Source organism: Callithrix jacchus, chromosome 6, assembly GCF_049354715.1.
Source record: "Callithrix jacchus isolate 240 chromosome 6, calJac240_pri, whole genome shotgun sequence".
Lineage (NCBI taxonomy): Eukaryota > Metazoa > Chordata > Mammalia > Primates > Cebidae > Callithrix > Callithrix jacchus.
In genome coordinates, this window is record NC_133507.1 from 1,780,093 (window position 1) to 2,068,450 (window position 288,358).

General features: G+C 46.3%; 4 protein-coding genes and 1 long non-coding RNA gene across 32 annotated transcripts; 2 read left to right on the top strand and 3 right to left on the bottom strand.

The window, feature by feature from the left end:
* Positions 1-35,115: 35,115 nt before the first annotated feature.
* Positions 35,116-40,787, bottom strand: LOC108592093 (uncharacterized). The gene is made up of 2 exons (XR_013536482.1): positions 40,660-40,787; positions 35,116-38,634 (listed from the first exon to the last, which is right to left on the bottom strand). It is a non-coding gene; the product is annotated as an uncharacterized LOC108592093 (long non-coding RNA).
* Positions 40,788-40,871: 84 nt separating this feature from the next.
* On the top strand, positions 40,872-79,161 carry TUBGCP5 (tubulin gamma complex component 5). 21 transcript variants are annotated; one of them, XM_078375657.1, is made up of 24 exons: positions 40,872-42,376; positions 43,477-43,530; positions 43,923-44,031; positions 47,376-47,472; positions 48,153-48,232; positions 49,190-49,325; positions 53,586-53,703; positions 54,659-54,748; positions 55,740-55,833; positions 56,689-56,935; positions 58,581-58,783; positions 60,307-60,350; positions 60,442-60,603; positions 62,117-62,385; positions 68,336-68,534; positions 70,102-70,290; positions 71,365-71,547; positions 73,568-73,652; positions 73,753-73,873; positions 74,481-74,659; positions 76,107-76,232; positions 77,154-77,242; positions 77,647-77,747; positions 78,481-79,161. In XM_078375657.1, the coding sequence occupies exons 5-24, from the start codon at positions 48,188-48,190 to the stop codon at positions 78,525-78,527; spliced, it is 2,727 nt and encodes a 908-aa protein (XP_078231783.1). In that variant the 5' UTR covers positions 40,872-42,376; positions 43,477-43,530; positions 43,923-44,031; positions 47,376-47,472; positions 48,153-48,187; the 3' UTR covers positions 78,528-79,161. The 21 variants fall into 21 exon arrangements, with proteins under 21 accessions (XP_078231783.1, XP_078231786.1, XP_078231784.1 ...); XM_078375660.1 differs by having other exon boundaries at positions 53,589-53,703; XM_078375658.1 differs by having other exon boundaries at positions 40,872-41,740.
* An 8,960-nt stretch (positions 79,162-88,121) lies between these two features.
* On the top strand, positions 88,122-192,457 carry CYFIP1 (cytoplasmic FMR1 interacting protein 1). Its single transcript, XM_078375649.1, is given in 33 exon segments — positions 88,122-88,312; positions 120,742-120,864; positions 120,936-121,025; positions 123,350-123,427; positions 123,628-123,729; positions 124,881-125,062; positions 128,989-129,085; positions 129,176-129,304; positions 131,452-131,556; positions 134,322-134,413; positions 136,173-136,290; positions 140,398-140,520; positions 142,011-142,136; positions 144,747-144,913; positions 145,620-145,767; positions 146,509-146,687; positions 146,689-146,768; positions 146,771-147,055; positions 148,329-148,485; positions 151,771-151,867; positions 153,537-153,613; positions 153,722-153,830; positions 155,369-155,488; positions 168,063-168,262; positions 173,358-173,445; positions 179,526-179,669; positions 180,874-180,964; positions 182,744-182,874; positions 187,065-187,137; positions 187,692-187,786; positions 188,598-188,836; positions 189,292-189,439; positions 191,763-192,457. Coding segments are annotated over 32 exon segments (4,152 nt in total). The 5' UTR covers positions 88,122-88,312; positions 120,742-120,747; the 3' UTR covers positions 191,928-192,457.
* A 5,190-nt stretch (positions 192,458-197,647) lies between these two features.
* NIPA2 (NIPA magnesium transporter 2) lies at positions 197,648-224,072 on the bottom strand. 8 transcript variants are annotated; one of them, XM_078375667.1, is made up of 8 exons: positions 223,972-224,072; positions 223,576-223,799; positions 222,915-223,050; positions 212,466-212,697; positions 210,776-210,832; positions 207,117-207,207; positions 204,669-204,829; positions 197,648-198,721 (listed from the first exon to the last, which is right to left on the bottom strand). In XM_078375667.1, the coding sequence occupies exons 4-8, from the start codon at positions 212,602-212,604 to the stop codon at positions 198,087-198,089; spliced, it is 1,083 nt and encodes a 360-aa protein (XP_078231793.1). In that variant the 5' UTR covers positions 212,605-212,697; positions 222,915-223,050; positions 223,576-223,799; positions 223,972-224,072; the 3' UTR covers positions 197,648-198,086. The 8 variants fall into 8 exon arrangements, with proteins under 8 accessions (XP_078231793.1, XP_008996487.3, XP_078231792.1 ...); XM_008998239.5 differs by lacking the exon at positions 222,915-223,050; XM_078375666.1 differs by lacking the exon at positions 223,576-223,799 and having other exon boundaries at positions 223,826-224,072.
* An 11,489-nt stretch (positions 224,073-235,561) lies between these two features.
* Positions 235,562-267,653, bottom strand: NIPA1 (NIPA magnesium transporter 1). Its single transcript, XM_002749039.6, has 5 exons — positions 267,449-267,653; positions 251,724-251,771; positions 250,063-250,153; positions 244,747-244,907; positions 235,562-242,066 (listed from the first exon to the last, which is right to left on the bottom strand). Exons 1-5 carry the CDS (start codon positions 267,615-267,617, stop codon positions 241,555-241,557), a joined length of 981 nt encoding a protein of 326 aa, XP_002749085.4. The 5' UTR covers positions 267,618-267,653; the 3' UTR covers positions 235,562-241,554.
* Between the last annotated feature and the right edge of the window lie 20,705 nt (positions 267,654-288,358).

A 288,358-nucleotide genomic window follows, 5' to 3' on the forward strand; every position in this document is an offset into this window, starting at 1 on the left:
AGCAAAAATGGGCTGATGGGATCACATCAAGTTAAAAAACTGCTGCATGGCAAAGAAAAGAATCAACAAAGTCAAAACACAACCCATGGAATGGGAGAATGTACTTGCAAACTATCCATCTGACAAAGGATTAATAACCAGAATATATAAGGAGCTCCAACAATTTAAGAGAAAAAAATCTAATAATCCAATTTAAAAATGGACAAAAGATCTGAATAGACATTTCTCAAAAGAAGACATACAATTGGCAAGCTGGTATGTGAAAAGATGTGCAACACTATTGATCATTAAAGAAATGCAAATCTCAATTATAATGAGATATCATTTCACCTCAGTTAAAATGACTTTTATCCAAAAGGCAGGAGATAATAAATGCTGGTGAGAATGGGAAGAAAAGAGAGCCCGTTACATTGTTGGTGGAAATGTAAACTAGTGCAACCACTATAGAAAACAGTTTAGAGGTTCCAAAAAAAAAAAAAAAAAACTAAAAATAGAACCATCAAATGATCCAGCAATCCATTGCTGGGTATATACTCAAAAGAAAGGAAATTAGGCCGGCCGCAGTGGCTCAAGCCTATAATCCCAGCACTTTGGGAGGCCAAGGCAGATGGATCATGAGGTCAAGAGATCGAGACCATCCTGGTCAACAAGGTGAAACCCCGTCTCTACTAAAAATACAAAAATTAGGTGGGCATGGTAGTGCGAGCCTGTAGTCCTAGCTACTCAGGAGGCTGAGGCAGGAGAATTGCTTGAACCCAGAAGGTGGAGGTTGCAGTGAGCCAAGATCGTGCCATTGCACTCCGGTCTGGGTAACAACAGCGAAACTCTGTCTCAAAAAAAAAAAAAAAAAAGAAAAGAAAGAAAGGAAATTAGTATATCAAAGACACATCTGCACTCCCATGTTCATTGCAGCAACTATTCACAATAGCCAAGATTGGGAAGCAACCTAAGTGTCCATCGACAGATGAATGGATAAAGAAAATGTGGAATATATACACAATGGAGTACTATTCAGCCATAAAAAGAATGAGATCCTGTCATGTGCAACAGCATGGATGGAACTGGAAGTCATTATGTTAAGTGAAATAAGACAGGCATTGAAAGACAAACTTTGCCTGTTCTCACTGATCTGTGGGAGCTAAAATTAGAACAATTGAACTCATGGAGATAGCGAGTAGAAGGATAGTTACCAGAGGCTGGGAAGGATAGTAGTTGTGTGGGGAATTGGGGATGGTTAATGGGTATAAAAACATGGTCCGTTACAATAAATAAGACCTAGTATTTGCTAGTACAACAGGGTGACTACAGTCAACATTAATATATTGTACGTTTAAAAATAACTAAAGTAGTATAATAGGATTGTTTGTAACAAAGAAAGAATAAATGCTTGAGGTAATGGATACCCCATTTACCCTTATGTGATGATTATACACTGTATGCCTTATAAAAACATCTCATGCACCTCATAAATATATATACCTAATATGTACCCATAAAAATAAAAATCAATGAAAATACAAATAAATTTTTTAAATCCCACATATACATTGAAATAAGTATATCAAAGGGCCACAGGAAGTAACTTAAAGAGCTCCCAGTGGCCAAATGGAAAAATTTCAGCAACAGAATTAAGTAGTATTACATAAAAACCAAAAATAAACACATATAATATCCATGAGTCCATAAATACATAATTGATGAATCTATACATAATTGAATAAGTTAATTAAATGGGGAAGAAAAGGCAAATCTTCCATGCAGAAGAATTCTAAATAATTCATGTAGACAATCTTTCCTCAAGGAGGAGAATATAACTCCTCACATTTTAAGTATGGTTTGTATATAGTGTCTTTCTTCCAAAGAGAACAGCATGGAGAGGAGGAAAACAGTAATTTTACCATGGAAAAACCTGGCAGATGCTACCTAGGCCTAGTAATCAAGATCAGCTTCAACAGTCATAAATCACGCTGATGATACGTACCATTTAGACAATCAGGTGAAAGTGGCACTTTGCCTCTGTGACCTTCCTCCAAAAAAACCATAAGGCCAGTTTAATCCTGAGGGAAACCATCAAATAAATTTCAATAAAAAGGCATCCTATGAAACACCTGACAGATACTCCTGAAAACTCTCAAGGTCACCAAAAACAAGAAGTGTCTGAAAAACTGTCATAGCCAAGAGGAGTCTAGAAAGGCAATAATGACTAAATGCAATGTGGAATCCTGAATGGGATCGTACTGGAGAAAAAGGACTTTGGGTAAAAACTGCAATAAATCTGAATAAACTGTAAATTTTTGTTAATAGTAATGTACCAACATCAGTTTATTAATTGTAACAAATGTACCATACTAATATGAAATGTTAATAATAGGAGAAACTCGTGTGTGTGTGTATGTGTGTGTGTGTACTTTAAAGATATATGTAACAATAATAACACTATACAAAAAAACTAAAACTAAACAAAATAATAATGATTACCTAAGGGAAATGGAGGAGGTTGCTATCACTTAGGTGTTTTCTGGGGTGCCTATGTTGTATTTTCTGACCTAAATGAGTAATAAATTAGTGTTAACACAGGCATTTGGTTTAGTAATAGTTATTAAGCATTATTACTATATGTTAACCTTGTATGTCTATTTAATATAGTTTTATCACTATAAAAAGGTAAAAAGTTAAAAGAGTGGAATGAAATACACTGAAGAAATAAAGGAGATTGTCTCTGAGATTTATAAAGTTTTATTTTTTTTCCTACTTTTAAAACATTTTTAAAATTTTTCTACAATAACTATAAATGTTATTTATAATCTGATAAAAATAAATTCTGCTTATTAAAGATGGAAAGAAAAGCAGACTCTCAATGAATATTTGCTGAGGAATAGCCTTGTTCCTTGCATTTACAACTTTATCTTGTGCTAAAAGCCGACTAGAAATTTACTAGTTAGGGTCATTTAATTTGCATACCAAATGGAAATGTAAGGTACAGCATAATGCCTGAAGAATCTAGAAACGCTGTATTATAGTTTTCCATGTGTCATTCTAACGCTTTAAAATCATTTTTATAATTCTCAGTTTGCAAATAAACTAACAAACAACAAAAATGCAATTACTTGGAGAAGACACAATGATCCACAGGAAAGATGATAAAAAGTTGCTTATTATTTAATAGCCTCCATTTAGAAGCAATTAAGCATCTGGCCTTTTGCTTTTATTTGTGATGTCAAATACCAGAGGGGACATTATATGTGAAATAGACAAAACCCTCAGCCTGATTTTGTGCAGGCATTTCAAAGGAGCCACTCCATGAGATGTTTACCCTTAGAGAAATCTAATATTGCAGAACTATTTTCTTTTTTTGATCGTGTGTGACTTTTTATAAGTCATATAGGCCTCCCTGGGCCTCAGTGTAGTCATTGGTAAAATGAGCCTTTGGAATAAATGACCTCTAAGGACCCTCCTCACATTAAAATCCTGTGTCAGAAGACTATGCCAACATATGGGAGGGTAAATCTTATGATAAAATCAATGGTGACGATAACAGCATTGAACATTCCACAGCATTTTTTATCTATAAAAGTGCTTTCCGTTTATATTCATTTTATCCTCAACAGCTTCTATTTTCAGTACAAATAGAAGTATCTTTATACCTATCATGGAAATGAGAAAACTGAGATGATGTGGATATTGACATGGAGCAATAGTAAATGCAAAATTTTAATATATTCTGAAAACTCAGGGCCTGGCTTGATGTAGCTGCAGCATTATGGCTCATGAGCATTCTGATTTTCAAGGTTATGTCTTTACTTTTTTCATCTACAAAACGAACAAGAAATATCCCCTTATAGTCACTTCTAACCAGGCTACCAAAAAAGGTTAACTGGTAAAATGTAAACTATTTTCTCTGGAATTCTGACAGAGTAGTGGTCAACTTTGTTAATAATAGTAATTTTGTTAAAAAAAAAAAAATAAGAAAGTAACCGTGAAGTAATGAGACTAGTTTATGTGGCTCCAAAACATCTCCAAATTCTAGGACAGATTAAAATAGTCATTATATACCACATTCTGCACTGCATCATTCTATTAGCTGTTAATCTGAATACACCTCCAATCCCCAGTTTCATTATATAGATCCAAATCCAAGCTCCACAACTAATTACCTCTTGTCCTTGGGAAATTTTTCAAATTTTCTATGCCTCATTTTTCTCAGTTTTGAGGACCAAAATGAGTACACACACACATATACACACTACATACAACAGTTCCCACTACATACAGTGAGCCCTATATGTGTTTGCTCTTATTATAATTTGCCTAGAGGAAAGAACAAACAATGCAAATAGATGTTTCTAAATCAGTGCTTGATCAATAAAGAAACTGATTTCCTTAAGTAACTAAATCCAATTTATAATAGAGGCTAACAACTCATAGACTAAAAATCTACAAATAATCAACTTTCTGGGAAAATGAATTGACTTAATTAGCAAAACTAATTAATTTGCTTAGTAATGGTCTATAAATATATGAACAAGTTTATTTCTTTCCTTGCCTAATTTTCATTTTCTGAACAGCCCATCTGAGACCCACCTCCATCTGTATTGATGCTATGTGAGCCCTGTGACTTAGGCTTACCTGTTGCGAGGTAAGCTGACCAGAGTGCTGGCAGAGTAATCTTGGAACTAGAACCAAGAAAAAAAGTCACTCCCAAGTAGTTTTCTGTAGGATGGGAAGCTCTGACTGTATTTTTGTCTTCTGTGACGTTGACTAGATAGAGGAAACCTTTATACACAAAGGAGAAGAAAGATGTCACTATGCAGACAGAATCAGAGACTAAAGAAATAGAAAGTCAATTCTGAGAGCTTCTGAGTTTCTGTTCCCAAGAGTCTTGAGAAATTGATCATATGTGTTCTTGGGTTCTGTGAGACACCGTGGTATCTGTAAAATAAATCTTCCTTTTCTTAATTAGTGTTATTTTCTTCCACTTGAACCTAAATGATTCTAAATAATAGTTTGTATACCCAAGCCAACTACTCCGAAGGTCATCATTCATTAAGGTATAATTGAGGCCACACTCACAACTCTCTAATGGACATAGGTTTTAAAATGACAAGAAAAATTACAGACATGAAAGTATTCATCTAATATATAATAACCGAGAGTATTAAGTTCTCAAAAACAAAAACAAAGATCTGTGAAATTACAGGAGATCAAAGTCTGAATCTTATGTAAGAATCACACTAGTACAAACAGAAATTAATGAAAAAGATAGTTATAGCCCAGATATAAGAGGGCTAGTTCCCCTGTTTGGCTCTGAGATTGTGGATTCGGGAGTTAAAAATAAAAAATAAAAATCTCAGTTTTCAATAAGTTCTGCAAATTCAAGCCCTGCCTGTAATAAACAACCTTGATGTAAGAGTGGAGGCAGGAGACCTAAGACAAGGAGGAAAAAAGATGAACAAAAAAGACAAAGCTCCTTTTTAGATCTGCTTCAGAATTCTTAAGCCACATTTCCACTATCTTGACAAAGCAATCGGAAGGCAAGCCTCCAGGGTTAGACAGTGATAGAAGAGGAAGATCCATTGAGCCAGTCTTGAAACTGCTCTCAAAATGGCAGTGTGTCATCCATGTACGTGCCCAAGGTTGGGCTATTTTCTTCAACATCTAGAACAGTGTTAGATATCCTAATGGGGGCTTTCTGGAACCAGCAAATCATAATCTAAGTTTAATGGTTTCCTCCTTATCTCCAAGGAAAATTTACCAAAAATAATCAGTAAGTCTAGCCAGGCAGGTCATGGTTATCATTAATATTAGGCCTGGTTAATATGGCTTCTGATTCCGACTTTCTTTTTTTTTTTTTTGAGACGGAGTTTCGCTCTTGTTTACCTAGGCTGGAGTGCAATGGCGCAATCTTGGCTCAGCGCAACCTCTGCCTCCTGGGTTCAGGCAATTCTCCTGCCTCAGCCTCCCAAGTAGCTGGGATTACAGGCACGCGCCACCATGCCCAGCTAAGTTTTTGTATTTTTACTAGAGATGGGGTTTCACCATTTGACCTGGATGGTCTTGATCTCTTGACCTCGTGATCCACCCTCCTCAACCTCCCAAAATGCTGGGATTACAGGCATGAGCCACTGCACCCAGCCCTGATTCCAACTTTCAAAGGGAAAACAGGGTAGGCCATCTGCTCTGGCTGATATGTGCTCTCTCTCTGCCCTGACTGATCGAAGACCTGAACCTGAAGCCAGCCTGCAGAGGGAAACTCTCAAGAAAATACAGGAGTGTTGAAGCTGTAGCCTCATCAAGGCCTCCTAAATCAGGAGCTGGCTGTCAGTCCCCTGGCATGTGAATGAGTGTTTAGGCAATATTCGCCTTCCAGCTTCCATTATGATAAACATCCTTTGGTCATTTATTCACCTGTGTTGGATCACTGCCTTCACCAGTCTGACTTTGATTTATTTTAATTGGCCTCTGTAGGGTGTGAAAGTGCAAAATTTACCACAGAGTCATTAGAGGGAGTGAGACTGTCCAAAGAAAGTATCCACATAGAGATGGGGAGAGAGAGCCAGAGAGGGTGAGATGTTTGTAGTGGGATCATTCCTTTCATTTAAAGAGCTCCCAGAAAACATACTTGCTTTTCTCAGTAAGTTAGAAAAAAAAATCTTATTACCATGTGACCTTCTTGGCATAACTAGTGTGCTATAGCTGGAACCTGAGCAATGCCATTTTATACAAGACAAAGCTGTTTTTCAGAAATATGTTGTAATGGCTGCCCCATTCTCCTCACAATAACTACTGGCCTTGGCTTCTGTAAATAAAACTGCTAGTTTGCTGTGCAAAGTGCTCACTATGTAAAGCTGCTTACCTTTTCTTATCAGTAACTGCCAGAATTGCTGGCCTTTGCTTACCAGTAATAACCAGAATACGCAGCCCAAGTTAATTCCATAATAAGTAACTAAGATCTGTGGATTCCACTACTGCCCAGACAATGTGTAAAGTAACACTTATCTTGACTTCTGTAAATCACTTAGGTAACAATCGAAGTGACAAGTCCCCTAGCCCTTGGAATGTCCAGAGACCCACTCCCTCCTCTCTGCCCAGGAGGTGGTTTACAGGTATAAAAGAGTCTTGTCACGCTCTTTTCGGGGCCACGGGTTGGAAAGACGTGAGTCCTCTGTGGTCGCCAGCAATAAAGACCCTACAATTTGGCATACTTTTGTCTTAACGTTAATTTTATAATCTCGCATTTAAATACTTCACTAGGGAAGTGGGTAGAATAGAGGGTGGTTTGTAAACTAAGATGCATGTAAATAGGAGGTTATAGATGCTTTTTGCATTAATTCTATAGGAGTTCTCTTGTTAAGCTGATCAATTCTGGCTGAAAAGATAGGTTCCTTCAGAGAAGAGACTGGGAAATGACTGTATGAGCATTTCAGTTTTATCACTATAATCCTGGGTTGGCATTCTTGGGTCCCTGATTCCTAAAATCAACTCTGAAGGCCCAGCTCTACCACTGACTACTTGTATGACCCTGGACAGGTCACCAAATCTCTCTAAGCTTTACTCCTCTCATAAAACAAAAACAAGAGAGGACTGATGCCTACGTGACCTAGCTGAAAGACGTGACTTCATGCTCAACCATTCAATCTTCCAACGTGCAATCATAACTCAATGAGCAACACATGAGTTTGAACAAAATTCTGCTGGCTCATGCCCATAATCCCAGTACTTTGGGAGACTGAGACGAGTACGTCAACTCAGGTTGGGAGTTCAAGACCAGCCTTACCAACATGGAGAAACCTCATCTCTACTGAAAATACAAGAATTAGCTGGGCATGGCGGTGCCCACCTGAGGCACAAGAATCACTTGAACGCAGGAGATGGAAGTTGCAGTAAGCCAAGATTGTGCTACTACACTCCAGCCTGGGTGTCAGAGCAAAACTCCATCTCAAAAAAAAAAAAAAATACAAAAACTTAGCTTGGAATGTTAACAGTAGCCTGTAATCTCAGCTGCTCGAAAGATGAGGCAGAAGAGTCATGTGCACCCAAAAGTGGGAGGTTGCGGTGAGCCGAGATCGCACCACTGCACTCTAGCCTGGGCAACAGAGCAAGACTCCATCTCAAAAAAAAAAAAGAAAGAAAAGAAAAAGAAATTGAAAAGACAACACACAGTACATTATATATCTAACAACAGTTTGTTAACCACAGTGTATAATTTGTGTAACTCAACAAGAAAAACAACCAAATTACAAAATCTAAAAACAGTTGAACACACATCTTGACAATATGACATGCAAATGGAAAACAAGCACGTAACAAGATGATCAATATCATTCTCATTATGGCAATCTACATGGAAACCACAATGACACACTCCTTTAACACACACTCAAAGGCTACAATCCAAAGAAATATAAAATCACAAGTGTTAGCAAGGTCAGAGAGAAATCACCGTCCTTAAATACTGTATGTGTAATTTAAAATGGTGTAGCCTATTTTTAACGTCATTTCGTATTTTCTCACAAGTGAAAAATAGTCTGGGCACAGCAGCTAATGCCTGCAATCACAGAACATTGGGAGGCCAAGAAAGGTGGATCACATGAGTCCAGGAGTTCAAGACCAGCCAGGATGACATAGCAAAACCCCGTCTCAACTAGAAATACAAAAATTACCCAAGCATGGTGGCACACACCTGTAGTCACAGCTACTTGGGAGGCCGAGACTGGAGGACTGCTTGAGCCCAGAATGTGGAGGCTGCAGTAAACCGAGATTACACCACTGCACTCCAGCCTGGGAGACAGCACAAGACCCTGTCTCAAAAAAGAAAGGCTGGGCATGGTGGCTCATGCCTGTAATCCCAGCATTTTGGGAGGCCTAAGCAGACGGATCACTTGAGGTAAGGAGTTCGAGACCAGCTTGCCCAACATGGCAAAACCCCATCTCTGCTAAAAATATGAAAATCAGTCAGACATGGCGAAACACACCTGTAATCCCAGCTACTTGGGAGGCTGAGGCAGGAGAACTGCTTGAACCCAGGAGGTGGAGGTTCCATTGAGCAGTTATCAGGCCACTACACTCCAGCCTGGCTGACAGAGCAAGACCAATCTCAAAAAAAAAAAAATAGAAAGAAAGAAAACCAAAATACCTAGGAGTTGCAGGATGCAGTGGCTCACACCTGTAATCCCAGCACTATGGGAAGTTGAGGCGAGCAGATCAACTGAGGTTGAGAGTTTGAGACCGGCCTGACCATTGTGAAGAAACCTACTTTGAAAAATGATTTTCAAACAAAAACTAGCATAATCAGCCTCAAGTGCAACCATGCAATGGAACACCATTCAGCAACAGAAAGGAATGAACTTTCAATCCATGAAAATGAATGTAACTTGCCTGTAATCCCAGCTACTTGGGAGGCTGAGGCAGGAGAATCGCCTGAACTCAGGAGGCAGAGGTTGTGGTGAGCCAAGATTGTGCCATTGCACTCCAGCCTGGGTAACAAGGGCAAAACTCCATCTCAAAAAAAAAAAAGAAAATGAATGTATCTTGCATGTATGGTGCTAAGTGAAGGGTGGCAGAATCAAGATGCTATACATTATATGACTCAATTCGTATGACCTTCTGGAAAAGGCACAACTACAGAGATGATAATCAGACGAGTGACTGTCTAGGGTGGGGATTTGAAGTATTCTATGTGGCACTTGAGTGGTGGATACCTGACACTATGCATTGGATAAAACTCATAGAATTTTAAAGCACAAAGAACAAATCACAATTTATAATTAAAGTATTTAGGTTGTGGAAGTATCTAAGGACAAAATACAGAGTGCAACCAACAATCTAATTGTATTATTATCAATGTATCTTCCAAATGGTAGGCCAAAGGTACTAACCTAAGTCATTTTGAAAATGAGTAGAATTCACAGAGTAAAAGCAAAATGTACTACACACAGTGGACTCTATTTTATAAAGTTATTTCCCATAGGGGTAATAGTAAATTTTGAAACCACTATATGTAAAAAGAAACATAAACGCTGATTTTCCTCTATACTCTCGACACTTCAATTCTGACAGCAAATTAGGGTAGGTGGTGTTTCCCAAAGCAACCAATTTTCCAACACTCTGGATAACAACTGGGTGTCCTATAATTCAATTATGACATTAATAACCTGGAGTTCATACAGACCCTACAGGTTAAGGGCTTAGTAATACCAGACCATCAAAACAGTGAATCCCCAGTTTACCCAAACTTGTATATGACTTGGCTAGAAACTAGGCGCTCCTACACCCTTTTCTCAGGTTTGATAATTTGCTATAATGGCTTACGGAACTCAGGGAAACACTTACTTTTGTTTACTAGTTACTATGGTCTCAACATGTGTATACCCTCCAAATTCCTATGTTAAAACGTAATCCCCAAAGGGATGTGATTGAGAGGTAACTGAGAGGTGATTGGCTCATCAGGGTGCTGCCCTCATCAATGAAACCAGCACCCTTACTAAAGACTCTAGGAGCCTTTTTCCCCATTCTGCCATGTCAGAACATGGCTAGAAAGCACTAACTACAAGCGATGAGCCCTCACTAGACATTAAATCTTTCAGACTTGATCTGGACTTTTCAATTCCATATTTTAGGAATTTTTATGGAAGCTTCATCATTTAAACATGATTGATTATTAACTCAATCTCTAGTCCCTTCACTCCCTCAAAGAATTGCATGTGAAGTTAACAGTTACAAGCTTCTTATCATGGCTTGGTCTTTTTGGTGACCATACCCCATCCTGAAACCATCCAGGAACCCACACAGGATCCTTACAGAAGACATTTCTATCATTCAGAAGATTCCAAGGGATTTAGGAACTCTCCATCAGGAACCAGGGCTAAAGACCAAATATTAGAACAAAAGATGTTCCTAGCATCCCTATTGTTCAGGAAATTATAAAAGTTTTAGGAGCTCTGTACCAGGAACTGCAGACCGAAACCAAACATATTTCTCATTAAATCCCAACCTGGAATCTGGAGCAAAAATGAGTTCCTTGTTCCCAATGGAACAAGGCATGAAATACATGGCAAATAGTGGGAGCCACGTTCCTCACTGTTACAATGAGAAGTTACGGATGAGAAATGGGGGAAGCCTATAATGATCTCTGTCCTAATGGATCTGAATATATACATAAATATAAACTAACATTTAGCTTAATATATACATATGTGGTTCCACATAGAAACCTTTACAATTAAGTCGGTACATATAAGTCAGAATATACACATACATTTCTTTGCATTGTCATCTGTGAGGGTCATGATGCAATGACGACATTTAATAGACAAATGTAAGTTTTTAATACCATTCTAACACAGGAAATCAGGGCTCTTTAAAAAATGGCTGAAACTAGGACTGAGAAAGAACAATACATGAGCCAGGATACTTTTGAAGTAATAGAAAGAAACTGTAAATAAATAAATAAAATTACGTCAAAGGAGCCAGCGGAACGAGCTCCCAATGGCCACAGGGTGTGAACAAAGAGCAAGAAAATACTGTAGAACTGGATAACAACCAAAAGACTAAAGTAACTATCTGAGTGCTCATACTGGTATAAATAACTTATTAAATAGATACACAAGTGGGCTGAATAGAAATCTCCTATACAGAAGAATTCCAAATACCTGATATAGACACTCAGCCATCAAGGAGGTGGGGCTAACGCCCCACTCCTTAAGTGTGGGCTCTGAATGGTGACTTCCTCCAAAAGCATACATAAAATACAGACATGAGAAAAAAGTAACTTCACAGTGAGAAACCTGAAAACACTAACTCAGTCAGGGATCGAAGTTAACATTAACGGCGATAACACATCTTGAGAGCATAAAGTGACTAGAAGAGCACCTGCAAACCAAAAATAAAATTCAAAGGCCCTTCCCCAACCATCTGTATAGACTCCCTCCTGTCCACAAGGGGACGCCAAAGTTAACCTGGAAGATGGTTCATGCCTTGATTGGAAAGGAGTGATCAGACATGCCTCATTTTGCCCTCTTCCCTTTTAGAATTCAGGAAAACCCAATCAGCATTTAGTTTCTTATCAGATCTTAAATCTGATACGAAACATTTACAATCTATTCTCTATGAAGCCTGCTACCTGGAGGCTTCATCTGCATGATAAAACTTTGCTCTCCATAACCCCTTATTATAACGCAGATGCTCCTTTCTATTCATAATAACTCAACCGTCAGTAAGGAAATGTTTAAATCTACCTATAACCCGGAAGCCCCACCCTACCTCACCCTAACCCACTGGGTAGTCCCACCTTTCTGGACAGAACCAGTATATACCTTAAATACATTTGATTGATGTCTCCTATCTCCCTAAAATGTATAGAACCAAGCTGCACTCCAACCACCTTGGCCACACATTCTCAGGGTCTCCCGAGAGCTGTGTCACAGGCCATGGTCACTCATATTTGGCTCAGAATACATCTCTTCAAATATTTTAGACTTTGGCTCTTTTTGTGGACACACTACATATCTGATGTGCTTCCCCCAAACCCATAACCCCAGTCTAATTATGAGAAAAACACAAAGGAAACCACAATAAAGGACATTCTACACAATACCTGACCAATCCTCCTAACACTGTTCCAGGTCCTCAGAAGGAAAGTCTGAGACTGTCACAGCCAAGAAGAGCCTGACATGATGACTAAAGGCCATGTGGGATCCTACATAGGATCCTGGGACAGAAAAAGGCAGAACTAAGGGAAATCAAATAAAAGGTGAGCTTATTTAATGATACAGTAATATCCAGTCATTAACTGTGACAAATGATTTAAGACGTTGACCAGGCGTGATGGGTCACGCCTGTAATCCCAGCATTTTGGAAGGCTGAGGCAGGAGGATCACCTGAGGTCAGGGGTTTCAGACCAACCTGGCCAACATGGTGAAACCCTGTCTCTACTAAAAATACAAAAATTAGGGCTGGGCGCGGTGGCTCACGCCTGTAATCCCAGCACTTTGGGAGGCCAAGGCGGGTGGATCATGAGGTCAAGAGATCGAGACCATCCTGGTCAACATGGTGAAACCCCATCTCTACTAAAAATACAAAAAATTAGCTGGGCGTGGTGGTGTGTGCCTATAATCCCAGCTACTCAGGAGGCTGAGGCAGGAGAATTGCCTGAACCCAGGAGGCGGAGGTTGCGGGTGAGCCGAGATCGCGCCATTGCACTCCAGCCTGGGTAAGAAGAGCGAAACTCCGTCTCAAAAAAAAAAAAAATACAAAAATTAGCCAGGTGTGATGGAAGGTGCCTGAAATCCCAGGTACTCAGGAGGCTGAGGCAGCAGACTCGCTTGAACCTGGGAGGCAGAGGTTGCAGTGAACTAAGATAACACCACTGCACTCCAGCCTGGGCAAACAAGACACCATCTCAAAAAAAAAAAAAAAGATGTTAATAACATATCTGATACATGCTGATTTATTAATAAGAGGGGAAACTCGGTTGGGTCTACATGTGAAATCTGTATTTTTTTCCCAATTTCTGTGTGAATCTAAAACTAATTTAAAATAAAACCTTATTTTAAAAATTATTTTTTTTCAAATATCTGCTTAATTATTTTTCTAATAAGTAGTAATTGACACTACGCCTTTTTAAAATAAAAGCATTCATGATGCTGCAAAGTAAACTACGCAAACTAATATATAATTTTAATGAAATGGCTCTTTTATATGTTTTATGTTAAAATAACACATACATGTAAACATATTTATTAGACCCTTTTCCTTGTAGTTCGGTTCACTCTCTAGGAAAGCTGGTCACCTCAGAACCAGGGAAAAAATCAGATTTTGAAGACTATCTCAATTTACAGCTGGATGTTTTAAAAGTATGACTTTGTTAAAAAAAAAAAAAAAAGTTCAAACAGCAAATTGATTGTGACTGGATCACTCACTCTAATGAATGCTTGTCTTTATTTTGTTCCCCAGCATTCCATTTAACTACAATACAACAAAAGCAAATATTTGCCACTGGAAAACATATTCAAAGGAAGAATGTAAACAGAATTTGTGACCACAATCATTCAGTGTTTTACCATGATGCTTTCTAATACAGCAGAGTTTAAAGGGAAAGTCAAAGTTATTTCCCCAAAGACGCTTTGCAGATCGATGAAACTAGTGAAACAAAAGTGGCAGGACATTCACTGTGACTTCAGATGTCACTGTATCTAGCAGGGAAAAAAAAATTACCTTTTAGAGGATCACAAAGAATTACTGGAAGCCCAGACTCTGGAATGTTTCTAAATTTAGATGTCAATATAGCTAGTAATGAATATAATGATAAAATGGGAGCTGTACTTTATTTCAGTAATAAAATACCAAAGCAATATTTAATGCTCCAAGGAAAACAAGTTATACCTGAAATACAGTTGGCAATATCAGAATCAAAATATGCTTCTGGGCCAGGCATGGTAGCTCACACCTGTAATCCCAGTACTTTGGGAGGCCAAGGCAGGTGGATCAACTGAGGTCGGGAGTTCGAGACCAGCCTGACAAACATGGAGAAACTCCATCTCTACTAAAAATACAAAAATTAGCCAGGCATAGTGGTGCATGCCTGTAATCCCAGCTATGCAGGAGACTGAGGCAGGAGAATCGCTTGAACCCGGGAGGCGGAGGTTGCGTTGGGCCAAGATCACCCCATTCCTCTGCCCTCTTGTATACGTAAAAATGCAGATTCACTGAGCCATACTAAATTGTGTATTCAGTGGAAGGCTGATCAAGGATTCAAAAGAATGCAAACTTTTGTCTCTTTATCTCTGATCTGAAAGCACCACTTCCTGCTTCTAGTTGTCCCACCTCACTGGACCAAATAACTGTACATCTTACACATATTGATTGGTGTCTCATGTCTCCCTAAAATGTATAAAAGCAAGCTCTACCCTCATCACCTTGGGCACCTGTTGTCAGGACCTCCTGAGTCTGTATCATGGGCATGTCCTTAACCTTGTCGAAAGAAGCTTTCTAAATTGACTGAGACCTGTCTCAGATATTTTGGGATCACAATCCACAATCACCATGCTGTGACAACTGAATACAGCATTCAGTACAGAGACGTGCTATACAGGTTTGCAGCCTGGCAGCAACAGGCTATATCATATAACTTACATGTGAAGTGAGCTATACCATCTAGATATTATAAGTATACTCTATGGTGATCACACAAAAATGAAATCACTAGGGACAAATTTCTCAGAAAGTAATCACGTAGTTAGGAGATGCTTGAGTGTATTTTAAATGATTAAAGCCTAGGAGAAAAAAAATACTCAACTCCTGTTGTGGTTTAATAACAAAGCCTAACATAGTGAACGTACTGCATCTAATCTAAGATGCCAATGACTAAAAGACAGCATTTTATGCACCATCACAAACAGGTTGCCAATTAAACCGACTTTCTGAATAACAACAAAAATGTCAATTTACTTCTATTAATGCCGGAAAGTAAATTTAAAATGAATTATGGTTTTGACATGTAAAAGCAAAAAAAGGAGGCCGTTAGCCCCGGATCTTGCCTAAGCAAACGGAAACCAAACTTGGAGACATTTAAACTGACTTTAAAAAATTAAACCAACCACAGTCAATGACAAAAACCTCAGCCTCCAGTTGGCTGTATGACTACGGACGCTGAAGGCCGTCGACTAGCTGGAAGCAATGAGAAACGTAATTTAGCTGCCACCACTTAGAGCTCAAAGCCCGGAGCCCTGTTTTCTGTTCTGGTGCTTCAGGCATGGTTCATGAACCTTTCCTTTGCTCAAACTGTTTAAATTTATTTTGCTTAAAATTCTTCTAACCCCTAAACCCTAACCCATGACTCCTGACTCTAACCCTAACCATACGTTAGTTTCTACGTTTGCACGGATATGTCAGCGTCATTAAGAGTGCTGTACTGGGCCGGGCGCGGTGACTCACGCCTGTAATCCCAGCACTTTGGGAGGCCGAGGCAGGTGAATCAAGAGGTCAAGAGATCGAGACCATCCCGGTCAACATGGTGAAACCCCGTCTCTACTAAAAATACAAAAAATTAGCTGGGCGTGGTGGTGCGTGCCTGGAATCCCAGCTACTCAGGAGGCTGAGGCAGGAGAATTGCCTGAACCCAGGAGGCGGAGGTTGCGGTGAGCCGAGATCGCGCCATTGCACTCCAGCCTGGGTAACGAGAGCGAAACTCCGTCTCAAAAAAAAGAGTGCTGTACTGGCAGGGCCGCGTAGGTAGCCGGATTTTATATTAACATTTTTGTTCCGAGGCCTTCCATGAGCATCACAGGTGTTTTCTGCAGGAGCACTGCGGGTGTTGTAATCGTATTTCGGAAGTCAAACCTGCCTTAGGAACGCTCCATTTGTGTGGTGAGGCTGTGGTGTGGATCTCGCACCGCGGCCGCCTGGCCTTGCGTGGGGACAACCTTGGTGAGCGGGATTCAGAGCGGGTTTTGGTGTCCAGTTTTCCACACCGAGACCTTCTTACTAGCCTCTGCGACTAGTAATCGGGGCTGCAAACAGGAAGAATTTTACTCACCGTGGACACGGCCCGGAGTTGTCCCAAAGCGAGGTGGTGTCCCCAGGTCTGTGTTGAGAACGCTGCTCTGCCTTCCAGATGCCCGCAGGGTCGGTGCTGAGAAAAACGCAGCTCCGCCATCGCAGTGCCCCCAACCACCCCATCCCGGGGTCTGCGCTGAGGAAGACGCAGCTCCGCTCACGCAGTGCCCCCAAGATGTGTACTGAAGAAAAAGCGGCACACGCACGCACACAGGCGCGGGAGCCTCAGGAATCTGAAAAGGCGGCTTCGGGCGCCCCCTGCTGGCGGCCGGGCACTGCAGGGCCCTCTTGCTCACGGTGCTGTAACCGCGCCTCCTGCTGGCAGCAAGGGGCAGTGCAGGGCTCTCTTTTTTTTTTTTTTTTTTTTTTTTTTTGAAGCAGAGTCTTGCTGGGTGGCAGGCTGGAGGGCAGTGGCACAGTCTCGGCTCACTGCAACCTCCACCTCCCCTGTTCAGGCGATTCTTCCGCCTCAGCCTCCCGAGTAGCTGGGACTGCAGGCACGTGCCAAACGCCCAGTTAATTTTTGTATTTTTAGTAGAGACAGGGTTTCACCACGTTGGCCAGGATGTTCTCGATCTCTTGACCTCGTGATCCACCCGCCTCAGCCTCCCAAAGTGCTGGGATTACAGGCGTGAGCCACCTTGCTCTCTTAATAACAATGTAGTGGTGGCATGCCCCCTGCTGGCTGCTGGGGGGCACTGTAGATCCCTGCCGCTCACAGTATATTGGCAGCACGCCCCCTGCTGACAGCTGTGGACACTGCAGAGCCCTCTTGCTCCCGGTTTGACGGCTTGCGCCCCCTATTGGCCTCCTTCTGCACCACTTAAAGTCAGAGCACCAGTTATTCAGCACCCACAGTTGCAGAAATTCAAACTGAAACGGAGATTACTGGAGAAAACCGATGTCCCAGTTCTTGTCTAACTTGGAAGAAAAGATTTCACCAAGAGGCAGTACAAAGAAAGCAGATAACTTCACTGAAAATAAATACAGTGTAGGCGGGACACGGTGGCTCACACCTGTAATGTCAGCACGTTGAGTCCGAAGTGGGCAGATCATGAGGTCAGATCACGACCATCTTAGCAAACATGGTGAAACCGCATCTCTACTAAAATACAAAGAATTAGCCAGGCATGGTGGCACAGGCCTATGGTCCCAGCTACCAGTTACTTGGGAGGCTTAGGCAGGAGAATAGCTTGAACCCTGGAGTTGGAGGTTGCAGTGAGCAGAGATCATATGACCGCACTCCAGCCTGGTGACAGAGAAGGACTCTGTCCCAAAATAATTAAAGAAATAAATGAAAAAGAAAAGCATCTCTCAATGTGGACCACACGCTGGAAATACAGAACATCCAGGGCTTAAAAAATGATCATCAGAATCGCTAAAAAAGGGAATTGCCTCAGGTGTATAGACAATATGTGAAATCAGAAAGCTTACTCATTCTATTTGAGGATAATACAGTGCTCCCATACTGGAATCTAGGTTCATTCTGATTTTATATAAAAAACAATATGAAGTGAGAATGTTTCAAATCTCTAGATTCATATTTTAATGCTTATCACCAATAAAAATATTTCATATGGTTCAAATGCTTCAGATATTACATTTTATTGCACTATGAATATGGGCCATTAACACCGAAATCACTTAAAAACACACACAATTTGGTCACTATGATTTATTTGGCTAAAGAATGTCTATGTGCTTAGTAATCAATTGCTTCATTCGGAAATGGTCTCACAATTTTAACTGCAAGGTTTACATTTGCTCACTTGGCATGAACAAAAGTCAGAACACATGAGCTTTAGAATATGATGTGAGAATTTGAAAGACCTGCTGAAATGCGCTTGCCGAATATGGTGGGGATGAAGGCCCCAGCCAGGCAGTGGTTGGCAAACCCTGGCCTATGGCCCAAATCCTGCCCACAGCCTCATCGGCCCAAATCCTGCCCACAGCCTCATCTCCCCAAAATTCTGCTTGGACTCAGCCACATCATTCATTTATGTTTTACCCATGGCTGGGTTGAGCCACTGAGACAGAGCCCCTGTGGTCTGAAAGCCTGAAATTCTCACCATCCAGCTCTTTACAAAAACCATGCTAATCTGCCAGGGAGAATAGGGTGTTGGAGCCAAGTCCCTGAGACAGGGCAGGGACAGGGACACAGACCAGAACACACACTGGAATCTGGCTGCTTCCAGAGGATCCCCCAGCTGACAGTGGTCCCCAGGATGGGCAGAGGGCACCAGTCAGTGTGGCCCTGGCCTGCTGAGAAGGCCAGGCTAGCAGTCAGGGATACAGCTTCAGGGCCAAATGCCACAGCAGAAATTTAGATTCTGGAATCCTGTGTCCTATGAGCTGGGTGGATGCAGCCTCTCCAAGGGGACCCGGCCTGGGTGGTGGCCAAGCAAGGCTCAGAGTGACCCCAGGATGGTGGATGGACCCACAGGAGGGTAAGGAAAAAGGGCAGCCCATGACCATCCTGCCGGACTTGCAGGCAGAAAGGGTCAGCACAGTGACCTGGAGGCTGCAGTGGGCGGTCCTGATCCCTCGTCCAGTCTTGGACCCAGGATCTAGTGATACAGGGAGGGCCTTGTGATGCCCAGCAAGCATGAGCCACCCCCACCCCCACCAGAAGCCTACAGCCATGGCCAGTGCTCCCACACTTGCTGGGTCTTCTAGGGTCTCTGTGACGCTGAGGCTGGGATGAGAAATGCCACCTGGGCCCCTGCACTCGCTGCTTCCAGAGGATCCCCCCTAGGGTCAGCGTGATGCCAAGGCTGGGAGCAGAAACACCACCTGGACCTGCTGAGGGTGGGCATCTGCAGCCAAGCGGTTATAGGGTCAGTGTAACTCTGAGTCCAGGATTAGAAATACCACCTGGGCCACTGCACCTGCTGGGTTTTCTAGGGTCAGTGTGGCGCCAAGGCTGGGAGCAGAAACACCAGCTGGACCTGCGGACGGTAGGCATCTGCAGCCAGGTGGTAAGTGGAGTTTGCACCCCTCTCTGTTCCCCTTGTTATTTTCTGTTTTTCCTGAGAATTGCTAGAATGAACATGCACTGGCCAGAAGAGTCTCCCATGGCCCCTTGACCTGTTAAGTACAAATCTCAGGGTGAGAAGACACAAATGGAAGCTTCTGAAACAGCCCCCTCCCTATCCCAGAAACTAAACGCAGAGCAGCACCTCCCAGAAGCAGTGACAGAGATCCCCAACACCTTTGAAGACCTGAAGGGTGATGGGTGGTGGTCTCAATCATTTTCCCTGAAATCACTGATAGGGCGCCTGAAAAGTCAGAACCAATGATGGTGGCAGATGGGGGATTCCTGGGGATTGAATTAAGAGGCCTCCTCGCCAAGCTGTATGATACGTGCCGCGCCCCCAACCAAAGCAGTGGTTCTTGATTCAGCAAAACGTTTTCAACATCTACAGGGAAGGACCCTCGGAATCCCATTGTGTCTCCTGGGACTGTCAGTGGTCTGTCTGGTCTCACTCTGGCCCTGCTGACCCACCCTCAGAGACTGTCCCAGCAGCTGCAGGGGAGAGGCCATGCTACCAGATGAGAACACAGCTGGGAAGGACTCTGGAGGTGGCCACAGGGCATCAATGGCCCACCCATTGCAAACCAGGGCTTTCCCAGGCCCACCAAATTGTGGATTTGGGTGAGCGCAGCAGTGACCCGTTGTGCAAGGAGCTGGGGACTTGGGACAGATGCAAAGGTGGCCAGAGGGCCTGAGCAAGTCCAGGTGCAGGAGAAGCAGAGCCCCATCAGCCACAGCCATGTTCACCCCAGCGATACTCCCCAGGGCTCATGCCTGGCCCTTGGGAGGCTCGCTGAGGCCACCAGTAGAGGAGAAGCCTGGGGTCAGCATGGCATGATGCAGAGAAAGGAGTGTGGCACTGGCAGTCCAGGGGAGCCTCCCGAGTGGCAGCAAAGGAACTTGCCCTGGCTGGCAGGGCAGTGCACACAGAGGGACCCCAATCCTGGAGCAGGTGTGGAAGGACATATGCCCCCAGATACCATGCATGCAGTTCTTACATTAGTCCACCCAGCTGGGGATCTGTGCAGGAGAGGTTCTTACTTTTGTTTGAGGGCCACACAGCTGGGGACCTGGGCTGAGCAGTTCTTTTTGTACTTTGAGGTCCATGCAGCTGTGTACCTGGGCAGGAGCAGTTCTTTAGTTTCAAGGCCACAGAGCTGGGGGCCTGGGCAGGAATGATTCTTACTTTAGTTTGAGGGCCGCGCAGCTGCGGACAGGGCAGGAGCAGTTGTTGCTTTAGTTTGAGTCGGAGATCCTGGAGAATCCAGTGCTGCTGTTGTAGAGTGAGGGTCGGTTAGCTGAAATCCCCAGGAGGAGTCAGTGATGCTGTTATGTCTGAGGTTCTTAGAGCTAAACATGGAGCCAAAGTTGGGGAAGGAGAGAGAGAGAGAGAGAGTCACAGGAGGGCCTCACCTGAAACTGCAGATGTAGCTGTACCCCCAGCAAGCCAAGCCTGGGAGTGTCTCAGGCCTCGGTATCAATGCGTTCTGTTTCCTCCTACACAGTTGGAATTTGTTTTCTGTCTCATAAGACAGAAAGACCCTGATCAATACCCTCAGGAATTCAAAAGCTTAAAAAAAAACAAATGATGTAGGCAATGATAATAATAGTAGAAATTTAACCAGGATTATCCTGACTGACAGAGACAAAATCACACACACACTCACACAATATGTATCTCTTCAATAGTTAGTAAAATAAAAATATATAAATAAATAAAATAGGTCCAAGTAAAGCTCTATAAGGTTGTTTCATGGAGAAAGGGTGAAGGACAGAGGTGAATCTGAGAGTGGCTGCTGATGGACACACGGAGAACTTACATTTTCCCCACGCAGTTTCAGTGCACGATGATCTGTGAGACCTGGCAGCTGGGTCACTTCGCACAGCTGGGGATGCAGTGGGCGTCACAGAAGGACCCTGTCCCAGCTGGTCCTACCCCTCAGAGTGCAACCTCTGATCTCTGACAACTGACTGTGTTTTGAGGGGAGGCCAGGCCTGTGAGCACAAGGGTATCCATGGTGAGGTTCCGTGGGTGGAACATCTCGAATGTGCTTGAGGTTCCTTCCTGATGCTCATCTGCCATCTTGCTCTTTAATGAATGTTGTTTCTAACTGTCTTCTCAATACTGTATAGGAAATAAGCACTTGTATAATATGGGTCAGGTATAAGGAATGTTCACACATTGGACACACGGGAGCTCCACCAAGTTTAGGGAATAGAATCTGAAGAAACCAAACTTTGGATGCTCCCTGGAGGACCCTCCCAAATCCCAGTCCCTCCCCTTCTCCTTCAGAGGGAGTGGCTTTCTGCTTTAGTCTTCATCATTCCCATACTTTTCTTTGTGGCACGATTCTTTCCCCGCATTTGTGTGCATCCCTAAACAATACTGCGTGTGGTTTTCAAACACTGTTGTCTCTTTGAGACAGGGTCTTGCTCTGTTGCCTCAGCTGCAGTTTTGAACTTTGGTGTGAAGAAGTGTCCTGTGTGGCTGCTCCTCTGCTGCACTGGCTCTGAGCATTTGCTCCAGGTCTATTTTCGTCCTCCATTCTCTTCCTGAGACCCATCCACACTGACCCAATTCATTTTCATTGCTGCATGATCTCTCGTGGCAGAGGGGACCATGGGAAATGTCTTTATGTTCCTGCTGATGAGTGTTTGGCCAGGTAGGCCCCTGGGACTGTGTCACTGTGAAGGTTCTTGGGCATTTCTTTTATACACAAGTACAGTTTCCTCTGGTCAGTAGCTTTCAATTTTTAAAATTTCAACCCAGTAAGAAATGTCATTTTTCTCATAACCCACGACACACACCCTTTCATAAGCAAGTGTCGGGGTCCGGTACATCTGCCAGGGGGCTACCGACCTGTGGGAGTCCCCGAGACCACCAACGTAGATGTCTCATTCAACCTGAAGGACAGAGCACGTGGAAGTGAAAGAATATAGGAAAGTGGAGCCTGGAGGTCTACTTGCAGTCAAGCAGCAACTTTATTTCTGTAGGTGACAGCTTTTATACCTTCTTTCTTGTTGCATTTACTTTAGATCACCATTTACTTTAGCTCAGCAGAAAAAGGGGGCAAACAGAAAAGGGAACAGAAATCACGTAAAAATAGTTATCAGGGGCCTGTGATAACAGCTCACAAAGCAGTTTTAAGGGGGCTTGTGATAATAGCTTACAAAGCAGTTTAAGAGTTAATATATGTTTTTTCAAAGATACACAGCGCAAGCAAACAATGGTTCCCTTAAGGTGGCTTGTTAACTATGTTTTTCATTAGGAGGTAGAGCAAAGGCTCAGCTTCTGAGAAAATATGGGCAGGGGTCTTTGCCCCTCTCAGGCACCTCAATCGCAGCAAGCCTACTGCTTACACAGAGACTAAGGGGGATATGAAGCAGTCAGCACAATGTCCTCATAAACCACAGGCCCTTATTCTGCATTCTGTTTTTTGCCTCAGTATCTTAGCCATTCTCCCCTCAACTCGACAGCCCTCGAGAGCGGGGAGAGAGAGCAGATAGGTCCAGCAGCCAAGATGGGGCGAGTCACGCTACTGTCTCAAGCCCTTGGCGTGAACGCTGCCAAGCAAGCATAGCAAAAATAATTCACAATCATTCTTAGCAGTGGTGAGTGTTGCTGTGGCTCTACGTTCTCTCCCAGCACTCACACTGATTGTGGGATTTTTGCCAGTCTGCTGGGTGTCACCTGGTGTCTCACCCTATTAGTCTGAGGCCATCTTCATGTTTTTATCGGCTATTCCCCCACACTTTTTTCTTCTGTGAAGGGCTGGTTCAACTCTTTTGCCATGTTTCTGTTTACTTGTTTAAATTTCTGCCTTTTTCTTTTATTATTTGATGTTTTTGAATGGAGTCTTGCTCTGTCACCCAGGCTGGAGTGCAGTGGCACAACCTCAGCTCACTGCAACCTCTGCCTTCTGGGTTTAAGGGATTATCCTGCCGCAGCCTCCTGAGTACCTAGAATTACAGGCATGTGCCACAATGCCCGGCTAATTTTTGTACCTTTACCAGAGAAAGGGTTTCACAATATTGGCCAGGCTGGTCTCAAACTCTTGACCTCAGGTGATCCATCTGCCTCAGCCTCCCAAAGAACTGGGATTACTGGCATGAGCCACCATGCCAGCCTGCCTTTTTCTGTTTCAAGAGGACTCTTTACAGACTACATGTGTGGCAAAGGTGGGTTTGAATCCACTGGGATGAATGCTCGGGACCTCCTCTCTGGTGGGAGAGGAGACAGTGAAGGGTAGACGAGCATGGAGAATCAGAGCCAAGAGAATGTGAGTCAGGCGGGGCCTGCAGGCTGCTGTGAGGACTTGGCTCCCTCTCTGAGTCGGGTGGGATTAGCAGGGGATTTAACCAGAGGAATATGAGATCACCCTTTTGTATTTCTGCCATGGTTGGCTCAACTAAATGCACCTCTTGAACAAGACTTGGCCTTGGACGCCCAGAAGCCCTGGTTGAGGGCTTCTCTCCTGGCGTGGCCACTGACACATCCACATTTGGTGATCACACAGTGGGGCAGCCCAAGACCTGCTCTGCCTGGGCCTCTAATTGGTGGCATTTCACAAGTTCATCCCTTCCCAAATCTGCCCCATCTGGAAAACCAAATGCCTCTCTCTGCTACATAGAAACCCCCATCAGCACCTCCGCAACTAACAGGGCATCTGGTCAACATCACAGTCCTTACTTTCCCATGTGGACAAGCCCACGGGACTCCATGGTTCCTCTGATTAAATCCCCTGCTAATCCCACCTGAGTTGGAGAGGGAGCCAGATCCTCACGGCAGCCTGCAAGCCCCACCTGGCACCCCCAGCACAGATCAGGACAATGCCAGCACTAAGACATCCCCCGAAAGTCATAAGAAGAGTGTACGAAGATGGGAAGAGCACAGGACACAGAGAGTGGCAAACCCCCAAAATATTGTCAGAGATGAAAGAAGATACAGCCACGGCTGATACAAAACGTTACTCAACATTTGCCACAGACCTAAATGCAGAATGTAACACTGTAAAACCTTTAGATAAAAACACAGAGAAGCCGGGCGCAGTGGCTCACGCCTATAATCCCAGCACTTTGGGAGGCCAAGGCAGGTGGATCACTAGGTCAAGACATCGAGAGAGGTGAAACTCTGTCTCTACCAAAAATACAAAAATTAGCTGGGCATGGTGGTGCGCGCCTGTAGTCCCAGCTACCTGGGAGGCTGAAGCAGGAGAATTGCCTGAACCCAGAAGGCGGAGGTTGTGGTGAGCCGAGATCGTGCCATTGCACTCCAGCCTGGGTAACAATAGCGAAACTCCGTCTCAAACACACACACACACACACACACACACACACACACACACACACACGGGAAAATTTGCATGGCCTCGGGTTAGGTGAAAAGTTCTCAGACCTGACACTAAAAGCATGATTCATAAAAGAAAATATTGACAAATTAAATTTAGTAGTAAATTTAAAACTGCAACTCTATAAAACAATATAAAAATTTAAAGAGAATGAAAACACAAACTATGGTCTAAAAAAATATATTTCCTTTTTTTTTTTTTTTTTTTTGAGATGGAGTTTCGCTGTTGTTACCCAGGCTGGAGTGCAACGGCATGATCTCGGCTCACCGCAACCTCCACCTTCTGGGTTCAAGCAATTCTCCTGCCTCAGCCTCCTGAGTAGCTGAGACTACAGGCGCGCACCACCATGCCCAGCTAATTTTTGTATTTTTAGTAGAGACGGGGTTTCACCTTGTTGACCAGGATGGTCTCGATCTCTTGACCTCGTGATCCACCTGCCTCAGCCTCCCAAAGTGCTGGGATTATAGGCGTGAGCCACTGCACCCAGCCAAAAAACAGATTTCTAAATCACACATCTCACAAAGCACTGGCACACTGAATATATGAAGAAAGTAAAAACCCCAGTAAAAAACTCCAGTTTTTACAGAAAGTGATGGTGCAAACCAGCTGTAGCACAACCCATGGGTGTTCTAAGCCCTAGCAGCGACGAGGGAATTAAGGAAAAAAGACACAGACACAGAAATAGAAGTCATGAGCATGGACCCAGTAGCTCTTCACAGGATGAGGGCCATGAAGACCCAGAGCTCTATGCCCCACACATACTTATTGCAACACACACATAGTTTGATCACAGCACTCGAGGTGGGGGGGTCATGGGTGAGTACACGCAACGGAATAGTTTGCGTCATCTACATTTAGTAGAGGGTATGTGGTTATTCTCAAAAACCAAACTAGTATCGTACAGTTAAACAGTAGGTAATTATTGAGGTGCAGCTGCAGGAGTGTGGGAATGGGTAAGAGCCAGCAAGTTCTGACCACATGACGTACCTCAAAGGAGAGACTCTCTCCTGAGCCCAGTCACCCATGGAACAGGAGGAAGACCAGAGAATGCCACTCTCATGTCAACCAGCCTACAGGCCTCCTGCAAGACCCTTTACAAGCCTGGGAGCAGGTCCCCTCCTCCGGGCAGGACACAGAGACCCTTTAAGAACTTGTGAGCAGGCCCCCTCCTCCAGGCCACAAGACCCTTACTGAGGGGTTCAAGCAGCAGGAGGTTGAGCAATGGACCAGGTGTTCCTGTCTTCGATGCCCAAACGTTCCAGGGCTGTGATCAGCACTTTGCAAGCTTCCTCAGCAACCCAGCATTGTTTCACAAAGCACAAGCTGCACTCTTTGTTTAGCTAATACAGTGCACGAAGTGCTATAAACTATAACACTTAAACTAAGGCTAACTTATTAAACAGAAGCAGATCAATTATTAAGGAGATATGGTGTAGGCCTGCTCACTACTATTTTGGCCTACAAGTGAAAACCCCCATGTAAGAGAGAGAGCAAATATTTGAATGGAGGCCTCGTCAAAGAAGTCATAAGGAGAGCAGATTGCCCAGGACAGACACTCAGCATCTTAGAGATGTTGGAGAATTGCTAACCAGCAGTACCTCTGCAAATCCATTAGAATGGCTAAAAACAGACAGAAACCAATGCCCAACCCAAGTTATAGTGATGACACAGAGGAACTGGGACCCTCCTAAGCTTTCCACTTGTGTTTCGCTTGTGCTGCTTGCTCCCCCCCGCCCAGGCAGCATTTTCTGGCCTTGGGCTGAGCCTGTTGGCTTGACTGCTGCTGCCAGAGCAGCAAGTTTCCCTTTTGAAATGGCCTCTGATTCCTCTAACGGAGGAACGTCAGGTGGATCTGGCCACTATCTGATAAAACACTGAGGAGGGGCTGATGGACAGACCCTTTCTTTTTCCTCACTAATTTTTTCTTTTTTCTTAACTGGATTATCTATAATTTCCTCATCCCAGTTATAGCCTCCTTCTTCCCCTGAATCTTTCTCCTCATAATCAGTTTGAAATGGCTCTAACGCTGAATGCACCATTGCCCAAACTGACCATACTAGGATTGGAATATCCTCAGCTCCTTCATTTGGCTTTTTTAAAGTGCTTTTCATTTGTCCCATTGTTACCCTGGCATTCTCCGAGCATATCTACATGCCCGTGGCGCTGATCAGGTTCGTTCTTGGGAGTTCTTAACCTGTCATTCCTCCCCTGCATGCTCAGGTGTTCCTTCACTGAAATCCTCAAGCCCTACCTTGGGCACCCGAATGTAGAAAGCCAGCCCGACACCCCATCTGTGGGTACCCGGAGTTCGGTGGTGAAAAAGGAATGAGAAAAAGACAGGTCACGGATGCATACAGTGGTACTGGGGGGACTTACACCAAGATAGCCAAAGAGGAACAGCTCTCGAGCACAGTTACCAGCAAGAGTGACACAGAAGGCGAGTGATCTCCATGTTTCCAACAGAGATACCAGGCTCATCTCAACAGGACTGGTTGAACAGTGGGTGTAGCCCAAGGAAAGCAAACCAAGGCAGGGTGGGGTGCTGCCTCACCCAGGAAGTGCAATGGGCTAGAGGGCCCTCCCTCCTACCCAACAGAGGCCATCAGGGATGCTTCCGGCCACTCCAGCGCTCTGGTTTGAATGCTGTGCTTCTCCTGTGGTCTCTACAGCCCACAGATCAGGGGATTCCCACCTGCTGATAGTCGCTGCAGGACAAATCTGGACAGCTATTTCAGCTGGCACCACAAGTGCCCAGCACAAATTTGAGCAGCCATTTTGACTGGCACCTGGAAGAGCTGCAAGACAGAGCCATCCATACCCCTGAGAGAAAGGGGGCTAAAGGCAGAGAGCCAGGTGATCTGGCTCCATGGGTCCCACCCCCACAGAGACCAGCAAACTGAATCCCACTGGCTTGGGATTTTCACAGCCAGCACAGCAGACTGAGCTAGACCCTGGACCATTGAGCTCAGTGAAGGGAGGGGCGTCCACCATTACCAAGGCAGCTCTAACCTTACTTGTGTAAACAAAAGCACAAAGAACTTGACACAGAAGCTGGGAAGTGCCTGCAGCAGCTCAGCAATGCCTCCGCAGGCAGACTGTGACTAGACTCCCTTCGTGCTGGGCAGGGCATCTCTGAAAAAAGGTAGCAGCCTGTCGGGACTTATAAATAAAACCACACCTTCCTTGCACAGAGCACAAAGGAAAAGGGGCAGTTGTGAATTCCGCTGCAGCAGACTTAAACGTCCCTGCCCAGCAGCTCTGAAGGAAGCAATGGAGCTCCCAGCACAGCACTGGAGCACTGATAAGAGACAGACTGCCTCAGACTGGCCATGTGAAGTACACATTCTCTCTTTGGATTCTACCATGAATGGGAGCTTCCTGGGGTCTTCCCAGAGGCCAAGCAGATGCCAGCATCATGCTTCCTGTACAGCCTGTGTAACTGTGAGCCAGTGCAACCTCTTTTATTCATAAATTACCCAGTGTCAGGTATATATTTATAGCAATGCATGGACTAATAGAGAAAACTGATACTTAGAAGTGGAGCATTGCTATAAAGATAACCGAAAATGCGGAAGCAGCTCTGGAACTGGGTAATGGGCAGAGGCTGGAAAAGTGTAGAGGGCACAGAAGAAGAGAGGAAGATGAGGGGAAGTCTGGAACTTTCTAAAGACTGGTTGAATGGTTGTGACCAACACACTGATAATGATATGGACAGTGAAGTCCAGTCTGATGTGGTCTCAGATGGAAATGAGAAAGTTATTGGGAAATGGAGCAAAGGTCACACTTGTGACATCATAGCAAAGAACATGGCTGAATTGTGTCCATGCCCCAAGGATTCATGGAAGGACAAACAAGAGTGATGACCTAGGGTATCTGTCAGAAGAAACTGTTAAGCAAAAAAGTGTTCAAGAAGCGTCATGGATGGGTTTTGGGGGGTTTTCTGTTTGTTTGTTTGTTTTTTCGAGAAAGAGTCTTGCTCTGTAACCCGGGATGGAGTGCAGTGGCACCATCTCAGCTCACTGCAACCTCCACTTCCTGGGTTCAAGCGATTCTCCCACCACAGCCTCCTGAGTAGCTGGGACTGCAAGTGCACACCACCATGCCTGGCTAATTCTTGTATTTTCAGTAGTGACGAGTTTTCACTATGTTGGCCAGGCTGGCCTTGAACTCCTGGCCTCAAGTGATCTGCTCACCGAAGTGCTGGGATTACAGGAATTTGGCAGTAAAATAATAACTTAAAGGTAGAATTTATAATTAAAAGGGAAATAAACCATTAAAATTTGGAAAAATATCCAGCTTTACTATGTGGTAGAGAAATAAAGAGCATTTTTGGACAAGGAATTCAAAGGGGCAGTGGGGCAATCTCTTGCTAGGAGCCAGGTGCTAACAGTCAGGACAATGATGCAAAGCCCTAGAGGCACTTTAGAAATTTTCAAGGACAACCCTTTCATCACAGGCCCCGAGGTCTAAGAGGGCAGTATGTTTTTGGGTGCCACGCCCCAGGTGCCGCAGCCTTGTGCCACCTTGGAATGCTGTTCCCATATTCAAGCCACTCTGGCGCTAGCCACAGCTCAAATAGCCTCAAGTACAGCTTAGGCTGCTGCTCCGAAGGGTGAAAGTGGCAAGCCCTGGCAGTTTCCACATGTGTTAAGTCCCCAAAGTTCAAGAATGGTGGAGGCTTGGAAGCTTCCATTTAGGTGTTGGAGGATGTACCAGAAATCCAGGGTGCCCGAGCAGAAGGCTGCTGTGGGGAAAGAGCCCCCAAAGAGAAACTCTACTTAGGCAATTCTGAGTGGAATAGTGGGGTTGGGCCCCCCCAAAAAAAGAGCCTGTTAGGGCAATGCCTTAACGGAGCTGTGGGAACAGGGCTGCCACCTTCCCGACCCAAGAACAGTTAACACCACCAGCAGCGTGCACCCTGAGACTAGAAAATGCACCATTATGCCCAGGAGACAGTCCATGGACCCAAATATTAATTTGGAGCTTAAAGGTTTAATATCTTTGCCAATCGGTTTCAGTCTTTCATGGCCAATTTCAGGTTTGCAATAACCCTTTCTTTTGGCCAATTTCTCCCTTTTGAAATAAGAACTGTTATCCAGCATCTGTCTTACCATTCTATCTTAAAAGCAAATAACTTGTTTTTAGTTGTACAGCTTACAGGTGTAAAAACTTTGCCTTGAGTCTTAAATGAGACTTTGGACTTTAAACTTATGAATTGATGATGGGAACAAAACTTTGGGGGGACTATTAGGAAAGGGTGATTTTATTTTTCAAGTTGAGAAGTACCCACGATTTGGCGGGCCTGAGATGAAATGATAAAGTTTGGATGTTTGTTCCCTCCAAATGTCATGTCAAAATTTGTAACCAATGTGGAGATGGTGCCTAATAGGAAGTATTTGTGTCATGAGGACAAACCCCTTATGAATGGGTGATGCCATCCTCTCTGTAATGACTGAATTTTTAGACTTAATTCCTATGAGAACTGAATGTTTAAAAGGGTCTGACACTCCCCTCCTTGCACTCTTGCTTCTGCTGTCTCACGTGATTCTGCACATGGCACGCCTTCACCTTCTACCACCACTTCCTCCTGGTGAAAAGTCTCTACTATAAAACACTAATGGAAGAAATTGAGAGAGAAAATGGAAAATTGGCCGATATTCACAGATTGGAAGAATTAATATTGTTAAAATTACCATATTTCCCAAAGCAATCTACAGATTCAGTACAATGTCTATCAAATTACCAATTTCATTTTTCACAGAACTAGAAAAACAATCCTAAAATGCATATGAAACCAAAAAAAAGCCTGAATAGCCAAAGCAATCCTAAGGGAAAAAAAAAGTGGAAGGCATCACATTACCTGACTTCAAACTATACTATAAGGCCACAAAGAAAAGTAAAAAAAAAACAGCATGGTACTAATACCAAAATAGATACATAGATCAGTGGAAAAGAATAAGAAATCCAGAAATAAAGCCACACACCTACAACCAGCTGGTCTTCAACAAAATTCACAAGAACAAACACTAGGCAAAACACACCCATTTATTTTATTCAGTAAATGGTGCTGGGGAAAATTGGAAAATGCAGAATGAAACTGGATTCCTACCACCAGCCATATACAAGGCTAATTCAAGATGAATTAAAGATTTAAATGTAAGGCCTAAAACAATAAAAATTCTAAAAGGAAACCCAGGAAAAACTCCTTTGGGCGTTTACCTAGGTAAAGATTTTATGACTAAGACCTTGAAAGCAGATACAACAAAAATTAGATAAATGGGGCTTAATTAAACTGAAAACCTTCTGCACAGCAAAAGAAATAATCAACAGAGCAAATAGACAAACCACAGATTGGGAGAAAATATTTACAAACTATGCACCTGACAAAGGACTAATATTCAGAATCTACAAGAAACTCAACAAGAAAAAATAATCCCATTTAAAAGCTGGCAAAAAACATGAACAGAAATTTTTCAAAAGGAGGCATACAAACTGCCAACAAACATGAAAAAGTGCTCAACATCACTAATCATCAGAGAAACGCAAATGAAAACTACAAGGAGATACCACCTTACGCCAGTCAGGATGGCTACTATTAAAAAAAGACGTTAGTGAAGATGTAGAAGAAAGGGAATGCTCAGAGACTGTTGATGGAAATATAAATTAGTACACCTCTATGGAAAATGTTATGTAGATTTCTCAAAGAGCTAAAAATAGAACCACCATTAGATAGAGCAATCCAGTACTCGGTATCTCCCCAAAGGAAAACAAATCATTATACGAAAGACACCTGCACTAGTATGTTTATCATATCACTTTTCACAACAGAAAAGTCATGAAATCAACCTAAGTGTCCATCATGAATGACTGGATACAGAAAATGTGGGCTATGGAATACTACTCAACCATTAAAAATAAATAATGCCTTTCCCAGCAACACAGATGGAACTTGAGCCTATTATCCTAAGTGAAATAATTCAGAAGCAGAAAGTCAAATGCCACATATTCTTACTTATAAGTTGGAGTTGAACAATGGGTACATATGGACATAGAGAGTGGAATAATAGACACTGCAGACTCTAAAAGGTGGGAGGGTGGGAGTGTAGTGAGGGGTGAAAAATTACCTATTAGGTACAATGTACACTGTTCAAGTGGTGGATACACAAAAAGCCCAAACTTCACTACGATGCAATATATCCATAGAACAAAACTGCACTTGTACCCACTAAATATACAAAAAATGAGTAATAAATATGGCCAGGCACTGTGGCTCATGCCTGTAATCTCAGCACTTTGAAAGGCTGAGGCAGGCAGATCACTTGAGGTCAGGATTTCTAGACCAGTCTGGCCAACATGGAAAAACCCTGTCTCTACTAAAAACACAAAAATTAGCCAGGCATGGTGGCTCATACCCGTAATTCCAGCTACTTGGGAGGCTGAGGCAGGAGAATCACTTGAACTCAGGAGGCAGAGGCTGCAGTGAGCCAAGATTGTGCCACTGCACTCCAGCCTGTGTGACAGAGTGAGACTCCATCTCAAATACATACATACATACATACTACAAAGCTATAGTAACCAAAACAACATAGTGTTGGCATTAAAAGACTCGTACACCAGTGGCACAGGATAAAGAACCCAGAAATAAATCAATGCATTTATAGTTACCCATTTTCTACAAAGGTACCAAGAACATACTTTGGGAAAGGACAATCTGTTCAATAAATAGTGCTGGGGAAATTGAATATTCATATGTAGAAGAATGAAACTAGACCCCTATCTTCACCATATACAAAAAAAAAACACAAGATAGGTTAAAGGCTTAAATGTAAGACCTGAAACTGTATTGAAACTGCTGAAAGAAAGCACTGTGAAAATGCTTGAGGACATTGGTCTGGGCAAAGATGTCTTGAGCAAGATTTCAAAAGCAGAGGCACTGGCACCATAAAAACCCTAGAAGAAAATCTAGGCAAAACCATCCAGGACATAGAAGTAGGCAAGGACTTCATGAACAAAACACCAAAAGCATTGGCAACAAAAGCCAAAATAGACAAATGGGACCTAATGAAACTCCACAGCTTCTGCATGGCAAAAGAAACAGTCATTAGAGTGAATCAGCAACCAACAGAATGGGAAAAAATTTTTGCAGTTTACCCATCTGACAAAGGGCTAATATCCAGAATCTACAAAGAACTCAAACAGATTTACAAGAAAAAACAAACAACCCATCCAAAAATCGGCAAAGGATATGAACAGACACTTTACAAGAGAAGACATACATGAGACCAACAAACATATGAAAAAATGCTCATCATCACTGGTCATCAGAGAGATGGAAATCAAAACCACATTGAGATACCATCTCAACGCCAGTTAGAATGGCGATCATTAAAAAATCTGGAGACAACAGATGCTGGAGAGGATGTGGAGAAATAGGAACACTTTTACACTGCTGGTGGGTGTGTAAATTAGTTCAACCATTGTGGAATACAGTGTGGCGATTCCTCAAGGACCTAGAAGTAGAAATTCCATTTGACCCAGCAATCCCATTACTGGGTATATATCCAAAGGACTATAAATCGTTCTACTGTAAGGACACATGCACACGAATGTTCATTGCAGCACTGTTTACAATAACAAAGACCTGGAACCAACCCAAATGCCCATCGATGACAGACTGGATTGGGAAAATGTGGCACATATACACCATGGAATATTATGCAGCAATCAAAGATGATGAGTTCGTGTCATTTGTAGGGACATGGATGAATCTGGAGAACACCATTCTCAGCAAACTGACACAAGAACAGAAAATGAACTACCACATATTCTCACTCATAGGTGGGTGATGAACAATGAGGACACATGGACACAGGGAGGGGAGCACTACACACTGGGGTCTATTGGAGGGAATAGGGGAGGGACAGCGGGGGGAGAGCTGGGGAGGGATAGCATGGGGAGAAATGCCAAATGTGGGTGAGGGGGCAGAAGGCAGCAAAACACACTGCCATGTGTGTACCTATGTAACTATCTTACATGTTCTGCACATGTACCCCAAAACCTAAAACGCAATAAAAAATAAAAAATTAAATATAAAAAAAAGCAGAGGCAACCAAAACAAAAATTGCCAAATGGGAAAACATCAAGCTAAAAACTTCTGCACAGCGAAGCAAACAATCAGCAGAGATAAAAAAACAACACACAGAATAATGGGGAAAAAATGTTTGCAAATTATTCATCTGACTGTATTAATCACGGGAATATATAAAGAACTCAAACAATAACAAAAAACAAATAATCTGATTTAATAATAGGCAAAAGATTTGAACAGACACATCTCAAAAGAAGACATACAAATGACCAACGGGTATATTTTAAAATGCTCAACATCCCTAATCATCAAAGAAATGCAAATCAAAACCACAATGAGATGTTCTATCAGCCTTGTTAGAATAGCTATTATTAAAAACACAGAAAATAACAAATGCTGATGAGAAGGCAGAGAAGCGAACATTTGTGCGCTCTTGGTGGGAATGTAAATCAGTACAGCCACTGTGAAAAACAGGATGAAGATTCTGTACATAGAGCTACCATATGATTCAGCAATCCCACTACTGGGCACATAGCCGAGAGAAGGGTAATCAGTGTAGAAGAGATATCTGCATTCCCATGGTTGTACAGCATTTTTCAAAATAGCCAAGATATGGAATCAACCTTAGTGTCCGTCAGTGGATGAACGGATTTTAAAGAGTGATAGACATACACAATGAAGTATTATTCAGCCAAATAAAAGACTAAAATCTTGTCATTTGCAGCAACTTGGGTGGAACTGGAGGATATTATATTAAGTGAAATAAGCCAGGCACAGAAAGACATATACTGCATGTTCTCACTCACATGTGGGATCTTTAAAGAAAAAAAAAAAAAAAAGATCTCACAGGTGTAGCAAATAGAAGGACATTGACCAGAGGCGGTGAGGGGCAGTGCAGAGAGGGGCTATGAAGGAGGTTGGTTAATGGGTACAAAGATAAAATTCTATGTAAGAATAAGACTACTGTTGAGGGGTCCAAAGTGGCTCCGGCCGGATGTCCTGGTGCTTGCGATGGCAAGGTCATGAATTCAAGGCCCACACTAATTGGCAAAAAAAAAAAAAAAGTCTACTATTGAGTAGCCCAACTAGGCAACCGTGGCTGACAATAATTTATTATTGGATATTTCAAAGGAGCTGGTAGAAAAGACATAGAATGTTCCCAACACAAAGAAATGACAAATGTTCCCAGTGATGAACATCCTAGTTGCCCAGATTTGATTATTATACATTGGATGCTTACATCAAAATACCGCATGTAATCCAAAAATATGTACAATTATTATGTATCCATAAAAATGTTTACATAAATACATGTTCTCACTGCACACAAAAGCAATATGTGAGGTGATGGGTGATATGTTAATTGCCTTGCTATAATCATTCCGTACTGTACACGTATATCAAAACACCACACTTCACCCCGTAAAAACATACAATCATTATTTGTCAATAAAAATAAAAACAAAAAATATATATAATTAATATAATAGCAGATGTGCATAGAACACCTGGGTGTGCACGGAGTCATGTGAGCATGATGTGGAATAGGTGAGCAAGGCGTGCATATGCTGTGGGACTGAGTAACCCGGAGTATGTGTGCAAGGTGCAGAAGTGCAGAGAACAGCCTCTCTGTGCAACAGTTGTCCCCACTGGTGGCAGGGCCATATGGGGACAGTGATCTCAGGGCTAGGGAGAGACTTGAGGACGGCGCCCTTGTCCAGCCTGGTCATCACGTGTGCCTGCTTAAAACATTTCTATCACCTCCCCACCAGGGTGGGGCCTTCCTGGGTATACCTGACCAACTGAATGCCTTCCCTTGTGGGACTCAGTTATCAAAGCACCTCCTAAAGTGTTTTCTAGGCACACTCCAAAGGACAGCACCTGCCTGGGCCTGATCATGGATGAGTATCTTGACAATTTTTAAAAGCCCATCTTCCAAAGCCCAGCCAAGCAGGGCCCTTCTTTCAGGAAAATACTTTGACATTTTCTGGGAGGCATATGCAGGGACCAGCCCCTCAAGAAACCTCAGTGGGCCTGGAAATCTCCCAGCGCATGAAGAGTTGCTCCAGCTGCCGTCAACCTTGGCAGGTGAGTTGGAAAGGTTTTCTGAAGACATGTTAAACAGCAAGGGCAGCATGGGCCCACTTGGGCCCCCTGGCTAGGTTCGCTTCCCCTGCAGTGGGAGACTTAGAAAACCCTTGGAGGTACATCATGCAACAGAGCCCCAGGGCCCTCCATGGAACTGTCGGCCAGAGAGACAGAAACATCTTTAAGATACATATCCATCTGTGCCCCATGAGGACCTGTGGCAAGATTGAGGGGCCCTCCTCTGGCCTGTTCAAATTGTGCTGGTCCTGACCCCTGGACACTTATAGATTTGTTGGTCTAGTTTACCAAGTACTGGGACTCTGCGTGATGGAGGCCAGATGCCTTCCCCTGGGATCCTCTAGTCAGCCCACTGCTCCCACTCCAGGGGCCTACTTGGAAATGTTTCAGGGAGATTCATGCCCTGACCAGACCCACAAGGCTGGGTCTTTCAGTGGCATGGGCCAGTCCTGCCACTGAAAGGGACCAGGTTCTATGCAGCAATGTAACTAGTCTTGGCATCCCCAGGGCCTTCCTGTTCATGCCAAGATGTCCCCATCTCCAGAGAGAAATAGAAATCATCACGGAGAGGCATTGACCAAATAGATCAAGCCTGGAGCCTGCACCCTGAGGGGCCTTCTCAGTCTAGCTAGTCCCCACCAACACAGGGGTAGGCACCACAGCCCAGAGCTGGACTTTGAAACATTTTCTAGACCAGTGGCAAGTACACTGACACCCCCCACAGGAATCTCTGGCCACCCATTCCAGAGACATAGAAAAATATTTTAGGAGCATCTGGTGACTGAGCCATGCCTGGGACACGGCCAGGGTGGTGTCTTCACTGGGTCTCCCTCTTCATTCCCAGACAGTCTTTGTTTCCAGAGGGGGACTTAGATAATATTTCAAGAGGCTCATCCAGTGACCAGACCTCACATAGGACTGTGTTTGGACCTGGGGCACCATCTCACGGCATCCTGCTCAGTGCTACCCACAGAACAGAAATATTTTCCACAGGTAAATCAGATGGCCAGGACCTACCCCTGACCCTTCTCGGGCCAAGGGACTTCCACAGTGCTCCTGGGCCATCCTAGACCGGTCTCTGCCATCAAAGAGAGCCTAGGAAACTGTTGGGCATTGCCTCAGATGACTTGCCTCTATGCAGGACCAGATAAGGCTGGGGTGTAGTATCAGGGTGGACCTGGCTTGCCTGCAGTGCCCCCTTTTCAGGTGCAGGACATGAAAATATTTGGGGCCTTGCATGGGATGACCAAGCCCATGCAGAACCGACCACCACTTGGTTCTCACTGGCTCTCCATCATAGGAGTGGGACCTAGAAAGTTAGCTCTGGGGGTGCCTCCTAGGACCACTTCCCATGTGAGGTCATGGCTGCCTCATAAGCACACTCTTCAGGCCTTTTGCTGGCTCAGACTAGTGTCCATCTTCAAGGCACATCTGGCAGCCACAGCCAGGCCTGAGACATGTTGCTGGAGTCTTTATGTCTGTCATGGGCTGGTCCCTGCCTGAAAGAGTGTCTGAAGCAAGGGCCATGGCTAGGCCTGGGACTCTCCCTTGGTGGCCTCACTGGCTTGGGCCCCGCTCCTCCTCAGGAGAACTAAGAAACATTTTCTTGAGACGCTGCTGATGACCAGGCCCACACAGGTCCAGGGCCTGACCCTTCAGGCCCTGTGCTTTCCAGGCCTTCCTGACAGGCCCATGGCAATCTTCCTAACATGGTTTGGATTTGTGTCCCTACCCAAATCTCATGTTGAATTGCAATTCTCAGTTTTGGAGGTGGGGCCTGGTGGAAGGTAATTCAATCATGGGGGTGGTTTCTGATGATTTAGCACCATCCCTTTATTGCTGTCTTGTGATAGAAGATCCGCTTGTTTAAAAGTATGCATCACTTTCTCCTCTCTCTCTTCCTCTTGCTCCCACCATGTGAGACAGCTTGCTTCCCCTTTGCCTTTCCACCACAATTGTAAGTTTCCTGAGGCCTCCACAGAAGCAGATGCCTGTACAGCCTGCATAGCTGTGAGCCAAATAAACCTCTTTTCTTCATACATTACCCATTCTCTGGAATGTCTTTGCAGCAGTGTGAGAAACAGATGAATACAGTCCCTTCCCTTTGAGGAGAACTTGGAAGCATTTGTGGGAGGCACACGGATGACCAGGGGCCTTGCAAGACCACAGCTTTGTCCTTTCCTCTGACTCGCAGTCTGCCTTCAGAGTGTAAACAGGAGCACTGGGATAGGTGTTTGCAAAGCCAGGGCCTTACGTGGAACTGTGCCAGGACCCAGGGCCTGCTCCCCAGGCCTCCCAGTCACTGGAGGGAAAATGAGAAGTGTTTCGGGGAGGCATCTTTCTGCTTTCAGCGTGAAGTACTCACTGGGGTCACAGCACATGCAGCCTCAGTACCACTTGGAGGCTAGAAGTGCTATATCAGAGCCAGGGCTCAGGCCATGGCTTGCCCCAGTGCCACTGACCTTTTCTCTGACATTTCCTTCTCCCTTTATCATCTCTCCAAGTACCTAAAAAAGAAACCAGAAGAACTTGAGGCCAAGGGGTATCAGAAGGGCAGATAGTCCGGGGCCTGTTTTGCAGATTGAAATTGCATTGATTAATCTGAAAAGAGTTGCTGCTTGTCATGATATTGAGTCTTCTTACCCATGGAAATGAACTCTCTATAGTTCTTCAGTACAGAACTGTATAGGAAAAGATGAAGCAGATTGGAAGGCAAGCTCAGAAACAGTCCTGAATCCTACTGCTCTGGAGTTGGAAAGTTATCCGATAGGCCAGTGGTTTCTAATTGGGGGTGAATTTGCACCTTCCCTCTGGCACTCCGAGAAGACATCTGGCAATGTTTGAAGACATTTCGGCTGTCACAACTGGAGATAGAGAGAGTTGCTATTGGAATCTCCTGGGTAGAGGCCAAGGAAGCTGCTAAATGTCCCATGGTGCACGAGACAGCCCTCCACAACCAGATTGTCCAGCCCAAATGTTGTTAATACTGAGGTCAAGACATGGGCAGTGGCTGGGGAGGCATGTTGTCAGCTTTGACTGTGTGGAGGTGGATGACCTGGTGTGTTAAGGGACTGGAGTCAGAGGCAATAGTTGGGAGGCCTCCCAGGAGTCTGGAGTCTGAACTAAGGTAAGGCAATGAGGAGGAGAGAGTACACCTCAGAGAAGATTCAGGAATCAAGGTATTCCTTATCCCTGAAAGGAAAGAGTGAGGGAGATGGGCAGGAGGAGAAATTCACTACAACCACTGAGTTTCTGGCTGGGTGATGTAGGATATGCAGTATATACCTCAAGATGGAAAACTGGGGAAGAGAGGCTGACAGGGAAACGAGAATAATTTAGCTGAGTGTTTGGGCCTTCCCGATAGATATTAATTTATTCTTTCATTAATTATTTATTGAGTCTCAGTTATGATCCTGGTATCATAAGTGGCAGTGGCATCAGCTGGAAGACTCTTACGGAGCTAATGGGTGAAACAGACAATAAGCAAACACATATATATGCATATATACGCTCACTTTGATTCTTGGAGATGTACAGTCATCGATTAGATTATGGATTTGGTGCGTCAAGAAAAATATGAGCTGCACGTACAGGTATGGGAAACCGGCATAAAGACGAGAGCTGAAACTGGAGGCGAAAAGGCTGCCTAGGCAGAGTATGACTTCCCTTCAGTCGAATAATCTCTAATGCTGTGATTTTCTCCTCCTAAGGAGATGTGTGCAGTAGCATGCTGTCTATGTTTTAGATGTTGTCGACTATTACCACACTAATGCAAGATAATAAATCACATGAAAACCATAAAGAGGGATTTGTTATGGGTTTGGGGGAGGGTTTGCTTAACGCAATAGTTAAAATTGTCACTGAAGAGGTACAGCTTTGATGACAACAAAAACGGTGTTGCGCCTCTGGCCAGCTGAGGATTATGCAATCTTCCTAGCACCTCTGGCCAGGTGACAAATATGAAGTCCCCCCGCAGCACATCTGGCCACGTGGGGTTATGATGTCCCCCAGCACCTCTGGCCGAGGGGGTTATGATGTCCCCCAGCACCTCTGGCCGGGGGGGTTATGATGTTCCCCAGCACCTCTGGCCGGGGGGGTTATGAAGTCCTCCCATCACCTCTGGCCGGGGGGGTTATGAAGTCCTCCCATCACCTCTGGCCAGTGGGGTTATGAAGTCCCCCGCACCTCTGGACGGATGGGGTTATGAAGTCCCCCTGGCCGCCCCTGCGGAGCAGGAGGAGCAGGAGCTAACTGGGGTTGCTAGCGGGTCGGGACAGCTGCTACGCCGATGCTGGTTGTGTTGTGTGGATGGGGCACCGAGATCCGCAGAGATCATCACTGGAGGGAGAAGCTGCAGCGCCAGGAGGGTTCAGCAGCTAAGCAGGTCACGGTTCCTGGAAAGGCGGGTCCCAATACGTATGCTGACCGGGCACCTAACGGGCTGCTCTCAGGGTCACTGATCATCACCGAGGCTGACCAGAGATCCTTATATACGACACGATGACACCGGCTGAGTACAATGGAAAACGTACCGTCGCGCAACCAGGAAATGTACACTCCAGCCCCAGCCAAGGAACAGCGCCAAGCCGTAGCCGCGAGAGCGGGAGCGCGAACTGCCATGAGAACAGCTGCCAGTTCTCTAGATGCCCGGCACGAGAGCTCGAACTATCGCGAGAAAACCGCCAGCTCAGAAAGCTACTGTCGCGAGAGCCCGAACTCTCGCGGGAACAGCCGCCAAGTGGCTAGACGCGCGCTGCGGGAGCGCGGAGCATGGCGGAGCATGGCGCTGCATGGACATCCTTGGAGCCGGCTGGACGCGCAGCAGGAGCGCGACGTGCGGGAGCTCATCCGCAGTGTCGCGGGCCTCCAGGACGAGACAGACCCCAACTTCCAGCTCGCCCTAAATTTCGCCTGGTCCAACTTTAGGTGTGGGGCGCGGCGCGGGGGCGGGTTCTAGGCCCCAGCCCGGATCCCGCGCTTGGGTCCCGCGGAACCCGGGAACTGGATGCGCCGGGGCGGAGCGGGGACGGAGGCGGACGCGGCCTCGTGGAGCCCTCTCAGGCCCTGCCGCCGCCAGCTCCACGCCGGCCAGGCTCTCCTGATAGTCACGGGGGAAGCGTGGAACTGGGTTCTTGCAGGGCGGGACGCGCGCCTGCAACCCCAGCGCTGTGGGAGGCCCAGGCGGAACTCGAGGCCAGACTGGGCAACGTAGCAACTCCATCTCTATATAGTTTTTTCTTTTTAAGTAAAGAGATTGTATTCTCACTGATTTCTGTTCTCTCGTCAGCCAGTACAAGCTCCCTCTCACTCTGCTTTCCTTTTTCAAAAACGCGTGTTAGGACACTGATGTAACCTGTCATTACTGTCTCCTCTGCTTGCACTCCAGCTAGAATGCTGCATCCCTGCACAGCTCCTGGCACGTAGCACGCTAAGTCACCTAATACCATTGCTAATGCAGTTTCTCTTGTAACTAATTTCTTGTTTGGTTGGTTGGTTTTTGTTATGTTTTGTTTTGTTTTTGTAGCCCAGGCTGGAGTGCAGTGGCGTGATCACTGCTCACTGCAACCTCGGCCTCCCGGGTTCAAGCGATTCTCCTGCCTCAGCCTCCCCAAGGTGCATGCCACCACCCTACGCTATTTTTTTTTTTTTTTTTTTAGACACGGGATTTCACCATGTTAGCCAGGATTGTCTCAATCTCCTGACTTCGTGATCTGCCCCCCCACCCCTTGGCCTCCCAAAGTGCTGGGATAGCAAGCGTGAGCACCAAGCCCGGCCTCTTGTAACTAATTTTTAGAGACTTACAGAGTTTAGATATTTAGATGGATTGAGATCTCCTGTTTTTCTTTATGGGAGATGTAAATTAAACAATACTTTAGTTCGTTACTCATAATGAAATTATTACTGAAAGAATGTTCATGTCGTACCTGTTTAATTTCAGTAAAAATCTTCTTGAATAATGATTAGGTTTTCAAAACCTGTGATCTTAGTTACCTTAACGATCACAGCCGGTAAAGTATCTAGTTAGTTGGTTCGTAGTAGGAATACAGGGCTTTCAGATTCTTTTAAAGCATGCCAAGTTTCCGAAGTAATAACTGAATTCTTAACTGTAACTTATAAAAATAAACAGTGTGCGAAATAGGTTATACAATACAGAAATGTAAATGCTGAATCCCAAGTTATTTTTCTATTAATATACGTAAATGACAGCAGCAGATGTTCATCATTTTAGAGCTGGAAGAGACCTTAGAGGTTAGTATTTACTTTCACAGATTTCAGGAAAGAAATCATAGGTAAAGTGGTGTTCCATTTAGCCATTTATTGGAATAGAATCAGATGTTGTTTTCAGTAGTGAAATTGTATTTCTTTTGAGTACAGATTGCTGGCTGTGATACTAAAAGGCAAAACGTTTTTTGCATAGGCTATGCTGTATACATATACATTAGTTGCATAGGCTATGCTCTAATTTTATGATGCTTTAAAGCATCAGAAAAATGAATAGTACATGTTTACATTTTTTTAAATTGTGGCCATTTGGAATTCTAGGCCCTAGAAATTCAAAGATGAGTAAGATATAGCCTCCGTCTTTAAGAAAGAGACAAAAGTTAATCACAGTATATTATATGATAGGGACTTTTATAATTCAGAAATTTGTCAATTTGGATGAGGAAAATATTCTACTAATCTCTAACTGAAAAGTAGCATCTCCTTCCATTATGAATGAAGGCAGAAAATCCTAGTAGTATTAGACTACCTATGACTTTTATTACCAGTAGAAATCGCATACTGTTTTCGCATTATAGTAAGAGTGGTAGATGTTTGTAAATGTTGTTTACTGTTATTTTAATGGTTATTGGACCTACTGCTAAATGTTGTTATTTAATGCTTTCATAAATAACATTTCTTGCCATAAACTTACTGAAATATTTGACAACTTATCTCAGTATAATCGGATTCCTTTGTATTTCTTTTTTGGCATTTAAAAACGTTATTCAGAGAAGGGGTCCTTATGCTTCACTGGGCCTCACTATGACGTAGAAAGATTGGGAACACTTGTTGTAGAATGTGTTCTGCTGGACTTAGATACGGGGCCTTATGGGAAGATAGAGGAGCCAGAGAACAAGGTTGGGAGGCTCAGGAAGCATTTGTGTGCTGAGGAAAGGATGCTTGCATAGTCCTGGACCCGAGGCTTATTTGCCTGCCTGATGGTGAAGGTAACGGAGGACGAGGTACACTCCATTCTGAAAATGTGTAGCTGAGTACAGGGCTTATGGGCGATGCGGAGGGCCATGAAATGAATTCACTTACCTATGTGACGAGTTGGCATAAGAGCTACATTTTGTCTTTATTAGATTTCATCGTTTCTTGGATGTCAACAGCCACAAAATAGAAAAGACAATTGAAGGGTAAGTCAGTGTATATATGTATACATTCAGAAATATATGTATTTTCTTTTTTTGAGATAGAGCCTCACTCTGTCGCCAGGCTGAAGTGCAGTGGCATTCAATCTCGGCTCACTGCAACCTCCCACTCCCTGGTTCAAGGGATTCTCCTGCTTCAGCCTCCCAAGTATCTGGGATTACAGGCATACACCCCCATGCCCAGCTAATTTTTGTATTTTTAGTAGAGATGGGGTTTCACCAGGTTGACCAGGATGATCTGGATCTCCTGACCTTGTGATCCACCCACCTCGGCCTCCCAAAGTGCTGGGATTACAGGTGTGAGCCACTGCGCCCGGCCTGTATTTTCTTATAGATCTTTTTAAGATAGCTTTATAATAATTTGTTTTACATTTTAGAATTTATGAAAAATTTGTCGTTCATTCTGATCTAAGCAAAGCTGCTAGTTGGAAGAGATTAACTGAGGAGTTTCTAAATGCACCGCTTTCCAGCATAAAGGAAATAAAGGTATGCCTTCAATTATGAGATCTCCCTTGTGTATTTTACTGTTTTCTATCTGATTATTGTCAGCTTGTTTCTGTTACTGTTTAAACATTCTATTTTAGTATTATCCACTGGCTAACAGGATGTCCTAGAAAGTCACTTAAATATTGCCATAACCAGATATGCCTCAGTTTGTGATGAAAGAGCTTGTTCTTATCTAATCGTTTTTTCACCTCAGTCCTTATATGGAAAGAGCAGTCAGAGATTGGTACATGTAATAGCATTGTTTAAATATCTTGAAACTTTCTAATGGTTTCTCAGCACTTGGCAGTGACTGCAGATGCTTACAAAGTGCCTGGTAGACTTTCTTATTGTTTGGGAAATTCCCCAAGACCACCCTTTGGCACAGTGATTTGCTCAAAGGATTCATAGAACTCAAAAAAGCTATTATCCTCACTGTTAATTGATTACAGTGAAAGGATACAGATTAAAATCATCAAAGGGGGCCGAGGTGGTGGCTCATGTCTGTAGCGTAGTCCCAGCACTTTGGGAGGCCAAGGCAGGGGGATCTCGAGGTCAGGAGATCGAGACCATCTCGGCCAACGTGGTGAAACCCCATCTCTACTAAAAATATAAAGAATAGCTGGGTGTGGTGGCATGCACCTGTAGTCCCAGCTACTCAGGTGGCTGAGGCAGGAGAATAGCTTGAACCCAGGAGGCAGAAATTGCAGTGAGCCGAGATCGTGCCACTGCACTCCAGCCTGGCAACAGAGCGAGACTGCATCTCAAAAAAAGAAAAAAAAAATCATCAAAGGGAAGAAGTGCCTAGAGCAAAGTCTAGGAGAAGCTAGGCACACATGTCAAAATGTTCCTTCCCAGTGGGGTCACCTGGGGATGCACTGAAGTCTCTCAGTAACAGTATATGACAACGTGTGCAAAGGGTTGCTCCTCCAGGGCCAATCAACTGAGCCTTCGTTACCAGCATTTTTATTGGGGGTGGGTCACATAAGCAAGCAGCGCCTGTGTGGCTGACCTTAGCTACTCAGTCTCTAGCCTCCTAGAGGTCAAACTGAGGATGGCAAGCATATGGAAACAGCTGTGGGTTCCTGAACACAGTGGGACCACATTCCCTTGCTCTGCAGTGGCGCATTTTTAGTAGAGACGGGATTCACCATGTTGGCCAATCTGATCTTGAACTCCTGACCTCAAGTGATCTGCCCATTTTGGCTTCCAAAAGTGTTGGGATTATAGGCATGAGCCACCCCGGCCTGCTCTATTGATACATTTTCAAGCTTACAGAATCTTTTCACAGCCATTCCAGCCTACTGGATGAGCCCATCAAAAGCATTCTTCATTTCTGACACCTTGTTTTTCATTTGGAACACTTCGATTCTTTCTTGGAGTTTCCATCGCTCCACTTAAAGTATTCATCCGTTCTTCTTTGTTATCCACATCTTTCATTAGTATCCTTAGTATGTTAATCATAGTTGTTTTCAGTTCCTGGTTTGATAATTCCAACATTCCTGCCATATCTGAGTCTGGTTTGGATGCTTGCTCTTCTGACATACTGTGTCACGTGGCCATTGTTTTCTACTTGGACACCTGAGTCCAGGATTCCGGGGCTTTTATGTGGACGCTTGTCTCTTAGGCGTGGTACCTGTGTGACTAACCACAATTACTGAAGTTCCAGAGCCTTCAAAGGAAAGCAGGTATTCACCTTCAGTCACACTGTTTGCACAAACTATCTAAACAGACTAGTACAACATGGTTCAAGATCTGAGCATACAGAACACTTTTGCCAGTTCACATATTTCAAGAGCTCAGTGACCACAAGCTGGCCATGGCTTATTCATGAAAATAAGCCCTTTTGGGGGACGTTGAAGGCTTCAGCAACTCAGGCTTGCGCATTTAGCACTTTCCTGCACAGTGCAGCTAATATCCCAATTGAAAAATCAATCATATAAATAAGAAAAGACTGCCAATCAAATAGAAATTTGAACAAAGTAGAGTCATACCCAATAAAGGAAAATAAAGAATTTTAAGCTTATGGAAAAGTGCCCATCAATTCATAAGATAAGATAAATGCAAATTAAAGCAACACAGATAACATTTTTCACTGATCTGATTAATAAAAGGTGTGGGGAACGGGTCATTTTATATGTATGTATATTTGTATTATCTGTATGGAGGATATTTTGACATTAGTTCTCAAAATTTCAAATGCAAGCACTCTTAGCATTTCTCTTTTTAGGAATTTATCATATAGATAAATTCTCATAATTATGAAGCAACATAAGTTTGTGATAGTGAAAGATTGGGGAAAAATCTAAATGTCATTAATAGGGGACTGGTTAAATAAAATATGATATATCTGAGTTACACTATCGGATGCGCATGAGCTTCATGATAATTAATTGCCACAGGAGAATAATTTTTAACCATAATGTTACACTCCAAAGACGTTTCTGACGTTTTAGAAATAAAAGCTCTCGTCCACTCAGATCTTATACTTGTTAGAAATGTAGAACTCGGGCCAGGCGCGGTGGCTCAAGCCTGTAATCCCAGCACTTTGGGAGGCCGAGGCGGGTGGATCAGGAGGTGAAGAGATCGAGACCATCCTGGTCAACATGGTGAAACCCTGTCTCTACTAAAAATACAAAAAATTAGCTGGGCATGGTGGCGCGTGCATGTAATCCCAGCTACTCAGGAGGCTGAGGCAGGAGAATTGCCTGAACCCAGGAGGCAGAAGTTGCAGTGAGCCGAGATCGCGCCTTTGCACTCCAGCCTGGGTAATAAGAGCGAAACTCCGTCTCAAAAAAAAAAAAAAAGAAATGTAGAACTCAGGGCCAGGCGTGGTGGTTCAAGCCTGTAATCCCAGCACTTTGGGAGGCCAAGGCAGGTGGATCACAAAGTCAAGGATCGAGACCATCCTGGTCAACAAGATGAAACCCTGTCTCTACTAAATATATAAAAATTAGCTGGGCATGGTGGCGCATGCCTGTAGTCCCAGTTACTCGGGAGGCTGAGGCAGGAGAATTGCTTGAACCCAAGAGGCGGAGGTTGCGGTGAGCCGAGATTGAGCCATTGCACTGCAGCCTGGGTAAGAAGAGCGAAACTCCGTCTCAAAAAAAAAAAGAGAAAAAGAAATGTAGAACTCAGACTTCAGATGGCTTTGAGTTTCCTTATATATATGTATTTGAGCTATGAAAAAGTTTGAAGGTTAGGAGTTATTTAGGTATAACTTAAGTTTTCTCAAACCAGGAAAAAACTTGGGGTTATAACTGTCATGGAGTTGTCTTTACTCAATCTAGTGTGGAAAGCATTTCCCAAATTCACACATTCATGTTCTTCATTTTTTTTTTTTAAAGACAGATGCACATTATTCCATACTGTCACTTCTTCTGTGTCTGTCAGATTCTCCTTCAAACAGCAATTATGTGGAGACACCAAGAGATAAAGAAGTGGGTACGTTCCTTAACATATGAGAAGTAAAAGAGAAATTGTTTGATTATTTAGTTACTAAACATTGAGTTTTATTGAAACTTGCAAAAATCTGTGAAACTGAAGTATTTCTATTGTTTTGGATGCTATCACAATTGTAAAATTTTATGTAAAATGCAGTCAGCCCTCTATATCCTTAGGTTCCAAACTCACAGAGTCAACCAACTGCAGATCAAAAATACTCAAAATAATAATAATACAACAATCTAATATACAGTTTTTTTAAAACTAACAACTATTTTCATGGCATTTACATGGTATTATAAGTAATCCAGAGATTATTTAAAGCATACAGGAGGGTGTATTTAGGTTATATGCACATTCTACACCATTTTCTATCAACCTTGAGCATGATGGAGGGTGTAGTACCTCCTGGAACCAGTGTCCCTCCGATATTGAGGGATGACTGTATTTGTTCTATCTTTACAAACTACCTTCAGATATAGAAAGAGAACTCTCACCTTTCAGAATGAGTTAATTAAAATGTTAAATGTTTTAGAATATCAATTTAATAAATGTTACGATACCGTTAAGTTTTTATCTGATTGTATTTTGAGTCTTGTTAGTCTTTTTTCCTTTAGTTTTGAGATTTTTTTCAAAGATAGATATAATAAAGCTGGTAAAGTTCTTCTGTCACATTTTAGAAAAGAAAGATGATTTTGACTGGGGAAAATACCTGATGGAAGGTGAAGAAATGGACGTTGGTCCAGACATGGACACACCAGTAAGTAACAGTACTTTTGCTATTAAAAATTTAAATGCACAACAGGTGATAGAGATGATTTTAATATGTCTTCCCACCCTAGGTCAACTTAGCTAAAACAGGAACACCCTTAACTAAGCTAGAGTCATTTATTATGGAAGCCAGGTTAGGATTTTGCACCAAATCACTAGTATTAAGGAGTTAAAAGGGGCTGGGCATGGTGGCTCGCACCTGTAATCTCAGCACTTGAGAGGCTGAGGAGGGAGGATTACTTGAGCTGAGGAATTTGAGACCAGCCTGGGTAACACAGTGAGATCTTATGTCTATTTTTTAAGAATAAATTTTAAATAAAGATGTTGTTTGGGCACAGTGGCTCACACCTGTAATCCCAGCACTTTGGGAGACCAAGGCAGGTAGATCACTTGAGGCCAGAAGTTCGAGAGAAGCCTGGGCAATATAGTGAAACCCCATCTACTAAAAATACAAAAAATTAGCTGTGCATGGTGGCACATGCCTGTAATAACATCTGCTTGGGGGGCTCAGGCACGAGAATCTCTTGAACCCAGGAGGTCGAGAGGTTGCAGTAAGCTGAGATCATGCCATTGCACTTTGTCAACCGGGTGGCAAAGTGAGAGACTCTGTCTCAAAAAAAAGAAAAAAGAAAAAAAATGAGTTAAAAGGGTTGAGTATAAGTATCTGTGAAGGAACTGTGATCTTGGGACTTTTTGCCACCAAAAATAATTCCATTCCTTATTGTTTCAACGTTAAAGAAAAAAAGAAAAAGTAGTAATTGTATTTCCATTCCTATAGTAGGCACTTCCAAGAGATTTAGAAAAAAAAATTGATTTGGTTTTTGTTTTTCTGTTCCGTGTTGCTTCAAAGTTTTTACTTTTCTTCAAAATCTTCTTGGTCTTTTAATATAAATAGCTTTAAGTGTTATACTCTGTAAGGCTAAAGTGTATTTCTGTTTTAAATCAGAATTGGTCTGAAGAAAGTGACGGGGAAAATGAACAACAGCCCTTAAGCAGAGAGGACTCTGGAATTCAGGTAGACAGGACACCGTTAGAAGAACATGATCAAAACAGAAAACTGGGTCCTTGTACCAGTTGGAAAGGTAGGTACTGTGTGTTGTGGTGTTCTGGCATTTTCTAATAGACAAATTCCCCAGAAGAAAAGGCGAGCTTGATATCACTTCCATGTGATCAAGGTATCGGCTAAGTGGTATCATCTTTTTTTTTTTTTTTTTTTTTTGAGATGGAGTTTCGCTCTTGTTACCCAGGCTGGAGTGCAATGGCGCAATCTCGGCTCACTGCAACCTCCACCTCCTGGGTTCAGGCAGTTCTCCTGCCTCAGCCTCCTGAGTAGCTGGGATTACAGGCACGCGCCACCATGCCCAGCTAATTTTTTGTATTTTTAGTAGAGACAGAGTTTCACGGGGTCTTGTGCTCTTGACCTCCTGATCCACCTGCCTCGGCCTCCCAAAGTGCTGGGATTAACAGGCGTGAGCCACTGCACCCGGCCCAGTAGTATCCTCTTTATAAAACCAATTTTGAAAACCATTAGTAATCTTTTCTATATGATGCTTAAGTAGTAATACTGTTGAATTATTACATGCAGAGTGTAATTTTGTAAATTTTTTCCTATAGTTCTGACAACTTTCTTAGGCCTAAATGTTTCCATTTTTTTTTAATTGGAAAAGGACTGATTTTGCTAAGATTGTGCCACTGCACTCCAGCAACAGAGCGAGACCTTGTCTCAAAAAAAAAAATTAAAGGCTGGGCGCGGTGGCTCACACCTGTAATCCCAGCACTTTGGGAGGCCGAGGTGGGTGGATCACGAGGTCAAGAGATCAAAACCATCCTAGTCAACATGGTGAAACCCCATCTCTCCTAAAAATACAAAAAATTAGCTGGGCATGGTGGCCTGTGCCTGCAGTCCCAGCTAATCAGGAGGCTGAGGCAGGAGAATTGCCTGAACCCAGGAGGCGGAGGTTGCGGTGAGCCAAGATTGTACCATTGCACTCCAGCCTGGGTAACAAGAGCGAAACTCCGTCTCAAAAATAAAATAAAATAAAATAAAAAACTATAAGGGAGGATATGCATAGATTATATGCAAACACTATGCCATTTTTTATCAGGGACTTGAGCACCTACAGATTTTGGTGTCTGCAGCATTCCTGCAATCAATCCCTGGTGGATGCTGAAGGACAGCTGTATTTATTCCAGACTTTCTAATCTCTGCTCTTGGTGTCAGTGTGACCTGGAAACAGACACTGTTATTGTTGTGGCTTTATAATATTATGTCTTAATACATAGAAGGCCGGTTTCCTCTCAGCTATGTGGGAGGCTGAAGCAGGAGAATCACTTTGTTCTGTTTTTCTTGTTTTTTTTTTTTTTGGAGACAGGGTCTTACTCTGTTGCCCAGGCTAGAGTACAGTGGCACAGTCTTGGCTCACTGCAACCTTTGACTCCTAGGCTCAAGCAATCCTCCCATCTCAGCCTCCTGAGTAGCTGGAACCATGGGCAGGTGCCATCACACCAAGCTATTTTTTGTAGAGACAGGGTGTCACCATGTTGCCCAGGCTAATCTCCAACTCCTATACTCAAACAATTCACCCGCCTCTGCCTCCCAAAGTGCTGGGATTACATTTGTAAGCTACTGTGCCCAGCCCACTTTGCTTTTTTTTTTTCCTCCCCTTTCAGCTTCCCCAAGTAGCTGGGATTACAGACATACACCACCACACTTAGCTAATTTTGCATTATTAGTAGAGACAGGGTTTCACCATGTTGGCCAGGCTGGTCTTGAATTTCTGACCTCAACTGATCTACCCACCTCTGCCTCCCAAAGTGTGGAGATTACAGGTGTGAACCACTGCACCCAGCCCACTTTGTTCTTTTTCAAAATTGGCTTAGCTATTTGTGAACTTTTATTCTTCCATAGACATTTTAGAAGCAAGATGGTACACTTAAAAAAAATAATTAAAAGAAAGCCCACCTGGCTCATGCCTATAACCCCAGCACTTTGGGAGACTGAGGCGGGTTGATCACTTGAGGTCGGGAGTTTGAGACCAGCCTGACCAACATAGTGAAACCCCACGTCTACTAAAAATACAAAATTCGCTGTACATGGTGGCACATACCTGTAATCCCAGCTACTTGGGAGGCTGAGGCAGGAGAATCACTTGAACCTGGCAGGCAGAGGATGCAGTGAGCCAAGATCATGCCATTATACTCATCCTCGGCAACAAGAGCAAAATTCCATCTCAAAAAAAAAAAAAATCCAGGTGGAATTTTTATTGGGATTGCAGAGAATTTATAGCTCTAACTTGGGGAGGTTTGATTGCCTTAACATGTTAATTTCTACATTTATCATAATTCTTTAACTTTTACTAGATTTTGGAAATTTTCTTTTTGAAGATCTTGAGTGTTCACTTGTTAATTTCTACATCTGTTACCGTTTTTATTTTTGTGAGTGATACTTCCTTTGTTTATTCCCGATGTAGAGGAAATAATACTGGTTTCTGTAAGTTGTCCTTATATGCAGACTTTTTGTTGAATTCTGATATGAATCATAATATTTTGTTGATTCCATTTGGTTTCTTCTATGGATGATTAGTGTCATCTGCAAATACTGGTTTTTATGTGCAAATATGGTTTTAGTGTCTTCTGCTAAAATTGGTTTTTACTGTCATCTGCAAATATGGTTTTATGTCCTCCTGTTAGTTCTTTTGCCTGTGTCTTCTTTGTGATGTGGTGATTGAATCTCTTTTCTGGCCCAGCAGCCTAGCCCTCTACTCCATAGCGGAAGCAACAGCTCATAGGAGTGGGCTTCCCAGACAACTAGGTCACATCCTAAGGGGGGTTATACCTGAAACTCCTCCGTTAAGTGTGATGATTGTTTGGTATCAGTTCAGGGTATGTAGCCTTTATCAAATTAAGATAATTTCTTTCTATTCCTTTTTTTCTACAAGTCTTTAATCATAAATAAGTGTTAAATTTTTATTAAATGCTATGATTTATCTGTGAGATAATCTCATAACTTTTCTCTTTTATCCTAATAATACATTGATAAACTTTCTGATATTGAATTATCCTTGAATTCCTCACCTAAACTTGTTGGGTCATGTTATTTTTTAGTACATTATTAGATTGGGTTCAATTTTGGATTAACTTTTTTTTTTTTTTTTTAAAGATAGCGTCCTGCTCTGTCACCCAGGCTGGAGTGCAGTAGCATGATCACAGCTCACTCCAGCCTCAACCTCCTGGGCTCAAGCTGTCCTCTACCTCAGTCTCCTAAGAAGCTGGGACTTCAGGTGCATGCCACCACACCCGGCTCTTTTCTTTTTTTTTTTCCTTCTTTTTTGTAGAGATGATGCTTTCATTATGTTAGAGAGCAGCCCAGGCTGGGATTACAGATGTGAGCCACTGAGCCCAGCAGGTTAGCTCTTTTTTTTTTTTTTTTTTTGATACAGAGTTTCACTGTTGTTACCCAGACTGGAGTGCAATGGCACGATCTTGGCTCACCGCAACCTCCGCCTTCTGGGTTCAGGCAATTCTCCTGCCTCAGCCTCCCAAGTAGCTGGGATTACAGGCACGCGCCACCATGCCCAGCTAATTTTTGTATTTTTAGTAGAGACGGGGTTTCACCTTGTTGACCAGGATGGTCTTGATCTCTTGACCTCGTGATCCGCCCGCCTCAGCCTCCCAAAGTGCTGGGATTACAGGCGTGAGCCACCACGCCCGGCCTTTAGCTCTTTTTTAATGTAGGATTTTTCATCTTTATACTTTGATGAATTACATTTATCACGTCTTTATCTGGTTTAAGCGTCACTGTTACATTAGCCTCATGAAATGTTAGGTGGCTTTCTCTTTCCGCTTTTTCAAGCGACTCATGTAAGATAGACACCATCTAATCCTTCAGAATTTAGCACCAGTGCTGAGGCTTTGGGAGTGGTTGGGAAGGTCTTTGGTTACCATTTCAATTTCCTTAATGGTTATTGGACTATTAACATGTACCATTTATATCTTTTCATGTGTGGGACAATTTTTTTTTCTACTTTCTAGTCAATAACATTAATTAAATTTAGTATGTGTTTCTTTCTAAATGTGTTGCTAGTCTTGAACTCCTGGACTCAAGTGATCATCCCACCCTGGTTTCCCAAATGGCTGGGGTTATACCCATGAGCCATAGAACCCAGCCGATATATGTGGTTTAAAATAAATGATGATATATAAGTAAATGTTGTTAGGTAGCTGTTATTTTTTAAAAGCCATTTTCAACTATACATTTGAATGGATCTGTAAGTCCAGATACTGTGACCCAGTATTTATTGTTGTTAACTATTATAACTCAAACTTACTACATTTCTTTGAAGCAGATGAGCCAGATGACCGAAGCTGGCTGGAACATCACGTGGTCCATCAGTACTGGACAGCCAGGCCCTCCCAGTTTCCTTATAGCTTACACTTGCACTCCAATTTAGCTGCTGTCTGGTAAGAAGCTGAAGTTTTCATTCAATGTGGTAGTAGAAAAAACTTTGATGTTAAAACATTTGTCTTTGATTTGTAAGTTCGGTTCTTCCCTGAAATTTAAATTTGTTTTTGTTTTTTTTTGAGCACAGTCTTACTCTAGTTGCCCTGGCTGCAGTGCAGTGGTGATATTGCAACTCACTGCAGTCTTCACCTCACCCAACTAACTTTTTATTTTTTATTTTTTGGCGGGGGGAGAGAAGGTCTTGCTCTGTCACCCTATCTGGAGTGCAGTGGCATAATCATGGCTCACTGCAGCCTCTGCCTCCCGGGTTCCAGCAGTTCTCATGCTTCAGTCTCCCAGGTAGCTGGGATTATAGGCACATACCACCACACCCAGCTGATTTTTATATTTTTAGTAGAGATGGGGTTTTACCATGGCCAGGCTGGTCTTGAACTCCTGTCCACAAGTGATCCACCTGCCTTGGCCTCCCTAAGTGCTGGAATTACAAGTGTGAGCCAGCACACCTGGCCAGTATTGAAAATTCTAGTTGAATAGTTTTTGATTATTTAATTGTTGCTGAAAATCGTAAAATTATAGTATTATTTAATTATAATCTGTATTTTGATTTTTTTGTTCATTTCAAGGTAAATGGATTGGTATATATTAGAGCATTATTTGATTTCTGTTTTGGTATGCTTACTATAAAAATAGACGTATTGTTTTCCAGAAAACAGCATCACATAATTGTAAACATTTGCCTAAATTAGCAATAAACATAACAATTGCAATTGTTCTGAAAGTATTTCTCAGGATTTTGAGTGATGTGAAAGTAGGAGGGGCATTTAAGCCATTTATTATGTGTACTTGCTAATTGATAGCCAGTTAAGGTTAGCACTAAATTGTGAATATTCTTTAAGATAAGTTATTTACTTACTTAGAAACTTTCTGTTGATGTTTATCTTTACTGTCTCATAGGGACCAACACTTGTACAGCAGTGATCCATTGTATGTTCCAGATGACAGAGTTTTGGTTACTGAGACTCAGGTTATTCGGGAAACGCTGTGGTAAGATATATTCACTTAATTAATAGTCTTCATATATGATGCTTGATTACTGAGAAGCAAAACTTTTATTAAAGGAAACTGTTAAAGCATTTTCACATGCAAACTAGAAATAGACCATTAGGTGTCAAGTTCATACCAGATTTGACTGTGGAGATTGAGAGATTTTGACATGTTTACTTCATTTTTATTTTAAATAGTTTAGCGTATGATTTACTTAGATTAGTCCATCACTTCTTTAACACTTGAGTTCAGAGCAAGGTTTACTACTATTCTTAATAGGCAGAGAGTATCAGTGAGGGCCTGTGCCCGTACCTGGAAGCCAGGAATCTAATGCAGCACGTGGTGCTGTTACTATTAAAATTCCAGGTCCTGGTGGTCTCACCGTAAAGTATGATATTGACATACTGGCATTCTTAGAATAGGAAGATCTCTTTGGGTCATCCAGTATATGGGGGAGATCCTCTGACAATATGTCTTGGACTTCTCTCTAAGACGATGTTGAAATATTTTGAGTCATAAGGTAATCAGATGAAAAGATTGATGTCTTCCATTTTCTTATTATCTGACCTTGTTACCCCTTAATTCTGAATATTTAATAAAAATATCCTGAAGTGGGGCATGTTGGCTCACGCCTAAGTCCCAGCACTATGGGAGGCCAAGGCAGGTGGATCACTTGAGATCAGGAGTTTAAGACCAGCCTAGGCAGCAAGGTGAAACCCCCATCTCTATAAAAAATACAAAAATTAGCCAGGCATGGTGACATTTACCTGTAGCCCCAGCCATTCAGGAGGCCGAGGCTAAAGAATCACTTGAACCCAGTAGGTTGAGGCTGCAGTGAGCTGTGATCACTACTGCACTCCAGCCTGGGTGACAAAGTGAGACCCTATAAAAACAAACAAACAAATAGAAAAAAAACATTTTTTTCTGGGCATACTGTCATGAATTTTTTTCTAGACTTAAAGTACACTCATCTTTTTTTATCTAATTTCAGGTTACTTTCAGGAGTGAAAAAGCTCTTTATATTTCAGCTGATAGATGGGAAAGTAACTGTGAGAAACAATATTATAGTAACTCATTTAACACATGTAAGTAATTTATATTTGTTGTTATTTAAGAAATCATAGGATTTATGTAAACCGTGGTAATATAATTTTAGAACATTTTGCAATATTGAAATTACCTGTAATTGAACTCATTTGTGCTTCCTTATGCAAAAAAGATTAATTTAAAATTATTTAATATCCAGGCCAGGCACGGTGGCTCACGCCTGTAATCCCAGCACTTTGGGAGGCCGAGGTGGGTGGATCACGAGGTCAGGAATTTGAGACCAGCCTGGCCAAGACGGTGAAACCCTGTCTCTACTAAAAAATATAAAAATTAGCCAGGCTCAGTGGCAGGCACCTGTAATCCCAGCTACTCAGGAGGCTGAAGCAAGACAATCGCTTGAACCTGGAGGCAGAGGTTGCAGTGAGCTGAGATCACGCCACTGCACTCTAGCCTGGGTGGCAGAGCAAGACTCTGTCTCAAAAATAAATAAATAAATATTTAATATCCAAAAAGAAAAATTGAGTTGTGCATCTTTACAGTACTTAAGAGAATTCCTTAATATTCTTTGGGACATTTATAATTTCAGTTTGCATTTTATGCTGTTTAGATCTGTCATTCTGTATTGTAAAAGCTATATACTGTAATTTTTTTGCCTTAAGTAGATTACCTTACGTATATTTAAAAAAAACATAAGCCATAATTCTCTAGTCTGTTGAAATTAATGCTCACTCTTTCCTTTGTGTATAAAACTATTCATCACTTTATGACTTTGTCTTCTACTAAACATACTGTTTAAAGGAATTGTAAAAGAAATATTTTACAGTGAGAGGGAAATGAATTTGAATGTTCACGGAAGATCACCTTTGAATAACTGCGGTTTGCTTCTGTCATAGAGCTGTTTACGATCTGTGCTGGAACAAATAGCAGCGTATGGCCAGGTTGTATTTCGGCTCCAGGAGTTCATTGACGAAGTCATGGGACACAGTTCCGAAAGCATGCTGCCTGGAAGTGGGTCTGTTCCTAAGAAGTCACCTGAAGCTCCCTTTAGAACCTACCAGGCTTTTATGTGGGCCCTGTACAAATACTTCATTAGTTTCAAAGAGGAACTTGCAGAAATTGAGAAGTGCATCATCAATAATGGTATTAGATGTTCTTCAGTTTTACTCGTACTACACATAACTCATAATTGGAATGCCATTTAGATTTTTCATTATATAGGATTTGAAAGTTGCCTGGCAAATAAGTAGTTCTCATGAATACTTCATTTTTTAAATTAAATTTATATTTTTAACCCATTCATATCTCTCAAAATCAAAAAACTACAGAGGGTTTAGACTGAAAAATCTAAATTTGTCTTCCTTCTCCAGTTCTCCAGCCAGTCGGTTCCCCTCCCCAGAGACAGCCAGGTCCTCAGGTTCTTACACATCCTTCCAGAAAGAGTTCAACATACACAAGCAGTGCATATACATACACCCATACGTAACAGTCATTACACTACTCTCTTCAAATATTTCTAATTTAAATTTTGAGGATAATACCATACAAATATGAAGAGCTTCTTGGTTTTTTATTTATTCGTTGTTTTTCTGAGACAGATTCTCACTCTGTTGCCCAGGCTGGAGTGCAGTGGCACGATCTCGGCTCACCGCAACCTCTGCCTCCTGGGTTCAAGTGATTCTCCTGCCTCAGCCTCCTGAGTGGCTGGGACTACAGGCACGTGCCACCACGCCCGGCTAATTTTTTGTATTTTTAGTAGAGACAGGGTTTCACCATGTTGACCAGGCTGCTCTTGAACTCCTGGCTTGCCCACCTTAGCTTCCCAAAATGCTGATATTACAGGTACGAGCTGGGATTATATCACACCTGACCATGTAGGATAGGTTCTTATAAATGGAGTTGCCATGTGTGATTTTGCTGAGTTTTGCCACTTTACTCTATGGGGAGGTACAAGTAAACAAATGTATACTCTTGTGAGCCATGTAGATGAATACCTGTTTCCTCACACTCTTGCCATCCGTGTGTTGTCAGACGTTTTGGTCCTCATCATTATAGATTATAGCAGATGTAAAGTGGTAACCCATGTAGCTTTTTACCCTTAACTTTTAGTTTGAAGTACCACAGAAAATAATACAGAGAGGTCCTGTGTTCCCATTACTTTACTTCCCCCGGTAGCAGAACCTCACATAGTTATAGTACATGATCAAAAGTGGGAAACTGACACTGGCGTGGCCCATTAGCCAAGCCGCAGACCTGACGCAGTTTCCCATTGTTGCAGGAACTTGCTTTGAGCAGGGGTGGGTGTAGTATCTTCGTGTATAGTTCCAGGCCGTTTTATCACATGTCTAGCTCCACATGGTGACTTCCATGTTGAGGTCCCAGCTGTGCCGTCGCCTCACAGGAGCTTGTGCAGCCCTCTCTAGGCACAGCTTCCTACACTAACATTGGCCCATGGGGAGGTGTTTTGTTTTACCTAGTATAATTTTAATTTGCATTCTTTTATTATAAGTAAGGTAGCTTGACTTTCTGTATGTTTTAGAACCCCTCATCTTCCCTTTTCTGTGAACTGTCAGTTTTTTTATATATTTTTCTGCTGAGTTACCTTTTTCTCCATGACTTGCAGGAGTTCTTCCTTAGGGAAGTTAGGTCCTTGTGATGTGCAATCAAAATCCACCATCCTTCATTTTCCCTGCCTGCCCATAAACCTGATGATTTGCCAGCATTTATGTCACATTTTACATGCATGTATTTTTCCTTGCTATTGAGTTTGATCTGTTGATATTTGCAGATGCTACAATAACTCTTGCAATAGTGGTGGACAAGCTGTCGCCTCGATTGGCTCAGCTCAAGGTTCTGCACAGAGTGTTTAGTACCGGAGTAGCAGAAGTTCCACCTGATACTCGAAATGTCGTCCGGGCCTCCCACCTGCTCAACACTCTGTACAAGGCCATCCTCGAATATGACAATGTTGGAGAGGCCTCTGAGCAAACCGTATGTGAGACTTCTGCCTAAAGTGCGTGACTCCATTCTGCACAGCACAGGGGTGGGAGACGGCTGGTCATGGTTCTGTGCTTAATGATACTGGAATGGTGACCTGTCGGACAGTTCAGAGTTGTCAAATTAGCTTCCAAATTTGAGGCTGTAAGAAACAACTTTTCAGCTCTAATTGCCAAGACCCTCAAAAGGATGAGGCGAGGGCAAAGCAGCATGTGAGACATGCCTCGCCGAGGTATATAGACGTACAATAACGCTTCCTTACATAAACACTAAGCCTGTTACAGGAAGTGTCTGACGTAGTCACATTCACAGAAACAGAGTGGAATGGTGGTTACCAAGGACTGGGGAGGAGGGAGCTGTTATTTAATGGGTACATAGTTTCAGTTATACGACATGAAAACGTTCCGGAGATTTGTCACAACAATGCGAATGTACTTAAAACCTCTGAACTTAAAAATGGCGAGGGCGGTGCACAGTGGCTCATGCCTATAGTCTCCACACTTCAGGAGGCCAAGGGAGGACTGCTTAAGCCCAGGAGTTTGAGACTTGCCTGGCCAATATAGTGAGACCCTGTCCTTAAAAAAAAATAAGTTAAATTAAAATTTAAAGAAGAAACAAATAGGTAAGATGATAACTTTTATGTTATATATTTTATATTGTATTTAAAAAATACAAATCTAGACCAGACACAGTGGCTCATGCCTGTAGTTCCAGCTACTTAGGAGTATGAGGTGAGAGGATCACTTGAGCCCAGGAATTTGAGACCAGCCTGGGCAGCATACTAAGACCCTGTCTCTACAAAAAATTTTAAAAGTAGCCAGGTGTGCTGACATCAGGAATTTGACACCAGCCTGGCCAACATGGTGAAACCCCATCTCTGCAAAAAATACTAAAATTAGCCGAGTATGGTGGCGATAACCTATAGTCCCAGCTACTCAGGAGGCTGAGACAGGAGAATCACTTGAACCCAAGAGGTTGCAGTGAGCTGAGATCATGCCACTATACTCCAGCCTGGGCGATAGAGTGATACTCTGTCTCAAAAAATTAGTGAGCTATGGAGTAGTAGCCATTCCTGTGGTTCCAGGTATTCAAGGGGCTGAGGCAGGAAGATTGCTTGAGTGTGGAAGGTTGAGGCTCTGGCGAGCCATGTTTGCACCACTGCACTTCAGCTTGGGTGACAGACTGAGCAAGACCCTGTATCAAACAATATATAGCTTTAAAAATCTATCTAGAGGCTGTAATTTAGAAAGCTACAGTTTTATTTGGGTATGTATATCAGGTGTATTTTCCAGTTTGTTGGTATAACTTTTTTTCTCACCAATTTAATACTGCATTTCAATATAAAAGAGATTGATTTTCTCTCAGCACTGCCATTTTTGTCTGAGAGCTACTGGAATTAAGTAATTTCCTCACTCTTAATAGACACCTCGCTAGTAGTACGATTTAGATAGGGAAACCTTGCTCACCTGCCAGGGCTGTCTCAGGTCACACCTGCCTCTGTGTCATTTTCACTCAAGTTTCCCAGTCTGGACTGCAAACAATATGATCCTTCCATACTTAGGTGAGTTTCTCATAAGGATTTTAAAGCATATGTTTTTGGATTTTTTAATTTCAAGGCGTTTCAGAAATGTTTAAACCTCCTTCTGTTCTAGTGGCCAGGGAGCCCTGAGAGCTGACCGTGCACAATCTCTGCCTCAGGTCTCCCTCCTGTTCTTTCTCTGGGTGGAAACGGTGCGGCCTTACCTGCAGACAGTGGATGAGTGGATCGTGCACGGGCACCTGTGGGACGGCGCCAGGGAGTTCATCATCCAGAGGTGAGCTGCACAGAGCACAAGGTCGGCTGGCGTCACCAGTTTGCTCCCCGTGAAAATCAAATCTTTCATTACGGTACTAAGAAAGTATAGTCCATATCACAAAACTTGTCGTCATCATAGGCTAGTTCTATTTCATTTTTATGGAAGACGTCAGTAATGCCAGCCGATTATTAATATCTTTGTCCAGGTTTTGTCAGTTCACAACTTTTTTTTTTTTTTTGAGACGGAGTTTAGCTCTTGTTACCCAGGCTGGAGTGCAATGGCGCAATCTCGGCTCACCGCAACCTCCGCCTCCTGGGTTCAGGCAATTCTCCTGCCTCAGCCTCCTGAGTAGCTGGGATTACAGGCACGCGCCACCACGCCCAGCTAATTTTTTGTATTTTTAGTAGAGACGGGGTTTCACCATGTTGACCAGGATGGTCTCGATCTCTTGACCTCGTGATCCACCCGCCTCTGCCTCCCAAAGTGCTGGGATTACAGGCTTGAGCAGTTCACAACTTTTAAGCAAATTATATTTTTGGATGATAGTGTATCTATGGCTGGCTACTGTACACTGCTTCCCATAAAATGAGTTTAGGTGATATCAGATGGTTTCCGCTATTTCCAGTGTAAAGTATCGGTAAAGACATACAGAAATACTATAGAATATGCCTCTAATACATTTATTGGTCAGAATTAGCTACTCATTTCTTTTACCTTACTATAATTTTTTTTACTATTCTCTGAAGTGAATTAATTCAACTAATACCTTACTATAATATTTAATAAAAATTAAGAAAAATCTTAATCCATTTATGGCAATTTCCCTTCAGTTATTTAATTTTTCTGAACAGAATCATATAAACTATAATTAGAGCTATTTGTAGTCTTTTAACACAATTTTAAATGATGTAGTGTATTTAGATGTGCAGTTTCTATTGATAGCTATCCATTGAATGCATCAGGAAGGGTAACTTTAAGTCCTTAGTGTTCTGAAAGCGTAGCAATGTGTATGCAATGCTCACATAAGTGAAATGACCTCCCTTCAACGTACTCTGTTGTCTGTCACTGTGTCCCGACTCATCAGTCTCATATGAGAATTTCTGTGGAAAACGGGACTCTGACTGTTCTTGTAGAGTGATGATTGACCATCATTTTATTGTTAAAAGTAGTCCAGTTAAGAATCTTGGGAGGGAAAATGGTAGAGAAGTCTACAAATTAGTTTCACGGGAGATGGTAAGTGGGAAAAACTTTAATTTTACTTCTAAAAAGGACTAAATTTGTCATATTTTAAATGATTCCAATTCAGGAAACTGTTTCTACTTACTTAAATTTTACCTATACTGTTCAAAGTATTTATTCGCTTTTGTCTTTAAACTGAGATCAGATTAAAACTGCCCCATTTGCCTGAAGATTGTTTCAGTTTACCAATAACTAATATTATGTTTTATAATGTCTGGACAACAAACTAGAACAAGTATATTACTTTTAAGGAAGAGAAGTTAAAGTTTAAAATTATTTTGAATCTTTTTAGGAATAAAAATGTTCCAGTTAATCACAGAGACTTCTGGTATGCAACTTACACATTATACAGCGTGTCAGAGAAGACCGAAAATGAAGAAAAAATGAGTGATAATGCGAGTGCGAGTTCCGGCAGTGACCAGGGGCCCTCTAGCAGGCAGCACACCATGGTGTCCTTCCTCAAACCTGTCCTGAAGCAGATCATAATGGCTGGCAAGTCCATGCAGCTGCTGAAGAACCTGCAGTGTGCAGAGAGCACCAGCTGCCAGGCTGCAGCCAGAGGTACCTGTTCTGTGTTCCTGTGTCTTCCTCAGTGTTGGGACACCTGCCCCTACTCCCCCTTGTCGTCCTGATACCTGATTATTTTGTAGTTTGTAAGTCATCACGCCCTCTTATTTCAGTGGTAATTATCAGTCGTGATAGAATTAATAATCATGCTGCTCTTGATTTTTAAAAAGATCGTCTTATTGAAAACTTTCAGTGCTGTGTTTAAAAAGGCAATGACAAAAAGTTCCACATTCATTTTCCTTACTCCAGATTCCTTAGAACTGGAACTTTAAAAAATAATTTCCTGCCATTTGTTTTCTTTTATTGTTGTTATAAACTGACATCATAATTGTATATATTCGTGGAGTACATAGTGGTTTTTGATACATTTATATTGATCAGTTCGGGATAATTAGCATTTCCATCACCTCAAACATTTACTACTTCTTTATATTGGGAACATTCAGTATCCTCCTCTTAGCTGTGTGCAACTCTGTATGATTAACTGTAGGCATCCCATAGTGATACAGAACACTAGAACTTATTCCTTCCAGCTAGCCGTTTGTATCCTTGAACAAATGTCTTCCTTCCTTCCCCTTCAAAATCCAGCATCTAGTGTCCTGTTCTACTTTTTACTAACATGAGATAAACATTTTTTAGCTACCACATGAGTGAAAACATGCAGTGTTTAACTTCCTCCTGTTCCTGGCATATTTCACTTCACATAATGTTCACTATTTCCATCAGTGTTGCTGCAAACAACAGGATTCATTCTTTTTTATCTCTGAGTTCTGTGTGTGTGGGTACCACAATTTCTTTTTTTTTTTTGAGACTGAGTTTCGCTCTTGTTACCCAGACTGGAGTGCAATGGCGTGAACTCGCCTCACCGCAACCTCCGCCTCCTGGATTCAGGCAATTCTCCTGCCTCAGCCTCCCGAGTAGCTGGGATTACAGGCACGCGCCACCATGCCCAGCTAATTTTTTGTATTTTTAGTAGAGACGGGGTTTCACCATGTTGAAGGATGGTCTCGATCTCTTGACCTCGTGATCCACCCGCCTCGGCCTCCCAAAGTGCTGGAATTACAGGTGTGAGCCACTGCGCCCGGCTACACCACAACTTCTTTACCCATTCATCTGTTGTTGGACACCTAAGTTGATTCCGTATCTTGGCTGTGTGAATAGTGTGCAGTAAACATGGGTGCAGATGTCTCTTTGATATCCTGATTTCTTTCCTTTGGGTAAATGCCCACCAGTGGGATTGCTATATCAGATAGTAGTTCTCTTTGTATTTTTTTGAGGAAGCTTCAAACTGTTCTCCATAGTGTCTCCACTAGTTTATATTCCCATCAACATTGTGTCAGAGTTCCCCGCTTTTCTCCACATCCTCACCAGCATTTGTCATTTTTTGTCTTTGTGATAAATAGCCATCCTGACTGGGCTGAAATGATATCTCATTGTGGTTTGACTTGCATTTTTCCTAGTAATTAGTGATGCTGAGCATTTTTTTCATCTATTTATTGGCCATTTGTATGACTTCTTTGGATGAATGTCTGTTCAGATCATTTGCCTTTTTTTTTTTGAGGATTTCATTCCCATCACTTAAGCTGGAGTGCAGTGGTGTGATCTTGGCTCACTGCAAGTTCTGCCCCCCTGGCTCAAGTGATTCTCCTGCCTCAGCTTCCTGAGTAGCTGGGATTACAGATGCCTGCCACCACGCCCAGCTAATTTTCTGTATTTTTAGTAGAGACGGTTTCACCATGTTAGCCAGGTTGATCCGAACTCCTGACCTCAGGTGATCTGCCCATCTTGGCCTCCCAAAGTGCTGGCCTCCGCGCCTGGCCTCATTCATTGAATTCTTTCACTTTAAAATTTACTTGTTTGTTAAATACCTATTTTTGTTGAACTTCTCATTCAAAACATTCTTTTCCTGATTTTGTTGAATGTTTATTTGTACTTTTGTGTCTCACTGAGTTTCCTTAAGACTTTAAATCTGAATTATATTTCTGGCATTTCCTGTATTTCCTTATTGTAGTCTCTTACTGGAGAGTTGGTGTTTTCCTCGGGAGGTGTCATGTTTCTTTGCTTTTTCACGTTTGATGTATTCTACATCGATTTCTACACATCTGGTGGGAAAGTCACCTTTTCCAATTTTATGGAGTACGTTTTGTAGGGAAAGAGTTATTCATATGAGTGGGTCTTGGAGTGTTGGTCCAGTGGAATGCATTGGCCCTGGTTCTGGATGAATGCAATAGTGCAGTCTCCATGTACTTTCTACGACTGTAATCCACTTCAGTGATGTTTCCAAGTACCTCAGTGACCTACACTGCGGGAGTTTGTGGCAACAGTGGCACAACTGGCCAGGCGCGACGGCTCACACCTGTAATCTCAGCACTTTGGGAGGCCAAGGCAGGTGGATCACTTGAGGCCAGGAGTTTGAGACCAGCCTGGCCGATATGCCAAAACCCTACCTCTACCAAAAATGTAAAAATTAGCTGGATGTGGTGGCACATGCCTATAATCTCAGCTACTTGGGAGGCTGAGGCACAAGAGTCACTGGAACCCAGAAGGCAGAGGTTGCAGTGACCCAAGATGTTGCCACTATGCCCCAGCCTGGGCAGCAGAGCAAGACTTTTCCAAAACAAAAAAAAACAGTAGCCTGGCTTTGCTGGGGTGGGCTTGCTGGACTGTTTCTCAGGTTAGGGGTACATGCGTGTACACATTGGTTTGGCCAGGTTGGGACCACAGGCTGTTACTCTGGCCAGTAACATGAGCATGTGGTTGCTTGGCCAGCCTATAGGCGTATCTGCCTGCCAGTAATAGCCCAAGGGGCTATTTCTCAGGCCTGGGATGTGGGCACAAGACGAGTTGGCAGGCCCAGGGGCTCCATGAGGACAGTCCACAGAGTAATTTCTCAAGCCTCGAACATGAGCACAGGCTTCTCAGCTCTCCTGGGAGTATCTTTGCTGGGGCTGGCCTACAAGGCTGTTTCTTAGGCCCAGGATGTGGGTACAAGGCTGCTTGGCTAGCCGGGGTGCATGTCTGCCTGGACAGTCCATGGGGGCTCTTTTTCAGGCCTGGGACATGGTCACATGGCTTATTGGCAGGCCTAGATATATATCTGCCAGTGGCAGCCCATCAGCCTGCTTCTTAGGCCCAGCACATAGGTAGAAGGCTACTTGGCTGACCTGGGTATGTGTTTACTGGGGGTGGACTTTAAGGCTCTTTCTCAGGTTTGGGATATGGGTGCCAAGCTGCTTTGCTGGGTTAGAGACATGCCCACCAAGGGCAGACCACAAGGCTGTTTGGCAGGCCCAGTATGCAGGTCTGTGGCTACTCAGCTGGCCTGGGGTCATGACTCCCAGCCACTGCCTGTGGAGTTTCTTCTCAAGCCAAGAATGCAGCGCAAGACCGCTCAAGAAGCCTAGGTGCATGCCTGCCAGGGCAGCCTCTGAGACTGTTTCTCAGATGCTGAAAGCTGGCCATGGTCACTGGGTAGGCCACAGGCCTGTCTGCAAGGGGTTGGTGCTATGGGTCTGTTTTCAGTTCCTGAGCACGGGTCTGTAGCTGTTCCACCAGCCTGGAGGCCTGTCAGCTGGTAGAAAGCTCAGGGTGTTCCCACCCTCTGGAGGTGGCACAGCAGTTTGGCCAACTCAATTCAAGGGTGGGTTCAGTCTGTCAGGGCTACCAGACAGTGCAGTGGCAGGGGGTGGTTTTCCTGCTATGCAGGAGCTGATCCTGGGCCTAGGCTCCACACAGCTGGGATTGTGGTATTCAGCTATCCCTGTGGCTGGGGTGCAGAAGAGGTGCAGTGGCTACTGGCCCAGAGGAGGGCATGCTCCAGAGGTGATTCTGGTCTTGAGATGGTGCCGTGCTGCGGCAGCTTGGCTCAGAGAGTGGGTGGCAAAGACACCTTGTGCTCCTAACCCAGGGCAAGGCAGCTGCGTGTATTCCCAGCAGCTCTCCAAACTGGGCTCAGAGCTCATGGGAACTGTGGAATCCTCTTATAGTAAGGACAATAGGTGTTTGTGGGGGCTGGCGAGTTTCTTCTGCTTACCCTTACCCAACAATAGGAAGTCCTTCTTGACTCCAGACCAGCCTAATCTGCAAAGGGAAGACGGGGTTGCAGAGGCTGGAAGCCTCCACACTGCCCTCCTGTACCTCCAGTCGCCAACAGTGTGTCACACTCCTCCACTGCACCCCAGCACTCTCCTTTCAACCCCAGTTAGATCTTAACTGTTGATTTGTTGTCTTGGTCCTCTCTTGGAATGGGGGAAGAGTGTCTCCAGGCAGCCACCTTGTAGGCATCACTCCCTCTGGATTTTTTTTTTTTTTTATACTGAGTTGGAGTGCAGTGGCATGATATGCAACCTCTACCTCCTGGGTTCAAGTGATTCTCATGCCTCAGATTCCCAAGTAGTTGGGACTTCAGGCCACCACGCCTGGCTTACTTTTGTATTTTTAGTAGAAACAGGATTTCACCATGTTGGCCAAGCTGGTCTTGAACTCCTGACCTCAGGTGATCCACCTGCCTCAGCCTCCCAAAGGACTGGGATTCCATCATGCCCAGCCTCTCTGTCATTTCTTAATGCAGTGCAGCGTTTAACCCTTGAGGACCATGAACCATGGCTGTTAATAAGAATTTGTTGATGAGCAGTTCAGACTTGATCATAGATTTCAAGAAAATGAGGTTTTATCCTGTAATCCCAGCACTTTGGGAGGCAGAGGTGGATGGATCACAGAGTCAGGAGATCAAGACCATCCTGGCCAACGTGGTGAAACCCCATCGCTACTAAAAGTACAGAAATTAGCTGGGCGTGGTGGTGCATGCCTGTAATCCCCACTATTGGGAGGCTGAGGCAGGAGAATTGCTTGAACTGGGGAGTCAGAGGTTGCTGTGAGCTGAGATCATGCCACTGCACTTTAGCCTGGCGACATAGCAATACTCTGTCTCAAAAAGAAAATAATTTTATCAGCTCACTAAAGAGGCTTGGAAGATAGATGTGGCCTTATTTATACATCTCAGTCATCTCAATGTTATATTAGTTATATTATTGTATCTACTTGAAATAAATAGATGCAATACTTATTTTCACTTTGTGGAGTATTTCCTTCTTATGTAAGGAGCTTTCCAGAGCAGTGACAGAAGTGTTTTTTCCAGTGAGACTGTGATTCCTATCAGTGTTATAGTGTTGTACAATACGGTAATAACTTTCAAGTTTTCTGACTAGAATTTTACTATGTTCAGAAAAAACGTAGCTTATACGTTGTGATTCTGTGAACATTGCAGTTGTTTAACAGAGGATCTAAAAATGTTTATTTTTGCTACACTGTAAAGGTAAAAGTAAAGAAACAGGGATAAACCTTCCTAGAGCAACGGGAAAATAGCAGGCTGAATTAGGATGATATTTAATATTTCTCCCTTTTTTTTTTTTTTTTTGAGACCGGTTTTACTCCTATTGCCCAAACTGGACTGGAGTGCAGTGGCATGATCTCGGCTCACTGCAACCTTCGCAAGCTAAACCTCCCAAAGGCTCAAGTGATTCTCATGCCTCAGCCTCCCAAGTAGCTGCGACCACAGGTTCATGCCACCGCGCCTGGTCTAATTTAATATTTCTTGGGCTAGGCGTGCTGGCTCACACCTGTAATCCTAGGACTTTGGGAGGCTGAGGCAGGTGGATCACTTGAGGTCAAGAGTTCAAGACCAGCCTGACCAACATGGTGAAACCTGTCTCTACTAAAAAAAAATACAAAATTATTCTGGCGTGGTGGCACACGCCTGTAATCCCAGCTATTGGGAGGCTGAGGCAGGAGAATTGCTTGAACCGGGCAGGCAGAAGTTGCTGTGAGCTGAGATCGTGCCATTGCACTCCAGCCTGGGCAGCAAGAGCAAAACTCCATCTCGAAAAGTGTTACTTAATATGATTAAACAAACATAGTTCACCTTACATATTTCTTTATGTTTCAGATGCAGAAAGAAAAAGCTTATACACTCTTTTCCTGGAATCTGTACAGTCACGGCTTCGACATGGAGAAGATTCCACTCCACATGTTCTCACTGAGCAACAGGCAACCAAAGAGAACCTAATTAAGATGCAGTCCATTGCTGAAAGGCATCTTGAACTGGATGGTGTTCACGATCCACTGCTTGCCATTAACTTTGCAAGGTGATAACCACCTGCAAGATTATCAGTGATTGAAATGGCGTCATCTGTGCAACGTTCGGTAACTGTTTATTTCTGGAAGGCAGGGCTTTCCAGGGCCAAAACAAAAACACGTGTAGGCTGTCCTTTTGTTTTGTTCTGTTTTGTTTTGTTTTTTCCTTCTTTTGTTTTTGAGACAGAGTCTTGCTCTGTCGCCAGAGCTAGAGTGCAGTGGCGCGATCTTGGCTCACTGCAACCTCTGCCTCCTGGGTTCAAGCAATTCTCCTGCCTCAGCCTCCCGAGTAGCTGGGACACCAGCTAATTCTGTTTGTATTTCAGTAGAGACAGCGTTTCACCCTGTTGGCCAGGATGGTCTCGATCTCCTGACCTTGTGATCCAATGGCCTCGGCCTCCCAAAATGCTGGGATTACAGGCGTGAGCCACCACGCCCAGCCTTGTTTTGTTTTCGAGACGGAGCCTCACTCTGTCTCCCAGGATGGAATGCAGTGGTGCGATCTTGGCTCACTGCAGCCTCCGCCTCACAGGTTAAGTGATTCTCCTGTCTCAGCCTCCCAAGTATCTGGACTGCAGACATGCACCACCATGCCTGGCTAATGTTTTGTATTTTCAGCTTTCATCATGTTGACCAGGCTGGTCTCAAACTCCTGACTTCAGGTGATATACCCACCTTGGCCTCCCAAAGTGCTGAGATAATAGGCGTGAGCCACCACGCCCCGCCTGTCTTTTACAATGAGCAGAATACAAAATGTGCTGGCCTATTTCAGGTATATAGTTTGGATTCTGTCATTTGTGAAAGTCTGCAGACTTGGCCCTGCCACCATGTGGTAGACCCTGTGTCTGTGCCCTCAGGCCCCTGGAAGTGTCATCATTTACCCAGGATGTGCTGAAACTCTGGGCCATGTGTGGGCCCTGGACATCCATTGAGTCAGGGTCCCCATTGCCATATGTCCTCGGCTTAAGCTGCTTTTAGGCACTTTGCCCAGTAGTGTAAGTCATTATTACCCACAGTTTTGGGTTGTCTAATGGCCAGCATTTGCTACATGCAGCCTTAATCACTGCAAAGATCGGCTCTAAGGCCGGGCACGGTGGCTCACGCCTATAATCCCAGCACTTTGGGAGGCCGAGGCGGGTGGATCATGAGGTCAACAGATCGAGACCATCCTGGTCAACAAGGTGAAACCCTGTCTCTACTAAAAATACAAAAATTAGCTGGGCATGGTGGTGCGTGCCTGTAGTCCCAGCTACTCGGGAGGCTGAGGCAGGAGAATTGCTTGAACCCGGAAGGTGGAGGTTGCAGTGAGCCAAGATTGTGCCATTGCACTCCAGTCTGGGTAACAAGCAAAACTCCGTCTCAAAAAAAAAAAAAAAGATCGGCTCTAGTACCTGACCCTAGGGCAATGGCAACTTAAAGAGACTGGTTCTCTCAAAAGATATTTTGGGGAGAAAGATTTTTCGCTTTCTGTAATAGTTGGTAACTTCAGGACTAAAGGTAAAAATGGGAATTTGGGGTTTTAAGAGAATTTTGTTGACAGCCACTTATAAAAAGAAGACTCACATTTTTATCTTGAAGGATGTATTTGGAGCAGAGCGACTTTCATGAGAAGTTTGCTGGTGATGATGTGTGTGTGGATAGATCATCAGAATCTGTGACATGCCAGACCTTTGAATTAACGCTGAGATCCTGCCTCTATCCTCATATTGATAAGCAGTATCTGGATTGCTGTGGAAATCTCATGCAAACGCTAAAAAAAGATTACAGGTAAAAGAGTAATTTGATTTTGGAAGTAGTAAATAGATGATTGTACTTGAAGAGCAGTTGAGATTGTTTTAAAAACCTACATTTCAATTCCATTTTTATTAGAGTAGGAAATGGATATGCAGTAAACAATTTTTTTTTTTTTTTTTTTGAGACTGAGTTTCGCTTTTGTTACCCAGGCTGGAGTGCTGTGGCGTGATCTCGGCTCACTGCAACCTCCGCCTCCTTAGTTCAGGCAATTCTCCTGCCTCAGCCTCCCAAGTAGCTGGGACTACAGGCACGCGCCACCATGCCCAGCTAATTTTTTGTATTTTTAGTAGAGACGGGGTTTCACCATGTTGACCAGGATGGTCTCCATCTCTTGACCCCGTGATCCACCCGCTTCAGCCTCCCAAAGTGCTGGGATTACAGGCGTGAGCCACCGCGCCCGGCAGTAAACAATTTTTTAAGAGAAATCAATTGACCATCAATATTTTCTTAACCATGTTTTGAAACTTATTTGGTTATTTCTGAGGATCTTTCCCAAAAGAAATGTGGGAAAAACTTGTAGAAAAATGTTACAAAGTTTGTTACCAGAATGAAAAACACAAAATTACTTAGTGATAGATGACTAGTTCTTTAAGCTATGGCATATCCATAAATATGGCATATATATACCCATGTGTGAACTTTGTAAAGTTTATAAAAATTATGGCAGTTAAAAAGTAGAATATATAATATGGTAGGAACTAGGTTTTCTTAACACATAGAAGAGAAGACAGGAAAGAAACATTCCAAATATTAAATATTAATGGTGGAAATCCACCATGAATCATGGGATTTGGATTTTTTTTGTTACATTTCTGTGAATGCCTAATTTTCTGTAACGTTATAGAAGGTCACCTTCTGATGATGAGAGGAAAACCTATGCTGTTTTTATTCTTGAAACAAGTCTTAAGAGGTGTTAATATTTCTAATTTTAGTAAAGGTAGACTGTAAACTTGTTTCACTAAAAACCGTAGGGTCCAAAACCTGGTATTGATCCCTAATCCTGCCTTACAAATGTCAGAGATCTTGGGTCACTCATTTCCTCTCCAGATTGGTAGAATACTTGCAAGCCATGAGGAATTTTTTCTTAATGGAAGGAGGAGATACCATGTATGACTTCTACACATCAATTTTTGATAAAATAAGAGAAAAGGAAACCTGGCAGAATGTCTCTTTTCTTAATGTCCAACTCCAGGAAGCCGTAGGACAACGTTATCCTGAAGATAGTTCACGGTAAAATATGGACGCCACCTTTATTTGAATTAGTATAAAATGAACTATGTGCCAGTAAGTCTTCTATGAATTATACATATTATTTTTCCTTGCACCATTCCTATGAGTTTTACTAATATTATTTTACATATTAGAAAATTGAGGCCAGGCGTGGTGGCTCACACCTGTAATCCCAGCACTTTGGGAGGCAGAGGTGGTGGATCACCTGAGGTCAGGATTTCAAGACCAGTCTAGCCAACATGGTGAAACCCCATCGCTATTAAAAATACAAAAATTAGCTGGGCATGGTGGCAGGTGCCTGTAATCCCAGCTACTTGGGAGGCTGAAACAAGAGAATCACTTGAACCTAGGAGGCAGAGGTTGCTGAGATTGCACCACTGCACTCCAGCCTGGGCAACAAGAATGAGAATCCATGTAAAAGAAAAGAAAAGAAAATTGAGGCAGAGGCTAGCTAAGTGACTCTCCCACTACACAAGAGAAGTCATTGAGATGCTACCATATCGCCAAGTGTAGTGGCTCACACCTGTAATCCTAGCACTTTGGGAGTCCAAGGTGGGAGGATTGCTTGAGCTCAGGAGTTTACAACACAGTGGGACCGCATCCCTACATAAAAATAAAAAAGATGCCAGCATACACCCTGTCAGGGTCTGATGGCATCCCTCACATGCTTGGCGTCCGTGCTTCCTCTCTCTGAGCTCCCACACATTACCAGCTTTATCAGTCCTGCCTCCTAGAAAAGGCCCCTGAGCTCTTAGGACCATCTCAGAGCTCCCCGATGGCCTCTGTGTCTCTCAGCCTCACTCCTTTCCACCAAAACGGACTTGACCCTCCCCATAGTGACCTCAGAGCACCAGCAGTGGCTTCTACCACTCATGCCCAGGCTCCCCGTGGGTTCCTGGTAACAGATGGACTAAGCTTTGTCTCAGGAGGAAGAAAGCTATTTACTGTCTGGCTCCATTTTCCCAGCCTCATGACTTGCACGTATACACACCATGTTCTCCTGTCTCACTTCACATTTCAGGGATTTCAGAATATTTCTGGTGTCTGCCAGTGCTGTCCTCCCACCTTCCTGTGATGTGCTCTCCAGTTGTTGGTCCTGGCAGAGGTCTGCTCACTCCTACATCCCTGTGTGTTCACATGCTGCACTGGGCTGGGTGTCCCTAGAGGGACAAGAGGCTTTCTCTGCCTGCTCAGTGCAGCCCCTAACTTAGTATTCGTATTTGGTAGACGCCTACCAAGCACTGAGTCAATGCGTACATGTCCGGCCGTTAAGAGCTAGAACTTCTGACTAGAGCCTGTGCCATGGATCAGCAGTTCATAAGCACACACTGCCCTCCGACAGCTCTGATACGAAGTTAACTCCCCACTTTAAACCTTCTTCATGTGCATCCGGGCATCCCCTCTTAGTGCCTCTGACTGTGTAAGAGGACATTATTTCTCGGGAACCACTAATGGGACTATTTTGAGTATTAAGTGAGCTAAGGACACATAATAGTTCCTGGCACGTGGACATTTTCATGTCCGTGTTAGTTGCTTGCTTTCCCCTAAGAGTCACATTCACATCTGTCTCAGGAACTTGTGGGTGAAGCTGTGCACAACACCTGGTGTTGAAGCAGACCCCACCCCATCCTGATGGGGCTCCCGAAGCAATGCTGTCCCTCGAGCTGCTCTGCTCACCCTCTGTGGTACACCCCCAACTTCAGCAAAAGCTTCGTCTTCCCAGCCATGGCCTGAAGTTTACTGTCTTACCCAGCTTCATCTTTTTTTAATCACTGCCATTGTTAAGTGTCTCTTTCATAACTAAACTCATTATTTAAAATCTTTCCCCCTTTTCATTATTTCTACATCCAAATTTCTGTTCTGGAATATGTGTCAGAAAAGATAAATTTGTTGGAATGTGTGCATTTCTTTTATGAAATGCAGTATTTTTGGGGGAATATTATGTAAATAATACTGTTTTAAAAGAGCATTTTTATATGACATAATGCTTTCACAAACTAAAACAAATTTCTTTTTTTAGTCTGTCTATATCTTTTGAAAATGTTGACACAGCTAAGAAGAAACTACCTGTTCATATCTTAGACGGTCTGACCCTCAGCTACAAGGTATATCCTGATATTCTTTGTATGAACAGTGTTTCCTACTAAAAGTAAAACATGCAAGTAATCGGTTACTTTCTATTCTAATTTTGTTTTTATTTCATAGGTCCCATGGCCTGTGGACATTGTTATAAGTTTGGAATGTCAAAAAATTTATAATCAAGTATTTCTTCTCTTACTGCAAATAAAGTGGGCAAAATATAGTCTGGATGTTTTACTTTTTGGTGGTAAGATTTGTTTTCCGCAGATATGTTGTAATTTAGTTTACTTTTAGTCCTAATAAAACAGGTTGGTGGGAAAGGGAAGCATATGGGGATCTGGGGGAAAAAAAAGGTCGGTGGTCGTTGATCATTTTCAATGTGTACACAAATGCCAGCGTGGCGAATGTTCCCGCAGTAGTTTTACTGACGTCAGCAGCGTGGCGAATGTTCCCACAGTAGTTTTACTGACGTCAGCAGCGTGGCAAATGTTCCCGCAGTAGTTTTACCGACGTCAGATACCTGAAAGAAAGATCAGGAAGTTGTATACACCGTTGATCTGAAATGCAACAACCTGATTAGGAATTTGGCCACAATAAATTTTCTCGTGTTATGCAAAACTTTGAAATGACACATTAATGAGACTTGGTCATGTTTCATGACAGTAGTAAGAAAAATGATAGAGGGGACTTTTTGCACTGCACCTTCCAGAGGCACTGAGGTTCGGTGTCTGCCACCCCTGCCACTGCTTTCTGTGGTGCCAGGGCTGCATCCCTCAGTTCTGCCAGGCATCATGGTACAGTGGGGTTTGAGTTGATGCTCTTTCTCTCCACGTTGCTATTCCAATCTTTTGTAGAACTGGTTAGTACTGCTGAAAAACCACGACCTAAAGAAGGCCTTGTACATGAACAAAACACGGTCACTCAGTTCGGACCCCAAAAAGAGCCAGTGGGACAGCAGATTCATCGCATGTTTCTCTTAAGAGTGAAGCTCATGCATTTTGTGAACAGCTTGCACAACTACATCATGACCAGGGTTTGTGCCTCTCCCACCTGCTTCAGTTCTATCACCTTATCTATACAGTTGTTCATAGAGAATTACTTACAATATCTTTATAAATACAAAATACCTACAGACTGTGAAAACGGGACACGTGGCAAATGTAACCATAAAATAACATGGCGGTACGAGGAAGGTTTTTGTAAATATACAGGCGTATGTGTACCCAGAGGCTGCTGTCCCTCCTATCCAGTCGCCCTGGGGACAGGCACAGCCACAGCTCCTCTCTTGGAATTGCCTTCAGAATGTGCCACAGAGAGCTTTAGGTTTCATTACTCATGACAGCTGACCCTAGAAAATGGCTCCAGTGTTTTATAGCCATTGTCTTTGGGAGGAAGATGCAGCCAGGTTATATTTTTTATTTCTTTTTTTAGAGGGAGTCTGTCGCACAGGCTGAAGCGCAGTAGCATGATCTCAGCTCACTGCAACCTCCACTCCTGGGTTCAAACAGTTCCCTGCCTCAGCTTCCCGAGTAGCTGGGATTATAGGCGCGTGCCATCACACCCAGCTAATTTTTGTATTTTTAGTAGAGACAGGGTTTCACCATCTTGGCCAGGCTGGTCTTGAAATCTTGACCTTGTGATCTGCCCGCCTTGGCCTCCCGAAGTGCTGGGATTACAGGCAGGAGCCACCGCACCCAGCCTTAAACGTTTTTTCTTAAAAACAATTAGTAACTCACTACAAAGTAAATGAAACTGCTCTTCCGATACACCTAAAAGCCAGTTCTAGAGGAAGTTCTGAAAGTAGAGTTCAGAAATTGGAACAGGAGCAGTGTTACCAGAGGACAGCATGCATTTGGGGTTTCAGTTGTTGTTTATACCTGTTCTGGTCAGTTCTGAAACCCTTCTTGCTTGGATGAAGTGAGCCACTGAAGCCTGTTTTGGACGGGAAGGCTAAGGGGCCCCATGCCTCCCCTGACTGCATTACTGGCCTTCACAAGGCTGGCCTTCATTAAGCCCCTAATTGTTAAGAGTAACTGATAAGAGTTTAAGTTTTTTCTTAGTTTGTTTTTTATTTGAGGTATACTTGTATTCATTTTAGAGAAAGATGAAACATGAAAAATGGAACTTAAGAAACATAGATTCACTGTTATTATTTGTATAAAAGTAACACATTTGATTTCTTTTTTAATCAGTGTATCTGTATATGAGATACTTGCGCCTTCCTACCAGAAAGTCTGTTAGCCCAGAGTTTGGCGTTCGTTCATTCACTGTGCAAGTGGCTGCCCCCACTGTCCTCTTAGGATCAGAACGCCAAAGTATCCAGCCAGGCTTTGAAGAATGGTACTTGATGAAACTTTATAGATGTGATTATTGAAGAAAGAATTTGTGAGGAATAGAAGAGCTTAGTAAAAAGATTTGTGGGCAGCACACAAGTCCTCAAAGGAAGCTGCTGACTAAGCTTTTTATCTTTCTCTTCCAAGATTCTACACAGTACAGGCCTGGAGTTTCAACATCAAGTCGAGGAAGCCAAGGATTTAGATCAATTGATTAAAATTCACTATAGGTACCTGTCAACCATACATGACCGGTGTCTGCTGAGAGAAAAGGTACATGAGCTGTACCCTGCAGATGGGGCCACTGCTGGGCGAACGGGGCTGTCTGCCTGCTTTGGGATTTTATGATTATTAAGCTGTTGTCCTGTAGAGTATTCTTTAAGGAACAACCAGATCAAATGAGGTTACAAGCGAATGTCCCAGGCCAGCCACACTGGCTCACCCCTGTAATCCCAGCAGTTTGGAAAACTGAAGCGGGTGAGTCTTATGAGACAAAGAGTTTAAGACCAGCCTGGGAAACATAGCAAGACTCTGTCTTTACAAAAAATTTAAAAGATTAGCAGACATGATAGTGCATAGCTGGAGGCCCAGCTGCTTGAGAAGCTGTAGTGGGAGCATTGTTTTAGGCCAGCAGTTCGAGGCTGCAGTGAACTATGCTCACACCATTGCACTCTGCACTCCAGCTTAGGTAACAGAGAAAGACCCAGTCTCTTAAAGATAAACAGAAGGAGGAGTGCCCTATCAGTAGAAATTGTATCTAAGAGCAGCATGAGAACTGTGTTTGATAGTCAACACTCTGTGCATTACTCTTGGATTCAGTTGGAAAGTTGTGTCTGCAGTTGTAGAGTAATAGCATGTCCACTTAAAGAATTCAGTAACATTAAAGCCGTTGAAACTACTTGTCCTAGTTTCATTGGTGAATGTAAATGGCCATCTCAGGAAAAGGTCCTAATAGTTTGTTCTATTGGTTTGACTGTACTGCTAATACCACCTGTATCTCACACTCAGTACATGCATGGGCCTCTAGTCCCAAATGGGTGTGGGTCAGAGCCTAGAAAATAGAAGTTCCATATACATAGAAGGTAGTCACTGGTGATGAGCTCTTTCTGTGATTCATGTAGAATAGGTAAAAAGTGTTGGTATCAGTGTCCAAACTTTGTTACACAGTTTGTATTCTGCGACTTTGGTCTCCAGGTCAGCTTTGTGAAGGAAGCCATCATGAAGGTGTTGAACTTGGCTCTCATGTTTGCAGATGGTTGGCAGGCGGGCCTGGGTGCTTGGCGGTAAGTATATGACTTCTGAACCATCTGTGCTGTAGCCATTTCAGCATCGGCTTTTTTTTTTTTTAAGAGATGGGTTTTCCCAGCTACTCAGGAGGCTGAGAGGGCAAGATTGCTTGAGCCCAGGAGCTTAAGACCAGCCTGGGCAACATAGCAAGACCCAGTCTTTTTCAAGATATCTGTGGAGTAATTTCAAATGTATTTTAGTTTAATTATTTAAAATCCTAAATCTAGGCTGGGCGCAGTGGCTCATTCCTATAATCCCAGCACTTTGGGAGGCCGAGGCAGGTGGATCACCTGAGTTCGGGAGTTCCAGACCAGGTTGACCAGTATGAAGAAACCCCGTCTCTTAGCCTACCTATAAACCCCAACCCACTTACTTATTTGAAATTTACTTTTATTCCTAGAATGGAATCTATAGAGAAAATGGAGTCTGATTTTAAAAACTGCCATATGTTTCTTGTAACCATTTTAAACAAAGCCGTGTGTAGAGGATCCTTTCCCCATTGTGAGTATCTCATGTTAAAATATTTCTGCTTTTCTATTTCCTTATAACTAAGTGTATGTGTCATTGTTTTGTTACTGATCCCATGAAAAATTAGAATTTCTTACCATTTTCAAAACTGAAAAGTCCTTTAGCAGTTGTGCCATGCCTTGAATTGCTTTTTAAATATTGCAGTGAGGTGAGTGAATATCAAATGTAATATTTGTAAGCCTGAGGATCTTACTTTCTGGTATACCATTTATTACAACAGATTTCTAAAACTGCCGTTAAATAAGTCCATGGCAAAATAGATTTCTGTCGCACTTCACTGTCACGTAGCTTTAGTAACTATTCTTTTTCAAAGCTAGACTTTTATTAAAAGTTTTTTTAAGTATGTAAAGCTCCTGGCCTGGCGCCATGGTTCATGACTGTAATCCCAGCACTTTGGGAGGTCAACCAGATCATTGAGGTCAGGAGTTTGAGACCATCCTGGACAACATGACAAAACCCTGTCTCTACTAAAAGTCTAAAAATTAGCCTGGCATGGTGGCACATGCCTGTAATCCCAGCTACTCAGGTGGCTAAGGCAGGAGAATTGCTTGAACATGGGAGGCAGAGGTTGCAGTGAGCCTAGATTATGCCACTGCACTCCAGCCTGGGCGACAGAGCAGGACTCGGTCTCAAAAAAAAAAAAAAAATTTTTTTTTCCAATTAATTTAAACCTATTGTTTTAACCTTATTTTTATTCTTCCCACAGTGGAATCTCTAGCACTGTCACTCATGGCTGGCATGGAACAAAGTTAAATATCTTCAGTGTAATAAATATGTCAGACTTCATCATCACACGTGTACATTTCAACCATGTGCAGCTGAAAAATGAGAATCTTTTTATTTTGGTTTACTTGTAAAACTTGTCTGTGGTCAGCCAGGTACAGTCGCTCACGCCTCTAATCCCAGCACTATGGGAGGCCAAGGCAGGCAGATCACTTGAGCCCAGGAGTTCAAGGCCAGCCTGGTAACATGGTGAAACCCCATGTCTGCCAAAAATACAAAACGTATCCAGACATGGTGGTACACACCTGTAGTCCCAGATAGTTGGGAGGCCAAGATGGGAAGATGACTTGAGCCCAGGAGGTCAAGGCTGCAGTGAGCCATGATTGCACTACTGCAGTGCAACCTGGGTGAGAGAGTGAGACCCTGACTCAAAAACCACAGTCCAGACAAATGGATTGTAGGTGGTTTCTCTGGAGATTAGTACATACTATATAGGGTTGTGTATATAAAATTGTGTAAATAGTGCAAAGTGTATATAGGCTGTTTACTCATATTTCCTACTGTAAGATACAGATTTATGGTACTGATACCTTTAAATATAAAAAAATTATATTATATTTTGAAAGTGTGATTACTGATATTCAAAATAAACAACTTAAAATTATTTTATTCTCCCTGCTGTCCTTCAGTCACAGAAGCTTTTTATGTAGAGTTTTACCTGTTGTCTTCTGTAAAAATTGTCTTAGATTTAGCTGTCGTAGAAATGTTTATATTTTAGCTGGGTGTAGTCTCTCAAGCCTGTAATCCCAGCACTTTGAAAGGCTGAGGTGAGAGAATTACATGAGGCTAGAAGTGCGAGACCTTGAAATTTACTTTTATTGCTAGAATGGAATCTATAGAGAAAATGGAATCTGATTTTAAAAACTGCCATGTTTCTGGTTAAAAGTTAGCCAAGCATGGTGACACGTGCCTGTAGTCCCAGCTACTTGGGAGGCTGAGGTGGGAGGATCGCTTGAGACGAGGAGGTCGAGGCTGCAGTGAGCCATGATTGCATCACCGCACTCCAGCCTGAATGACAGAGCAAGACATGTCTCCAAAAAAAAAATAAAACAGAAATGTTTATATTTTTTATGCACCTGAGAATTTCCACATGGAAAATAGCTTCACCTAATATCAATAAATGTAAAAGGCCAACTTAACTTATGGCCAACTGTTGGTTTTTAACAGATCACTCTATTGCACAGGTGGCATAATCTTGGCTCACTGCAACCTCCTCCTCCTGGGTTCAAGCGATTTTCTAACCCTAACCCAGCTAATTTATATATTTTTAGTGAGACGGGGGTTTCTCCATGTTGGCCAGACTGGTCTTGAACTCCTGGCCTCCGGTGATCTACCTGCCTCAAGCCTCCCAAAGTGCTGGGATTACAGGCATGAGTCACTATGCCAAGCAATATTTCTGAGCATTTTTTGTGAGCTAATCAGTTATATTTTCAATAAAATTATGCATACCATTCAATTTTTCCATATTTACTTTGTATACTTTTTGCATGTGTGTTAGGATCCTCCAGATAAACAGAATAAATAGGGTTATATAGATAGAGATTTACCGTGAAGTAGTGGCTCATGAAGTCCCATGATCTGCTGTCTGCAACTTGGAGGTCTGGGAAAGCCAGTGGCCTAATTGTACGCCAAACCTGAAGACCTAAGAACCAGGAGAGCCAATCGTGTCCCAGTCTGAGTTCAAGGGCTGGAGAACCAGGGAGTGCCCGTGTCGGAGGGGAGGAGAAGATGGAAATCCCAACTCAAGCAGAGAGCAAATCTGCCTTTCCTCTCTCTGCCTTTTGGTTCTGTTCAGGCTCTCAGCAGATTGATGATGCTCACCCTCCTTAACGAAGGTGATCTTTGCTCAGTCTACCAACTGAAACGCTAACCTCTTCTGGAAACACTCAAAGACACTGCCCCAAGTCACGTTTTCCAACCATCTGAGCATCCCTTGGCCCAGTCAGGTGAAACATAAAGTCGACCACCACAGCATGTCTCTAACACTGAGACTCAGTACGATACTTACCATTTATGTCCTTCTGAAAAATAACCACTGAACTCCAATAGCCCTCACAGCGAAGCACTGGGGCGCCCTTGCCCTGAGACACAGTCTCTTTCGGCGTCAGAATTTCCTGCTTACAGACAGCAAAATCGGAGATTAGCCCATTCACATCCTGGGTTTTATTCAGAATTCTCAGGAGAAATTCACTGGGGAGGCCTTCAGATGAACAGCTACTTCCAAGTCTCAGGAAAATACCATTGTAGAGCCCAGTTCCAAGGTGGAACCAGATGTGGAGCAGGGCCCTGCAGACAGCACAGGCAGGAGTGATGGGCCAGAGGTGAGAGCGTCTGCAATGCGGGTGAGCAGAACTGTCCGTCAGGTGGTCCTGTGTAGGATCAAGATGGCTAGGCCCTTCTACCCCTCAGTCTGTCACTGGCCACAGGTCCCTGGGAAGAGTGTGCCTCTGCAGCAGAGGTGCTGAGTGGCCGGCAGTCCCACCTAGAGGGCTCTGGACGTCACATCATCATGTTAGCTACCTTCATCAAGTACACTTGAGTTTTCTGAATGAAAAGACCTTTACACTGTATCTGAGAGCTGTTCCTTCGCTCTTGTGTGTGGAAAAGCAAATGCCATGCTGCGTATCGCCCTATCATATGTGTAAAATGGGTTTGGTCTCTTTCACTCAATTTTTCTTAACGGTTCTCTAAGACTTTTTTTTAAAATTGTTAGTTGTTTTCCAGACAGGCATGTAAGAAGCCTGTAAGTCATGATACCCATCATCCCAAGAAAAAAAAATATGACATTGGAAATACCCATTTACTAGGAATGCATTTGGTACAATATATATAATTCCTTTATGTAAAAAACCACAAAGCATTGCTCAGAGAGACTAAAGGTCTTAATAGGCTGGACCAAGTGGCTCACATCTGTAATCCCAGCACTTTGGGAGGCCCAGGTGGGTGGGTCACCTGAGGTCAGGAGTTCAAGACCAGCCTGTCCAACATGGTGAAACCTCCGTCTCTACTAAAAATATAATATTAGCCAGGTGTGGTGACAGGCACCTGTAATCCCAGCTACTCAGGAGGCTGAGGCTGAGGCAGAAGAATCACTTGAACCCAGGAGGCGGAGGTTGCAGTGAGCCAAGGTCGCACCATTGCACTCCAACTTGGGCAAGCGAAACTTGGTCTCAAAAACAAAAAGACCAAAATTAAAAGATGTACCATGTTTATGAGTTAAAAGAGTAATATGGTTAAGAGATCACTTATCCCAACTGATCTCTAGAATCAGCGCAGTTCAAATTAATTCCAGCAGGCATTTTGTAGAATTTGACAGGCTGATTCTAAAATGGATATACAAAGGACCTAGAGTAGCCAGAGCAATCTGGAAGGAGAGGAACAATGTTAGAGGACTTACATTATCTGATTTCAAGGCTTTTTTTTTTTTTTGAGATGGAGTCACGCTCTATCAACCATGCTGGACTGCAATGGCGCGATCTCGGCTTATTACAACCTCTGCTTCCTGGCTTTAAGCAGTTCTTCTGCCTCAGCCTCCCAAGTAGCTGGGATTACAGGCACGTACCATCACGCCTGACTAATTTTTATATTTTTAGTAGAGATGATGTTTCACCATATTGGCCAGGCTGGCCTCAACTTCTGACCTCGTGATCTGCCCACCTCAGCCTCCCAAAGTGCTGGGATTACACTTGTGAGCCACTGCGCCCGGCCTGATTTCAAGGCTTTTTAAAGCTAGAGTAATCAATATAGTATGGTACTAGCAAACCGATAAATAGATCAGTGAAGCAGAATAGAGTCCAGAAATATATGGTCAGTTGAGGTTGTTTTCCTTTTTACTAAGATAACATAAAATGTAATGGAGGAAGGAAAATGTGTAACCAACTAGTGCTGGAACTAGATAATTGTAAAGGAAAAGTGAATCTTTACCTTGTACCGTAAACAAAAATTAATTTGACACGCACCCTGGACTTCAGTGTGAAAGCTGGGGCCAGGTATGGTGGCTCATGCCTGTGATCCCAGCATTTTGGGAGACCGAGGCAGGAGGAGCACCTCAGGTCAGGAGTTCCAGACCAGGCTGACCAATATGGCGAAACCCTGTCTCAACTAAAACAAAAATTAGACAGGCATCATAGCATGGGTCTATTGTCCCAGCCACTCAGGAGGCTGAGGCATGAGAATCACTTAAACCTGGGAGGTGGAGGTTGCAGTGAGCCAAGATCACACTACAGCCTGGGTGACAGAGCAAGACTCTGATTCAAAAATTTTAAAAATAAAAATAAAGGCAAGGTCTCACTGTTTCCTGGCTAATCTGAACTCCTAGGCCCAACTAGTCCTTTGGCCTCGGCCTCCCAAAGTGCTGGGATGACAGGTGTGCGCCACTGCATCTGGCCCAAGCCATTTTTTTCAATGAGCACAAAGAGGGAAGGAAGGCACCAAAATGGCCAATTAAACCACACAAGCACCACAGCCTCTGGAATGGCTAAAATAAAAAGACCAGTGATGTCAAATAATTTTCAAGGATTAGAGCAACTGGAAGTTACAAGATAGTACAAGCACTTGGGAAACTACATGGCATTTTTGTCCAACACGTATCTATCTACTCCTGAGAAGCAGCAGTTCACCCTTAGGTATTTATCCAAGATAAATTCTTAAATGCATCAACCAAGAGATTTGTATCTGAATATTCATGAGCTAAAAGCTAGAAACATCCTGATGACTGTGAAGAGGTAGATGGATAAACAGTGAAGTATAGGCATGCAATGGAATGCGATTCAGCTGTGAAAACACACAGCTCACACATAACAACATAAGGGAATTCAAAAACTTTATGCTGAAAAAAAAGCACTCCATGGCCGGGTGCAGTGGCTCAAGCCTGTAATCCCAGCACTTTGGGAAGCCAAGGCAGGCAGATCACGAGGTCGGGAGTTGAAGACCAGCCTGGCCTCCAGCGAAACATGGTGAAACCCTGTCTCTACTAATAATACAAAACCTAGCCGGGCGTGGTGGTATTCCCCTGTAATCCCAGCTACTCCGGAGGCTGAGGCAGAAGAACTACTTGAACCCGGGAGGCGTAGGTTGCAGTGAGCCAGAATAGCGCCACTGGACTCCAGCCTGGGCAACAGAGAGACTCTATTTCCAAGAAAAAAACAAAAAACCAGACTTAAAAGGAGCCATTATTACTCCATTTACATGAAGTTAATGGACAGGTAAAACTAGTCTCCAGTGATAGAAATTACAACAGTGGTTGTCTCTGGGCATGACTTATTACCTGAAAGGGGGTAAAAAAGGAATTTCTGGGGGTGATGGGAGGGCACAGTGTCTTCATTGGTTCCACAGGTACGTGCATGTGACAGAACTCATTGAACTGTAGAGTTAAGATCTGTATATGCATTACACCTCAATTTTTTACATTAAAAGTAATATTTTACATTCAGTACAAGTAGTTACCACTATGCACCTATTAAAATGACAAAACAAATTTGACAGTATCAAGTCTTGGCTTGGGTGTGGAGCAACTGGAAATCTCATACGTTACTGTTGGAAACGCAGATGGTACAGCCTACTGGGGTTTTTTTGGTTTGGGTTTTGTTGGGTTTTTGGTTTTTTTTGTTTTTCTTTTGTTTTTTTTTTTTGTTTTTTTGTTTTTTTGAGCCTTGCTTTATCACCCACGCTGGATTGCAGTGGTGCAGTGTCTGAAGTGTGTTTTCAGATGACTTTCACAGTTCTGAAAGCTGAGAACCCAAGACAAAGGCACCAGAGAATGTCTGGTGAGGACCCACTGTCTGGTTCTCGGTGCTGTCTTGTGTCTTTACATGGCGGAAGGGAAAAGGCAGTTCTCTGGGGTGTGTTTTATAAGGGCACAAATCCCACTCACCAGGACTCTACTCTTGTGACCTGTCACTTCTCAAAAGCCCCACCTCCTCATCCCATCACCGCGGTGACGGGCTTCAACATAGTAGTAACACTCACTCACAGGTTCCAGGGACTTGACCTAAGTATTTGCTGGGGGATGCTTTTTCAGTTTACCAGAGCCACTGAATTCGTAGAAATTTGTCGTAACCATGACAGAAACCTAAAACAGGACAGTAACTTTCTGACGGCCTGCCCTCCAGATTTCAGACTGGCCAAACCAGCCCCCATAGTGCATAAGCCAATTCCTTGCAGTAAATCTCCTAACTTGTATCTCCTACTGATTCTGCTTTTCTGGCTGATCCCTGACTGACATACATGCCTGTGTAACTATCAGCCTGACCAAGATGCAGGACACTTCCAAGTCCCCAGAAGTTTCCCACACACCTCTTTTCAGTCCATCCTGCTCCTCCCAGATACCTCACCCAAGCAAATGCTTTCTGATTTTTTTTTTTTTTTTTTGGAGGCAAAGTCTCACTCTGTCGCCCAGGCTGGAGTGCAGTGGCTCGATCTTGGCTCACTGAAACCTACGCCTCCTGGATTCAAGTGATTCTCCTGCCTCAGCCCCCTGTAACTGAGATTACAGCACCTACCACCACACCCGGCTAATTTTTTGTATTATTTTATTTTATTTTATTTTTTTTTTTGAGACGGAGTTTCACTCTTGTTACCCAGGCTGGAGTGCAATGGCATGATCTCGGCTCACCGCAACCTCCACCTCCTGGGTTCAAGCAATTCTCCTGCCTCAGCCTCCTGAGTAGCTGGGACTATAGGCGCGCGCCACCATGCCCAGGTAATTTTTTTGTATTTTTAGTAGAGACGGGGTTTCACCATGTTGACCAGGATGGTCTCGATCTCTTGACCTCGTGGTCCACCCGCCTCGGTATCCCAAAGTGCTGGGATTACAGGTGTGAGCTTCCGCACCCGGCCAATTTTTTGTATTTTTAGTAGAGACGGGGTTTCTCCATGTTGGCCAGGCTGGTGTTGAACTCCTGACCTCAAGTGATCTGCCCGCCCTGGCCTCCCAAATTGCTGGGATTATAGGCATGAACTACACGCCCGGCCAATTTCTAACTTCTATCACCAATGAGTAGTGCTGTCTGTCGTGGAAGTTCATATAGATGGAATCCCACAATATGTACATTGTCTTTTGTGTGTGGAAAATTGCAGAATAATCTTGAGGGTCATCTGTTTTATAATACTACTTGTATCCGTTTTCTTCCCGTTTTAAAAACTTTTTTTCTTTTTTTTTTTTTTTTTTTTTTTTTGAGTGGGAGTTTCGCTCTTGTTACCCAGGCTGGAGTGCAATGGCGCGATCTCGGCTCACCGCAACCTCCGCCTCCTGGGTTCAGGCAATTCTCCTGCCTCAGCCTCCTGAGTAGCTGGGATTACAGGCACATGCCACCATGCCCAGCTAATTTTTTGTATTTTTAGTAGAGATGGGGTTTCACTATATTGACCAGGATGGTCTCGAACTCTTGACCTCGTGATCCACCTGCCTAAGCCTCCCAAAGTGCTGGGTTTACAGGCTTGAGCCACCGCACCCAGCCAAAACTTTTTTTCATTATTTAATGTTTTGATTTTTATTTGTGTGGTAAAATACGCATAAAATTTACCATCTTAGCCATTTTCAGTGCATAGTAGTGTTGTCTATTCACATTGCTGTGCAACCATCACCACCATCCATATCCAGAACTCATCTTGTAGACCTGAAACCCTGTACCCATTCAACAACTCCCATTCCCTCGTCCCCAGACCCTGGCAGTCACCATCCCACTTCCTGTCCCACAAATATGACTCCTTGGCACCTCATCTGAGTACAGTCACACGGCGCTGCTGCTTTTATGCCAGGCCCATCTCATTTAGTACAGCAGTGTCAAGGTCCGTCCACGTGGCAGCATGTGAGTTTCTCCACTTTTAAATCTGAGTAATACTCCATTGTACAGATGTACTACCTTTTGTTCATCCTTCATCTGCCAGTGGACACTTGGTTACTTCCACACTTTAGCTGTTATGAAGAATGTTGCCATGCCTGTGGTCCCAGGTAGGAGACACATGTGGTCCTGAGGCAGGAGAATCGCTTGAACCCGAGAGGCAGAGGCTGCAGTGAACTCAGATCATGCTACTGCTGCACTCCAGCCTGGGCGACAGAGCAAGACTCTGTTAAAAAAAAAAAAAATGTTGCCATCAACACAGGTGTACAAACATCTCTTCAAAATCCTGTTTTCAATTATTTTGGGTATATATCCAGTTTTTTTTTTTTTTTTTTTTTTGGAAACATATTGTTTCCCATAGTGGCACTGTTTTCCATTCCCACAGAGTACAGAGAGCTCCAATTTCATCATACCCTTTTGTTTGTTGACAGGAGGTATCCTGATGAGGGTGAAATGGTATCTCCTTGTGGTTTGTTCGTTTATTTTTATTGCTGAGTGATATCCCATTACATGAACAGTATTTGTTTACCCATTCTATTTGTGCGATTTGCATTGTTTCTAGTTTTTTGCAATTACGAATAAGCTGGTAAGAATATTTATTGTACAAGTTTTTGTGCAGAGATTAATTTATATTTGTTAGGTAAATGCTTAGTAGAATTACTGTCACAGGAGATACATATGTTGAATAAATATATGTTCAACTTTATAAAAGACTTCCAAAGTGATTTCTTTCTGAAGTGTGAGTCAGTCTTTTGCCCTATTTTTCCTGCATTGTCATTTTATTGTTGATTTGTTGGGGTTCTTTACATATTCTGGACGCAAGCCCTGTCTGTTGTATGTATTGGAGTATTGTCTTGCAATACTGTCTATGCCTTTTCTTTTCACTCTTTTAACATTGTCTTTTGATGAGAAGTTCTAAATTTCAATCAAATCAATTTATCATTTTTTTCTAAAGGTGCTAACCCTACATCTTTGTGAAATCTTACCTACCTCTACTCCATGGTTATAAAATTATTCGCTTATGTTTTCTTCTAGAAGCTTTGTATCTTTAGCTTTCAAATTTAGGTCTGTGATCCATACACACAGCCAGTTACTTTTAGTACATGTTGTTGGGGAGGAGGTCAAAGTTGTTTTTCCACATGATTATGCAGTTATTCTGGCACCATTAAAAAAACACACAAAACGCGGTTTGTTTGTTTGTTTGGGTGTAATCTCTCTCTGTTGCCAGGTTGGAGAGTGCAGTGGTGAGATCTTCGCTCACTGCAACCTTCCGCCGCCTGGGTTCAAGAGATTCTCCTGTGTCAGTCAGCCTCCCAAGTAACTGGGATTACAGGGCAGACCACCACGCCCGGCTAATTTTTGCATTTTCAGTAGAAACGAGGTTTCACCATGTTTGTCCAGGCTGGTCTCAAACTCCTGACCTCAGGTGATCCGCCTGCCTCTGTTTCCAAAAGTGCTGCGATTACAGGCGCCAGGCACCGCGCCCGGCCACAATGTTTTCAAGTAGCACAGCATAACTTGAATTTGGGTTCCATCATGTCATCTACAATGTAAAAATCTTTGGAATCTAATTTTGAGAGTCCGTCCTAGGCACAGCAAAGCAGGAATCTGCTGATCTGAAATGTGGGGACTGGGAACCAGATGTTCTTAAAAATGTGAGGAAGTGATCTCTGAATAGGAGGGGCCTGGTAGGTCGTCTCGGGCCGCTGGTCAGGATCCATTCAGAGCTAACTTCTTCCTCACACAGAGCATGGGGCGCGGGTAGCGAACCTTCACCATCTAGAGGCGGGACTGGAGTATCCGACGCCCACCCTTGCTGAGCTCCGGGAGAACCGGGTCGCGGGCGGGGCGTTCAGCGCGGTTTTCCCGAGCACGCCTGAGAGCGGCTCACCCGGCTCAGCGTTTCCGTGGGAGGTCTGGACTTCACTTTCACGATTGTTTTCTGGGACGGTGTCACGCCAGGTTTTCCTCCGTGCGCCGTTCCCCAGGTGCGCCCGCGTCTGCCCCGGCTCCCTCAGGCGACCGGGCGAGGGCGGGGAGGGTTCCCCAGCGGGCTCGGACCCGCCCGCCCAGCGCAGGTGCGCGCCTCCTGCCCGCGCGGCGGCGCCGCCAGATGGGACCCTCGGAGTTCCCGAGCCCGCCACGCAGCCCAGGGCGACCCCACTCCCCGCCCTGACCCCACGCCTCGACCCGGGACACGGTGCGGACCCCATTCCTCCGCCCTCCGAGCGGACGGGCCCACAGGGCCACCCCGCGCCCGCTCCGCCCCGACCCCGCCGTCCCGCGCCGGCTGAGGTGGTCCAGGCCGGCGGGTCTCCGGCTCTCCACTCGGCGGCGGGGAAGGGCCTGCCGGGGGGAAGCCCCGCGGGAGGAGGGAGCGGCAGGGGCCGCGGCCGGGAGGGAGGAGCGCCGGGAGGAAGAGGCCGAGCCGGGAGAGCCCCCGCCCCGGGAGGAAGGGGAGGAGGCCGAGCGTTTCCTGGCGCATTCCCGGCCCGCCCGACTGAGTCACTCGGCCAAGGAAACTCCCGGGCCCCGCCCGGACCCCCAAGCCTCCGCGGACCCAGGTGAGGAACCCCGTGCGCCCGCGGCCTCCGTGGGGTCCGGGTCGCCCTCGGAACCCAGGCCGGCCAGGGCGGCGGGGCCGGGACTGAGTCCCTCGGCGGCGCGGCCTCAGGGATCGCCCTGGCCCCAGCGTCCGCAGCTCCCGGCCCCGGGCTCCAGGTTCCCGCGCCCCCCCCACGTTCCAAGTCCCTGCACCCCCTAAACCGCGCCCCTCGGGCTCCAGGTCCCCGCGCCCCGTAAACCGCGCCCCCCCGGGCTCCAGGTCCCCGTACCCCCTAAACCTCACCCCCCGGGCTCCAGGTCCCCGTACCCCCTAAACCGCACCCCCCGGGCTCCAGGTCTCCGCACCCCCTAAACCGCGCCCCCCCGGGCTCCAGGTTCCCGTACCCCCTAAACCGCGCCCCCAGGGCTCCAGGTCCCCGTACCCCCTAAACCGCGCCCCCCCGGGCTCCAGGTCCCCGTACCCCCTAAACCGCGCCCCCCCGGGCTCCAGGTCCCCGTACCCCCTAAACCGCGCCCCCCGGGCTCCAGGTCCCCGCGCCCCGCCCCCTGGGCTCCAGGTCCCCGTACCCCCTAAACCGCACCCCTCGGGCTCCAGGTCCCCGCGCCCCCAAACCGCAACCCCCCCGGGCTCTAGGTCCCTGCACCCCCTAAACCGCGACCCCCGGGCGCTGCGCCCCAGGCCCGTCGGCCTCGGCTGCGAGCTCCCCTCCCCCGCGCTCCGGCCGGGCGCCCGGATCCCCTATTCCGCTCCCGGCACGTGGCGTGGCTCCCGTGGGGAGGGGACACCTCCGTGTTTCACGGGTTTTTGTTGGAAAGTAAGGGGCAGGCAGATTGCTAGCGTCGCCCTAAGCCCGCGCAGCGGGGTCTGAACCCGCTGTTGCTTCGTACCCCGTGAAGACCTGAGGGAGCCTGGTCCGCGGGGCCGTTCCCAGCTTTCTTGGAGAGAGGAGTTTTGGGCTTTGTTGAGGAGGCGCGATTGTTCCGGGGGCAGCGCTGTTTGGCACGAGCCTTCCGAATTGTGTATTTTCAGCCTGAAATGCGTGAGCTTCGTTTGCAGTACACTGTGGGTGTGACTAGAAGGGGGGCAAGAATAATTGGGAAACGGGGTTGAAGGAGCGTTGTTTGTAAAGCCGAGGGGGCGTCGGGACGGTGAAGTCCACTCAGGGAGCGGCTGCGGAAGGCTGGGGAGTGAGGCTTGGGGCGTTTGTTTTCTGGCGGCGCCGGGAGCAGCGGCGTTTCCTGGAGTTGTCGGGTGGACTCCGGAATGAGGTGTGGCCGGAGCCCCGGGGATGCCCGTGTGGGGCGCGCGTTGCTGTGCCTGGCGACTTGGTGGCTGCGACAGAGCCCCGGTCAGGCCAGGACCTGCGGGCCCCACGTGTGCTGCCCTTTCCCTGCGCTGGCCAGTGCTTTCCGTGTGAAGTCTGGACCCGCAGGCTCGGAGCCTGGAGGAAGGAGTCACGTTGTGGGTGGGCGCGGGTCGCGGCACGTGTGCACTTACAGAGTTCCTGCGACCGACGCGCCCTGGAGTCCTGCGTTGACAAGTGTCTGTGTGCCGCGCTCAAAGAAAATGTACCCCCTAAGTTTGTGTGTATGTTTAAATTTACTTTAAAATTTACATATAGTAACATTCACTTTTTGATGTGCAGTTCAGTGAGTTTTAACAGATGTGTGGCCTGCAGTGAGTACCACCCCAGTCAGGATACTCAGGAAGGCAGCCTCTCTCCTCCTCCCTGCTCCTGCAGCCACCTGTCTATTCCTCCATCCTGCTCCTTTGCCTTTTCCGGGATGTCACGTGTGGGCTTGGAGTCTGGCTTGCTTCAGGTAGCATAAGGAGTTGCAAATTCAGCCACGCTCTGGTTTGTCCCTGAAGCGTAAAGATACAAAGGTTTTTAAAGTGTGACTCTCGGATACAGCCTGAGAGAGGGACTAAAATGATTAAGTGATGAGAAAAATTATGAAACTATAGTTCATTAAAAACATTAAACAGTGTAGAACCGACGTGTATGATGAAAGTGAAATTCCCTCGGTACTTTTAACTTGTATACAGTCCTCGCTGTGCATACGCAATTGTTTTATAACATAGTGCGAGCATACTGCAGATGTTATCATCATACATTTTTCACTTAATGATGTTTGGTTATTTAAACATCTTAGCAGTCTTTACATTTTGATATATACAGTGTATACACACAGATTTCCCTCAGTCTTTTAAGTGGCTGTGTAGTTTTTTTGTTTGTTTGTTTGTTTTGAGACAGAGTTTCGCTCTTGTTACCCAGGCTGGAGTGCAATGGCGCTATCTCGGCTCACCGCAACCTCCGCCTCCTGGGTTCAGGCAATTCTCCTGCCTCAGCCTCCCAAGTAGCTGGGATTACAGGCACGCACCACTGTGCCCAGCTAATTTATTGTATCTTTAGTAGAGACAGGGTTTCACCATATCTCGATCTCTTGACCTCGTGATCCACCAGCCTCAGCCTCCCAAAGTGCTGGGACTACAGGCTTGAGCCACCGCGCCAGGCCCAGTTTTTTTGTTTTTGTTTTTTTCTTTGACGCAGTCTTGCTTTATGGCCCAGACAGGAGCGCAGTGGTGCAAACTCAGCCTCCGGGTTCAAGCATTTCTCCCATGTCACCCTCCTGAGTAGCTGAGATTACAGGCATGCGCCACCACACCCTGCTAATTTTTGTATTTTTAGTAGTGTTTCACCATGTTGCCCAGTCTGGTCTTGAACTCCTGACCTCAAGTGATCCTCTGCTTCAGCCTCACAAATTTCTGGGATTACAGACATGAGCCACTGTGCCCAGCCAGATGACTATAATATTCTGTAGTGTGTATGTTCCATAATTTTGTCAGCCTTTTTTTGATTAATGTTATAGTTACTTACTGTTTTACACCACTACAGTCAGTGCTTGTGTCTGTATCTTTGTGCACATACTCACGTTTGTCATGCTAAAGGTGACTTTGGGTTTAAATAATAGCTAACATTTCATGAGTACTTCTCATGCTCCAGGCATCGTTCTAAACCAGTGTTACCCGGCAAGGTCCAGGCAGTGACTGCTGTCAGCCGTGCAGGCCGTGTGGTCTCTGCGCTGTAGCGCCCATGCAGTGTGGACAATATGTATGGGGAATGAGTCTGGCTGTGTCCCAGTGAAGCCTCTGTACAGAAAGAGGCAGTGGTCTGTAGTTTGTTGACCACTCTTCTAAGTCGTATACACCCTAATTATTCTCATAGTCCTCCAAGGGAGGTGCAGTTACTATCCCCACTTTGTGGATGAGGAAACTGATACAGAGAAAGGAGGAGTCCAAGGTGACGTGGTTGATCAATGGCCATGCCAGGTCTTGACCCATCCATCTGACTGGCATGCTTCAAGTTTAAAAATTAGAAAGCAGCTGCCAAATGTCTTCTAAATGTTAGACCTGGTGGCCGGACCCTGGGCGCCTGCTGAACCAGTGGCCTCTGGTTCTTCGAAAGCCATGTGCTTGCCAGGTACCACTCCGCACAGCTCTTGGATGCTGGATAGGCCAGCACCCTCTCAGCACCTCTCATTGTGTGCCTGTTTATATTCCTGCTTTTGATAAATGTTTCCCTAGCACCAGCTTAATGAGAAGTCAGCTCAGCCAGTGCTTGGGACCACCCAGCTGTCAGGCAGGAGGAAAGACAGACTTTTCCATCAGGAAAGATCAAGTTGGGTGCTGCCAAGGTTAACTTCATTTGATGTCAGCAGTAATCACCTGAGCCCAGGTCGGCATGTTGCTTGGCCTACCATGGCCCATTTTCCTTCAGTAATGTGGAGCAGGCCGGGTGCGGTGGCTCATGCCTGTAATCCTAGCACTTTCGGAGGCCAAGGCAGGCGAATCGCTTGACACCAGGAGTTCAAGACCAGCCTGGCCAACATGGTGACACCTTGTCTCTACTAAAAATACAAAATTAGCTGAGCGTGGTGGTACATGCCTGTAGTCCCAGCTAGTTGAGAGATTGAGGCAGGAGAATCACTTGAACCTGGGAGGTGAGCTCATACCACTGCACTCCAGCCTGGGCAACAGAGCAAGACTCCGTCTCAAAAAAAAAAACTTGTGAAGATCAAATGAGATACTGTATAGAAAAAATACTGTAACTGGGGCTCAGTGGCTCACGCCTGTAATCCCAGCATTTTGGGAGGCTGAGATGGGTGGATCATAAGGTCAGGAGTTCAGCCTGGCCAAGATGCTGAAACCCCATCTCAATACAAAATAAAAATACAAAAATTAGCCAGGTGTAGTAGCACGCGCCTGTAATCCCAGGTACTCGGGAGGCTGAAGCAGGAGAAACACTTGAACCCAGGTGGCAATGGTTGCAGTGAGCTGAGGTCATACCACTGTATTCCAGCCTGGACAACAGAGCAAGACTCCATCTCAAAAAAAAAAAAAAAATACTGCACAAGAGACACTGTTTATGCTATGTTTTCTAAAGATTTTATTTTTGTAAAACATATTTTATAGTGTGAAGTTTTAACTAACATGTCCAAGCTATTTTCATTGTTTTCCCTATTAAAACTTAGCCAGCTCTTAGAGGCCACAGATAGAGCTTGTTCTAATTACACTGACATAATTTAAAAACCTTATTTTAGCCAGTGCAGTAAGGTCAGACAAAGAAATAAAAGGCACACCGATTGGAAAGGGAAAACTTTTCCTATTTGCCGACAACATTATTGTCTGCATAGAAAATTTAAGGACTCTATGAAAAAGTTACTAGAACTAATACATGAGGTTAGCCAGGTTACAAGATACAGAGTCAGCACACAGAAGGCAACCTTATTCCTCCATACAGCAGTGCCCGTTATCCCTGGGGAGATACGTGCAAAGTCAACACTATATAAGCTGGCCTTACTTCTGTTGACAGCGGTGCTGGAGGATGTGTTCCAGTGGATGTCTGAAACCTTGGATAACGCAGAACCCTTTGTGGACTGTTGTATTCCTGTACGTCTGTGCCTGTAATAAAGCTTAATTTATAAATTAGGCACAGTAAGAGACAACAATAATCATAATATAACATAATTATATACTGAGTAAGAGTCATATAAGTGTGTTCTCTCTTTCAAAATATCTCTTTGTACGCACTCCCCACCTGTTTTTGGAGGGCAGTTGACTGCAGGCAGCTGTGACCAGGAAAACAGAAATGGCAGATAATGAAACTACAGATAAGTGGGGACTGCTGTACTGGCAATGTGCAATTAGAAAGTTAAATTCAAAAATACCATTTCTCTGCTTCAGAAGAATCAAATACTTAGGTATACCTGGCTGGGCGCGGTGGCTCACGCCTATAATCCCAGCACTTTGGGAGGCCAAGGCGGGTGGATCACGAGGTCAAGAGATCGAGACCATCCTGGTCAACAAGGTGAAACCCCGTCTCTACTAAAAATACAACAAATTAGCTGGGCGTGGCGGCGCGCGCCTGTAGTCCCAGCTACTCAGGAGGCTGAGGCAGGAGAATTGCTTGAACCCAGGAGTTGGAGGTTTTTGTGAGCCAAGATTGCGCCATTGCACTCCAGCCTGGGTAACAAGCAAAACTCCGTCTCAAAAAAAAACAAAAAACAAATAGTTAGGTATACCTTGAATATCACTTACAGGAGCTGTATGCTGGAGATGAGAGAAATCAAACATCATTTAAGTACATGAGGGGACATACCATGGTCAGGAGTTGTCACTCAGCATAGAAAAGACATCAGTTCTCTTGATTTATAAATTTAACCCAATTTCAATTAAAAAATATTAGCATTATTTAAAAACAAAAATTTTAAACAACTTTATTAAGATAAAATGTACCTACTTTATAAAATTCACCTACTTTTTTTCTTTTTTTCCTTTTTGAGATGGAGTTTTGCTCTTGTTGCCCAGGCTGGAGTACAGTGGTGTGACCTTGGCTCACTGCAACCTCCACCTCCCAGGTTTAAGTGATTCCCCTGCCTCAGCCTCCCAAGTAGTTGGGATTACAGGCCGGGCGTTAGTAGAGACAGGATTTGCCATGTTGGCTGGCCTAGTCTTGAACTCCTGTCCTCAAGTGATCTGCCCACCTCCGCCTCTCAGAGTGCTGGGATTACAGGTGTGAGCCACCATGCCTGGCCTATACCATTTTTTTTTTTTTTGAGATCGAGTCTCACTCTGTCACCCAGGCTGGAGTGCAGTGGCACCATCTCTGCTCACTGCAACCTCTGCCTCCTGGGTTCAAGCAATTCTCCTGCCTCGGCCTCCCAAGTAGCGGAGATTACAGGCGCCTGCCACCATGCCTGGCTAATTTTGTATTTTTAGTAGAGACGGGGGTTTCACTGTGTTGGCCGGGCTGGATGGCCAGGCTGGACGAGACTAACTTTTTACTTCCCAAAAGTTAAAACTACGTGACTTCCCAAAAGCTAAAACTACGAATAGCCTGCTGTTGACCGGAAACCTTACCGATAACATAAATTGTTGGTTAACGCAGATTTTGTAAATTATATGTGTTCTCATAATAAAGTAAGCTATAGAAAAGAAAATGTTGTTAAGAAAATCATGAAGAAGAGAAATACTCACTACTCATCAAGTGGAAGTGGATCATCAGAAAAGTCCCCATCCTCTGAGACCTCATGCTGAGCAGGCTGAGGAGGAGGAAGTGGGAGGGTTGGTTTTGCTGTCATGGGGTGGAAGAGGCAGAAGTGGAGGAGGTGGAAGCAGGGCTGGAGATGCAGGCATACTCCAGGTAACTTTTACTGGAAAAAAATCTGCAAATAAGTGGACCTGTGCAGTTGAAACACATGTTGTTTCAGGGTCAGCTGTACAATTCTTAGAAGATTTCTAGAGCTGGGCAAGCATCACCATAATCCAGCTTTTTGGGTTTTTTTGGTTTGTTTTGTTTTGTTTTTGAGACAGGCTCTCACTGTCACCCAGGCTTGAGCGCAGTGGTGCAATCTCAGCTCACTGCAACCTCCACCTCCCGGGTTCAAGTGGTTCTCTTGCCTCAGCCTGCCGAGTAGCTGGGTCTACAGGTGCGTGCCACCATGCCTGGCTAATTTTTGTATTTTTAGTAGAGATAGGGTTTCACCATGTTGGCCAAGCTGGTCTCGAACTCCTGGTCTCAAGTGATCCACTTGCCTTGGTCTCCCAAAGGGCTGGGATTACAGACATGAGCCTCCATGCCTGGCCTGTTTTTGTGTTTTTTCATTTTAATTATTTTTTTTTAATGGAGATGGGGTATCACTATGTTGCCTAGGCTGATCTTGAATTCCTGGGCTGAAGCAATCCTCCTTTCCTCCTGAAAGTGTACAGATGTGAGCCACTGTGCCTGGCCTTGCTCATCTGTTCATGGACAGTTAGGTTAATTCCATGTCTTGGCTGTTGTGAAAGGTGCTGCAATAAACATGGGGTGCAGCTGTCTCTTGGACATACCAATTCTACTTCTTTTGGATACATATCCAGTAGTGGTATTGCTGGGTCATAGGGCAGTTCTATTTTTAATATTTTGAGGACCCCCCCAGCACTGTTTTCCATAATGGCTATACTGATCTACATCCCCACCAGCGGTGTACAGCGGTTTCCTTTCCCCACACCCTGACAACACTTGCTATCTTTTGCCTTTTTGACAAGGGCAATCTAACAGGTGTGAGGTTTTGATTTGCATTTCCCCGATGATTAGTGATGCTGAGCATTTTTCATATACCTGTTGGCCATTTGTACACCTTCTTTTGAAAAATACCCATTCACATCTTTTACTGTTGAGTTGTTTGAGTTCTTTGTATATTTTCAGTATGAATTCCTCATTAGTTGCATGGTTTGCAAATATGTTCTCGAATTCTGTAGATTGTCACTTTACTCTGTTGATTGATTCCTTTGCTGTGCAGAACCTTTTTGGTTTGAAATAATCCCATTTGTCTGTTTTTTCTTTTGTTGCTTTTGCTTTTGACGCTTTGTTGCTTCAAAATAAGCCAGACACAAAAAGACAAGTACTGCATGATCTCACTCATATGTATCTGAAAACGCTGGAGTCGCAGAAGGACAGAGTAGAATGGTGGTTACCAGAGGCTGGGGTAGCTGGGCAACCAGAGAGAGGAAGATGTTGGTCAAAGGATACAGTTAGATAGAAGGGGGAAAGACAGATACTTAGAGAGAAGGGGGCAAATCCATAAGTGGCAAATACACAGAGACAGAAAGTGGATAGGTGCTTGCCTGGGGCCAGAAAGTTGGAGAGAGGGGATACGTGAAGAACAGGCAGAAAAACTGAGAATAATTGCTAATGGTTAGGGATTTTCTCCCCTGCCCCCTCCTCCTCCTCCTTCTTTTTTTTTTTTTTTTTTTTTTTGGACAGGGTCTTGTCACCCAGGCTGGGATGTGGTGAGGCAGTCATGGCTTACTGCAGCCGCAGTCACCTGGGCCTAAGTGAGTCTCCCACCTCCGCCTCTCTCCAGTACTTGGCACTACAGATGTGTACCATCATGCCTGGCTAAATTTTGTCTTTGTTTTTTTTCTTTAAGACAGAGTCACCCAGGTTGGCGTGCAGTGGCGTGATCTCAGCTCACTGCAACCTGTGCCTCCCGAGTTCAAGCGATTTTCCTGCCTCAGCCTCCCGAGTAACTGGGATTATAGGTGTGCACAGCTATGCCCAGCTACTTTTGTATTTTTAGTAGAGGTGGGGTTTCACCATGTTCGTCAGGCTGGTCTCAAATGTCTGACCTCAAGTGATCCACCCACTTCAGCCTCCCAAAGTATTGGGATTACAGGCGTGAGCCACCACCTGATTTTTGATTTTTTTTCTATAGAGATGAAGTTTCGCCATGTTGACCAAGATGGTCTCAAACTCCTGAGCTCAAGTGATCCTCCTGCCTGGGCTTCTCAGGGGTTATAGGCTGAGCCACCGCACCTGACCACATCTTTTATTATTCTTTTGTATGTATGTATCTAGTTTTCCGAACACCGTTTATTGAAGAGCCTATTCTTTTCTCTTTGTTTGTGTTCTTGGCACCCTTGTAAAAAATCATTTGACTATAAATGCAGGGATTTATTTCCATGCCCTATTCTTTTCCATTGGTTTATGTGTCTGTTTTTATGCCAATACTATGCTGTTTGGGTTACTATAGCTCTGTAGTTTTGTTTTGGTTTGGTTTGGTTGTTTTGACAGAGTCTTGCTCTGTCACCCAGACTGGAGTACAGTGGTACAGTCTCAGCTCACTGCAACCTCTGCCAGTTTCAAGTGATTCTCCTGCCTCAGCCTCCTGAGTAGCTGGGGATTATAGGTGCATGCCATCACATCCGGCTAATTTCTGTATTTTTAGTAGAGGTGGGGTTTTACCATGTTGGCCAGATGGTCTCTAACTCCTAAGCTCAGGTGATCCACCCGCCTTGGCTCCCAGAGTGCTGGGATTACAGGCATAAGCCACCACGCCCAGCCTTTGTAGTATATTTTGAAGTCAGGTAGTGTGATGCCCCAGCCTGTTACTTTGCTCAGGATAGCTTTTGCTATTTCAAGTCTTTTGTGATTCCATACAAATTTTAGGATTTCTTTTTCTGTTTCTGTGCAGAATATGATTGGTATTTTTTATAGAGGTTGCACTGAATGTGTAGATTGCTTTGAATCTGTAGGTGGCTTTGGGTAGTATCTGTGGTTTGTTTATTTATTTTTTTAGATGAGGTTTCACTCTGTTACCCAGGCCACAGTTCAGTGGTATGATCGTGGCTCATTGCCGCTTTGATATCCTGGGCTCAAGCCATCTTCCCACTTTAGCCTCCTGAGTATCTGGGACTACAGGTGTGAGCCACCATGTCCAGCTAATTTTTATTTTATTTTTTAGTAGAGACGAGGTCTAGCTATGTTGCCCAGGCCAGACTTGAACCCCTGAGCTCAGTGACCCTCCCACCTCATCTTCACAAAGTGTTGTGATTAGAGGTGTGAGCCATGGCACCCTGTCCATTATTTCTATTGCTCTCAGTGGTTTTGGTGTCATACCCGATAAATCATTGCTAAATCTGATATCATAAAGCATTTCTCTTGTTTTCTTCTAAGAGTTTTATACTTTTAGATCCGATGTTGAGGCTGTCGATCTGTTTTGAATTAACTTTTGTGCGTATTATATAAGGTAATGGTCTAACATAATTCTTGTGTGTGTGGATATTCGGTTTTCCTAACACAATATGTTGAAAAGACTATTTTTCCATTGAATGATCTTGACACTGTTGTTGAAAATCATTGGACCACATATGTGAAGGTTTATTTCTGGACTCTTTGTTCTGTTTAATTGGCCAGTACCATACTGTGGTAATTACTGTAGCTTTACAGTAAATTTTGAAATAAAAAGGAGTGAAGTCTCCAACTTTGTTCATCTTTTTCAAGTTTATTTTGCCTATCCTGGATCCTTGGGGATTCCTGTGAATTTTCAAATGGGTTATTTTGGAGAAAGCAAAGAAGTGCTGTTGGAATTTTCAAAAGATTGCATTGACTATTTAAAGGCTTTGGATGGCATTGTCATCTTAACAATATTATGTCTTCTGGTCCATGAACAAAGATATCTTTCCATTTATTTGTATTTAATTTCTTTCAGCAGTGTTTTATATTTTTTAGTGTATAAGTCTTTCACCTTGGTTTTTTTTTTTATTAAAATTTACATTTAGCCATTTTGAGATTAATATCCGGAATAGGTAAACTTCATTTACACTACATTTATTCTTCATCTTTTTCTATTTGGTGTTGTTGTACATGGAATTGATTTCCATGGGATTGTGCATTGGTAAAATATAGAAATGCAACTGATTTTTACATGCTGCTTTTGTATCCTGGAACTGCCCTGAATTTGCTTATTAGCTCTAACCAATAATTATTGTGGAATCTTTGGGATTTACTGCTTATAAGATCATGTCATCTAGAGTTTCATGTGTTACGAGGCTGTGTTGTTAGGTGCATACATAATTGTTGTCACACCGATAGGCTGACTTTTTTGTCATAATGTTTATAGCAATTTTTGCCCTCGGGTCTGTTTTGTCTAATACTTGTCTAATGTTAGTATAGACACTTCCCTCTCTTTTGGTTACTGTTCACATGGTATGTCCTTTTGTGTTAAAATGTGTTTCTACCATATGATCTCACTCATAAGTGGGTGTTGAACAATGACAACACATGGACACAGGGAAGGGAACATCACACACCAGGGCTTGTCGGGGGTGGGGAGCTAGGGGAGGAATAGCAGGGGTGGGGCGACTGGGGAGGGCTAACATTAGAAGTACCTAACGTAGATGATGTGGGGATGGATGCAGCAAACCACCATGGCACATGTATACCTATGTAACAAACCTGCATGTCCTGCACTAGAAGGACATTAAACTAGAAGTCTTAATTTTTTTAAAAATGAAAAAATAGGGCCAGGCGCGGTGGATCACGAGGTCAAGAGATCGACACCATCCTGGTCAACATGGCGAAACCCCGTCTCTACTAAAAATACAAAAAAAATTAGCTGGGCATGGTGGCGCGTGCCTGTAATCCCAGCCTACTCAGGAGGCTGAGGCAGGAGAATTGCCTGAACCCAGGAGGCGGAGGTTGCGGTGAGCCGAGATCGCACCATTGCATTCCAGCCTGGGTAAACAAGAGCAAAACTCCATCTAAAAAAAAAAGAAAGAAAAAGTAAATAAATAAAATGTGTTTCTAGTGGATAGCATACAGTTGCTTCATGTTTTCTGTTTACTTTATAAATCTCTGCATTTTGATATGACTGTGTTGTTCGTTTACATGTAATGCAAATATTTATGTGATGGAATTTACATCTGTCATTTTGTTATTCTCTCTGTGTTTTATATCCAGAGAGCTGATGGCCACGGCAGCTCCAGTCTGATTTCTAATAGGAGGGTTATCTAACAGAAGGATTCCAGAGCATCCCAGGGACAAGATTTACATTTATATGAATTTTTTTTTTGTATGAAAAGCCTGTTAGCATATGGTCTCAAGAAAACAGGGATGTGTTTTTTTTTTTTACTGTTGTGTTGGTTCTGAGCCTGATGTGTATCTGTGCTACTCAGCCTAAGCTCACTGGGCATTTGTTTTTCTGGTCACTCCCCCATCCAACTTCGTTATGACTGCATTTTCTTCACACACTGGCTGTGGCTTGGCCCTCCATGGGGCAGAGATGATGGCTGTTGAACTGTGGCTTCCAGATTTTTTAGACGGGAATAAGATAGATGTACAGTGATAGCTGCTGTGACCTTGTCATGTCCTGTTGTTTGCTTTCCCCAGCACATTCAGGGACTTTTGCATCGCAGGGGAGGGGGAAAAAGAAAACACTCTGAAAACAGTGGGTTCCATCTTGAAACCCGATTCCATAGCCAAAATTTGATGCCCAGAGGCTGTGTGGTCACTCCTTGCACTCATGTTGCCCTGGCCGGCAGAGTGGGGATGAGTGTTGATTTGCTTGAAGACACTCACAGAAGGAGGTGCGCTTGCTCTGAAGAATCACATAGCCCTACCACTAAAGCAGTGAAGTTCTGCATTACGTTTGAATCCCTGTCCAAAGCTCGACTTTTCAAGCTGTTCCTAGAAGGACCAGTTTCCATGAAACCAGTGAGCTTGGACTCTTGGCTCACTGGGGCCAGCTGCCCCCAGAGATCACTGAACAAACCGAGTGTGTTAAATTGAGCAGACTTGTGCATATGCACAAAAGCTTCACAGACTCTGGAGAGGTAGCCTTGTTCCTGTCAAGGACCACAGTGATAAGGTTTTTTTTATGTACAAGTTGTGTTTTCTTGTTTGTCTTGATGACAGAGTGTGGAGCGGGTAGAGATACTGTATTAGTTAAGGTTCTCTGGAGAAACAGAAGCAACAACCTGTGCATGGGCATCTGGAGACATTCACTTTAAGGAACCAACTCACAGTTGTGGAGGCTGCAAGTCCAACACTTGCAAGGGAGGCCAACAGGCTAAAGACCCGGAGGAGAGTGATGTTGCAGCCCGAGTCTGAAGGCAGCCTGGAGGCAAGACTTCCTCTTTCTTAGGAGAGATCGGTCTTTTTTCTTCCAAGGCCTTCAACTGGTGGATGAGACCCAAATTATGGAGTGTGTGTTGGGACTGCCAGGCCAAGTCTGCTGTTGGGGCTGCTGGGGTGTGTGTGTGTGTGTGTGTGTGTGTGTGTGTATATGTGTGTCAGGACTGCCAGGGAGTGTGTGTGTGTGTGTGTACTGTGTGTATGTGTGTGTCAGGACTGCCAGGGTGTGTGTGTGTGTACTGTGTGTATATGTGTGTCAGGACTGCCAGGGTGTGTGTGTATGTGTGTCAGGACTGCCAGGGTGTGTGTGTGTACTGTGTATATGTGTGTCAGGACTGCCAGGGGGTGTGTGTGTACTGTGTGTATATGTGTGTCAGGACTGCCAGGGTGTGTGTGTGTGTGTGTGTGTGTATATATGTACTGTGTGTGTACTGTGTGTCTGTGTCAGGACTGCCAGGGTGTGTGTGTGTGTGTACTGTGTGTGTTTGTGTGTACTGTGTATATGTGTGTCAGTACTGCCAGGGTGTGTGTGTGTACTGTGTGTATATGTGTGTCAGGACTGCTGGGTGTGTGTGTGTGTGTGTGTGTGTGTACTGTGTATATGTGTGTCAGGACTGCTGGGGGGTGTGTGTGTGTGTGTGTGTATGTGTGTCAGTACTGCCAGGGTGTGTGTGTGTGTGATGAGGAGGCGTGGGCTCACTCTATGTGGAGGTGGGTTGCGTTGACATATTTTAAGCTCAGCACCTGGCTGGGAAAGTTGCTGTTCTTGCTTCAGAAAGGAAAAAAAAGTATGTGAGGTGATAGATCTTCAAAATAGCTGGATTTAACTATGCCATAGGTATGCATATGTGTCAGCCTCTCATTCTGTGCAGTAAATATATACAATTTTTATTTGTGAACGATACCTTAATTTATATGAAAACATGCCAGTTCATAGTTTCTGTCTCATAATAAGTCAGTCTGGCCCATCCATGAAAAACAAAACCTGGCTCTTTTGCAGAGCCATATAATCTGAAGCATTCTGATTATAACACTGATGTTTACTCCCAGGGCTGACTGGGCCTGGAAGGTCCTCTGTACATGCGGTCCCTAAGAGGGCATGGTGCCCAGGCGCCTCTCACGATGGGGGGTGGGCATGGGGGGTAAAAATTTTCTGCCCAGGACTGCGCGACTCTGGGCAAAACCATCCTCTGGGCAGACATGGGCATGCTGAGGCCGTGCTCTGACTGGCGAGACAGGTTCAGCCTGTGATACATGCCAACGTCCAGCCTGCCCGGGGCATGGGAGTTGGGGGCGACCAGAACACACTTCCCCTCCAGGAGCTGGGACGTGTCTGTTTCAGACGTTTTGTGTGCCTTTCCCTTATGTTCACAAAAGGTTTTCAGTGGCAGATTTAATTCTCACTCATTTTAAATTACTTCAAACTTACAAAACATCGCAAAAATAAAAATAGGACAAAGAGCAAAATTCAAACAATTCTCCAACCGCTTGAGGCCCTTTGTCTCAGAACACCGGTGTCTGTTTCCTGAGGATGAGGATGTTCTCTCTTTTTTTTTTTTTTAAGACGGAGTTTCACTATTATTACCCAGGCTGGAGGGCAATGCCGCAATCTCGGCTCACCGCAACCTCTGCCTCCAGGGTTCAGGCAACTCTCCTGCCTCAGTCTCCTGAGTAGCTGGGATTACAGGCACGCGCCACCATGCCCAGCTAATTTTTTGTATTTTTAGTAGAGACGGGGTTTCACCATGTTGACCAGGATGGTCTTGATATCTTGACCTCGTGATCCACCCGCCTCGGCCTCCCAAAGTGCTAGGATTACAGGCGTGAGCCACTGCGCCCGGCGAGGATGTTCTCTTGTGTCCTGCAGGACACTGGTCGATGGCTGTTCTTGTGTAGAAAACGCTGGCCGAGCCCTGTGCTAGAAAACGTGCTGCCGGTGTATTCGAGTGCAAGAATGTTCCTCCCAGGTCAGGACAGCTAGGTACCACACCTGGTGCTGGTTATGATCAGCAGGAGACAGGACATGCAGCCTGTTTGCTGGTTGCGTGGAAGAGCACACACAAATCAAAATGGCATTTTGGGAGCATCGCCCGGCAGTGTGCGTGCGTTTCTTAATAGCAGTGGGCACAGCATGGACAGGTCAAGTGACTGTATATAGATAATATCTCTTTTATAACAACTCAACTAAAAGATGCTTTTTAAGAATATAGCTGAGATACAATTTATGCAGAAGAAAAGGGGCTCAATGCCTGAGAGTGCAGACGGGCGGTAGGGCTCACTGGATCACAAGCAGGACTCTGACTTTCGGTGTGGGTGGTGGGTTCACACATCTTTGACTTCATTAAACATCACTAATTACAGTGAGAGCAGGTCAGAATCCAAGAATTATTATGTATCTGAGTCCCAGTTTTTAAAATCTTACCAATCAGTTTTCTAAAATGTTTATTGATTTCAAGATTACTTTTAAATTAATTCTCTGAGGTTACCTGTAGTAGTGCTGCCTTCACACTGTTTCTTCCCTGAGGAGTTGTTCAGCTTCCCATCGTGATGACAGCAATTTGCAGAAACTGGGGCTATGGTTACAACTGCTTCCTTCCCTGGGTTGGGACTTGCAGAGTTCTCCCTACTTGGTAAATTTAGAAGTGAAACAGGAAATTCCAAAGGGAAAGACTAATATAAAAACTTAAAACGTACTTTCAAAGAAAATAGTAAGTAAAATGAAAAAGAAAGTAGCTTGACCTGGAAAAAGTTTTGTAGTAACTCTTATAAAGCCTTAATATTTTTTGTTTGTTGGTTTTTCTTTTTTATTCTTTATTTTCTGAAAGCCTTAATATCTTTTTTTGTTTTTGTTTTTGTTTTGTTTTGAGACGGAGTTTCGCTCTTGTTACCCAGGCTGGAGTGCAATGGCGCGATCTCAGCTCACCGCAACCTCCACCTCCTGGGTTCAGGCAATTCTCCTGCCTCAGCCTCCTGAGTAGCTGGGATTACAGGCACGCACCACCGTGCCCAGCTAATTTTTTTTTTTTTTTTGTATTTTTAGTAGATACGGGGTTTCACCATGTTGACCAGGATGGTCTCCATCTCTTGACCTCGTGATCCACCAGCCTCGGCCTCCCAGAGTGCTGGGATTACAGGCTTGAGCCACCGCGCCCAGCCAAAGCCTTATTATCTTTAATGCCATTAGTATAGTAAGTCCATTTGTCAGTTGTTGAAGAAAATACCAAGATTCCAAAGCATTAAAACAAACAAACAAACAGGCAAACAACCCAAGCTGGCAAGTCACAAATGAAGAAAAACAGGCAGGGGGAAGTGGCTCGTGCCTATAATTTCAGCATCTTTAGGAGCCGAGGCTGGAGGATCACTTGAGCTCAGGAGTTCAAGACCAACCTGAGCAACATGGCGAGACCCTGCCTACTAACCTTTAAAAAAATTAGCCAGACATGGTGGTGCACGCCTGTAGTCCCAGCTACTTCAGGGGCTGAAGTGGGAGGATCACTTGAGCCTGAGAAGTCGAGTCTGCAGTAAGCTGTGATCATGCCACTGCATTTCAGGCTGGTTGACAGACCCTGTCTCAAAAAAGCAAAACAACTGGTTAATGCATAGAAATATGTTTCATCTCAATGATAATAAAAGAAAGGAAAATTAAGGCCAGGCGCAGTGGCTTACGCCTGCAATCCCAGCACTTTGGAAAGCCAATGCAGGCGGATCACTTGAGGTCAGGAGTTCGAGACCAGCCTGGTGAACGTGGTGAAACCGTCTCTGCTAAAAATAGAAAAATTAGCCTGGCGTGGTGCTGCACGCCTGTAATCCCAGCTACTCGGGAGGCTGAGGCAGGAGAATCACTTGAACCCAGGAGGCAAAGGTTGCAGTGAGCTGAGATCATGCCACTACACTCCAGCCTGGGTGACGGAGTTAGACTCTGTCTTACAAATAAGTAAGACGGAGCACAGTGGCTCACGCCTGTAATCGCAGCACTTTGGAGGCTGAGGTGGGCAGATCAGCTGAGGTCGGGAGTTTGAGACCAGCCTGACCTACATGGAGAAACCCTGTCTCTACTAAAAATACAAAAGTAGCTGGGCATGGTGGCGCAGGCCTGTAATCCCAGCTACTCGGGAGGCTGAGGCAGGAGAATCGCTTGAACCCAGGAGTTGGAGGTTGCAATGAGCCAAGATCACATCATTGCACTCCAGCCTGGACAACAAGAGTAAAACTCCATCTCAAAAGTAAAAACAAAAATAAATAAATAAAAGAAATACAAATTAAAAGAACATTCAGATTAAATGATAAAAACAGAAGTGGCCCCTGGATGCTGTTGGGAAGCACCATGCTGGTATCTGGCTCCACCTTGTCAGCAGGCCCTTGCAGAAGGGAAAGCCACCTGCAGTTTTAAAGACAGTTATGTGACCTAAGAAAGCTCCTGGGTTGTGCTGCTAGGAAAGTCATCTGAAAACACACTCAAGGCTTCTCTGCCCAGAGAGGGTACTGTCAGGCTTGTCTCAGGCCCAAGCAGGAGGAGGGCAGGCCACCTGAAGCAGGCTGCATGGTTCATGCATAGGCCGGTGGTGTTTCCTTCACATCTTCTGGACGTGCAGAATATAATGATGGAGAAGATTTGCATGACCTCACTGAAAGTGCTGCTCCCTGCTTTTGTTCCTTTGGTGGACAGCTACATGGCCTGGGTGCCTTTCCCACAGTTTTCATGTAGACCAGGAGGGAGCTGGCTTAAAGATCAGGATTCTGGTTTACCTGAGAAGCTCCCCCGTAGGTCCCCGCTCAGTTCACAGTCGCTGGGGATGTGCTGTGGCACCTCCTGCTTATCAGAACTCCTGCCTCTGCAGAGATGTCTCCAGCAAGGTCCCTGGGACATCCCAGAACACAAGCCAGCTGAAATGGGGCACCCAAAGGCACAGACCGCCCCGCTGCATGGGAACTGTGAGGTCTCTTCGTGCATGCAGAGAAAGCTGGCGAGGTTGACACCGATGTTTCCTGCCCGAGAGTCTTGACAGCGGGATCCTTGGTAGAGACTGCGGGGTGGGGTGTATTATAGGTGGTAGCCAAGGTCGTGGGTTTGACCTCAGGCTGGAAGTAGTAGGGGATCCCAGGAGACACTCAGCCCAGAGGCCGGGCGTAGTGGGGAAGCCCAGGAGACACTTGGCCCACAGGCTGGGCGCACTGGGGGAGCCTTCACCCTGTGGGTGCACTTGGTGCAGGACAGGGGCTGAGCTGCTACTGGGCTGTGCCAGACCTTGGCAGGGCCAGGCCACACCCAGGCCAGCCATGGGGATTCAGGGGTCCAGGTTCTTGCTGGGGGAGGGAGAGGCAAGGAGAGAAGAACAGGCACATCAGGAGGTGTGGATGCTGGGTGAGGATGATCTGGTGGCTGCCGCATGAACTTTGGTTATCAACCTGCAGCTTCCTGGGCCCTGGGGAGGGGAAGCATGAGGGCTAGGTGCCCATGGGGTCTATTCCTCAGCCTCGCGCCCCAGGACCCAGAAGATACATGGCTTATCGGGCAATGAAGTGATAAGGTGGGGGACAAGGTGGGCAGCAGCCAGTTCACTCCCCTTCAAGCTGCAGGAATCAGAGCAGGCTGAGAACCGCCAGCCAGAATGGCCATCGGTGGAGGTGCTTTTCCAAGCACCTGAGGCTATACCTGGTGCCTGAGCAGGTGGGACTGCCTGGCCACATGGGCCACGCCACTGAGGCATATGAAGTAGGCCACGGGGCTGCGGCAGCCTCCCTGCCCCTCCATGCTCGGTGTCTGCATCTGTGAATGGGGACCCCTACTCTACTCCTGAGTTCGGCAGTGCCCCCTCTGTGGTGTGACTGCCCTCCCGGAGACCACTGTGGTGGGTCTCCTCTAACAGAAAGAGCAGGTGGAGTGGGAAGCACTGTCCTCTTGCCTTTGTGTGTCTTAAACATGCACAGGATTCAGGTGAGATTCAGGAATGCCCTTCAAGAAGCACTCTAGTTAGTCATGCTGTCTGTGGGCAGCCCGGGTGCCCACAGGTGGGGGAGTCATGCTGTCTGTGGGCAGCCCGGGTGCCCACAGGTGGGGGAGAAACAGCCCCTCCCACCAGCTAGACCCTGCCCAGCCCAGACATCTGGCACGTGGGCCAGCAGGGCTTCCCTGAGCTGTGTGTGCCTGGCAGCCCCGCCCCTGGCTGAGGTACATGTTCTCATGGTCCTGAGGGCCCCACCTGAAGCAGTGGGAATAGTGGATGGCACAGCGGGTCCTCCATGACACAGGGGTGTGGGGGCCGAGGGAGGCCCTTGGCTGTTGTGTGAGGGATTGAGACTTTCTTCTGTGGAATACTGGACCCCTTCTCTGCCTTTTATTAATTCCTTTTAGTATCAGAATAATTTTTTCATACAAATTTGACAGATAAAGACAGAACTGGTCTCCCTTGCTATCCTGGGGCACTCTGGAGTTTCGTGGCACATGGTTTGAAAACCACAGCTGTAGGCAGAGAGAGCCAGTGAAAACATGAGCAGTTGAGTGACAAGGAGAGAAGCAGAGGTGAGTGCAGGTATGGCGGCGTCTGGGGTATCCGAGATGGTCACACTGCACAGGACAGCAGCGGGAAGCCTGGAGGGTGATGTGAGACCACTCAGTCTTGGGAGACCCCCTCCCAGAGGCAGCCTGACCCTGGCCGAAGGGGCTGCAGCCCGACAGGGGACAGAGGCCATGTGGCATGGGGGCACACTCCATTTTAGATGTCAGCAACTTATTGTGATTTTCAAACTTGATTTCTGTTTCTCTGTTGATGAGGTCATTCTTTTGAGTTGGTTTTGAGTGGCCAAATTTGAGAATAGAATTTGAATTTTTTGTGCATTAAAAAAAGCAAATTACCTCACGCCTGTAATCTTAGCACTTCGGAAGGCCAAGGCAGGTGGATCACCTGAGGTCAGGAGTTCAAGACCAGCCTTGCCAATGTGGTGAAACCCTGTCTCTGTTAAAAATACAAAAAAAAAATTAGCCAGGCATAGTGGTGTGCGCCTGTAATCCCAGCTACCCAGGAGGCTGAGGCAGGAAAATTGCTTGAATTTGGGAGGAAGAGGTTGCAGTGAGCTGAGATTGTGCCACTGTACTCACCTGGGTGACAAGAATGAGACTCCATCTCAAAAAAAAAAGCAGATGACTTCAGTAATAAAGCTAGGCTGGAAGATGTGCTGCTGGTTTTTAACTGTGTCCTTCTCGCCTTGCTGGTCTTGACAGCCTGTCTCTGTACTGCAGCCCTGCCATCGGGCCGTGTAACCTGGGGAAAACCAGCTCTCGCCATGCCTGGCCATGCAGAAGAGCACATTCTTTCTACACCCGGGAGAGAAAGGGACAGCAAAGTATGCTTTTCTTCTTCAGAGGATTTATTTTGTGTTATTTTACATGAACAGATTACATAAATAAATTGTAAGTTTCTACTTTTCTGGAAAGTGCCATGATTTGCATATGGAAGAGGAAGGTCAGCTCGCCCGTTGTGCACATTTGCAGAAGCATTTCCTAGCTTGTCTGGATTTGAGTATGCTATTTAGTTGGACAAGTGGAATGCTTACAAGTTGTAACATTTTTAAATGACTAGTTAGAAATGCTCGGAAGACCTTCCTTCTTGCACAGCACCCTCTCCGCGCGGTCTGCAGTGGTGGGAGTTGGTCTCAGCGTGCCGCCTGTGTGGCACTGATGCCTTTGCTTCTGCATTTTCTGGACTGTGGGCTGCAGTGGTGGGAGTTGGTCTCAGCGTGCCGCCTGTGTGGCACTGATGCCTTTGCTTCTGCATTTTCTGGATTGTGGCTTCTCTATGTTTTGCAACCTTGGTGTTGAGCTGTCTTGGCAGTTCTATTTTAACCCCTTACAGAGACGGCTCTGTTCAGTCTATGTGAAAAGTTCCCTCTCGACCTATGGTGGAAAGAGAAGTAAACACGTCTCAAAAGTTTATCTTCTAATCTGATAAAATACAAGGTCCCTCTGTGGCCAGGGGCTGGTTGGAGCGGGCAGTTCGGGTTGTCCCTGTGTGTGCGGCCACCATTTTGGTATGCGTTTGCTGGCACCTTGGGGGCCTGGGCCCGGCCAGAGTGGCTACGTGCACACTGCTGTCTCGGGGCAGCTGTGGGGCCATCTGGATGGTGCGGCCCACCCCATCCCCCTTTACCAGCCCCCACCCTTCCTGGCCACCTGCCCTCGAGCCTCCCCTGAGATGCCAGTCTCCGAAGCCTGTCTTGTCTGACTCCTTTGTTTTCTCTGGTGTCCGAGGCCGGTTTCCGACAGGGCCTGTGTTTCTCCCAGGGATGCTGGCTTACCGAAGACACACCCTCACACACATACACACTCGTACACACAAGCTTTTCTTTTCCGTTTTCTTTCATCTCTTGGCACCAGCCCTGCTTCCAGGTTAAAGTTAGTCTTGGCTGCTTTAATTTCCATTTGTTTTTGCAGCCTAGTGTCTTTTTTCATTTTCAGCATGCAGAGTTATGACAGGATTTTCAGGGTTATGAACTGACTGAGCCGCCTGCTGAGCACGAGAAGCTCTCTTTCTTCCCAGCCTCCTGCCCTCGTGCTGCCCAGACACAGGGAAAAGAACAAAATCACATTCATTTTATTTTATTTTATTTTTTGACAGAGAGTCTCACTCTTTCGCCCAGGCTGGAGTGCAGTGGCATGATCTCAGCTCACTACAACCTCCACCTCCCGGGTTCAAGCAATTCTTCTGCCTCAGTTTCCCAAGTAGCTGGGATTACAGGCGCACGCTACCACGCCCAGCTGATTTTTTTTTTTTTGAGACGGAGTTTTGCTTTTGTTGCCCAGGCTGGAGCGTAGTGGCGCCATATCGTGTCACCACGACCTCTGCCTTCCGGTTCAAGCTATTCTCCTGCCTCACTCTCCCATGTAGCTGGGATCACAGGTGTGTGCCACCACATTCAGCTAATTTTGTATATTTAGGAGAGATGGGGTTTTCCCATGTTGGTCAGGCTGGTTTCGAACTCTCGAGCTCAAGTGATCTGCCCTCCTCAGCCTCCCAAAGTGCTGTGATTACAGGTGTGAGCCACTGTGCCTGACCCCAAATCACATTTTAAAACATTCTGTGATTCACTGTTCCTTGTTTTGAAGCATGTGATGACTGTGAAAAAATCACCCTCCCTTCTCCTGGGACTTCCGCCGTGTGGAGAACTGAGTTGAGTTCCCCAAGGGCAGTATGGGGAGGCACTGGCTGATGCCCTGAGCGCGTGAGCTTGCAGGGTAGAGGGTGAGGGCTGGCCACATCTGGATGGGTAAAGGACCAGGAGCCTGGGCGTGTCCACCTGTTTCCGAGCTGGTGGAAGCACTGGTGCATGCCTCCTTTGCCTTTGCCCCCGGTCTGCTGTCCCCAACTTTCTCCAGCATTTTCAGGGCTCTTCTGGGGCCAGCAGGGCAGGAAAGGGGTTGGGTCCTTGACCCTGCTCCCCTGCCTTCCCGGCCCCTGCCCTCTGCCCATCCCTGGGCAGCTCTGTCTGTGGCTCCAGCCCCATGCTGCCTCTGTCCTCAGGCCTGAGCCAGTCTCCAGCACCTGCACTTGTACTTGGAAAGTCGCCATGTGGAATTCTGTGCCTCTGGCCTTGACCCCCTCGGTGGGCACCTGGCACTGGGTCGGGGTGGTTCTTACCCTTGCTCTGCAGCTGCAGCCCTGGGGCGGCTGGTGACCCTGCCCAGCCTCCCTCCACTCATTCGCCAGTGTGTCAGGGTTACCTCCACCTTAAGGCAGCCATGAGGAACACTTCTTGAGACTGCATCTGGGTGGATATGAGGCTGAGGGGCAGCCAGTGACATGTGGAAGGAAGGAGGTGGATCCATAGAGCCCCCAGCATGCCCTATGGGCACTGCCCTTCCGGTGGGTGGCAGTGGGAACCTCGGTCTCCTGCCTGCCATGGGTCCCCTGAAGCCCGCCTGGGGTTCCATGATGGAGCAGGTGAGTGAAGTGTGCAGCATGGTGTGAGCTCAGACAGCCAGCCAGTCTGTTGGCTGGTGGATATTGCTCACTCTGCAAATACTGTGCAGCTGCCTAGAGCAGAGGTGCCTCCAAACCATGAGACACTCGGAGATTGACCCCGGGACACTGAGAACATCATTTTTTTTTTTTTCTTGAGATGACGTTTCACTTTTGTTACCCAGGCTGGAGTGCAATGGCACGATCTCGGCTCACTGCAACTTCCGCCTCCTGGGTTCAGGCAATTCTCCTGCCTCAGCCTCCTGAGTACCTGGGATTACAGGCACGTACCACCATGCCCAGCTAATTTTTTGTATCTTTAGTAGAGACGGGGTTTCACCACGTTGACCAGGATGGTCTCGATCTCTTGACCTCGTGATCCACCCGCCTCGGCCTCCCAAAGTGCTGGGATTACAGGCTTGAGCCACCGTGCCCAGCCCTTTTTTTTTTTTTTTTGAGACAGAGTCTTCCACTGTTGACCAGGCTGGACTGCAATAGTGCTATCTCGGCTCACTGCAACCTCTGCCTTCCAGGAACACACTGTTCTCCTGCCTCAGCCGCCCAAGTAACTGGGATTACAGGTGCCCGCTGCTGAGTCCGGTTAATTTTTTATGTTTTTAGTAGAGACTGGATTTCACTGTGTTGGCCAGACAGATCTCAAACTCCTGACCTTTAGATATGCCCGCCTCAGCCTCCCAAAGTGCTAGGATTACACGAGTGAGCCACCGCACCTGGCAGAGAACGTCATTTGAAGAGTAGCAAAGTATGATGAGTGTGTCTTCCTTTAAACTCTTTATTTTTAAAAAAACTATTAAATTTATAAAATAAACGAATTGATGGCTTGTTAAAACAACAGTTCCCCTACCATATTTAAATTCATTTTTATTACTTGACAAGCTATAGGATTTGGAATCTAACTTGAGGGTTGAGAATTGTTGCTGATAGAGATTCAGACAAGGAAGGAAAAAACATCTCTTTACGTTGTTCAGTGACATAAACTGAGGCTGGGCATGTTATTTTCGGGTGGATTATCCGCCTGGGGAGGCTGGGGACACGGATGACTGGAACTGTGGCATGCTAGCGCGTTGTGGCCAAGGTCCTGCAGGTCCAGCTGGCTTGTTTAGCTTCCAGCAGTGTGCTCTTTCTGCGTGGAGCACATATTGTTTTTCTGATCAGCAAAATACCAGCTTGTGTGGGTTCTTACCTGGCAGACAGTGCAGGGAATCTGGGTCCTGCCTGCGTGACTCTGCCCGACCTGTTCTTGGCACTGTGTTTGTTTGCTAGGGCCACCGTTAACAAATCACAGATCAGTCAGGAATTTCCTTCTCTCAGCTCTGGAGCTGGGAGTCTGAGATCAGGGGGCCAGCAGGGGTGGCCCCTGCTTGTGAATGGCCACCTTCCCTCCGTGTCCTCACGTGGTCTTCCCTTGTGTCTGCTCACCATTGCCCTGCTCTGACCACGCCCCAAGCAATGGACATCAGGGTACCTGTCCATGCGAGCTGAACAAGCAGGGACAGAAATGTGACCCTGCCGTTAAACTCTGAAGTGCTGGTTGTAGCGCCGGCGGAGCAGTCTGCCCGCCGTTCCAAATACGTAACTTTATGCTGCTTGATATTTGTACCACTTACAAAGGCTGGTCAGATACAGTCAAGGCTCTATCCCAGGGGCGGTGGACACCGGCTTTGCAGTGACCAGGCCAGACCTGGTGCTCCTGCCTGGGAACTGAGGCGTCTTGTAGACACGGAAGGAGACTAGAGGCTGTGTGGGTGCCGGTGCTGGGGAAAATCCCCATGGGAGGGACGTGGCGCTCATGGGAGGACAAACAGAGGGCAGACAAAATCGCAAGCCGTGCGCGGCTGGAGCCAGACACTGCCTTGTCTCCCGCAGTAGGGTGCTGATGAGCAGTGCAGGGTCCGCTGGCGGCAGTTACAGAGAGAGCAAAGTAGATCAACTGGGAAGAGATATGGGAGGTGCGACTGTGAGGACTCAGAGCAAGATGGGATGAGATGTGAGCTCTGAGGTCCCTGTGTGGCTACCACCAGGGCCCCCACACTGGCTCTGCAGACGGTGCCCGGGCACTGCACCCACACTGCCAGGGCTGAGACCTTGGAGACTGGGATTTAGCACCGATTACTTTAAGTCTGTGTGACAGGGTGAGGCAGAGCCTGTGCACATTCACATCTGTGGAAGATGCATGGACAGAGAGCCCTCGGACACGGGCCGGGCCCAGGCCGTGCGCATGTGGTAACAGCTACTTGGCCTCACACACCAAGGTGGGCATAGGAGGGCTAAGATCCTGAAAAACCTGAAAAATGAAGGTGTGAAGAACGGACGAGAGCAGGAGTCTGCCACCGCAGGGCCCCAGCCAGCAGTCTGCATGGTGCACTGATGACTTGAGGCATTTTGTGGAAGCTGGGAGAAAAAAGCAGCTTACAAAGCAGTTTGTATGATAATACCTTGTTTTTGTAAGGGATGGTAAGATGATTGATTCCTGATTCATCAGCAACAATGTTGCTATTTTTGATTGTGGTAGAATAGGCCCTGTCTTCACCATTTTAGGTGTATGGCTCAGTGGCATTAAGTACATTCACCTTTTTCTGCAGCCACCTCCGCTGTCCATCTGGAGCTCTTCATCTTTGTACGCCGAAACTCTGTACCGCTAAACCCCAACTCCGCAGCCCCTGTCACCACTGTTCTCTCTCTCTCAGTTTGACTGCTTTAGGTAATTCATATGAATGGAATCATGCGGTGTTTATATACTTTTTTTTTTGAGATGGAGTATTGCTCTTGTTACCCAGGCTGGAGTGCAGTGCTGTGATCTTGGCTCACTGTGACCTCCACATCCTGGGTTCAAATGATTCTCCTGCCTCAGCCTCCTGAGTAGCTGGTTTACAGGTGCCCACCACCACGCCCAGCTAATTTTTTTGTATTTTTTAGTAGAGACAGGGTTTCGCCATGGTGGTCAGGCTGGTCTCAAACTCCTGATCTCAGGTGATCACCTCACCTCAGCCTCCCAAAGTGCTGGGATTACAGGCATGAGCCACCGCACCTAGCTGAAATACTCTTATTTATATACAAAGAAAGAAGTCCACGAAGGGTACGGCGGCTCATGCCTGTAATCCCAGCACTTTGGGAAGCCAAGGCGGGTGGATCTTGAGATCAAGAGATTGAGACCATCCTGGCCAACAAGGTGAAACCCCGTCTCTACTAAAAACACAAAACTTAGCCAGGCGTAGTGGCAGGAACCTGTAGTCCCAGCTACTCAGAAGGCCGAGGCAGAAGAATCGCTTGAACCCAGGAGGCAGAGGTTGCAGTGAGCTGAGGTCGTGCCACTGCACTCCAGCCTGGCAACAGAACAAGACTCTGTCTCAGAAAAAAAGAAAGAAAGAGGGAAGTCCACAAGCACTGACGTGGAACAAGCTGCACATCTGGTGTTTTTCCGTGGGTATGACATCAGTGTGTCACTGTGATGAATCACAGCTGAGGCACGAGCAGTTCTCCCTGAGGCTGTCTGGGGCCCTCCTCCCCACCCTCCCCTACTGTGGGGTCGGGAGGCAAGGCCCTGTGGGTGCCATATGGGCTCTGTGGCTTCCCAAGCTGCTTCCCGAGCTGTCTTCTCGCTGACCCACTGACCTGCATGGGGCCTGGGCATTGCTGGACGTGCCCCCAGGCCTCTACTGGCACTATCTGGGTTCAGGCCACAGAAAGGGCAGGCTGAGGGACTCTGGGCTGGAGCCGCAGGACACTGGCAGCCCCATGGGGCCGAGGTATGTCCTCAGTCAGCCTGGCCTCTCGGAGCAATGTCAGCTGGCAGCTGCCTGTGTGGACACCACAAGGCCCCCCTATGCTAGCTCTGCAGCGGTGCCGGGCTAGACCCTGCACCCACCCGGCCAGGGCTGCCCCACACTTCTCCTTTCTGAAGTGTGTGGAACAGGAAGCTGTGATGTAGAAGGAAGTGGATGAGAGTTTCTGCTACATGTAGATTTCTAGTGAGAAACATGCAGAATTGACCTGCTGCTGTCGGGGGAGTTCCCTTACATGTGGGGCGGTGAGGTAGGCTGGTTCAGGTGGCTGGCAGTGGGTCCGGGGCCTCTGTTCTCCCTGATTCCAGTCAGTTCCTGAGAGAATGGGTGGCGTGTCCAGCCGCCATTGGGGACTGACCTGCAATTGTGCCCTCGTACCTGTGGAGCTGGCTCAACACCTCTGGTGGAGCCCCCGCTGCAGAGTCTGTGTTTCCATGCTTGCATACTAGTGATAAACTTTAATTTGTGAATAAGCATGTAAGAGATGACAGCAGTAACTAATAATAGAACAGGTGTAACAGTTTACTGTCATAAAAGTTACATAAATGTGGTCTCCCAAAACACCTTGTGGTACGGTGCTCTCCCTTTGGTGCCTGCGGTGAGATGCGGCAGGGTGCGGCGAGGTGAGGGCACAGGCATCGCAATGCGGCCTTCAGCTGCCGCTGAGCTTGACCTCCAGCCTGGCGACACCACTGCAGTCCCGTGCTGGCCACGTAGCTGGCTACTGAGTGGCTCGCAGGCAGGCTGCACAGACGGTGTGGACACACATGTACTGGTGGAGGAGCAGGACCTCCTGAGAGTTCATCGCCTTACTCAGAACAGCGCACTATTTAAAACTTACGAATTGTTCGTGAATGCAGTTTTTCTTTTAATATTTTTGAGGGTAGTTGACCGCAGGTGATTGAAATTGTGGAAAATGAGACGGATATTCACGGGTGGCTACGGCATTTGTCCTTCCAGCTCTGTCACTTTTTGCCTGGAGTAATGAGAAGCTTTTTGGCTGGGTGCGCACACATTGAGGGTTGTTCTGGCTCCTTGGGGAGCTGACCCCTCTTTTCTCTCTCTCCATAAGTTCCTTGCTCTGAGGCCAGCTGTGTCTGGTGCTAACATAGCCACCCCAGGTTCCTTTTGGCCAGCGCTGGCCTGGTTCCATCTTTTTCCCTTTTTGCTTTCAACCTACCTACTTCTCCCAGTATATTTGAAGTTAGTTTATTGTATACATGGCATGAAGTTTGGTTAGGATTTTATTTATCTATTCTGACAATCTTTTTTAATTGGTGTTTTTAGATTATCATAGTTTAATTATCAATGTATTTCTATTCAGGTCTACCATTTTATTCTCTGGCTTCCGTTATATCGCTATCTTTATCATTGCTCTAATTCCTTTGAGGTTTTTTTAAACACAGTATTCTGTTTTAATTTATTCTGAATTATCTATATGTTATCTATTTTGCTTTCGATAGCTTTTTTAAAAAGAATTTTTAATTTTTTTTTTTTTTTAAAGACAGGGTTTCACTGTGTTGCCCAGGCAGGCCTTGAACTCCCAGGCTCAAGTGATCCTCTCTCCTCAGCCGCCGAAGTGTCTGGGACTGCAGCACACACCAGCACACCTGGCTGTATGGCTTTCCTCAGAGGTGGCTCTAAGGATTTCCAAGTCCATGCTTATTAACATTTCACATCCTGCTTAGGATGGGAGAAGTCAGCTTTTCACTACTTCTAGTGGTACACAGAAATCTTAACCCCATCCAGGTTTACCCTCCCCGCTTTACGCTCAACATCTTGATCATAAGATATTGAGAAATGCTGAGTGTATGATAGAATATATTGTTTGCTAGGAAGAACGATGGCAAGGAAAACCTTGCTGCCCCCGCCAAGCAGAAAACTGCTTGGGACATTCTAAAGTGGCAGGACAATGTGTAAATATCACACACCAGTTACAACAATTCCTTAAGTGCGGGACATCTGCCCCTGCCCCTGCCCCTGCGGCTATCTCGTGGAGATTACTTTTTAGTTTGTCTGTGATCAGTGATAAGTGGGCACCAGCTGCCTGCTTGGTGTAATTTTGCTATGAGAAAATACCAAACATCTGTTTGTTAATAATGACCACCTGTTAATAATGACCACCTGTTCAGAGAGAATAACTGCGTGGGCCACAGTCTGCTCAGGCCCTCAGCCTGCCCTGCTGTCAGCCCCTGCGGCTCTCAGCTCCGAAGGCTGTTGGCCCCCAGCCCACTTTGCTGTTCTATCTGGGTGTGTGCTTCTGAATACCTTCAGCCCCACCTGGGTGGGGGTGTCTACAGCCGAGCTGGTTCTCCGTAATATGATTTATACAATTATATATCTAGAAGTATTTTATAATGTATATGTTATGTGTTTCTGTAATTTACATGTATGTACACCGGAAGGTTCGTCAGATAGTACTTTGATTTTTGCTTTTGACCACCAAGCACTTTTGAAGAGCTGTGGGGTCGTTGTCTGCCCTGGACGCTACTGCTTGCCCTGGACGCTACTGCTTGCCCTGGCTACTGCCTCTGCTTCATGGTTCACGGCCCACACCTTCCACCTCCCTTCCTGTCAGCCTGAACTTCAGGCCGGCTGGCGTGCTCTTTGTTTTTCTCCTCTGCCCACATCCTGGCTTCACCTTCCTTCCTGGAGGACACATTCCCGCCGTGAGGTAGGATCCCAAGTTGGCACCCCCCCCGCCCCCCGTTTAGGCTTAGGCACATTGTGCCCACCCTCTGGCCTGCCTGGTCCCCGGGAGAATCCACAGGACTCTCACCGTGGCTCTGTGTTCTGTTGGGTGTCACTTTTCTCCTGCTGTTTTCAGCATTCGTTTTTCTTTACCTTTAGTTTTCAGCAGGTTGACTGTGATGTGTCTGGGTGTGGATTTCTTTTTATTTCTTTTTTTTTTTTTTTTGAGATGGAGTTTTGCTCCTGTTACCCAGGCTGGAGTGCAATGATGCAATCTCAGCTCACCGCAACCTCCTCCTCCCAGATTCAAGCAATTCTCCTGCCTCAGCCTCCCGGCTAATTTTTGTATTTTTAGTAGAGACGGGGTTTGTCCATGTTGGTCAGGCTGGTCTCAAACTCCTGACTTCAGGTGATCCTCCCACCTCAGCCTCCCAAAGTGCTGGGGTTACAGGCATGCACCACCACACCTGGCTAATTTTTGTATTTTTATTAGAGACGGGGTTTGTCCATGTTGGTCAGGCTGGTCTCAAACTCCTGACTTCAGGTGCTCGTCCCACCTCAACCTCCCAAAGTGCTGGGATTACAGGCGTGAGCCACCGCACCCAACCTTGGGTGTGGATTTCATTGAGTTTGTCTTGTTTGGTACCCAAACAAGAGCTTGTTGAATCTGTAGACAACGTCTCTTTCCAAATTCAGGGAGTTTTCTGTCATTTTCTTCAGCTGTGTTTCGTCACTGCTGGCTTTCCCCTTTGCCTTTTGTACTCTTGTGACGGACGCAGATGAGAGTTTCTCTTGTCCCAAAGGTCCCCCAAATTTTTCAGTCTTTTTTCTCTTTGGTATTCAGATTAGATAACTTACTTACATTGCTCTACCTTCAAGTTGAGTTCTTTTTTATTTTTAACATTTCAGTAGTGTGTCTTTTAGTTTTGAAATTTCCATTTGGTTCTTTTTTATTTCTTGCTTTTGCTTGCTGTTTGCTGATTTCCATTTTTTAATTCAGTTTGAAGTGCACATGATGATTAGAGCGTTTCTTAACACAGTAGCTGCTTTAAAGTCAGATGGGTAATTGCAACACCTCTGTTATTCTGGAGTTGGAGTCTGTTGACGGTCTTTTCCCGCTGGAGCTCAGACATTGCTCGTTCTTTGTGTGCTGACTGGTCTGGACTGTAAGTGGATGGTTGGATGTTACAATATACGAGATCTGGGTCTTGTTAAAATGCTAGGAGGATGCTGATATTTTTATTTTGGAGGAGACTTGCCTTCAGTGGGCGGCAGCTCCGTGTCAGTTCTGGCTTCACAGCCCCTGCTGTGCCTCTTGGACCTGTCCCCTGTGTGTCGCTGGGGGCCCTCTGGCTGTGGTCTCAGGGTGTGGGTGTGGAGAGGATCAGATCTACATCTATGCAGCTTGAGGATGGGCTTGAAGTTCAGGAGCAATTTTGTCAGCTGTCTCTTCTGAGCTTCTTCCTCTCTACACTGCCACTGGGGCTTCCTGGGTCCCTGGAGCTTCCCTTCTCCACCCTCAGCCAGAGCACCGGGACTGGCTCCCCGTCCCTGCTGTGCACCTCCATGCCTGCACCAGTGCTGGAGGAGGAGAGACTTGGGGCTCCTTCTGTTCAGTGTCTCCTCCAGACCACCTGCTGCTCTTTCCTTCTTAGAATGCTGCCAACCTGGCTCTGGTCCCATTCCAGGGCAGGGCTGCCCCTGAGTACCCTTGAGACTGGAACAAATTCAGCAGAAGGCAGATTGCCTCCTCTCCCTGGAGCTGGCACTGAAGGTGTGTTTAGACAATGTCTGCCTTCATTTCTTCACCTCTGCTCCAGCTGCAGCGTTTCTGTCCACTGCAGCCGCCCCATACTCTTTGTGATCTCAGCCTGTCTGTACAGCTAGACTGCTGGTGTCAGGCAGCAGAGCACCTGTCTTTTCTATGTCAGTCCCTAGAGTGTTTAGAGCACCATCTGGGAGGTGGCTGCATTCAGGGAGGCTCTGCTGGGTGGATGTGCAGTTGCAGAGGTGCTAGCCCTCCAGCACTGTGAGGGATTGTCAGCCTCCAGAATCCTCAGCACCAGCAACTTGGGACGGGGCGGCCCCCATGGTGGGAGGGGTGGCAAGAACTGTGTCCCCCACACTGTGACCCTCCTGGAAGCCAGGAGAGCCTGTTCTCAGTGAGTGTGGAAGGAAAGCTGCACAGGGCCTCCCAGCCCACTGGTCTGTGTGCCCTTAGGGATGTGTGACTCCAAGGACTGATCATGCCATGTCAGCCATCTCCAGTGCCCTCAGAAGAGTGGGAAGGGGTTGGAGGCCTGGGTACCCCACCTTGTAGCTTGTCAGGTGCCCCCTCCTCATCACAGAACAGGGGTCTTTGTGTGTCTTTCCAGCCCAGGATGGCGGCCCAGGTGACACTGGAGGACGCGCTGTCCAACGTGGACCTCCTGGAGGAGCTGCCCCTGCCCGACCAGCAGCCCTGCATCGAGCCCCCACCATCCTCGCTGCTTTACCAGGTGGGTGCCCAGCAGCTGTGGGCGTCAACCTGCACTCCGACCCCACGTGACAGCTTTTCTCTTCCTTTCAGCCAAATTTCAACACTAACTTTGAAGACAGAAATGCATTTGTCACTGGCATCGCGAGATACATTGAGCAAGCCACCGTCCACTCTAGCATGGTAACACTGCTGTGTGTCTTTGTTTCTCTCTGGGAAAAAAGCGAAGGGCGTGTGTGAAGGGGAGATGTATACTTTTTGGTATTATCCCATAGGCTATGCAGGGAGGAAAAAGGGAAGAAAGTGAAGGAAATGCCTTGTTTTTAAGACAGTATTTGTTTTTCTTAGTATAAAAACAATGCTCACTCTTTCCGAACATTCCGTGTCTCTGGCCCAGAGAAAACCTTTGTCAGTGTTTTGAGGGCGCCCCCTGTTAATGCTTGTTCCCTGTCCAGATCTGCAAACACACACACCAGGTGTGCGCCCATGTGGGATTTAGATTTATAAATGAATTGCATTATTATAGTTCTGCTTTTTTTCTTTTTCTTTTTCTTTTTTTTTTTTTTTTTTGAGATGGAGTTTCGCTCTTGTTACCCACGCCAGAGTGCAATGGTGTGATCTCGGCTCACTGCAACCTCCGCCTCCTGGGTTCAGGCAATTCTCCTGCCTCAGCCTCCTGAGTAGCTGCGATTACAGGCACGCGCCACCATGCCCAGCTAATTTTTTGTATTTTTAGTAGAGATGGGGTTTCACCGTGGTGACCAGGATGGTCTCGATCTCTTGACCTTGTGATCCACCCACCTCGGCCTCCCAAAGTGCTGGGATTACAGGCTTGAGCCACTGCGCCCGGCCCCTGCTTTTTTTCTTTCTTTATTTTTTTTAAACAGTCTTGCTCTGCCACCCAGGCTGGAGTGCAGTGGTGCGATCTTGGCTCACTGCAACCTCCACCTCCCGAGTTCAAGCAGTTCTTCTGCCTCGGCCTCCTGAGTAGCTGGGACACTGGCGCCCACCAACACACCCGGCTAATTTTTGTATTTTTAGTAAAAGTATGGTTTCACCATGTTGGCCAGGCTGGTCTCAAACTCCAGACCCCAGGTGATCTGCCCACCTCAGCCTCCCAAAGTGTTGGGTTTACAGGCGTGAGCCACCGCACCCAGCTAGTTATGCATTTTCATGATCTCATGAACATTTGTTCTTTTTTTTTTTTTTTTTTTTTTTGAGACAGAGTCTCACTCAGGTTGTGCAGGCTGGAGTGCAGTGTGTGGTCACGGCTCACTACAGCCTCAGCCTCCCGGGCTCAAGCAATTCTTCCACCTCAGCCTCCGGAGTAGCTGGGACTACAGGCACATGCCACCATGCCCAGCTACTTTTTAATACTTTGTGTAGAGGCGGAGGGTCTCACCATGTTGCCCAGGCTGGACTCAAACTCCTGGACTCAAGCAGTTTGCCCAGCCAGCCTCCCAAAGTACTGCGATTACAGGCCTGAGCCACTGTGCCTGGACAAGAATATTTTCATGTCATGAAAATGTGCTGGAGAAAGCAATCCTTAATGGCTGTGTAAATCATTTTGTAAATGTGCGCAATTCAACTGTTTCTGCACATTTACTTAGTTTTCCCTTTTATCTCTTTTTATTACGTAAAAAAATGCTGTTGGCCAGGCGCAGTGGCTCACACCTGTAATCCCAGCACTGTAGGAGACTCAAGTGGGCAGATCACCTGAGGTCAGGAGTTCGAGACCAGCCTGGTCAACATGGTGAAACTCCGTCTCTACTAAAAATACAAAATTAGCCCGACATGGTGGTAGACACCTGTAGTCCCAGCTACTCGGGAGGCTGAGGCAGGAGAATCACTTGAACCCCGGAGGCAGAGGTTGTTGTGAGCCCAGATCTCATCACTGCACTCCAGCCTGGATGTCAAGAACAAAACTCCATCTCAAAAAAAAAAAAAACTAATGGAAAGCAAAAGCAATTTTACAGCAATGATGACCGTCCTCTTCCCGTGGGCACTCTGCCTAGATTTCCAGTGCTGTGGGCATGCTCCTAGCTTTTCCTTCTGCACACCCAGGGCTGGCAGCCCTGCCTCTAGTCCTCTCTGGGACTGGGTGGTCCTCTGAGCCGGTGAAGAGGCCACGAGGATGCTGTGTGTGCTCACAGTGGGCGGGGCGTCTGCCCTGAACCCTCCGCTGTGTTCTCAGCTGCAGGGCTCATGGCCAGCAGGTTGTTCAGCGCTGGGTGGAGGCAAGGTGTGGCGCCCGTGGCATCCCTCAGAGATGCCTGCACATCACTGATGCCCCTCTCGCCTGCAGAAGCTGTGGGGTGTTTTGAGTGGTCATTGTGGCCCCTGGCACCGTATTTCAGTGTCACTAGCTTTTCGGCAGCTGTGTCTTGGCACACGGGCTACAGTGCTCAGGATAGTTCATGGCGCTTTGTCTAGATATTAGCAGCTTGCATCTGCTTTCCACGCTAGTTCCCCTGCCTGCCTTTGATTTGCCCTGTGTTCTGTTGCAGAACGAGATGCTGGAGGAGGGCCAAGAATATGCTGTCATGCTGTACACCTGGAGGAGCTGCTCCCGGGCCATCCCACAGGTGCCCCACCCGCCTGGCTCTTCCCCTCCGGCCACACCCTGCCAGGCCCGCCCCCGGCCCCGCCCCCACTCCCCACGCCTGGCCCACTCTCCTTCCAGTTCTTGCTCCACAGCGGGTCGGGATCACTAGCTGTAGCAGCCCAGCGGCTGCTTCTGGCTGGACTGAAGCCTCTTATCTCATTCCTGTTTCTTTCTTCCCAGGTGAAATGTAACGAGCAGCCTAACAGAGTGGAAATTTATGAGAAAACTGTGGAGGTTCTGGAGCCTGAGGTCACAAAACTGATGAATTTTATGTACTTCCAGGTAAAATGGCAAAATAATCTGGGGGTATAACACCGAGGGGCGGGCTGCTGATACCTTCCTACCCGCTGCCACTGTGGACGCCCTGAACAGAGTGCCTGCAGATTAAAGCAACCGTAACAGTTTTGAGACGAAAGGGACCAAAGCCTTTGACGGTCTGAAGTCTCACATGCCCTTTCAGAATCAGTGCTCCTTTTGTGGTTCACATCTCTTCTCTTGGAGTGAATTCGTGTTTCCTCATGGAGCCTGCTTTCTGTCATTGTCAAGTACAATGCTTTGACTTTCTGCCAGTTTGTACCTTTTTTTTTTTTTTTTTTTTTTGAGACGGTCTCACTGTTTCCCAGGCTAGAGTGCAGTGGCGTGATACCGGCTCATTGCAACCTCTGCCTTCCAGGTGCAAGTGATTCTCCTGCCTCAGCTTCTTGAGTAACTGGGATTGTAGGCACCTGCCACTATGCCCAGCTGATTTTTATGTTTTTAGTAGAGATGGGGTTTCACCATTTGGCCAGGGTGATCTGGAACTCCTGACCTCAAGTGATCCACCTGCTTTGTCCTTTCGGAATGCAGGGATTACAGGCGTGAGCCACTGCTCCCGGCCAGTCTGTACTTTTGATTCATCTGGTCTTTCAGGTATTTATTTGTTGTCAGCTTCAACCTGACTGTCCATTTTTGGTGGTCCTCACCCTGGCCTTCGTTAGGCATGGAAGGAGCTTGCTGCTTCTTAAAGAAGTATTTTGGAAACATGCAAAGGGACGAGATGGAACTAACTAGGAGATAAATTTTTTTGTTTTACCTTGAAAGTTACCAAGAAGAAAACATCTCTCCCCTTTTCACTTCTGAAAAGTAGAGCATCTGAGTTTTACAGATGTTTTACTGGGGCATTTACCTCAGTAATTGTGCTGAAATAATCAGCAGGATTTTGTTATTTAGTGACATAGTTGGTTAAATGTAAAACAGCTGATGATGGTGCAGAGCAGGCCGGGAGCTGCTCTCAGTAAGGGGCTGGTTGCCCACGCTGTAAACACCTGGGCCTGGAGCCCCGCTGGGCAGATCTTTACTAATGAGGAGCAGTGACTGCAGGTGCTTGAAGCTGGGACATGGGATTGGCTCCTCACTGACCTGCAGTTTTCTGCCCTCCTGCTTCCTCTGCACAGAGAAACGCCATTGAGCGCTTCTGCGGGGAGGTGAGGCGCCTGTGCCACGCGGAGAGGAGGAAGGACTTTGTGTCCGAAGCCTACCTGATCACCCTGGGCAAGTTCATCAACATGTTTGCAGTGCTGGATGAGCTGAAGAACATGAAGTGCAGCGTGAAGAATGACCACTCGGCATACAAGAGGTGAGCGCTGGCCTTGCAGCACACCACGGGCCCTCCTGAGAGCACCGGCTCAGTGACCTGTCTTGCACATAGCGCGTTATGTGTCCATGTGTGGAAGTCATCACTTCCGGTAGGCAGCAGCTACTTCTCTGTCCGGGCTGTGTGAGCACCTGCTCTGAGGGATAAGATGAGGGGAGCCAGCAGATAAGTGCATATGGCTTTGCAAAGCTGGAAAAGGCTCTAGGCATCCTGGCTGTCCTCACATATCATGGAGGACCTTCGAGCCCCTGGGAAGACAGACACACACAAGATATAGGCCCAGTTCACACAGCACAGGCATTGGGCTCAGGGAGCATCTTGGCAAGGTGGCAGGTGGCCTCTGCAGCCCACCTTGTACATCAGGGCTGCAGTCCTTGGTGCTGGTCATTCGCCAGCCGGGGTCCCCAGCACGCGAGCCACCATCCCAGTATCACAGGGACAGGGCCCATGCACAGTCACGGGTGTCTTGAGGTCACACTGCACTTCCAGGTCCTCCATGCAGCTCCCCTCCCTGGCAGTTTTCTTTTTGGATGTAGAGAGCTTCTAGAGATGCTGACAAGACAAGCAGAAGAGGTGGGCATGGCCCAGTGTGTGCTTCTGGAGCACTGCGGAGTGGCGGGTGGCGGGTGACAGGCAGGTAGTGGCACACGGCGTGCTGCCTCCTGACGTGCTCGTTCTGCTTAGCCTGTGCTCTGTGCTGTTGAAGACATGTTTTGCTGGAATGAGATGCTGATTTCTATTTCCTCTGCTAAGTAAGGCATCTCAGCTCTAAAATTAAAATTGAAGAGGCCTTACTTTGCATCTCAATATGCTCTAGTTATGTTTCATTTTAAATCATACAACTGTTGCCATGTCTTTATTAAAAAACACCCCACTTGGGACAAAATGAGGCAGCAGTAGGAGTCGAGCTAGGTCAGGCAGAATTTTAAGCCTCATTCGTGTGAAATAAGGCAGTGTTCCATGTATCACCTAAAATCAGCTCTGCACAGAAGCCTAGATCTTCAGAACTAGAGAAAGGCCTCTGGAGTTGACCTGTGAGCCCCTCTCGGGTTGGAAGTCTGAAGGGTCCCTGTTTGATAACAGCATCTGTGGGATTCTGGCCTCAGGACTCACTGGTAGGCGTGGGCTCATGGTCCCAGCCGCACAACCCAGCCCTGTGTGATTTTCAGTAGCCTTCTCAGCCACTGCTTTGGCTTCTCAGGGAAATGGGGGAGGTGGCCAGCATCAGTGGTTTTCAATACTTAAAAGTACTTAAAAGTTGTGGATTTTTTTCCTTTTAGCAGTAGCGCCTTTATTCTAAAGTCTAGTCTGTAAAACAGTTTACAGATGGGGCTGCTTTATGCAAGGCGGTGGGGAGGAGGATTCCCCTCCAGCAGCCCCCTTCCCCAGTGTCTTCACCACCTCCAGGTTCCCCTGAGCACCAAACAGTGGGCCTGGGGCAGCTCCATAGCTCTTAGAGCTGCTTCTTCTGACCTCTCTCTGGGACCCCTGTTGGTTCACCTTCCCAGACCGTCACTCCCAAGACCCCCTCCAGACACACTCACACATGCACCTGGCTTTTTTGGTACCTGCTGGAGCCTACTAGTATAACCTCTTCCAAGTGTCATTGCCAAGACAACTCGTACGGTTTTGGTGAGACTTGAGGAAAATAGAAAACAGTATCCCTGACCCCTTCCTTAGTCTCCCCACCCACTGCCTCAACAAGTACTCAAATCAATAAAGCAAACACGGCCAGGTGCGATGGCTCACACCTGTAATCCCAGCACACTGAGAGGCTGAGGCAGAAGGATGACTTGAGCCCAGGAATTTTAGACCAGCCTGGGTAGCATAGAAAGACCCCACCTGTAAAAAAACAAAAGCCAAAAACAAACTAGCCAGGCATGGTGGTATGCACCTGTGGTCCCAGCTACTCAGGAGGCTGAGGTTGGAGAATCACTTGAGATCAGAGGTCGAGGCTACCATGAGCTGTGATTGTACCACTGTACTCCAGCCTGGGTGACAGAGTGAGACTCTATTTAAAAAAAAAAAAAGGAAACATGGTTTTTTTGTTTTTTTGAGACAGCATCTCACTAGCCCAGGCTGGAGTGCAGTGGCGTGATCTCGGCTCACTGCAATCTCTACCTCTCCTGGATTCAAGCAATGCTGCCTCAGCCTCCCGAGTAGCTGGGATTTATATGGGTGACCCACCACGCCCAACTCATTTTTATATTTTTAGTAGAGATGGGGTTTCACCATGTTGGTCAGGTCCTAAACTCCTGACCTCAAGTGATCCGCCTGCCTTGGCCTCCCAAAACGCTGGGATCACAGGTGTGAGCGACCATGCTTGGACCACGAAACGTGTTTTAAAAGGCAAGGAATGTTCCTGTATCGGTTAATATTAGGTTTAACTGTATGTAATGGTTTAAAGCCCAGTGAAACAACAGTGGCTTCAAAAAGATTGCAGTTTCTTTCTCTGTCTCCTGAAAAGTCCTGGGTTAGGTGGTCTGCAGCTGATTGCCGGCTCTGCAATATTCAGGATCCGAGGCTCCTGCTGTCCTGCTCTTCTGCTTCATGTGTCGCCTCGTGGTCCTAGATGGTTGCTTAGGCTGTACCTGTCATTTCTGCATTCCAGTCAGCAGGAAGAAAGGGGAAAGATGGGCTCCACACTCCTTTATGAGTAAACTTTTGAGTGCTTGTCAGTGTCTTGCATTGTGTCTCACGGCCCAGTCCTTGGTCACATGGCCATAGCTAGCTGCAGGGTAGGCGACGCACATGGAATGTGTGGGGCTCCCTGGAATGTGTTTTTCTTCCAGGGAAATGTGGGGCTCGTTCCTAAAGAGGAAGGGCAAGAAATGAAGGTTGGGTTATCAGTCTTTGCCATAGAAACTTTTGTTTTTTTTTGAGACGGAGTTTCGCTCTTGTTGCCCAGGCTGGAGTGCAATGGCGCGATCTTGGCTCACTGCAACCTCCGCCTCCTGGGTTCAGGCAATTCTCCTGCCTCAGCCTCCTGAGTAGCTGGGATTACAGGCATGCGCCACCACACCCAGCTAATTTTTGTATTTTTAGTAGAGATGGGGTTTCACCTTGTTGACCAGGATGGTCTCGATCTCTTGACCTTGTGATCCACCCACCTTGGCCTCCCAAAGTGCTGGGATTACAGGCTTGAGCCACCGCGCCCGGCCTGCCATGGAAACTTGTAAAAGTAAGTCTGCAAGGCTCTGGATTGCATACACCTATCCGTATGTGGGCCATTTCCACTGACCCTTCTTGAGGGGCCAGCCCTAGATGATCAGAATCCTCACACCCCACTTCGCCCTGCTCTGCCAGACCTCACAGCTCAGCATGACCTTGCGGTTTTGTATTGTTGGGCCTCATTGTACGGGTCCTTTTGTGCACACCAAATTGTGTAGCTACAAATTTGTAGCAAAAGCCAGGGCCTTGTCTCAAGGCTTTGGGCACCAGTGGTCCCTGAGGTGACCTGGGGAGGTGTGGTCAAGAGTGTTCCCAACAGAGAACCTCATCAGTGCCAGCTGTCTTCATGGCAGGGCTTGTGGGAGTCATGGAGGTGGCGGTGACCCTTCTCAGACTCAGTCCAGGAGCCCTGTGCCCCTAGATGAGGTGGGCGTCTACCAGTGTAGGGCAGAGGCCAGTGTACAGGGGCCCTGCAGGAAGCCCATCAGCTGTGACCATCAGGGTGGAGAGCTGTCCCAGGCTGTGCAAAACATATCTAAGTTGGCAGAAGATTGACCTGGTGTACGGGGCCAGAGATGCCTGAAAGGGCTACAATCACAGCCGGCCTCTGAGATCAATCCACATTTCTGCAGATGACTGTAGAGGAAGGGGATCCCATTCAAACCAGGCTTTTTTTTTTTTTTTTTTTTACGGGGCATGTTGGTGCATTTTGAGATGAACTCTTTTTGTTTTCAAAGGGCTGCTCAATTTCTGCGTAAAATGGCAGATCCACAGTCCATCCAGGAATCGCAGAATCTGTCCATGTTCCTGGCCAATCACAACAAGATCACACAGGTAAGGCTGGTGTTTTCTCACTCAGGTTGATGGGCTCAGCTGCCGGCCGGGCACCAGGCCCCTACATGAGTCTCTTGCTCTGTGTTTCAGTCTCTGCAGCAGCAGCTCGAAGTGATTGCTGGCTATGAAGAGCTCCTGGCAGACATCGTGAATCTGTGTGTGGATTACTATGAGAACAGGATGTATTTGACGCCCAGTGAGAAACACATGCTTCTCAAGGTACTTGTGTGGGGATGCTAGCCTGTGGCACTGCTCTTGTCAGTAGGCTGTGCTTGCTTCATCTAGAGTCCTTTTGCCAGCTTTGTCTCATTCGCATGCTGTCGTGTGCATGAACAGTGCCCTGCCCTTGCACACATCTGCACGACAGGCTCTCAGCACACCCACGAGTGTGTCACATGCTGATCCTCAGAGAAGGTGGAGATCTGGTTCAAAAATTCTCTGAGCATTAAGCTGCTCTTGTTTTATTTTTGAGGCAGAGTCTTGCTCTTGACCAGGCTGGAGTGCAGTGGCACAATCACAGCTCACTGTAGCCTCAACAGGGCTCAAGCGATCCTCCCACCTCAGCTGCCAGTAGCTGGGACTACAAGTGCATCACACCATGCCTGGCTAATTTTTAAATGTTTTATAGAGAGAGAATCTTGCCATGTTGCCCAGGCTGTTCTCAAACTCCTGGGCTTGAGTAACCCTCCTGCTTTTGCCTCCCAAAGCTCTGTGATTACAAGCTTGAGCCACTGCACCCAGCCTTTTTTTTTTATTTGAAACAGGGTCTTGCTCTGTCACCCAGCCTGGAGTGCAGTGGTGCAGAAGACACAGCCCACTGTGTCCTTAACCTCCTTTGCTCAAGTAATCTTTCCGCCTCAGGCTCCTGAGTAACTGGGACCACAGGCATTGGCACCAATGCCAAGCTAAGTTTTTGAATTTTTGTAGAGGTGAGGTGTCACTTTGCTTCCTGGGCTGGTCTTGAACTCCTGGCCTCAAGCAATCCTCTTGCCTTGTCCCCTGCAAAGTGCTGAGATTACAGGTGTGAGCTACCACGCCCAGCCTTTAAGCTGCGTTGTGACAGAGGTTATCCAAAATTCTACTTGCCAAGGATGTGATTCCTCGGAGTTTGATACCTGTGTCATCCATTATAATTAAAGTAGCCTTTTGTTGGTTCACCATATTCTTTATTATTCTTCTTATAATCTGTGTTTTCATCTGTGTTTCTCTTTGTTTATTTTGAGACAGAGTCTCGCTGTGTTGCCCAGGCTGGAGTGCAGGAGTGCAGTGGCGCGATCTCAGATCACTGCAACCTCCGTCTCTTGGGTTCAAGCAATTCTCCTGCCTCGGCCTCCCAAGTAGCTGGGATTACAGGCGCCCACCACCATCATGCCTGGCTATCATTTGCATTTTTCACAGGAAAGATGGGTGGCAGTTCCCTTTGCTCTATTCTTTACCTCTGCAGGGTGGCCTTGGGGGACCCTTTGCTGGGTGTCCCACCAGTCCAGCCCCCCAGACTCTTCCTGAGCAGGACAGCACTGGTAGGAACTCAGGGCTGAAGGAGCACTGTCCATGGAGTGCTTTGTGACCGCAGAAACTTTGTGTTTGCACCAGCTGGTGTGGGAGCCCTGGCCACGAGCCCCTGTGGAGCACTGGAGCATGCAGTTGGCTAGTCCACGTTAAGAATTTTTAGTTTATGGCTGGGTGCGGTGGTTCACACTTGTAATTCCAGCACTTTGGAGGCTGAGGTGGCTGGATCACTTTATGTCAGGAGTTCAACACCAGCCTGACCAACATGGTGAAACCCTGCCTCTACTAAAAATACCAAAAAAAAAAAAAAAGCCAGGCATGATGGTGATGGGTGCCTGTAGTCTCAGGTACTTGGAAGGCTGAGGCAGGAGAATTGCCTGAACCTGGGAGGTGGAGGTTGCAGTGAGCTGAGATTGCGCCACTGCACTCCAGCCTGGGTGACAGAGCGAGACTCTGTCTCAAAAAAAGAAGGATTTGTAGTTTGCATACACCAAAACAAAACTGGTTACATGTGGCTACACACTGGACATTACTTTGAATGGCAAAAAACCCACAATTACTTTTGCACCAAGCTAACAGGTCTAGAACAGCCCTGCTGCTTGGGTTACGCTAGTAGAGGATTTGTTTTTTCAGTTTTCAGCAACCGACCTAGAAGCCCAGCCCCCACTTTGTAGCACAGTTTCAGTGAGGATAGAATGATGCATTTCGAGCACCAGACAAGCAGCCTAAAGATAGAACTTTGTGATATGTTTCAAATTGTGCCTTCGAAGTTGGCAGCTGTTACAGTGTAAGTCCTTATGGGTAATTAAATTGGCAGTTCTGAGCTTTATTGCATCGTTCACTTTGTGGCTTTTCAGGTGATGGGATTTGGTCTGTACCTGATGGATGGGAGTGTCAGTAACATCTATAAGTTAGATGCCAAGAAAAGAATAAACTTATCCAAAATTGACAAGTACTTCAAGGTGAGTTACATGTTTTTATTGACTTGTGTGCAGTTTGAATTTTGGGGAAGTGAGTCCTGTGTGAAAACCCTGTGTGAAACCATGATCTACATCAGGAAATGCTAAGGCTGGGTGGAGTCTGGGGCACGGGCTTTCTCCTCTCCTGTCTGCAGAGGCAACCTCCCTCTCTTTCCTTCTGCGGTGCACTGGTTTTGCCTGGGTGGAGCTTTATGCAAAGAGAATTGTGCTGTTTGTACTCTTCTGTGTCTAGCTTCTGTCACCAGCCTCTTGTTCGTGAGGCGCATCCTGGAGGGAGCCCGTAGCTTCAGTGCATAACTTTCCATCATGATGTAGTTTTCCGTCTTAGTACTACACCATAACTTCTCTGTTCCAGTGTTACTGTCCCCTGTGGGGTGCATACCCAGGAGAGGGACCAGGGGTCACAGGGAGTGTCTGTTTTCAGGGTTAGTAGTTACCTACAGCCCGACGACTTTCCAGCACAGCTGTCCTGATCTGCGTTCCCATCAGCAGTGAGAGAGCACTCCCCTGGTGCCACATCCTTGCCAGCACTTAGCACCGTCTCATTTTGGGGGGTGGGCATCCTGAGGATGAATACGTCATTGCAATTGTATTGGCTAGTGTTTCATTGTAGTTTCGTTCATGTTTCCCTAATGGCTTTCCATGTTATTAGTGTGTTCCTTTGTGGTGTGCCACTTCAAGGCTTTTGCTCTTTTTTCCCTTTTGATTTGTAGTTCTTTATATATTCTGGATACATGTCCTTTGTTGGATACAAGTGAGATTTATTTTGGTTTGTTTGGTTTTTTTTTTTTTTTTTTTTTTTTTTGAGTCAGACACTTGCTCTGTCATCTAGGCTGGAGTGTGGCAGGCCACGGTGATTCCTCCCACCTCAGCCTCTCAGGTACCTGTGACTACAGGTGCTTGCCAGCATGCCTGGCTAGTTTTTGTTGTTTTTTTTTTTTTTTTTCGAGACGGAGTTTCGCTCTTGTTACCCAGGCTGGAGTGCAATGGCGCGATCTCGGCTCACCACAACCTCCGCCTCCTGGGTTCAGGCAATTCTGCCTCAGCCTCCTGAGTAGCTGGGATTACAGGCACGTGCCACCATGCCCAGCTAATTTTTGTATTTTTAGTAGAGACGGGGTTTCGCCATGTTGACCAGGATGGTCTCGATCTCCTGACCTCGTGATCCACCCGTCTCGGCCTCCCAAAGTGCTGGGATTACAGGCTTCAGCCACCGCGCCCGGCCGGATCTTTTCATTAATGTCCGCCTCAATAAAGCTTTGTTGACATCCAGCTTATGAGACTTTTCTGCTGTGTTAGCTTTTAGAAGCATTCTGTTTCCTTTTTCATCTAGATCTGTCCCCCTGGAACTGGCTTCTGTGCGTGGTAGGAGGTGGGGGTTTCACGTCCATGGATCCTTCCCAGGGTGGCTCCCCAGTTGGGCCCGCCCATTTATTGCAAAGCCCCTTGTTCTGCAGTGCTGCTCAGGCCATGTATCTGTCTGTGGCTCTGTCCAGGTTCTCTGTCCTGTCCACAAGGCTCCCTCGCTGTTCCAGGCCACACTGCCTGCATGGTTGTAGCTCTCTAACAGGTCTCCTCATCTGAAAGGGTGCGTCTTCCAGTTTTGTCCCTTAATACCGTGAGCCAGCTTGGCCGTAGAGATCCCCACCCAGGCGGCGCTGAAGGAATTGAGAGGCAGACAGCCAGATAGAACAGCAAAGTGGATCTGTTGCTGACAGGGGACAACAGCCTTCTGAGCTGAGAGCCTCAGGGGCTGAGTAGACACTGACGCACGCATTTATTCTCTGAACAGGTGATGATTATTAACAATAATCGGTATTTTATCATGACACAAAATATACCAAGTAGGCAGCTGGTGCCTGCTTACCACTGATCACAGACAAACTAAAAAATATTCTCCACAAGGGAGCCACAGGGGCAGGGGCAGATGTCTTATATAATTGTTTTAACTGGTGTATGATATTTGTACATTGTCCTCCCACTTAGGAATGCCCCAAGTAGGTTTCTACTCTGGGGTGGGGGGTTGTCTAGGTTTCCTTGCCGTTGTCCTTCCTAGCAAACAATACATTTCGTCATACACTCAGCCTTCATCAGCATTCATAAACGTAACATTTCTCAGCACGTGAAGATAGTCTCAGTTACCATCACTTCCCCTTTGGAAGTGCATTGTTGAACTGCTTTCCTGATTTACACACGATTCCCCCAAAACCATTCTTTTCCTCCTGGAATATTGCTTGGGATTGATGATAGATCCATGTTGAGAGAATGGACATTTAAAAAATATGAACCCTTCCTAGGCACAAACATGATCTATTTCTCCATTTATTGAGAACCTTCTCTAGAATTTGTGGGGTAGTATTTTTGTTTAGAGGTCTTACACATTTTTTTGTTAGATTTACTCATGCTTTTTTTTTTTTTGGTGCTATTGCAAAGTATTCTCTTTAATTTTTGGTATTCTAATTGTTGCTAGTATATAGAAATACCGCTGATTTCTTCATGACTTTGAATCTAGCAACAGGGCAGGTTAATTTTAACATTTGAGTAGTTTTTGTAGATGTTGGTTTTTTAAATTGTATTTTGTTCCTCAAACCGAATGTAGAAGTTATTTACAGTTTTTTTGTAATGAATTATTTGCAGAGGTAGCATTCAGACAAGAGTACTTATTAGCATTGCACAGTTTCCTTGTGCTTATATATTTGGTGACTGAACATACATAATGACCCTATTTTTTTGTTCTTTGAATACAGCAACTCCAGGTGGTTCCACTATTTGGGGACATGCAAATAGAACTGGCAAGATACATCAAGACCAGCGCCCACTACGAGGAAAATAAATCTCGGTAGGAGGAGAGAAAAGCTGCCTGGTTTGAGCTTTCTTCAGTGTCCTCATCATACAGTTTGAGAACATCCTGCTTATTTATCTAGAGATAACACTGTTAACATTCTCAGGCTGGAACTGAATGTCCAGTATTGTAGCCTTTCCCACATGTGGCTATTTACATTTAAGTTTATTGAAAAATACAATTGAAATTTTAATTTCCTTAGAATAGCCACATTTTGAAATGTTCAATAGTAAGCTGGGTGCGGTGGCTTATCCCTGTAATCCCAGTACTTTGGAAGGCTGAGGCAGGCAGATCACCTGAGGTCAGGAGTTTGGGTCCAGCTTGACCAACATGGAGAAACCATGTCTCTACTAAAAATACAAAAATTAGCCGGGCATGATTGTGCTTGCCTATAATCCCAGCTACTCGGGAGGCTGAGGCTAGAGAATCGCTTGAACCCAGGAGATAGAGGTTGCAGTGAGCCGAGATCATGCCATTGCACTCCAGCCTGGGCAACAAGAGTGAAACTCAAAAAAAAAAAGAGAAAGAAATGTTCAGTAGTTAGTAGCTACCGTGTTGGACAGCACAGATGTAGAACATTTTCGTCATCTTAGGGATCCCTACCGGACAGTGTTGGGTGATAGTCTTTATAAAGGTTGTCTTAAGGAGGGGAGGGCGTGTGGCTCACACCTCTAATCCCAGCACTTTGGGAGGCCGAGGTGGATGGATCTCTTGAACTCAGGAGTTTGAGACCAGCCTGGGCAACATGGTGAGACCTCATCTTTACAAAAAAATACAAAAATTAGCTGGGCGTTGTGGCACACACCTATAGTCCTAGCTACTCAGGAGGCTGAAGTGGGAGGATCCCAGGCTGAGCCTGCAAGTTGGAGGTTACAGTGAACCAAGATTACTCCACTGCAGTCCAGCCTGGGCAACAGATCAAGACCCTACCTCAAAAAAAGAAAACAAGAAGAAACTGACAGTGTGTCAGATGTGACATGTGCAGACAGTGTGGCCCTAACTCCTAAACTGTATACCATCTTACTCTGCATGGAGAACCGCCAGCCCCACTATAGGGATCCATAGCACAGTTCCAGATGCTGGCAGGCACATGGTCCTCACACTGCAGACTCTACAGAGCCATCTGATTCTCAGAGGAGGCTTTTGTGCACTTGTACCGAGCACTGTGCCCATAGCCAACCTGCAGTTGCCATTCAGCCACGATTCTGACAAAGTTGCATCTCAGTCTCGGGTTGAGAACCCTTTTTAGTAAAGGACAGACAGCAAATATTTTAGGCTTGACAGGTCACAGGTGGTCTCCATTGTGTATTCTTCTGTGGTTTTTTTTTTTAATAACACTTTAAAAATGTTAAAGCTGACCAGGCGTGGTGGCTCAAGCTTATAATCCCAGCACTTTGGGAGGCCGAGGCAGGCAGATCACGTGAGGTCAGGAGTTCAAGACCAGCCTGGCCAACATAGTGAAACCCTTTCTAAAAATACAAAAATTAACCAGGTGTGGTGGCACATGCCTGTAGTCCCAAATACTTGGGAGGCCGAGGCACGAGACTTGCTTGAACCCAGGAGGTGGAGGCTGCAGCAAGCCGAGATTGCACCACTGCACTCCAGCCTGGGCTACTGAGCAAGACTCCATCTCAAAAAAAAAAAAATGTAAAAGCCGTTTGTCTGTCTCAGGCACCACATCGGGCATCCCTAGCTGCCTCCGTGCTGTGGCTGCCAGCACTTCTGCAGGTAACACAGGTACTTTCTCTGCACACAGGTGGACGTGCACATCCTCCAGCAGCAGCCCTCAGTACAACATCTGTGAGCAGATGATCCAAATCCGTGAGGACCACATGCGCTTCATCTCGGAGCTGGCACGCTACAGCAACAGCGAGGTGCGCCCAACAGTGTGGACTGCACGGGCACCCAGGGGTCGCCTGTGTGTCTTAGCACCCAAATCTTAGGTTTAATTGCTTTGAAAAACAGTTTACTACCAGATACAGTGATATGTCACACAGTGACAAGGACAGGTGCTGATAAACGTGTTGTTAGGCATTTTCATCACTGTGGGAACGTCATCAGGTCCTCATGTTAACCTGGATGCACAGCCGCGGCACCCGTAGGCCACAGGTGCAGCCCATGGCTCCAAGGCCACACACCTATGGAGCACGTTGCTGTGCCGAAGACTCTGGGTAGTTGGAACACAGTGGTACATCTTTGTATATCTAAACATAGAAAAGGTACAGTGAAAAGATGGTATCATAATCTTACGGGACCACCGTTCTGCACGCTGTCACTGACCAAATGTGGTGTGTGACTGTACTTCAAAAGCACCCATTGTAATTGATAAGGCAGTGAAATCCATGTGGTCTGTCTGTTCAGCTATACAAAAAGCATCTTTTTAAATCTTTTTCAGGAAAACATAATAGGGATCCCAAGAGAAAGGACAGAGACAAGATAATTAAGTAGTATTTCCTAGTCGAGTACCATGATTCCAAGCAACTCGAAAGATGGGTAGAGAAGGGAAGACACGGGAAGGAAGTCCTGAGGTCAGAGGTGAGCAGGAGCCTCGGCTGCTATCAGGAGACCTCCCAGAAGCATCCGGTCTGTGTGTGCAGGAGGTGGGCCTGGAGTTGGGTGCAGAGGACAGGTGCTTTCTCTTCAGCTCCTTCCAGCTTTGCAGCTGGGTTTGCCATGTCTGCATATTGGCTGCTCCCATTCTCCCCACCCACCCAGGTTGACTGGGAGCCACAGCTACTGGCATGTCTGTGCCACAGATTGCTGGCAGGGACCACACACAGGTTTTAGGGCATATACCCAGGCTGCTTTGCCGGACTGGCTGGTCTTTAAAGGGTCTCAGGAGGACCATTGACCTTAGCAGGGACAACTTTGTGGATGTTGGCCCCACCTACTGTACTACTGCATGATGATGAGCACCCCTGTCCCCCACCTACTGTGGTTACCAGTCATGTAACCAAAATGACTGACAACCCATTAGTCTAGAAATCTTGGGTTATCTGCTGCTTCTAACACACACACCTGGTAAGTGTTTGGGCACGTGAGACATGGAGGCTGTTCTTCGTGGGCAGGAGAGTGAACGAATGAGGGAGTGCGTGGTGAGGGAATGAGGGAGTGAGTGGTGAGTGAGTGAATGGGAAGTCCTCGGACATTACTGTGCAATCATGTAGACTTTTGAATTTTTAAAAAGTCATTTTCTAGCCAGGTGGTCGTTCACACCTGTAATCCCAGCACTTTGGGAGGCAGAAGCAGGCGGGTCACGAGGTCAGGAGTTCAAGACCAGCCTGACCAACATGGTGAAACCCCATCTCTGCTAAACGTAGGGAAAAAGTAGCTGGGCATGGTGACGTGCACTTGTAAATGCAGCTACTCAGGAGGCTGAGGCAAGATTATCTCTTGAACCCAGGAGGCGGATGTTGCAGTGAGCCGAGATCGCGCCTGGGTGACAGAGCGAAATTCTGTCTCAAAAAAAAAAAAAAAAAAAAAAAAAACCTTTTTCTTTCTTTAATAGTAAATTAGCCTTAGCTTGCTGTAACTTTTTTAATTTATATAGTTTTTATTTTTATAAAGAGTTTTTTTGGGCCAGGCATGGTGGCTCACACCTATAATCACAGCACTTTGGGAGGCCGAGGTGGGTGGATCACCTTACTTGGGAGTTTGAGACCAGCCTGGCCAGCATGGTCAAGCCCCTTAGTTGTGGCGTCTGACTGTAATTGGTTCTCTGGCATTGTCTAAGGTAACAAATCAGTTTTTTTCTGAATACTATTTTGAAGTGATTCCACTTTAGGTTTGTTGATTTTTTTTTTTTTTTTTTTTTTTTTGAGATGGAGTTTCGCTCTTGTTACCCAGGCTGGAGTGCAATGGCACAATCTCGGCTCACCACAACCTCTGTCTCCTGGGTTCAGGCAGTTCTCCTGCCTCAGCCTCCTGCATAGCTGGGATTACAGGCACGTGCCACCATGCCCAGCTAATTTTTTGTATTTTTAGTAGAGACGGGGTTTCACCATGTTGACCAGGTTGGTCTCGATTTCTTGACCTCGTGATCCACCCGCCTCAGCCTCCGAAAGTGCTGGGATTACAGGCGTGAGCCACCGCGCCCGGCTTGTTGATTTTTTTTCTGAAATCTGAACATCCTGGTGAACGATGCCAGCATAATTTGATCTATGTCATAATCTAGTCTTCACAAAGCAATGCCAGCACTATAGTAGCGTAATTAGATTACAGTGACTAGAAGTCGCTTTAGGATTGATAGGCCGGGTGTGGTGACTCATGCTTGTAATCCCAGCACTTTGGGAGTCCAAGGTGGCCAGATCACAAGGTTGAGATCAAGACCAACCTGGCCAACATGGTGAAACCCTGTCTCTACTAAAAATAAAAAAATTAGCTGGGTGTGGTGGCACATGCCTGTAATCCCAGCTACTCAGGAATCTGAGGCAGGAGAATCCCTTGAACCTGGGAGGCAGAGGTTGCAGTGAGCCAACAGTGTGCCACTGCACTCCACCCTGGGCAATTGAGTGAGACTTAAAAAAAAAAAAAAGGAAGGGCTGAGTGCAAGGCTCACATCTGTAATCCCAGCACTTTGGGAGGCCAAGGTGAGTGGATCACCAGGTCAGGAGATCGAGACCATCCTGGCTTATGTGGTGAAACCCCATCTCTACTAAAAATACAAAAAATTAGCTGGGTGTGGTGGTGCATGCCTGTAGTCCCAGCTACTCGGGAGGCTGAGGCAGGAAAGCACTTGAACCCAGGCGGTAGAGGTTGCAGTGAACTGAGATCGCGCCACTGCACTCCAGCCTGGGTGACAGAGCAAGAAATACCAGATATAGCTGATGGGGGGATGGAGGCAGCAAACCACCTTGCCACGTATGTACCTATGCAACAATCCTGCATGATCTGCACATGCACCCCAGAACCTAAAGAACAATTTTTTAAAAACTGCAAAAAAAGAAAATAGCTTTAGGATTTGTTTTGCAGGTGATTTTGCCCTTGAGCTTCTTGCTCAGAGAATTTTAAGTCACCATAGTGTTTAGAGCTGCTCAGGGTGGTCCTCTCAGTGCTGTGCTGTGAACTCCATACAGGTTCCCGTTCCCAGCCATTGTTTCATTTTGCTTTTGACTTCTAGGGATTGCATTTCCCATCTCATTTAATTCTGTGTCCTAATTACATAAAATATTTGCATAGCCCTAACGTTACATCTATAAAAGGAGGTCTATTCAAAGACGCCTGCCTTCTCCATGCCCCCTCCTCCCCATACATCACATTTTTAACATTAGGAGGTCGTTATCCGATAAACACAAACCCATGTGACTTGGGTGTTGCCTTCCCCAGCCTAGTGGAAATGTGCCAAGCCCACGTTCATAACAGCCCCAAGCCTGGCCCGCGGTGCCCCAGGTGGTGGTGGTGGCAGTGGCCTGTCCCTTGCTCTGTGCTCTACAGCACACCCATGGCCACCCTTTTCCCGGGGGGAGTTACAGCACCCAAGGCATTTCATGTTTTCATGCATGTGACTTTGAGTGGATTCTCTGGGTGGATCCCCAGGGTAGGCAGAGCGGGTGGGGGGGGCATGGGTTTCTCGCGGGACTGCGCCTGCCTTGTGCAGGTGGTCACAGGACCTGGTCGGGGAGGGCATGGCTTTCTCATGGGACTGCGCCCGCCTTGTGCAGGTGGTCACAGGACCGGGTGGGGGAGGGGATGGCTTTCTCATGGGACTGCGCCCGCCTTGTGCAGGTGGTCACAGGACTGGGTGGGGGGGGGGCATGGCTTTCTCATGGGACTGCGCCCGCCTTGTGCAGGTGGTCACAGGACCGGGTGGGGGAGGGGATGGCTTTCTCACGGGACTGCGCCCGCCTTGTGCAGGTGGTCACAGGACCTGGTCGGGGAGGGCATGGCTTTCTCATGGGACTGCGCCCACCTTGTGCAGGTGGTCACAGGACCTGGTCGGGGAGGGCATGGCTTTCTCATGGGACTGCGCCCGCCTTGTGCAGGTGGTCACAGGCTCAGGCCGCCAGGAGGCCCAGAAGACGGACGCCGAGTACCGGAAGCTGTTTGACCTGGCGCTGCAGGGCCTGCAGCTGCTGTCCCAGTGGAGCGCGCACGTGATGGAAGTGGTAGGCCTGGCTCCCCACCCCAGACTCCCTCCAAAGCCTCCTTGGGTACTTCATGCACATTAACTTTTGGTCTTTGGGCTTTTTTTCTTTGGCCCCAGAAAGACGAACATCTATCAGCAGAAATGTTTCCAAAGTACCTGAAAGTACATTTCATGTATGTGTGTTACAAAGAGCCTCATTTTAAAAAACCTCTTGATGGGATTAAATTCGAGCCATTACCATGGTCTTTAGGTCTCTCTCTCTCTCTTTTGAGACAGGGTCTCACCCTGTCATTGTACTGATGCAAATTAGGGGTACATAGTTTCAGGATACATGTGATAATTTAGTACAGTCATAAAATTTGAAAAGATCCAGTTGGTGTGATTGGGATGTTCTTATGCTAGAAACATTCAAGTTCTTCTCTGTCTGTTATGAAATGTATGAATTTATATTCATAAATTATTTTAATGAATAGCCACCGTAATTGATCCATCCAACACTGGATCTTATTTCTAATGTGAAACCGTGTATTTGTACCCATTAACATCTCTTTGTCCCCGGATTTTTTTTTTTTTTTTTTTTAAGACGGAGTTTCGCTCTTGTTACCCAGGCTGGAGTACAGTGGCGCCATCTCGACTCGCTGCAACCTCCGCCTCCTGGTTTCAGGCAGTTCTGCTGCCTCAGCCTCCCGAGTAGCTGGGATTACAGGCACGTGCCACCGTGCCCAGCTAATTTTTCGTATTTTTAGTAGAGACGGGGTTTCACCATGTTGACCAGGATGGTCTCGATCTCTTGACCCCGTCATCCACCCGCCTCGGCCTCCCAAAGTGCTGGGATTACAGGCTTGAGCCACTGCACCCAGCCCTGTCACCTGCATTTTTCAAGTCACATTTTCTCTTTGGCGCTCCAGCCATCAGTGTCTCAATATCTTTTGTTCAACATTAGTAAATTGTTCAAGTGCCATATAGAGATTTGGATACCTGTAAGTTATAAAATGTTTTCCCTTTTGTGATTTATTTTGATCATTTAAAAATTATCAGATTGGAAGAGTACATGATCATTTGAAAGGCAAAATCTTTTTTTTTTACTTGTTATTTTAGTTTTTATAGAGATGAGGCCTCACTATATTGCTTAGGCTGGTCTTGAACTCCTGGGCTCCAGTGATCCTCCCACCTCGGCCTCCCAAAGTATTGCGGTTGTAGGCATGAGCCACCATGCCCGGCCCACAGTCCTTTTTAAAATGAGGATGAAATGCCTAGAGTCTTAGATACTCAGCACTCACTATCCAGGCCATTTTGCCAGGTAGGTTTTTTAAATGAGACGTTACAGGGCCAGGGTCTTTTGCCCATTTGTGGAGATGGACGGTGTGTGTGCCCTTGTGTGTGACTTTCAGAATGCAGCAAAGGTTAGAAGGCCAGCCTTTTGGCTTTGGCCACCGTCACGTGAGTCAGACCAGAAGCCAGGTGTTTTGCATGCACTGTGGAACATCTCTGCCCTTTTGGCCACCGCAGTATTCGTGGAAGCTTGTGCACCCCACCGACAAGTACTCCAACAAGGACTGCCCCGACAGCGCCGAGGAGTATGAGCGCGCCACGCGTTACAACTACACCAGCGAGGAGAAGTTCGCCCTGGTGGAGGTAGGACGCGCAGCCACCCACGCTTCCATGTGCTGCCCTGGCCTCGCACTGGCTTCTCTGTCAGAAGCACACTAGCAGTTGCTGCCTGTTTACCCATCGCTTCTGCGTGGGCTGCCCTTTCCATCTGGCAGAGTAGTCGGAGTAGAACGTGTTAGAGAAACGGTGGTTGTCGGTCCTGGGTCTGCACTGACAACTCTCTGTGCACGGAGCTGGACTCCTGGGCCTGCGTCTAGGTGGAGAGGAGTGTCGGGTACGGGGAAGGGAGGTGACGGAGGTGTGGCCCCTGCTTTACTCTTGTGCTTGCTTCTAAAAGTTTTTGTTCTTGTTTTGAGATGGACTCTTGCTCTGTCATCGCCCAGCACGATCTCAGCTCACTGCAACCTCCACCTCCTGGGTTCAAGTGATTCTCCTGCCTCAACCTCCTGAGTAGCTGAGATTACAGCACCACCATACCCGGCTAATTTCTGTATTTTTAGTAGAGGTGGGGTTTCACCATGTTGGCAGGCTGGTCCTGAACCCCTGACCTCAGATGGTCACCCGCCTAAGCCTCCCAAAGTGGTGGGATTACAGGCATGAGGCACTGTGGCCAGTTTCTTCTAAAAGTTTTATAGTTTTGCCACCTAATTTAAATATTTGATCCACTTTGAGTGGATTTTTATACCGCATGTGTCAGGGGTCCTCCAGGCCACCCTCTATCCGCCAACTGGCTGGGAGGACTCACAGGGCTTGGTAGTTGTTACACTGAAGGTTGTGACTCATTGCAGCCAAAACACAGAGTCGGGTCAGCAAAGGGAAAAGGTATATTGGTGAAGTCCAGAAGATCCAGGTGTGAACTTCTAGCTGTGCCCTGCTGGTGGAAGTGCTCAGAATGTGCTTATTTCTCCCAGTGATGATGTGTGAAAACACACGCAAAGTGCGGCTAACCAGGGAAGCTCCCCAGAGCCTTGGGGTCCTGAGTTTCTACTGGGGGCCAGTCACATGACTGACCTGGGCTGCTCAGACTCTAGGCCCTCAAAACACACACAAGAGGTCACCGTGAGTCACCTCGTTAGCAGAGACTGTCTGGTCAGACTAGTACGGCAGTAGGCCCTGGGCCCCAGGCATACAAAAACATATTCTCTAGGCAGGACACTCCCAGGTCTTAGAGTTGCTTCCTGGGATGGCCTCAGCCAGTCCTGACTATGGGCCTTTCTTGGGGATGTGTGGGGTTTCATTCTCCCAAGCCTGGTGAGTTAACCCTTTGCTGCACAAGGGCCCAGCTTTATTCTCTCTCGTGTGCGTCCAGTTGTCCTAACTCTTTGTTGAAAAGATGGTCTTTCCCCATCGAATTGTTGGGCAGCCTATTGAAAATTAGTTGACTGTAAATGTAAGTTAACTTCTGGACTCTTAATTCTATTCCATTGATCTCTGTTGATCCTATGAAAGTATTTTCTCATCATCTCTTTGTTTTGTTTTTTTTTGTTGTTGTTGAGACAGAGTCTTACTCTGTCACCCAGGCTAAAGTGCAGTGGCATGATCTCGGCTCACTGCAACCTCCACCTCCCAGGTTCAAGCGATTCTCCTGCCTCAGCCTTCTGAGTAGCTGGGATTACAGGCACGTGCTACCGTGCCCAGCTAATTTTTGTATTTTTAGTAAGAGACAGGGTTTCAACATCTTGGCCAGGCTGGTCTCAAACTCCTGACCTTGTGATCCACCTGCCTCAGCCTCCCAAAGTGCTGGGATTACAGGCGTGAGCCACCACGCCCAGCCCAAAGAAGGGTTTTTAAGATTTTCCCAGATGTATTAGTCTTAAGCACAACGTTCTATTTAAAAAATAAAAGGAAGTGAATTATGTTTTACTGGTGCTAGGAAATGTTCTCCTTTGGTGTCTTACACGTCAGATGTCCACACGAGAGGGTGGACTTGGGGTAACTTAGTCTTGCTCTGCCTCACTTGCTGCTTTCAGAGAGATGTCTTGGTCTCAAACAGCCATTGGGAAGTTGGCTGTAGAAATATTGATAAACTGCAAAAGCAGTAAGAAAGCTCATGCCCTGGTAAAGGGCATGCTTGGTTTGCACCCTTCAGTTGTTTATTCAGAAGTAGTAAAGCACAGTGTAATTGCAAAATTCCTGGCTGCCAACAGGGAAATAATTAGCCACTGGCAGCATTTTTCTGTCCCCGGAATCACTCTGGAAGCTCTTTGCCGTGTAATTATGTTCAATGAAATCTTCAGGCTTTTTCTGTGAATGGTAATTCAGTGTCCCTCTGTTGTGACAATGTGGGATTTGGGCTATAACCTCTTGTAAATTCTTTTTCTAGTTCCTGTCATGCCTGCTTTCCTGATTCTTTTTTCTTCTTTCCCATTTGAATTCCGTCATAGGAGGGTGTGCGGAGTGCATACATGTATGTTTTCAGTCAGATGCGTCCCTATCCTCGAGGTGCTCATGGTCTGACGGGAGTCAGACGCGGGCACAGTTGCATTGCCTACAGCTCTGTAGAAGACATTTTGGGAGAGGGCAGCTGCAGGGCAGGAACGTGGGAGGGCCTGGGAGAGGTGCTGTGACCGAGGAAGAACAGCCCCCAGCAGTGCCACCCTAAGAAGGGCCGTCCCTGTGGCTGTGTCCCCACAGGTGATCGCCATGATCAAAGGCCTGCAGGTGCTGATGGGCAGGATGGAGAGCGTGTTCAACCACGCCATCCGGCATACCGTCTACGCCGCACTGCAGGACTTCTCCCAGGTGACCCTCAGGGAGCCACTGCGGCAGGCCATCAAGAAGAAGAAGAACGTCATCCAGAGGTCAGCCTTCCCTGTACCCCGTGCCCGCTGCACCCACACATCCTAGGATGAACGTGGCTTCAAACAATAGGAGTGTTAAATTCTCAAAAATGATTTGAATACGTTCATCTTCAACCTCCAGATGCCCTCTTGGTGAATTACCTCTAAAAGTAATGCATGAATGTCCAGGGCGTGCGAGGACCTGGGACAAGGTGCATTTTCCCAGGCTCACAGTGTATGTGGCTTGTGCATGGTGTCCATAGGGATCTCCGCATGGTGGAGCCCTGTTGGTAATGGGGTTGTGTTCCAAACCTTTCGAGAGGCAGGCCCAGGCTCCAGTTATGTGGGTGACTTCACATCCCTCTTGGTTCCTGGGGAAAGATGGCTGTAGGCAGGTGGGGCCCAGCTCTGCTGCTGGCGGAGGCTGTGTTCTGCCCTATCCCTTCCCACAGCATGACTCCCAGCGACCTCGCTGCTGCCCTGGGCTAACAGATGCCAAGTGCAGCTCAGGACAGTCTTTTGGGAGTAGCAATGCTCTCCAGAAGGCAGCCTGCTTTTAAACTTTCCTGTTGGGCTGGTCCATGACCACCTCCCTCCACAGCCCCCAAAGGAATTTGTATTTTCTTGGGGGCTGTTCTGAGATAGTAGTTGGGTGAGGAGACACTGTGATTGCGAGGTTGGGGGTTTCAACCTCTGGTCCTTGCTGGTAACTTGTCGGGGCGTTCAGTGTCCTGCAGGCCATCAGGAAGACCGTGTGCGACTGGGAGACGGGGCATGAGCCCTTCAATGACCCCGCCCTGCGGGGCGAGAAGGACCCCAAGAGCGGCTTCGACATAAAAGTGCCACGCCGCGCCGTGGGACCCTCCAGCACTCAGGTTCTCGTCCCTTGAGCCCCACCCCCCGCACACTCCCTGGGGGGGATCCACCCTGAGCTTCTTGTCCCTTGAGCCCCACCTGCACCCTCTCCCTGGGAGGACCCACCCTGAGCTGTAAGTGGGTTGGGCTGGGGAGGTGGGGGTGAAATGAGGTCCCCGTTGCCTGCTCAGACAGAGCAAGTGGCGCCTGCGGTTTCTGCTGCTCCTCTGTTTCCCGCCTGAGTGAGTTGGGAGTGAGTGAGTCAGGCCTTGTCAGATGTGTCACGTGCACTAAGTCTGACTCCATTTCGACTCCGTCCCAAAAATGTGGGCACCAGTCCACATGTCCATCTTCTTCCTGTGTTTCTTGATGGGTGTTTGTGTCTGTATGATCTTTACGAATAACCATCCCACAGATGGGGCGTGGGAAACTGAGGCACTGCTTCGTCCCCAAGGTGCTTCTCATAAATTTGGCACCGGTTTAATCCGCTCCGCTGCGTCTGTCCTCTGTCCTCGGGCTGGTCTTCTCCCTCATCTCTCTGCTGGAGGCTTTTAATCTCTTTGCCACTCTCTGGAAAGTCACCGGCAGTGCACTCTACTGGCTCTGCAGGAGGGTCCCGGGGACGGAACTCGGCCTGTGCGTGGTGCCAGCTGCCCTCCCCGTCTCCCTCTGTGTGCGTCCCGTGTCCCTCCCTGCCCGAGGTGTGTGTCTCGTGACTAACGTCTCTCTCCTGCCTCTCCCTTCTGTCTGTCCATGTCTAGCTCTACCTGGTCCGCACCATGGCTGAGTCCTTGGGCTCGGCCGAGCTGCTCAGGCAGCTCAAGTCTCTGGGCATGGAGAGGCTCTTGCATGCGGTTAACACGTTTCTGAGGCAGTCGTGCAGCTACCTCCCCCTTTTAACCTTTGGTGGTAAGATGTCGTTTGTTTCTCTTGACATTTATCACGGAGACAAGCTGCTCCACCACAAGCTGTTCTTTCCCCCAAGCAGCAGCAACGCAGCCGCATAGGCAGGCACCGGGCCCCTCGGGGAGCTGGTGCGGGACCCTCTCAGTCAGGGCATAGCGGAGCAGTCCTCTCGTGGGCTTTCTGAGTTTGGCGTAACTAACATACCGTGTATATTTTCTCCCCCACAAACGTTTCCTTGGATAATCCAGCTTTACATGGTGAGAACCATGCTAGAGTCCCTCATTGCAGACAAAAGTGGTTCCAAGAAAACCTTGAGAAGTAGCCTTGAGGGGCCCACCATATTGGACATTGAAAAATTTCATCGAGAGTCGTTCTTCTACACTCACTTGATAAATTTCAGTGGTAAGAGATACTGCTGACCAGCGTCCGGCCCAGCATGACCTAACACCACTAACATGTCTAGAATGCTTCCGCCTGCCTGACCATCCCCCATCCCGTCCCTTGGTGCACCCAGATGGTGACTCGTCCTGCCCTCTGTGGCGGTGGCTGTACATCCCTGGCCTGAGCTTACTCCACAGGGTTCGGCCCCTGTAAGGGTAAGAGCTGAGGAGCCCGGGCTGGCCCCACGACACGAACAGAAAATGTGTTCAACCCATGCGGGGTCAGAAACACAGGCAAATATAATCTGGTGCCTGAGTTGAGACACAGGCATTGATAAACACCAGAAATGGCCCCCGAAGACCGTGATGTGGGGGAAGGTAGCAGGAGCCCTGTGCCAGGCGAGCCCATCCTGGGTGACACCCAGCCCCCTTACTGGCCACCAGTGGGCGCACTCTGTGCCCTCTGTGTGTCTGCCCCGTGTCCTCATCGAGTTGTCCGTGTCCACCTCTTGCTCAGAACAGGAGCCCCGCTGCCTTGGCTGGGGCGCTGCAGCTATGGAGGACTGGCACCACCGTTGCTGTTGACTCCTCAGAAGGATGGAGGTCGAGTGTGGTCTCCTTTTGTGTTAGCCAGACCTCCCTGAGGGTGCCTGTTAGGGTGCAGCCTGGACGCTGGTTTTTATACTAAGTAAAAGTAAAGAAGTCCCATTTTTATGTCTCCTTTTGGAAAGAACGTTTTTAGGTCAAACACAGTGGCTCGCACCTGTAATCCTACCACTTTGGGAAGTCAAGGCAGGAGAATCACTTGAAGCTGGGAGCTTGAGACCAGCCTGGGCAACATGGCAAGACCCCCATCCCTACAAAAAATACAAACATCAGTTAGGTTTGGTGACACACACCTGTGGTCTCAGCTACTGGGAGGCTGAGGCAAGAGGATGGCCTGAGCCCAGTTCAAGGCTGCAGTCAGCTGTGATCGTGCCACTGCCCTCTAGCCTAGGTGACAGTGAGAGACACCCTGTGTCAAAAACAAAACAAAACAAAAAACACGCTTTTCCCCTGGATCCCACTGAAGGGCTCAGAAGGTCGATGAGGTGGCTTTACCTGCAGCCACGTCCAGCCGGTACTGTCTCTAGTGCACGGCCTCAGTGATCCCTTCTGCACTCACGTCCACGCTGCATGGCTTGCAGTGAGGGAGGAGGAGCTGGCGCCAGGCACACAGCCTCTCGTGTCGTGTCGTCTCTGCTAAAGGTTTTCCTGCTTGTGGGAGATAACATGGTGTGTTTGAACTCTCCCAGAAACGCTGCAGCAGTGCTGTGACCTTTCACAGCTGTGGTTCCGAGAGTTCTTCCTGGAGCTGACCATGGGCCGCAGGATCCAGTTCCCCATCGAGATGTCCATGCCCTGGATCCTGACGGACCACATCCTGGAGACCAAGGAGGCGTCCATGATGGAGTGAGTGTCCCGTGGGCCTGTGTCTGGCCTTTGCATGTGGCAACCGGGGGTCCTCAAAGAAGGTGGAGGAGGGGCCTGGACTGTTTTTATTATTTTATGTGAAATCACATCTCTGGGCTTGGGCAAAATACCAAGACCCAGTCTACAAAAATAAGAAAACTTAACCTGGTGGGGTGGCTGATGCAGGAGGATTGCTTTGCCACTGAAGTTTGAGGCTGCAGTTAGCTATGATTGCACCACTGCACTCCAGTCTGGCCACGTAGCAAGAACCTATCTCCAAAAAAAACAGAAGTCATGTTTCCTGAGGTGAAGCTTTAGAGATTAATACAAGTAACCAGTTTCTTGGCCTCAGACTGGAATCGAGAGCTCAGGCACTAGAACCAGTTACGTTCCTACTTTGCATGGGTACTGGCTGGGGCCTGAGGCCTGAGCCTGGACCAGAGAGATGGATGAAGCTGGACCTTCCCAGGCTTCCGTAATGCAGGCCCTGTGAGGCGGCCGGCCGGCCATGTCCGGGAGCTGTGTTGCAGGAGCCCCGTGGCCTGGCCTCTCGTGTGCTGCAGCCTCTGACCCAGGTGAAGTGGGGAAAGGAAGTGTTGATCAATCAGCTTTGTTTTGGGGGTCAGGACACTGGACCTAGATGAAGGGGTCAGTCTTTCAAAATGTGAAGTCTGTGTAAGGGAAAATGCTTGGAAAAGGATATGTCTTACAGGGAGCGACTGGGGAGCGACCCCATCGGTCTGTCTTCTGAGCACCACGAGTGGGAAGCTCTGAGTTCCTGTGTGTCAGTCCTCACACTGCCCCCGTGGTGCCCGGGAGGTGGTAAGGACAGTCGCCTTCCACTCTGTGGCCATGGTGTGGCCATGCCATCTGTGTGGGCAGAGCCTCTGATGGCTCATTTCATAGCATTGGGGTGGCTTGAGGAGCTGAAACCAGCTCAGAGGCCTCCTCTAGACATGGGCCTCCTTGTCCCTGGCCATGGCCTTTGGCCAGACATGAGATAGCAGGAGACGGGCCTTCAACCATGGGCCCACGCCGGACATGCTCCCGGTCAGCTGTGGAATCCAGGACCTTCACCTTTGTTCTTTTGTTGTTGTTTCTTATTTTTTTGGTTGTTGTTGTTGTTTATTCTCTCTCTCTTTTTTTTTTTTTTGACACGGAGTCTTGCTATGTCACCCAGGCTGGAGTGCAGTGGCACAATCTCAGCTCACTGCAACCTCTGCATCCTGGTTTCAAGCAGTTCTCCTGCCCCAGCATCCCAAGTAGCTGGGACTACAGGCACTGACCACCATGCCAGTTAATTTTTGTATTTTTAGTAGAGACAAGCTTTATCATGTTGGCCAGGCTGGTCTTGAACTCCCAACCTCAAGTGTTACACCCACCTGTCTCCCAAAGTTCTCGGATTACAGGCATGAGGCAACGTACCTGGCCCACCTTTGTTCTTTTTTAGTCAGTTCATTCTTCTTTTTTTCCCCAACAGATATAGGGTCTTACTCTATTTATTGCCTAGGCTGGAGTGTGGTGCAAAGACGGCTTACTGCAGCCTCAACCTCTGAGGCTCAGGCGATTCTCCTACCTCGGCCTCCTGAGTAGCTGGGACTCCAGCCATGCACTACCACACCTGGCTAATTGTTTTATGTTTCATGGAGTTGGGGTCTTGCTCTGTTGTCCAGCCTGGTCTCAAACTCCTAGTCTTCCCGCCTCATCCACCCAATGTACTGGAGTTCATTCTCTTTTTTTTTTTGAGATGGAGTTTCGCTCTTATTACCCAGGCTGGAGTGCAATGGCACGATCTCGGCTCACCGTAACCTCCGCCTCCTGGGTTCAGGCAATTCTCCTGCCTCAGCCTCCTGAGTAGCTGGGACTACAGGCACGCACCACCATGCCCAGCTAATTTTTTGTATTTTTAGTAGAGACGGAGTTTCACCATGTTGACCAGGATGGTCTTGATCTCTTGACCTCATGATCCACCCACCTCTGCCTCCCAAAGTGCTGGGATTACAGGTGTGAGCCACCGCGCCCAGCCTTTTTTTTTTTTTTCTTAAGTAAGAATTTCACTCTTGCTACCCAGACTGGAGTGCAATGGCATCATCTTGGCTCACGATCCCAGCTCACTACAACCACCGCCTCCAGGGTTCAAGTGATTCTCCTACCTCAGCATCCTGAGTAGCTGGGATTACAGGCATGCGCCACCAGGCCCAGCTAATTTTTGTGTTTTTAGTAGAGATGGGGTTTCACCGTATTGGCCAGGCTGGTCTCAAACTCCTGACCTCATGATCCACCCACCGTGGCCTCCCAAAATGCTGGATTACAAGCATGAGCCACTGCGCCCAGCCTATTCTCTTTATTTATTTATTTATTTATTTATTTATTTAGAGATGGAGTTTCGCTCTTGTTACCCAGGCTGGAGTGCAATGGCGCGATCTCGGCTCAGCGCAGCCTGCGCCTCCTGGGTTCAGGCAATTCTCCTGCCTCAGCCTCTCGAATAGCTGGGATTACAGACACGCACCACCATGCCCAGCTAATTTTTTGTGTTTTTAGTAGAGACCGGGTTTCACCATGTTGACCAGGGTGGTCTCGATCTCTTGACCTCGTGAGCCACCGCACCTGGCTCTCTTTTATTTATTTATTTTTTATAGGGTCTCACTCTGTCACGCAGGCTATAGTGCAGTGGCATGATCTCGGCTCACTGCAGCCTTGACCTCTCAGGCTCCAGTGATCCTTCTACCTCAGCCTCCCAAATAGCTGTGACTACAGGTGTGCGCCACCATGCCCGGATAATTTTTTGTACTTTTGATAGAGACACGGTCTTGCCATATTTCCCAGGCTAGTCTGGAACTCCTGACTTCAAGTTACCTGCCTACCTCGGCCCCCAAAATGCTGGGATTATAGATGTGAGCCACCAAGCCTGACCCTTGGAGTTCATTCTTGAAATAAGAAAACAACTCAACTTTCTTGTTGTTGAAAAAAATGCTATGTACTTGTAGTGAAATATTTTAAAGCCTGGTAAATGAGAAGATGCAGGCAGGTGGAGGACCTTGTCCATGTGTGGCTTTGAGTGAGCGTGTAATGTCCCAAGCATCCTCACTGCCTGGTAGGTGTGGCGGCCACCTCAGGTGCAGGCCCCAGCAGCTTTCACAGGAGCACCATTTGGTGATAGAAGTGAAAATTGTTTTTCCTTTCATGAGAGGTAAAAAATGGAGTTTAGTTTCTGAGGCGAGGAGGCTGTCGGAGCCATGAATACGTGGCGGAGGCTGCTGGTGATACAGCTGCTGTCCTCTGCAGGTACGTGCTCTACTCCCTGGACCTATACAATGACAGTGCCCACTACGCGCTCACCAGGTTCAACAAGCAGTTCCTCTACGATGAAATCGAGGCTGAGGTGAGGCCCACGCAGCTCCATTTCTGTTCGTTTCCTGTAATTAAATCTCCTTTCTCATTTTGTTTTCTTCCAAGTAATAAACGTTCTTTAAAATACAAGACAGTGTAAGCCACGAAGCTAGCATGTGGGAGTGAGCCCTTCCTCTGTGGGTCTGCTCCCGTGGCGCGTGCAGGCTGCGCTCTTCCACCTGTGTGTCACTGTGGAGTCTGCGTCGTCACCTGTTTTTTGGTTATGAACGTGATCTTGCGCTGAAGCAACTCCTGTTTTATTTCTCTAGTGTTTTTGTTTCGGATGTTGTAAATAGCACTCTGATGCACTGCCTGGCATCATGTGATTCCTATAGGACAAATTCCCACAGGTGGAATTCTAGTGTGTGCACATCTAAGATGAAGCTTACTTCACACGTCGCCGCCTCTGCCTCCTCAAAAAGACCACCTGCAATGGTTCTTCAGGGAGATATCACAGGTCCCAGCACTGCAGGGTGGGAGGAGGGCAGAGATGCCCTTCTTGGCCCTGTCTGCCGGGCACCCTGGGTCCTGGGTCCCGCTTGGCACCAACCACAGGTATCCTTCTCACAGTTCCAGGAGGTAGTGCTAGCCCCATCTGCAACTAAGGGTCTTTTGAGGGTGTCTCCTGACCAACCTCACACCCAGAAGGGCCGCTTTGTTCCAGGGAAGGCCCAGGAGCCGGCCCTCCGTGGTGGCTCCTGGAGTGCACAGTAGGTAGAGCTACGCAGGGTGGGGAGTCACCTGCAGTGCACAGTAGCCCTGTGGTCGCTGCACATAGTGAAGAGAGACTTGTTCATTCTCTCTTGTAGTTAAGAGAATGGAATATTTTTCTCCCTCAGTGAGACTGGTTCTGGTCTAGTTTCCTGTGGCAATGTGGTAGTCACTCCTGGCCACGCTGCAGTTTATTTAGTGTGTTGTTGTTGGACAGTAAGATTATTGCTAGTTTCTTTTGTTTTTTGTTTTTTTGAGGTGGAGTCTCGCTCTGTCACCCAGGCAGGAGTGTAGTGGCGCAATCTCTGCTCACTGTAACTTCCACCTCCCAAGTTAAAGCAGTTCTCGTGCCTTAGCCTCCCAAGTAGCTGGGACCACAGGCACGTGTCACCATGTCAGGCTAGTTTTTTGTATTTTTAGTAAAGACTGGGTTTTACCATGTCGGCCAGGCTGGTCTCAAACTCCTGACCTCAAGTGATTTGCCCACCTCGGCCTTCTACAGTGCTGGGATTATAGGTGTAAGCCACCATGGCTGGCCTAATTTCTTTTTCCTAATAAGAGCCTCAGGCTGGGTGCAATCACAGCACTTTGGGAGGCCGAGGCAGGTAGATCACCTGAGGTCACAAGTTCAAGACCAGCCTGACCAACATTCTGAAACCCCGTTGCTACTAAAAATACAAACATTAGCCTACATGGTGTGGTGATGGGCACCTGTAATCCCAGCTGCTCAGGAGGCTGAGGCAGGAGGATCACTTGAATCTGGGAGGGACAGGTTGCAGTGAGCTGAGATCGCACCACTACGCTTTAGCCTGGGCCATAGAGCAAGACCCCGTCTCAAAAACATAAAAGAGCCTCAGTTAGTTGCCTGAATGAAACATTTTGTTTTTCAGCTTGTATTTTGATCTTGCTTTAGGGAATCAAACTGTAACATGTACTTTGTTTTTCTTCAGGTGAATCTATGTTTTGACCAATTTGTTTACAAGCTGGCAGACCAGATATTTGCATATTACAAGGTTATGGCAGGAAGGTGAGTATCTGGTGTATGATTTTTATTCAAAATGTTGCATAATTTGATCTGACATTCCCATTACAATTTATAGTTTATGAAAAACTTCCTGTCTTCCTTCTATACTAGTTTGCTTCTTGATAAACGGTTACGATCAGAATGCAAGAATCAGGGAGCCACAATCCACCTCCCGCCGTCTAACCGCTACGAAACGCTGCTGAAGCAGAGGCATGTGCAGGTGAGCGGGGCCGGGCCATGGTGGAGACATATAGCATGCATTGAAAAAACTGGGTTTTCTGCTGGGCGTGGTGGCTCACACCTGTAATCCCAGCGCTTTGGGAGGCCAAGGCAGGCGGATCACCTGGTCAAGAGTTCGAGGCCAGGCTGGCCAACATAGCAAAACCCTATCTCTACTAAAAATACAAAAATTGGCCGGCCGTGGTGGTGGGTGCCTGTCGTCCTAGCTCCTCTGGGATGCTGAGGCAAGAGAATCACTTGAACCCAGGAGGTGGAGGTTGCTGTGAGCTGAGATTGTACCATTGCACTCCAGCCTGGGTGACAGAGAAAGTGAGACTCCATCTCAAAAAAAAAAAAAAAAAGAAAAGAAAAGAAAAAAGAAAATTGGGATTTCTTATAGCTAACTTGGTTTTACTAGATATCACCATGCCTTGTGACTTCAAACATTCTTATAAATTGTTAGGCACAGTGGCTTATACCTGTAATCCCAGCACTTTGGGAAGCCAAGGCAGGTGGATCACTTGAGGTCAGGAGATCGAGACCATCCTGGCTAACACGGTGAAACCTCATCTCTACTAAAAATACAAAAATTAGTCAGGCATGCTGGCACACACCTGTAGTCCCAGCTACGCAGGAGGCTGAGGCAGGAGAATTACCTGAACCCAAGAGGCAGAGGTTGCAGCAAGCCAAGATCACACCACTGCCCTCCAGCCTGGGGGTCAGAGTGAGACTCCATCTCAAAAAAAAGAATAGTAAAGAACTTAGGCATTGAAAGACACTTCGTTTCTATTGGGTCACTTCACACACAGGGAGCGTCTGCAACATTGTCTGTCTGCCCTGCGGCTCCTGGGGGCGGGCATAGCCTGGAGGATTCGGCCCTTCTCCAGGAGCCCAGAAGCCAGAGCTTAAAAAGAAAGAAGGTGAGAAACACTCATCAGCTCAAAGACCAGACAGAACTTTCTCCTGGCCAGCCGGAAGAATTTAAAGATATATAGTACTTATTTTTTCACCGTTATTTTACAAAGTGATACACATTGCATGCCTGTATCAAAACATCTCATGTACCGCACAAATGTATACACTTACTGCGTACCCACAGACATTAAAAAAAGAAAAAAAATTTAGAAATTAAAAGTCATGTTACATTACACACATAAAACTAGTAAAATGTGGAAAACTGTAAAAAAAAAAAAAAAACGACTGCATTTAATTCTCTCTATCCATCAGCAATCACCGTGCACATTTTGGGACATTTTTCACCAGGGCTTTGTCATATTTTTATGTTGAAACAGCACTGAAGGATGGATATGTTCCTAGTACGTTGAAATAGAGATGCAGCAATTTTCTCTTATTTATTATTGTAACACCTGTAAAAAGACACACCAGACTGCTGTGTCTATGGGAGATGGGTCCTGAACATCATTGTAAAGGTTATCTTTACCAATAGACCGGCTTCTCCAGGGTCCCTGGTGAGGCTTTTATTGCTTTCGAGCTGCTCCTGTTCACTCTTTCCCTGCCATCCTTCCCTGTGCACACCAGCTCCTCGGCAGGTCCATAGACCTCAATCGTCTGATCACCCAGCGCGTCTCAGCTGCCGTATATAAGTCCTTGGAACTGGCGATTGGACGATTTGAAAGTGAAGATTTGACCTCCATAGTTGTAAGTACTGGAACAAATTTTACTTTGCCCTATGGATAAATTGGAGTAAGAGTAGGTCCAGTTGTTGTATAGGTAGGTAATAAAGGAGAGGCCGGGCGTGGTGGCTCAAGCATGTAATCCCAGCACTTTGGGAGGCCAAGGTAGGTGGATCACGAGGTCAAGAGATCGAGACCATCCTGGTCAACATGGTGAAACCCCGTCTCTACTAAAAATACAAAAAATTAGCTGGGCACGGTGGCGCGTGCCTGTAATCCCAGCTACTCAGGAGGCTGAGGCAGGAGAATTACCTGAACTCAGGAGGCGGAGGTTGCGGTAAGCCGAGATCGCGCCATTGCACTCCAGCCTGGGTAACAAGAGCGAAACTCCATCTCAAAAAAAAAAAAAAAAAAAGATCACTCATTGAGCATGGCCTCTCCCAAGCCTCTTTTCAGCATCTGCATTCAGTGTTCACAATGCTAAATTGACCTTACGAACAAATAACCCCAATCTTGAAAAAAATCACCAACTATAGCAAAAGGTAGCACACCACTTAATAACATGTTTATATGTTAGTAGTAATGAGCTAGGAGATAAAAATGTTTAACTTTTTACGTAATAATCACTAAAAGATGTCTATTTTTGGAAGTGAACCTGACATGATAAAATTTATACGAAGGAATGTAAGAATTCCAATGCAAATTCTTTTTCTTGAGTAAATTGAAAAACAAAGCATTCTTTTAAATGGAGAAACTTTGATGAAAACCATAAAAATTGGCCAGGCACAGTGGCTCACATCTGTAATCCCAACACTTGGAGAAGTCGAGGCAGGCAGATCACCCTGAATTCAGGAGTTCAACACAAGCCTGGCCAACATGGTGAAACCCTGTCTGTACTAAAAATAAAAAAAAAATTAGCCAGGCATGCTGGCGGACACCTGTAATCCCAGCCACTCAGGAGGCTGAGGCGGGAGAATCATACGAACCCAGGAGGCAGCGGTTGCATTGAGTCAAGGTCATGCCATTGCTCTCCAGCCTGGGTGACAGAGTGAGACTTTGTCTCAAAAAAAAAAAAAAAAAGCAATAAAAATTAATTTCTTAAGTAGTCTAGAGATTTCCTGTAATCACCACTGGATTATAAGTATTTGATAAAATTATATAAAATCATTACAAAGTTTACTTGGTAAAACACACTGTCAAGATTAGCAAGTGCTACTCTGACTTTTAAAAGGATAACAGGGGAGGAAACACTGTCAGGTGTCAGAAATATATTACATGTCAGTAATAAATGAAATAGCGTGATGTTTGTTTGGAAAGCAAAAGTTAAGCAGCCCAGAGGAACAGAGTAGAATAGGGCAATTCACCTGGAGAGCTGGGGAGGGGCAGTCATGCTTGTCATGCTTGTCCTGTTAATGGAAGGAAAGAGCAGAAGGTACCTCCATAAGGACGGGAGGGACCACAGTTCCAGAGAGGGCAAACCCCTCAGCCCAGCGTTGGGGTATTACAATTGGTTTTGCAGTAGAAGGAGGGACCACAGTTCCAGAGAGGGCAAACCCCTCAGCCCAGCGTGAGGGGATTACAATTGGTTTTGCAGTAGAGGGAGGGACCACAGTTCCAGAGAGGGCAAACCCCTCAGCCCAGCGTTGGGGTATTACAATTGGTTTTGCAGTAGAGGGAGGGACCACAGTTCCAGAGAGGGCAAACCCCTCAGCCCAGCGTTGGGGGATTACAATTGGTTTTGCAGTAGAGGGAGGGACCACAGTTCCAGAGAGGGCAAACCCCTCAGCCCAGCGTTGGGGGATTACAATTGGTTTTGCAGTAGAGGGAGGGACCACAGTTCCAGAGAGGGCAAACCCCTCAGCCCAGCGTTGGGGGATTACAATTGGTTTTGCAGTAGAGGGAGGGACCACAGTTCCAGAGAGGGCAAACCCCTCAGCCCAGAGTTTGGGGATTACAATTGGTTTTGCAGTAGAGGACAGCAGGCGAAAGAGCCAAGCAGCAGAATTTCCCAGGTTCATTGTGCTGAGAGTTAGAGACCTGCTGAGCTCCTAACTGAAAGACGACTAGAAGCCAAACTAGAGGTACGCCGGGTCTCGCCAGAACAGCAGCCCAGCCTTCACTCAGTTCTGTCCCTAAAGGGACCACGGTGTTGGGGCCCCAGCTCTTTATGCCTTGCAGGGGAGAGCAGGGGTATGCTCTGTGAAAGCAGCTGCTGTAGGAGCCTCCACAGTTTTAAAAATATACAGTGCTTAGCACTCAATTAAGAATTCCTAGACACAAAAGAACCTATGAGATGATTGACAATATAAACAAACCCTTTGGTGATAGTGACTTAGCACACAAGGACTTACCATAATTCTGATTAATATGCCCAAGAAGATGGAAGAAACGATGGATTAAAGAGATTAAAAGAAGACTTCCTTTTTTTCTTTTGTCTTTTCTTTTTTTTTTTTTTTTTTTTTTTTTGAGATGGAGTCTTCCTCTGTCACCCAGGCTGGAGTACAGTGGTGCAATCTCAGCTCACTGCAACCTCCACCTCCTGGGTTCAAGCAATTCTCATGCCTCAGCCTACTGATTGGCTGGGACTACAGGTGCGTGCCAGCATGCCTGACTAATTTTTGTATTTTTAGTAGAGACAAGGTTTCACCATGTTAGCCAGGATGGTCTCAACCTCCTGACTTCATGTGATCCACTCGCCTCGGCTTCACAAAGTGCTGGAATTACAGGCGTAAACCACCATGCCTGGCCAAAAAGGAGAATTTCATCAGAGAATTAGAATCTATAAAAAAGAATCAGGCCGGGCACGGTGGCTCGCGCCTATAATCCCAGCACTTTGGGAGGCCAAGGAAGGTGGATCACTAGGTCAAGAGCTCGAGACCATCCTGGTCAACATGGTGAAACCCCATCTCTACTAAGAATACAAAACTTAGCTGGGCATGCATGGTGGCGCAGCCTGTAGTCCCAGCTGCTTGGGAGGCTGAGGCAGGAGAATTGCTTGAACCCAGGAGGCGGAGGTTGCAGTGAGCCAAGATTGTGCCATTGCACTCCAGCCTGGGTAATAAGAGCGAAAGTCTGTCTCAAAAAATAAAAAGAATCAAATAGATATTCTAGACATAAAGAACATAATAATCTTGATTATGTATGTAGCAATTTGGTTAGTTTTTGTTTTTTATGTCATGCTTTTTTTGGTTTTTTATTTCAATAGGTTTTGGAGGAACAGTTTGGTTACGTAGATAAGTTCTTTAATGGTGATTTCTGGGATTTTGGTGTGCCCATCACCCAAGCAGTGTGCACTGTACCTACCCCAACCTCTTCCCTTGCATCCCCAAAGTCGATTGTGTCATTCTTATGCCTTTGTGTTCTCATAGCTTAGCTCACACTTACGAGTGAGAACACACGATGTTTGGTTTTCATTCCTTAGTTACTTTGCTTAGAATAGTGGGCTCCAATTCCATTCAGGTTGCTGCAAATGCCATTACTTCATTCCTTTTTATGGCTGAGTAGTATTCCATGGGTGTATGGAGCACATTTTGTTTATCCATTTCTTGGTTGATGGGCATTTGGGCTGGTTCATATTTTTGCGTTTGTGAATTGTGCTGCTATGAACATGCAGGTGCACGCATCCTTTTTGTAGAATGACTTTCTTTCCTCTGGGGAGACACCCAGGAGTGGGATTGCTGGATCAAATGGCAGATCTACCTTTAGTTCTTTGAGGAATCTCTACACTGTTGTCCATAGCGGCTGTACTAGTTTACATTCCTGCCAATCGTGTAAAACTGTTCCCTTTTCACCACATTCATGCCAACACGTATTATTTTTTTAGGTTTTGATTAAAGCTGTTCTTATAGGAGTAAGGCAGTATCACACTGTTGTTTTGATTTGCATTTCCCTGATACTGATGTTCAGCATTTTTTCAAACGTTTCTTGGCCATTTGCATGTGTTCTTTTTAGAATTGTCCATTCATGTCCTTCAGCCACTTTCTGATGGGATTTTTTTTTTTTTCCTTGATGATTTGAGTTCCCTGTAGATTCTGGATATTAGTCCTTTGTTGTGTGCATAGTTTGTGAATATTTTATCCCACTCTGTGAGTTGTGCTGAATTCACTTATCAGGTCTAGGATAAAAAGACGCCCGGCCATCTTTTTATTTTTTATTTGATATGCTGTTTGATTTGGTTAGTTAGCATTTTGTTGAGAATTTTTGGATCTATGTTCGTCAGGGATATTGGTCTGTACTTTCTTTTTTTCTTACATTCTTTCCTAGTTTTGGTATTAGGGTTACCCTGGCTTCATGGAATGATTTAGGGAGGATTCCCTCTTTCTCTCTCTTTTGGTATGGTGTCAATAGGAGAGTATCATTTCTTCTTTGAATGTCTGGTAGAATTCAGCTATGAATCTGGTCCTGGACTTCTTTTCGTTAGCAATTTTTTAATTACCATTTCAATCTTGCTGCTTGTTATTGGTCTGTTAGGGTATCTAATTCTTCCTGATTAAAGCTGGGAGGATTGCATCTTTCCAGGAATGTATCCCTTGCCTCTCAGTTTTCTAGTTTCCGCACATAAAGGCGTTCACAATAGCCTTGCATGATTTTCTGTTTCCATAGTGTCCCTTTCTCCCGTTTTGTTTCCAGCTGAGCTGATCTGGATCTTCTCCCTTTCCTTGGTTAATCTCACTAATAGTCTATTTGTTTTGTTTATCTTTTCAAAGAACAATTTTTTTTTTTTTTTTGAGACGGAGTTTCGCTCTTGTTACCCAGGCTGGAGTGCAATGGTGCGATCTCAGCTCACCGCAACCTCCGCCTCCTGGGTTCAAACGATTCTCCTGCCTCAGCCTCCCGAGTAGCTGGGACTACAGGCACGCGCCACCATGCCCAGCTAATTTTTTGTATTTTTAGTAGAGACGGGGTTTCACCTTGTTGACCAGGATGGTCTCGATTTCTTGACCTCGTGATCCACCCACCTCGGCCTCCCAAAGTGCTGGGATTACAGGCTTGAGCCACTGCGCCCGGCCAGTCCATTGTTTCTTTGTTGACTTTCTGTCTAGTGCTGTCCGTGGAGTATTGAAGGCCCCCACTATTATTGTGCTGCTGTCTATCCCATTTCTTAGGCGTAATAGTAATTGTTTTATAAATCTGGGAGCTCCAGTGTTAGGTGCATATAGATTTAGAACTGTGATGTTTTCCTTTTTATTGGACAAGTCCTTTTCTCATTGTATAATGTCCCTCTTTGTCTTCTTTAAAGCTGTTGCTTTAAAGTTTGTTTTGTCTGATATAAGAATAGCTACTTCTGCTCATTTTTGGTGTCCATTTGCATGGAATATCTTTTTCCATCCCTTTACCTTAAGTTTATGTGAGTTCTTGTGTGTCAGGTGAGTCTCTTGAAAAATGGCAGAAACTTGGTTGGTATCAATTCTGCAACTCTGTCTCTTTGCTGTGGAGCATTGAGGCTGTTGGCGTTCAGCGTTGGTATTGTGATGTGAAGTACTGTTCTGTTCATCATGCTAGTTGTGGCCTGAAATCCTTGTCGTCTTTTTTTTCTTGTGTTATTATTTTATGGGTTCTGTGAGATTTATGCTTTCTGGAGGTTCTGTTTTGGTATATTTTGAGAATCTGTTTCAAGATTTAGAGCTTTTTTTAGCAGTTTCTGTAGTGCTGATGTGGTCAGCGGTAAATTATCTCACCGTTAGTTTGTCTGAAAAAGACTGTAGCTTTCCGTTAGTTATGAAGCTTAGTTTCACTGGATACAAAATTCTTGGCTGATAATTGTTTTCTTTAAGGAGGCTAAAGATAAGACCACAATTCTTTCTAGCTTGTAGAGTTTCTGCTGAGAAACCTGTTATTCTGGTAGGTTTTCCTTTATAGATTACCTGATGCTTTTGCCTCACAGCTCTTAAGATTCTTTCCTTTATCTTGACGTTAGGTAACCAATGACTGTGTGCCTAGGTGATGATCTTTCTGTGATGAATATCCTGCGCATTCTTTGAGCTTCTTATATTTGGATTTCTAGGTCTCTAGCAATGCCAGGGAAGTTTTCCTTGATTGTTTTCTCAAATATGTTTTCCACAGTTTCAGATTTCTCTTCTTCCTGAGGAACACCAGTTATTCTTAGGTTTGGTTGTATAACAGAATCCCAACTTCTTGGAGGCTTTGTTCATAGTTTAAAATTCTTTTTTCTTTGTCCTTGTCAGGTTGGGTTAACTCAAAAACCTTGTCTTTGAGCTTTGAAGTTCTTTCTTCCAGTTGTTTGATTCTTTTTTTTTTTTTTTTTTTTTGAGACGGAGTTTCGCTCTTGTTACCCAGGCTGGAGTGCAATGGCGTGATCTCGGCTCACCGCAGTCCGCCTCCTGGGTTCAGGCAGTTCTCCTGCCTCAGCCTCCTGAGTAGCTGGGATTACAGGCACGCGCCACCATGCCCAGCTAATTTTTTGTATTTTTAGTAGAGACGGGGTTTCACCATGTTGACCAGGATGGTCTCGATCTCTTGACCTCGTGATCCACCTGCCTCGGCCTCCCAAAGTGCTGGGATTACAGGCTTAAGCCACCGTGCCTGGCCCTGTTTGATTCTTTTGCTGAGACTTTCAGGTGCATTTTGCATTTCTCTAAGTGTATTCTCCATTTTCAGAAGTGAGTGGTTTTTTTTTTTTTTTTGAGACAGAGTCTTGCTCTGTTGCTAGGCACCAGGCTGGAGTGCAGTGGCACGATCTCGGCTCACCGCAACCTCCGCCTCCCAGGTTCAAGCAATTCTCCTGCCTCAGCCTCCCAAGTAGCTGGGATCACAGGCGCGCACCACCATGCCCAGCTAATTTTTGTAGTTTTTAGTAGAGGTGGGGTTTCACTATGTTGGCCAGGATGGTCTCGATCTGACCTTGTGATCTGCCCGCCTTGGCCTCCCAAAGTGCTGGGATTACAGGCGTGAGCCACCGTGCCTGGCCACAAGTCTGAAAAGAGAGTCAGCGGAAGGCAGTGGGATAGGAACTGGTCTTATAGGTTGGGGCAAGTGGTCAGTTAAAGGTAGTAATCTTATCTTGAGGAGGGGAAGGGCGTCATGGGATACATGGACACACGGGTAGGGGTCATCTGTTACACACAGGCATCATCATAAGGGTGGGGATTATGCAAGCAAAGGGGAGGGTGAGGTAGATTACTTAGTTACAGGTGTGGGGGTCTTGGGAAACCCAGGGTCCGGGGGGATATTCCTCAAGGCTGAGTAGGAACAGTGGTTACAGGTTGCAGGTTGCAAGGGGAGAGCAATTAGTTGAGGCAGGAACAAGTTGTTTAACTTCTTTCTGTGGCCACCTGGTTACTTGTGGTTCCTTCAGACTTTCTGGCTCCTGGGGACCCTCTAGAGGTGTAGTGTGGGTCACCAAGGCTATAATGGCCAGGCTTGGACGCCTGACATTTCCATTCATACTTTTTTTAAAATTTAAGTTGCTTTTCACCTTTCTCTGGTGCCTCCTTGAGTAGCTTAACAATTGACCTTCTGAATTCTTTTTCTGGCAATTCAGAGATTTCTTCTTGGTTTGGATCCATTGTTGGTAAGGTAGTGTGATCTTCAGGAGATGTTGAAGAACCTGAGAAAGCTGGCTGGGCGCGGTGGCTCATGCCTGTAATCCCAGCACTTTGGGAGGCCGGGGCGGGTGGATCACGAGGTCAAGAGATCGAGACCATCCTGGTCAACATGGTGAAACCCCGTCTCTACTAAAAATACAAAAAATTAGCTGGGCATGGTGGCGTGTGCCTGCAATCCCAGCTACTCAGGAGGCTGAGGCAGGAGAATTGCCTGAACCCAGGAGGCGGAGGATGCAGTGAGCCGAGATCGCGCCATTGCACTCCAGCCTGGGTAACGAGAGTGAAACTCCGTCTCAAAAAGAAAAAAAAAACCTGAGAAAGCAAGCAGGGCTTTCAGGCTTCCTGCCTCCCCTCTGTGCCCATACCTGCACTCCAGGTTCCCCTCTGTGCCCATACCTGCACTCTGGGTTCACCCCGTCACCCAGAGTCTGTGCAGGAAATTTCACATTCCTTGAAGTCATTACAAAGTGCAGCTGCAGGTTGCCTTCTCCCTCTGGTCTTTCCCCAATTCCACTGCCAACCCTCCTCAAGGGTCCCTGTGAGACAGTCAGAGACAAAGCCAAGAGACTCCACAAGCCTCTTCCTACTGATTCCTCTGCCCCTCTCTAAATTCTGAGCTCCAGGTAAGGGCCAATCCTTCTCCCATTATCAGGTTTCCCCATGAGGATGTGTGTTCAGGGGCTGATGCTCCCCCCATCAGCTTTGGGTAGTCACCGTTTTTTGACTGTCTCACGGAGCCTGTAGAGGCAAGCCGCTTCCTTCAGAGGGTCTGTGGGTTCTCTCGACCTTCCTGGTGTGTTCCTCTGGTCTTTCTTGAAGCAAAAGTTTGCAATGAGTCTTCACACGCTTTATTTGTCTGTGTGGCAGCCTCTAGTGCCACCTTCTGTCCGCCGTTTTTCCCTGTGTCTGTAAATGGTGTGAGCACAGGAAGAGGCAAGACTAAGGAACGGGAAGACAGGCATTACAAACATCTGAACTGGGGAAAAGAGAAAAGTAACAATGAAACAGAAAAGAGAGTAAGAAACGTGGGAAACAGGAATGTTCCAGGAGATGAGAGCGAGAGTGGTGTCGCGGAAGACTCGTCTGAAGAGATGGCCGAAAGACCTTCACTTGGACAGAAGACACCAGCCTGCCACTCTGGTGTGCCCCCAACTACGCGTGCCGGAGCTAGGGCCAGAGCCACGGGGGGCCTCAGTGAGCTCCCCCCTGCCCAGCCACAGCTCTGGGGATCATCTCACCACCCCCAACTCAGACTCTTGGCTTGTGGAGTCTTTGAATCTTCAGGATTTCATCAGAGCTAGTCTGCAGTAAGCTTTAATGGGCTGGTCGTCTCCCCTTCTCCAGGGCACAGTCACTGCGATGCAGTCATTTCCACTGGGCGCGCAGGGGAGGGTTCACAGTACACATTTTCTAACAGGTCCTTTCTCCCCGTCATCCAAGGAGCTCCGGGTCCAAGGACTGTTTGAGGAGCCATGATTTCTTTTATGCTGATCCAAGTTAGACTCGTATTTGATAGACCCAGGCTTTTCCATTTATCCACATCAAATGAGACTTCCAGAGGCTGATTGTTTGTTCCAGCCCTGGGGACACCGCAGTCTGTTAACCAACACCGCATCCCTGTGTGTGGGCCAGGCCATTTGAGTACACATTGGCTGTGCTGCCCACCACGTGGCACCATTGGAGTCCCTGTGCGTGGGCCAGGCCATTTGAGTACACATGGGCTGTGCTGCCCACCACGTGGCACCATTGGCATCCCTGTGCATGGGCCAGGCCATTTGAGTACACATTGGCTGTGCTGCCCACCACGTGGCACCATTGGCATCCCTGTGCGTGGGCCAGGCCATTTGAGTACACATGGGCTGTGCTGCCCACCACGTGGCACCATTGGAGTCCCTGTGTGTGGGCCAGGCCATTTGAGTACACATTGGCTGTGCTGCCCACCACGTGGCACCATTGGAGTCCCTGTGTGTGGGCCAGGCCATTTGAGTACACATTGGCTGTGCTGCCCACCACGTGGCACCATTGGAGTCCCTGTGCGTGGGCCAGGCCATTTGAGTACACATTGGCTGTGCTGCCCACCACGTGGCACCATTGGCATCCCTGTGCGTGGGCCAGGCCATTTGAGTACACATTGGCTGTGCTGCCCACCACGTGGCACCATTGGAGTCCCTGTGCGTGGGCCAGGCCATTTGAGTACACATTGGCTGTGCTGCCCACCACGTGGCACCATTGGCATCCCTGTGCATGGGCCAGGCCATTTGAGTACACATGGGCTGTGCTGTCCACCACGTGGAACCATTGGAGTCCCTGTGCGTGGGCCAGGCCATTTGAGTACACATGGGCTGTGCTGCCCACCACGTGGCACCATTGGAGTCCCTGTGTGTGGACTAGGCCATTTGAGTACACATTGGCTGTGCTGCCCACCACATGGCACCATTGGCATCCCTGTGCGTCGGCCAGGCCATTTGAGTACACGTGGGCTGTGCTGCCCACCACTTGGCACCATTGGAGTCAAGGAGGCCAGGCTAAGGGTCTGCAGAGAAGAGCTCCCACAGAACTCTTCAGAGATGCCTGAGATGAGATCAGGTTTGACGGAGCTAGAACAGTAGGCCCTGCTGACTCTGGAAATGAATAAATCCAAATTCCCTCCTAACACAAAGCTGCCCACGGGAGAAGCTGCTGGGAATAGCGTGCGGGCTGGTAAGTGTCAGGTTGGTGGGAGGGGAGCCTGAGAGGCACGTCTCAGAAGGCTTGAGCCAGTGCTGTTACTGTTGGCCCTGGCACACCCCTCTTCCTCTTCAGAAGCATGAGAGGGCTTATTTCACTTCCAGACAAGCCACAGGTAAAGACAATGGTCCAGTCCCCTTTAGACAGATTGCAGTAAAAAAGAAAATGCGAGTGCACAGCAGTGTCCCTACAAACAGTGGAGGCGCATCATAGACACACCATGGACTGGAAACCGTAACCTCATCTTCCACAGTGAGCCAAACGAAATTAAGAAAGTGGTAGTTGCTCTGAAAGAATAATATAAATCAGAATTTTTAGAAATCCAGAAATAAGGTTATTAGAAAAAAAGTTTTGAAAAGAAAAATGATAAAAACTCATGAAAAAAATTAAAAAGAGAAATATTTCAAGACTGCAGACCTACACCAGAAACAACACAATGGATGACTTACAAATAAGAATGAAAAGAGGAACATTTTTAAAATCAAAAAGAAATAAAGCAGAAAAAGGAGTTGAAGGCTGGGCGTGGTGGCTCACGCCTGCAATCGCAGCATGTTAGGAGGCTGAGGTGGGCGGATCACGAGGTCTGGAGTTCAAGACCATCCTGCCTAGCATGGTGAAACCCCTTCTCTACTAAAAATACAAAAAATTAGCCGGGCATGGTGGCAGGCACCTGTAGTCCCAGCTACTCGGGAGGCTGAGGTTGCAGTGAGCCAAGACTGCATGACTGCACTCCAGCCTGGGTGACAGCGAGACTCCCTCTCAAAAAAAAAGAAGAGAGAAAGGATTTGAGAGGAAACAACTCAGAAGGCGGATGATGAAGATTCCGTATTCCTGTCAGATTCCTCAAGAAGAAAACCAGAGCAACAGAACAGGGCCGACTGGCATTTATTTCAAGAAAATCTTGGTAAAATAGAAGACACCTTGAATGTGTCTATTAAAAGCATATATCAGGTACTTGGTAAAACCAGCCCAAACTGGTCAACAGTAAGAAATACTGCATCTTAGCCTGGTTAAAGATAAGAAAAATAAATCATAAATATAAGAACGATATTGCAGTGAAAGTACTGGACTTTACAGGCGAGGAAGAAGTCTTTGGGCTGTCTGAGCAGAGCAGGCAGGGAAGGAAAATTCGATTGTCCTCAGACCTTCGCCAGAGCCAAGGAAAGGAAATGTGGATCAAGGGTTTGGTCCCCAGCCACATCAATCTTCTAGGAATAAAGGCTGCAGACAGATGGTAACGGGCGTGCCAGGGAACGGAAGATTGTTCATTCCTGGAGAGCAGACACTGGGCGCTGGCGGTGCGGCACGTGTCCCTTTGAGCATCTCTGCACCACAGAGCAGGGCCCGGCGTGTTTTTCCTTAGAGTCAAAGAGGCTGGGACTTAGAAAGAAACCACACCCCCTCTGAGACCCGGTAGAGCCCTTATTTATGGAGAAGCCGCCTTCTGTGAGTGTCATTTGGTACAGGCCATGGCGTTTCTGTTGGCAATGGCTAGATATGATGTTGAGTAAAATCATTGGTCAAGGCTTTGACCAAGGCCATTACTGTCCAATAGAAATAGAATGCAAGTCATATCCGTACTTTGAAATTTTCCCATAGTCACATTAGAAAAGGAAATGGGTGAAGTTGTTTTTAATGACATACGTAACTGAACCTGCCGCACCCCCATATTATCACTTCACAGCGTCATTCCTGTGGCAGTGTAATTGAGCTGGACATTGGGCTAGTCTCGCTCTTCCTTCTCAGTCTTTGAAATCTGGTCTCAGGTGGGAGCAGCTGAGCTCCGGCCCCGGCGGCCACATTGGAAGGTGCATCCTGGGCGAGCTCCAGCAGCAGCGCACATGAGGCCTTTCGAGGCCTGTGGGAAGGGACGTACATGCCCCACCACCCACGCGTGCCTTTCAGCGACTTTAGGCGCCTCAGAGGAAGCCGCTCAGCTCTGACACCCAGGGAGGCGCACTGCTGGCTGGGCTGTCCTGCAGGGCAGGGTGGGGGCTCAGTGGCTGCATAGAGGGAAGGCTGGCAGGAGCAGGCCATGCACACACACTGCCCCAGAGGGTACTGGACGGCAGAGGTCGGTGGCATGGAGGTGACTGCAGTGGAGAGAGGCATGGCCCAGTGTGGGTGATTGAAAAAATGGGGTGCCAGGAAGCAAGCTGATGTTACCTGTCAGAGCCTGTGCTCTCCGGGGGCTGCCTCAGTGCAGCCCTGCCAGGGATCATGAAGCCTGGGTAGGATCAGAGGCCACTGGTGCCTCCTTCCCGCCTGGACCAGCTCTGTCCCCTACCCCTGTCTTTGGTCCCACAGGAGCTGGACGGCCTGTTGGAAATCAACCGCATGACCCACAAGCTGCTGAGCCGGTACCTGACGCTGGACAGCTTCGACGCCATGTTCCGGGAGGCCAACCACAACGTGTCTGCGCCCTACGGGAGGATCACCCTGCACGTCTTCTGGGAGCTCAACTACGACTTCCTGCCCAACTACTGCTACAATGGCTCTACCAACCGGTGAGTGTACCTGCCGTGCAGGCGCCCACATGGGGGAGCTCGGGGGCCTCCGTCCCCGCAGGCTTCCTCCATGCCACCAGGTCCCTGTCTCTCACTCTTTCCACTCCACATCATGTCTCACAGAGCATGCAAGCCACGCCGGCCCTCCATTGTCTTCCGTGTCCACCCTCACATGGACAGTCACTGCTTTGCATGTGGAGCTTGAGTGGAGCTGCGTCTCCTGGCTTGCCGTCTGCCTGTCGGTGGAAAGGGGGTGACTGCTTATCATGCTTCTGTACTGGGATGTTGGGATTTGGGGAGCCACCCTCCCACCCACCACCCATGGTGCCACTGTGTTGGACAACATGAAGTGATATGATTGGTGGTGAAATGGTGGATGCTGGCAGTATCCTGAGTTCAGCCTCCTAGTGGGGCTTGAGTCCTGGGACAGCCCTGCCTTGGGCTCCGTGTGCCGGGCAGCCACCATTCTGGCTGAGGTTCCTTCTCTGCACGCTGAGCTTGGCTCACATACGGTGTCAGCGTGTGCCAGGGATGTGTGTGTGTCGCTCACTATGCCTTCCCACAGACACCAGCAGCCTGGGTGATGACTAGGGCCCCAAGCAAAGTGCCTGGCTGCTGAGCTCCATCCAGAGATCGAGGAGTGCAGGTGTGTGCACACTCGTGTTAGGAGCACTTTTACACATAAGTGCTGTGCTTACCCCTGGATCTCCATGTCCCACCCACATGTGGCTGAACTCTCCCGACTAAGGCCCAGAGTTTTGTGTCTCAGGAGACAGGGTGCCGCAGGCACATCAATTGAGGTCAGGAGTTCGAAACTAGCCTGGCCAACATGGTGAAACCCCATCTCTACTAAAAACAAACAAGTAGCCAGGCGTGGTGGTGCGCACCTGTAGTCCCAGCTATTCAGGAGGCTGAGGTGGGAGGAATCTGGGAGGCAAAGTGAGACTCTCTATTAAAACAAAACCCTGTTGAACACCCAGGTGTTCATTAGAGGTGCCAGAGATACTGAACTATACCACCCCTAGAAGTGCCAAAAACGCATCATGACAAGATCCAGCAGATTGACGAGTCAACCTTCTGCTCCCCGCAAGACACCCAAGGCTCTAAAAGACAGTGACAGGCCGGGCATGGTGGCTCACGCCTATAATCCCAGCACTTTGGGAGGCCAAGGCGGGTGGATCACGAGGTCAAGAGATTGAGACCATCCTGTTCAACGAGGTGAAACCCCGTCTCTACTAAAAATACAAAAAATTAGCTGGGCATGGTGGCGCGTGCCTGTAGTCCCAGCTACTCAGGAGGCTGAGGCAGGAGAATTGCCTGAACCCAGGAGGCGGAGGTTGCGGTGAGCCGAGATCGTGCCATTGCACTCCAGCCTGGGTAACAACAGCGAAATTCTGTCTCAAAAAAAAAAAAAGACAGTGACAAAGTCAAGACAAGCACCGTGACACTGAAATGCCCACCACCCAATCAGGAATTACTAGATACGCCAAGAGCCAGGAAAATGCGACCTGTAACCTGCAGAAAAATAGGTTTGTACAAAACACACAGAAATGACAGAGATGAAGGAATTTGCAGACAAGGGTGTTAGGACACCAGTTTTGCATATGTGCATGGATTCACAGTAAAACGCTGCAGAGATAAATGGCTGTTAGAGAATTAAAACTGAAATGCAGTATCAGGAATGAAAATTTACCTGTTGTGCCGAATATCAGATTAGACTTTGCAGAAGTTCAGTGAGTTTGTGATTGTAACAATGGAAACTGTCTGAACTGAAGCACCGGAAGAAAAACATGAGAAGGGCCTCAGCAAACTGAGACAAGGTCAGAGATTCTCATATGCCTGTGATTGGAATCCTGGTAAGAGGTTGTGGATGGGCAGAAAAGATTTCAAAATTAATGCCCTTGAGTTTCCCAGATTTGATGAAAAACGATAAACCTACAGGTACAAGAAGCCCAATCAACCTCAAGCAGGATCAACACAAAGGAAAACAGGCACTGGGCCCAGCACTAACCAGGGCACAGTCAGGCTGGAGCTGAGCCTCAGTTTACCCAAGGCACGTGCAGTGGGGGCTTAGGATGTTGGTGCTGAAGCTTAGTTTTCCTCTTGGGGTTGCAGTGACTTTGTCTCACTGCAAAGTCCTCCCTGAGACTGCCTTTGCTGCAGACACCAGCCACACATTTGGGGTCCTCGGGGCCACCTTCACTTCCAGCCAGCAGGTGACAGTTGAGGATCCGCCCTCCTCAGCAGCTCAGGCGGCAGGTTTCCAGCACTCACTGAACACAATTACAGTCAGTTCGAGGAGAGGATGCACATCAGAAGGACGCGTGGGGCAAAGTCTGGGAGGTTCCGTGTGCAAAGCTTCCCCTGTCCTCAGGGGCGTGTGATGCTCCTTGGTACTGCCGGCCCAGGACACTCACTCTGGCTGTGGGTCCAGTTTTGTTGGGGCTTCGTTGCACGGGCACAGTTGACTGAATCACTGGCCACGTGGCTGAGCTCAGCCTGCAGCCCTGCACCTCCCAGGAGGTTGGTCGTTCACCAGGCACAGCCCCAGGCCGTCTTTCTGCCGTGGCCAGCCCGTTGTTGAGTCTTCTCGCTAGCAAAGAGATAGTGTGGCCTCATGATACCAGTGATTCCCGTTACTCAGAAACGAGGGTGTAGATGGAGCCTCCTGGAACCAGGCCAGAGGCCACCAAATCCTACCGAGTCAGTCAGTATCTAAACTTGACAAATCCTTAAGTTGTAGAAATGTACTATTTAGAAATATAGAGGCCAAGCACAGTGGCTCACACCTATAATCCCGGCACTTTGGGAGGCCAAGACAGGCGGATCACTTGAGCCCAGGAGTTCGAGACCAGCCTGGCCAACATGGCAAGACCCTTTTTTTTTTTTCTTTTTTTTTGAGACGGAGTTTTGCTGTTGTTCCCCAGGCTGGAGTGCAATGGTGCAATCTCTGCTCACCGCAACCTCCATCTCCTGGGTTCAAGCAGTTCTCCTGCCTCAGCCTCCTGAGTAGCTGGGACTACAGGCGTGCACCACCATGCCCAACTAATTTTTGTATTTTTAGTAGAGATGGGGTTTCACCATGTTGACCAGGATGGTCTCGGTCTTTTGACCTCGTGATCCACCCATCTCAGCCTTCCAAAGTGCTGGGATTATAGGTGTGAGCCACCGCGCCCGGCCGGCAAGACCCTATCTCTACAAAAAAATACAAAAATTATGCATGGTGGCCTGTAGTCCCAGATACTCATGAGGCTGAGGTGGGAAGGAGGTTGAGGCTGCAGTGAGTCAGGATCACACCACTGCACTCCAGCCTGGGTGACAAAAAACGTGTGTGTTTGTGTAATATAAAATCTACATATAGAGATTATAAATTTATATATAATTCTGTGTAGAATAAAATAATGTACTATATCATGTATCATATACATGCATTTTGATTAAAATTTTAATATTATAGAGTAATTGCATTATTTTGACAGTTCTGTATCTGAGTTATATCACAGACAAAATAAATTAAGGCCCACTTTCTAAATCTAACCATCATTTTAAACATTCTAAGCAGGGAAAACATTGTTCTGCCGGGTGCAGGGGCTCACGAGGCCTGTAATCCCAGCACTTTGGGAGGCTGAGGCGGTCAGGAGTTCAAGACCAGCCTGACTAACATAGAGAAACCATGTCTCTACTAAAAATACAAAAAATTAGCCGGGTGTGGTGGTGCATGCCTGTAATCCCAGCTACTCTGGAGGCTGAGACAGGAGAATCGCTTGAACTTGGGAGACAGAGGTTGCAGTGAGCCAAGATGGCACCATTGCACTACAGCCTGGGCAACGAGAGTGAAACTCTGTCTCACAAATTGTGTGTGTGTGTGTGTGTGTGTGTGTGTGTGTGTGCTAAGCAGATGTGGAAAAGCCTCCTGTAACACAAGTGATGTTGTACCCTGTGTGGATTTGTACGCTTGATTTTTTCATTTGCTGTCCTCTCCTCCCCCAACGCCGCCATCCCTATCAGAGTTGAACAGAGGCTGATGGGTGTGCCATGGTTTTGAAAGTGTGCGGCCAAGGGTGTGAGCATTGCCCAGGAACCTCTGGGGAGTGGGTTCTGACCTTGGCGCCTCCTGATGGAATGCTCTTTCTGGAATGGGTGTAACAACACAGGCACAGGGACACACAGACACACACGCATCCACATGCAGGTAACACACATCGATACACGGACACACGCAGGTACAGATACACAGAGATGTATGCAGACACACACGCCCAGTGCTGAGGACTGTGGTGCCCTGGATATGGGCATGCTGACGGCACAGGCATCCAGGATCCTTTTGGAGAGGCACACGCAGCAGTACCACGGTAGGTGGTCAGGGGCCTAGTGGCTGCTCCCCTGCCCAGCGCACCCTCTCAGATGCGCACGTTCTGTTAACAGCAGGACTTTGACAAATACATCTGCTTTCATTTCCCAAAGGGCAGTGTGAGTTCGTCATGTACTTGGAATTACATTATTAGCAGATCCACAGCGTTTTCTTTCTTATACTTCTCTGTGAAAGTTTTGTGTATTTAAATGAAACCTTCCTGTTTGAGAGCCTTAGCCAAGTTTGATGTTTCTCCCTGAAAACGGACACATTTGAATTTTAGTGGCCCCTAATCCTTTATCAAGACATAATCTTTTACTAATCGAATGGGTTACAAATACTCAGAGGGGTCCCTGTTCTTCCCTGGTGCTGTGTGCCTAGTGATCTGAACCACCGGGCTGTCACTGTGCTCGTCACAGGCAGCTGCCCCACCGTGCTCACCGCATTAGGAAGCGCAGCAGAGCCCACGAGCTACCTGAGGCTTGCGTTGGGCTCGAGGAGGCCCTGGTACAATGTGCCGGGCCCTGGGGTTCCTGTTGTGGCTCCTGAGCTTTGGGTGCGTTTGTCATATTTGACTATTGATATCTCATTCATTCATTGGTTTTTGATTCACTAGAATTTTCCTGTTTGATGATTGTGTCAGTTGACTGGGAGGAAGATTTAGTAGATGGATTATGGAAAAGTTGTGAATTTTAAAGAATGATTGTTAAATTTGGTTTCTTTTCTTTTTTAAATCATGCTTAGGTTTGTTCGGACAGTGTTACCATTTTCTCAGGAATTTCAAAGAGATAAGCAGCCTAATGCACAGCCCCAGTATCTGCATGGATCCAAGGTAGGCACCTGTGTGCTGTCACGGGTTTCACATTCACAACGAAGCGTGTTTTGAAATGCAGTGTAACTGGTTTGGTCACAGTGACCTAAATATATCGCGCCATGTATGTTACTTTTTTCTTCCTTTCCATTAGCATTTTCCTGAAAAGTAGCGGTAATTTGAAACAAAAACCAGCCAACCAACCCAAAGAAGCCCTTCTCTGGAACTAGGGTGTACAAGGTGTTGGGCCAGCGTGGCCTCGTGATGGGTGTCAGGCTGGGGCTGGCCTCATGCCCAGTGAGAATGTTGAAAGATGAAAGATTATAAGCATCAAGCCGTGAGACAAAGAGGTCCAGGGTGGCTGCCAGGCCCAAAGCCCTGATGGAGGAGCTGAGCTGGAAAGCTGAGCCCAGGGAAGGTCTGACATCCAGAAACAAGGATGTCAGCCTGTGCCTGGAGGGCAGAAGCCCAGGGAACCCGGGTCTACCATGTGTGAGATGGGACCATGTCCACCCTGGGGGTGGCTGGGCTTGTCACAAGTCTGAGTATTACTAAGGGCTAGTTTCTTTGTTTCAGGCACCCCGTATGATTTAGGAAGGAAAATGCAAACACTAGCAGAGAAGAAAGATGAAATGAGCAGATATAAGTAGAATCCCCAGCCTCGGTGGAGCTGGGGGAGGAGCAGTGGCAGCAAGGTGGGGCAGGGGGCCCGGCTACCCTGTGAGGAGAGAAGCCTTCTTCCCTGCTGCAGGCTCTGTGGTGGGGCTGGGCTGCCAGCACTCATGAGTATTTAAGTGTCCTCACTTGTAGGAAGCAGGGACAATCATAGGATATTGTCTACTCCATCTGCAGAATGCCTAGAGCCAGGATGGGGAGGGCCAGGCCCTGCTGCCCGCACATGGCCTGCACCTGGGTGCCTTCTAAGGCACCAGCTGGGTCTGAGTTGCAGAAATGATGCTTCCCGCTCTTCCTTTCTAACCCTCTGTTCTTCAGTGTGAGATCTTCTCACTGCAGTCCTCTGGGTGCCTTCCTTACACGGCGGTGCCTTGGACCTAGCAGGAGCAGAAGCATTTGCACCTGGGAAGCAGCAAACACCGAATTGGGGCTTTGGCTTTTGGAGGGCCCGAGTCTCGGCATGCACTGCCTCTCTCCCACCCCTGAAAAGAGCAAGTGTGGGCCAAGGGTGGCTTTTAATGCAGTCAGAGCGTCCCTGAGCCGGAGAGAGGAATCGTCTTCTCACTGTGTCTCGACTGTGGTCAGTGATGTCATTAACGGATGGATGGCTCTTCAGGAAACAGGGTGGCTCTGGTAAAGATCATGACCTTGGAAATAGGTTCTCTTTTTGAAATGGAGTCTCGCTTTGTCGCCTAGGATGGAGTGCAGTGGTGTGATCTCAGTGCAGCCTCCACCTCCTGGGTTCAAGTGATTCTCCTGCCTCAGCCTCCCGAGTAGCTGGGATTACAGGCACCATTCCCAGCTAATTTTTTGTATTTTGTTTTAGTAGTGATGGGGTTTCACCATGTTGGCCAGGCTGGTCTTGAACCTGCCGCGTCTTCCCAGAGTGTTGGGATTACAGGTGTGAGCCATTGGTGGCGCTAGGACTGAAGTTGACTTTTACGCAATAATCAGTTATACTCAAAAGGGTGTTTCTTTAAAGGATTCAGATAAGTGTTCTGATGCTTCCGCTTCCAAAAGTAAAATGTAGTGTTTTAGGGCATAAAGAAATGTTATTTTAGAAGACAGGACTAGAAAGGTGAGCGAGTAAGAATACCTTCTTGGGTCTCTGTGAACTAAAAGTTTGCTTTGGGCTTCTCTTCACTTTGAAATTTTTAATCCCTGTTTTAGGCATAACAATAAAATAAGTTTTTGTCACTCCCTGATAGAGAGGTATTTGTGCAGAGGGTATCAGGCAGAGGGGCTCCTTCCCCACCCCACCCCTGCCCCCCCGCCGCCCCAAGAGGGCATCAGGACCGTGTGGGGCCCTGTGCCTGCAGCTCTGCTGGATCGAGTCCTGGAAGGGGCCTTGTGGGGTTGGCTTTTGAGATCCCAGGATAGCGCTGTGGTGACATCCTTGCTGCCCAGTGTGTCTGTGTGCCCTTGTGGTGTTAAAGGATCTTGACACGTTTTTATTCTCTAGGATTTTCCTCCAGGAGGGCAGAGAGGCACTGCCGCTTCCACTAAGACACAGACCTGAGCCCACAGTTCTGGGGCAGTGGTGCACATTTGCCTTGAGGTGGCCCCACACCATCAGAGCACCCTGCTCCCCTGTGTGCGTGGCCACCCCTCAGGGATGGTTCCAGGGAATGGGCACTTGGGGGCATTTGCAAAGCTGATGCCCTTTTGGAGGGAAAGAAATATTTGATGATACGAATTTGATTTTGTTTTGTTTTGTTTTGTTTTATGAATTTGATTTTTTTTAATTCAACTATTTGTAACTGAATTTGAACTTGAACCTCAATGTAAGAGATTTCTGCCTCCCTTTCAGAAACTGTGTTTGTGTCATTTTATTAGAAACAAAAACAGTGAATTGGGTTTTTTTCCAACAGAGTCTGTCACCCAGTCTGGAGTGCAGTGGTGTGACCTCGGCTCACTGCAATCTCCGCTTCTCTGGTTCCAGTGATTCTTGTGCATCAGCCTCCTGAGTAGCTGGGATTACAGGCATGTGCCACCATGCCTGGCCAATTTTTGTATTTTAATAGAGGTGAGGTTTTACCATGTTGGCCAGGCTGGTCTTAAACTCCTGACCTCAAGTGATCTGCACACCCCAGCCTCCCAAAGGGCTGGGACTACAGACGTGAGCCACCGTGTCGAGCCCTAAAACAGTAATTTTCTTTTTCTTTTCTTTTCTTTTTTTTTTTCTTTTTGAGAGGGAGTCTTGCTCTGTCATCAGGCTGGAGTGCAGTGACGCAATCTTGGCTCACTGCAACCTCCGCCACCTGGGTTCAAGCGATTCTTCCACCTCAGCCACCCAAGTAGTTGGGACCACAGACGCGTGCCACCACACCCGGCTAATTTTGTATTTTTAGTAGAGATGGGGTTACACCGTGTTGGCCAGGATGGTCTCGATCTCTTGACCCCGGCATCTGCCCACCTCAGCCTCCCAAAGTGCTGGGATTACAGGCGTGAGCCACCACGCCCAGCCTTCTTTTTGTTTTTTTTGAGACGTCTCACTCTGTCGCCCAGGCTGGAGTGCAGTGGTGCAATCTTGACTCACTGCAACCTCTGCTGCCCTTGTTCAGGTGATTGTCCTGCCTCAGCTTCTTGAGTAGCTGGGATTATAGGCACCTGCCAGTGCACTTGGCTAATTTTGATAGTTTTAGTAGAGACAGGGTTTCACCATGTTGGCCAGGCTGGTCTTGAACTTCTGACCTCATGATCCACCCACCTCAGCCTCTCAAAGTGCTGGGATTACAGGCATGAGCTACCGTACCCGGTAGTAATTAGACCCATACAAGTGGCATTGATGTTGGCCAACCACCCTATACATACTATGTAACACTTTTCAAGGGACCCGCTCAAAAAAAAGGCTGGATACTGAACAGATGATGTCTGAGCTGAGTTGTATGCGCACAGGAGGCAGCCTCTGTACCCACAGGCACTCATGCATGCCACACACACCTGCTTCTGCTGCAGTACGAGTCACAGTGTTTATATCTGTGTGATTATGAAATACACAGTGAGTGCTTTTTTTTATGAATATTGAACTAGGGCTAGTATCTTGCAGGAAAGATGAGTGACCCATGTATGCACTGTTACCTTTTTTGGTTCTTGGTCATCCCACAGCATGCCTACTCCGGGCAAGACACTCTTTTGAGCACATCACTAGGATTCTTTATCTCGCAAGTAAGGTTATGCCCAATTCACGAAGGCTCACAGTGTCATGAAAATTAGAGAACCCCAGTGGCATGACTGGTGAGTCCAGAGCCGGCTCTGTGTGGTGTGACCCACCTCCTCTGCTTTTAGAACGAGGCTGGAGCACCTGCAGCAGAGTCCGTCTTGAACTGAGCTGTGTGGCTGGGCATCCAGAGTGCTTCCTCTTCTGAGTTTAAGTCCTGCACAGCACAGCATTTGAGACGCTGCCCCTCCTCAGAAGTCGTGCCGCCTCCTACTCCCCTCAGTAGTTAAGTCACATATGCTGTTTGTTACCCGAGCTGTGTTGTCTCTCAGATGTGTCACCTTTGGAGTGAGCAGAGCATAAAAGTTTGGAAAATTTGCAGCCTGGTGATGCGATAGGAAAGGAAAACTCATTTTCTGGGGAAGAATTCAAGATGGCTGCAGAATTTTGAATGTCAGTCACCAAGACAATGGGGAAAATGTCTCCAGGGCATGTACGAGACAGCCCCTCCCATCATAGACCCAGAGGCCTAGGAGGGAAAAATGGTTTCCTGGCCTGGGCCCAGGGCCCCTGCATCCCAGTTGCTAAAAGGGGCCAAAATACAGCTCAGGTTGTGGCTTCACAGGGGGCAAGCCCCAAGACTTGGTGGCTTCCACATGGTGTTGGACCATCTAGATTTCGAAGAATATGTAGAAATGTTTGATGCAAGGGTGGGGCCATCATGGAGAACCTCTGCTAGGACAATACAGAAAGGAAATGTGGGGTTGGAGCCCCACACACTGAGTTCCCATGGAGTACTGCCCAGTGGAGCTGTGGAAAGAGGGCCACGCTGTTCCAGACCCCAGTGAGCTCGCACTGTGCACCTGGAAAAACCGTACTCAGCGTCAGCCTGTGAAAACAGCTGGGAGGGGGACTCCATCCTGCAAGGCCACAAGGGTGGAGCTGCCCAAGACCATGGGAGCCTACCTCTTATATCAGTGTGACCTGGATGTGAGACATGGAGTCAAAGGAGATTATTTTGAAGCTTTAAGATTTAATGACTGCCCCACTGAAGGTCAGACTTGCATGGAGCCTGTATCCCCTTGGTTTTGGCCAATTTCTCCTGTTTGCAATGGGAATATTTATCCAATGCCTGTATCCCTGTTGTATCATGGAAGTAGCTAACTTGTTTTTGATGATACAGGCTCATAGGTGGAAGGGACTTGTCTCAGATGAGACTTTGGACTTGGACTTCTGGCTTAATGCTGGAATGAGTTAAGGCTTTGGGAGACTGTTGGGAAGGCATGATTGTATTTTGAAATGTGAAGACTCATGAGGCACTAGGGAACAGGGCAGAATGCTGGATAAGGTTTGGCTGTGTCCCCACCCAAAGGTGACCTCAAATTATAATCCCCACTATCCCCACGTCAAGGGCGGGGCCTGGTGGGAGTTGATTGGCTCATGGTGGCAGTTTCCCATAGCTGTTTTTGTGACTGAGTGAGTTGTCATGAAATCTGATGTTTTTTTCCTAAGATGGAGTTTCACCATGATGGCCAGGCTGGTCTTGAACTCCTGGCCTCAGGTGATCCACCCACCTCGGCCTCCCAAAGTGTTAGGATTATAGGCGTGAGCCACCGCGCCCAGCCGATCTGATGGTTTTATAAGGGATTCTTTTGCTCTCTCTCTTTCCTGCCTTCTCTGAAGAGGGTGCTTGTTTCTCCTTCAACTTCTGCATAGTTGTAAGTTCCCTGAGGCCTCCCTAGCCATATGGAACTGTGAGTCAATTAAACCTGCTTTTTAAAAATAAATTATGCAGTCTCAGGTATTTCTATGTAGCAGTGTGAAAATGGACTAATATACACCCTAACTACCTTCCTCACCCTCCCACCCACAGGGGCCTCTCTCCCAGCTCCAGGGCACCCTGTGCATCCTGTGAAGGCAGCTCCCCGGCCCCTGCAGGTTCTGACCTCAGGCATCCTGCCGGGAGACTGCAAGGCAGGGGGAGACTCTTGAGTTGTATTCATTTCTCATTGCAGACTTCAAAATGGCATCTAGTGAATTGGCAGTTAAACAAATTTTGAAACACCAAATGGTTTTTCTTTTTTATTTTAGCAGGTTTCTTTCTGGTGGCAGGCTGAGTGGGTTTTGTAACTGTGCCAGTTAAGGGCAGTCGATTTTACGAGGCAGGACACTTCACCTGAGCCAGTGTGACTGATCTTCCCATACGATTCCTCATCAGCACATGTGTGCGGCGACAGTGCTGAGAGCCCTGTACCCTGTTTTCCAGGCTCTGAACTTGGCCTACTCCAGCATTTACGGCAGCTACCGGCACTTCGTGGGGCCTCCGCATTTCCAAGTCATCTGCCGGCTCCTTGGCTATCAGGGTATTGCTGTGGTCATGGAGGAGCTGTTGAAGGTTGTCAAGAGCCTGGTGAGTGTCCCTAGACACCCCTCCTTCACAGCCTGGATTCCCAGGGCATGCAAGCAAAGGGGTCTCCCCCGTCTGGACTGTGATTCTCCAACAGCTGGATTAATGCAATTTGGCTTCAAACTCTTCCAACCATATATAGTTTGATATCTGCCTCATCTTTCCAAACTTAAGAGAATGGGTCCAGGTTGTTTTAACTGATATATAGAGCTTTCATTTGTGTGTGTAGAGATGGGGTCTTGCTATGTGGGCCATCCTGGCCGGCCTGAATTTAGTTTTCTATACATAACATATTGGTCATTCACTGAGAGAGAACTTTTTATAGTCTTTCTTATTTAATTATTTATTGAGATGGAGTTTTGCTCTTGTTGCCCAGGCTGGAGTGCCTGGCGCAATCTTGGCTCATTGCAACCTCCACCTCCTGGGTTTAAGCAATTCTCCTGCCTCAGCCTCCTGAGCAGCTGGGACTACAGGTGTGCACACCTGGCTAATATTTTATTTTTATAAATATTATATAACCACACCTGGCTAATATTTTATTTTTAGTAGAGACGGGGTTGTCCACGTTGGTCAGGCTGGTCCTGAACTCCTGACCTCAGGTGATCCACCCACCCACCTCGGCCTCCCAAAGTGCTGGGATTACAGGCATGAGCCACCATACCCGGTCCATCCTTTTTTATTATGTTAATAATCTTCTGTGCTGAGACCGTGTGAGTTTGGTCATTTGGCATAGCCATCACCCCATGACCTAAACAGCTTCTTCCAGGACCCCCCACTGGGGACTCTGCCCCAAAACCTGTGGCAGCTTAGAGGGTATCAGCATTGCTGACATCACCACAGCTGAGCATGGAGGTGCACCCAGGAGCACAGATGGCGTCCTGGGGGAGCCCGGAGCTGGCCATGCTCACCACGTTCGGGGGCATCCCTGTGGGAGACACCTGGTGGCACAGCTCTCCCCTCACTGTGGCACCTCGGGGTCACTTTGATCTTGAAAGGACAGCCCTGTTTCAGAACATGAATTCAGCCATGGGAAGCCACCTGGTGATGGTTGCTCTCTCTTTAGGGGCAGATTCATTCCCCAGCCACGCGACCCTGCAGCCTGCTCGCTACCAAGCTCTTTGCTGACAGACTCATTTCAGGGCGTGTGCTCCGGTGCTAGCGGAGTGGGGTGGGGAGGCTGACGCAGCCTGTCTCGTCTCCCCCGCAGCTGCAGGGCACCATCCTGCAGTACGTGAAGACACTGATGGAGGTGATGCCCAAGATCTGCCGCCTGCCCCGGCACGAGTACGGCTCTCCCGGTGAGTGCGGGCGCCTCCGGGCATGCGGAGCTCACAGTGCGCTCTGGGGAGAGGTCAGAAAGGAATTCAACCCAGAAATGATTGAAAAGGATTAGATTTGCCACGTGGGAGAAGGCAGCAGACAGACAAATGCACCTTACAACCAGAAAGGAGGTATATTGGGGTCACCATCTGCAGGTGGAGATCTGAGGGGCCCAAGAGATCCGCCCACCAGAGTTGAGACGACGAGGCCCTGAACGCCACTCTCCTGTGCCCCTGTGAAAGAAGAGGCCACCAGATGAGGCCAGGGAAGTAACTGCGGGGTCCTGCTGCCCTGCTGGGCCTATGGGGGCTTGAGCCTCAGAGACAGCCACACCCCTGCCCCCAGGCAGTCCGTCCAGTTGCAGGTCCTGCTGTGTGGCCTCAGGCAGGTGTGTTCCTAGGGACAGGCCCGCATCACTTGCTGTGGGCTGGTGGGCTGGTTTGGGGCTATGCAGATAAACAGCTTTAGTGATCTCAGAAAGCATTGTCTTATGGTAAAATTGTATGACAGGGACCTTTGTCACGTAACAAAACTGCTTTTAGTCTCTTACCTGGCAGAGTTTTCTTGAAAGCTGGACAGTTGAACACTAGCCTTGCCTTATAAAGTGACTTGAGCGTGCACGTGGGTGACCAATGAGACACCGTCTTGATGGGCTCAGCCTGGCTGAGCCCTTGAACACTGCCAGTTTTTGCTTTCTGGCACCTGCCCAGGGCTATGGCTGGTGTTTGAGGAGAAGATAAGGCGTCTCCCTCAGCCCCCTTGGGGAAGTGACCAGTGGCTCGACCCTGGCTCAGGAGAATCCAATTTGTTGATTGCCAGAAGGTAGATGAGGAATGCTGAGATGCTCAAACCAATGCTTGTGTCATGACTGGAGGTGAACATTTCCTGTGTTCAGGGGAAGCCGTCTTGGCCCAGTGTGGCACAGGGAAAGCTTGCTGGGATGACAGGTGCAAGAGTGCCCCCAGTCCCACCAAGTGGGACCGAGTCCCCCAGCAGTGCTAAGAGCTGGGAGGAGCAGGGGCGGGGACTGAGTCTGTAGGGCAGGGAGGGCTGGGTCAGTCCTGGTCCTTGGGGAAGGGGCACTCAGGTCTGCTGAGCCTCCCACTTGGCTCTTCCCAGGGTAGCTTCGCCCCTCCTGATGCCATGTGCATTGTGGAGTCAGCGCCAGTTTCTGTCTGGGCTGGAGTCGAAGCTGTAGATAGATCAACTGGGGGATGTTGGCCTTCTGTCCCACCTTTGCGCCTTAGTCTTTTTGTGCCTCATTCCACTGTCCAGATGCCGCCGAAACACCTGCCTTGCTCCGGAGCTGGCACAGGGTGCAGCCTCCCATTGGGTGTGTGGTTAGTTAGCTGCAGGTTTCCTAGATGCCCTTTCTCAGATTAGGTCCAGCCCCTTCCATGCCTGCAAAGAGAGACTGAATTTTGTCAAATACCTTGTCCACCCCCACTGGGGACGATGGTGCAGTCTTTCTTCTTGTAATGTGACATTTCGTACCATCATAGCCTTCTCTAAAGATAGGGGGTTGACTGGAAAAGAGGCCTCAGAGCCGAGGCCCAGAGCCGCAAGGTGTGTGGAGGACGTGCCCAGGTGCTGAATGAACCACCGCTGCAGGGAAGATGCCACGCATGGGACGTAGTGGCCGTCCTTAGAACCAGGCTCGATGGCAGAGTCAGAACAGCAGTTGCACCCGGCTGTGGAGCAGGCTGCCAGGTCCTGGCCCCTCCACCCCCAACCCCACCTTACTTCCACCACCATAGGTATCCTGGAGTTCTTCCACCACCAGCTGAAGGACATTGTGGAGTACGCGGAGCTGAAGACCGTGTGCTTCCAGAACCTTCGGGAGGTGGGGAATGCTGTCCTCTTCTGCCTGCTCATCGAGCAGAGCCTGGTGAGTGCCCATCCGGCCTGGCCCACCCCAGTGGCCACCGGGGGCTTCCTTTGGTGGGTGCTTTAGTGGGGGTATGGCAGCAGCAGTGTGGTAAAGCATCATTCTTTTTCATGACCGTTCAGACTTGGTTTGAATTTGTTCCCTACAATTGGAAAACAAAAGTGTACCGTAGTTCATTGTCTCAGGAATGTTGTTCTGTGTGAAAGTAATGAAACGGTTTTATTATGTGATGTTTTCAACATCTAAATGAACACATCTGGCATGCTGGTGAGGGCTAAAGCATTGCTGCCTAGGAGGGCTCTCTGCCTGAGGCCACCGAGCAGTTGAGTGCGGCTTCGTGTGACTGAGGAACTGAGTGCTCAATGTTACTGAATTACAACCAATTTAAATCTGAACAGCTACACATACCCCTGGGAGCCCACCCCCTTAGGATGTGGCATGGTGGACAGCTCACTTCCTTGACTGGTATCTCCTTGTGGTGCCATCTGGCTGTCCCTCTGTCCTGTTCATCACAGCAGCTCAGTTTACAACCTCCTGGACTGGGAAAGCCACTGAGAAATGGAATCTCACGTGGGCCTCTCCTGCCTTCTCTCGTGACTAGCGAGGTGGGCGTTTCTGTTCACTGCGTCGTTTGTTTTTCTGTGAAACGCCCCATTGGGTTCTTGGGCCTGTTTTTTCTACAGCTCACTCTGTGTAGAGCCTTTATGTGCTGCTCATATTGCAAATTCTTCTATTTGTGGCTTATCCTTTTACTCTCATAGTGATTTTTGACAAATGCTCTTAATTTGAATGTGGCCCTTTTTTTTTAATGATGAGCACTTTTGGTATCTTTATTATTATTTTTTGGACGGAGTCTCACCCTTGTTACCCAGGCTGGAGTGCGATGGCGCGATCTCAGCTCTCCACAACCTCCGCCTCCTGGGTTCAGGCAATTCTCCTGCCTCAGCCTCCCGAGTAGCTGGGATTACAGGTGCACACCATCATGCCCAGCTAATTTTTTGTATTTTTAGGAGAGACAAGGTTTCACCATATTGACCAGGATGGTCTCGATCTCTTGACCTCGTGATCCACCCACCTCAGCCTCCCAAAGTGCTGGGATTATAGGCGTGAGCCACCGCGCCCGGCCTATCTTTATTTTTTAATCTACTATGTGCCCACAGAACTTGTATCTTTTTAAAGCTGTTTTTCCTGCCTTGGGGTCATGAAGACATTCCTTTATGTTCTCATGTAGATTTAGATTCTTCTGGAGTTGGTGTTTGTGTGTGCTGTGAGATGCGGAGGAAGCGTCTTTCTTTCTCGGTGGGGACCCCGTTGTCTTTCCTCCCACTGCCAACCAGTGGTGTCACCTGCCATCTGCCAGCTTTTTGTGGGCGCACTGGCCTGTCTCCTGGCCTCCTGCCGCATCCCGCTGGTCGAGGTGTCCGTCTCTGGCATCAGAGCATGTTGTCTTGCTCTTTGTTTCCCTGACAAGTCCCGATTCCCACCTGGGCGTGTTCCCTCCTTGAGGCTCTTCGCTCTGCCATTTTCGGACTGGTACGCCACGTGCTCTGGCAAAGCATATTGGCTTGTGCTTAGGAACCGCGCTGCCTCTCCACAGCTGCCTGCAGAGGCCTTTCCTATGTTGTTTCTCAGCAGTCTCTTGTCTTCAGGTCCCTGGTAGCTTGGCAAAGGCAAGAGTTTTATTTGGGAAGAACAAGGACAGACTGCTGTCAGACTGCCGGGCCCCTGCAGACTGAGCCTCTGGACCATCCGCCTCACACCTGCCTGCCAGTGAGTGCGCTGGCTCACATGTCAGGGGAGTCCCAGGTCAGGCAGGACGCATCTGGGAGCTGATCGCCTCCATCAGACCTGCACCTTCATTTCCCCATATCCTCAAACTCCTAGGCAGACCCCTAAGTGGTTTCAAAGAGGGACTGTGTCAGCCTCAGGCCCTCATTGTCCTGGCCACCCACAGGCTTGGTGGGGGACCCCACGTGAGCATCCCCTCCCACTGATGCCCTCCCCACTGCAAGTGTGAGGGGCACAAGATGGAGAACCTACCTGTGTTCAGGCTAGCAAGAAGCCAGTGTCCAAGGTGGCCCTGCTCTAAGGACATAGTCCCCAAATAATTGTGAATTTTTAAAAGCCAGATAGGAAGCATCCCTTTAAAAATAATCTCTTGCTATGAATTTTAGTAATGTTCCCTTCATGGGCGGCTTTTCCTGAGGCCTCTCCTGCCTTCCCTCATGACTAGCGAGGTGGGCGTACAGCATAAGGTGTACCCCTTCTCATCTGCTGTGTTAGTCCATCTTGTGTTGCTGTAGCAGTGCCTGAGACTGAGTAATTTATAAAGAAAAGGAGTTTATTTGACTCATGACTCTGGAGGCTGGGAAGTCCAAGATCAGGACAGCTCATGTCAGGGTCTCATGCTGCTTCAGCTGGCTGGGAAGGCAGAAAGGGAGGTGGGTGTATGCAAAGAGAACAAATGTGAAAGGCAACCTTGTTTCCAACAACCTGCTCTCACAGGAACTCATCCATTCCGGCAAGAACTAATCCAGTCATGGGAGAACTAACCCAGTCTCGTAAGGATCCGTCACCTCTCAAACAGACCACCTTCCAACACTGCTACATTGGCAATTAAGTCTCACCATGAGTTTTGGCAGGGACAAACCACATCCAAACCATAGCCTTTGTGTATGTCCAAGCCTGAGGATGGCTGTCTGGTCACTGGCCTAGGTCGGCCAGGTGAGACCCAGGCTTTCCTAAGGGAGAGACAGCGTGTGGAACTGATTGAGATAGTGGCAAGGACCCATTATGGCTGGTTTCTCTTCTGTCCAGCTGTCCTTTCTGGAAATAAGATAAACTCTCCCAACTTTCTTACCTACAAAATGAATGTCAGGGAATCCTGGGATGGACATAAATAATTACAGAACCAGGCAGGATGGAATTTACTGGGCCAGCCTCTTACCTCAGTTTCTGTGCATAGTCACGGCAACAGATGGCCCCTCTGTTGGCTTCTGGATGAAGTCTGATGCTGCATTAGAAGCTTAGGGAGAAACACGGAGCAGATGGCGTCTGGCCGGCTGCTGGCACTGGATTGACATTGAGGAGTATTGAAAAGTCTGCTTTTTTTCCTCTTGGTTTTAGTTTTGCCATCATCTCTGGGAGGTCCTCAGAAGTTAAAATCTCATTGTCAGCGTTTCTTGATTTTCCAATAGCCATTTCTTTGTTTGATCATTTCTTTTACTCCTGTGGAACTTAAGATTTCAGCATGGCTGTAGCGTAGGGGGCACTGAAGGCCCCATCATCTTCTGCCTGCTCCATGGGGTGTTGAGCGCACTGTGGTCTGAAGAGGCCCTTCCTGGTGGCCTGAGAGCCCTCTCCTCTAAAGATGAACAGGAGTTGCGCTATTTTTTAGCATCTTTGGGTCCATAGTGTTTTTTTGGGGTTCTGCCATCCTTGTGATCCTGGAGGTGCATTTTCTCTACATACGTGTTACCCTGGAGAATGGGCCTCGTGTGGGGTTTCTATTACCTCGTAAAGAAGTCTGTGACCCATAGGTTCAGCCTGATGACCCACAACTTCCTTTTGGACTCTGTGGAGAATGAGTGGGTGTGGACACCAGGGTGGGCCTCCCTTGTTGTTTGCAGAGGCTCTGCCTTCTGTCAGCGCAGTAGGGTCTCATCATACCCTGTGGTTCTTAAGAGCCTGGTGGCAAATTAGCAGGAAGGATGTGGAGAGAACTGCCAAACTGGTAAAGCCTGGAAAACAGAGCCACATTCAACACTGGGTCTTACCTGTGTCTACATTTAAGTTAATTAAATGTAACTAAAATTAAAAATTCAGTTCCTCAAGTGCACAAGCCACATTCCAAGTACTTACTACCCGTACATGGCCTGGTGGCTCCCATTATGGAAGGACAGACATAAGCATTTCCATTAACACAAAGAAGAGTTTATTTCATGCTAAAAGGCAAAGAGGCTCTTTGGGTTTTTTTTTTTGTTTTTTTTTTTTTAAAGATGGGATTTCACCATGTTGGTCAGGCTGGTCTTGAACTCCCGACCTCAGGTGATCTGCCTGCCTTGGCCTCCAAAGTGCTTGGATTACAGGTGTGAGCCACTATGCCCGGCCAGGCTCTTTGTCTTCAGCAGCAGCTATCTCTCTGTGGCAAGATCCTCCCCATAGTGTGCCCTTTTCTTTCTCTGCTCTAGTCTTTGGAAGAAGTCTGCGACCTCCTGCATGCGGCTCCCTTCCAGAATATCTTGCCACGAGTCCATGTGAAAGGTGAGCCTGTGGACCCTCCCACCCTGCCTCCCCGGGAGTCCAGACTGCCGTCTGTGGGGGTGGTACCTACTCTATGCAGCCGGAGAGCTAAGGGCCAGTGCAGATTGAGGTTTGGTGCTTGTTTAATCATATGCAGGGGTAATGAGGAGTGTACAGAACCTAGTTACATGAAGTCTGAGAAACAGGGCTGCAGTGATACAATGTCTTAGAATTGCTTCCAAGTATTAATAGCAGGGGGAGTTGGGTATATAAGAAGCAGAGTGGCCATGAGTTGATAACTGTTGTAGTGGATGATGGGGACAGAGGCTCATTGTGCCATTTTCTGCTTTGGATTACATTTGAAAATAGTAAGTGTAAAATGAATATTGAGCAGAAAATCAGTCCTGCCAGTTTGAAATAAAATGTTAACTGAGCCAGGTTTGTAAGATAACTTTTAAAGAAAATGTGTATAGATAATGTTAACTTTAAAATCTTTTTCTAAACTAATTTAAACTTTTGCAATTACCCTTTCATACGAAGGAGCAGAATATAGTAAAGTATTTTTTCTACTGCAGAGGGAGAGAGACTTGATGCCAAAATGAAAAGGCTAGAATCAAAGTACGCCCCGCTGCATCTTGTCCCACTGATTGAAAGACTGGGGACCCCTCAGGTAACGTGTGCCGTGGCGGTTGTGGCTGTTGCAAGCTGGGCATCCACGTCAGGCCAGGCAGCCGGTTGGGAGCCACACTGGAAGGCATCATGAAATCCGATGGCCATGGCGGCTGCTCAGCTTCAGCGTCGCAAGTGGGGTGTGCACCGGGGCTGCTTCCCAGGGTGGTCGGGGACTTCAAATGAGCTAATGCTGGGAAAGGGCTTAGCACATCACCTGGCACATAAGACTACTACAGATGTCACTTGTGAGTGTCCAGCCGGTGATGAAGGCTTTTCCACAGTTTAAGAACGGAATAAATGAGGCCAGGAGGCAAGGTGTCAGGGCAGAGCTCCACAGTGAGCCAGCAGCTTATGCTAAGTCAGGCTTTCTCAGCCATTTGGGACCAGGGCACTCTATGGTGGGGGCTGGGTCATCCTGTGTATGGTAGGTGTTTAGCAGCGTCCCTGGCCTCCACATTAGATGCCAGCAAACCGACCCCACCCAAAACGTGTTTCCAGGGCCAGGAGCCGTGGTTCATTCCTGTCTTCCCAGCACTTTGGGAGGCCAAGACAAAACCCTGTCTCTAAAAAAAATATAAAAATTATCCAGGTGTGGTGGCATGTATCTGTAATCTCAGCCCCTGGGAGGGCTGAGGCAGGAGGGTCGCTTGAGCTCAGGAAGTCAAGGCTGCAGTGAGCTATGATTATGCCACTGCACTTCAGCCTGAGCAGCAGAGCGAAATTCTGTCTCAAAAAAAAATAAATACAGGACATGGAGTAGCTGGATGCCTGCAGGGCCCACAGCATTCCGCCACTTGTTCCTCCTACAGCAAATTGCCATCGCGAGAGAGGGGGACCTGCTGACCAAGGAGCGCCTCTGCTGCGGCCTGTCCATGTTTGAGGTCATCCTGACACGGATCCGGAGCTTTCTGGACGACCCGATCTGGCGTGGGCCTCTGCCCAGCAATGGAGTCATGCATGTGGATGAGTGTGTGGAGTTCCACAGACTGTGGAGTGCCATGCAGTTTGTGTACTGCATTCCCGTAGGGACACACGAGTTCACAGTCGAGTAAGTGTGTGCTCAGAGCAGGACAAAGTCCCAGGGGAGGAGAGGGGCTATGCAGCAAGGTAGGGTGTTAGGCCAGCCATGCTCTGCTTTTCAGCCTCCTCAGTGGGGATTCTTCCTTGATGCCAAAGAGGTGACTCAGGACTTTAGAATTCTGGGAGTTTCTGAACCACAGCAATTGTGTATGAGTTGGATGTGCATTTTTCTAGGTGGGAGGTCTAAGTCATTCACCACAGATATGACTTAAAAAGCGTTAGGAAGTAGCACACCAGAAGAGCCCAAAAAAGGTATTGACCAAAATGAGGCAACAGCCACCTACTGCCTGGCGTTCTCTTCCTGGCTGTGGAAGGTGACTCTGTGGCACAGACAGTAGTGCAGATGGCTTGGTCACTGACATCTGGAGACAGAAAGACCTGGTAACATGTCACTCCCCTCCCATTGTTTCCACTTGTCTCTAGGCAGTGCTTTGGTGACGGGCTACACTGGGCTGGCTGCATGATCATCGTACTCCTTGGGCAGCAGCGGCGTTTTGCTGTGCTGGATTTCTGCTACCATCTACTTAAGGTCCAGAAACACGATGGCAAAGACGAGATTATTAAAAATGTGGTACGTGGATGAAAATCTCCCACTATCTATGTTACTATGTTACAAGGTCTTGTTTCAGTGACTGTTTTTTGACCTAGTACCTAAGGTACCACCAAGAGAAACATTCTTTTCATTCCCAGAATGAACCTAGATACAATTGGCCAGTAAAGCATATTCTGGCAGAGAAAATCCTCACGGTCCGTTTTCCTTCTCAAGGTACTTAGATTTACTTAAAGTCTTACAGGATGTGCATTTTCAGAACTTTGGCAACTATTCCGGTCTTCAGGCTCCCTAGAAGTCAAAAGTGTATTTTTTAGCTGCTTTAAAGGCCTTTTGTCTTTGTGATTTTATGGATTCCTCATAGTTGAATTCTGGAAAATACTCAGCCATTATCTTTGAAATATTTTAGCCTTCCATTCTCCCTATTCTTGCCATTCAGGACTTCAGTTAGACATGTATTATACTCTCTCATTCTATTCTTCACATCCCTCTGTTGAATTTGTTTTGTTTTGTTTGAGACAGTTTTGCTCTTGTTGCCCAGGCTGGAGTGCAGTGGCCCAATCTCAGCTCACTGCAACCTCCGCCTCCCGGGTTCAGGTGATTCTCCTGCCTCAGCCTCCCACCACCATGCCCAGCTAATTTTTGCATTTTTAGTAGCGATGGGGTTTCACCATGTTGGCCAAGCTGATCTCGAACCCCTGACCTGAAGTGATCCACACACCTTGGCCTCCCAAAATGCTGGGATTACAGGCGTGAGCCACCGCGCCCAGCCTTGTTGTATTCATTTTCTGTTGCTTCCGTGACAACAAATCGCCACAGGCTTGGCAGTTTAAACACCATTTATGATCTCACAGTTCTCTAAGTCAGATGCCGGGGTACAGCCGGGCTCAGCTAGGTCCAAAATCAATGTGTCCAAGGTGTGGTGTTCACCTTGGAGGCCTTCAGCCTTATGCACAGCTTGCAGCTGTGGGACTGGGTCACCCCTCCTTCTCATGCTTTCCAGGTGGCTCCCTCCAGCAACAGTGGGTCGGGCAGCCTCAGCTTCTAGTCTTTTGCCACGTCTCCTGCTGCTAGCCAGAGAACATTCCTGCTATGATGATACTGAGAGGACAACCCAGATACTCTCCCTGTCTTACAGTCTAGGTTTAACCACACCCACCCAGGCTCCGTGCAACACAGGGCAGCACAGTCACGGGCTCCAGGTCATGGGCCTCTCCGACGCCACTTCCATGTCTCCCAGAGCTGTATCCAGAGTACTGTCTTCACGTGTCTTAGTTAACTCTCACTTCAGTGCTAATCTGCTGACCTTTTCCTCAGCTCTTCAAATCTTGGTGGTAACTGACAGTTTTATTGTCTTAACTGAATTTTTTCCATCTCTTCCTTATCCAGTTCATGTATTCTACATTCTGTATCTTTTCATTGTAGTATCTGAAGCCCTTGGTGGTATTTAAAACTGCTCTTTCCTTGTGTGTTGGGTTACTGGGGGGTCTTTATCTAATTGGACTTAATTTAGATTGCTTTTCCTCCCAAGACACATACTTGCATCATCTGCCCATACACTCAGGGCACTGGCTGCCCCCTTACCACCCACATAGGCAGAACCAGCAGTGCTTTTCAAAAAGTTTTTGGTTTGCGTGGATGTTCTTTATTCACATTCTCTTATTTCTGTTGTGGCAGGAGGGTCTGTCACAGTATCCTGTCAGTATTTCTACACTGTAAGTCTAAAACTTGTGTTAGTTGACGGATCTTTGTCCACTGAGCACATCATCTTCATCTGTAGATCCACAGCTTTGTGCAGACAGTAGGGTCTTAATTGCTGATGTGGAAGGAATAGGCCTGTAAGTTGTGCACATGAAAAAATATACAGCAGCATGAAACCAACAGGAATTCTAAATCCAAAATATAGTCATTCTTCCAACTGTCGCATTAAAGAGATGGGCTGTGGCTGGGAGTGGTGGTTCATAACTATAGTCCCAACAGTTTGGGAGGCTGAGGCAGAGGAGGATCGCTTGAGGTCAGGAGTTCAAGACCATCCTGGGCAACAGACCTTGTCTCTACAAAAAAATTTTTTAATTAGCTGCATGTGGTGGTACATGCCTGTGATCCCAGCTACTCAAGAGATTGAGGTGGAAAGATCTCCTAAGCTCAGGAGGGTTAGGCTACAGTGAGCGCTGATCATGCCAGCTGGGGCATCAGTGACACCCTATCTTAAAAAAAAAAACGTGTGTCAATTCCATTTGCTATTATTTTTCTGAGAAAATATAAGAATCCTAACATTGTGAAACAAAGAATAAATAAATGTTCAGGTGTTAATAGTAAAACATCCTAATATTCTTGGTCGTAGCCTTTGAAGAAGATGGTGGAGAGAATTCGCAAGTTCCAGATTCTCAATGACGAGATCATCACCATCCTGGATAAGTACCTGAAGTCAGGCGACGGGGAGAGCACCCCAGTGGAGCACGTGCGCTGCTTCCAGCCACCCATCCACCAGTCCTTGGCCAGCAGCTGAGGGTGCGGGCTGCACCCGTAACTCAACGTGGCATGCTTTTCTCTCCGTATTTAGTGAGATTTTTAGGGACTATTTTTCAGTATCTCTATACCTGTCAAAGGGGGTGCTTTTCATCTAAAGGCTTAATTTTATAAAATTGACTTATTTTTCTAGACTAAAATTGTATATGCTTTTGGTAATTAGGAAGTCTGAGTATACTGGCTGCTGATTGTTGCCATCACATTCTTACAATTACTGTTTTTCTATGGGATGTTCTGACAGCTACGATTCATTCCGTAAGAAAGTTAATACCAGTAAATGTATTAAATCCCTTCCCAGTTACCATTAAATGTAACTAGCTTTTGTTTAGGGATCTTTCTCACGGTCTTTTATGAATAATCTTAGTTCTAAGTCATTGTTTCCACCCTTTTTTGTATCAGTGTTTCAGAAAATAGTGAACTTGATTCCCCTGCTTCCACTAAATCCAGTTGTGACAAAATCTAACATGAGATCAGACCTAAAGAATATAGAAATAAAACTAATGAGGTCTATTTGTGTTCGTTCATTCACTACAGCCCTGTGCTGCTTGGCTTGGCAAGGAACTCTAAATCTGAGCTCGCACGACAGGCCCAGCTCAGACCTACAGCTTAAATTTAGGATTCTGCAGGCAAATGAGGTATAAAACGTCCATGTGGGCTGTTCCAATCTGGATATGAAGAGGCTACTCAGTGCCTGTTACCTGTGCCCACGAGCTGGAGGAGGCCTGCACTGTGGGAGGAGATCAGCCAGGGACAGCGGGTGCTCCAGAAAGGGGCCGGGGAGAACTTCAGTCCAGCCTTCATCTGTCCCCCTCATTACACAGGGCTCACGTGGCTGAAGCTGGTTCACATGACCTGTCAGAATGAAAGATAATCAGTCTAGACTACCGTAGAGTCATCAACATGTTTTAGAATTGAGAAACTAAAGCCAAACTTTAAAGTATTAAGGCAATGAGGTTGTGAAAAGCCTAACTGGAAAAAAAAAAAAAATGTTAGGCCTGTCTTTTGTAAACAAATACTACAGATAAACACAGGGCCAGCATGATTAACTGAACTCACATGTCATGACCTGGCAGTCGATTTACATTATTTGGAGTATTGCAACTTTCTTCAATTCTAACATTTTCTATGGATGCCACGTTGCCATAAAAAGTGGGCCTCGCCTACTTGACTCTTCCATAGGCCTTTGGACACTCCAGAAGCATCACACACAGCAAAGAAGTGAACCATCCTGCTGTGCTGCCAAACCTGAGTGACAATAAGCTTAACGATCTTTCTTTATAAAAAGTTCCCTAAAAATGCTTTTAGTAATGTAAATAACCCTGGGGCCAGCATTCTGCTGTAGATTGAGAGGTGGTAGCTGTGCTTATCTTAGCAACTATAGAATAGGATGAAAAGAAAACCCATCTCACATGCAAAGACACACAAAGGCTCAAAATAAAGGGATGGAGGAATACTTACCAAGCAATTGGAGAGCAAATAAAAGCAGGGTTGCAGTCCTAGTCTCCAATAAAACAGACTTTAAACCAACAAAGATCAAGAGACAAAGAAGGGCGTTACATAATGGTAAGGGGATCAATGCAACAAGAAGAGCTAACTATTCTAAATATGTACCCAATACAGGAGCACCCAGACACACAAAGCAAGTTCTTACAAAGAGTCTTAGACTGTGGGCACAGTAACTGTGAGAGACTTTAACACTCCACTGTCAATATTAGATCAACGAGACAGAAAATTAACGAGGATATCCAGGACTTGAACTCCGATCTGGACCACGCAGACCTAATAGCCATCTACAGAACTCTCCACCCCAGAACCACAAAATATAGTCTTCTCAGCACATCGCACTTACTCTAAAATTGACTACATAAGTGGCAGTAAATCACTCCTCAGCAAATCCAAAAGAATGGAAATCATAAGTCTCTCAGACCACAGTGCAGTCAAATTAGAACTCAGGATTAAGAAACTCACTCAAAACCACACAATTACATGGAAACTAAACACCTGCTCCTGAATGACTACTGAATAAATAATGAAGGCAGAAATAAAGATGTCCTTCAAAACCAATGAGAACGAAGACACAACGTGCCAGAATCTCTGGGATGCATTTAAAGCTGTGTCTAGAGGGAAATGTATAGCACCAAATGCCACCAGACAAGCAAGGTAAGATATAAAATCCAACGTCACAATTAAAAGAACTAGAGGAGGCTGGATGCAGTGGCTCATGCCTGTAATCCCACCACTTTGGGAGGCTGAGGTGGACGGATCACCAGGTCAGGAGTCGAGAGCAGCCTGGCCAACGTGGTAAAATGCTGTCTCTACAAAAAATACAAAAAAAGTTGGCTGGGAGTAGTTGCACGTGCCTATTATCCCAGCTACTTGGGAGACTGAGGCAGGAGAACTGCTTGAACCCGGGAGGCGGAGGTTGCAGTGAGTCAAGATTGTGCCACTGCACTCCAGCCTGGGAGACAGCAGGACTCCATCTGGCGGGCGTTGGGGGGGTGGGTAAGAACTAGAGAAGCAAGATCCAACAAATTCAAAAGCTAACAGAAGGCAAGAAACAACTAAGATCAAAGCAGAACTAAAGCAGATACAGACACAAAAAAAACCTTCAAAAAATCAGTAATTCCAGGAGCTGGTTTTTTGAAAAGATCAACAAAATAGACCACTAGCCAGATTAATAAAAAGGAAGAGAGAGAAGATTCAAATAGATGCAATAAAACAATGATAAAGGGGATATCACCACCGATTCCACAGAAATACAAACTACCATCAGAGACTACTACAAACACCACTATGCAAATAAACCAGCAAATCTAGAAGAAATGGGTAAATTCCCGGAGACGTACACCCTTCCAGACTAAACCAGGAAGAAGCTGAATTCGTGAACAGACCAGTAACAAGGTTTGAAGTTGAGGCAGCAAGTAATAGGCCAGATGGGTTCACAGCCAAATTCTACCAGAGGTACAAAGAGGAGCTGGTACCATTCCTTCTGAAACTATTCCAAACAATACAAAAAGAGGGAATCCTCCCTAACTCATTTTAGGAGACCAACATTATCCTGATACCAAAACCTGGCAGAGACACAACTGAAAAATAAAATTTCAGGCCAATATCCATGATGAACACTGATACAAAAAATCTTTAATAAAATACTGGGCAAGGCCTGGAGCAGTGGCTCAAACCTATAATCCCAGCACTTTGGGAGGCCGAGGCGGGTGGATCACAAGGTCAGGAGATCCAGACATCTTGGTCAACATGGTGAAACCCCGTCTCTACTAAAAATACAAAAATTAGCTGGGCATGGTGGCACGTGCCTGTAATCCCAGCTACTCAGGAGGCTGAGGCAGGAGAATTGCTTGAACCCAGGAGGCGGAGGTTGTGGTGAGCTGAGATCACGCCATTGCACTCCAGCCTGGGTAACAAGAGCGAAACTCCGTCTCAAAAATAAAAATAAAATAAAAATACTGGGCAAAATGAATCCAACAGCACATCAAAAAGCTTATCCATCATGATCAAGTCAGCTTCATCTGGGGATGCAAGGCTGGTTCAACATACACAAATCTATAAATGTAATCCATCACATCCACAAAACCAAAGACAAAACCACAATTGTCTCAATAGATGCAGAGAAGGCCTTTGACAAAATTCAACAGCCCTTAATGCTAAAAACTCTCAATAAAACTAGCTATCGATGGATCATATCTCAAAATAATAAGAGCTAATTATGACAAACCCACAGCCAGCATCATACTTAATGGGCAAAAACTGGAAGCATTCCCTTTGAAAACCGGCACAAGACAAGGATGCCCTCTCTCACCACTCGTATTCAACACAGTACTGGAAGTTCTGGCCAGGGCTATCAGGCAAGAGAAAGAAATAAAGGGTATTCAAATAGGAAGAGAGGACATCAAATTCTACCTGTTTGCAGATGAATTGACTGTATATTTAGAAGACCCCATCGTCTCAGCCAAGAATCTCCTTAAGCTGATAAGCTACTTCAGCAAAGTCTCAGGATACAAAATCAATGTGCAAAAATCACAAGCATTCCTATACACCAACAACAGACTAACAGAGCCAAATCATGAGCGAACTCCCATTCACAATTGCCAACAAAGAGAATAAAACACCTAGGAATACAAGTAACAAGGGATTGTGAAGGAACTCTTCAAGGAGAACTACAAACTGCTAAAGGAAATAAGAGAGGACACAAACAGATGGAAAAATTACTGTAATTTAAATTGCCAAGTTTTGGCCCAGTGCGGTGGCTCACACCTATAATCCCAACACTTTGGGAGGCGGAGGCGGAGGTGGGCAGATCACAGGGTCAAGAGATCAAGGCCATCCTGGCCATCACAGGGAAACCCCATCTCTAGTTAAAAAATATATAATTAGCTGGGCATGATGGCACATGCCTACAGTCCCAGCTACTCGGGAAGCTGAGGCAGGAGACTCACTTGAACCCGGGAGGCGGCAGTTGCGGGGAGCCGAGATTGTGCCACTGTACTCTAGCCTGGCGACAGAGCAAGACTATTCTGTCTCAAAAAAAAAAAAAAATTACCAAGTTTTATAAGGCTTAATTACATACAAAATATAATGTAATATTTAGGTATAAGACAATCTCAAGTGCTATAAAATGTTAACTAAGAATTTTTTATTAGAAAAAAGCCTATGTATGTTCAACAAGGGCTCTATCCTGAACGGGGTGATAACTGGTTCTTTTATACACAAAGCACAGATGTACGTACAGTATATAAACAGATATAGAGTACATCGGTAGTATTCAATGACACGGAAAGAGGCAGTTAGGAAAAAAACATCTAAAACAGCTCCTTAGAAGGCCAATACTAACCTTAGAAAAAAGGGACTTTCCATGCAGCCAATGGTGAGCTACATGGAATGCCAGCACCGTCCGGTGTGGGAGGCTCTCGGGGACGGATGGTTTGGCACTGACGCACCTTTGGGTAACCTCCAGGCAGGAGCCACAGACTGGAACAGATGAATGGTCTCTTCCCATCACCAGGTGGAAATTAACTGCAAATTAACTAAAGGCCAGTCAGTGGTTACGAGTGAACAGGTTCAACAGCTGCATGGGGCTCATTAGACCTTTTTAATTCTACCTTTTCTGCATGTGTTTGCAATTTTCCATCAACTTCTTCATAAACATTTTCTAGAAACCAAAATATATAGTGGCCCAAAGGAGCTCTTAAGCAAAGTACTTGGTACAAACAGACCATATTTTATAAACATTTTAAGTCTGTTCTAAGCATTCCGACTTAGAAAAGAACTTCTTTTCTACTTTGTATTGTAACGAGTTAAATTTAAGACATAACCCTAGTCTTCTATTTCCGAGAGCTGTTCCAAGTCTAAATGACAATATGACTCACTATGAAATATAATGAAAAGTACAAGAGCTGATGTAAAACAGTAATCATCAAGGTTTCAGGCAGCATGGGATCAGGGTAACTGAAGAATGAACCCAGCCAGGTTGCAACAGGCAGGAGGCGCTGGGCTGATAAGGTACTAAGGCGGCCATCGAATGCACACAGGAAGCCGGATTCACGGTGATAGATCACAACCTGAGAAATAGTTCCTTGTGGTGATTTCCGCCCTTTTTTTTGTTTTGTAAGAGTTTCCTTCATTCAGTAACTTAGTTTTCCCTTAATATTTCAAAAATAAAACCAATCATCAAACAGGAGCCACTTTATACGTAAGGTAAATCACAGAATAATGTATTGGGATAATTTTGTTCTTTTTTAAAATAAAAAAGCCTTATATGGTCAGAGATTGATGGAATGGGGATGACAAATGCACATTTCAGACTTTCATCACCAATGGAAAAATAAAACATTTTTATAGACTTAAAACTGTTATTAGTGCCTTCAGATTTTGGAGAAGGAATGAAAATGTAAAACACTTCTACAACAATACAATGTTAATAGAAATCGTCCTGTGCTGAGGTCATTTTAGTGAGCTACCATTGTTTAAATAGAAGAAAAGTAATTTCTTGGTCCAAATGAGTGAAATCTTTAAAAAGATTGCCTTTAAAGAACATTATTTGAGGACAATGCTTTTTCAGATACATTCTGATATTCAAATTCACTTCATGACAATCACAGATTAACCTTTAATTACATCTTTCTTAAAATGCTGTCAGATTTCCATTTCTTCTCGAGATACTGTCACCAGTGTGTTGTTCGATTCCACAGGTTAAGCTTTCTTCATTATTATTGAGAACTTCATACATATTAGAGAGATTGCCATTCATTGCTTTCTCGTCTTTTCGAAACGACACAGGCAGACTTGCTAGGCTAAAGCTGACGTCTTTAAAGGCATGCAACAGGAATATCCCCACAATGATTGTAAAGAAGCCACTCAAAGTACCAATGACATCATCAACCGGCATATCCTGCCACTCCTTAAAAAGAATAGCTGAACAAGTTAAAACGGATGTTGTAAAGAATACATAATAGATTGGAGTCACGATAGAAGTGTTGAATATATCCAAGGCCCGATTTAGGTAATTAATCTGTGTGCTCACACAGACGAGGAGGCTCAGCAGCAGCACCCAGGCCAGGGGGTGCCGCAGAACAGGCTTTCCAGCAAACAGCTCCTTGATGGCGATGCCCAGGCCCTTCACACAGGAGACAGAAAGCGCGCCGATCACAGAGCAGATTGTGATGTACACAAGAATGTTTGTCTGTCCATGGCGAGGACCCACCACAAAGATTAGTATCAAGGCCACAATGACCACAAGGGTTGCAAAGACCACAAAACCTGAAGGAGGCAAAGAAAAGTTACATGAGTCAAATGGTTAGTTGCTCTTTTTTTTTTGACAGAGTCTTGCTCTGTCGCCAGGCTTCAGTGAAGTGGCACAATCTCGGTTCACTGCAACCTCCACCTCCCAGGTTCAAGCAATTCTCCTGTCTCAGCCTCCCAAGAAGCTGGGTCTACAGGCGCGTGCCACCACGCCCAGCTAATTTTTGTATTTTTAGTAGAGACGGGGTTTCACCATGTTGGCCAGGATGGTCTCGATCTCTTGACCTCGTGAGCCACCACACCTGGCTGGTTAGCTGCTCTTAAACACAATATCCAAAACAAAATATAATAAACACGACAGGGAGAAAAGGTATGACCTGGAAATAAAAATCAGCTTCATTTTGCTGCCCTAGCAGACGCGCAACCACAAACATTTACTCAGATGTACGCACTGAAGATTAAGGTGTGTTTGCTTCATAGTCGCAAATTGTCACATCCCTAACATTTCTGAAGCAGCATTTTATGCCTACTGAAGTGTTCTAACTCACAAGGTAACAGGAACAGTGGGATCAGAACAGAGACCAAAACAGTGGAGGAGAAACCACCAGGTGGCCTCAAATGCCCAACAATTTATAGATGTGGCTGGGCACGGCGGCTCACGCCTGTAATTCCAGCACTTTGGGAGGCTGAAGCAGGTGGATCACCTGAGGTCAGGAGTTTGAGACTAGCCTGACCCACATGGAGAAACCCCGTCTCTGCTAAAAATACAAAATTAGCCTGGTGTGGTGGTGGGCGCCTGTAATCCCAGCTAGCTACTCAGGAGGCTGAGGCAGGAGAATCGCTTGAACACGGGAGGCAGACGTTGTGGTGAGCCAAGAATGCGCCACTGCACTCCAGCCTGGGCAACAAGAGCAAAACCCCATTTTAAAAAGAAAAGAGTTATTCATCAGGTTTTCCCTAAAAGGGGTAAACTTTTTTTAAAATTTGCAGACAACTGCTGGAGTAACTAGCAAGTCAACTGGGTAACTTGAAAGATACCGCTGGGGTTCTGGTTGATATGGAGAATTGAAGCCAGCATGGTAACAGCCAGTAACTGTGTAGCACTGTGGGCCGGGCATTTTTCTCAGCAATTTGCACTCAACTACCCTGTGTCACAGATACTACCACCTGCATCTTCAGAGGAGGAAACTGAGGCACAGAAGTCACATGAATTTACTCTTCCTTCCTCAAACTCCACTAATACAGGGTAATAGGATTTTTAAAGATACAAATATACAAAATTAAGAACAGACGCCAGGTGCAGTGTCTCGAACCTGTAATCCCAGCTACCTGGGGGGCTGAGGCAGGAGAATCGCTTGAACCTGGGAGGCGGAGGTTGCAATGAGCCAAGATCACGTCACTGCACTCTAGCCTGGGAAACAGAGTGAGACTGTCTCAAAAAAAAAAAAAAAAGACCGAAGATAACAATACTTTGTAAGTCAGAATGCAAAGGCTAATAACTAATACACAGATCGGAGAAAGCTAAATGCTACACATCAGCTGTGATCAAACATTAAAAAGCAATTTAGTTTCCAGCACAGAACGCTCAAAAGCTACAAAGTGTCTCCGAAGTGGGGTAAATGCAAGACTGAAAGTGAAGCCTAGATGAAGGCGTCTCCTGTCCAGTGCAGTGGAGAGAAGCCCAAACAAACCGAAAAGCGCCAAGCCCGTTTGTCCCTCGTAGATGTGAAAAGCTTCAAAACAAACAACCGTCCCTCTAAAAACAATAAAACTAATATCCTCAAAGAAACCAGAAAAACTATTATTAATATCCTCAGAGAAATGATGAGACAGCTGAACCTGGCATCCCAAATACCAACAAACAACGGATCCACATCAACCAAAAAAACAAAAAGAACATTTATTTGAGGGCATCAAAGAGCAATCAAAGTAGCCAGGACTTAAGGGGCCAAAATTCAGAGAGAAGAGAAAAATCAGACCAACACGTACCTCTGCCTTCTCCCTTGGGTCAACTGCCAAAGCAAGGGGTGAGATGGCATGAAGCTCCATCGACACCAGCCTATGCATGAGTGGACTCGGTAAAAACAAGCTGGAATCTGGGGCTGCCTAAGCAGCCGGGACTTAACGGACCAAGACCCAGAAATGAAGAGTAGTGAGCCCAAATTTCTGTGTGCATCTCCCCTTATGGTGTTTCCTGGCACACAAGCCGCACAGCCAAGGTCAGAGGAGCCAGATGGAAACAAAGCCTGGCCAGAAGGCCACAGGGCCAAGCAGGGATTTGAGCATCTCCAGTCACTGAGGAACAGACCCTGGAGCTCTCACTTTCTCAGGTGGAGGGGCCCAAACCAACATCCAAAGCTATCAGTTGAGAGCCACAGGGTTATGAAAAAGAATAAACGCAAACTGGGCCAGGGGTGGTGGCTCATGCCTATAATCCCAGCACTTTGGGAGGCCAAGGCAGGAGGATCACTTGAGCTCAGGAGCTCAAGACCAGCCTGGCCAAAATGACAAAACCCTGTCTCTATCAAAAAAAAAAAAAAAAAAAAAAAAAAAAAATACAAAAATTAGGCCAGGCATAGTAGTGCGCGCCTCTAATCACAACTATTTGGGAGGGTGAAGCGGGAGAATCACTTTAATCCAGGAGACAGAGGCTGCAATGAGCCAAGATCACACAACTGTGCTCCAGCCTGGGTGACAGAGTGAGACTCCATTTCAAAAACAAGCAAACAAAAGAAAGATATAAAAACTGGCCGGATGTGGTACCCCACATCTGTGTAGTCCAAGCCACTCAGAAGGCGGAGGTGAGAGGATCACTTGAGCCCAAGAGGCAGAGTTTGCAGTGAGCCATGATCGCTCCACTGCACTCCAGCCTGGATGACTGAGTGAGATCCTGTCTCAAAAAAATAATAACAATGACATTTTGGGCTGGATGTAATACATTTAAAAAAAAGAAGAAGGAAGGCGAACTAGAAAGAAACTAGGCTCAACAAAGCTTAAAACCACACCTTCAGGGTGAAGGTGATCTGCCGTATTCTTTTCTGCCTACCAGAAGAAATTTATATTCTCTCTGAAGGAAGAAAAACATCACTTAAAACCTTTACACCTTCTAATATCCTATGTCCAGCATGCAATTAAAAAAAAGCCAACGCTGGGTGCAGTGGCTCACGCTTTTAATCCCAGCACTTTGGGAGGCCGAGGTGGGTGAATCATGAGGTCAAGAGATCAAGACCATCCTGGTCAACACGATGAAACCCCATCTCTACTAAAAATACAAAAAATTAGCTGGGCACAGTGGCGCATCCCTGTAATCCCAGCTACTCAAGAGGCTGAGGCAGCAGAATTGCCTGAACCCAGGGGGTGGAGGTTGCGGTGAGCTGAGATCGTGCCATTGCACTCCAGCCTGGGTAACAAGAGCGAAACTCCATCTCAAAAAAAAAAAACGTTCGAGAACAGCCTGACCAACCTGGAGACACCCTGTCTCTACCAAAAAAATTGAAAATTAGCCAGGCATGGTGGTGCATGCCTGTAATCCCAGCTACTCGAGAGGCTGAGGCAAAAGAACTGCTTGAACCCAGGAGGCAGAGGTTGCAGTGAGCCAAGATCACACCATTGCACTCCAGGCTGGGCAAGTAAGAGTGAGACTCCATCTCAAAAAAAAAAAAAAAAAAGACAAAAACGAATGCCTAAAAACAAAAGAGAACCACCACCGTAGAAGCAGGCCCACAAAGAATTCACAGACTAACGTTAGCAGACAAAGATTTTAAAGTAATTAGGAATCAAAAGAACAGAATCCATAAACTCTTAGAAATTAACAACATAACCACAGAAATAAAAACTCAGAAGGGCCGGGGGAAAAAAAACTGAGAAAATCTCCCCAAAGGCAGAGCAAAAAGACAAAATGGTAGAATGAGGGGAAAAAATTAATGATCTAGGTTAGGGTTAGGGTTCTAGGTCAAGAACTTCAATAAACAGATGAGTAAGAATCTTGCAAAGAAAAAACAAGAAAGAATATCAAAGGAGTATTCAGTTCCCAAAAGTCAGACACAAATTTTCAAATTAAAAAGACCCGTCAGGCCAGGCACGGTAGCTGACACCTGTAATCCTAGCACTGGGAGGCTGAGGTGGACCACCTGAGATCAGGAGTTAAGACCAACCTGGCCAACATGGTGAAATTCCATCTCTACTGAAAATACAAAAACTAGCTGGGCATGGGTGGCAGGTGCCTGAAATCCCAGCTACTTGGGAGGCCAAGCCAGGAGAATCGTGTGAACCCAAGAGGCAGAGGTTGCAGTGAGCCGAGATTGCACCATTGCACTACAGCCTGGGCGACAAGAGCGAAACTGTCTTAGAAAAAAAAGAAAGAAAGAAAAACACACCATCAGGTGGGACACAGTAGCTCACACCTGTAATCCCAGCAATTTGGGAGGCTGAGGTGGGCAGATTACTGGAGATCAGGAGTTTGTCAACACCAGCCTGACCAACATGGTAAAACCTCGTTTCTACCAAAAAAATTTAAAAATTGGCTGGACATAGTGGCACACACCTGTAGTCCCAGCTACTTGGGAGGCTAAGGTGGAAGAATCGCTTGAGCTGGGGAGAAGGCTGCAGTGAGCTGAGAGTATGCCACTGCACTCCAGCCTGGGCAACAGAGCAAGACCCTATCTCAAAATAAAATCAACCATCAGGTACCCAGCACAATGGACATAAATGGATCCCTATCTAGGAATGTCAGTGGGAAATTTCAGACACCGTGGGGAAAGAGAATATCCTACATGCTTCCAAAAACGAAAAACTTGGTTGCATGTAAAAGATAAGAAATGAACTGTTTAATTTCTCAGCAGTAATGCCAGAAATGAGAAGACAGTGGTGGTCACAATCAGGTAAAGACATTTTGAGATAAACAAGGTCTTGAAAAGTCTCATCTTTTCATGCCTGTTCTTGTCTCCGCTAGAGTGGCACCACCAAAATGAAGAAGCAAACTCAGGAATCTGGAAATAAGGGATCCAAGAAAAAGCAAACTGAAGGGAATCCCCAGGGAGCTGCTGAAGGGCAGTGCAGATAACAGCTGTGCTGGCAGCCTGGAGACACCCACCTAGATCCACGCCACACAGAAGGCACTGAGAGAAATTTCCAAAACAGATGAAACAAAGAATACCTCTTTGAAATTACTGAGAGTAGAATAAGCCAACTGGGGAAGAGTTTCACCGTACACTGATCAATTCATAAAAAACTGTGCACACAAGATAATTATTAGTTCTGGAAAAACTTAAATCATACAGGAAAGGAAAAGTAATCATAATAAGGGCTAAGATAAGAATAAAGTTATGTATCAATGATAATGTAAACAAATACTCCAAATAATAAAACTATATAGGGAGAGTAGATAAAAGGTAAAACAGATAGCTGGGGGCGATGGCTCACACCTGTAATCCCAGCACTTTGGGAAGCTGAGGTGGGCGGATCATGAGGTCAAGAGGTCAAGACTATGCTGGCCAACATTGAAACCCCGTCTCTACTAAAAATACAAAAATTAGCTGGCTATGGTGGTGCATGCCTGTAATCTCAGCTACTCAGGAGGCTGAGGCAGGAGAATCACTAGAACCTGGGAGGCGGAGGTTGCACTGAGGCCAGATCATGCCACTGCACTCCAGCCTGGTGACAGAGTGAGAGTCCGTCTCAAAAATAAAAAATAAAAAAAATAATAAAAGGGAAAACAGATAATGCCTAAAGACAAGGAATTAAGTACTAGCAATATAAGCATGCAATTTACAAACACAGAGTTAAAGAACAGAAGAAACACAGGCTTGGGACTGGTAAGAGAAAGCAGGGAAGACAACTACAATTTGTTCTTCCACCAGGAAGGACAATTTCTCTCTCCTTATGTGCACACCAAATTCTGATTACAGTAAAAACTCAGTAAAAAAGTAAACTGCAGGAAGACTAATAAGACTTTCCTTTTACTTACCTGGATCACCTAGCTTGTGAGACATTTCATCTAGAGTTTCAATCTCCTCTTCTTTTGGAGCGTGAATGACCATAACCGTAGATCCTAGAATACTTAGCAAACACCCAATTTTCCCATGAAGATTAAGTCTTTCATTTAGAAAGTATGAAGAAAGAATGGCACTAAAACAGGGAGGAAAAAAGGTTGAGAACTTTAAAATAATCAGCTACTTTTCTTTTACAAATACCAATAAAACTCATAATCTAAATCACTGAACTCAAACTAAAACAATGTGAACTTACGAAGATTCTGGCTTTAGCCAAGGGAATAACAAAGTACATTTTGTCATAATGTGCAAATGTTTCTAGGGAGTCATTTTGCTTCATCATACACTACACCTGTATACTTAACATCTTTCCACTGCAAGAAGTCGATATGAAATTTATAGTGAAGAAGGAATTTGTATACATTTATATCCTAATTAAGAACCTATATCCAGGCCAGGCATCGTAGCTCACACCTGTCATCCCAGCACTTAAGGAGGCCGAGGCAGGTGAATCACCCCAGGTCAGAAGTTCAAGACCAGCCTAGCCAACATGGTGAAACCTCCTACTAAAAATACAAAAATCAGTCAGGCATGGCGGCAGGCACCTATAAATCCCAGCTACTCAGGAAGCTGAAGCAGGAGCCAGAAAGGGGAGGCTGCAGTGAGCTGAGATCGCACCACTGCACTCCAGCCTAGGTGACACAGTAAGACTCCATCTCCAAGGGAAAAAGAAAACCAAAAAGAATCTATACACAAACCACCAATGCTTAAAATTTGCTCAGTCTTATTTCTTTTTTTGAGATGGAGTTTCGCTTGTTACCCAGGCTGGAGTGCAATAGCATGATCTCGGCTCACCGCAACCTCTGCCTCCTGGGTTCAAGCAATTCTCCTGCCTCAGCCTCCCAAGTAGGTGGGACTACAAGCACGCCACCATGCCCAGCTAATTTTTGTATTTTTAGTAGAGATGGGGTTTCACCTTGTTGACCAGGATGGTCTCCATCTCTTGACCTCGTGATCCACCCGCCTCGGCCTCCCAAAGTGCTGGGATTATAGGCGTGAGCCACCATGCCGAGCCAAGTTATTTCTAAGGGTTGATGCACCCCTCTTATGTGTTCATTTAATTGTATACAATTTGCCTATTAAATTATCAGGTTTTAATAACTTATACCTAGTTTTAGCTAACCCTACAAAGAAAATACAGCATAAACCAATAAATACATTAACAGTCTACTATAAAGAAAATTAAGCGTAAAGGGCAATAACTTATAACGCAACCCCATTTTATATATAGTGTTTTTTTTTGGGGGGTGGGGGAAACAGATAAAAATCAGTCAATCCACTTTGGAAACAGTAACCAAGATCCAGACTTCAATATGGGCTTAGCTGTTTGGGCTAATCATTAAAAACCAGAAATGGGACAAGTCTTAGATCACTCATTCAAAACAAGCACCCCAGGCCAGGCATAGAAACCTACTCATCACCTACCAAGCAAGCCCTACCAAAGTGCACATGCACTAAATGATAAATGCTGAGATGAGTGCAACTTTGAATTTTACTTATTTATTTATTTATTTATTTTTGAGATGGAGTATCACTCTGCAGCCCAGGCTGGAGTGCAGTGGTGCGTTCACAGCTCACTGCAACCTCCGCCTCCCGGGTTCAAGCAATTCTCCTGTCTCATCCTCCCAGGTAGCTTAGACTATAGGCGCCCGCCACCGCTCATGGCTAATTTTGTATTTTTAGTAGAGACGGGGTTTTACCATGTTAGTCAGGCTGGTCTCAAACTCCTGACCTCAGGTGACCCACCCACCACAGCCTCCCATAGTGTTGGGATTTACAGGTGTGAGCCACCGTGCCCGGCCAACTTTGAATTTTAAAAAACTGAACTCGAGGTCGGGCACAGTGGCTCAAGCCTGTAATCCCAGCACTTTGAGAGGCCGAGGCGGGTGGATCACGAGGTCAAGAGATCGAGACCATCCTGGTCAACATGGTGAAACGCCATCTCTACTAAAAATACAAAAAATTAGCCGGGCATGGTGGCGCGTGCTACTCAGGAGGCTGAGGCAGGAGAATTGCCTGAACCCAGGAGGCGGAGGTTGCGGTGAGCGGAGATTGCGCCATTGCACTCCAGCCTGGGTAAAAAGAGCGAAACTCCATCTCAAAACAAAAAAAACCTGAACTTGAAGAAGAACTAGTACTGGCTCTGAATACAAGAAGACAAAGCATTTTCTTCCACAAATCAATAGCTTGCCTATGCACAGAAAATAATGTTTTAAAAGCAAGTACTACATAGTGTAAAAAGCAAAGTTCTCCAGGTTGTTGAAATGTAAATTGTGTTGAACACATGTAATCAGATGGTAATTAATATTGTACAGACTAAGATACTCGCTACTGTTTCTAGATGAAAAATGTTGTGTCCTTACCTTACTAGAACGCTGAGAGCGCCTAATGGAGTCACTAGTGTGGCTGGTGCAAACGCATAAGCAGCAAAGTTGGCCACCTCACCAGCTCCCACTTGGAGACAGACAAAAGAAACAATCTCAGATAAGAATGTATGGACCCGACTTGGAAATGCCTGCATTTTATAGAATATCTATATACCATTTCAACTGAATTGAGTAACCTCCATATTTCTTCAATGTATTAATAAGGGTTATGGTTCTATAAATCTCCAACATTACAGAAAGAGTCCAAGTCAATTAGAAACATTCAAGAAACAACACATATCTATAATCTAACTGAAGAAATCTAGTTCATGCTGACATAAAGGCATTTTAATATAAATTTTAAATAGATACTTATATCCTAGGGCAGTAAATAAAAATCACTCAAAAGAAGCCAACATTAACATAAGGGTACTTCTCCCAAGTCCTTTTCACTGGTTCTTTTTAAAAATGCAAATCATGAGATATGCCAGGTCCTGTTCCAGGATCAGGAAATACAGCAGGGAGCAAAACAAAGACTCTGCTCTCATAAAACTTTCAGTGAGGGAAGACAGACAAACTAAGCACCCGTGCCAAGAAGTTAAAAGTGTTATGAAGAAAAAGAGCGAGTGTTAGTGAAAGAAAAGGTTTGCAACTAGGTGTCATGGCATTAGATAGGGGCTCTCTGATAAGGAAACCTTAGAACACTTGAAAATTAAGTCCCACTAAGGAATTTCCTAAACTGAAAAGCTACTGAGGAATCCTACGCAGGGCAGAGGCATGATCTCAAAAAAGGAAGCTTCTTGGCTTCTGGTTTTTCCAAAACGGTTATGCCAATTTTCACTCAGCCGCATATGAGAGCTCCCTTTGCTCTACTTCTCTCTGCTGATCTGCTGGGATATGGGACGACTCTGCAATGCCTTGTTTGCTTTTCTCATTTTCATATGTTTACTGACCCAGTGAAATCTTTTTTTTTTTTTTGAGATGGAGTTTTGCTCTTGTTGCCCAGGCTGGAGTGCAATGGCGCGATCTCGGCTCACTGCAACCTCTGCCTCCTGGGTTCAGGCAATTCTCCTGCCTCGGCCTCCCGAGTAGCTGGGATTACAGGCACACGCCACCATGCCCAGCTGATTTTTTGTATTTTTGGTAGAGACGGGGTTTCACCATGTTGACCAGGACGGTCTTGATCTCCTGACCTCGTGATCCACCCACCTTGGCCTCCCAAAGTGCTGGGATTACAGGTTTCAGCCACCTTACCCGGCCTATCTGTTTTCTCTTATTGATTTAAGGTAATTCTTTATATATTTCAGACATAAATCTTTTGCTGGTTAAACTTAGGACAATTATCTTCATTTATACTCTGTCTGCAATTTGCCTTTTTATTCTCTTAGTAAACTCTCTCCTTTTTAATTCCTAAAATGCCTTTCAAACATGGTTTGTTACCATTAAGATTCAATCAAGGAATTTGGTAGCAATGCCTCAAATATCTTTTTATTCAGGATAATCTCTATTCTCTAATTCCTACTTATCTAGAATTTAATTCTTTAAAAAAAAAAAAAAAAGCTTTCTCCAAACTTTTTTTTTTTGTGATAGCTCCATCACCAAGCAGGAGTGCAATGGCACAATCTCAGCTCACCACAACCTCTGCCTCCAGGTTCAGCAATTCTCCTGCCTCAGCCTCCAGAGTGGCTGGAACTACAGGCACGTGCCACCACGTCCACCTAATTTTTTTGTATTTTTACTAGAGATGAGGTTTCACCATGTTGGCCAGGATGGTCAACTTGATCTCTTGGCTTGATCTCTTGGCATGTGATCTGCCCGCCTCAGCCTCCCAAAGTGATGGGATTACAGATGAGTCACTGTGCCCAGCCCAGCTTTTTAATTAGGAAATTACACACTTTTTAACTGAATACTCTAGTTTTTTCATATGTATACTTAATTTGTCAAGTCTAATGTTTAATATTTAGCTTTATTTCCTTCTGAATAACGTTGGGATTATAGGTGTGAGCCACCACACCCGGCCTAATTTCGTTCTTCAAGGTTATTTTCACTTATTTCTAACCTTAGAACTCTTAATCCATTTTCTTTCTTCCAGTTGATTATCAGTTATTCTTTAAATTTTATGCATGTATATTTTAAGTCCACGAGCCATCTCTTATGTTTATTCATCAGCACTCACTCAGATGTACTCATGTATGCATCACTTTTCCTCCTATATTTTTTTCCCTTCTGTATTTCTAAAGTTCCATTAAGATTGATGTTTTTGTTTGTTTTTGTTTTGTTTTGTTTTTTGAGACAGAGTCTCACTCTGTTGCCTAGGCTGGAGTGCAGTGGCGTGATCTCAGCTCACTGCAACCTCCACCTCCTGGGTTCAAGCAATTCTCCTGCCTCTGCTTCCCGAGTAGCTGGGATTACAGGCGCCCGTCACCAGGCTTGGATAATTTTTTGTATTTTTAGTTTCACCATGTTGGCCAGGCTGGCCTCAAACTCCTGACCTCAGGTGATCCACCCACCTTGGCCTCCGAAAGTGCTGAGATTACAGGAGTGAGCCACCACACTCAGCCTCTAGTCTCTGTTTTAAGAAGAGATGGGGTTTCACCATGTTGGCCAGGCTGGCCTCAAATTCCTGACCACAAGTGATCTGCCCACCTCGGCCTGCAAAAGTGAGAGCCACCACGCCTGGCCCAATAATAATTGTACATTTAAAAATAACTAAGAGTATAACTGGGACCAGCACTTTGAGAGGCAAGGCAGAAGGAATGCTTGAGCCCAGACATTCGAGAACAGCCTAGGCAACGTGGCAAAACCCTGTAAATAAATAAAATAAAAATTAAAAAAAAAATCAGTCGGCCATGGTGGCATGCACTTGTAGTCCTAGCTATGTAGAGGACTGAGGTGGGAAGACAGCTTGAGCCTGGAAGGTTAAGACTGCAGTGAGCCATGATCACACTACTGCACTCCAGGCTGGGCGACAGAGTGAGACCCTATCTCAAAAAGAAAGAGTACTAACTGGATTGTTGTACCACAAAGGATAATTATTGAGGGGATAGATACCCCATGTATACCATGATGCAATTATTACACACTGCATGCCTTTATCAAAGTATCTCATGAATCCTATAATACCTACTATATAATTACCTACTATCTATCCACAAAAATTAAAAATAAAAAACTAAAGAAAAGGCCGGGGGTGGTGGCTCACGCCTATAATCCCAGCACTTTGGGAGGCCAAGGCAGGTAGATCATGAGGTCAAGAGATAGAGACCATCCTGGTCAACAAGGTGAAACCCCGTCTCTACTAAAAATACAAAAGCATTAGCTGGGCATGGTGGTGCGCGCCTGTAATCCCAGCTACTTGGGAGGCTGAGGCAGGAGAATTGCCTCCTCCTGAGGCAGGAGGCGGAGGTTGTGGTGAGTCGAGATCATGCCGTTGCACTCCAGTCTGGGTAACAACAGCAAGACTCCAACTCAAAAGAAAAAAAAAAAACTAAAGAAAGTACTACTAAACTGCTGACCTTTTAAATTATATTATTCAATTATGTTAATTAAAAAAGATTTAAACTTTTAAAACTTGCTAGTAATGAGACTATAACACCATATGCAAATATTTTAATATACAGCTATCATATTTTTCTTGCAATGTTCTTTATACATACTCGACAGCAGTCCGGCCCACCACAACCATTCCTTAAGATATGCATGGCCACCTTGACCTGTGAATGAAAAGATATTTCACATCTTTGGAAGATTGTCAGACTCTTGTATAAATTATAACTAGTAATAATGACATTTTAATTATCTCAGTTGCTACTTTAAATAAAGGTTTCTGCATGACTCAGGGGATTTCTCTGACAATTTCTTAATGATTATCTTGCCAAGGTGAATGGAGCACATCCATCATGAACACTGAGAGCACCTGCCTTAGGACCAAGCATCAGGGACTGGGGGAACAAGCAGTAGATGCTTACAGTTTGTTTCTCCTCTGTCCACTAAACCCCAGAGGCTACCATTTCATGTTTTTGAGACTGCTGAATTAGGTTTGACCACAGAGATGGCATAGGGAAGAGAGAATCGTGGTACTGTTTACTGCCAAAGCAGGTCTCCTGATGCAGTCCAATCAGGTCTAGAAATGAAGCCAGGGAAGAATAATGGGATGTGACCATAATGCCACGTAACACTGAGGCTACCATGAATTTCCCTGAGAGAGGAGTAAAGAGTGGGCCAATCATCCTGATTACCCCACACGGTCTTATGACTTGTCAGTGATTTCTAGAGAAACAACCTATACCACCCAGAAGTTCATTAAACTGGATACTCTTCAAGCAAGGGAAACCCTCTTTCCTTCCTGCCAAAATGTCGAATGTCAAAGCCAGAACTTCTACTACTATCATGGACAAAAGTGTCCAGACTTTAATAAATTCTGATTCTGACCAGGTGCAGTGGCACACACCTGTAATCCCAGCACTTTGGGAGGCCGAGGTGGGCGGATCACAAGATCAGGAGTCTGAGACCAGCCTGGCCAGCATGGTGAAACCCCGTCTCTACTAAAAACACAAAAATTAGCCACGTGTGGTAGCAGGTGTGTGTAATCCCAGCTACTCAAGAGGCTGGGGCAGGAGAATTGCTTGAACATGGGAAGCAGAAATTGCAATCAGCTGAGACCAGGCCATTGTACTCCAGCCTGGGTGACAGAGCAAGACTCCGTGCCCAAAAAAAACAAAAAACAAAAGAAAATAAATTCTGATTCTAACCACTAACTTTATTTTTGAGACAAAGTCTCACTCTGTCACACAGGCTGGAGTGCAGTGGCTCGATCTCAGCTCAGTGGCAACCTCCACCTCCCGGGTTCAAGCAATTCTCCTGCCTCAAACTCCCGAGTAGCTGGGATTACAAGCCAGGCCACTGCGCCCAGCCAATTTTTGTATTTTAGTAGAGACATGTTTCACCATGTTGGTCAGCCTGGTCTCAAACTTGTGACCTCAGGTGATCCGCCTGCTTTGACCTCCCAAAGTGCTGGGACTACAGACATGAGCCACCACGCCCAGCCTAACCTGCAGGCATATCGAAATTTAAAGAATATGCTGTATGCTAATTTGGCATTGCTCCCTGTTCCTACTTTGATGATAACTGCAAGACTGAGTAGAGTTAACTAATTATGGCATCTTCTCACTTCTTTTCTCCCTGTAAATCACCAAACATCAATTTTGTAAACATTCAGAACTCTTGAACAGTTCAAAGTTCCAAATACACTCACTAGGAATGAAGATGTGGTCTTCTACAATCAAAGAACCTGCATATGTAGGTACAAAATGAAGTCATTTCAAAGTCACACAAGGCATAACCTACCTGCTCTCATAGAGCCTTTCCTGGCAAGTCGAAGGAGGCCTTTTTTTTTCAAAATGAAACTGCCTCCAATGAAAATGCTGGAGCTCATAGCCAATCCCAGACCAATATAGAAGTCATATTTTCCACGCCCCTGGCTCATTTCGTTTGTTACTTAAGAAGTTCCTGTGAATCACATTGATCACAGAACAGAGAAACCACTGGTAATGGAGGCAGAATGAAGCAGTCTTCAAATCTAAATAATACAAAATGAAACGAGGTTTTCATAGAATACTCATGACAGCTCACATGCAATTCAAAATTTTACTCCATTTCTCTTCTTCTAAAAAATATCTCCTTCATTACTAATAATTGATAATAAATGTATTTATTATTTAAATCAAGCACCAGGCCGGGCGCGGTGGCTCACGTCTATAATCCCAGCACTTCGGGAGGCTGAGGTGGGTGGATCACGAGGTCAAGAGATTGAGACCATCCTGGTCAACATGGTGAAACCCTGTCTCTACTAAAAATACAAAAATTAGCTGGGCATGGTGGTGCGCGCCTGTAATCCCAGCTACTCAGGAGGCTGAGGCAGGAGAATTGCTTGAACCCAGGAGGCGGAGGTTGCAGTGAGCCAAGAGCGTGCCATTGCACTCCAGTCTGGATAACAACAGCGAAATTCCGTCTCAAAAAAATAAATAAATAAATCGAGCACCAATCTGTATATTTCTTCAAATTATGACAAAAGGATCATGATACAAACCAAGTTAAAACTGATTTCATACACTCTGATCCCATATTTTTTTAAAAAGGTTCTAGTCTTAATAAAGCCTTCTGATAGGCCGGGCTCGGTGGCTCACGCCTATAATCTTAGCACTTTGGGGGGCCGAGGTGGGCAGATCACAAGGTCAAGAGATCGAGACCATCCTGGCCAAAACAGTGAAACACCCCCGTCTCTACTAAAAGTACAGAAAAATTAGCCGGGCGTGGTGGCATGCGCCTGTGGTCCCAGCTACTTGGGAGGCTGAGGTGGAAGAATCACTTGAACCCAGGAGGCGGAGGTTGCAGTGAGCCCAGACTGCGCCACTGCACTCCAGCCTGGTTACAGAGCAAGACTCTGTCTCAAAAAAAAAACTTTCTGATAAGAAAAATAAGTGCAGAACAAAAAACTGGGCATAACAATACACAAATCTGGTTTATAAATACATTTATCAGGTTCTCAAATGTGTTCTTTTGAATAATCTATACAAAGAAACTCAAAATTGTCTCATCCGTACATTTTCTTCTTAGCAACACGTGGATATAAGCATATGCTAATTTATTTATTTAGCCTATTTGGGCATGTGCTGAGAAGATTTCACAGTATTTATTATCAGAGGATAACGATTCCTGCAGAGAGGTGTCTGCTGGGGCGTGTGGGATGGTACCGGTGGCCTCTGGAGAACGTGAGGACCATGGCACCTAAAGGGTTCAAGCCTCAAGGCCAGAAAGGAAGCAGAGGCTTCCCAAAGACTGCAATTTTTTTTTCCCAAATGGCCAACTCATAAAGTCAGTTGACAAATGAACTAAAGCACAGTGAGGATAGCAGAGAAAAAACAGTTTTTAGCAACAAGGTTTATGACTGGTTATAACTGCCAACTTTCTAGCACATTTTGGGATTTTTCAATCCCACAGTTTAACTACTGAGTCCCAAAACTAACCTGCAGTTCAGTCAGGACCCTAACTAGCTAAGTTTTTCCATTCTTCAAGTTATGAGACCCTAGCTTTTAACCAAAGCAACTTAACTTGCTGTCCACCTGGCGCCTCAACTACTTCATCCATCCACTCAAACAGTATTTACTGGACATATGCTGTATGCACTAAGTGTTCATTATGCTAAGCTATCTAGATAAAACTGATAGCTTTTAGTCTTCACAAAGAAGAGAGACAAGAGATAGTTAAGTAAGGAGTGACAATACAACAATAATGGCAAAGACAGCATTATCACACTGAGTTGGTATTACTCCCAAGAAATGAAAAAGGCTAATGTTTTTGATTTGCTCATCAAAGCACATATGGTTCCCATATGATTGAACGAGAAGGCTGTCCTCCCTCACCCCTGATTTGCAGCTGGGCCATCAAGCTTGTTTTGGCCAATGGGAGGCAGGTGTCAGCAACAGAGTGCCAGTTCTGAGTCTACCCCTAGAGGCCTCTCCTACTTCTGCCTACCCCTTCACACCCTGCCCTAGCCACATGAAGAGCATCTCCTGATCACAACAGGGCACGGTGAAAGGCACAGAACAAAATCGTCCCAGTGACTCACAGAACTGTGAGAATGATCTAAGTGCTTATTCCTATATGCCACCAAGACAGCTAACTCTTAAACACCAACAGGCTTACTACAAGTATAAAATTTCCACCCTAATTTTTGAAAAACCAAAAATTTTCTGTAGAAAACAGGGATTCAGGGACGAGTAAAAGCTGGGTGATGGATACACAGGAACTCACTGTATTACTGTATCTGCTCTTGTGTATTTCTGAACATTTCCATATTATCATTTTTAAAATAAAACCTTCAGTGCTCAAAAGGTATAAGAATGCCCAGGTAGAAACTACCAAAGTCCCAAAAGCAAGGTCACCCCACAACCTAAGACAAAATAATACTGAAACACTGAAAGAAGTCACTCAAGTCAAAAAGGTACTGAGTTCTTAATAGTGTCAGTCATAATCTCATGAATGAGACTGTCTACCTGAAAGCTTTCCAGAACTGACATCTCCCTTAATTTGGAAAAGTATCCCTAGTCCTCTCCATGCCATTCATAAGGCAAGATGATTCCGTGAAAAAAGTCTTAGGTGGGGAGTTTGGAGACCCATCTTGCTTCCCGCTGGGGGTGAGATCTTGGGTAAGTTACAACATTAACAGATACATACATGAAAACAAAGAAGCTAAACAGTCTGATGAGGGAGACTGGCTCATAAATAAGGTTTTACCCACTTTATGTGCCAGATACTGGTCATCTCAAGCATCAAGTTAACTTCAGCATACCTATGGAACAATTTTAGACAGGCGAGTCTCACTGACATAATACATTTCAAGAGGAGGTAGAAGAACTTTGGAACAAGATGTCAAGAACAGTCATCATTTCTATGTAAGATTGCAGGGCCGAGCGCAGTGGCTTACGCCTGTAATCCCAGCACTTTGGGAGGCGAAACCCTGTCTCTTCTGAAAATACAAAAATTAGCTGGGCATGGTGGTGCATGCCTGTAATCCCAGCTACTCAGGAGGCTGAGGCAGGAGAATCGCTTGAACCAGGGAGGCAGATGTGGTGAGAGATCGCACCACCACACTCCAGCCAGGGCAACAGAGTGAGACTCATTCTCAAAAAAAAAAAAAAAAAGATTGCAACAAAAAAACAAGTGTGCCTACACTATTCCCACTACAGCCTGCATGACTTGTTGATCCGTGCTTATGAGCCCGTAAGTTTCCGGGCTCATGCGATTCGCCCTTTTAGCCTATGCACATACTACCTGGTCCACTCAAAATAGGTCTTAATACATGTTTTCTGGGTGAATATGGATGACTGGAACAATTCTTTTTTTTTTTTTTTTTGGAGACAAAGTCTTTCTCTGTCACCCAGCTTGGAGTGCAATGGCACAATTTCAGTTCACCACAACCTCCACCTCCCAGGTTCAAGCAATTCTCCTGCCTCCGCCTCCTGAGTAGCTGGGTTTAAAGGCATGCAGCATCAGTCTAACTAACTTTCCTTATTTTTAGTAGAGGTCGGGGTTTCTCAGTGTTGGTCAGGGTGGTCTCGAACTTCCAACCTCAGGTAATTTGCCTGCCTCAGCCTCCCAAAGGGCTGGTATTAGAGGCCTGAGCCACCACACCCAGCTGTTTATCTACAATTCCAACCCCAGTTTAACAACAGACTCACAATTCCAAATTTAAATTTTTTTTTTTGAGACATGGTCTCATTCTGTCACCCAGGCTGGAGTGCAGTGACACCATCATGGTTCACTGCAGCCTCGACTTCCCAGGCTCAAGTGATCCTCCCACCTCAGCCTCTCAAGTAGCTGGGACCACAAGTGTGCAACACTATACCTGGCTAATTTTGGTATTTTTTGTAGATACAGTTTCACCAGGTTGCCCAGCCTGGTAACTCCTGAGCTCAAGCAATCTGCCTGCCTCAGCCTCCCAAAGTGCCAGATTATAGGTGTGAGCCACTGCATTCCGTTCAGATGTTATTTATACTATGAACCTGACTTTCAAATAACTAATTTGTAACTACTTAATTTACTAGTATTTACTAACACTTCATGTTAATCTTTCATTAAATGCAAGTTACATACATGTGGCATAAGGTCTAAAATTAAGACCCAACATCACATGTTGCCTTGACATCTGGTAAAAACTGGGAGAGCTTTTAACAGACTCAGTGCAAGTTTCCCTCCCTATGCTGCCAAACAATTCTCATCACAGTGACCAGGCACAGGTACAGTTCTTGCTTATACCTCAGGAGTAGGCCCCATTGCCCTGCCAGCCCAAGGAATTATTAAAGCAATTATTAAAGTCTTTCTGCAGGAACCACAGGCACTTTTGTTACCACAAAGCCTGCCTCCCACAGCCCCTGGTTCTCCATTCCATTCAGAACGAAAGTCTCAGAAACTTCCGTCCATCTCATCTGCCCAGTGTTAGTACTGTGTGGTGGAAATCCTTCTCCCACTGACGAGGTGAAGAGGTGATTAAAACAATACATATAATGGAATTTTATTCATTTAATCCTAAGGTCACTGAAAATTATTCCTAACCTAAGGCTATCATATGAAATTTTCTCCACATTTATTTTACATAAAGTTACATGATCTACTTAAAATCTACTTTCCCCTTTCCCTTTTAATCTATGTGTTATGGGACATTTCATACACCAAAAGCAGAGAGAAGGCCTTTTCTGACCAGTAGGGTCTATCGTGTGCATATGGATTTCGAGAGTCCCTTGACCAGCCATCCCTCTCCTGCCCACTTCATTTCCCAGCACAGGAACCTGATCTGACCCCCTCCAACCCGCCTCCAACTGGCCTCCAACCGGCCTTCACCGCTCCTCCTGCAACCCAGAGCCTGTTCTCCACTGAAGGCCAGGGTGCACCTTAAGCTGTGCTACAAAGACTTCTGCAATTAGCTCCAGCCCACAGGCATTTTCTCCTCTTTCCACTATTTAGTTAGCCTTTTAAATTTAATTCTCAATTACTGTTCTATCTTCAAGGTAAACTCTTTAAGTTCCTTAAAGACAACCATTTAGGTTTTTTGTGGTGGTTTCCTCACAAAAGGCACTCATTTACGGTAGCAAATTTGATTTACATGTCTTTCTAGAATAAGACTTACCACCAAATAAGGTTATTCAGTTGTTTTGTTTGTTCATTCATGGAACTGTACCAGTGTGTATGTGTGGAGGGGTGGGGGATGACAAGTAACATAAAATTTGCAAGCCTTCAAATTATAAAGCAGCCTGCTGCCACCAAGAAAATAAGTGATCTCATTCTGACTTACAGTTAGAAAATAGGACATCAAGGCCGGGCACGGTGACTCACACCTATAATCCCAGCACTTTGGGAGGCCGAGGCGGGTGAATCACGAGGTCAAGAGATCGAGACCATCCTGGTCAACAAGGTGAAACCCCGTCTCCACTAAAAATACAAAAATTAGCTGGGCACGGTGGCGCGTGCCTGTAGTCCCAGCTACTCGGGAGGCTGAGGCAGGAGAACTGCTTGAACCCAGGAGGCGGAGGTTGTGGTGAGCCGAGATCGCACCATTGCACTCCAGCCTGGGTAACAAGAGCAACTCCGTCTCAAAAAAAAAAAGAAAGAAAATAGGACATCAGAGGTAATGTCCTGAAAGGAATGAGTTGCTTCACTATTCTCAGACCTGATCCCACTCTGCACCCTCTCTCTGTAACTGAAGGTCAATCACAGCTGGGAGAGCCTTTTTTTATTCTTAAGGATTAGCCATGAGGCAGGGCCAGTATTAAAAACAGCTAAACAATAAAACTTGCTAAATTTCACTTCAACTACGTTCCCAACCACAGATGAGAAGCTCCAGCTGGTTAACCTGCCCAAATTACTTAGAGGGACTCAGGGGAGTAATCCCAGCTGTGGCCATTGCTCAAAAAACACTGAGCAGCCATTATTTGCCAGGCACTAAAGTTGTGAAGATGATCAAAGGGACTATCCTCAGATATTCCACAACTAACAGAATTAAAAATTCCAAAAAGAAACTATTGAAGTTTTAAACACTTTTAAAGAACCTTACGATTTTCTGCTTATCATTCTTTATGTGTGGGGTGTTTTCTTGGTGTTTTGAGGCCGTGCCCCACTCTGCGGCCCAGTCTGGACTGCAGTGGTGCTGCCTCGAATGCCTGGGCTGCAGTAGTCTCCCACCTCAGCCTCTCGGACCCACAGGGCCACAGATACGCACCATCACACCCAGCTGATGTTTTTGTTCTGCTTGTTCTCTCTAGATTTTAAAAAACTCAATTTTCACAATTGATTTTACTCATACTTGTACACTTTCACTAAATATAAAGCATGTCAAGAATGAAACAAATCTCAAAGAAAACAAAATTACGAAATTGGTCCACCTTCTTAAATAATGTGGAAAACACATAATTTAAGGAACAGGCAAAGATGGACTAGTATTCTTTTTATTTTATTTTTTTTGAGACAAAGTTTCCCTGTTGTTGCCCAGGATGGAGTGCAATGGCTCAATCTTGGCTCACCACCACCTCAGCCTCCCAGGTTCAAACAATTCTCCTGCCTCAGCCTTCGAATAGCTGGGATTAAAGGCATGCACCACCACGCCCAGCCAATTTTGTATTTTTATTAGACGAAGTTTCTCCATGTTGGTCAGGCTGGTCTTGAACTCCCAACCTCAGGTGATCCGCCCCACCTTGGCCTCCCAAAATGCTGGGATTACAGGCGTCAGCCCCCACACTCGGCCAAAATGGACTAGTATTCTAATGAGGAAAACCTAAATTAGGACCTGCTTTGCAAAATGACTATCAGGAGGCAACACAATCACCAAAGTTAGCAAACTTTATAAATTACACCAACTGGGTGGGGTGCACTGGCTCACGCCTGTAATCCTAGCACTCTGGGAGACCGAGGTAGGCAGATCACCTGAGGTCAGGAGTTCAAGACCACCCTGGCCAACATGGTGAAAACCTGTCTCTACAAAACTAGGAAAATTAGCCAGCCGTGATGGCAAGTGCCTGTAATCCCTGCTACTGGGGAGGTTGAGGCAGGAGAATCACTTGAACCCAGGAGGCAGAGGTTGCAGCGAGCCAAGACTGCGCCACTGTACTTCCAGCTTAGGCGACAGAGCAAGACTGCATCTCAAAAAAACAAAACAATTACACCAACTGAAGTACCATACACAACATGAAACTCATTACAGCACTTGCCACATTTCAACAAAGGCTTAAAAAGGTATGTGGTGAGGGCCCACAATGAGGAACCAGGTCCACAGATGTTAACTTGTCACACAGCTGGGGTAGCAGAAGCAGAATCCAGGCCTCCTCATACTTAGCCTTCTGCCTTCCGCAATGGAGTCTCCTAAAAGGAGCCCCAGAGGTGGAACACAAGCAAGTGGCAGCTCAAAGCAGGATCTCAGTACAGGTCACTGTCCTGCCTGCCCCACCTGCTCCTCCTTGTACTGACAATAGTTTCACTCTCCTCATCACCCAAAGTGAATACAAGGGCCAAGTGCCAAATGGATTCTACCTTTGAAATATAGCCTCATGCATGATCTGCCTCACCAGACCCTGCACCTCCCTCTCTCCTGGCCCTAGTGCAGCTTAAACACATGATGCTGCCATGCTACTCTATAAAACACATCTCTGCCAATCTCAGCCTTCTGAAAAATTTAGATTCACTACACCTGTTGGTAGCAAGAAGACCAAACTGTGTAACCTAGTAATGAAGACCCTTCACCATTTCTTCCAAACCTCCGTTTTAGACCTTATTTCCCACACCTGTGGGACCTTATTTCACACATCTCGGTTCTATCCAGGTCCGCGCTCTGCTACTATTCTGACCTGCTCCTACCTGTCCTCCACCATGTTTTGTTTACACTAACTACCCCTCTGTTATGTACTTTTATACTCATACTGCCTTCGCTGTGGCTCCCAGTGAACATGAGGCTTGCTTATATCATTTACTAAACCAACAAACATTTAATGAGCACACACAATATTCTAGGAGCAGGGGTAGAACAGCCCACATGGAGTTTATCTCCTGCGAGAGGTAGGGCAAAATAAAAACGAAATAAATACATTATTCTGGAAAGTGGCAAATGTTACGGTGAAACAGACAACATGTTAAGGGCACTGGGGAGTTGAGATGGGGGACTCTTTTTAATTATTGTCATTAGGCCTTTCTGAGCAGGTAACACTTGAGTAAAAGCTTGAAAGAGCTTTTCGAAAAGAACAAGGGAGAGAGAAACAAGTGCAGAGGCTCGAGGCATGAGCAGGTGTGCAGTTTTCTAAGAAAACAAAGGCCACTGTGGCTGACCGTGATTGAGGGTAGGCGAGATACCACATTAGAGTAAAAAGGTGAATGTCAGCGGGGCATGGTGGCTCACGCCTGTAATCCCAACACTTTCGGAGGCCGAGGCAGGTAGATCATGAGGTCAGGAGTTCGAGACCAGCCTGGCCAACATGGTGAAACCTGGGCAACAAGAACGAAACTCTGTCTCAAAAAAAAAAGGTGAGTGTGAGATCACATGAGGCCCTATGGGCCATACCAAATCCAAAAGGCATGGAACAGATCTCCAACCCATTTACTTGGCCAGATCATAATTTATTTTCATCTGGAATCATTATATAACTATTTAAATAGTTCTATTTCAAGTTTATTTACATAAAACAAATACAGTTAGATATGCAGAAATGTTTAAGACTAAGCATGCTCTAGTCTGAGGGGTGCTTTTAATTCTACAAAACGGATAAACCTTTTTAAATTGTGTATATTTGAGATTTACGGGATGGGAAACTATGTTACTATAGTAGAGGAAATCAACATACCTATCATTTCATATACTTTTTTATGACAAAAGCAGCTAAAATCCACTCTTTTAAGGAAAATCTCTAATTTCATTAAGGTAGTTCTCAAGTGGTACATCCTGAATATCTGCTACTTTGTATCCTGTGACCTAAATCTCCCATTTCCTCTCCCACTCCCACCCTACCTTTTATCCTCTAGGGAAGTCTTATCTTTCTATTCAATATCACAATGTAAAGCAATCAAATCAGTTTAAGCTTATTATACCTTCTATGGGGAAAAAAATGTAATATTCAAAGTCATGCATTTTAAATATGAATAAACCGTATTAACATATTAGAAATATTCTGAAAACATGTGAAATTATTATTATGGTATCTCCCTAACCACAGCTACCACTTACTGAGCACCGACGACCGAGGCACTGTTTCATGCATCATTTCTACTCATTTCTAGTCTACACAATGAGATGAAAGATCACTTTACAGCTAAGAAACCAAACCTCCCAGAGGCAAAAGAGTCACATGAAGAGGACCACACAGAAAGGGACTACTCCCAGCTGCCCAAATTACATTGAAATTTTAGAGCTCTTAGGCCAGACGCGGTGGCTCGAGCCTGTAATCTCAGCACTTTGGAAGGCAGAGGCAGGCGGATCACCTGAGTTCAGGAGTTCCAGGCTATCCTGGCCAACCTGGGGAAACCCTGTCTCTACTAAAAATACAAAAATAAGCCGGGCGACGTGATGGGAGCCTGTAAATCCCAGCTACTTCGGAGGCTGAGACAGGGGAATTGCTTGAACCCAGGAGGCCAAAGTTGCAGTGAGCCGAGATTGTGCCACTGCACTCTAGCCTGGGTGACAGAGCAAGTCTCCCTCTCAGGAAAAAAAAAAATATATGTGTGTGTGTGTGTGTGTGTGTGTGTATATATATATACACACACACACACAGCGCTCTTAGTCTTTACTAAATCTTTACTGCTTGGTTTCCACTGCAACCTAAGTTAGTTTAGGTCCGGCTCCGGGGCTCATGCCTGTAATCCCCCCACTTTGGAGGCCGAGGTGGTTGGATCACTAGAGACCAGGAGTTGGAGACGAAACTGTAACATAGTGAAACCCCCGGCTCTAAAAAAATTAACAAAAATTAGTGAGGCACGGTAGCGCATGTCTGTGGTCCCAGCTACTGGGGAGGATGAAGTGTAAGGATCCCTTGAGCCCAGGAAGCAGAAGTTGCAGTAAGCCCAGAGTGCACCCTCTAGCCTGGGGACAGAGCAAGACCCCGTCTCAAAAAAATTAAATATACACATAAAGTTAGCTTTCATTTTTTCCAACCTCTCACTTGGCTAAGTTTTTAAAGCAGTACCGCACTTATAAATATTACAGAACCGAAATCTCCAACCCTAACTAGGCAACAATATTAGTTATAAATTAAAATTTTAACTTACATGTAAGTTTAATATGGTCTCTCTTATGAAAAAAAGGCTGGAAGAGGTTAGAGATGACTTATTCACTGTCATTTCCTCGTAAATACTACCCTTTATTCCCATTTAAAGTCTTAAACCCTGGCCGAGTAGCTCCAGCCTGGAGAGAAGAAAAGACAGAGGTAGGCAAAACGACTAAAGTTACTGAGTACGTTTTAAACTTGGTTACTAGCTCATACTCATTTTGCTAACCAATCAACAAAAAACCTACTCAATCGAGCATAACTACTGCTTCGACAGGCAGCTCACTGGAATGGAAACTCGACTCTCGTATTTCCCCTTATTAAAAAAAAGTATTAGCCGGGCAAATGGCTATACGCAGAATTTCTAAAAGCAGAACTTAACATGCAGTCCTGTATTAAATGAAATGACAACCTAGTAAAAGAATTAAGGAGGCTTGTATTTAAATTCTGGAGTTAAAAGAAAAAAAAAAAAAAGAAATTAAGGAGGCACAAACCCAAAACTAAACACAACGAGTTTTTAGAGAGGAAAATAGGATTCCGTGATTTTGCGAAAGTTAGGAAATTAAAACAGCCAGGCTCGAAACGTTACAGCAGACTTCTAAGGTTTGTTTAACTATCAGTTTTGATCCCCACAGCAGCTGAAGCCACCTTCTAAAACTCACCGAGACAAATAAAACTATCTCAATGAACACGGGTCCCCGACAAGGCCAACTAGCCAGGCTTCCCTGCGACTGAATGGCGGTCCGATTCACGGTGGTTTCCTCACCACGGATTACCAGGAAAACCGCTTCCGACTCAGAACACCCGGAAAGGAAAGTTGCCTGAAGAACCCTTCTCCGACTCAAGATGGGCAGGCTCGCCCGCAAGTCAGCCCCTTCGCGCTCGCCTGAAAGGAAGGAGTAGCGACCTCACCCTAGTCCGCAGGCCGGCCGCGCTGCTGCCCGGGGCACCGCGGCTCACACCCCCACACGGGCCGCCCAGTCCTGCGCTAGCGCGCCCACCGCCTTCGTCGCCGTCCAGTGAGAGGTGCGAGCATTCGGGGGTGAAGCCGTGCGTACCGCCTCCTCCATGGAGAAGCGCCGAGGAAAACCTGCCAAGGACAACCTCCGGTCCCTCCGTCAGCAGCGCTTCCTGGACCTAGGGCCGGCGCCGTAAATCTGGGCGCGGCCAAATGACGCAGAGGTCGCAAGCGCACGCGCAGTGCTGCACGGCATAGGCCGTCCCCCCCTCCCCCGCCCCCGGTGCGCTCTCCCGCCGAGTTCCGGTTCCTTTAGAAGACCTCTGTCAGCTGAGGCGCTGTGTGCCCGAGAAGCGCGCGGGGCGGGGATGGGAGCGGGGACGGGGCGCAACGGGGCACCGGGCTCGGGGCAGGACCTGGCGATGGTCGAAGCTGGAAGGGTAGTAGGCAGTACACTATATTGCCAGGTGGCGTGGGCCGATCAGGAGTTCAAAACCAACGTCCCGCATGGCGTTTATTTAAAATGAGCGTTCCCAGGGGCAGTCACAGTGTGAGGATGCATTTAATTGGTGTCCCCGGGCAATGCCCTAGGGGAACGGGGCCCCAAAGAGGGCAAGAGGCGGGCAAGGGCGGGTCCAAAGCTGGGGGCGTGCGGCGCGGGGCCCAAACAGCTGCAGTAGATCGGCCACCGCTGGGCCCTTCCTTACCGACCAGCTCCCGGAATGGATACGAGGTGGAGTGCTGATGAAAGCCCGAGAATAGATTCTGAGAACAGACTTATTTTTCGTGAGATGCATATGAAAGCAAGCGTTAGGCTATCCTGCCTCGGCTCCTCCTGGAAAGGAGAAATTTCTTAGGACCCACCAACGTGGTTTCCGCAGAAGTCAGACAGCTCGTTCGGAAGAAGCAGGGAAGAGCAGCCCCCTGGAGTGAGGCCTCCTAGGAAATCGGTGATTCTTTGGTTGCAGGTGTAGCCATCCCTCAGGGATGTTGTTCCAGGTGGTGACTAGACGCAAAAACACTATTATATGAAATTTAAGTCATTTGGGGTGAGGATCTTTGTAAAATAAATTATGCACTTATTGAAACAAAACACCAAATATCATCTGTCCCTTTCAGGCTCTAATCCTATTGGACTATTGTGTTCTAGTGAACTGCAGGTTTCTCTTCAAACAATCAGTGTGTCAGTATGTTCAGGTCTCTTATTCTCCTTTTTAAAGTTTAACTTCCTTGTAGTTTCAGTAAACAACCTTTTCCACCAGTTCTAATCAGTAGTTCACATCTGTTCCCCCAGTACCCTGCTCCGTCCTGACTCATCCTGGTCCCTGCTCCTGTCACCTACTTTCACCCCTGGCTACCTGCTCAGACCTGCTGTAACCATCCTTCCCACCGAACTACTCCCCCTGCCATTTTGGCTTGTACCCCTGCTGCCTTTAAAATAGCCAATCAGAATTAGACTAGACTGTGTGGTCTAACCCCAGCCAATAGGGGAATGACACAGCAGAAAGAAGACCTCCGTCAGGCACAAGTACCCCTTCCCCTCCCTTGTCCAGGTGGCACTCACCATTATTCCATGAGCACACCCTTCTATAGAAGTAAATTGCCTTGCTGAGGAAATTGACATTTGAGTACTACGTCTTTTGCGGCACTGAAAATTTTACTTATAACATCGATAAAACCAGTCCTTGGTACCAAAAAGGTTGGGGACTGCAGCTCTAGGAGGCAGATGAGTGATAAGGTAGTGGTTGGTTCCTAGGAACAGGAGTGCTTAGGTGTTCATATGTTCATTTAAACAAACGAATGAATTTGCTTATTGCTCCTTTCTGTCAGCTGGAGTGCCACCTCGTCTCATCAGCTTTCTGTCCTTACAACGGCCCACAGCCTCCTTTCACATTCATTATCTGGACCCACTGCACACTGCATTGCATTTATTAGTGTATATATACCTTGTTCATATGCTGCCAGCGCCTCACATGCCCACATAACTTCTCCAGCCCATGATGTTGTAGATCTTGCATATGCTGAGTGTTCAAGCAGTCATCATGGGATATTTCTAAAGTTTTAAAACTCTAATTCCTTTCTTAAAACTCTAATTCCTTTCTTGAAATAAAGAAAGAAAAAATTAAAAATAAATGCATAAAAACTCTAATTCCTTCTCAGACGCTACTGGTGCAATTGGAAAATGGTACACTTTCCTCGGAAAATAGGTTGACAGTTTCTTAAAAAGTTAAACATACAAGGCCAGGCACAGTGGCTCACGCCGCTAATCCCAGCATTTTGGGAGGCTGAGGCGGGCAGGTCACGAGGTCAGGAGTTCCAGATCAACCTGTTCAACATGGTGAAACCCCGTCTCTGCTAAAAATATAAAAGTTAGCCAGATGTGAGGGCATATGCCTGTAATCCCAGCTACTCGGGAGGCTGAAGCCGGAGAATCATTTCAATCCAGGAGGCGGAGGTTGCAGTGAGCTCAAATTACACCTCTGCACTCCAGCCTGGATGACAGAACAAGACTCTGCCTCAAAAAAGAAAAAAAAAAAACAAACATACACCAATCATATGACCCAGCAGTTCTACTCCTAGGTTTTTACTCAACAGAAATGAAAGCATGTATCCAAAAAATATGTGTAAATGAATATTCCATAGCAACTTTATTTGTAATAGTCAAAACTCTGAAAACAACCCAAATGTCTGTCAACAGGATAAAGAAACTGGCATATCTATATCATAGAACACTACTCAGCCATCATAGGGAATGAACTGGCAGGGTGCAGTGGCTCACGCCTGTAATCCCAGCACTTTGGGAGGCCGAAGCGGGTGAATCACGAAGTCAAGAGATCGAGACCATCCTGGTCAATGTGGTGAAACCCCGTCTCTACTAAAAATACAAAAATTAGCTGGGCACGGTGGTGCATGCCTGTAGTCCCAGCAACTCGGGAGGCTGAGGTAGGAGAATTGCTTAAACCCAGGAAAAAGAGGTGGCAGTGAGCTGAGATGGCACCATCACACACCAGCCTGCGTGACAAGGGCAAAACTTCTCAAAAAAAAAAAAAAAGGCTCGGCCTTTGTCTTTCCCTGTAGCCGCAGCTCCGGGTCTCGTCTTCACTTCTCTGTGTCCTGTTCTCCTAGATGCCTACCTTTTGTGGCCCTATGACCTGCAGGTATAGGACACCCGCAGCTAAGATGCCAGGATCCCCTGGAAGCCTAGAAATGGAACAGTTGACATTTAGGAATGTGGCCATAGAGTTCTCTCTGGAGGAGTGGCAATGCCTGGACACTGCACAGCAGAATTTATACAGGAATGTGATGTTAGAGAACTACAGAAACCTGGCCTTCCCGGGCAGACAAGCAACCTCATCAAGCAGCTCCCTGACACCACAGCCAGGTAAATCCACAAAGATGAGAAAAAAAACCAGCACAGGCCAGGTGCGGTGGCTCACACCTATAATCCCAGCACTTTGGGAGGCCAAGGCGGTTGAATCACAAGGTCAAGAGATCAAGACCATCCTGGTCAACGAGGTGAAACCCCGTCTCTACTAAAAATATAAAAATTAGCTGGGCATGGTGGTGCGTGCCTGTAGTCCCAGCTACTCGGGAGGCTCAGGCAGGAGAATTTCTTGAACCCAGAAGGCGGAGGTTGCGGTGAGCCGAGATTGTGCCATTGCACTCCAGTCTGGGTAACTCCATCTCAAAAAAAATAATAAAAAAAAACCAGCACAAAAAAGATGAAACCATCAAAGACCAGAACACCTCTTCTCCTTCAAGGCATCACAACTCCTCAACAACACAGGATCACAACATGACCGAGGTGTGAGACAAACTGGCAGAAACAGGCTTCGGAAGGTGGCTAATAAACATTTCTGAGCTAAAGGAACATGTTCTAACTCAATGCAAAGAAACCAAAAACCTTGAAAAAAAAAGTTAGACAAAATGCTAACGGGAATAACCAGCTTAGAGAAGAACATAAACGACTTGATGGAGTTGAAGAACACAGCGCAAGAACTACCTGAAGCAAAGACAAGTTTTAATAGCCAGATTGATCAAGCAGAAGAAAGGATGTCAGAGATTGAAGATCAACTCAATGAAATAAAAAGAGAAGGCAAGACAAGAGAAAAAAAGAGTGAAAAGTGCCGGGCGCGGTGGTTCAAGCCTGTAATCTCAGCACTTTGGGAGGCCAAGGTGGGTGGATCACGAGGTCAAGAGATCGAGACCGTCCTGGTCAATGAGGTGAAACCCTGTCTCTGCTAAACATACAAAAATTAGCTGGGCACGGTGGTACGCGCCTGTAGTCCCAGCTACTCAGGAGGCTGAGGCAGGAGAATTGCCTGAACCCAGAAGGCAGAGGTTGCGGTGAGCCAAGATCGCGCCATTGCACTCCAGCCTGGGTAACAACAGTGAAATCCGTCTCAAAAAAAAAAAAAATAATGAAAAGAAATGAACAAAGCCTCCAAGAAATATGGCATTATGTGAAAAGACCTAATCTACGCTTGATCGGTGTACCTGAATATGATGGGGAGAATGAATCCAAGCTCGAAAACATGTTCCAGGATATTATCCAGGAGAACTTCCCAAGCCTAACAAGGCAGTCCAAATTTCAAATTCAAGAAATATAGAGAACTCCACAAAAATATTCCTCAAGAAGAGCAACCCCAAGGCACATAATGGTCAGATTCACCAGGGTTCAAATGAAGGAAAAAGTGCTAAGGGCAGCCAGAGAGAAAGGCCAGGTCACCCACAGAGAGAAGCCAATCAGACTCACAGCAGATCTCTCTGCAGAAACCCTACATGCCAGAAGAGAGTGGGGCCCAATATTCAACATCCTTAAAGAAAAGAACTTTCAGGCTGGGCGCGGTGGCTCACGCCTGTAATCCCAGCATAGTGGGAGGCCGAGGTGGGTGGATCACGAGGTCAAGAGGTCGAGACCATCCTGGTCAACATGGTGAAACCCCGTCTCTACTAAAAATACAGAAATTAGCTGGGCATGGTGGCGCGTGCCTGTATTCCCAGCTACTCAGGAGGCTGAGACAGGAGAATTGCCTGAACCCAGGAGGCAGAGGCTGCGGTGAGCCGAGATCACGCCATTGCACTCCAGCCTGAGCCTAGGTAACAAGAGTGAAACTCTGTCTCAAAAAAAAAAAACAATATTAACATTGAATATAAATGGCCCAAATGCCCCAATCAAAAGACACAGACTGGCAAATTGGATAAAAAGTCAGAACCCATTGGTGTGCTGTATCCAGGAAACCCATCTCACATACAAAGACACACATAGACTTAAAATAAAGGGATGGAAAAAGATTTACCAAGCAAATGGAGAACAAAAAAAAAAGCAGGGGTTGTAATCCTAGTCTCTGATAAAATGTACTTCAAACCAACAAAGATCAAGAGACAAAGAAGGACACGACACTACATAATGGTAAAAGGATCAATCCAACAGGAAGAGCTAAGTATCCTAAATACATACGCACCCAGATACATAAAGCAAGTTCTTTTTGTTTTGAAATGGAGTTTCACTCGTTACTCAGGCTGGAGTGCAATGACGTGATCTCGGCTCACCGCAACCTCCGCCTCCTGGGTTCTGGCAATTCTCCTGCCTCAGCCTCCTGAGTAGCTGGGATTACAGGCATGCGCCACCATGCCCAGCTAATTTTTTGTATTTTTAGTAGAGACGGGGTTTCACCGTGTTGACCAGAATGGTCTCAATCTCTTGACCTTGTGATCCACCCACCTTGGCCTCCCAAAGTGCTGGGATTACAGGCTTGAGCCAACGCGCCCGGCCTTATAAATAAGCAAGTTCTTAATGAACTAAAACGAGATTTAGACTCCCACACAATAATAGTGGGAGACTTCAATACTCCACTGTCAATATTAGATCAATGAGACAGAAAATTAACAAGGATATCCAGGACTTGAATGCAGAGCTGGACCAAGTGGACCTAATACACATATACAGAACACTCCACCCCAAATCCACAGAATATACATTTTTCTCAGCACCACGTTGCACATACTCTAAAATTGACCACATCATTGGAAGCAAATCACTCCTCAGCAAATGCAAAAGAACAGAAATCATACCAGTCTATCAGACCACAGCGCAGTCAGACTAGGACTCAGGATAAAGAAACACTTGCGAAGGCCGGGTGCGGTGGCTCAAGCCTGTAATCCCAGCACTTTGGGAGGCCGAGGCAGGTGGATCACGAGGTCAAGAGATCGGGACCATCCTGGTCAACATGGTGAAACCCTGTCTCTACTAAAAATACAAAAAATTAGCTGGGCATGGTGGCACATGCCTGTAGTCCCGGCTACTCGGGAGGCTGAGGCAGGAGAATTGCCTGAACCCAGGAGGCGGAGGGTGTGGTGAGCCGAGATCGCGCCATTGTACTCCAGCCTGGGTAACAAGAGCAAAACTCCATCTCAAAAAAAAAGAAACACACGTGAACCCGCACAACCACTTGGAAACTGAACAACCTGTTTCTGAGTGTTGACTGGAAACTCTGTCTCAAAAAAAAAGAAATACTAAACTTCAATAGAATCAACCCAAATGCCCATCAATGATAATCTGGACAAAGAAAATGTGGTACATATACACCATGGAATACTACGCAGCCCTAAAAAAAAGAGTTTGTGTCCTTCATAGGGACTTGGATGAATCTGGAAACCATCATTCTCAGCAAACTAACACCGGAACAGAAATCCAAACACCGTATGTTCTCACTCATAGGTGGGTGTTGAACAACGGGAACACATGGACTCAGGGAGAGGAGCATCACACACTGGGGGCAGTTGAGGAGGGGTAGGGAGAGACAGCGGGGGGTGGGGAGGGAGGAGAGGGTGGGGAGGGATAACATGGGGAGAAATTCCAGATATGGTATGAATCTAAAAATAAATTCATTAATTAAAAAAAAAAACAAAAGCGCTGGACATGGTAGTGCCTGTCTGTAATCTCAGCTACTCAGGAGGCTGAGGCAGGAGAATTGCTTGAACCTGGGAGATGGAGGTTGTAAGGAGCTGAGATCGTGCTACTGCACTCTAGCCTGGACAACAGAGCGAGAGTCTGTCAAAAAAAAAGGCACTTATTTTTGAAATGGGGTCTTGTTACATAACCCAGGCAAGTCTTAGTGTTTTGACCAGAAGCAATTATCCAACTTTAATGTACCAATTAGCTATTATTACAGGTGTGAACCATGATGCCTGGTTCTCTCATAAAGGGATTTTTGTCAGGAATCAGTGACAGATTTTCTTGGTGTCAGAAGAGAAGCAAATAGGGTACCCTTTACTTTCTTGTCTTATTAATGTCACTGTCCATAGGAATTTCTACTTTTTATTTTCTACTTCAAGTTTGTCTGTAATTTTAGATTCAGACATTTAGGGCAACAATATACTAGAATTTACATGTTGGGCCTGAATTAAATTAGATAATTAGTATGCAGGCAGGCAAAAAGTAATTATAAAATTTTAAACTGCTTCTGTTAGCCTGTATCTAAAGAATATAATTTATTCCCCAAATATTTGTTTTTTATATGAGACTCTTACCATATTCTGCTAAATGTGTGTGTGTGTGTGTGTGTGTGTGTATATAATTTAGCAGTGTAAGGCTATTCTTTGCTTCTAAACTTGGATTATTTTTTGTGTAAAAATAGCATGTATTTAAAACTTAAAAATTGACGCTAGTTTTTTTTTTTAAATGCTTATCTAGTAAAGTTTCTTATTAGCATCGCCAAAAAAAAAAGGCTCAAAAAAAAAAAAAAAAAAAGCAGGGGGAAGGAACTATTGATACATGCCTTAACATAGAAAACAGTTACGGAGGACTCAAGATGGCGCTGTGAGAACAACCCAGGATTGGAGCTCTTCTCGTTGAATCCGCAAACGGGACATGGATGAATCTGGAGAACATCATCCTCAGCAAACTGACACAAGAACAGAAAATGAAACACCGCATATTCTCACTCATAGGTGGGTGACGAAAAATGAGAACACATGGACACAGAAAGGGGAGTACTAAACACTGGGGTCTATTGGGGGGAAAAGGGGAGGGCCAGTGGGAGGGGGTGGTGGGGAGGGATAGCCTGGCGAGAAATGCCAAATGTGGGTGAAGGGGAGAAGAAAAGCAAAGCACACTGCCATGTGTGTACCTACGCAACTGTCTTGCATGCTCTGCTCATGTACCCCAAAACCTATAATCCAATAAAAAATTAAAAAAAAAAAAAAAAGAAAACAGTTACGTAAGTGAAAGAAGCCAGACCAAAAAACAGTGTGTACTCAATGATCACAGTTATATAAAAGCCTGCGAAATTAAAACTATAGTGACAGAAAGCAGACGACTGGGTGCCTGGGGGTAGAGGGATTACGGTGGGTCACAAGGAAACTCTGGGGTGATGAGTACGTTCAGCGTTTTGTTTGTGGCAATGTTTTCATCGTAAGACACATGTCGGCCTGACGCAGTGGCTCACGCCTGTAATCCCAGCACTTTGGGAGGCCGAGGCGGGCGGATCACGAGGTCAAGAGATCGAGACCATCCTGGCCATGGTGAAACCCCGTCTCTACTAAAAATACAAAAATTAGCCGGGCGTGGTGGTACGCACCTGTGGTCCCAGCTACTCGGGAGGCTGAGGCGGAAGAATCGCTTGAACCCAGGCGGAGGTTGCAGCGAGCCGAGATTGCGCCAATGCACTCCAGCCTGGTGACAAAGTAAGATTCCGTCTCAAAAAAAAAAAAAAAAAAAGACATATGTCAACACTTACCAAATCATAATATATTTTCTATATGTGCAGTTTATTATGTGAATTATAACCCAATAAAGCTGTTGAAATCTTGTCACTGTTACAGAAGCACAGAAGCTAGAAGTCTTGCCTATGCTTCTGTAACCATGACAAGATTTCAGCAACTTTAAAACAGTATGTTAAAAACATGTATTAGGAAATCAAGTAATTTTCTTTTCTTTTTTCTGAGACGGAGTTTCCCTCTTGTTACCCAGGCTGGAGTGCAATGGCGCGATCTCGGCTCACCGCAACCTCCACCTCCTGGGTTCAGGCAATTCTCCTGCCTCAGCCTCCTGAGTAGCTGGGATTACAGGCACGTGCCACCACGCCCAGCTAATTTTTGTATTTTTAGTAGAGACAGAGTTTCACCGTGTTGACCAGGATGGTCTCGATCTCTTGACCTCGTGATCCACCCGCCTCGGCCTCCCAAAGTGCTGGGATTACAGGCTTCAGCCACCGCGCCCGGCATAATTTTCTTCTGTGTAAGTTGTTCCCAATTACTTTTATATGTTTTTGTTTTACTACCACAGAAGCATGAGAACAGCATAGCATAGTGGCATTCCTTACCATTTTAAAGCATTTGTATTATATAAATGCTTTCCAATTAATATTATTTAGTTTATTCAAAACCATCGATGACCTACAAATGTAGTAGGGCATTTTCCAAAACATTTGTTGGGGGTGAGCAGGAAGAAACTTTCTGAAAAATATAGGAAAAACTCAAGGTGAATTGAGAAAGAACAGTACGATACTCATTAAAAGCCAGGAGTTGGCTGTTACAAACTGCTACCCTTGGTGAAGTGGTAAGGGGATGTGTTAGGCAGAATGCCCAAGGATATCTACGTCCTGACCCATGACACCTCTGACCGTGCCACCTTATATGGCAAAAAAAACTCAGTGGGTGCAACTAAGAATCTTGACAGGGGAAGCTGCCCGTGGATTGTCCACGTGGATCCAGAACAGTCACAAAGGTCTTTCCAAAATGGAGGCAGGAGTGTCAGAGTCAGAGACTGAGCTATGATGATGGATGAGTGGTCAGAGAGACGTGACACTGCTGGCTTCAAAGATGGACGAAGGACTTTGGGAGGCCGAGGTGGGTGGATCATGAGGTCAAGAGATCGAGACTATCCTGGTCAACAAAGCGAAACCCTGTCTCTACTAAAAATACAAAAATTAGCTGGGCACGGTGGCACACCTGTAGTCCCAGCTACTCGGGAGGCTGAGGCAGAAGAATTGCTGGAACCCAGGAGGCGGAGGTTGCGGTGAGCTGAGATCGTGCCATTGCCCTCCAGCCTGGGTAACAACAGCAAAACTCTGTCTCAAAAAAAAAAAAAAAAAAAAAAAAGATGGAGGAAGGAGCCGTGAGTCAAGATACAAAGGCAGCCTCTAGAAACTGAAAGAGGAGGGATGGGACTCTCACCAGGAGGCTCCAGAGGATGCAATCCTGTCCACACCTTGATTTTAGCCCCAGAAGGCCTGTGTGGAACTTGTAACCTCCAGAACTGTAAGATGATGCGCATGTGTTGTTTCAAGCCACAAGGTGTGTAACCTGTTAGAACCATCACACCAGATCCACCGCTGTTCTGCTCGCCACTATCCAGTTCCACTCCCAACCCCTTCTCATGTCCCGGGCTGGAATGAATCCTGTCCTCTCTGGACTGCTAACAGAGAGGTATCTAGGTCTTTTATATCTGCTTCTTGTCTGTGCCTCACCTCTCCAACTAAAAACCTTTTTAAAACTATCATGTGCCAGGCACAGTGGCTGTTGCGTGTAATCACAGCACTTTGGGAGGCTGAGGTGGGCAGATCAGGAGGTCAGGAGTTTGAGATTAGCCTGGCCAACATGGTGAAACCCCATCTCTACTAAAAATACAAAAATTAGCCAGGTGTGGTGGCGTGCACCTGTAATCCCAGCTACTCGGGAGGCTGAGGCAGGAGAATCACTCGAACCCAGGAGGCAGAGGTTGCAGTGAGCCAAGACTGCACCACCGCCGGCCAGCCTGGGCAACAGAGTGAAACTGTCTCAAGAAAAAAAACAGAAACTATTACATGAGGTTCAAACTAATGGCGAACAAGTAAGTGTGACTAACATGACAGCAAACAGGCTGACAATGTCAAAACCAGAAGTCATCAGATGGACGGGACGGATGTAACTCAGCCACACAGAAGTTCTGGGACAAGTCCCTTGCCGGGGAGGCTTGGCTAGCAGCCAGCAAAAACTGCTCTGTCGCAGCAACCAACCAAAGCGAGTTTTTGTTGAATGACAGCAGAATTTGACATGAGTACACTTCACAGACCCAAAACCCCGTCTGGAAACAATTATCCATAGACGCATTTGATGATTTCATAAAACGTTTCTGGTTTCTGTATAAGTACACTTTGATCAAAATGTGAATAATTAAATCTTTTGGGATAGGGATGAAGAAAAAAAATCTTCTTACTCATTTTTTCTCATTTGATAAAATCACTTACAGGATACCAGTTTGGGCAACAGAAGTAGACCCTGTCTCTACAAAAATATATATATATTTTTTTCGAGACGGAGTTTTGCTGTTGCTACCCAGACTGCAATGCAATGGCATGATCTCGGCTCACCGAAACCTCCGCCTCCTGGGTTCAAGCAATTCTCCTGCCTCAGCCTCCCGAGTAGCCGGGACTACAGGCGCGCACCACCATGCCCAGCTAATTTTTGTATTTTTAGTAGAGACGAGGTTTCACCATGTTGACCAGGATGGTCTCGATCTTTTGACCTCGCGATCCACCCGCCTCGGCCTCCCAAAGTGCTGGGATTGTAGGTGTGAGTGACCACACCTGGCCTAGGCTACTCATTTCTAAAAAAAGAAAATCGTAAAAATGTGAGGAACTGGGATGATTTGGAACCTGAGATTACACAAGCATTTCAAGTAAAGGGGGAAAAAAAATCAACAAATGTTCAGCTAGAAATAAGTTATTTTATTTTAGAACACATACAGATTAATAAATATTACTGGAAAACTTAATAGCCTTTTTATTTACATAAGGCAATAACAACATGCTCTGGCTACAACTATAAAGCAAAATATAAGCAAGTCTTAGCCACTGACAAACGTGTGCCTGTATGCTGATTGGAAACTCCCCAGCACATTTACAGGACAAGACTTTTAAACAACCAATCAACATTGGACATTTTCATCATCTTCCTCTCCTTCATGGTTATATTCAATTTTTCAAGAAAATAATAGTTATCCTTTGAAAAGGCAAAACACGCAAGCTACTGAAAAACGTTATCTAAATTACTGTAAAGTGCAAAAATACTAAGGTGGGGGGCAATTATTATATTCTGACAAATAAATATTCTGAACTTTTCAACATGACCCTTTGGCACTAGTGGTTTGGGAGTCCTGACATTCGCCTGGGGTCAGTTCATCATCAGGGTTGAGCTGCTTGGAAGCAGGAAGTTCAGTATCATTTATTACAAATGCAGTGCACAGACTCTCCTTGTTTCACAGGCCATTAAATGTTTTCAGAACACAGACCTCGGCCGAATGTCAGAGGGGCCCATCACATCATCGGAAGGTGGTCTTTCAGTGAGACTTTTTCAAGTCCCTGTTTAATTTCCATATTTTACAATGGAACATATAAAACCCTTTCTTTTAAAACAAAAAAAGGAAACTTAAAGCTTCATGGAATCATGCAAACTTTACACCCAGTGCTTCCTTTGCCTCTCAGCACGCGGTCCTCAGCAGGTTTCACGGTCGCGCAAGCGGAGTTTCCACCGTTCGGCACTTCTGAACACCGCGCCCTCCTCTCAGGCCACCAGAAAACCACTGAAACTGCTGGAGTTTTAGAAACAATTTGGAGGGCCATCCCACCCCTTTAGAGGTAGAAAAACTGAGGCACAGAAAGGTTAAGAGACTCACCTATGTTTGCACAATTCAGGGAAAAACAGAGAAAAGAAGAAAAGCATCCTCCTTCCTGGCTCATGCTCTGGGCCCTAGACTCTGCTTCTTAAACGCTTTGGGTACATGTGAAATAGACATTTATTTACATGATCCTTGTTCTACGGAATATCAACTTTTTACTACACAATAGATTTTGATGTAACAAAGTTACATTTTCTTAAAATACAATTATTTTGTTGCATGTGAGGAATGTGCATGAAAATAAATGAGTGGGGGTAATGGGCCAAATTCTCATCGCCATTCCTGTAATGCTGAACCTTTTCAAGTATACAATGGAGGTGTAAGAATCTGGCCAGATGAGATACATCACCTACAAGCTAAAGGACAGACCCTTAAAATTCATCACCAGTACAACTGTGAGGTGGAAATGAGGAATACAAAAAATTGAGGTATTTTATGTGATAAACTGCCTTGTGGTGTGACTGGTGTACAAACTGGTCTTTTCTTTCCAACTCCCATTAACAGAATCTACCTACGAATGTGAGTAAAACCTACAAAAAATGAACATGGACATGTCCTTGGGAGGAAGGTTGAAGTTAAGGAGTCAATAACATTTTTGGTCCCTGAGAAGACGAAAACACCAAGACTCCATCCAATCCCCCCCGACGGGTAAACAACACCCTCGGTGTCGACACCGTGAAATGCACAACTTGAGAACACAGAAGCTAATCCATGCAGTCGTGAACAGACCTTAAACTGAAATGTTCTCTTTCTAGTTTCCTGCTTGGTGGCAGGAAGCCTAAGTCAGCATCGCGCAGGTATCAGCGCAGAGGGAGGGGCTCTGGGAACGGCGGGAGCACTCTCTGCCCTCTTCTGGGTGAGTTTAGCAGCTTGAAAAAGAAGACTCTCCAGAGCAGACGGAAGGGCAGGAGCCTGTGGCCATCACACCTGTTTCCACAGACCAGGTGTCACACCTGGGAGACACTGCCTCTCCAAAGTCTAGAACTGGCCTGTAGAAGCTGAACACATTTACAAAGAGCTGAGCCATCTAGGGAGAAGGAAAGACGACTGCACAGGTGAAGAGTACTCACTTCTCAGAAACAGACAAAGAAGAACAAACGCCAACATATTACCACTGGGATCAACTTCCGGAAAGACAACTGAGTGCAGCAAATCGGCCTGGAGAGCAGGAACTGAAAGAACGTTCCTTATCGCTGAACAAACAGCTGCGAAGTCTATTTCACTAACATTCCAATAGGAAAAGACCGTGATGAGAGCTGAGCAGGGCCCCCAGAACACCAGATTCCTCCCCCAAAGTCCCCAGCATGGGCAGGACCTCGCTCCAGGCAGCAGGGGAAGGGCTGCCCTCCCCAGCACCTTCTCCACAGAGATGGCAAGGTCCTGCCAACCAGGAAGATGCTCGGGGGCCTTCATGGTGAGGGGTTAGGATTAGAATCCTTAATTGGCCCTAGCTTTGATCAACCAGCAGAATGGGAAACAATCTTTAAAATGCAAATATCCAGAGGAGAAAACAAGGCATTGCCCAAGAGGAAGAGAGAAATGGCCTATTTCAGTATCTATCCAGGAAATCTGCATATTGTGATCAAAACCTTTGATTTTACAGGATGCCTGAAAACAAGTATACAGTAAGCATCTTTTTTTCAAAGAATACTATGATAATTTGAAAATATTTCAAGTGCATCTACTTTTGGAAAGGCCCACTAAAATCCATCCATGTTCTAGGCCTTCCCCTAAAGTTCTCACTTTGGGGCTTTTTTTCTGTTTCCAAATGAATGGTGGAAACATAGATTTTTAAAATAAATACTATTAAATCAGAAGTTATATGCTCTATATGATATTTGAGGCCGGGCGCGGTGGTTCACGCCTGTTATCCCAGCACTTTGGGAGGCCAAGGTGGGTGGATCACGAGGTCAAGAGATGGAAACCATCCTGGTCAACATGGTGAAACCCCATCTCTACTAAAAATACAAAAAATGAGCTGGGCATGATGGCACGTGCCTGTAATCCAGCTACTCAGAAAACTGAGGCAGGAGAATTGCCTGAACCCAGGAGGCGGAGGTGGGGTTAGCCGAGATTGCACCATTGCACTCCAGCCTGGGTAACAAGAGTGAAACTCCGTCTCAAAAAAAAAGAAATTTGAAAATTAGACTGTTCAACCACTGGTCACGTCATTTACTTTGAGCCTAGCGTCATGTGCTTGAGAAACGATGGATAACATGAACTTTGTTTCCCTGGAAGAAGAGCTGAGTACCCTATTAAAGTATCTGCCTAACGGAGGTAACCCTGGAAGATGCCAACTGTCCCAGGAGCAGTCACTTTCAAGAGGAGAAAAGCTATTAATACTTTGAGATTTTATTTTACTCTAAAAAAATCATAGAAAAGATCAGGAAAATACCACCTCTCAGTATCAATGGTATACTTGTGGATGAAAATATAATAAAGGACACCAAGAGCTGTATTTAAATTAAATTTCATATGAAAGCTGTAGCAAAACAAACGTGATAATGTTCATGTGACACATGAACTTTCTCATGATATGTTAGCCACATGTATTGGCTGACCATCTCACACTCCTTACCTAGGAAACCATTTTTATGCCTAAAAGTACACTGATACTGATACACTACGTTTTCAGAAAGTTCAGTTCCATAAGTTAAGGCCTGCATTCCCAAAAGCACTGCTGATACAAGGGGTAGTGGACTTTGAACATTGGTTAACCATCCATTAATAGAGGATTTAAAATTTCTTAAAATAATTTTGTTGCTGCTCTTAGTTCACAAATCACTGACAACACTTGATCATCACGTACACGTTAAATTTAAAGTTACTTTTCTCTCTGTATTAAACTCTTCTCATTTTATTTCACCTCTTTACTCAACACTTTAGGAAGCCATTTGTTGAGACTTTACTTTAGAAATGTTCTTTTTGGGCCGGGTGTGGTGGCTCAAGCCTGTAATCCCAGCACTTTGGGAGGCCGAGGTGGGTGGATCACGAGGTCAAGAGATCGAGACCATCCTGGTCAACATGGTGAAACCCCGTCTCTACTAAAAATACAAAAAATTAGCTGGGCGTGGTGGCACGTGCCTGTAATCCCAGCTACTCAGGAGGCTGAGGCAGGAGATTTGCCTGAACCCAGGAGGCGGAGATTGTGGTGAGCCGAGATCACGCCATTGCACTCCAGCCTGCCTGGGTAACAAGAGTGAAACTCCGTCTCAAAAAAAAAAAAAAAAAAAAGTTATTTTTGCCTATAAAAACATGTTTTTTTCTAACTGAAGAACTTTAATCACGTATTATTAAATTTTATGTTCTACATCACCTAATTTCCTTTGCCCAACCCCATCTTTCAACTTGGCAGAGTTGTTCCCTGTGGTGAAATATTTGCCTCACTTCATGCTTTGCTCCATTTGGAACACGTGGACGGTCACTACAGACAGAAGAATGACCTCTTTGATTCAAACACTGGCATAATTAATGGCTCTTTTGCATTTAGGACATATAAGGAGAGGTTAGGTGAGGAACTCCAGGATGCTCTGCCATTGCAAACAACAAGGAAATGGCTATATTCATTGTTTTTTTGCTAGAAATTCTTTCTAAAACTGTGAGTTACAATTTTTGGAAGCGAACCTAACCTCAACTGTGTCCTTTATCTTATTCCTGTATGACAGTAGCTCCATCTGTGAGCTACTGGATAGCTACTCTCCCATTTAGCTTTATCATCAAGTTACAGAATTTATTTCTTCCGAATGGCCATAAATGCTTGCTGATAAAGAATGTGGATATATTTGATACTGAATCCCAGGTACAGAGATTGAATACAAATAAAATAATATGTCATGCTCCTTAAATCAGCTGTCTTTAATTGAACCAAGTTAAATGGGTCAGTTTGCTCTAATGTGTCTTTAGTCTTGACTATCTTCCAGTGAATATACAGTCGTGCACCATGTAAACACGCTTCTCTCAAAGACACACCACCTACATGACAGTGATGCTGTAGGACTGTAATGCCACAGTTTTACTGCACCCTTCCTATGTTTGGAAACACAAACACTCACCACTATGTTACAGTTGCCCACAGTATTCAGTACAGTCACATGCTGCACAGATGTGACGCCAGGAGCAGCAGGCTGTACCATCCACCCCAGGTGGGTAACAGGTGTCCCATCTAGGTTGGTGTAAGTGCACCCCCCCGATGTTCACACAATACAGTCTGCTTACAATGCATTTCTCAGAATGTTTTGCTGTCACTAAGTGACACGTGACTGCATTATTTCTAACTGCCTTGTACATTTGTAACTTGAATACTAAAATATTAAAGCATACGCAAGGAAGTTGCATTCTAACCTAAGAACATATACACAGTAATAGTTAATAATTCAAGTGATAAAGGCACTGAAATTGATTTGACCTATTGAAAAGCCATCCTGCCGGTGGAACACTCCATCACGTTCATTAACTCTTCTCTGCTGTTTAAATGTCTTGGGTGGGGGTCAGGGCCGAAGAGTCAACTTGTCAGAGGGTTAAAAACAATTTAATGTGTATGCCTCCTTATTTGGATGACATACTTGAATGTTATACATGCTTAATGCAAACTAACACAACCACAGACACATTCACTGTAAACCAGAGTTCAAGACAACAATCTCTCATTTCCAAAGTAACCTAAGTAAAAATATCTCTGCTATCCTGTAACAACTAACCAGAAAGAGCCCATCTTTTTCTGTTTAATGTTAAAATGTTTTAAAAGAAGAGAATATTCATGAAAGCTTCCTGGTTAATGGAAATGAAAACGAGATTTGTCTCATATGAGAGACATGGTGCCAGGCAACCATTAGGCACCTTTGGGCTGCAGAGGGCTGGCTGGGCCTCTGCTCTGGTGCTAAGCTCCACTCCCCCCAGTCCACCAGACCACCTGCTACCATCCAGTCAACTCAAACACCAAGATCGAGGACCTCTTCTACTTCACATCCAATCAAGACTACCTCCAATGCCTGTTCCTCGAACCATCCGAGCCCCTACTGCAATCTAGTCTGTTTTCATATTAGATTTGTTCATCTCCCCAAGGTTGAAATTGAACTCTTTGAACACCTGTATCAGGACAATCCCCACGGAGACGGTCGTGAATCCACAGGCCATCCCCAAGAAGTCCACCAGGCCCACGTTGCTCCACTCCCGGAAGAGGATGGCTGAGGCCAGCAGGACCAGCGTGGTGAACACGACGTAGTAGATGGCCCCGAACACCGAGGAGTCGAAGCACTCCAGCGCCTTGTTGATGTACCTGAACTGGACGATGATGCTACAGCCGAGCACGGCCAGGAGCACCAGGCACAGGCAGAGGGCTCTCTGGCTGGACGGGTTGTTGTGCAAGATGTCTTGGGCCGCCAGCCCAATGCCCTTGGTGGAAGGCACGGTGAAACTGCCCAGCAAAGAGCAGATGCTGATGTAGACCATGATGTTGGTGGGCCCGTGGGCCGGCGCAATCCAGAAGATGAGCAGCAGCAGCATGAGCAGCACGATGCACAGGTAGCCCACAAACACTGGAACACAGACGGCACGCGGTCACCCGGCAGTCGGCCTCACGGCACACGCCGCCCAGCAGCCGGGGGAGGGGGGGTGACTGGGGCAGCACCCGTGTCGCCACCCGCCGCCACTGTGGCACAGCCCTGGGGGGCAAGCATGTTTTGGCTTGAATTTACTAGATCCGCCGATTACCTTCCACAAAATTATTCCCCTCATTTTCACTGTTAAAACATTTACAGGCCCACACCTGTAATCCCAGCACTTTTGGAGGCCGAGGCGGGTGGATCACGAGGTCAAGAGATCGAGACCATCCTGGTCAATGAGGTGAAACCCCGTCTCTACTAAAAATACAAAAATTAGCTGGGCATGGTGGTGTGCGCCTGTAGTCCCAGCTACTCGGGAGGCTGAGGCAGGAGAATCCCTTGAACCCAGAAGGCGGAGGTTGCAGTGAGCCAAGATCATGTCATTGAACTCCAGTCTGGGTAACAACAGCAAAACTCCGTCTCAAAAAAAAAAAAAATTTACAGCTCCTGGCCAGCTGCAGTAGCCCACACCTGTAATCCCAGCAGGTTGGGAAGTCGAGACAGGAGGATCATGAGGTCAAGAGATCGAGACCATCCTGGTCAACATGGTGAAACCCTATCTCTACTAAAATAGAAAAATTATCTGGGCGTGGTGGCACGTGCCTGTAATCCCAGCTACTCAGGAGGCTGAAACAGAAGAATTGCTTGAACCCAGGAGGCGGAGGTTGCAGTGAGCCAAGATCGCACCACTGCACTCCAACCTGGGTGACACTGTGAGACTCAGTCTTAAAAGAAAAAAAAACAAAGCTTACAGCTCCTAAATGTTTACATGGTCCTCTATCAGAACCATTCTCTTTGTTTTTTAGGTTTTTTCGTTATTTTATGAAATGGAGTTTCACTCTTGTTGCCCAGACTGGAGTGCAGTGGTGTAATCTCTGCTCACTGCAACCTCTGCCTCCCAGGTTCAATAGATTCTCCTGCCTCAGCCTCCTGAGTGGCTGGGATTACAGGTGTCTACCATGACGCCCAGCTAATTTCTGTATTTCTAGTAGGGATGGGATTTCGCCATGCTGGCCAAGCTGGTCTTGAACTCCTGACCTCAGCTGAGCTGTCCTCCTCAGCCTCCCAAAGTGCTAGGATTATAAGCATGAGCCGCTGCACCCAGCCTAGAACCATTCTCTTAACAATACAAGTCAATGGAGATGCACCAAGGTTTCAAAATAGCACCTGGGAATCCAGGGGGCAGGGGTAAGGCAGGGGCCAGGAGGGAGGACATTAAGCTGTGAGGGGTGTTTGTGGGTGTTGCAGTGATTGGGGGCTGCATCCAATGGGCAGGGGCATGTGCAGACAGCTCCCCTCCCACCATCAAAAATCATCCCATTCTCCTCACAACTCCTGACTGTCTCCTTGGACTTGCAAGTAAAAATATGTTTATGATAATCAGAGCCTAGAACCTATTTTATGCATGAAACAAAGTAATTTTTGCATGGATGTAATATATGCTGAATTTTTCAGAAGCGCCACTTCCATGTAAATTGAGGGAGGCCTGTTCTTTCTTTGAACAAAACTTCAACGTTTATGCTCCATATGAGGATCATTCTGTTGACAGCAAGACCTCAAGTATCTGAGTCCATAACAGGACACCCATGTCGGTCTGTATCTGCAGCTACCAGACCCTCAGTCACTCCTCACGAGGTGTGGGGTCTGCCAGCTTCAATATGTCTTCTCTTTATAGTTGGACCTGAGCATTTATATACTGAATTCCATGTTTCATTTTGAAGTCTTGTCTTGGTATTCCTCCTTTATCTCACGCTTAGGGCATGACACTGAGGGTTTGAAATTACGTGTGTAAACAGGTTGTGTTTTCTATGATCACAAATGGACCTGAGAGGGCTGGAACTGCTGGCTACGAAAATCAGCAAGGGTGGACATGCAAACTGGGTTGTGGACATGCAAACCAGCGAGTGTGGACCTGCAAACCAGCGAGCTGATGTGGACCTGCAAACCAGCGAGTGTGGACCTGCAAACCAGCGAGCTGATGTGGAGGTAGTGCTGTGCTGGCACCTGCCTACTTGGTCAGCAACAAAGGGTGGTCTACTTTAAGTCAAATCTATACTTTAAGTCTGTTGTAATCATGTAGACGCAGTTTTTAATGCATTTATCCAAAAAGAAAAAGAAATTACATCAAAAAATATATACACAGAGCTGTATGAAGAATCTAAACATAAGAGATACCAGGTCTATGTTATCACAGAGCTTCATGCTGGAGGGAGCGAAGTGCCGCGGTGGAGGGAAGGGCAGACAGGGCAGGGCACACCAGGAAAGGTATGTGGGGAGGGGCAGGTGGCAGTCAAACTTGGGAGGGTGGCCTGAGGGGAGCCACTGTGGGAAGAGCGCCCATGCACAAGGTCCCAGAAGAGAACCCAGAGGAATGCCAGGCCACGGAGACTCCCTGCAGGGTGTGAGGATCAGGAGGGAGAGTGAGGGCAGAGGGCTAGCCTGCGAGCACAGCCACCCGACACATGTGCCCAGAGAACACAGATCTACAGTAACAGATCAGGGTGGACACATGTTTCATCTGCCCCGCCAGGAAGCGTCAGATGGGAAGATGTGGTTAAAAAAGTTGTGACTCCTGCTGCAAACCTTCTTGGCAGCACTGTTAGAAAGGAATTACCTGGGTTGGTCAGCTTCTCTTCTAGTTCAGCCTGAGTCGTCACACTCTCAGACTTTGGGGAGTGGATGATCAGCACGACAGAGCCTGCACAGCTTAGCAGGCACCCCAACTTGCCCAAGATGTTGAGCTTTTCCTTCAGGAGATAGGAAGCTAAAATGGACCTTTATTGAAGAAAGAGAAATCATTAAAATTTAAACCAAACTACCTGACCTTTCTTCTAACTGCAGATATTTTTATCTAGAAAAGCCATTTTCTTTTTCTTCTTTTCCTCCCTTTAAGAGACCAGATCTCACTCCTTTGCCAAGATTGAAGTGCAATGGCACAATCGTAGCTCACCACAAGCTTAAATTCCTGGGATCAAGTGGTCCTCCTGCCTCAGGCTCTGAAGTAGCTGAGACTACAGATGCATGCCACCACACTCAGCTAATTTTTCAAAAATTTTGCGTAGAGGCTGGGCGCGATGGCTCACACCTATAATCCCACCACTTTGGGAGGCCAAAGCCGGTGGATCACCTGAGGTCAGGAGTTCGAGACCAGCCTGACCAATATGGTAAAACCCCGTCTCAATCAATCAATCAATCAATTAATAAATTTGTGTAGAGACCAGGTCTCACTAGGTTGCCCAGGCAAGTCTCAAACTCTTGGGCTCAAACGATCCTACTGCCTTGGCCTCTCGAAGTGCTCGAATTATAGACATGAGTCACCATGCCTGGACAGGACAGGACAATTCCATATATACTCATTACATAGTTAGTGATAGGTGTAACTTACACCACTATATTACTATCTCAGCACATAAAATATACCACAGTATAAAGTTTTGTGACTGACCAAAAGTAAAAAGTAATGCTTCCTCTGCATGTAGGCTAGCATTAAAAAAAAAAAAAAAAAGAGAGGGCCGGGCACAGTAACTCACGCCTGTAATCCCAGCACTTTGGGAGGCCAAGGCAGGTGGATCACGAGGTCGAGAGATCGAGACCATCCTGGTCAACATGGTGAAAGCCCGTCTCTACTAAAAATACAAAAATTAGCTGGGCATGCTGGCGCGTGCCTGTAATCCCAGCTACTCGGGAGGCTGAGGCAGGAGAATTGCCTGAACCCAGGAGGCGGAGGTTGCAGTGAGCCGAGATCGTGCCATTGCACTCCAGCCTGGGTGACAAGAGCGAAACTCCATCTCGAAAAAAAAAAACAACAAAAAACACACTTAAAAATAAATTAAGTGAAAAATGCACAAACAAAAGAAAAAATAAAAATCCTAATAGTAATTGCAGTAGAGTAGAAGTATGGGTGGTTATTTTCTCTAATACTGAAAACTTCTAAAAGGTGGTCACATAATTAATGCAAAAAAAATGTATTCTTCAAAAACATCTATAATCTTCAGGCTTGTGATGTGTTTCTTCTTTCTCTGTGTAATTATCTTTTTTTTTTGAGACAAAGTTTCACTCTTGTTACCCAGGCTGGAGTGCAATGGTGCAATCTCAGCTCACTGCAACCTCCACCTCCTGGGTTCAGGCAATTCTCCTGCCTCAGCCTCCCGAGTAGCTAGGATTACAGGCACACGCCACCATACCCAGCTAATTTTTTGTATTTTTAGTAGAGACGGGGCTTCACCATGTTGACCAGGATGGTCTCGATCTCTCGACCTCGTGATCCACCCACCTCGGCCTCCCAAAGTGCTGGGATTACAGGCTTGAGCCACCGCGCCCGGCCTCTCTGTGTAATTATCAGTAGACAATCTGAATTGGAACACCTGGCCCTCACTAAGTCATGGGACTGGTCCTTCTCACTTTACTCATGTGTGTGCTGAAGATGATCAGAAAACAGGAGCATCTGGAGGAGGGCACACCAGGCTCAGGTACATACTGCATTTCTTCCTTTAATCCCTATTTTATTTATTTATTATTATTATTATTTTTTGAGACAGAGTTTCCCTCTTGTTCCCCAGGCTGGAGTGCAATGGCGCGATCTCGGCTCACCGCAACCTCTGCCTTCTGGGTTCAAGCAATTCTCCTGCCTCAGCCTCCTGAGTAGCTGGGATTACAGGCACGCGCCACCATGCCCAGCTAATTTTTGTATTTTTAGTAGAGACGGGGTTTCACCATGTTGACCAGGATGGTCTCGATCTCTTGACCTCGTGATCCACCCGCCTCGGCCTCCCAAAGTGCTGGGATTACAGGTGTGAGCCACCGCGCCCGGCCATTCCTATTTTAAAGATAAGGAAACTTGAGCCCCAGCAAGGGTTGGCATTGAACCTAAGGCCACAAAGCTAACAAGAGACAGAAGTATGGTCATGACACCCAACACATCCTAAACGCCTTCTTTTCCCTTGTACCACACTTCTTGTCTCTAGACAGCTCTGTTCTTTTTTTTTTTTTTTTGACACAGAGTCTCACATTATACCCTGGACTAGAGTGCAGTGGCGCAATCTTGGCTCATGGCAACCTCCGCCTCCCAGGTTCAAGCAATTCTTCTGCCTCTGCCTTCCAAGTCAGTGGGATTACAGGCACCCACCACCACGTCCGGCTTTTTTTTTTTTTTGAGATGGAGTTTCACTCTTGTTACCAAGGCTGGAGGGCAATGGTGTGATCTCGGCTCACCACAACCTCCGCCTCCTGGGTTCAGGCAATTCTCCTGCCTCAGCCTCCTGGGATTACAGGCATGTGCCACCATGCCCAGCTAATTTTTTGTATTTTGAGTAGAGACGGGGTTTCACCATGTTGACCAGGATGGTCTCGATCTCTTGACCTCGTGATCCACCCGCCTCGGCCTCCCAAAGTGCTGGGATTACAGGCGTGAGCCACTGCGCCCGGCCCTATTTTTTTTTTTAGATGGGGTTTCACTATGTTGGCCAGGCTGGTCTCAAACTCCTGACCTCGTGGTCTACCCACCTCAGCCTCCCAAAGGGCTGGGATTACAGGCATGAGCCACTGTGTCTGGCCGACAGCCCTGTTCTCAAGAAGCTCCCGACACTGCTGTTGGGGCAATAAGCAACATCGCTGGAAGAACCAACAAGCGATACATGAATACATGACTACATGTTAAATGTTCATTGAGTAGCTGCCCAGAAACACAGGGGGATCACAGGGCAACAAGTGGGCCTGGAACTGGCCTGGGACAACGGGCGGACTGTGCGAAGCTGGGAAAGGGCTGCCGTGCACGAAAGTGGAGAGTCTGAACCACGGGACCAAACCATCTCTTATTCCATTGTGGAATACCAGAACACAGTGCCATTTTCATTCATTCATTTATTGAGATGAAGTCTCACTCAGTCACCCAAGCTGGTGTGCAGTGGCGCAATCTCAACTCACTTTAATCTCTACCTCCCGGGTTCAAGCAATTCTCCTGCTTCAGCTTCCCAAGTAGCTGCAATTACAGGCACCTGCCACCATGCCTGGCTGATTTTTGTATTTTTAGTAGAGATGGGGTTTCACCATGTTGGCTAGGCTGGTCTTGAACTCCTGACCTCAAGTGATTCACCCGCCTCAGCCCCCCAAAGTGCTGAGATTATTGGCATGAGCCACTGTGCCTGGCTGACAGTGCCATTTTTTTTTTTTTTTTTGTATTTAGTAGAGATAGGGTTTCACCATGTTGGCTAGGCTGGTCTCAAACTCCTGACCTCGTGATCCTCCAACCTCCCAAAGTGCTGGGACTACAGGCGTGAGCCACTGCACCCAGCAAGAGTTTTTATATATTCTAACTACAAATCCCTTATCAGATATATAATTTGAAATTTTCCTCCCACTCCATGAGTTTTCAGTTCATTGATGGCATCCTTTTAAGCACAAAGGTTTTAATTTTTATGATACCCAGTTTATATATTCTTCTTCTGTTGCTTCTGCTTTTGTGCTTTAAGTGTTATACTGGAAAATCATCACCTAATCCAAGGTCCTCAAGACTTATATCTATGTTTACTTCTAAGAGTTTTAAAACTTTAGCTCTTACATCTAGGCCTTTGATTCATTGAGTTAACATTTGTATACAGTGTGAGGCAGGAGCACGACTTCATTCACCTGCATGTGGAGATCCAGCTGGCTCAGCATCATGTCTTGAAAAGACTATTCTTTCCCCCACTCAATTGTCTTGGTACCCCTGGCAAAAATCAATTGACTGTAAACGTGAGTGTCTGTTTCTAGAATCTCAGTTTCAGTCTATTCATTTACATGTTTGTCCTCTGGCCTCCCATGTCCAAGAGATTCTCCTGCCTCAACCTCCCAAGTAGCTGGGATTACAGGCACCTGCCACCATGCCCGGCTAATTTTTGTATTTTCAGTAGAGATGGGGTTTCGCCATGCAGGCCAGGCTGGTCTTTCCCAGCTTCGCACAGTCCGCCCGTTGTCCCAGGCCAGTTCCAGGCCCACTTGTTGCCCTGTGATCCCCCTGTGTTTCTGGGCAGCTACTCAATGAACATTTAACATGTAGTCATGTATTCATGTATCGCTTGTTGGTTCTTCCAGCGATGTTGCTTATTGCCCCAACAGCACTGTCGGGAGCTTCTTAAGAACAGGGCTGTCGGCCAGACACAGTGGCTCATGCCTGTAATCCCAGCCCTTTGGGAGGCTGAGGTGGGTAGACCACGAGGTCAGGAGTTTGAGACCAGCCTGGCCAACATAGTGAAACCCCATCTAAAAAAAAAAATAGGGCCGGGCGCAGTGGCTCACGCCTGTAATCCCAGCACTTTGGGAGGCCGAGGCGGGTGGATCACGAGGTCAAGAGATCGAGACCATCCTGGTGAACATGGTGAAACCCCGTCTCTACTCAAAATACAAAAAATTAGCTGGGCATGGTGGCACATGCCTGTAATCCCAGGAGGCTGAGGCAGGAGAATTGCCTGAACCCAGGAGGCAATAACTCCTCACCTCAAATGATCCACGCATCTTGGCCTCTCAAAGTGCTGGAATTACAGGCGTGAGCCACCCATGCAGCTTTTTTATTTTAAGCGAGAAATAAATTTCTTGCTCTGTCTTCCAGGCTGGAGTGCTGTGGCACCATCTCAACTCACTATAACCTCCGCCCCCCAGGTTCAAGCAATCTTGTGCCTCAGCCTCCCAAGCAACTGGGACTACAGGTGGTCGCCATGATGCCTGGCTGATTTTTTGTATTTTTAGTGGGCAGGCAGTCTTAAACTCCTGATCTAAAGTAATTTGCCCACCTTGGCCTCCCAAAGTGCTGGAATTATAGACGTGAGCCACCGTCCCTGGCCTGAAGATCTATCTTCTGTTATAATTTTGCTTTTATTACTTTAAAAGAAACATTTAAAATGAAAAGTTCTCATATCTAAACTACACATTAAATACCAAATAAAATCTTGGCTCTCACCCGAACGGCACTCCAAGGGCACCCAGGGGAGTTACGAGGACCGTGGGGACCGCCGTGTAAGCCAGGAAGTTTCCAATCTGGCCAACTGCCACTGTCAAGAAAATAACAAGGGTACTGCTTGCAGTTACAGAGCTCTCTCTCAGCACTGATCAGAGTTGAGTCTTGCAAGGCTCGGCTCTGAAAGGGCTACTTCATCCCATTACTTGAGAAGAATCACATCTGGGGTGTCACCTGCATGTTTAAGGGGTCAGGGGGCAGACCCCACACCTTCACTCGTCCCATCAGTGAAGTGAGTAGGTTCAGCCCTCCACAGAAATGCAGAACCTGACCAGCAGTGACGGAAATGGGTGCAGCACTGAGCAGATCTGCACTCTCTTCACACATCCTTGCTTTCACACTAGTCGGGCAGAGCTTCCTGGGCACCCTCCAGCATAGGGGGCTGGCCACGGTGACAGCCCACTGGCATACCAAGAGGACACAGTGCTGCCGCACAGGACTGCGGCAGGGAGGCACCCAGACAGAGCCAAAAGAGGAGCTCTTCAAGGAACAGAACTGGCATTGCCAAGTAATGTCGGATTAAAAGACAAAAAGTACATGATGTTTCTTTTTTTCCTTTCGAGACAGAGTCTCGCTCCGTCACCCAGACTGGAGGGCACTGTCGTAATCCTGGCTCACTGTAGCCTCCACCTCCCAGTCTCAAGCAATGTCCCACCTCAGCCACCAAATCGCTGTGAAAACAGGCGCACACCACTATGCCCAGATAATGTGTTTTTGTTGTTGCACAGACGGGGTTTTGCCGTGTTTCTCAGGCTGGTCTCAAATTTCTGGGCCCAAACAATCCACCTGTTTCAGTCTCCCAAAGTGCTGGGATTATAGGCATGAGCCACCGTGCCCAGCCATACACAGTATTTCTAAATTTCAAAGACAGGTGTCCTTTATAACACATTTAGAGTTCTGAACTCTAATAATTTTATCAGCAGATGACCTGATCTTTGAGTCACAAAACTGTTCTTTGTTAAACCAGCCGCCCTGAGAAAAACAAGGCAGCCTAACATGGAATTTCACCAGACGCCAACAGTCGAACTACACGAGTAAGCAGGAACTGTTTTAATTTCTTTCTTTTATTTTTGAGACGGAGTTTCGCTCTTGTTACCCAGGCTGGAGTGCAATGGCGCGATCTCTGCTCACCACAACCTCCGCCTCCTGGGTTCAGGCAATTCTCCTGCCTCAGCCTCCTGAGTAGCTGGGATTACAGGCACGCGCCACCGTGCCCAGCTAATTTTTTGTATTTTTAGTACAGACGGGGTTTCACCATGTTGACCAGGATGGTCTTGATCTCTTGACCTCGTGATCCACCCGCCTCGGCCTCCCAAAGTGCTGGGATTACAGGCTTGAGCCACCACGCCCGGCGAGCTGTTTTGATTTCTTTGGGCTCAGAACAGATTGGCCTGGACTGAATTCACAGCTAATTATGGGCAGCAGAGGCCTCCACCACTCCCAACTTGTCCTGGGAGGAAGGGGAGCAGGGCGAGTTCTCTGGGAAGGCAGGGGCATCTAAACTAAAGACACGCCAGGCCTGGGAGAGGCCATATGACACCCTCCCACCCTAACGCAGCCACTCCAGCGTGCCCAGAGCAGTGACCATCACACAGGCTACTTACTTGCGATTGTGCCAGCCCACCACACGATGTCTGTTAAATAGGAAGTACCTATAAAAGAATGAGATAAGAAAGAGTCAGGAAAGTGGATTTTTACAAGCTGTGTATGCCAGGAAGCGGTTTACAAGTGAGAAACTTTGATATGAACACTAAAATGGAAAGGAATGAACGTCACACTGTTTATTCACTGTAAAGAGGATCTTTCATCTAAAAATAGCAGCAGAAGAGACCACTGAAACTGGCAAAGTCAAGATATTTTTTGCAACCAACACAGGCTGACCCAAATAAGGAAATGAAATCTTTATACATTTGGGATTATAGGCGTGTGCTGGGATTACAGGTGTGAGCCACTGCCCCTTGCGTCCTAAGCTGTTTTTAGGAGATTTTTTTGTTGCTAACTGCAGATTACAGTAGTAACTAATGCTTTTCCCAAATTTTTTTTTTGAGACAGAGTTTCGCTCTTGTTACCCAGGCTGGAGTGCAATGCGTGATCTCGGCTCACCACAACCTCTGCCTCCTGGGTTCAGGGCAATTCTCCTGCCTCAGCCTCCTGAGTAGCTGGGATTACAGGCACGCGCCACCATGCCCAGATAATTTTTTGTATTTTTAGTAGAGATGGGGTTTCACCGTGTTGACCAGGATGGTCTCGATCTCTTGACCTCGTGATCCACCCGCCTCAGCCTCCCAAAGTGCTGGGATTACAGGCGTTAGCCACCGTGCCCGGTAAATTTTTTTTTTTTTGAAATGGAGTCTCACTCTGTCGGCCGGGTTGGAGTGAGTGGCGCCACCTCGGCTTACCACAACCTCTGCCTCCCGGATCAAACGATTCTCCTGCTTCTGCCTCCCAAGTAGCTGCGATCACACGTGTGCACTACCACTTGTGGCTATTTTTTGTATTTGTAGTAGAGACGGGGTTTTGCTATATTGGCCAGGCCTGGCCTCAAGGGATCCGCCCACCTCGGCCTCCCAAAGTGCTGTGACTACACTGCAAGTCACACCCAGTCATAGTGACAATTCTAATTGCTTTAATTCTCAGTAGTAAAACCATAATTTGGTATAAGACACACAGCCTGCTGGCCTGCTTAATGGAGCAGAAGAGCTACAGGTATCACAAAAAGTACTTACAAAGTGAAATGGGGCTGGGCCTGGTGGCTCATACCTGTAATTCCAGCATTTTGGGAGGCTGAGGTAGAGGATCACTTGTGCCTAGGAGTCTGGGCAACATATCGAGACTCTGTCTCCACAAAAAATTTAAAAATTAGTGGGCGGCAAGCCAGGTGGCTCACGCCTGTAATCCCAGCACTTTGGGAGGCTGAGGTGGGTGGATCACCTAAGGTCAGCTGTTCAAGACCAGCCTGGCCAACATGGTAAAACCCCATCTCTACTAAAAATGCAAAAAGTAGCCGAGCGCAGTGGCAGGTGCCTGTAATCCAGTGTGGGGGACAAGAGCGAGACTTCGTCTCAAAAAAAAAAAAAAATTAGACTTTGTCTCAAAAATAATAATAATATTGTTATTTGATCACTTGGAAATAAAAACTGATTTAGGCAAGAATCATCAATGGATACTAAAACAAGTGAATGAAAGCTTACTGAGAAACAAGATTGCTTCTCAGCCACCTCCATAGGTTTTTCTTATTATTAATTATGAACAGAAAAAGTTATCTTTACAGAAAAGCCTGATGGACATTGGCTGAGCCCAGAGGTCAATGTCAGCAGCACCGTCTCTGCCACCTGCCTGCTGCACTGTCGCCAGGCCCTGAGCCTCTGCTGCCAGTCTCCACTGCAGAAGAGAGCATGGCACTGCTGGGGCTCCTGTCCTGTGTCCCTCTCAGTGCCTCTGATACAATGGGACCCAGGGTATCCTATGAGGCAGAAAGTTTAGCTAGGTTTAAGGATGTCCCGTGGTAGGCACTGCAGAAGAGTCAGCAATGAATACAGAATCAACGTTACATTTCTAAATGTGCTAATCAAAGAGGGTATCCCAAAATGCATGCCGAATAATTAACAGTGAAAGGTCATCGGTTCCAGAACACTGGTGTGAAGTCTGTCAAACAGTTTCCCAACAAGACCACCATAACTAACAAATAAAGTACTTTAAAAAGTGAATTTAGGCCGGGCGCGGTGGCTCAAGCCTGTAATCCCAGCACTTTGGGAGGCCGAGGCGGGTGGATCACGAGGTCAACAGATCGAGACCATCCTGGTCAACATGGTGAAACCCCGTCTCTACTAAAAAAATTACAAAAAATTAGCTGGGCATGGTGGCGCGTGCCTGTAATCCCAGCTACTCAGGAGGCTGAGGCAGGAGAATTGCCTGAACCCAGGGGGCGGAGGTTGCGGTGAGCCAAGATTGCGCCATTGCACTCCAGCCTGGGTAACAAGAGCAAAACTCCGTCTCAAAAAAAAAAAAAAAAAAAAAAAGTGAATTTAAAGTCTGTGGAAATTATCCTAAGGGCATACAGAAAATATCTCCCTTTTCTTTTTCTTTTTTTTTTTTTTTGAGAAGGAGTTTCGTTGTTGTTACCCAGACTGGAGTACAATGGCACAATCTCGCGGCTCACCGCAACCTCTGCCTTCTGGGTTCAAGCAATTCTCCTGCCTCAGCCTCCCGAGTAGCTGGGACTACAGGTGTGCACCACCATGTCCAGCTAATTTTTGTATTTTTAGTAGAGATGGGTTTCACCTCATTGACCAGGATGGTCTCGATCTCTTGACCTCGTGATCCACCTGCTTCGGCCTCCCAAAGTGCTGGGATTACAGGCGTGAGCCACCGCGCCCGGCCAAATATCTCCCCTGTCATTCCTGATTTTAGTAATTTGATTCTTCTTTTTTGCTTGGTCAGTCTAGCTAAAGGTTTGTCAATATCATTGTTCTTTTCAAAGAACCAACTTGTGATTTTGTTTTTATTTTTTTTTTTTTAAGTTTTTTTCTTTGTTTACTTGGCTTGTGTAGAATTTTTTTTTTTTTTTTTTTTTTTGAGGCAGAGTCTCACTCTGTCGCCCAGACTGAAATGCAGTGGCACGATCTCTCAGTTCACTGTAACCTCTACCTCCCAGGTTCAAGCGATTCATGTGCCTCAGCCTCCCAAGTAGCTGAGATTACAGGTGCTCACACAACACCTGAATAATTTTTGTATTTTTAGAAGAGACAGGGTTTCACCATGTTGGCCAGGCTGGTCTTGAACTCCTGACCTCAAGTGATCCACCCACCTCAACCTCCCAAATTGCTGGGATTACAGGCATGAACCACTGGCCCAGCTGTCCTTTTATTATGATGGATGTGGTTTGGTCAGGAGTTTTTGTGAAGTCATGGGATTGCTGCTACAGCAGCTGGACTGTGAGTAACCCTCCTGCCGTGACAGCGGGTCCGAGGATGACAGTGACCAGTGCAATGAGGCCCATAGGCTCTCCCGTCTCACCGCTATGGTTCTCCCATCACAGAGTATATGCTTTGGGCAGTTTCTAAAATGTCAAAAGTCACAAAATGGGGAGGAACCTGGGATACCAGGTACGCAAGAATGGCAAAGTGAACAAAACAGCTTTTCTTCTTTTCCCAAAGGGTCCAGTTCAGTTCCAAGCATTTTAGGCCCCAAAACTTGCACTCTCCAGCAAGAGCTTGGATTCGCTCAAATCGAAAGGTGTTTAGGCCGGGCGCGGTGGCTCAAGCCTGTAATCCCAGCACTTTGGGAGGCCGAGACAGGTGGATCACGAGGTCAAGAGATCGAGACCATCCTGGTCAACATGGTGAAACCCCGTCTCTACTAAAGATATAAAAAATTAGCTGGGCATGGTGGCGTGTGCTTGTAATCCCAGCTACTCGGGAGGCTGAGGCAGGAGAATTGCCTGAACCCAGGGGGCGGAGGTTGCAGTGAGCCGAGATCGCGCCATTGCACTCCAGCCTGGGTAACAAGAGCGAAACTCCATCGCAAAAAAAAAAGGTCTTTAGGTCACCCTCACCTTTTAAGCCAATATTAGGCAAAATTTTTCTGCAGCCACAGACATTAAGCAAGTCGGATTTTTCTCCATCCAGGTACCTGCCCCATACCCTGAGCCACAAACAAAAGTGAAGGTCCTCCCCATGGTCCCTGAGAGCCTCGGTCCAGGAGTGTCCCCTCTGTTCTGCCCTGAAGGAAGTGCATGGGCTGTGTGCCCAGCGTCCTCAGTGAGCTGGCTGCTCCACTTTCCCTCCCCCTCCTTCAGCCAGGAGCTCCTAGGAACCCGCATTCCATGTTAGCCCTTGGCCCCTGTCATACATAGATATTTTTCTATTATATCCTAAAACAACTGGGTTTCTTTTTTCTTTTTTTTTTTGGTTTTAAAGTTTTTATTTTTTACAAGTAAACTGGAGAATCATGCAATGCTGCCAGCGGTGGATGCAATCTGGGGCCACAGGTCTGTACACTCCTTTGCTACTGGTGCTGTAATGGCAGAACCTTTCATCTCACCTTTATGGTTCACTATGACCCCGGCATTATCTTCAAAATAAAGAAACACGCCATCTGTTCTCCGGTATGACTTCCGCTGTGGAATGACCACTGCTGGATGTACTGTTTTTCTGAGCTCTGGTTTGTCTTTCCTTTTTTTTTGAGACGGAGTTTCGCTCTTGTTACCCAGGCTGGAGTGCAATGGCGCAATCTGGGCTCACTGCAACCTCCACCTCCTGGGTTCAGGCAATTCTCCTGCCTCAGCCTCCCGAGTAGCTGGGATTACAGGCACGCACCACCATGCCCAGCTAACTTTTTGTATTTTTAGTAGAGACGGGGTTTCACCATGTTGACCAGGATGGTCTCGATCTCTTGACCTCGTGGATCCACCCGCCTCGGCCTCCCAAAGTGCTGGGATTACAGGCGTGAACCACCGCGCCCGGCCCTGGTTCGCCCTTCTTGACTGTGGCCATCACAATGTCACCGACACCAGCAGCGGGAAGTCTGTTCAGCCGTCCCTTGATCCCCTTCACAGAGATGATATAAAGGTTTTTGGCTCCTGTGTTGTCAGCACAGTTGATCACAGCTCCTACCGGAAGACCGAAGGAAATCCAGAATTTCGCACCAGAGGACCCACCACCTCCTCACTTCGACATCTTGAACGCCGGAAAGAAGGAAAAAGAAGTAGCTTCAAAGGATACTGGGATATCAGCAACTGGGTTTCTTCACAGTTTCACCCTAAGCACTGCTGAACCTAAGCACCGCAGCTCCTAAAGCCCATTAGCCAGCACTCAGCACGTTTCCACACCCAAGCGTGTCCTCTTCGCAGCTGATGGCCGCCTTCTGTTACTCCTCAGGTCCTCTGGCCTCAGCAAGAACAGGAGCTGCAGCTCGGAGGGATGCAGGGGGTGCTCTTTGTCTTGCCGCAGACCGGCCTCCTCCCCGACCCCAGGTGTGGGCTGCAGAGGGCAGGACCCCTAAGTTCCAGGGGGTTTCCTCTCATTGGAAAACTCGGGTGCTGAGAGCTGCACAGCTGTTTGTAACAGCTAAACTACAAGACAAAGAAGTGTTTCTGCACACACAGAAGAGCCTTGTCAGGGTGACAACATCAGGTGACAGTGCTGCTGTCCAACCATGGGCACGTGGCTTTAAGATCTTCCATTCGGTTGTCACAAACATGCCAGAAATGTCCTTAAAATACAGCTTTCTAGCATAATACAGACAGCCATCCAACGTATTTATCTTCTAATTATTCCACAAAAAAACCGCTTCCACTTCTGCGTGCTCCTAACAGCAACAACAGAAGTTGCTGATGAAAGCCAAGGAAGAGGGAGTCACTACTTCTCTAAATTAATGCCCTGACTTCAAAAATGTATAAAAAAGATGTCACAGAGTTTTACAGAGTTCTCTAAAAAGGACTAAAAATAAATAAATGTTCTTTTTTTTTTCTTTTTGAGATGGAGTTTCGCTCTTGTTACCCAGGCTGGAGTGCAATGGTGCAATCTCGGCTCACCGCAACCTCCGCCTCCTGGGTTCAGGCAATTCTCCTGCCTCAGCCTCCTGAGTAGCTGGGATTCCAGGCACGCGCCACCATGCCCAGCTAATTTTCTGTATTTTTAGTAGAGATGGGGTTTCACCATGTTGACCAGGATGGTCTCGATCTCTTGACCTCATGATCCACCCGCCTCGGCCTCCCAAAGTGCTGGGATTACAGGCGTGAGCCACCGCGCCCAGCCCTAATACATATCATTTCCTGCAGCAGCACAGCCAGATGAAGTCATTAACTTCAGTGCATCTACTGTGCACCAACTTACTCATGCATTTGACATTTGAAGCTCTTCTGCACATTGGTTATTAGATACAAATAATTTATTTTTCCTAAGAAATACTTTGGCAATTATGAAAAAAAAAGTTTTATGACATATACTAATTTTAAAATTTACTATAAAACTATATATTTGAGACACTATGGTACTGGCATAAAGACAGAAATACACAAGGAAATGAGTTCAGAGATCGGTCCACACCCATACAGTCCGATCACAGACTGAAGGACCAGTACAATTCATGAGGAGTCTCCTCAACAAACGGTGCTGGACCAACCGGATGATGCAGAAGAAACAATGAAGTGTAATTGATGCCTCAGGCCATCCTGTAAGTCAACATGACTTACAGACCTGAAGGTAAACTCTAAAGCCGAAGGATCCCGCTACAGACCTGAAGGTAAACTCTAAAGCCGAAGGATCCCGCTGTGACCTCAGGGGAGACAAAGATTTCTCAGGCAGAAATCAAAAGCACCCACCACATAGGAAAAAAACAGAAAAATTAGACTTCAAGAAAACCAAACATTCCTGCTCTTCAAAAGGCACTCTTACGAAAATGAAAAGGCAAGCCACAGAGAACATATTTGCAATCAGTATTACCTGACAAAAAGTTGTATCCAGATTAGACATATATACAACACATGTCCGTGTGTGTGTGTGGGGGGGGGGGGGGGGGGTTTTTTTTTTTTTTTTTTTGAGACGTAGTTTCGCTCTTGTCACCCAGGCTGGAGTGCAATGGCGCGATCTCGGCTCACCGCAACCTCTGCCGCCTGGGTTCAGGCAATTCTCCTGCCTCAGCCTCCTGAGTAGCTGTGATTACAGGCCTGCGTCACCATGCCCAGCTCATTTTTTGTATTTTTAGTAGAGACGGGGGTTTCACCATGTTGACCAGGATGGTCTCAATCTCTTGACCTTGTGATCCACCTGCCTCGGCCTCCCAAAGTGCTGGGATACAGGCGTGAGCCACCACGCCCAGCCCCATGTGTGTGTTAATGTGCGTGAGTGTGTACACACAATATGCTACTGTATGTTAATAACGTTTGTCTTTTCATAAACAGGTCTTGTTTCTTCTGAGAAGAGGAGGAGGCCTATTCCATATACATAATGTCATAGCTAAGTGTCTGACTTTGACCTTGGGCTCAAGTCCTGGCTTTGTTACTCAGTAGCTGTGCAGCTACTATATATATATACTACATATCTACACACACACACACACACACACACACACACACACACTCCTACCAGGCAATAATAAGATGGAACCCAGCCAGGCGCAGTGACTCATGCCTGTAATCCCAGCACTTTGGGAGGCCAAGGCAATGGATCATAAGGTCAGGAGTTCAAGACAAGCCTGGCCAATATAGTGAAACCCTGTCCCTACTAAAAATACAAAAATGAGCCAGGCCTGGTGGTGGACACCTGTAGTCCCAGCTCCTCAAGAAGGAGAATCACTTGAACCTGGGAGTCGGAAGTTGCAGTGAGCCGAGATTGTGCCATTGCACTCCAGCCTGGGCAACAGAGCGAGCCTTCATCTCAAAAAAAAAAAAAAAAAAAAGCCTGTAATCCCAGCACTTTGGGAGGCCGGGGCGGGTGGATCACGAGGTCAAGAGATCGAGGCCATCCTGGTCAACATGGTGAAACCCCGTCTCTACTAAAAATACAAAAATTAGCTGGGCATGGTGGCGCGTGCCTGTAATCCCAGCTACTTGGGAGGCTGAGGCAGGAGAATCGCCTGAACCCAGGAGGCGGAGGTTGCGGTGAGCCGAGATCGCGCCATTGCACTCCAGCCTGGGTAACAAGAGCGAATCTCCGTCTCAATTAAAAAAAAAAAAAAAAAAAAGTTCATCAACAGGAGAATGGATATGCAAACTGGAATACTCAAACAACACAACACTAACAGTAGTAATAAGGAACATATTACTGATATTCACATTTTGATGAATCTTCAAACCATGGCCAGCAAAAAAAGGCAGACCTAAGAGAAAACATACTATGTGATTCCATTTATATGAAGTACAGGAACCAGTAAAATTAATTCAATCTATGCAGATTCTATCAGAAGAGCAGGCACCTTGCTACAGGGGATGGGGTGGGAAAGGGCACCAGGGAGCTTCCTAGGGTGGCCAATTTCTTCACTGGGCTGTCAGTTACACAGCATATTCATTTGTCAAAACTCATCAAACTGTACCTTTAAGATCTGTGCAGAAGCCAGGCACAGTGGCTCACACCTGTAATCCTAGCACTTTGGGAGGCCGAGGTGGGCGGATGACGAGGTCAAGAGATGGTGATCATCCTGGCCAACACGGTGAAACCCCGTCTCTACTAAAAATACAAACATTAGCCAGGTGTGGTGGCGCACACCTGTGGTCCCAGCTACTCGAGAGGCTGAGGTGGAAGAATCGCTTGAACCCAGGAGGCGGAGGTTGCAGTGAGCCGAGATTGTGCCATTGCACTCCAGCCTGGTGACAGAGAGACTCCATCTCAAAAAAAAAAAAAAAAAAAAAACCTGTGCAGCTGTTCTATGTAATTGTACCCCAATATTTTTTTAAAAAAAAGTTGATAAGTATCAGTTTTAAATTTCTCGATGATGATGGTTTTACAGGCAGCACACTTACCCCTGCACTCACAGAAATGAGTACAATTAAGATGCACAGCTTTTTATATGTCAATCATCCTCCAATACAGCGATTTAAAATTCTACATTTTGTTCTAATTTAAAAAGTTTAATTTCTGGGTTAGCCCACACAATGTTGACCCTAAAACAACTCACTACCGTAATGAAGCTTCTGGCAGTTTCTCTGGGAAATGTCATTCCCTGTTTCAAATGGAAAATAAGAGTGAAGCCCATATTAACACATCCTTCTTCCTCTCCCTCTTCCCTCCAAGGAAGCTCAGTGCAGTATCTGTATTCTATTTCTTAGTTTAATCTATCAAATGTTTACTGGGAATCATCAGCGTACACAGTCCTCAGTGAATACAAAGACATAAAAAGTCACAAGACGTGGTGTCTGGCCCTACAGAGCACCCTCTTCCTCTCTGCCTTAACTAGAGGCACTTTCTCTCCTCCTTTCCCCCACCACAGGGATCAAGGCTGCCCCCATGCACCCTGAGGGCTAAGAAGGCAAGCTGGCAGACTCCTTGATAGATCGAGGGGAGATGTCAGGTATATTACGGCTGTACCAGTGTGCGCTGCTGTCGTGAACAGAAACATCTAGGACGATGAGCTCTCAGTCATGTGTCCTGGGAAGGAACTGGTAATGTTCATTCCCTGCAAAAGTGGAATGGTAACATTCATGCAGTCCAGAGTAGGTTTTCAAATATTTAACCGGGTACAAGCTCAAGACAAACCGAGCACAACCACAGGACATAAGCGGGCACATATGGGTTGGGCTCAGTGCATGCTGCCTCTTTTTTTTTGAGTCAGAGTTTCACTCTTGTTGCCCAGGCTGGAGTGCAGTGGCACAATCTCAGCTCAGTGCAATCTCTACCTCCCAGGTCCAAGTGATTCTCCTGCCTTAGCCTCCCCAGTAGCTGGGATTACAGGCATGTGCCATCACACCCAGCTAATTTAGTATTTTTAATAGAAGTGGGGTTTCACCGTGTTGGTCAGGTTGGTCTCAAACTCCTGACGTCAGGTGACCCACCCGCCTCAGCCTCCCAAAGTGCTGGAATTACAGGCGTGAGCCACCATGACTGGCCCACTATTTTTTAAATTACATGATTAAAAGCTGCATTGCCCAACATGTAGGTCTGAACTGCATCCTGGTTCTAAAAGATGAACTGGGAAAAACTTGTAAGACAATCACAGAAATTTAAACACTAACCACACATATGAGAACATTAAAAAAAAATTATTCTTTTTTTTTTTGAGATGGAGTTTCGGTCTTGTTACCCAGACTGGAGTGCAATGGCGCATCTCGGCTCACCGCAACCTCCGCCTTCTGGGTTCAATTCTCCTGCCTCAGCCTCCTGAGTAGCTGGGATTACAGGCACGCACCACCATGCCCAGCTAATTTTTGTATTTTTAGTAGAGACGTGGTTTCACCATGTTGACCAGGATGGTCTCGATCTCTTGACCTCGTGATCCACCCGCCTCGGCCTCCCAAAGTGCTGGGATTACAGGCTTGAGCCACTGCGCCTGACCAAAAAAATTATTCTTAATTTTTAGGACCAATAAAGGTATTATGATCATATTTAACAAAGAAATACTCACTGAAACATGCAGATGAAATGGTAATTTGCTAGGGATCTATTTCAAAAAGAAAAATCCCACAGCAGTGTGGGTGGGTGGGTACCAGGTAGAGATAAAGCAAAACTGGGCCGGGAACAATGACTTGCTGTTGCGGTCGTTGTGGAAGATTCAGGGGGACATGTGCAGGTTTGTTCTTTGGGGATACTGTACAATGCTGGGGTCTGGGCTTCTAGTGAACTCTTCACCCAAATAGTGGACATAGTACCCAACAGGTGATTTTTCAACCCTCTCTCCATTCTTCTACCCTCCCCTCTAGTAGTCCCCAGTGTTTATTACATTCTTTTTTTTTTTTTTTGAGACGGAGTTTCAGTCTTGTTACGCAGGCTGGAGTGCAATGGCTCGATCTCAGCTCACCGCAACCTCCGCCTCCTGGGTTCAGGCAATTCTCCTGCCTCAGCCTCCTGAGTAGCTGGGACTACAGGCGTGCACCACCGCGCCCAGCTAATTTTTGTATTTTTAGTAGAGACGGGGTTTCACTATATTGACCAGGGTGGTCTCGATCTCTTGACCTCGTGATCCACCCGCCTCGGCCTCCCAAAGTGCTGGGATTACAGGCGTGAGCCACCATGCCCAGCCCTTCATTTTTTTTTTGAGACAGAGTTTTTGCTCTTGTTGCCCAGGCTGGAGTGTGATTGCTATGGTGCAATCACAGCTCACTGCAACCTCCACCTCCCGAGTTCAAGCAATTCTCCTGCCTCAGCCTCCCGACTAGCTGGGATTACAGTCACCTGCCACCACATCTGGCTAATTTCTGTATTTTCACTATGTTGGCCAGGCTGGTCTCAAACTCCTGACCTCAGGTGATCCTCCCACCTTAGCCTCCCCAAAGCTCTGGGATAACAGGTGTGAGCCACCACGCCTGGCCCCACCCAATTCTTAAAGCGTTTAGCAAATTCTAAAATACACAACTTTCCTGAGACTGTTGCCTGGAAGCCTGTCCCAGGGAAGCCATGAGAACCCTTCAATGGCAGCCCTCTTGTGCAGCCTAAATTGGGCCCACCCTCACCCACCCAGGCACACCTAGCCTCTGTGGCACCTCCTGGGTGAAGGCACTGCTATTCTAATGTTGCCAGGGGCTTTCCACAAATGTCTTCACACCTGTGAGTGTCTCTCTTCCAAAGCCCTGCTTCAAAGAGGCTCTGACACCGAACACGACCCACCTGCCTCCCTGCCCACTTCCCACAGCATGTCATCCAAAGGCATGGCAAAGAAGCCAGGTGGTCCCATCCGAGCCTGTGCTGTAGAGCACACTCCCTGGCCTACCAGGAGCTGTACTGTGTGAATCTGGCTGATTCTCTGGGAAGTTCTTTTAAAAATAAAAGAGGAAGCCGTGCCTCAAACCCCCCAGTAGAAGGACCGTGACCAAAGTTTGGCTCCCCTGAAGATCAGACTCAAATCTCAGATCTAGAAATGCTACCACCTGGAAATTCATGTAGAGTTTAAACTTTCATTGTTTAGCTCCCACTTACAAGTGAGAACATGAGGTTTTTGACTTTCAGACATACAGAGGAGAATAAAAGACACTGGAAACGCCAAATGAACAGGAACGAAAGGAAGTAAAGTACACTTGGAAGAGGGCTGAGTCGGCAACTTGAGTGATCAAGTACATTAACTTCATACTTCCCCAACGACCACCAGTGCAACGGATTCAGGCTAGCTGGGTTAGTCTGAGGGGAAGCGTGGGAGGGACGAAATGTTATATTCAGGTGACATTACACCAAAGGCCGAGACTTCACCACTGTGCAATATATCCACATAACACAACTACATTTGTACCCTTAAATCCACCAAAAAAAATTTTTGAAAAATTTTAAAGCTTAAAATTTCAGTAAGACACAACTTTTTCCAGCATAAGAAACCATCATTGGGCCGGGTGCGGTGGTTCACACCTATAATCCCAGCACTTTGGAAGGCCGAGGCAGGTGGATCACGAGGTCAAGAGATCGAGACCATCCTGGTCAACAAGGTAAAACCCCGTCTCTACTAAAAATACAAAAATTAGCTGGGCATGGTCGCGCGCGCCTGTAGTCCCAGCTACTGGGGAGGCTGAGGCAGAAGAATTGCTTGAACCCAGGAGGCGGAGGTTGCGGTGAGCTGGGATCGTGCCATTGCACTCCAGTCCAGGTAACAACAGCTAGACTCCGTCTCAAAAAAAAAAAAAAAAAAAGAAAAGAAAAAAACAGAAACCATCATCTAGGTCTCCCTTAAAACAAGAACTTCACTCTGTGATTCTTGTGTGTCTCCCCTGTCCTCTCTCATCCTCTGTTTCTGTCATTTCAAACTAGTCAATTTTGCTGCCTGTAACAGATGTAGAAAAGGATTTTACGGCGAGCAGATTTTAAAACTGCTGTATTCTCAACACCTACACAATGCCTGGTACATTTTAAGAGCTTCACCAGTGTCTGTTCAACAATTCAAAGCAGACATTGAAACAAGATTACGTCTATCTTCCACCACCATGAGTAACCCAGCTAGCCTGAATCAGTGGCACCGGGTGGTTGCTGGGGAAGCATGTAATTAATGACGGCACTTGGTAGGTCAAGTTGCCTGCTCAGCCCTCTTCCAAGTGTACTTTACTTCCTTTCGTTCCTATTCTAAAGCTTTTTAATAAACTTTTGGCTGGGCACAGTGGCTCACGCCTATAATCCCACCACTTTGGTAGGCCAAGGTGGGCAGATCACCTGAGGTCAGGAGTTCAAGACCAGCCTGGCCAACATAGTGAAACCATATCTCTACTAGAATACAAAAATTAGCTGGACGTGGTAGTGTGTGCCTATAATCCCAACTACTTGGGAGGCTGAGGCAGGAGAACTGCTTGAGCCTGGAAGGAGGAGGCTGCAGTGAGCCAAGATTGTGCCACTGCACTCCTGGGCGACAGAGCCAGACTCTGTCTCCAAAAAAAAAAAAAAAATTCACTCCTGCTCTAAAATTTGCCTAGGTCTCTCCTTCCACCTTATGCCCCTCAGTGAAATTCTTCCTTCTGAGGAATAGAGAATTGAGGTTGCTGCAGTCCTGTATGGATTTGCCACCTACCGGGAGAATCACCAATACTTTGGTGCCTCGAAGGACTTGAGCCTGTTCCCTAGTGTAAGACACTTCCATACCCTGCCTTCCTTAGCTGGAGGCATTCAACTCCCCCATACGTGTTTTCTTCTCCTTTTCTCTCCTACTTACTAACCAAATCCCAGAACAATGCCTCTCAGCCATAAGTGACTGTGCCCCACCGGCTGCTCTCTCAGCATACCCTGACAGGTGGCTCACAGGGATGGCAAGGACCTCAGGTCCGCACCAGGTAGAACTGAGGCACTAATGGCCTCCTGGACAGGAGGCTCTCGAGAGTGGTGGATATAAGCCTAACACCGTGCAACATCTGGGGCTTAAAAATAATAATAATAATAATAAAGGTCGGGGGCCGGGCGCGGTGGCTCACGCCTGTAATCCCAGCACTTTGGGAGGCCGAGGCAGGTGGATCACCTGAGGTCAGGGTTTCAAGACCAGCCTGGCCAATGTGGTGAAACCCATCTCTACCAAAAATACAAAAATTAGCTGGGCGTGGTGGTGGATGCCTGTAATCCCAGCTACTCGGGAGGCTGAGGCAGAAGAATCGCTTGAACCTGGGAGGCGGAGGTTGCAGAGAGCTGAGATCACGCCACTGCACTCCAGCCTGGGTGACAGACTAAGACTCTGTCTCAAAAAAAAAATTAAAATTAATAAATAAAAGCACAGTATGTAGGTATAAGAAACAGCATCTATCATGTTTGTTTAAAAGGCTGATCTGTTTCTTATTTACCAATTCCATTGAACCGCGTGAGCTGGGATGAAATACAAACACAGTTTTACTCAACTTTTTAGAAAACTTAACGAAAGCCTATGTTCAGATTTCCTTGGTTTTCCCATAAAGTCTTACATTTGGTGTTCATGTGTCCTTGGGCTCCTTCTGGTGTGATGGGCTTCAAGATACCATGACCTTCAGAGAGGACTGGTCAGGTGTATCACAAGATGTTCTTCTACTCCAGTTTGTGTCCTTTCCTCATGCTCATGCTAGGGCCGTGGACTGGGGAGGTGAGGTGCCTTCTCTGGCTGTCCCATCCATAAGGCCACGCGGGTGGACCATCTCACCACCCAGTCTTGAGGCCTGGCACGCGGACAGGTGCTCCCTGAAGCGTGGCTGTGGTGTGTGTATGCCCTAGGCACAGACACATCTACGTCCGTGGGAAATCATGCTTTGCTTTATTTAATTCCATTAAATTAAAATTTGTGGGAAGACTGCTTTCACTTCAAAGCTGAATTCCTTAAACTGTCCATGATTTTATATTTTCATTTGAGCCTGTCGGGCCCTTTATCTCATGTCTGCAGGCAGGCCTGGCTCGCTCAGGGAAAGTTTCACCTGCGTTCCGGAATGTCAACTATGAAATGAGTTTACTTTTTTTGACAACCCGTGACCCGGCGGCCACAGCCTTCCCAGGGAGCTCTTGATACCCTTCGTCTGAGAATGCGGCCAAGAACCACAGACTCTCTCCGTCTCTCTGAAAACCGACTGGTTCACAGACGGCCACATCCTGCGTCGGCGAAAGCGTCCCGTCCCGAACCTCCCAGCACAGATGCCCCGGCAGAGAGCTCGGCCCCCAGAGCACCTACGGGGCTGCGGCCCGGGCATGGCGCTGGGTCGGCTCGCGCGTTGTCACACTGACGGTCGCTGGAGTCACCTGGTGCAGGCGTAACTGCAGCGGGCTCCGTCCAGCACCCAGGCGGGAACGCAGCGCCCTGAGGCCCGCGGGGTCCTCCTACTGCACCCGCGTGGCGCCAGCGGGCGCGGAAACCCCAGGTCTCGCTCTCCCGAGCGCACCCCAGGAGCGGGCCGCGCGCCGGGCTCCAGCACCCCAGGAACGCGTCCTCTGGAGACGCCCGACCCGGGCTGCGGGCCCCAGCGAGGGTGACCAGGCGTCGGGGGCGAGGCCGGGGCCGGGGCGAGGGAGAAAGTCGGCCGGGAAGGGCGCACGGCGCAGGCCGCTCCAGCCGCCCGGAACGGAGAAGAGCCGGACGCTCAGGACGCACCTGTGATGCCAGGGCCGCTCCGGGGGCCCCAGCGCCAGGACCCCCGGGGAGCACCCGCCCGCGCAGCCCGCGCCCCAGCCGGGTCCCGGCCCCGACCCGCCACAGCCCAGACCCGCCCCGGGCCCGGCCCCGGCGCCCCCAGCGGCGCCCGCCTCCCCCACACGCCCGCCCGCCCTACCTCGCCGCTTGGCGCGCACGATGCCCTTCTTCTGCAGCACGAACGTGGACCCGTTCACCAGGCTCGACACCACGGCCACGCCCAGGCCGAGCGACACGGCGGCGGGGCTCGGGCTGCGCGCCCCCTCCCCGGCCGCCGCCGCCGCCGCCGCCGCAGCTGCAGTCCCCATTCCGCCCGCGCGCGCCCGCCCGCCCTCCGCGCCTGCGCCTGCGCGCCGCGCCCCGCGGGGGAGGGGGACAGGGAGGTGCGCGGGGGGGAGGGGGACCGGGAGGCGCGCGGGGGGGGCGGGGACCGGGAGGCGAGCCGGGGAGGGGGGTAGGGGGACCGGGAGACGCGCGCGGGGGAGGGGACGGGGGCGGCGGCCGGAGTCAGGGGAGGCGCTGGGTGGGGCGGGGCTCCCGGGTTCCCAGATTTCGCCCATGGAACTGCGGGACGCCGGGGTAAGTTTCCAGCGCCGAGTAGCGCGCGGCTTTCTGAGTGATGTCCCCAGGGCCGGGTCCCCCGCAGAGCCCTCAGCCGAGGCCGGCCCAGCCCCCGGAGCGCGTAGGGGACCCCGCCACCTTCCTCTCAGCCCTGCCCGCAAGACTCCGCCACCTCCACGCCAGGCGCTGGGCTCCTGCTGGTACCGTCTAATTCCCTCATTTTAATAAACTATATCAAAATTACAGAAAGCTTGAAAAACAGGAAAAAATGTTTTAAAGGGACTCAGTTTCACAGTTCTCACCTAATTATGACGACTTTAGGTGTTTTCCCATATGTGTACATACTTTTACATGTTTCCAATTACAATATTCGAAATTGCCTTTTTTATTCAATATTATATCACGAATAGTTTCTGTATCGCTACATAATTATGATTATTCTAATGACAGTATAATAATTTGTGTGACCATTCAACCATTGCTGGGTGTTAGGTTGCTACCAGGTTTTCTTTACTATAAATGATGCCACAGGCCTGCCTCGGTGGCTCACACCTGTAATCCCAGCACTTTGGTGGCAGAGTCTGGTGGATCGCTTGAGCTCAGTTCAGGACCAGCCTGGGCAACATAGCCAGAGTCTCTCTTTAAAAAAAAATTTTTTTTAATTAGCTCGGCGTTATGGTGCGTGCCTAGCCCAGCTACTCTGGAGGCAGAGGTGGTAGACTGGCTTGAGGTGGAGGTTGCGGTGAGCCATCTTTGCACCCCTGCACTGCAGCCTTGGCGACAGAGCAACTGTCTCACAAACAAACGAAAAGTTTAAACTTTTTTGCAGCTTTGCGTACTGCATTATTATTTTGTGAAGCAACATAAAATAACAATATTTCCGCTTGAAAACTTTTACACTGAATGAATAGCCAACGCTGCTTATTTTTATTGTGGTAACATGTATAGCAGATGCCATTTTACCACTTTCAAATGGATGATTCACTGGCATCACTTACACTTACGCAGTGTTGTGAAACCATCACCACTGTCTGCTTCCAAAACTCTCCATTACCCCAAACAGAAACTCTGTTGCCACTAAGCAGTCATCCCGTCACTTCCTCCCCTCAGACCCTCATAACTCTAAACGGCTTTGTATCTGGATGAAATTGTCTATTCTAGGTATGGAATACAAGTGGCGTCACGCTGTATTGTCCTTCATGGCTGGCTTATTTCGCTTGGCATAATGGTTTCAAAGTTCATCTATACCATGTGCCAGAGCTTCATTCTCCCAACTGTCTGGGTGCTCTTCCGTTGTGCGTACATGTATACAACCTTTTGTTCGTCTATTCACCTGCCCACAGACTTGGGTTCCACCTGTTGGCGGTTGTGAAGAATGCTGCACTCAACACTGACGTAACCCTATCTGTATGAGTCCCCAATGTAGATTCTTTTTAGACATACCTAGCAGTGGAATTGCTGAGTCATAGTAATTCTATGCTTGACTTTTGAGAAACTGCCAAACTGTTCCACCGCAGTGGCATCATTCTACATTCCCACCAGCAATGTTTGGGCTCCACGCTTTCCACATTCTCACCAACACTTGTTATTTTCTGGATGTCTTTTTTCTTTTCTTTGTTGTTGTTGTTGTTTTGTTTTGTTTTGTTGCCATCCTAGTCGGTGAAGTGGTTGATTATTCTTTTTAAATGTACTTCTTCCAGCCAGGATGTATTTAAAAAAAAAAAAAGATTAAAAAAAAATGTACATCTGAAGTCCAGGCACAGTGGCTCATGTCAGTAATTCCAGCACTTTGGGAGGCCAAGGCGGCTGGTGACCTTGAGGCCAGGAGTTCAAGACCACCCTGGCCAAAATGGTGAAACCCTCCTCTCCTTTTTTTTTTTTTTGAGACAGAGTTTCGTTCTTGTTACCCAGGCTGGAATGCAATGGCGCGATCTCGGCTCACCGCAACCTCCGCCTCCTGGGTTCAGGCAATTCTCCTGCCTCAGCCTCCTGAGCAGCTGGGATTACGGGCACGCGCCACCATGCCCAGCTAATTTTTTGTATTTTTAGTAGAGATGGGGTTTCACCATGTTGACCAGGATGGTCTCGATCTCTTGATCTCGTGATCCACCCACCTTGGCCTCCCAAAGTGCTGGGATTACAGGCTTGAGCCACCACGCCCGGCCTCGAAACCCTCCTCTCTATTAAAATATGAAAAAATAGCCAGTGTGGTCCCACTCAGGAGGCGGAGGCACAAGAATTGCTTGAGCCAGGGAGGCAGAAGTTGTAATGAGCTGAGATCCCACCACTGCACTCCAGGCTGGGTGATAGAGCAAGACCCTGTCTCTGTCTGTCTCTCTCTCTCTCTCTCTGTGTATATATATATATATGTATATACTTCTGCAAATCCATGGTTTTTCTTGAAATAAGTAAAAACTTCTTTCATAAACCTCAGAGAAGCAAGCAAGTGAAAGCAGCAGCAACAGCAGTGCCAACATAATACAATTATTCACTTAACTAATACTGCCAGGCCAGGCGCTGTGGCTCACGCCTGTAATCCCAGCACTTCCGGAGGCCAAGGTGGGCGGATCACAAGGTCAACAGATCAAGACCATCCTGGTCAACATGGCGAAACCCAGTCTCTACTAAAAATACAAAAATTAGCCGGGTGTGGTCCCACGCACCTGTGGTCCCAGTTACTCCGGAGGCTGAGGCGGAAGAATTGCTTGAACCCAGGAGGCAGAGGTTGCAGTGAGCCAAGATTGTGCCACTGCACTCCAGCCTGGTGACAGAGAAAGACTACCTCTCAAAAAAAAAAAAAAAAAAAACACCTAATATTGCCGGTATTTTTTCTTTTGAAACGGAATCTCACTGTATCATCCATGCTGGAGTGCACTGGCATGACCTCCACTCACAGCAGCCTCTACCTCACAGGTTCAAGCAATTCTCCTGCCTCAGCCTCCCTAGTAGCAGGGACTACAGGTGCACACTACTACACCTGGCTAATTTGTTTTGTTTTGAGATGCAGTTTCGCTGTTGTTACCCAGGCTGGAGTGCAATGGCGCGATCTCGGCTCACCGCAACCTCCGCCTCCTGGGTTCAGGCAATTCTCCTGCCTCAGCCTCCTGAGTAGCTGGGATTACAGGCACGTGCCACCATGCCCAACTAATTTTCTGTGTTTTTAGTAGAGACCGGGTTTCACCATGCTGACCAGGATGGTCTCGATCTCTTGACCTCATGATCCACCTGCCTCGGCCTCCCAAAATGCTGGGATTACAGGCTTGAGTCCCCGCGCCTGGTCATTTTTTTGTATTTTTAATAGAGATGGGGTTTTGCCATGTTGGGCAGGCTGCTCTTGAACTCCTGACCTCAGGTGATCCTCCTGCCTCAGCGTCCCAAAGTGCTAGGATTACAGGAATGAGCCACTGTGCCCGGCGCCCTAGTGCCAGTATTTTTTAAAAAAATAATGATTTCAGTACTTTTGGCAAAAAGATGCATGCTCTTTTTTTTTTTTTGAGACAGAATCTCACTCTGTTGCCCAGGTTGGAGTGCAGTGGCCTGATCTTGGCTCACTGCAACCTCTGCCTCCAAGGTTCAAGCAATTCTCCTGCCTCAGCCTCCCAAGTAGCTGGGACTACAGGCATATGCCACGACACCTGGCTAATTTTTATATTTTTGGTAGAGACGGGTTTTCACTATATTAGCCAGGCTGGTCTTGAACTCCTAGCTTTGTGATCCCCATGCCTCGGCCTCCCAAAGTGCTCGGATTACAGGCATGAGCCACCACGCCTGGCCGCATGCTCATTTTTCAAAATAAATAAATGCAGTAAATACCGAAGAATAAAAACCAGCCCAGGCCGGGCGCGGTGGCTCACGCCTATAATCCCAGCACTTTGGGAGGCTGAGGCGGGTGGATCATGAGGTCAAGAGATCGAGACCATCCTGGTCAACATGGTGAAACCCCGTCTCTACTAAAAATACAAAAATTAGCTGGGCATGGTGGCACGTGCCTGTAATCCCAGCTACTCAGGAGGCTGAGGCAGGAGAATTGCCTGAACCCGGGAGGCGGAGGTTGTGGTGAGCCGAGATCGCGCCATTGCATTCCAGCCTGGGTAACAAGAGCGAAACTCTGTCTCAAAAAAAAAAAAACCAGCCCAAATCCCATGACCCCAAAGTAACTATTATTACCATTAAGAATTTTACTCTAGGCTGAGTGCAGTGGCTCACGCCTGTAATCCCAGCACTTTGGGAGCCTGAGATGGGTGAATCACCTGAGGTCAGGAGTTTGAGACCAGCCTGGCCAACATGGTGACACCCCATCTCTATATTAAAAAAAAAAAATTTTACTCTGGACATTTTTCCATGGGAGTACATAGGTTAAATGACCGACATATTTTATCTGCTGGGGAAACACATGCAGCATTTTAATTAAAAACATAAAACTATATTTTGCTTGAATTTAACAAGAAAAACAAATGAAACTAAAGTAATGACTAAATGATAAACATTATTTTGCCATGAGATATTGCTTCCTAAAAGATACACCTAAAATCAAAGTTAATAGGCTCCATACCGTGGCTCATGCCCCAGTAATTTGGGAGAGTGAAGCCAGCAGATCACTTGGGCCCAGGAGTTTGAGACCAGCCTGGGCAATGTGGTGAAACCCCATCTCTGTAAAAGAATACAAAAATTAGGCGGGCCTGGTAACATGTGCTTATAGTCTCAGCTACTCAGTAAGCTGTGGGAGGATCATTTGTCGCAGGAAGTTGAGGCTACAGTGAGCCATGATTGAGCCACTGCACTCCAGCCTGGGCAACAGAAGTAAGACCCTGTCTCAAAAAAATAAAAGAAAAAAAGAAAAGAGAAGAAACATTAAACTCAGAAACACTAAGATGGTGGGAGTCATGTTTATGTTAACTCTGTGTTTCCATATTAGCCTATCAATTGACTCCTTGCAAGGAGATGTGAGGAAATCAGTCCGCTTTTCAGCTCCCTACAATTTTTTGTCTTTTTCTTTTTTTACTTTTTCAAAACACATAGCTTCTAGAGACTACTATGTACTTCTAATTCTGTATTTGTTTTATCTTTTTTTTTTGAGACGGAGTTTCACTCTTGTTACCCAGGCTGGAGTGCAATGGCACGATCTCCGTTCACCGCAACCTTTGCCTCTTGGGTTAAAGCGATTCTCGTGCCTCAGCCTCCTGAGTAGATGGAAGTATTACAGCAACATGCATCATACTTGACTAATTTTTGTATTTTCAGTAGAGATGGGCTTTCACCATATTAGCCAGGCTGCTCTTAAACTCTTGACCTTGTATCTGCCCACCTGGACCTCCCAATGTGCTGGAATTACAGGTGTGAGCCACCATGTCTGGCCCATACTTTCCTTCTCTAAAACATTGTAGGGGCTAGGTGCAGTCGCTCATGCCTGTAATCCCAGCACTTTGCGCAGCCAGGGCGGGTGGATTGCCAGAATTGAGTAGTTTGCCACCAGCGTGGGCAACATGGTAAAACCCTGTCTCTACTAAAAAAATACAAAAAATTAGCTAGGCATGGTGGCTCACGCCTATAGTCCCAGCTACTTGGGAGGCTGAAGCAAGACAATTGCTTGAACCTGGGAGGCAGAGGTTGCAGTGAGCTGAAATCAAGCCACTGCACTCCAGCCTGGGTGACAGACTTGAGACTCCCCCTCAAAAAAAAAAGGGTAGGTATTGTCTCATTGTCTTTGACATAGAATGTTATTTTATTTTAATGTCTGAGGCCACAATCAAGAATAATTGAACACAAATAGGCCATAAATAATGTTAAGGAGGCTGGGCACAGCGGCTCACGTCTGTAATCCCAGTACTCTGGGAGGCTGCGGCGAGTGGATCACAAGGTGGAAGATCGAGACCATCCTGGACAACATGGTGAAGCCTCACCTCTACGAAAAAGAAAAAAATTGGTTCAAAAATAAAAATAAAAATAAAAAAATTAGCTGGGCATGGTGGTATGTGCCTGTAATCCAAGCTACTCAGGAGGCTGAGGCAGAACAATCACTTGAACCCCGGAGTCAGAGTTTGCAGTGAGCTGAGATCACGCCACTACACTCTAGCATGGGTGACAGAGCAAGACTCCATCTCAAAAAATAAATAAATAAATGTGAAGGAATTATGGTTGGTTTTGTTGGGTGTGATAGTAACATTGTGGTTATGTTTTTTTTTTTTTTCTGAGATGGAGTTTCACTGTTGTTACCCAGACTGGAGTGCAACGGCACGATCTCAGCTCATCGCAACCTCCACTTTCTGGGTTCAAGCAATTCTCCTGCTTCAGCCTCCTGAGTAGCTGGGAATACAGGTGCGCACCACCATGCCCAGCTAATTTTTTAATTTTTTTATTGCATTTTAGGTTTTGGGGTACATGTGCAGAACATGCAGGACAGTTGCATAGGTACACACGTGGCAGTGTGTTCTGCTGCCTTCCTCCCCTTCACCCACATTTGGCGTTTCTCCCCAGGCTATCCCTCCCCAGCTCCCCGCCCCCCGCTGTCCCTCCCCTATTCCCCCCAATAGACCCCAGTGTTTGGTACTCCCTTCCCTGTGTCCATGTGTTCTCATTTTTCATCACCCACCTATGAGTGAGAATATGCGATATTTCATTTTCTGTTCTTGTGTCAGTTTGCTGAGAATGATGTTCTCCAGATTCATCCATGTCCCTGCAAACGACACGAACTCATCATTTCTGATTGCTGCATAATATTCCATGGTGTATATGTGCCGCATTTTCCCAGTCCAGTCTATCATAGATGGGCATTTGGGTTGGTTCCAGGTCTTTGCTATTGTAAACAGTGCTGCAATGAACATTCGTGTGCATGTGTCCTCATAGTAGAACGATTTATAGTCCTTTGAATATATACCCAGTAATGGGATTGCTGGGTCAATTGGACTTTCTATTTCTAAGGCCTTGAGGAATCGCCACACTGTCTTCCACAATGGTTGAACTAGTTTACACTCCCACCAACAGTGTAAAAGTGTTCCTATTTCTCCACATCGTCTCCAGCATCTGTTGTCTCCAGATTTTTTAATGATCGCCGTTCTAACTGGCGTGAGACGGTATCTCAATGTGGTTTTGATTTGCATCTCCCTAATGACCAGTGATGATGAGCATTTTTTCATATGTTTGTTGGCCTCTTGTGTGTCTTCTTTTGTAAAGTGTCTGTTCATATCCTTTGCCCATTTTTGAATGGGCTTGTTTGTTTTTTTCCTGTAAATCTGTTTGAGTTCTTTGTAAATTCTGGATATCAGCCCTTTGTCAGATGGGTAGACTGCAAAAATTTTTTCCCATTCTGTTGGTTGCCGATTCACTCTAGTGACGGTTTCTTTTGCTGTGCAGAAGCTGTGGAGTTTGATTAGGTCCCATTTGTCTATTTTGGCTTTTGTTGCCAATGCTTTTGGTGTTTTGGTCATGAAGTCCTTGCCTACTCCTATGTCCTGAATGGTTTTGCCTAGATTTTCCTCTAGGGTTTTTATGGTGCCAGGTCTTATGTTTAAGTCTTTAATCCATCTGGAGTTAATTTTAGTGTAAGGTGTCAGGAAGGGGTCCAGTTTCTGCTTTCTGCACATGGCTAGCCAGTCTTCCCAACACCATTTATTAAACAGGGAATCCTTTCCCCATTGCTTGTTTTTGTCAGGTTTATTAAAGATTGTATGGTTGTAGATATGTTGTGTTGCCTCCGATGCCTCTGTTTTGTTCCATTGGTCTATATCTCTGTTTTGGTACCAGTACCATGCTGTTTTGATTACTGTAGCTGTATAGTATAGTTTGAAATCTGGTACTGTGATGCCCCCCACTGTGTTCTTTTTGCATAGAATTGACTTGGCTATGTGGGCTCTCTTTTGGTTCCATATGAAGTTCATGGTGGTTTTTTCCAGTTCTGTGAAGAAAGCCAATGGTAGCCTGATGGGGATAGTGTTGATTCTGTAAATTACTTTGGGCAGTATAGCCATTTTCACGATATTAATTCTTCCTAACCATGAACGTGGAATGTTTCTCCATCTGTTTGTGTCCTCTCTTATTTCACTGAGCAGTGGTTTGTAGTTTTCCTTGATGAGGTCCCTTACATTCCTTGTGTGTTGTATTCCTAGGTATTTTATTGTTTTTGTAGCAATTGTGAATGGCAGCTCGTTCTTGATTTGGCTCTCTTTAAGTCTGTTGTTGGTGTATAGGAATACTTGTGATTTTTGCACATTGATTTTATATCCTGAGACTTTGCTGAAGTTGCTTATCAGTTTCAGGAGTTTTTGGGCTGAGGCGATGGGGTCTTCTAGGTATACTATAGTGTCGTCTGCAAATAGTGACACTTTGGCTTCCACTTTTCCTATTTGAATACCCTTTATTTCTTTTTCTTGCCTGATTGCTCTGGCTAGAACTTCCAGTACTATATTGAATAGGAGTGGTGAAAGAGGGCATCCTTGTCTAGTGCCAGATTTCAAAGGGAATGCTTCCAGTTTTTGCTCATCCAGCATGATATTGGCTGTTGGTTTGTTGTAAATAGCTTTTATTACTTTGAGATACGTTCCACTGATACCGAGTTTATTGAGGGTTTTTAGCATAAAGGGCTGTTGAATTTTGTCAAAGGCCTTCTCTGCGTCAATTGAAATAATCGTGGTTTTTGTCTTTGGTTCTGTTTATGTGGTGAATTAGGTTTATAGACTTGCGTATGTTGAACCAGCCTTGCATCCCCGGGATGAATCCTACTTGATCATGATGGATAAGTTTTTTGATGTGCTGTTGCAATTGGCTTGCCAGTATTTTATTGAAGATTTCTGCATCTATGTTCATCATGGATATTGGCCTGAGGTTTTCTTTTCTTGTTGGGTCTCTGCCGGGTTTTGGTATCAGGATGATATTGGTCTCATAAAATGATTTGGGAAGGATTCCCTCTTTTTGAATTATTTGGAATAGTTTCAGAAGGAATGGTACCAGCTCCTCTTTGTGTGTCTGGTAGAATTCGGCTGTGAACCCATCTGGACCTGGACTTTTTTTGTGTGGTAGGCTCTTAATTGCTGCCTTGACTTCAGACCTTGTTATTGGTCTATTCATAGTTTTGGCTTCCTCCTGGTTTAGGCTTGGGAGGACACAGGAGTCCAGGAATTTATCCATTTCTTCCAGGTTTACTAGTTTATGTGCATAGAGTTGTTTGTAATATTCTCTGATGATGGTTTGAATTTCTGTGGAGTCTGTGGTGATTTCCCCTTTATCATTTTTTATTGCATCTATTTGGTTGTTCTCTCTTTTCTTTTTTATCAATCTAACTAGTGGTCTGTCTATTTTGTTGATCTTTTCAAAAACCAGCTCTTGGATTTATTGATTTTTTGAAGGGTTTTTCGTGTCTCTATCTCCTTCAGTTCTGCTCTGGTCTTAGTTATTTCTTGTCTTCTGCTAGGTTTTGAGATTTTTTTATCTTGCTCCTCTAGCTCTTTCAATTTTGACGATAAGGTATCAATTTTGGATCTCTCCACTCTTTGCATATGGGCACTTATTGCTATATATTTTCCTCTAGAGACTGCTTTAAATGTGTCCCAGAGATTCTGGTATGTTGTGTCTTCGTTCTCATTGGTTTCAAAGAACTTCTTTATTTCTGCCTTCATTTCATTGTTTACCCAGTCAACATTCAAGAGCCAGTTGTTCAGTTTCCATGAAGCTGTGCAGTTCTGGGTTAGTTTCTGAATTCTGAGTTCTAACTTGATTGCACTATGGTCTGAGAGACTGTTTGTTATGATTTCCGTTGTTTTGCATTTGCTGAGGAGTGCTTTACTTCCAATTATGTGGTCAATTTTAGAGTAGGTGTGATATGACGCTGAGAAGAATGTATATTCTGTGGATTTGGGGTGGAGAGTTCTGTAAATGTCTATCAGGTTTGCTTGTTCCAGGTCTGAGTTCAAGCCCTGGATATCCTTGTTGATTTTCTGTCTAGTTGATCTGTCTAATATTGACAGTGGAGTGTTAAAGTCTCCCACTATTATTGTGTGGGAGTCTACGTCTCTTTGTAAGTCATTAAGAACTTGCCTTACATATCTGGGTGCTCCAGATATGTATTGGGTCCATATATATTTAGGATTGTTAGCTCTTCTTGTTGTATCGATCCTTTTACCATTATGTAATGATCTTCTTTGTCTCTTTTGATCTTTGTTGCTTTAAAGTCTATTTTATCAGAGATGAGAATTGCAACTCCTGCTTTTTTTTGCTCTCCATTTGCTTGGTAAATCTTCCTCCATCCCTTTATTTTGAGCCTTTTAGTATCCTTGCATGTGAGATGGGTTTCCTGGATGTAGCACATTGATGGATTTTGGTTTTTTATCCAATTTGCCAGTCTGTGTCTTTTGATTGGGGCATTTAGCCCATTTACATTTAGGGTTAATATTGTTATGTGTGAATTTGATACTGCCATTTTGATGCTAGCTGGCTGTTTTGCCCGTTAGTTGATGAAGATTCTTCATTATGCTGATGCTCTTTAGCATTTAGTGTGTTTTTTGAATGGCTGGTACTGGTTGATCCTTTCTATGTGTAGTGCCTCTTTCAGGAGCTCTTGTAAAGCAGGCCTGGTGGTGACAAACTCTCTGAGTACTTCCTTGTTCGCAAAGAATTTTATTTTTCCTTCACTTATGAGGCTCAGTTTGCCCAGATATGAAATTCTGGGTTGAAAGTTCTTTACTTTAAGGTTGTTGAATATTGGTCCCCACTCTCTTCTGCTTGTAGCATTTCTGCCGAGAGAGCTGCTGTGAGTCTGATGGGCTTCCCTTTGTGGGTGACCCGACCTTTCTCTCTGGCTGCCCTTAGTATTTTCTCCTTTATTTCAACCCTGGTGAATCTGACAATTATGTGCCTTGGGGTTGCTCTTCTTGCTGAATATCTTTGTGGTGTTCTCTGTATTTCCTGCATTTGAGTGTTGGCCTGTCTTGCTAGGTGGGGGAAATTTTCCTGGATAATATCCTAAAGAGTATTTTCCAGCTTGGATTCATTCTCTTTGTCACATTCTGTTACACCTATCAAACGTAGGTTAGGTCTCTTCACATAGTCCCACATTTCTTGGAGACTTTGTTCATTCCTTTTTGCACTATTTTCTCTAATCTTGGCTTCTCGTTTTATTTCATTGAGTTGATCTTCGACTTCTGATATCCTTTCTTCTGCTTGGTCAATTCAGCTGTTGAAACTTGTGCATGCTTCGCGAAGTTCTCGTGTTGGGTTTTTCAGCTCCTTCAATTCATTCATATTCCTCTCTAAGTTATCCATTCTTGTTATCATTTCCTTGAATCTTTTTTCAAATTTTTTTCAAGGCTCTTAGTTTCTTTGCATTGATTTAGAATATGTTATTTTAGCTCACAGAAGTCTCTCATTACCCACCATCTGAAGTCTAATTCCATCATTTCATCATAGTCATTCTCCATCGAGCTTTGTTCCTTTGCTGGTGAGGAGTTTTGGTCCTTTGTAGGAGGCGAGGTGTTCTGGTTTCGGGTGTTTTCCTCCTTTTTGCGCTGGTTTCTTCCCATCTTTGTGGATTTATCCACCTGTCGTCTGAGTAGTTGCTGACTTTTCGATTGGGTCTCTGAGTGGACGCCCAGATTGTTGATGATGAGGTCTTTCTGTTACTTGGTTTTCCTTCTACCAGTCTAGCCCCTCCGCTGTACGACTGCTGAGGTCCACTCTAGGCCCTGCTTGTCTGGGGTACACCTGTAGCAGCTGCAGAACAGTGAGGGATGCTACCAGTTTCTTCTGCTGCTATCTTTGTCCCAGAATGATGCCCACCTAATGTCAATCTGATCAGTCCTTTTTGAGATGACTCTGGATATACAGGGGTCAGGGAGCTGCTTGAGGAGACGGTCTGTACTTTATAGGAGCTCAAGTGCTGAGCTGTGAGCTCCGTTGTTCATTCAGGGCTGTTAGGCTCCTATGTTTATGTCTGCTGCAGCAGAACTCTTAAAACCCCCTTTTTTTCCTCAGATGCTCTGTCTCGGGGAGTTGGGGCTTTCTTTATGAGTGTTCGTTGCACTAGCCTGCCCAGCTAGGAGGCAGCCTAGTCACTATTTGCCTCCTGAGACTCCTCCCTGCTGATGTGGGGTCCGCCCTGTTGCTGTGGGCTCTGCCCTGCAGCCTCGGGCTCCATTGCGGGCTCTGCGCTGCAGCGCAGTCTCTCTGTTAGGGTGGGTTACCTTGTGAATGGCAGGCTGCGTCAGCAATGGGAGTGTACCTCAGTAGGGGCGGATTGCCTTGGTAATGGTGGACGCCCCTCCCATACCAAGCTGCACCATTTTGGGTTCAGCTGTGCCCACAGTGAAACTCTACACCCGGAGCGTTTGGAATTGCCATTTTGTTTGTCCCTGTGGGGGTGAAACCCACCGAGCCTGCTCGCCTGGCTCCCTGCCTCAGAACACCTTTCTTTTTTTTTTTTCTTTTTAAGTTGAACAGATGGCTCTTTCCCAGGTGTTTTGGTCGTCTGCTGTTAGGGCACCAGGATCTGTGTGATTTCCCGTGCAGCGACCCATTGCGCTGGCTCAAACGCCACTTCCCAGGAATCTCCTGGTCTGGCTCACTGTCCAAGTCCCGTTTAATCAGATGGATATGCTACTCTGCCCTCCCAAATCTCAGATTGCTGGTTTAGCAGGGCACCCGGACCAGTGTGTTTTGTGCGGAGTGTTGCTGAGTGCCGCTGAGCTGCGGCACTGGCCGAAGGGGCTGCAACAGCCAAAACAGCTGTGCTGGTGCCCCATGTCTCTCCTACACCTGGGAATTTCCCCATTCTGTGGGCAACAAAGATCCGTCTGGAAATGCGGCTTTGACTCACCCTCTGCACGTTCACTGAGAGCTGCGATCCTGAGTTGTTCTTACTGCGCCATCTTGAATCGGGTCCCGTATTTTTTTTTTTTTTTTTTAGTAGAGATGGGGTTTCACCTTGTTGACCAGGATGGTCTTGATCTCTTGACTTCGTGATCCACCCACCTCAGCCTCCCAAAGTGCTGGGATTATAGGCATGAGCCACCATGCCTGGCCGTTTTTTTTTTTTTTTTTTTTTTTTGAGATGCAGTTTCACTGTTGTTACCCAGGCTGGAGTGCAATGGCGCGATCTTGGCTCACCACCACCTCTTCCTCCTGGGTTCAGGCAATTCTCCTGCCTCAGCCTCCTGAGTAGCTGGGATTACAGGCACGCACCACCGTGCCCAGCTAATTTTTTTGTATTTTTTAGTAGAGACGGAGTTTCATCATGTTGACCAGGATGGTCTGGATCTCTTGACCTTGTGATCCACCTGCCTCGGCCTCCCAAAGTGCTGGGATTACAGGCATGAGCCACCGCACCTGGCCCCTTGTGGTTATGTTAGTGTCTTTACTATATGTCACTACTGAAGTATTTATAAGTGAAATGATTATGTTGGGGATTTACTTTTTAAAACTCACAAGGAAAACAGTGAGTGTGTGAGCAAGTGTGGAAATTGATTTGTCAACAGATGACACCTGTTACCACCTCAAGGAGGATAGCAAATAGCATCATAGCTGGGTGTGGTGGCTCACACTGATGATAGTCCCAGCTACTTGGGAGGCTGAGGTGGGAGGATCACTTGAGACGGGATTGCTTGAGGCCAGGCTATAGTGTTCTATAATCATGCCTGTGAATAGCCACTGCACTCCAGCCTGGGCAAAGTCGCAAGACCTCTTCTCTAAAAAATAAAATACAATACAATAAAATAAAACAACAATGCCAGCCATTGGCTGGGTGCAGTGGCCTATGCCTGTAATCCCAGCACGTTGGGAGGCCAAGGCTGGCAGATCATGAGGTCAGGAGATCGAGACCAGCCTGGCCAACATAGTGAAACCCTGTCTCTACTAAAAATACAAAAAATTAGCCAGGTGTGGTGGCGTGTGCCTGTAGTCCAAGCTACTTGGGAGGCTGAGGCAGGGGAATCACTTGAACCCAGGAGGCAGAGGTTGCAGTAAGCAGAGATCACACCACTGCACTCCAGCCTGGGCAACAGAGCAAGACTCCGCTTAAAAAAGAAAAAAAAAAAAAAAAGCCAGGTGTGGTGGCTCATGCCTATAATCCCAGCACTTTGGGAGGCCGAGGCGGGTAGATCACGAGGTCAACAGATCGAGACCATCCTGGTCAACACGGTGAAACCCCGTCTCTACTAAAAATACAAAAATTAGCTGGGCATGGTGGTGCACACCTGTAGTCCCAGCTACTCAGGAGGCTGAGGCAGGAGAATTGCTTGAACCCAGAAGGCGGAGGTTGCGGTGAGCCGAGATTGTGCCATTGTACTCCAGTCTGGGTAACAACAGCAAAACTCTGTCTCAAAAAAAACCAAAAAACAAAAAAACGGCTGGGCATGGTGGCTCATGCCTATAATCCTGGCACTTTGGGAGGCCCGCAGATTATGAGGTCAGGTGATCGAGACCAGCCTGGCCAACATGGTGGCACCTGTCTCTACTAAAAATACAAAAATTAGCCAGGTATGATGGTGCATGCCTGTAGTTGCAGCTACTCAGGACGCTGAGGCAGGAGAATCACTTGGATCTGGGAGGCAGATGTTGCAATGAGCTGAGATTGAGCCACTGCACTGCAGCCTGGCAACAAAGCAAGACTCCATCTAAAACAAAACAAAACAAAACAAACAAACAAACAAGCAAAAAACAGTGGCTGCCACCAGGAGCACAGGAGCAGCAGTCTCAGAATGTCTACTCACTCCATAGTTTGCAGATGAACTCACACAGGGGATGAATAACACTTTACTCACATAGAGAAGGGGCAGGCAAGATTAGCTCCTGTAGTGGGCATCAGTCTCGCTGGCCTTTTGTCCAACCTTCAGCCAACGTAGGGTGGCATTCAGCTTGCACCCCTCCTGCACTGCACACAAAAGACCCTGTGTCCTCCCCACCAGGAAAGATGGAATAGTGAGGACGGCCATCTTCCACATTGAACACTTGCACCCCTCCTGTGCTGCACACAAAAGACCCTGTGTCCTCCCCACCAGGAAAGATGGAATAGTGAGGACGGCCATCTTCCACATTGAACACTTGCACCCCTCCTGTGCTGCACACAAAAGACCCTGTGTCCTCCCCACCAGGAAAGATGGAATAGTGAGGATGGCCATCTACCACATTGAACACTTGCTTTAGAAGAACAAGGAAGACAACACTGAGTCTGAAGCAGAGAAAGATACTATCCCAAAGGGAAATAAACCCAGCCCAAGTTGCAAGGGGTCTTTATTTTTCTCTTAGGAAGAAAATGTTACAGGCCCAAGGCCTATTCTAATACTGCCAAACAGGAGTCAAAAGACCACACACATGACTACCTTTCCCAGCAAGACTAAAAACTGAAAGATTGGCAGGAAGTTGCTGTTGATTAACTTGGGTAGTGGATCTAAAATTATGCGAATTGCATGCTTTTCTCTCTTCTTTATCTGTATGTTTGAGAATATCCATGATGAAAGTTATTTATGGTTTGCTGTTGTGTTTTTAAGAAAACAACAAATGGGGTGATTTTCAGAGGCTGCCCTCTCAAGCCAGCTTGCTTTTTAAAAACATTATTTCTCTGCTTCAGAAGAGTATAACTACAAATAACAAAAACGGAAGAATCTGTTTATTTTCATTTATCTTTTTTTTTTTTTTTGATGAGACCTTTTGCTTCAATCTTTTTTTTTTTTTTTTTGAGACGAAGTCTCACTTTTGTCCCCCACGCTGGAATGCAACATGCGATCTCAGCTCACAGCAACCTCCACCTCCCAGGTTCAAGTGATTCTCCTGTTTCAGCCTCCCAAATACCTGAGATTACAGGCACCTGCCACAACGTCTGGCTAATTTTTGTATTTTTAGTAGAGATGGGGTTTCACCATGTTGGCCAGGCTGGTCTTGACCTCCTGGCCCTAGGTGATCTGCCCACCTCGGCTTCCAAAAGTGCTGGGATTACAGGCATGAGCCATTGTGCCTGGCCCATTTTTCTTTTTCTTTTTTTGAGATGGAGTTTCACTCTTGTTACCGAGGCTGGAGTGCAATGGCATAATCTTGGCTCACTGCAACCTCTGCCTCCCAGGTTCAAGCAATTCTCTGCCTCAGCCTCCAGAGTAGGTGGGATTATAGGCATCTCCCACCATGCCCAGCTAATTTTTGTATTTTTAGTAGAGACAATGTTTCACCTTGTTGACCAGAATGGTCTCGATCTCTTGACCTCGTGATCCACCCGCCTCAGCCTCCCAAAGTGCTGGGATTACAGGCATGAGCAATTGTGCCTGGCCCATTTTTCTTTTTTTGAGATGGAGTTTCACTCTTGTTACCGAGGCTGGAGTGCAGTGGCATAATCTTGGTTCACTGCAACCTCCGCCTCCCAGGTTCAAGCAATTCTCTGCCTCAGCCTCCAGAGTAGGTGGGATTATAGGCATCTCCCACCATGCCCGGCTAATTTTTGTATTTTTAGTAGAGACGATGTTTCACCTTGTTGACCAGAATGGTCTCGATCTCTTGACCTCGTGATCCACTGGCCTCAGCCTCCCAAAGTGCTGGGATTATAGGCGTGAGCCACCGCGCCCGGCCCATTTTTCTTAACATAAAATATCTTTGCGGGGCACGGTGGCTCACGCCTATAATCCCAGTAGTTTGGGAAGCCAAGGCAGGTGGATCACAAGGTCAGGAGATCGAGACCATCCTGGCCAAGATGGTGAAACCCCATCTCTACTAAAAATACAAAAATTAGCCAGGCATGGTGGGAGATGCCTATAATCCCACCTACTCTGGAGGCTGAGGCAGAGAATTGCTTGAACCTGGGAGGCGGAGGTTGCAGTGAGCCAAGATTATGCCACTGCACTCCAGCCTCGGTGACAGAGCAAGACTTTGTCTCAAAAAAAAATAACAATAATAAATAAAATAAAATGAAAAACAAAAATCTCAATTATGCAAAAACACAGATAATAGATAAAAATATCCATGTAGCCATTCCTCAAAATCTATCTAATCCCAATATTTCGCCATCTTTGCTTCAATTGTAGGGAAATAGGTAATAGTGAAGGTTCTTTGTTTTTTTGGTTTTTTTTGAGACGGAGTTTCACTCTTGTTACCCAGGCTGGAGTGCAATGGCGCGATCTCAGCTCGCCGCAACCTACGCCTCCTGGGTTCAAGCAATTCTCCTGCCTCAGCCTCCCGAGTAGCTGGGACTACAGGCGCACGCTACCATGCCCAGCTTATTTTTGTATTTTTAGTAGAGACGGCGTTTCACCATGTTGACCAGGATGGTCTCGATCTCTTGACCTCGTGATCCACCCGCTTTGGCCTCCCAAAGTGCTGGGATTACAGGCGTGAGCCACCGTGCCCGGCCCAAAGATTCTTTTTTTTATTCTACCCTCACCTGCCTGGTGCCTGCAGATTTAGTTTTTTATCTTTAAATCAATGACTCAAGATATGTCTCAGTATTGACCAATCTGCATCATTTTTCCTGGTACACAATATATTTTTTATTTTGTAGATTGTTTTTCCTTTATTTCTGGCAATTTTTGAATTACTTTCTTTGAATATCCGCAAACTACCACTACCACCTTCGTGTGTGTGTGTGTGTGGTTCCATCAGGTGAGTTTTCTATTTTTTATTTTTATTTTTTTTGGGGCGAAGTCTCACTCTGTTGCCCAGGCTGGAGTGCAGTGGCACAATCTTGGATTACTGCAACCTCTGCCTCCCGGGTTCAAGCGATTCCCCACCTCCTGAGGAGTTGGGACTACAGGCATGCACCACCATGCCCAGCTTATTTTTTGTATTTTTAGTAGAGACAGGGTTTCGCCATGTTGGCCAGGATGGTCTTGATCTCCTGACCTCATGATCCACCCACCTTAGCCTCCAAAGTGCTCAGTGAGTTACTGTGCCGGGCTGAGTTTTCTATTTCATGGACCAATTATCCTTATGTTGGATATTCTCTCTCATCTTTTTTTTTTTTTTTTTTTTTTTTTGAGACAGAGTTTTGCTCTTGTTACCCAGACTGGAGTGCAATGGCGCGATCTCAGCTCACCACAACCTCCGCCTCCTGGGTTCAGGCAATTCTCCTGCCTCAGCCTCCCGAGTAGCTGGGATTACAGGCACGCGCCACCCTGCCCAGCTAATTTTTTGTATTTTTAGTAGAGACGGGGTTTCACCATGTTGACCTGGATGGTCTCGATCTCTCGACCTCGTGATCCACCCGCCTCAGCCTCCCAAAGTGCTGGGATTATGGGCGTGAGCCACTGCGCCCGGCTAATTTTTGTATTTTTAGTAGAGACAGGGTTTCTTCATGTGGGGCAGGCTGGTCTCAAACTCCCGACCTCAGGTGATCCGCCCACTTTGGCCTCCCAAAGTGCTGAGATTACAGGTGTGAGCCACCACACCCGGTCAAAGTGGTGGATTTTTTTTCTCAGAAAATCTGTTCCATTACTTTTCCAGAAATCAAATTTGTACAAGTTAACTAAAATAAATATTTACATTGAATTTTTTTTTTTATTCTGAGGGCTTATTTATTTTTTTTGAGACAGAGTTTCACTCGTTTCCCAGACTAGATAGAGTGCAATGGCAAGATGTCGCCTCACTGCAACCTTTGCCTCCCAGGTTCAAGTGATTTTTCTGTCTCAGCCTCCCGAGTAGCTGGGATTACAGGTGCCTACTACCATGCCCAGCTAATTTTTGTATTTTTAGTAGAGACAGAGTTTCACCATGTTGGATAGGCTGGTCTTGAACTCCAGACCTCAAGTGATCTGCTCACCTCTGCCTCCCAAAGTGCTAGGATTGCAGGCGTGAGCCACCATACCTGGCCCCTTGTTGATTTTTAAGAATATAATTTTAGCTTTACATGTTGAGAAAAACCAGAAAATGTAAATAAAACACAACTAAGAAAATAATTCCATCTTTTCTTTCTGTTCAAAGTTCATTACTATTAGCCAAATGCAGTGGCTCACACCTGTAATGCCAGCATTTTGGGAGACTGAGGTGGCTGGATCACTTGAGTTCGGGAGTTCAAGACCAGCCTGGGCAACATAGTGAAACCCTGCATCTACAAAAAAAAATACAAAAATTAGCCAGGCTTGCTGTCATGTGCCTGCAGTCCCAACTACTGGGAAGGCTAAGGTGGGAGAACCACCTGAACCCGGGAAGTTGAGACTGCACTGCTGCAGTCTCTGCTGCCCAGGCTGGAGTGCAGTGGTGAAATCTTGCCTTACTGCAACCTCCACCTGCCAGGTTCAAGTGATTCTCCTGCCTCAGCCTCCTAAGTAGCTGGGATTACAGGCGCCCACTACCACACCTGGCTAATTTTTGTATTTTTAGTAAAGAGGAGGTTTCACCATATTGGCCAGGCTGGTCTTGAACTCCTGACCTCAAACGACCCACCTGCCTCAACCTCCCAAAGTGCTCATGCAGGAGTGAGCCACTGCAACCCACCAAAGTGGTGGATTGTTTTCTTAGAAAATCAATTCCATTATTTTTCCAGAAGTCAAATTTATACAAGTTAACTAAAATAAATATTTATGCTCTATTCGTTTTGCTCTGAGGTCTTACTGATTTTTAAGAATAGAATTTTAGTTTTACATGTTTAATTAGAAAATATAGTTAAAACATAACTAAGAAAAAACAGCAACTTTTCCTTCTGTTCAAAGTTCATTACTACTAGCTGAGTGTAGTGCTCACACCTGTAATCCCAGCATTTTGGGAGACTGAGGCGGCTGGATCACTTGAGCCCAGGAGTTTAAGATCAGCCTGGGCAACATGGCAAAACCCTCTCTCTACAAAAAATACAAAAATTAGCTAGGCGTGCTGACATGTGCCTGCAGTCCCTCTCCGGGAAGGCTAAGGTGGGAGAACAACCTGAACCCGGGAAGTTGAGGCTGCAGTGGTGCAGTCTCTGCTGCCCAGGCTGGAGTGCAGTGTGCAATCTCGGCTCACTGCAATCTCGACCTGCTGGGTTTAAGCGATTTTCCTGCCTCAGCCTCCCGAGTAGATGGAATTACAGGCACCCACCACCACACCCGGCTAATTTTTGTATTGTTAGTAGAGACGGGGGTCTGACCATGCTGGCCAGGCTGGTCTTGAACTCCTGACCTCAAATGACCCACCTGCCTTGGCTTCCCAAAGTGTTGGGATTACAGGGGGCGAGCCACCACCCCCGGCCGATGTTTTTCTCTTTCCTAGAGGCAGGATCTCACTCTGCGCCCAGGCTAGAGTGCAGTGGCAAGATCTCAGCTCACTGTAGCATTGAACTCCCCAGCTAAGGCGATTCTCCTGCCTCAGCCTCCAGAGTAGCTGGGATCACAGGTGTGAGCCACCACACCCGGCTAATTTGTTTTTTTGTAGAGATGGTGTCTTGTTATGTTGCCCAGTCTGGCAACACGGGATCCTCCCGCCTTGGCCTCCCAAAGCGCTAAAAATTACACACGTGAGCCACCGTGCCCGGCCTATATTGCTTTATATTTCTTAAATTTGGCTTTGTGGTCGGCGGGGAGGTCTGTTTCCTTTTTTTCCTTTTCTTTTTTTTTTTTTTAGA

Bases quoted from the DNA above. Each gene is read 5' to 3' on its own strand.
- TUBGCP5 (XM_035303517.3), top strand. From the start codon at position 40,908: ATGGCGCTGCATGGACATCCTTGGAGCCGGCTGGACGCGCAGCAGGAG. The intron at 49,326-53,585 runs GTAGGTACTGTG...ATTTCTTTGAAG, and splicing joins TCCTTGTACCAGTTGGAAAG to CAGATGAGCCAGATGACCGA. The intron at 76,233-77,153 runs GTACATGAGCTG...TTTGGTCTCCAG, and splicing joins GGTGTCTGCTGAGAGAAAAG to GTCAGCTTTGTGAAGGAAGC.
- NIPA1 (XM_002749039.6), bottom strand. From the start codon at position 267,617: ATGGGGACTGCAGCTGCGGCGGCGGCGGCGGCGGCGGCCGGGGAGGGG. The intron at 250,154-251,723 runs GTAAGTAGCCTG...TTTTCTTGACAG, and splicing joins GTGGGCTGGCACAATCGCAA to TGGCAGTTGGCCAGATTGGA. The intron at 242,067-244,746 runs GTAATTCCTTTC...TCTGTGTTCCAG, and splicing joins AGAGAAGCTGACCAACCCAG to TGTTTGTGGGCTACCTGTGC.
- NIPA2 (XM_035303527.3), bottom strand. From the start codon at position 212,604: ATGAGCCAGGGGCGTGGAAAATATGACTTCTATATTGGTCTGGGATTG. The intron at 210,833-212,465 runs GTAGGTTATGCC...TTTCATTCACAG, and splicing joins GAAAGGCTCTATGAGAGCAG to GTCAAGGTGGCCATGCATAT. The intron at 207,208-210,775 runs GTATGTATAAAG...TCTGTCTCCAAG, and splicing joins GTGGGCCGGACTGCTGTCGA to TGGGAGCTGGTGAGGTGGCC.